Below are 235,084 nucleotides of genomic sequence, written 5' to 3'. Positions count from 1 at the left end.
CAACAATTATTTTTCGATTTAAAATTCTTTATTTTTTTTTTTTTAATTTGTATGCAATATCATTGGCCAAAAATATCACGTGACCTAATTAAACCCAAAATTAAAATTACCTCAAACTTTTTTTTTACTGAGAATTTTTGCGAAATGTTTTATCTTGAATGTTAGTTAGGCCAATGCGCGTCTAATAAAATACAAAATTTTAGGTTTTGAGATTTCATAAATTTTTAATAAAAGTATCATAACTTTTATGAATATTAATATTTTAGAAAAATATTATGTAAACACGGTAATCGGACCTGTGCGGTTCTAACACAACAATTATTTTTCGATTTAAATTTTTTATTTTTTTTCAAAAAATTTGTATGCAATATCATTGGCCAAAAATATCACGTGACCTAATGAAAACCAAAATAAAAATTACCTCTATGTTTTTTTTTCTTGAAAATTTTCGCGAAATGTTTTATCTTGAATGTTAGATAGGCCAATGCGCATCAAATAAAATACAAAATTTTAGGTTTTGAGATTTCATAAATTTTTAATAAAAGTATCATAACTTTTATGAATATTAATATTTTAGAAAAATATTATGTAAACACGGTAATCGGACCTGTGCGGTTCTAACACAACAATTATTTTTCGATTTAAATTTTTTATTTTTTTTCAAAAAATTTGTATGCAATATCATTGGCCAAAAATATCACGTGACCTAATGAAAACCAAAATAAAAATTACCTCTATGTTTTTTTTTCTTGAAAATTTTCGCGAAATGTTTTATCTTGAATGTTAGATAGGCCAATGCGCATCAAATAAAATACAAAATTTTAGGTTTTAAGATTTCATAAATTTTTAATAAAAGTTTCATAACTTTTATGAATATTAATATTTTTGAAAAATATTTTGTAAACACGGTAATTGGACCTGTGCGGTTCTAACACAACAATTATTTTTCAATTTAAAATTTTTAATTTTTTTTTAAAAAATTTGTATGCAATCTTATTGGCCAAAATTATCACGTGACCTAATTAAACCCAAAATAAAAATTATCTCAAACTTTTGTTCTACTCAAAATTTTTGCAAAATGTTTTATCTTGAATGGTAGTTAGGCTAATGCGCGCCTAATTAAATATAAAATTTCAGATTTTGAGATTTCATAAATTTTTAATAAAAGTTTCATAACTTTTATGAATATTAATATTTTCGAAAAATATTTTGTAAACACGGTAATTGGACCTGTGCAGTTCTAACACAACAATTATTTTTCGATTTAAAATTCTTTATTTTTTTTTTAAATTTGTATGCAATATCATTGGCCAAAAATATCACGTGACCTAAGTAAACCCAAAATTAAAATTACCTCAAACTTTTATTTTACTGAGAATTTTTGCGAAATGTTTTATCTTGAATGTTAGTTAGGCCAATGCGCGTCTAATAAAATACAAAATTTTAGGTTTTGAGATTTCATAAAATTTTAATAAAAGTATCATAACTTTTATGAATATTAATATTTTCGAAAAATATTATGTAAACACGGTAATCGGACCTGTGCGATTCTAACACAGCAATTATTTTTCGATTTAAATTTTTTTATTTTTTTTCAAAAAATTTGTATGCAATATCATTGGCCAAAAATATCACGTGACCTAATGAAAACCAAAATAAAAATTACCTCTATGTTTTTTTTTCTTGAAAATTTTTGCGAAATGTTTTATCTTGAATGTTAGATAGGCCAATGCGCATCAAATAAAATACAAAGTTTTAGGTTTTAAGATTTCATAAATTTTTAATAAAAGATTCATAACTTTTATGAATATTAATATTTTTGAAAAATATTTTGTAAACACGGTAATTGGACCTGTGCGGTTCTAACACAACAATTATTTTTCGATTTAAAATTTTTAATTTTTTTTTAAAAAATTTGTATGCAATCTTATTGGCCAAAGATATCACGTGACCTAATTAAACCCAAAATAAAAATTATCTCAAACTTTTGTTCTACTCAAAATTTTTGCAAAATGTTTTATCTTGAATGGTAGTTAGGCTAATGCGCGCCTAATTAAATATAAAATTTCAGATTTTGAGATTTCATAAATTTTTAATAAAAGTTTCATAACTTTTATGAATATTAATATTTTCGAAAAATATTTTGTAAACACGGTAATTGGACCTGTGCAGTTCTAACACAACAATTATTTTTCGATTTAAAATTCTTTATTTTTTTTTTTAAAATTTGTATGCAATATCATTGGCCAAAAATATCACGTGACCTAATTAAACCCAAAATTAAAATTACCTCAAACTTTTATTTTACTGAGAATTTTTGCGAAATGTTTTATCTTGAATGTTAGTTAGGCCAATGCGCGTCTAATAAAATACAAAATTTTAGGTTTTGAGATTTCATAAATTTTTAATAAAAGTGTCATAACTTTTATGAATATTAATATTTTCGAAAAATATTATGTAAACACGGTAATCGGACCTGTGCGGTTCTAACACAACAATTATTTTTCGATTTAAATTTTTTATTTTTTTTCAAAAAATTTGTATGCAATATCATTGGCCAAAAATATCACGTGACCTAATGAAAACCAAAATAAAAATTACCTCTATGTTTTTTTTTCTTGAAAATTTTCGCGAAATGTTTTATCTTGAATGTTAGATAGGCCAATGCGCATCAAATAAAATACAAAATTTTAGGTTTTAAGATTTCATAAATTTTTAATAAAGGTTTCATAACTTTTATGAATATTAATATTTTTGAAAAATATTTTGTAAACACGGTAATTGGACCTGTGCGGTTCTAACACAACAATTATTTTTCAATTTAAAATTTTTAATTTTTTTTTAAAAAATTTGTATGCAATCTTATTGGCCAAAATTATCACGTGACCTAATTAAACCCAAAATAAAAATTATCTCAAACTTTTGTTCTACTCAAAATTTTTGCAAAATGTTTTATCTTGAATGGTAGTTAGGCTAATGCGCGCCTAATTAAATATAAAATTTCAGATTTTGAGATTTCATAAATTTTTAATAAAAGTTTCATAACTTTTATGAATATTAATATTTTCGAAAAATATTTTGTAAACACGGTAATTGGACCTGTGCAGTTCTAACACAACAATTATTTTTCGATTTAAAATTCTTTATTTTTTTTTTTAAATTTGTATGCAATATCATTGGCCAAAAATATCACGTGACCTAATTAAACCCAAAATTAAAATTACCTCAAACTTTTATTTTACTGAGAATTTTTGCGAAATGTTTTATCTTGAATGTTAGTTAGGCCAATGCGCGTCTAATAAAATACAAAATTTTAGGTTTTGAGATTTCATAAATTTTTAATAAAAGTATCATAACTTTTATGAATATTAATATTTTCGAAAAATATTATGTAAACACGGTAATCGGACCTGTGCGATTCTAACACAGCAATTATTTTTCGATTTAAATTTTTTCATTTTTTTTCAAAAAATTTGTATGCAATATCATTGGCCAAAAATATCACGTGACCTAATGAAAACCAAAATAAAAATTACCTCTATGTTTTTTTTTCTTGAAAATTTTTGCGAAATGTTTTATCTTGAATGTTAGATAGGCCAATGCGCATCAAATAAAATACAAAGTTTTAGGTTTTATGATTTCATAAATTTTTAATAAAAGATTCATAACTTTTATGAATATTAATATTTTTGAAAAATATTTTGTAAACACGGTAATTGGACCTGTGCAGTTCTAACACAACAATTATTTTTCGATTTAAAATTCTTTATTTTTTTTTTTTAAATTTTTATGCAATATCATTGGCCAAAAATATCACGTGACCTAATTAAACCCAAAATTAAAATTACCTCAAACTTTTATTTTATTGAGAATTTTTGCGAAATGTTTTATCTTGAATGTTAGTTAGGCCAATGCGCGTCTAATAAAATACAAAATTTTAGGTTTTGAGATTTCATAAATTTTTAATAAAAGTATCATAACTTTTATGAATATTAATATTTTAGAAAAATATTATGTAAACACGGTAATCGGACCTGTGCAATTCTAACACAGCAATTATTTTTCGATTTAAATATTTTTATTTTTTTTCAAAAAATTTGTATGCAATATCATTGGCCAAAAATATCACGTTCCCTAATGAAACCCAAAATAAAAATTACCTCTATGTTTTTTTTTCTTGAAAATTTTTGCAAAATGTTTTATCTTGAATGTTAGTTAGGCAAATGCGCGCCTAATTAAATATAAAATTTTAGGTTTTGAGATTTCATAAACTTTTAATAAAAGTTTCATAACTTTTATGAATATTAATATTTTCGAAAAATATTTTGTAAACACGGTAATTGGACCTGTGCAGTTCTAACACAACAATTATTTTTCGATTTAAAATTCTTTATTTTTTTTTTTTTAATTTGTATGCAATATCATTGGCCAAAAATATCACGTGACCTAATGAAAACCAAAATAAAAATTACCTCTATGTTTTTTTTTCTTGAAAATTTTCGCGAAATGTTTTATCTTGAATGTTAGATAGGCCAATGCGCATCAAATAAAATACAAAATTTTAGGTTTTGAGATTTCATAAATTTTTAATAAAAGTATCATAACTTTTATGAATATTAATATTTTAGAAAAATATTATGTAAACACGGTAATCGGACCTGTGCGGTTCTAACACAACAATTATTTTTCGATTTAAATTTTTTATTTTTTTTCAAAAAATTTGTATGCAATATCATTGGCCAAAAATATCACGTGACCTAATGAAAACCAAAATAAAAATTACCTCTATGTTTTTTTTTCTTGAAAATTTTCGCGAAATGTTTTATCTTGAATGTTAGATAGGCCAATGCGCATCAAATAAAATACAAAATTTTAGGTTTTAAGATTTCATAAATTTTTAATAAAAGTTTCATAACTTTTATGAATATTAATATTTTTGAAAAATATTTTGTAAACACGGTAATTGGACCTGTGCGGTTCTAACACAACAATTATTTTTCAATTTAAAATTTTTAATTTTTTTTTAAAAAATTTGTATGCAATCTTATTGGCCAAAATTATCACGTGACCTAATTAAACCCAAAATAAAAATTATCTCAAACTTTTGTTCTACTCAAAATTTTTGCAAAATGTTTTATCTTGAATGGTAGTTAGGCTAATGCGCGCCTAATTAAATATAAAATTTCAGATTTTGAGATTTCATAAATTTTTAATAAAAGTTTCATAACTTTTATGAATATTAATATTTTCGAAAAATATTTTGTAAACACGGTAATTGGACCTGTGCAGTTCTAACACAACAATTATTTTTCGATTTAAAATTCTTTATTTTTTTTTTAAATTTGTATGCAATATCATTGGCCAAAAATATCACGTGACCTAAGTAAACCCAAAATTAAAATTACCTCAAACTTTTATTTTACTGAGAATTTTTGCGAAATGTTTTATCTTGAATGTTAGTTAGGCCAATGCGCGTCTAATAAAATACAAAATTTTAGGTTTTGAGATTTCATAAAATTTTAATAAAAGTATCATAACTTTTATGAATATTAATATTTTCGAAAAATATTATGTAAACACGGTAATCGGACCTGTGCGATTCTAACACAGCAATTATTTTTCGATTTAAATTTTTTTATTTTTTTTCAAAAAATTTGTATGCAATATCATTGGCCAAAAATATCACGTGACCTAATGAAAACCAAAATAAAAATTACCTCTATGTTTTTTTTTCTTGAAAATTTTTGCGAAATGTTTTATCTTGAATGTTAGATAGGCCAATGCGCATCAAATAAAATACAAAGTTTTAGGTTTTAAGATTTCATAAATTTTTAATAAAAGATTCATAACTTTTATGAATATTAATATTTTTGAAAAATATTTTGTAAACACGGTAATTGGACCTGTGCGGTTCTAACACAACAATTATTTTTCGATTTAAAATTTTTAATATTTTTTTAAAAAATTTGTATGCAATCTTATTGGCCAAAGATATCACGTGACCTAATTAAACCCAAAATAAAAATTATCTCAAACTTTTGTTCTACTCAAAATTTTTGCAAAATGTTTTATCTTGAATGGTAGTTAGGCTAATGCGCGCCTAATTAAATATAAAATTTCAGATTTTGAGATTTCATAAATTTTTAATAAAAGTTTCATAACTTTTATGAATATTAATATTTTCGAAAAATATTTTGTAAACACGGTAATTGGACCTGTGCAGTTCTAACACAACAATTATTTTTCGATTTAAAATTCTTTATTTTTTTTTTTTAAATTTGTATGCAATATCATTGGCCAAAAATATCACGTGACCTAATTAAACCCAAAATTAAAATTACCTCAAACTTTTATTTTACTGAGAATTTTTGCGAAATGTTTTATCTTGAATGTTAGTTAGGCCAATGCGCGTCTAATAAAATACAAAATTTTAGGTTTTGAGATTTCATAAATTTTTAATAAAAGTATCATAACTTTTATGAATATTAATATTTTAGAAAAATCTTATGTAAACACGGTAATCGGACCTGTGCGATTCTAACACAGCAATTATTTTTCGATTTAAATATTTTTATTTTTTTTCAAAAAATTTGTATGCAATATCATTGGCCAAAAATATCACGTTACCTAATGAAACCCAAAATAAAAATTACCTCTATGTTTTTTTTTCTTGAAAATTTTTGCAAAATGTTTTATCTTGAATGTTAGTTAGGCAAATGCGCGCCTAATTAAATATAAAATTTTAGGTTTTGAGATTTCATAAACTTTTAATAAAAGTTTCATAACTTTTATGAATATTAATATTTTCGAAAAATATTTTGTAAACACGGTAATTGGACCTGTGCAGTTCTAACACAACAATTATTTTTCGATTTAAAATTCTTTATTTTTTTTTTTTTAATTTGTATGCAATATCATTGGCCAAAAATATCACGTGACCTAATTAAACCCAAAATTAAAATTACCTCAAACTTTTATTTTACTGAGAATTTTTGCGAAATGTTTTATCTTGAATGTTAGTTAGGCCAATGCGCGTCTAATAAAATACAAAATTTTAGGTTTTGAGATTTCATAAATTTTTAATAAAAGTATCATAACTTTTATGAATATTAATATTTTAGAAAAATATTATGTAAACACGGTAATCGGACCTGTGCGGTTCTAACACAACAATTATTTTTCGATTTAAATTTTTTATTTTTTTTCAAAAAATTTGTATGCAATATCATTGGCCAAAAATATCACGTGACCTAATGAAAACCAAAATAAAAATTACCTCTATGTTTTTTTTTCTTGAAAATTTTCGCGAAATGTTTTATCTTGAATGTTAGATAGGCCAATGCGCATCAAATAAAATACAAAATTTTAGGTTTTGAGATTTCATAAATTTTTAATAAAAGTATCATAACTTTTATGAATATTAATATTTTAGAAAAATATTATGTAAACACGGTAATCGGACCTGTGCGGTTCTAACACAACAATTATTTTTCGATTTAAATTTTTTATTTTTTTTCAAAAAATTTGTATGCAATATCATTGGCCAAAAATATCACGTGACCTAATGAAAACCAAAATAAAAATTACCTCTATGTTTTTTTTTCTTGAAAATTTTCGCGAAATGTTTTATCTTGAATGTTAGATAGGCCAATGCGCATCAAATAAAATACAAAATTTTAGGTTTTAAGATTTCATAAATTTTTAATAAAAGTTTCATAACTTTTATGAATATTAATATTTTTGAAAAATATTTTGTAAACACGTTAATTGGACCTGTGCGGTTCTAACACAACAATTATTTTTCAATTTAAAATTTTTAATTTTTTTTTAAAAAATTTGTATGCAATCTTATTGGCCAAAATTATCACGTGACCTAATTAAACCCAAAATAAAAATTATCTCAAACTTTTGTTCTACTCAAAATTTTTGCAAAATGTTTTATCTTGAATGGTAGTTAGGCTAATGCGCGCCTAATTAAATATAAAATTTCAGATTTTGAGATTTCATAAATTTTTAATAAAAGTTTCATAACTTTTATGAATATTAATATTTTCGAAAAATATTTTGTAAACACGGTAATTGGACCTGTGCAGTTCTAACACAACAATTATTTTTCGATTTAAAATTCTTTATTTTTTTTTTAAATTTGTATGCAATATCATTGGCCAAAAATATCACGTGACCTAAGTAAACCCAAAATTAAAATTACCTCAAACTTTTATTTTACTGAGAATTTTTGCGAAATGTTTTATCTTGAATGTTAGTTAGGCCAATGCGCGTCTAATAAAATACAAAATTTTAGGTTTTGAGATTTCATAAATTTTTAATAAAAGTATCATAACTTTTATGAATATTAATATTTTCGAAAAATATTATGTAAACACGGTAATCGGACCTGTGCGATTCTAACACAGCAATTATTTTTCGATTTAAATTTTTTTATTTTTTTTCAAAAAATTTGTATGCAATATCATTGGCCAAAAATATCACGTGACCTAATGAAAACCAAAATAAAAATTACCTCTATGTTTTTTTTTCTTGAAAATTTTTGCGAAATGTTTTATCTTGAATGTTAGATAGGCCAATGCGCATCAAATAAAATACAAAGTTTTAGGTTTTAAGATTTCATAAATTTTTAATAAAAGATTCATAACTTTTATGAATATTAATATTTTTGAAAAATATTTTGTAAACACGGTAATTGGACCTGTGCGGTTCTAACACAACAATTATTTTTCGATTTAAAATTTTTAATTTTTTTTTAAAAAATTTGTATGCAATCTTATTGGCCAAAGATATCACGTGACCTAATTAAACCCAAAATAAAAATTATCTCAAACTTTTGTTCTACTCAAAATTTTTGCAAAATGTTTTATCTTGAATGGTAGTTAGGCTAATGCGCGCCTAATTAAATATAAAATTTCAGATTTTGAGATTTCATAAATTTTTAATAAAAGTTTCATAACTTTTATGAATATTAATATTTTCGAAAAATATTTTGTAAACACGGTAATTGGACCTGTGCAGTTCTAACACAACAATTATTTTTCGATTTAAAATTCTTTATTTTTTTTTTTTAAATTTGTATGCAATATCAGTGGCCAAAAATATCACGTGACCTAATTAAACCCAAAATTAAAATTACCTCAAACTTTTATTTTACTGAGAATTTTTGCGAAATGTTTTATCTTGAATGTTAGTTAGGCCAATGCGCGTCTAATAAAATACAAAATTTTAGGTTTTGAGATTTCATAAATTTTTAATAAAAGTATCATAACTTTTATGAATATTAATATTTTAGAAAAATATTATGTAAACACGGTAATCGGACCTGTGCGATTCTAACACAGCAATTATTTTTCGATTTAAATTTTTTTATTTTTTTTCAAAAAATTTGTATGCAATATCATTGGCCAAAAATATCACGTGACCTAATGAAAACCAAAATAAAAATTACCTCTATGTTTTTTTTTCTTGAAAATTTTTGCGAAATGTTTTATCTTGAATGTTAGATAGGCCAATGCGCATCAAATAAAATACAAAGTTTTAGGTTTTAAGATTTCATAAATTTTTAATAAAAGATTCATAACTTTTATGAATATTAATATTTTTGAAAAATATTTTGTAAACACGGTAATTGGACCTGTGCGGTTCTAACACAACAATTATTTTTCGATTTAAAATTTTTAATTTTTTTTTAAAAAATTTGTATGCAATCTTATTGGCCAAAGATATCACGTGACCTAATTAAACCCAAAATAAAAATTATCTCAAACTTTTGTTCTACTCAAAATTTTTGCAAAATGTTTTATCTTGAATGGTAGTTAGGCTAATGCGCGCCTAATTAAATATAAAATTTCAGATTTTGAGATTTCATAAATTTTTAATAAAAGTTTCATAACTTTTATGAATATTAATATTTTCGAAAAATATTTTGTAAACACGGTAATTGGACCTGTGCAGTTCTAACACAACAATTATTTTTCGATTTAAAATTCTTTATTTTTTTTTTTAAATTTGTATGCAATATCATTGGCCAAAAATATCACGTGACCTAATTAAACCCAAAATTAAAATTACCTCAAACTTTTATTTTACTGAGAATTTTTGCGAAATGTTTTATCTTGAATGTTAGTTAGGCCAATGCGCGTCTAATAAAATACAAAATTTTAGGTTTTGAGATTTCATAAATTTTTAATAAAAGTATCATAACTTTTATGAATATTAATATTTTAGAAAAATATTATGTAAACACGGTAATCGGACCTGTGCGATTCTAACACAGCAATTATTTTTCGATTTAAATTATTTTATTTTTTTTCAAAAAATTTGTATGCAATATCATTGGCCAAAAATATCACGTGACCTAATGAAAACCAAAATAAAAATTACCTCTATGTTTTTTTTTCTTGAAAATTTTTGCGAAATGTTTTATCTTGAATGTTAGATAGGCCAATGCGCATCAAATAAAATACAAAATTTTAGGTTTTAAGATTTCATAAACTTTTAATAAAAGATTCATAACTTTTATGAATATTAATATTTTTGAAAAATATTTTGTAAACACGGTAATTGGACCTGTGCGGTTCTAACACAACAATTATTTTTCGATTTAAAATTTTTAATTTTTTTTTAAAAAATTTGTATGCAATCTTATTGGCCAAAGATATCACGTGACCTAATTAAACCCAAAATAAAAATTATCTCAAACTTTTGTTCTACTCAAAATTTTTGCAAAATGTTTTATCTTGAATGGTAGTTAGGCTAATGCGCGCCTAATTAAATATAAAATTTCAGATTTTGAGATTTCATAAATTTTTAATAAAAGTTTCATAACTTTTATGAATATTAATATTTTCGAAAAATATTTTGTAAACACGGTAATTGGACCTGTGCAGTTCTAACACAACAATTATTTTTCGATTTAAAATTCTTTATTTTTTTTTTTTAAATTTGTATGCAATATCATTGGCCAAAAATATCACGTGACCTAATTAAACCCAAAATTAAAATTACCTCAAACTTTTATTTTACTGAGAATTTTTGCGAAATGTTTTATCTTGAATGTTAGTTAGGCCAATGCGCGTCTAATAAAATACAAAATTTTAGGTTTTGAGATTTCATAAATTTTTAATAAAAGTATCATAACTTTTATGAATATTAATATTTTAGAAAAATATTATGTAAACACGGTAATCGGACCTGTGCGGTTCTAACACAACAATTATTTTTCGATTTAAATTTTTTATTTTTTTTCAAAAAATTTGTATGCAATATCATTGGCCAAAAATATCACGTGACCTAATGAAAACCAAAATAAAAATTACCTCTATGTTTTTTTTTCTTGAAAATTTTTGCGAAATGTTTTATCTTGAATGTTAGATAGGCCAATGCGCATCAAATAAAATACAAAATTTTAGGTTTTAAGATTTCATAAATTTTTAATAAAAGTTTCATAACTTTTATGAATATTAATATTTTTGAAAAATATTTTGTAAACACGGTAATTGGACCTGTGCGGTTCTAACACAACAATTATTTTTCAATTTAAAATTTTTAATTTTTTTTTAAAAAATTTGTATGCAATCTTATTGGCCAAAATTATCACGTGACCTAATTAAACCCAAAATAAAAATTATCTCAAACTTTTGTTCTACTCAAAATTTTTGCAAAATGTTTTATCTTGAATGGTAGTTAGGCTAATGCGCGCCTAATTAAATATAAAATTTCAGATTTTGAGATTTCATAAATTTTTAATAAAAGTTTCATAACTTTTATGAATATTAATATTTTCGAAAAATATTTTGTAAACACGGTAATTGGACCTGTGCAGTTCTAACACAACAATTATTTTTCGATTTAAAATTCTTTATTTTTTTTTTTAAATTTGTATGCAATATCATTGGCCAAAAATATCACGTGACCTAATTAAACCCAAAATTAAAATTACCTCAAACTTTTATTTTACTGAGAATTTTTGCGAAATGTTTTATCTTGAATGTTAGTTAGGCCAATGCGCGTCTAATAAAATACAAAATTTTAGGTTTTGAGATTTCATAAATTTTTAATAAAAGTATCATAACTTTTATGAATATTAATATTTTAGAAAAATATTATGTAAACACGGTAATCGGACCTGTGCGATTCTAACACAGCAATTATTTTTCGATTTAAATTTTTTTATTTTTTTTCAAAAAATTTGTATGCAATATCATTGGCCAAAAATATCACGTGACCTAATGAAAACCAAAATAAAAATTACCTCTATGTTTTTTTTTCTTGAAAATTTTTGCGAAATGTTTTATCTTGAATGTTAGATAGGCCAATGCGCATCAAATAAAATACAAAATTTTAGGTTTTAAGATTTCATAAACTTTTAATAAAAGATTCATAACTTTTATGAATATTAATATTTTTGAAAAATATTTTGTAAACACGGTAATTGGACCTGTGCGGTTCTAACACAACAATTATTTTTCGATTTAAAATTTTTAATTTTTTTTTAAAAAATTTGTATGCAATCTTATTGGCCAAAGATATCACGTGACCTAATTAAACCCAAAATAAAAATTATCTCAAACTTTTGTTCTACTCAAAATTTTTGCAAAATGTTTTATCTTGAATGGTAGTTAGGCTAATGCGCGCCTAATTAAATATAAAATTTCAGATTTTGAGATTTCATAAATTTTTAATAAAAGTTTCATAACTTTTATGAATATTAATATTTTCGAAAAATATTTTGTAAACACGGTAATTGGACCTGTGCAGTTCTAACACAACAATTATTTTTCGATTTAAAATTCTTTATTTTTTTTTTTTAAATTTGTATGCAATATCATTGGCCAAAAATATCACGTGACCTAATTAAACCCAAAATTAAAATTACCTCAAACTTTTATTTTACTGAGAATTTTTGCGAAATGTTTTATCTTGAATGTTAGTTAGGCCAATGCGCGTCTAATAAAATACAAAATTTTAGGTTTTGAGATTTCATAAATTTTTAATAAAAGTATCATAACTTTTATGAATATTAATATTTTAGAAAAATATTATGTAAACACGGTAATCGGACCTGTGCGGTTCTAACACAACAATTATTTTTCGATTTAAATTTTTTATTTTTTTTCAAAAAATTTGTATGCAATATCATTGGCCAAAAATATCACGTGACCTAATGAAAACCAAAATAAAAATTACCTCTATGTTTTTTTTTCTTGAAAATTTTTGCGAAATGTTTTATCTTGAATGTTAGATAGGCCAATGCGCATCAAATAAAATACAAAATTTTAGGTTTTAAGATTTCATAAATTTTTAATAAAAGTTTCATAACTTTTATGAATATTAATATTTTTGAAAAATATTTTGTAAACACGGTAATTGGACCTGTGCGGTTCTAACACAACAATTATTTTTCAATTTAAAATTTTTAATTTTTTTTTAAAAAATTTGTATGCAATCTTATTGGCCAAAATTATCACGTGACCTAATTAAACCCAAAATAAAAATTATCTCAAACTTTTGTTCTACTCAAAATTTTTGCAAAATGTTTTATCTTGAATGGTAGTTAGGCTAATGCGCGCCTAATTAAATATAAAATTTCAGATTTTGAGATTTCATAAATTTTTAATAAAAGTTTCATAACTTTTATGAATATTAATATTTTCGAAAAATATTTTGTAAACACGGTAATTGGACCTGTGCAGTTCTAACACAACAATTATTTTTCGATTTAAAATTCTTTATTTTTTTTTTAAATTTGTATGCAATATCATTGGCCAAAAATATCACGTGACCTAATTAAACCCAAAATTAAGATTACCTCAAACTTTTATTTTACTGAGAATTTTTGCGAAATGTTTTATCTTGAATGTTAGTTAGGCCAATGCGCGTCTAATAAAATACAAAATTTTAGGTTTTGAGATTTCATAAATTTTTAATAAAAGTATCATAACTTTTATGAATATTAATATTTTCGAAAAATATTATGTAAACACGGTAATCGGACCTGTGCGATTCTAACACAGCAATTATTTTTCGATTTAAATTTTTTTATTTTTTTTCAAAAAATTTGTATGCAATATCATTGGCCAAAAATATCACGTGACCTAATGAAAACCAAAATAAAAATTACCTCTATGTTTTTTTTTCTTGAAAATTTTTGCGAAATGTTTTATCTTGAATGTTAGATAGGCCAATGCGCATCAAATAAAATACAAAGTTTTAGGTTTTAAGATTTCATAAATTTTTAATAAAAGATTCATAACTTTTATGAATATTAATATTTTTGAAAAATATTTTGTAAACACGGTAATTGGACCTGTGCGGTTCTAACACAACAATTATTTTTCGATTTAAAATTTTTAATTTTTTTTTAAAAAATTTGTATGCAATCTTATTGGCCAAAAATATCACGTGACCTAATTAAACCCAAAATAAAAATTATCTCAAACTTTTGTTCTACTCAAAATTTTTGCAAAATGTTTTATCTTGAATGGTAGTTAGGCTAATGCGCGCCTAATTAAATATAAAATTTCAGATTTTGAGATTTCATAAATTTTTAATAAAAGTTTCATAACTTTTATGAATATTAATATTTTCGAAAAATATTTTGTAAACACGGTAATTGGACCTGTGCAGTTCTAACACAACAATTATTTTTCGATTTAAAATTCTTTATTTTTTTTTTTTAAATTTGTATGCAATATCATTGGCCAAAAATATCACGTGACCTAATTAAACCCAAAATTAAAATTACCTCAAACTTTTATTTTACTGAGAATTTTTGCGAAATGTTTTATCTTGAATGTTAGTTAGGCCAATGCGCGTCTAATAAAATACAAAATTTTAGGTTTTGAGATTTCATAAATTTTTAATAAAAATATCATAACTTTTATGAATATTAATATTTTAGAAAAATATTATGTAAACACGGTAATCGGACCTGTGCGATTCTAACACAGCAATTATTTTTCGATTTAAATTTTTTTATTTTTTTTCAAAAAATTTGTATGCAATATCATTGGCCAAAAATATCACGTGACCTAATGAAAACCAAAATAAAAATTACCTCTATGTTTTTTTTTCTTGAAAATTTTTGCGAAATGTTTTATCTTGAATGTTAGATAGGCCAATGCGCATCAAATAAAATACAAAGTTTTAGGTTTTAAGATTTCATAAATTTTTAATAAAAGATTCATAACTTTTATGAATATTAATATTTTTGAAAAATATTTTGTAAACACGGTAATTGGACCTGTGTGGTTCTAACACAACAATTATTTTTCGATTTAAAATTTTTAATTTTTTTTTAAAAAATTTGTATGCAATCTTATTGGCCAAAGATATCACGTGACCTAATTAAACTCAAAATAAAAATTATCTCAAACTTTTGTTCTACTCAAAATTTTTGCAAAATGTTTTATCTTGAATGGTAGTTAGGCTAATGCGCGCCTAATTAAATATAAAATTTCAGATTTTGAGATTTCATAAATTTTTAATAAAAGTTTCATAACTTTTATGAATATTAATATTTTCGAAAAATATTTTGTAAACACGGTAATTGGACCTGTGCAGTTCTAACACAACAATTATTTTTCGATTTAAAATTCTTTATTTTTTTTTTTAAATTTGTATGCAATATCATTGGCCAAAAATATCACGTGACCTAATTAAACCCAAAATTAAAATTACCTCAAACTTTTATTTTACTGAGAATTTTTGCGAAATGTTTTATCTTGAATGTTAGTTAGGCCAATGCGCGTCTAATAAAATACAAAATTTTAGGTTTTGAGATTTCATAAATTTTTAATAAAAGTATCATAACTTTTATGAATATTAATATTTTAGAAAAATATTATGTAAACACGGTAATCGGACCTGTGCGATTCTAACACAGCAATTATTTTTCGATTTAAATTTTTTTATTTTTTTTCAAAAAATTTGTATGCAATATCATTGGCCAAAAATATCACGTGACCTAATGAAAACCAAAATAAAAATTACCTCTATGTTTTTTTTTCTTGAAAATTTTTGCGAAATGTTTTATCTTGAATGTTAGATAGGCCAATGCGCATCAAATAAAATACAAAATTTTAGGTTTTAAGATTTCATAAACTTTTAATAAAAGATTCATAACTTTTATGAATATTAATATTTTTGAAAAATATTTTGTAAACACGGTAATTGGACCTGTGCGGTTCTAACACAACAATTATTTTTCGATTTAAAATTTTTAATTTTTTTTTAAAAAATTTGTATGCAATCTTATTGGCCAAAGATATCACGTGACCTAATTAAACCCAAAATAAAAATTATCTCAAACTTTTGTTCTACTCAAAATTTTTGCAAAATGTTTTATCTTGAATGGTAGTTAGGCTAATGCGCGCCTAATTAAATATAAAATTTCAGATTTTGAGATTTCATAAATTTTTAATAAAAGTTTCATAACTTTTATGAATATTAATATTTTCGAAAAATATTTTGTAAACACGGTAATTGGACCTGTGCAGTTCTAACACAACAATTATTTTTCGATTTAAAATTCTTTATTTTTTTTTTTTTAAATTTGTATGCAATATCATTGGCCAAAAATATCACGTGACCTAATTAAACCCAAAATTAAAATTACCGTAAACTTTTGTTTTACTGAGAATTTTTGCGAAATGTTTTATCTTGAATGTTAGTTAGGCCAATGCGCGTCTAATAAAATACAAAATTTTAGGTTTTGAGATTTCATAAATTTTTAATAAAAGTATCATAACTTTTATGAATATTAATATTTTCGAAAAATATTATTGTTGAGTGGGGGAACCCCACAGATAATTGCTCACTTGTTCTTACATCTTATAAATAAATATCTTACTATTTGTGGTGCGTACAACTTTTAAAAGAATAATTTAAAAAATTTAACTTTGAAGTAAATTTTAAAAATTATTACCGTATCAAATTATCAAATGTAATATGACATGTCCCCTTCAAGCTAAAGTCCTAAGATATAACCTTATTTTGTTAGTGGGGAACCCACAAATAATTGTACATTTGCTCTTAAATCTTATGAATAAATATCTTACTATTTGTGGTGCGTAATAATTTAAAAAAAATAAGTTTTAAAATTTTACTTTTATGAAAACTTTAAATATCATTACCGTAACATATTATCAAATTTAATATGACACGGCCCATTCAAGATAAATTAATGAGAAATATGCTTACATTGTTCAGTGGGATGAACCCCACAGGTAATTGCACATTTGCTCTTATATCTTATAAATAAATATCTTACTATTTGTGGTGCGTAATAATTTTATAAAAATAATTTCAAAAATTCATCTTTTAAGGAAATTTAAAAAATTATTACGGTATCATATTATCAAATGTAATATGACACGTCCCCTTTAAGCTAAAGTCATAAGACATTAGATTAAATTGTTGAGTCGGGGGGACCCCACAGATAATTGCACATTTGCTCTTACATCTTATAAATAAATATCTTACTATTTGTGGTGCGTAATAATTTTATAAAAACAATTTTTAAAATTTAACTTTTAAGGAAATTTAAAAAATTATTATCGTATCATATTATCAAATGTAATATGACACGTCCCCTTTAAGCTAAAGTTACGAGACATTAGCTTAAATTGTTGAGTAGGGCGACCCCACAGTTAAATGCACACTTGTTCTTACATCTTATAAATAAATATCTTACTATTTGTGGTGCGTAATAATTTTAAAGAAAGTAATTTTTAAAATTTAACTTTCAAGAAAACTTTAAAAATTATTGTCGAACCTGTTAACTTTTGTCAAATTGTGCCTCAGTTGATACAAGTTCGTTATCTAAAATTTTTTAAATCTAAGTTTATAAATGTTAGGAATTACCGTCTTTTTACCGTATCATATTAACAAATTTAATATGACACGTCCCCTTCAAGCTACCCCACAGATAATTGAAAATTTGCTCTAACATCTTATAAATAAATATCTTACTATTTGTGGAGCGTAATAATTTTATAAGAACAATTTTAAAAATTTAACTTTTAAGAAAATTTTAAAAATTATTACCGTATCATATTATCAAATGTAATATGACACGTCCCCTTCAAGCTAAAGTCATAAGACATTAACTTGAATTGTTGGGTGCGGGATGCCACAGGGAATTCACAGATAATTGCACATTTGTTCTTACATGTTATAAATAAATATCTTTCTATTTGTGGTGCGCAATAATTTTAAAGAAAATAATTTAAAAAATTTTACTTTTATGAAACTTTAAAAATTATTATCGAACATGTTAACTTCTGTTAAATTGTTCTTCCGTTGATACCAGTTCGTTATATAAATTTTTTTAAATCTAAGTCTAAAAATGTTTTGGAATTACCTCATTTTTCCATATCACAATATTAAATGGAGTATAACACGTCCATATTAAGCTAAAGTCATAAGACATTACTTTAACTTGTTAGGGGTGGCACCCCACAGATAATTGCACATTTGCTCTTACATCTTACAAATAAAAATTTTACTATTTGTGGTGCGTAATAATTAAAAAAAAAATTTATAGATTTAAATTTTAAGGAAACTTTAAAATTTATAACCGTATCATATTATCAAATGTAATACGGCACGTCTCTTTCAAGCTAAATTTATACGACATTAGCTTAAGTTGTTAAGCGGGAGGGACCCACAGATCAATGCACATATGCTCTTACATCTTATAAATAAATATCTTACTATTTGTGGTGCGTAATAATTTTAAAGAAAATAAGTTTTAAAATTTTACTTTTATAAAAACTTTCAATATTATTACCGTGTCATATTATCAAATGTAATATGACACGTCCCCTTCAAACTAATTTCATAAGACATTAGCTTAGATTGTTGAGTGGGGGGACCCCACAGATAATTGCACATTTGCTCTTACATCTTATAAATAAATATCTTACTATTTGTGGTCCGTAATAATTTTGAAGAAAGTAATTTTAAAAATTTAACTTTCAAGGAAACTTTAAAAATTATTGTCGAATCTGTTAACTTTTGTCAAATTGTGCCACCGTTGATATAAGTTCGTTATCTAAAATTTTTTAAACATAAGTTTATAAATGTTAGGAATTACCGTCTTTTTACCGTATCATATTAACAAATGTAATATGACATGTCCCCTAAAGACATTAAAGTCAAAAGACATTAGCTTAAATTGTTGTAGGGGGACCCCACAGACAATTGCACATGTTTGTTATATCAAATTTAATTTATTTTACTAATTTAAATAAAAAACTATAAAAAATAAACTTTGGAAAAAGTCGCGCATCAAATAAAAAAGCAAAACAAAAAATATTTAAAATCAACAAAAGTATTTTGTGTAGTTATTTATAAAACAAAGCATATTTCAAAATTAATAAAATACTACGACTAATAATTATTAAAAAAAAGGTTTAAATAAATATCAGAAAAAATGTCTTTTTTAATAAAAAAAAATTGTTTTTACTTAAAAAAAAAAATTTAAAAAAATTTAAAAATTACTAAAAAAGTTTCCTTAAAAATGTTAAAAATTTCAAAATCGGTAATTAAATATCAGCCCGTTTGTTAATAATAGCAGCAACATAAACCCAGACTACAAGCACAGATGCCGGGTAAGGATGGATGTATACAGCCAACGAAAACCTGGCGTTCGGGTCTTGGATTTTGTACACTTCAGTACTTCGGACGGTTGAAACAATGGACTCTATATCAGTAAACGGTAAGTCCATTGGAAAACCTGTAAACTTCACGTCGCCAAGTCTGTCTAGAAGTTGTTCTACGTGTTGTGAGGGCGCTATACAACATGATAATGTAATAATATTAATTAAAATATACGGAAAAGTCCGGTACTCTGGCAAGCCGGTCACGGCGTTGGACTACGAGCTAAAAGGTTTCGGATTCGAGCCGAAAGGTTTTGGGTTTTCGACCCGCGCCAATGCCACACTATTTGCTCTTAATTCCGGCGTTTACAGATAGCTCAAACACGTTCAAATTACACACCCCTACCCGAAAAAAAATATCAAAAAACCTACCCCCCCTAAGGAAACATGGAAAAAAAATAAATAAAAAAATAAAATAAAATATACGAAAAAATTTTTGCATTTTAAGTTTAGTATACATTTTGAATGATATAAAAATAAAAAGGAGTGAAGTTCGTAAGCTTTACCTGGACTGTTTCTTGTTGGTTCCATACCCTTTAAAATATCATGAAGAATAATATTACAAAAACGATCCCATCTTGTTATATGACGAGGTCGCCACGAAAATATTTTGTCCTAAAGATCGAAAATTTTTAAAAATTTGAAAAAAATTTTTTTTTTTTAATTTAAATTTTTAAAATATTTTTATACAAATTAGCCAAAATTTTTTAGTGAACTTAAAAATGCCTATATTTACTTTTAAAGTTTGTTCAATTGTGTCTGTTAGTTTGCTAATGTAATAAGGATCTGTCACAGCGTAATGTAAAGTTTCAGGTTGAACAGTTTGTAATTCTGGTTTGGGGAACTTGCTCGTGAAAAGTGGTTTCCAATAAATTGGTCGATCAACCTAAAAACAAAAAACTTCTTAAACAATTTATTTTTTAAGTTCCGCAAGTTGTTAACATAAAAAGAATACAGGAATTTAAATAAAACAACAATTTTTTTTTGCATTTATTTATCCTCGATGTGGGTAGGTCGACTTTGCAACCTAAACATAAGGGGCAACATCAGTTATCTGGACCCAGTCTTAAGTTGCATATTGCAGTTTGGAGTATTACAGCTTATAATTGTCCCCTTTTCAGGGTGCTGTTTAAATGTTGGCTCAGCAGGAGTTCATAACACTTATGCATCTTACTCAAGCGAGCTACAGCATAAGATCAGTGGAGTTTAAACCCAAGACCTCATGTAAGGAAACCAAGTGATGTGACCACTACACCACTCTGCCGGTGGTAAAAATATGTAAAACAATTAAAATGTAAAAAATGATATCGTTATTTCAATTGTATAAATGTTCTATGCAATAGTATAAAAAAAACTATTAAAAATTTTAATAAATTTTAGTTTTTAAAATTTTACCTCCATTTTAACTCTGGATGGCAACTCTTGTGGTTGAATGTTGAACCAAATATTATTTTCACTCACTAAAGTTCCAATACTTTGTAGTGGTGATAAGTTATCAAGGTGGCTGTAATGTTCACCAGTGCTAGCATTCCAAATCAAATATTCCTAAATAAGTAAAAAAAAAATTTTAAGTTTTTTTTTTTTTATTTTCTTTATGATAAATAATTTTAATATTTTTGAATAAGTATTCACTATTAAGTGGTGTTTAAAATATTTGTAAATGTGGGGTTGAAGGAAATAACAGTGTGACATTGGCAAAGTTCAAACATAAAACAATTTGGTGCTTAACTTAATTGCCATGACTGTTAAAACACACTACCAGGCTAGTAGTGTGTTGTTGTCATTTCAGTAGATTTTGAAAAAAAAAAATTAACAATTTAAAAAAAATCAGTTATTTACTTACAGTAAAAAAACGTAAATAAATAAGAGATTATTAAATAGCAAATTACTTTTTTTAAAACCAAGTTAAAAAAAAAACAAAATAAAAATAAAATTTTATTTAGATTAATTTAGTACAGAATATAAACCACACTTATCAAAGAAATTTACTCTTGTAGCAGTTTCAACTGTCATCACATAAGCTGTACTTCCTTCAGGCACTGCATCACCCAACACCAGATAAGCTTTCTTGCCAAGATAAAGAAAATAGTTAAGAAGTAAAATTGCATGCTCTTCTTCATCACCACATAACATTTGCACAAACTAAAAAAAAATAAAAGATTAAATTTTAATTAAAAATCTAAAAGTTTTAAAATATTTTGACAGTTAGTTGAATGCAATTTTATAAACAAAAACAAAAAAATTAGTATAAAAAAATAACATTAAATACATTTATAGCACAAATTATGAAACAACAAATTGCTGTTAAAAAAACATTTCAAATGAATATAGACAAAGTTTGAACTTTTAAATAGAAATAAAAAAAATTTTTCAATAATGAAATTGCTAATAATAAAATATATACAAAGTTTTTTTTGCAATTTCTTTAAAAAAGAAAAAAAAAATTTTAAAATCATATTTTTTTACCTGGTCACATGTACTCCATAAATCACATATTCCAGCATAAGCAACATTATCAGATACAAACGGAATAAAAGAAACAAACCGAGCCAATCTCTCTGCTGTGGCTAAGGACATTGGATCAGAACCTTCTGTTAATTCTAAAGGAGGTTGAATAGGGTGAACATACCTGAACAATGAAATATTTTTTAGATTTTTTCTTTTTTTTAATATTAAATAAAAGAGTTTGATTATGAATTAATTGCTGTACAAGTTTGCAATATCACTTTCAAAAAAAATTTTTCAAAAAACGTGCTAAATATTATTGATATTGGCATTTGCAAGACATTAACATAATATAAAAAACAATTAATTTTGAAATTTATCAAAAAAAAATTCTGATTACAATTTATGTTTTATAAATATATGTTTAAAAAGTGCACAAAATCTTAAAAAAATAAGTTTTAAGCATCTTAACTTTAATTACCTGGTAAGTAAAACAGATTCTCCCTTAATATCAATCACAGTTGTTTTCACATTTCTATTTGGATATTTCTTGTTACACTCCATTAAAAAAGAATCACACAAACTTAAAACTCGTTCCTCTTCTTCGCTCTCGAATTTGTGCTTTGGCGCATCTAGTGGTTTTAAAATGGGTTCAAGGGTGACGAATAGGGTAAGGTAAGTACCACTGCTTGATTTTAACAATTGGTCTTCGATCTGGTCCGCTAACTGGTGGTGGGTGGTAATCTAAACCAATTTTAAAAACCATTTTTAATTTCATTTTTTTAATTATTCGTATAGGCCCTGTTTTTTTTTTTGTTTTTTTTAGCCTTTTTTACAACAAGTAATTATTTGTTGATCCAAACAAAACATGTAAATTAGAAAAATACGTAAGTGAATTTTAATAAACTTTAAATAATAAAGTTTCAAAAACACCACAAATACAAAACCATTTACAAATGTCAGAGATTAATTAAAAAAAATATAATCACCTCTCTTTCAAAACTGTACCCCAACAAATTAGGTGGGACTTTAATTCGGAAAGTTCCCTCAATTTTTCCACGTTGATAAATGGTTGAAAATGGTAATTTGAAGGAACCCAGCCAGTAGTTTTGGATCCTGTGAGTGACCACCGAACCATCTTCATCGCCATATTTCGGATCATCTTGTTCAACTATCCTAAAAATGGTTTTATCAAAATGGTTGAAAACAGTTAAAAAAAAACTTTAAAAAAAAATGGCCAAAAATTAAATGAAAAATACAAAATATAAGTTTTCCACAAACAAAAATTAAGCATAATTTAATATCTATTAAAAAACACATTAAATAATTGTACATAACCAGTAGCACAATTTACAAATTTTATATTTAACAACTAAAGCACCCAAAAAAAAATTTTTTTTTACAAACCTATCAAAAAGATTGATATACACAACATCATCAACAGTCTGCAAGTTAGTAGCACTGTAATCGTTATTAGGTGCTAGAAAGGGTACGTGTAATTCCTCATTCCAACTAGGGCTAGGTCCTTGAGCTACACTCGATGATATAACATTACCTTGAAAGGATATTGAAACGAATGGGGAAACAAGGTATTGGTGAACATCGCTGTTTGGTCTAGGAAGTCCAACTCCTATGTTAGATGAGCCAGCAACTAAAATATAATAATTTTTTGAGGGTAATATTTAAAAAAAAATTGTACATACTTAAGAAGATATATATAATCTATTGAAAGCCATTTTTGTAACTGTCATCAAATATTTTATGTACTTTGTCTTAAACATTACCTATTTATAACAAAGCCTAATAAACAAAATATATGTCCAATTTAGAGGCCTTAAAAATAATAAAAAAACTGTCGCATATGGTGCGTGAAAAAATTATCATTAAGTGCGTAGGGATATTTTAAACGCATATTGCAACCGAATTCTGTCATTTAAAATTTAACAAAGGAGAAGCTATTGACTAGTATATAAGATCAGCAAAAATTATTTTGCTTAAATGGTAACAAATTATTGAATATTTATGATAAAAGCCTAGACAAAAAAAAAGTTTACAAAGTGATCAATCCATAATTTACATATAATTTAAATAATCCATAATTTACATTTAAAACATAATTTACATATAATCACATAATTTAAACACAAAACATTATAATCACAATTTCATCAAAAAAATTTTTACCTGCCAATCTTCTGCCACCACTACTGGCAGCAGAGTGGCTTGATTGTCTTATTGGAACATTGTAACCTCTGACTACATTTACTAATATTTTAACCGATCCTTCCGACAAGTTTTGTGCTGTTGCCTTTTTTCTTTCCCTGCGACTTGCTTTTAACGGACGCCGTGGCTCAGCAAGCTTGGCAATACTGGCACCTAGTGTTCCAATATCAGGAACTTGTTCTTCATGAACCATATCCTTAAAAGCAAATTAAATTTTTTATACATTTAAAAAAAAAAAATTTAATTAAATATAGTGTTAGTATAAATACGTTTTATAACAATTTAGAAAAGATTATTTTTGTAATAAAATATATAATTAAAAAAAGGGTTTGTTAACTCCATTAGGGTAGTTCACTAAACTATATTTGGTAAATAGCATAACCTCCATATAAAATTATTAATAAAACTATTTAAAACCTTTACATTTATTGATTGATTAGGCCCACCCATTGTAAATTAATTACATAAATATTTTAGTAAATACCTAATCAATATAAATAATTTAATAAAGTAAAAGCTTACTTGTAAAGTGAAATGATGTCTTGAAGTATAAAATCGATGTAAAACTGCTTCTTTAACCCTCTGCCGAAATCTTAAAACTTCAAGTCTGTGTACACTTAAACTTCCTATAAGTAAAACAATTTTTACCTAAATTGGGGCATTTATTTAAACTTAATAATTTCAACCATTTTTGGCAAATTATTTTTTCCAAAAAATTAAAAAATTTTAAAGTAAGGTGACCTCCAGCAATTTTTCCCTTTCCGACTTGAAGTGAGTCCTTTTCCCTAAGTCTTCTCTCATAAGTCGTGAACGCCGAATCCATAATCTCAACTTCTTGTGCAGGGATCATCGTCATGTTCCTGAACTCTTGTACCTCCTTGTTACGAAGTTCGAGCAATCGGAATCGATTGAAATGTGAATATTCTTCGTCAGTGACAAAATTAAATTCCTCCTAAATTTTTTTTTATTTATATTTTTACGACTAGGTCACATATATAAATTTTTATAGGCCTATTAATATTTAACGCAACTTTGTTTTAATATTATTAAAAAAATTAACATTAATCGACAACTTTACTTTAATTTGAAAATAACTCTAACCTAATTTAAAAAATATGTTTCGTAACTGATTTGCAACAACAAAATTTCAAATTGCCTTACTTTGCAACAAAAAATATAAAAATATAATTTTTTGTACAAAAAAGTTTACCTGCAATTGTTCAAGTTGAAAATAATCAGGAGCATAAACAAATCCTTGACCATCTTCATTATTCATAAACGGGATTAACGAAGCATTCTCAGGGTCGTTGGGGTCCAATCGCGAATCCTTCACCCACTTTGACAAAGATTCGGGGTCCTGTATCCCATCAGCCCCAATCGCAACCACAGGATCAACACTCTTCAGTGGGTTTAACACAGAATAGGGGTCAGAACCACGATCAAAAAGGCCCTTGGGGGCTAGAACATGGCCGTTGTCATCTAAACCCCAGGAAACACTGCTTATAAGTTGACCCTTCGTGATAAAAGAAGAAGGGTTGGTGTCATTCTTTCTTAACATGAATGGGGTGTTGCTCCCTACACCCTCATGATCATAAGCATGAATTTGCTCACTGTTGAATTCTTTGACCCCCAGTTGAACGTTGCCAGAGTGGACGGTGACTTCTGGAATTCTGAGATAAACCTCACTGATCATAGTGTTTATAACTAACCCGACATCAAAAAATTGAACCTAAAATTTAAGTTTAGACCTATTAAAATACTATATTTTTAAAAATATTTAAATTTTTCTGTCTATTTTTGTATAAAAAAGTTGTCTTTTATTGTAGGAATCGAAATGTTAACACATTATTAATTAAAAATCAATAATATGAGAGTTTGGGAAAGTACCTTTAAGCTTTCAGGCCATTGAGCAATTCGTACTCGAAAAATAGAACCAAAATGTAACTTGAAATCTGATGTAAGAGTTTTTGGTTCGGTTCGGAAAACTTCTTTTCCATTAAAAAGTATTTTAAGCAAAACTGAAGATTTTTGCATCGCCTTTCTTCTGTTGGACTCAGGAGCAGGCACACTTAAGGTTGAAGTAATATTGGTAGTGTGAGTGAGTTCTAATGAAATTTTGGCCTCACCTGCACAAGTTTTTTGTTTTAAGTAAGAAAAAAATAACAGCTACATTTTTTAAGTCTTATTTTAAAATTAATTTTGTTATAAAGTTCATCATTTAAAAAAAGCTTTTACATTTCTTTTAAATATGTACATAATTATTAAATTAAAATATGCATCTTAAAAAGTATCATGCAAGCTCTTTTTTTAACAATTTTTACCAGGATTTCTTCTTTTCTCAAGTAAATTAGTCATGACTTGAGTTTTAACTAATCCTCTGTCAAAAGTTTCTGGTTTGATTGGTTTTTGAGGTTTGTCGATATTTCCAGCTATTATCATGTCATCTTCTTCCGCCTAAAATTAAAATTTAATTAAATTTAAAATTTAATAATTGTTACTATTTACAAAAAAATACATTACCGAAGTTTTACAGAGAGCAAAATACATTACCAAAATTTTAGATAAACAGAATAAATTATCAAAATTTTAGATAAACAGAATAAATTATCAAAATTTTAGATAGAAGGCACTTAAAAAATTGTAAATAAATAAAAAAATTTACATCTGTAGTTGTGTCCAATAAATTTTCTTTTGAACCTTGATTTATTTTTTTGCGACGCTGTTTCATTTTTAACCGATTTTTCTTCCACTCCTGAAATTAAATAAAAAAATTCTAAAAAATTAAGTAACTGAAAACTATAAAAAATTCTCAACATAAAGGAAAAAAAGGAATCAATTTTTGCAAACTTATTTCAAATACAAATTATAACAATTCAATGTATAAATGCATTGTATGATTTTTATATCTTACTCTTAGTTGATTATCATATTTCTTGACAGCATCTCTGTAGTTCTTCATAACGGTCATGTCATGTTCAAAAAACCTTTCTTCTACCTCATTAGCAACCTCCACTTCCCATCTCTCTTTGTCAGCTTGCTGGATTACCTGAAATTTAAAAAAAATTTAAAAAATGTTTTTTTTTGTAAAAATATTAAAAAATAATAATTTTTTTTTTGATTTTTTTTACCTCCTCTCTCTTGATGGTCAACTTGATACTCGTGTTATTGAATCCCTGAGTTTCTCGTAATCCCTTCACTTCCTTCCACTCTTCTATGATCCTCCTCATTAAGTCACGCTCAGTCGATTCGGCATCATCCAATTGGTTAGATGTGCGTCGAATCTCAGCCATGTAATCATTTATCCTCATTTCCTGTGCAGTGTTGCCATCTAATTTTGTGAAAATTAAAAAAATAACAATTTTAGGAAAGAAAAATTTTTTTTAATAAATATATCGCCCAAAAATTAAAAAAAAACATAAACTTTTTTAAAACTAAACATACTTTCAGAATTCATAGATTGGTGAAACACTTCTTTTAAAGTTTGCACTGCATTCCTTAAAGCAGAAAGCTTGTCGGTGTAAAAATTGATGTAGTTTTTGTGGCGTCTTTGTAGATATTCATCATAAAGTTGTGAAATATTAGAAGCAAGTACATGTTCTCTACTCATCAGATGGTGGTGTAGAAAAGTTACAGCACTGATATCTATTTGTAATTCATTTTCATCTGAGCTCTAAAAAATACAAAACAATTTTATTATTTGATTAAACAAAAGGTAAATTTTAAATTATTTTTTTATTGTAGCAGTAGGTTTCTAAAAAGTTTAGTGTCTAGGTGTTTTTATTGCTGGATTTTAAAAATATTTGCACAAAATTGTAGCATATATATAAAAAATAGAGTTCAATTTTTGAGTTTTTATTAAGCACAAATTTGTTAATAAAATAACTAAATTAAAAAAAAATAAGGTAGACCCAATAATATCCAGAACTAAATTCATGTAGAATATTTTAAAACCAATCTTTCCTTAAATTTAACCAGTTTCTACAAACTAAACAAAAAAAGTTACTTGTAAATATTTATCCTCAGTAGCTTGCATCGTAGCTTTAATATAAACTGTCTCCAAAATTTGATCAATATCTTCCAATGAATGAACCCAGGGCTTGGTTGGGTGTTGTTTTACTGGGTTCGGGGTGGCTATAATTTCCCCGTTTGCCCCAAACCACCCTGCCCCCTTATCAGGTTGACGTAAAAGTCGATTTTCTAGAATGTTTTTGTTTTGCTCCAAAACTTCAGGTTTTTCACCGACATAAAATCCTTCATCTTCTAGATAACTAAAAAATAAAACATTAAATATTTAAGGTTGTAGGATTATACCTAATGACGCTTAATGGCAAACAGAAAGTTGTCTAATTTATGATTATTTATAGCAATGATCTAAATGCACCTAATAAAAACTAATTTTATTAAAAAGCTAGTTAAAATAATAGATGTATTTTAGGATTCTTTTTTCGAAAAAATATAAATACTATTTAAAAAAAAAATTATTATTAACTAAACCAAAAAGATATGAAATATATATAATTCTTTTTTTACAAAGTTTAATTATAAACAATATAAAACTCAAAGTTATTTTTTAAAAAAATTAGATAAATTAAAAAAAAACATTCTGGAAACTTTACCGTGGCAGCACATTTTCCTGCACTTTCTGATGTATATCAGCAGGTAGCATGCTTGGAATAAAATAATTTAACAATTCTCTTTCCACTGCAATGTCATGATCTTCCAATTCAGCAGCAATAAGGTAGTATAACCTCCAATCCAATTCCTTTGGTACAATTTCCTGAATTGTTTTTTTAGCATCTTCAGGGATTGGTTCTGTTTGTTGTTCTGGCTGGTCACCTGCTTTATTAATAACATTTTAAGATTATTTAAATAGAAAAATCTACTAGTCTAACAGTGAATTTTTGTTGTTATCTAGCAACCTTCCGAAATTAAGCAAAATGTCATTAGCTGATATCTTAAACTGACGCAAATTTTACAAAGCAGAATTAAAACCAAAAAGTTGAAAAAAACTTACCATCTGGTGAGGTTGTAGGTTGCTCTTGAATAACATCGGGTGAAGAAGAGGTCCCTGCAACCTCCCCTTGTTCCGGTGGACTTTCCTGCTCTTCAGTTCCACCTGCTGGTGATGCTTCTTCGTTTGCTGGTTGAGTTGTTATTTCCAGAGGGGGTTGTTCCGGTGGTGGGGCACTGACTTTGAGGAGAGTGGGAGGGGGGTTGTCAGGGGGTTTTTCGTCCTCAAATTGCTTGGTGAAAAAGTCAAAAGCCTCGTCTTCAGTCGGTTCCCCACGAGTTTCTCTGATTTTTAATTTTATAAGTTTGTTTCAAATATTTAATTAAGATTTTTTACCAATTTAACTTAAAAAAACAAAATTTTTTAACAAATTTAAAATTAAGTTAAAAAACTATTCAAGCTCTATTAAAAGTTTTTTTTTAATTTTGAAAAATTATTATTTTTACTTAGTTTTAGCAATTGAATCCTTCCATTTTAACTTAGCGTTAATCTTCCTTAATAATTGGGTTTCCTCTAATTCATTGTATTCTTTAGTAGTTCGATCAAATCTTAAAAAAATAACATTAAAAACATTAAATCACACTTTTTTATATTAGGAAAATCCATGATAATACAAGTCCCTTATTAAAAATAAAATAATTTAATCATAAAACATAAATCTGATAGGTCTTTAAAAAAAAAATACTTAACTAGAAATAAAATTAACCTGGTTGATAAATTAATTCTGTCTTGTATGCGGCGGCCACTAGGTGTTCCACTTTTCTTGGTAAGCCGAGATTGAAATCTGTTTTTTAACAATGAATGTTGACCTGTTCGGCCTCCAAAGGGTGTACTACTACGACTATCACTTCTTGGACTGTAATAAAATAATATGTAAGTAAAGATTTTATCATTTTAAATCTCTGATGTAATTGATAACAAATAAAGTCTTTTAGCAAACCATTAAACATTTTAAAAATTTTTTTTTAAACAAGATTGTCCATAAATTAGACAAATAAACTTTTGGAACAAATATACAATTAGATGTATCTTTAGACAAGAAAATTATAGTATTTATTTTCATACATAATTGACAAGATTTTATTATACCTGCCAGGTCCCAAAGAAGGAGTTGGAACAGAAGTTCGAGGTGACATTAATATTTCATCAGTCAGCGACTAAACAAATTTTTACAGACAATTAAAAAAATATATATATTTGTCAAATAAATTCCGTTGTGATACAATATTTTTTTTGTATCTTTATCCCTGATGTGGGAAGGTCAAATGCGCGACCTAAACACAAGTAACATTAGTTACTCCGACCCAGTCTTGAGTTGCTTTTAGCAGTTTAGGATAATATATAGCTTATAATGGCCCGGTAATTAAACTAATAAGTGCTGGCTTAGCAGGAGCTCATACCATTTATAGCGCCTTACACAAGCCAGTCTGGAAAGTAGGGCAGCATGCACGGACAAGATTTTTTTCGGTGAAAAAAGTGCACGCCTGAAATTAATGTTTTGCACGCCTGACGCCTTGTGGTAGCATATTAAATTAAAATTTAAGTAAAACACGCAAAGATAAATCACGCAGGCACGCGCGGTCATGCCATTTTTTACGCTTGCACGCACAAGATCTCATTGAAAACTGCCCTACTTTCCAGACTGGTACTCAAGGGTGCTAAAGCATGGGAGCAGTGGGAATTTAACCCACGACCCCATCCTTATGGTGGTGTAGCAAGTTTTGCAATATAACTCTAAAAAGTTAATCTGTACCTGTTCGCCAAACGATTGAGCTGGTGAAAACACCTCACTGTCTTCCTCAATTTCGGCATTTTTGAGTTTTCGTTTTGACGCTTCACGTCTTGATTCCAGCATTGAAACAAGGTTCTTTCCATCGTGTTCACTTTCTTCCTCTTCCACATCCTCCATAAACGTTGTGGAATCCTCGATCACACTTGCCGACGTCACGTTAGCATTTGATTGTGCTGCCAAGTTCATAGCTCGACGACGAGCACGTAATTTATCTCGAATCGTATTTCCGTCCATATTTGAGAGTTTTCAAAATTTAATTTAAGTTAAAATGCCCAAATAAAGTTCAGATAAAAATTTATTTTCTGTTGCAGTCACTTGGGTTTCTTAGCTAAGTCTATTTTAGTTTTTTAATTGTGTAAAACCACATTTATTTAAAGCATCATTATTTAGGTCTATTTACAACTAATTTTTTGATTTGAAGTGTCTGCTAAAAATAAATCGATCGTTTATTTTAAATCAAGCTGTTTTTGTGAATTTAAACTGTAGAATAAGTAAAAAAATTAAAATTTCTCAATTTTTAAAGATGTTATTTCAGTAAAAAAAAAATGACAAATAAATAAAAAAAAACAATATAGTCAAGAGTTAAATTAAAAATTTAAAAGTAATTTGTTCGAAATATGTTAATTATACACAAAATCAGTGACGCGTATTAAACTTTGCTTTGTTTACAATTGTTGCTACCCACACGACGCCAAATCAAAGATTTTCGAAGAAAAAATGCGTTTATGATCTGAGTTTGGGCTGCATTTAGCCTTAATATCAACGTCTGTAAAATGGTTTAGTATATTTTTTTATATGTAGTGTTATACAGTAGACAATAATGGGGCCATCGTCAAAGTTTAGAGTTTGTTATATTTGCGGAAGAGAATTTGGTTCAAAATCGATAGGCATTCACGAACCTCAGTGCCTTAGTAAATGGAATTTAGAAAACTCGAAACTTCCACCCAATCGAAGACGGAAACCCCCACAGGCATGAATTTATTAAAAATTGAATAATATTTTATTTAATATTAAGATTTTTTGTTTTGCACTTAAAAAAACAAAAAACTTAACCCATGAGGTCGTGGGTTCAATCCCCACTGCTCTTATGCTGTAGCGTTCATTGAGTAAGGCGCTATAAACGGTATGCATAATTACCGGGCAATTATAATCTATAATATCCCAAACTGTTAAAGGCAACTCGAGTCTGAGTTGGAGTAACAGTTGTTACTCTATGTTTAGGTCGCGCATTCGACTTTCCCACATCGAGGATAAAGATATATACAAAAAAAAATCTGACCATGCTTGCATCTTTTCCACTTACCCTTTTTATACTGTTAACATTATTACATAATTATACTGTAAAAATAACCTAGTTCATGTAACACATAGTTTTTTTATTTTTAATTTAGAAACCACAAACACTACCAACATTACTGCCATCAAATAAAAAAGATGACTTTCAAGTTATTGAGCAATATAATACCTCTGCATGGCAAGCCGCACAATCAAACCTTTTGCCCTGTGACAGGTAATAATATGTGTATTTTTTTATACACATATGGATAACTGTATGAGTTTTAAAAATAAAAAAAAAATAAAGAGAGTTATAACTTATATCTTGACTTTCAAGTATTTTTTCTTCTTTTAAAAACTACTATGATTTTAGATGCGGTCGAACATTTCTTCCAGATAGATTGGATGTTCATCTCCGTAGCTGTAAGGGAACTGGCAGACCTAAAACCGTTACCTTATCTAAAAGACAACAACAAAATGGGAAAACTGTACGTAAAGTAATTTCTATATCTTAACTTTACCCATGCTGTTATAACAAATAAAGAATATATACAATAATTTTTTTGAGTTAAGTTTAAGTAACATTAAATATAAAAAAATTTTGTTTTGTTGTTTTTAGGTAAACCATCCTGTCGTAACTTCTGAAAACACATTTGCCTCTCTCGATGCTTTTAGGAATGGTGCGATTGGTGTCAAAAGAACTAAATCACGCTCAAACAACCAACCAATACTTAAACACCAACCAAAAAGAATGACACCAGTGAAACCAGTATTTTATTCCAACAAGGAAAATGAAGAAGGTGCAGACCAATGTGGATACTATAAAAACACTCTTAGCTATAAATGTGATTGAAGAGTTTAGTGGATTTTTTCCACAAGGCTATACTGGGTTTTTTAACCTTTCATATTGTAAATTTTAGATACACAGATTGTGGAGTTAAAGAAAAGTCGAACTCAACAACACCAACCACAGCACACAAAAATGCACTTAAATCCCCCAACCCAGCTCAGAAATCAACCACAAGTTAAACTTTCAAGAACAGAGCCTAAAAAATCCATATCAAGAATTGCAAGGCCAGAGTCCAGATCTCACCCTGGCAAGGGTATTAGGCCCCATCCACCTGGTATGGTGGGTGGGGTTAGACAATCTCTACCCAGCGCTGGGTCAAGAAGGGGGAAATTTAATTATAAGACAGGTTGTTAAATATCTTTTTTAGAAAAATAAATATAGACCCAGTTTTTTGTGCGACTTTCTAAAAACACTTGAACTTATATTAAAATGTCGTTTGGTTAGATTTCGGTGCCAAATTAGCAATGTCATAAATAATTTAATATTTTAGTTCAGAGCTACACAGAGATCACTAGCAAGGGAAAAGATAATGAAATGGATGATTTTAATCAAACACCCAGATCTGACATGTCCTTTAATGTTGACAGTTCTGCTTCAAACACCACAAATCCATCAATCGAAGGTTTAAGGGTTCCACTTAGAAGAAGAGGCACTTACAGGTTTTATTTTAATTTAAATGTAATCCTTGATAGAAAATTTATAACCTGTACAATAGAAAATCTTTTGCTTATAAACACACCAACAATTTAAAATATTATTGACCTTAGAGACATTTTTTCTACTTGATGTCCTATTTTTAATGTCTACACTATTTGCCAAATTATTTATAATTCTAATTTACTTAACTCCTTTTATGTAAAATTGGTTTATGTTTAAAGTAAAGAAGACATGGAGAAATCAATACACCGAAGGAATTCTGGGGTAAATTTGATAACCCTTGATCCAAGGGGGGCCCGTTCGTGCACGCCCAACTTTGTAAATATATTAACTTAAAAAAATTCTTAAATTTAGTAGTAATAAACATACATTTATTTTACTATAAGGCTAGAGTGTTAAAAATTTAAAAAAATAAATGCTATATATAGCTTAAAATACAGAAGTGTATTGTAGGCTAGAACTGTTATGTAAACACTCATACACATATATTTATCAATGAAATCAATATATTAAATTTCTTGTGCTTGTAACTTAAGTCATCATCACAATTCCGAATCTATTATTAAATCTTTCTTTGTAAGTGATTACACAAAGTTTGTCACTTGTCTGAACTATTACATATGTTAAACACTATAGGCATTAAATGTGATAAATAAAAAATCTTCTTGTAATGGATGCCATCTGTTTAAGGGTTCTTCAAGAACAAGTTTAAGAAGCCAGCATTCTCTTACACGAACTTCCATAAGAGAAAAGTTAAGCCTTAGTGCTGTGACACCAACTTTAAAATTAAATAAACCTGTAAAAAATAAGGTAAGACATATTTGTTTTCAAAACAACACTTCTGCTATGTGTTTTTGCAAAATTGGATTTATTTTTGTAATTTTTTAACGACATATTTTTTCCAATAGTATTAACATAGTCTTGTGTAATGGGTTATACTAAAATGTAAAAAAAATTTGTATTTATTTTAGAAACCGTTAGATCTTCCACCTGTTAGTAAATCAATACCTCGGCCTCCACCCTTTGTTTTATGTTACATTTGTGGAAGAAAATATGGTAGCACTTCAATACTGATTCATGAACCTCAATGTTTAGAAAAATGGAGAATGGAAAATAAACAACTGCCTTCCAAATTAAGAAGACCTGAACCTAAAAAACCTGAAATTCAATTAATAAAATGTAAGTTTTATTTAACTTATAAAAAAAATTTACATTTATTAGGCTAAATACAATTAAAATATGTGTGTTTTATGTTCTATTGATTAGCATAAATTACAAGTAAGTACTGGGATTTATACGGGTTTTCTTAAAATAACAAATGCCTTTAAGTGTACCAATTAACCTTATTTAAAACCAATTAACCTTAATAATAATTTATACTAATTAACCTTAATAAAAATGTTAAGCTTTAAAAAATAATTTAACAAACATTATGTACAAATATACACATTATACTGAGTGTATACATTATATCAACTTATGTAAACAAATTATAAATCTTTTTACTGCATTTTTAGCTGGAGGTCATTATGATTATAATGCAATGAATGATGCAGCTTGGAAAGCCTCCCAAGAACAACTACTGCCGTGTGATTTATGTGGACGAACATTTTTACCAGATCGCCTAGTAGTACACCAACGCTCTTGCAAAGGTCCCAGAAAATTTTAACTGTCAAAATTTTTAAATGAAAGATATAACATTATACTGGTACTGGTTTACACAAGAAAACAATATATTACATCGGATTTTGAATAAAAATATTTTGTGCACTTTAAGTTTAGCTATATATAATCTGCCTGAAATTTTGTGTTTTAAAATAGCTCAATAGGTTTTTGTAATATGGTTAAAGTTTTAAATCTTTTATTTATGTAATACAATATGCAGTAAACTGTGATAAAATATTAATGTTTTGAATTGTTCTATTTTCGGATCACTAGTAGAGAAAATCCTTCTTTCTTTTTTATCTTTTTATAAAATCATCTCCCCTAACTTAAACTTAATTTACAATAGTTTTATATCAAATGCCATTTTTATCAAGAAGTTTTTATTTATGTTACTGGATTTATAAATAAGTGGACTGTTGTCAATATTAAGTTTTAAATTTGTTCGTGTTTTGATACCCTTTTTGAGTTTATTAGATTATTTTTGTTTTTATTTAACAACCAAATTGGTATGAGAATTTTTTTATTAATGTTTCTTATAACAGTACAATAATTACATTTTTCATGGTATACTCCAAATAAAAAAACCTGCTCAATATAAGATAAACTTTATAATTTTAAATTCACAAAAAACAAAGTATATAAATTATTGTGAAGTGTAAATAGTACAGAATAAAAAAACTTTTAGTTTAAATGGTGTAGTATAAAAAAATAAATTGAACAGTGCAGTATAAGAAAATATTTAATAATTGACTAAAAAATAGAATAAAATAATGCAACACTACCCTATGCTGATAAATGATTGCAGCATTAAAAAATAAAAAACATACATAAAACTTTTTTTTAAGTAACACGAAACTCAAAAAATTTACAACACTAAACTATAGAAATAAATTATCACAAATAAAATACTTTGTAGAAATTACAACATATTTTGCATAATTTTAAAAATTGTTTATTGTATATATAAATAAAAATTAAAACAAATTTAATGAAAAAGGAACTTTCTAGATTTTTTTTAAATAGATTAGTAACACTCACAATGGAACCATCTGTGATCTGTCGTTAACCGGAACTTTTTCGCCCTTACTACAAGGTAGTTTAATATTATGGAAGTTTCTCTGGGTTTCAATAAATGAGTGACCTTTAGTTTCAGGCAGCGCAATCAATAGAAAGGTAGACACAAGTATAGCAATCCCAGCAAAGGGTAAGAAAGCATAACCACCCATTGCAACCTAATTAGCATAAAAATTTTTACTGTGAAACTGGACTGTAAAATTTAAAAACATTTTTTTGTATTTATTTACTCCCGACTATACAACCCAACAAAACAGTTACATTTGTTTTTCTGACTAGGCCTTAAATATGACTTTGTCAGTTTGGAATAATATTGATCCTAATTGCCCAAAAACTGACTTACCAAATGTTTAACTTTACAGTGGTTTATACAGTTTACAGTGCCTTACTTAATAGCATTTTCATAAAATCAGTAGAAGTAAAACCCAGAACCCTATGTTTAAAATCTTTGCAGCACAATTTTGGTAAATTCATTAAAAACAACTTACTTGCATGTAAGGCCATATTACCACAATAATAGTGAAGCTTAACCACATAGTTGTTGTTGAAAGAGAAAGGGCAGCAGCACGAGAATTTTGAGTGAAAAATTCAACTATACAAACTAATGTTACTGGACCAGGCCCAATAGCAAATCCAATAAGAAAACCTAAAAAGTAGTACAACATTTAAAGTTTTTAATGAGTAAAAACAGATCTTTTCTTGGTTGATTAATGCTTCTGAATATTTAGAGAACCGTACAAAAATTTTAAACAGATTTTAAACAACAGTTTTAAACAGTAATTTGTTACCAAATTTGTAAATGAACGTATTTACAAAAAATCATAAAAATTTAAAAATTAGTAAAAAAACATAAATAATTCAACTCAACGAATAAAAAAATAAATTACCTGCAGAACCAACAAGGGAAAAATAGGGAACCCAAGATGCTGTATCTTGGGCCTCAATAGTGATTGTCAAAACCAGTAAAAATATTGCCTGTATTACAAATCCTGTAATCAACAAGGGTCTTCTTCCCAATTTGTCCATAAGCAACGACTGGAAAAAATTTATTTAAAAAAAATTTTTTTTTTTGTAATAAAGAAAATTTTTTGAGGGGTTGGGTTATATTTTAAAAAAGAAAAATTATATTTAAATGATTTTTTAATTGTATGTTTAATAAAATATTTATAGAACAATTCAATATTAATATTAACAAAAAAATATTGCGAAATAAATATTTTATTTCATAAAAATGTTTCTACAATTTTATTACACAAAAATGTTTTACCAAACATCTTTGATTTACTTACAAAGAAAAAACACAGCAAGGCCACACAAGACACCACAATTATCGATGCGTAGGAGACAAAATCATCTGGAATACCAGCCAATGAAAACAGAGGATTCATGTAAGTTACCACTCCGTTTAAACCAGTGGATTGTTGAGCCGCTGCTACCACAACAGCTGTTATAATTTGTCTTCGAAGGCTTTTGTCACCTAATACCTGTGTTGTAAAGTATTTTAAATAAGATAAATCTAATTAAATTTTAAACAAATCAAATTCAAGCAAAAAAATCTTAACAAAAAGTGAAACTTTTATATTTTTTGTTGATGCACTTTTCTATATTTTTAGGTAGATACTTTCCCTTATAAAAAATTCAAAAAGGGCATATATATATGCCTAATTTAAAGGGTTAATGTTTTATGACATTTGGCTAACCTGTCTCAAAGTCATTCGGTGCACAGATTGAGATGACACTTTTTCTTTTCTTAATCCTTCCAACTCATTAGATACATCGTGAGTATTTCTTAATTTTCTTAGTAAGGTTCTTGTTCCTTCGACGTCATTATGAACTAGATAGAGATTTCTAAAAATATTTATTTATTATTTCAAAAGAATATATTTTTAATGATTAGTACAACTTTTTAAATACCAGAAATTTGGATAACATTTTTGTTTAGCTAATAAAAAAAAAACACCTATATATACTTATTTATAAAAAAAATATTTTTAAAAAATGAGTAACTTTAAAAAAATTTTACACAAATAATTTTTAGGTGTATTTATTTATGCTTCTATAGAATATACTAGTTTTTCAGGTTTTTGGTTAAAAAAATGATATCAGGTTTCATTTTAAATGTTAAACCTGATTACTTAGAGGTAAAATTTTAATATTTAAGTGCTAAGTACATTTTTTTTTACTAAATTAACAGAGGTTAATATACAAAATTATGAGGCTCGAACACTAAAATTTAAAAGGTTTTAATATTAATGTTTTAAGTTACGAGAACTTACTACTAAAATTAAAGGTTATTAATAGACAAAACTACCCTTTATAGCCGAAGTTACAAAGTTTTATTAAAATGTCGCATAATTTTATCAGTTTTATTACTATAGAACAAAAATTTTATAGGCTTTATATAAATAATCAAAAAAAAACTAATAAAAAAACTAATATTCAAACTAATAAAAAATTTAACTTTTTTTATAACAAATTTTTTTTTTATTATACCTTGGACTTTGCGGCATAAAATATCTAAGTAATAAAAACAAGAAAGACGGAATTCCAACAATGGCTTGGGAAATGGGCCACAAACTTGAGTTACCTAAAACCTGAATTTTTGACATGTTGTTAAACTATTTGACAAATTGTTATATGCCAATGTTAATTGCAATAAATGGAAATATTTTTTGTCTTTTTTATTTACTTAATATGGTCTTAAATAAAAGACACCTAAAAAAAGTCATTTAAAATAAATCAAATAAATAATTTTGTCTTAATAAACTATAATATATTAAAAAAATTAAAAAAAAGTGAATTGCATGATACAAACCTGTGGAAGTCCAAAAATATTGGCAGATAAAACGCCAACATTAATAAAAGCAGACAACAACCCACCAAATGTTCCTCTAAACTGAGCTGGGGTGACCTCAATATTGTATAACGGAGCCATACCTTTAAACATTAAAATGACAAAAAAAAATAAATAGATAAAACAATTTGGTAAAATGATAAATATTAACTTTAAAAAAACTTTATTAAATTTGGAAAAGTTATCTTTAAAAAAAAAGTTTTGTTTTTAGTTTAGTAAATCAAATATTAATGCATAAAATTTTTCAATTTTATCGCTAACGGTCTATAGCCAATGTAGTTTTAATATTTATGCTCAAAAATTATGAAATTTTATTACTAAAAATAAAATATTATTGTTGGAACTTTTAATATTATTGTTGGAACTTAAGTTTTATAGTTTTAATATTTTTAATTAAAAAGGCGTTGTTGAACTATAAAATTTTTATTGCAATGTAAAAATTTTAAAAGGTTTATTAGTAAGTTGAAAAATAAACTTATTTAAAAAAAAAATTCATGATAATATAGCACAAAAGTTTGGCAATTATAATTTTATAAATTTTTTAGAATTTTCGAAACAATTTTTTGAAAATAATATATATATATATAGTCTATACATTTTTTAAAATTTTTTTGTTAAATTTTGGAAATGTACAAAATGAATTAAACAAATTACCTGTTCCTGCTGTTGAGCTGACAATACCAATTATAATTCGGGCAATTATAATTACTTCGTATGACTGGAACACATCACTTAAACCAAGAAGTATGCTAGCAACAACTGTAGCACCATGCAAATAAAACATTGCTTGCTAAATAAACACAAAGGGTTGTTAACAATGTTATTTTTAACTTATTAAAATTAAGGTTCTCTTGTTAGAAAATTTAGAAATTTCGTAAAATTTAAATTTTTTGTTATTTGTATTACAATAAAGATTAAGTGTCTGCTTTGAAATTGATTAAATAAACTTCACACAAGGTATTTAACTAGTGGTTTTATATGTTTACTCAAGTCACCATCAAGTTTGGTTTGCATAAAGCGTCAACAGGCCATTGTTTGAGCAAAGAAAAAGTGTAAATTTACAAAAAAATTAAGTTAATAAAAAGCTGTGACAATACCGAACCCAAAAAATTAACAAAAATTTAAAAAATCTAAATCTTCACCAATATCCCAAATTTATGAGCTAGCGGATTGACCAAAAAACATCCAATTAAACCACCAAATGGAAAAGCAGCCGATATTATGACTTGTGTTAATCTTAGAGCATCCTCGGACATGGTGGAATTATGCCTGGCCTAACACAAAAAAACAATATATTTCAATTAAATATTTAAAAAATAAAGGTTTAGAATTCATATAAAGCATGCTGGTAATAAAGTCAAATATTATTTTAATATGTTTTATAAAAAAAATAATTTATATGAACAAAAAACATTATTTTGTTACATACCAAAGAGTATCCCTGTATGGCTTCACCAATAGGGGTTCTAGCAGCATTTACAGACCCAACAGCATACCCATACTGAAAAACCCCAGCAAATAAAACCAGTGTAACTGACCAACTGACCCAAAGAGACAGTTTCTTGTAAAAAAAATTAAAAAAATTATTTTATGAGATTTTTAATGGTGTTATAAATATTAATAAAATAAATGTTCGAAATGGTAAAAATAATTACATACAGACATATAAATAATATAATAAACTTTTCACCTGTTTTTGTTGTTTAATTTTCACATCACAATCTGCAAGGTCATTTTCTTGTTTGTCACTAGTACCATTGTTGTTTATTTTCGACAACTGAAACTTTTGCAACTCACTCCTATTATCCATTATATAGTGTATTTACAATGCTTTCTTGCTGTTTTTTAAATTAACTAAAAAAAAACAGCCGAAATAAAATTTTTGATGGCTATGACTGCAAGTCATAGTATTAGTAAAAATGTTCAAAACACGTCACTATTTTTATGCTTTACTTCTAAGTAAAATATAAAAACAAATATTAGCTATCTATTTATACGACGTTTAGGCTATACAACATATGTTTTCTTTTTAAATTTTTATTGATTTTCTGACATTTAATACCTTTTAAAGTCTGATTATTAAATTGTCCGTAAAAGACATCACGTAACTTTTAATTACAAACAAAAACATTTAATTAAATAAAAACGTTTATCTTTTAAACTGTCAATTAAGTAGTACCGGAAAATTAGCTATTGACGTAGCGCATTAGTCATTTTTATGTAAAATTTACTACGCATAACATGAAATCAGACCTGCGAGTAAGTGAACTCTAATACCTGTTTTACGCATTAAGGGGAAGTCGAATATCTGCCTTATGCATTAAGTAGAATTTAGCCTTTAAAATAAATCAGTTACAGTTTGTTTATCAGCAACCTTTATTGCATCATATTTTTGTTTATAAATAACACCCACGTTCTGACATTTTATTTTATTACGTACAAGTTAACATGTTTTAAAAAATACTGCAGACTTTAAAATAATTACAATTTACATGTAAAAAAATTATGATGATGCCTAACTTAAAACATGTTTAAATAGAAATAAAACAAAACGTTTACAACTTATGGCCTTTTGCCTTAAGGACTACAACTGCTTCACCGGATTTCATTATTAGTAAATATTTCGTTTTTGTTCGGCATTAAATATTGTATAAAGCAAATAATAAAATCCGAAAAAGGTTATTTGACAGTTTACATAACCTATAGGTTGTAAGGTCGTAGTGGTTGTGTTTACCACCTTATCTAAAAAAAGTAGTAAATAAATAGACAGGGTGTAGTAGTCATATGGCAAATTATGTACATTGGTCTAATTTCATGGAGTAATTATAATCGTTTAATTTCTTGCAAATGGTTTTACTTAATTGATTTGATATTTTGTCGCAGCCCTTTTTATGGGTTGGCCACCATTCCACTCTGCTGTGTGCATCCAGCAAGAACTTGAATATACTAATAAAAAATTAAATTTTAATTACCGTATGCAAATTATATTTTGTTTGTTTTTAATAAAGGGTATGACAAGAACAAGGCAACAATGACCAATTAAAAAAGTAAATTATCAGGACAATATTAGCTTAAATCAAAAAAGGCAACGTAACGGTGATGGGACACTTTGGTCGAATAGAATTCAACTAAAAGATTTCAATGATTTAACAAATCTATATTTAAATATTTACCCATCTCTTCTTTGAACGCAGGTTTGTCCAAGAATAAGATAATCTTTTTTGACTGCAATTTTGCGATCCAGACTACATGTGACCTTCAACCAGAATGTATGTTTTTCGTTGACATGCACCTCCCCAATGACTCCTGTAGCCTTATACTTCTCAATAACTATAGCTTCGTAAATGACCCAATCTGTATTTACCGTCTTGCTAACAATTTTTACTTTAAAAGCTAAAAAAATAAACGGCCGAATCAGTTTTACAATTGCTGTTATTAAGTTTTAAGTTATTATAAGATAAATATGTAAAATTATTAGTGACCTATAAACAACTCTAAAAGCTAGTCAATATTTAACATGAATTGTACCATTTCTTACCATATTTTACATTGTCTGCACAAGTATCACTTATACGTTTTGCAGTTGTAGCAGAGTTTGATTTTTTCTTGCTGAAAACTTTGGGACAAGTTTTCTGGTGGGCACACAAGCAAACATCGCTTTCTGTCAGGCTCTGATCTTCTCCGGTCGAACATAATGTAACAAGGCTTGATAAACCGTACTGTGGTTCGTAATAAGAGGTACATTTGCGCTCTTAAAATAGTTTTAAACCAAATTTAATGGGTTTTAAAATCACGCAATAAAATCCAATATGGGCCTATAAACATTCTAAACACCATAAACAAACACATAACAATAGAGTTAGTTTACCAGGAAAAGCAGCTGGGTAGACAACCACTGGTATTGGATGGGGAGTACTGCTGTGCAAACTTATACCAAACGAAATCCTCTTTTCTCCAGTAATGTAAAGTATAATTGCTCGCTTGGTTATGCGATATTGATCGATAGAATGCTCGATGGAATTCGACAACTAAATATATAGTTAGTGACATGTTGTAACTTTTATAATAATTACACAGGTAATTTTTATTAGATCAATTTTTAAATTTGTAATTTTGTTACCAATTCCAGGTCTTCATCATTGGGTATATAAGACGAACCAATACCGAAGTCGACAATATAAGTCTGGTCTTCGCTTTCGCTTGAATCATAAGTTTGTTTAAATGCAACATCTAACTGAATTCGGTATTTTTGTGCACTGGTAGAAGCACTTCGAAACATGGAAACTAAGAGATATTAAAATAAAAAAGAGACTTTGTTTGGACGGTCATTATGCCGAGTAACAATTAACATTAAATAAAACAGTAAAATATTTATAAAGAAATAGCAAACATAACATAGCCAAGTCGTTGATCAATATGTAAAGCTTTAGTGTTTGTAAAACTTACCAGTTGATGCCACCTCAATATTTATAGTGACGTCATACGGGCAAAGTGACGTTGCTTCTTCTGGTTGGTCGATAATGATCGGTGATCTAGTATCAGGTAACAACGAAAATGTTGATATTGAACTAACGGGAGAAATCGTCATGTCTGAATTTGGGACATTGTATTCAAGATCAACCTAAAGAAAGAATATCAATTGAAAAGTGAATCATTTTTTAAAATAAATAGAATTTATTACAATCTACCTCTAACCAAGCTCTGCCATTTCCCACAGTCGTAAATGTCATGTTTTTAGTTGTCACTGGAAATGTAACTTCATCTTGGGGCGTAGTTTGTCCTAGCTGATTGGCAGCAATAACGTATGGGATGTCACCATCAGAGTTTGGTTCAATCTATTAAAAATAAAAACAAATAACTATTAACACCTTTTTAAAGGGTAAGATTGATAAATACATTATTTAGGTTTACAGTTGCCGAGTTATCATTGAGTTATTTTTGATAAATTAACCACAGCTTTAGGTTAAAATATTTTAAGCATTTACTTGTATGCTTAATGTTTCTCTGGCAATCGTAGGATTTGCAATGACATATTTAACAAGAGCGTCTGTAGCAGCTAAACTATCCCTTAACGACACCCATCTTCTGCTTTCTTCTCTGTTTTGTAACAACCAATTTGCATATTTTTCCCCTGCCCCACCTGTATTATATATAAATTAAATGTTCATAGAGTTAAAAACTATGCGACCCTTAAGATTATTCAGCTTTAGGTGCTGATCTGAGTGATAAGAATATACCTTTAGAAACCAGTAAATATAAATAGTATGAGGTAGCTTCTATGTCTGAAGATTTAATTTGGAGAAGTTGCTCCTGACTAAGAGTTCTTTTTTCCCGACCTTTACTTGACTGCAACAAATCAATAGTTTATATAAGTTTAAAAAACCCATTCATTTATTTGATATACAAGGTAGAGAACGTTAAAAATATTTACATCAATCCAGGCGACACTTGCACCGTTAACAAATCCAGTTCGCTTGTAATTTAAGATTAATCTGTTAAATTTGGGCTTAAGTTGACCTAGTAACATAAAAACCATCTGTGCAGACGCAGTTAAGGTAATGGGACTTGCAATTGAATTTCGATCCTTAAAAAAAGAAAACGTAGTAAAATTTTGGACCCAAAAAAATTTGTTTGAATTTTTTCTTATGTCATCGTTTTAGGTACGAAAAACTTACTTTTAAAACTTGATGTGACACCGTTCTCGCTGCAGGACGTAAAGAATCTCGTAGCAGTTTGGTATTTAAACTTTGTAGACGGTTAGTGCTGAAAAATGACAAACAAATAATATATTGTTTAAATATTTAAAAAAGATTTTAAATGCATTCTAAAATTATTTGGCTTCAAAACATTTTCGCTGCAAATCTTTTAACTTTTAGCGCTTCAAAACAAAAATAAAACATTGGGGCATTAGAAGCTTGGATGCTTACCGATCGACTGTACTGCCTGATGTCACTACTGGTTGTTTAATATTGTCTCTCCATGCATCACAATTCACACGAACGTTGTGTAAAGCAATACCAACTACTGCCGTTCGGTAAATCTAAAACCAAAATTTTAAAAAGTCTTATTTACAACTTAAACCTTTAGTAAATTGTAATTATTCTTAACCAAAACAGCCAAAAAAATAAACAGTATTTAGGTATTAGGCAACACCTACTTTTCTATCTAAATTGTTGGAAAATTGTGGAAGTTTGTTAAGATTTTGTTTCGAATTGCGCCTGTCTCGTTTATTGCAACGGCGATTATGTTTCGTGCATCTAAATGAAAATAAAATTATTTCAAATATTTTTTCAATTTTACTTTAATGTTACTATATCTGTCTATATGACAAAAACCATTTGACTTAAAAATTTGCCTAAAATCCAACATTTGAAAACAACATCTTACTAAAATTTTGGTCAAATCTTTACACAAATTGAAGTATTTTAGAGAGAAGGGTTAGGGTAAGCTAGGGTTATAAATTTCTCATGTTAAGTAAAATGGCGGCTTCTAGCATATGGTTTTTGTTTAAAATAAACCATAATCAATACACCCATTTTTAAATATTTCGTAACTTTGCTATATTCAGTTAAATCAATATTAAATTCGTAAAACCAATTTTGACATTAAATTTTATAATAAAAACTAACTTAAAAAATTATGTTTACTTTAATTTTGGATTTGTTCCTCGTTTTTTTCGCGCTGAGCCTGTTTCTGTAGGTTTGCTTAAAAAGAAATTCCTTCCTTGGGTACCGGTAACATGGTGAGATAGAATCCACGTCAAAGACCCATTAAGAATTCCCTAAAAAAATAAGAAAAATTAGGTACAAGAAGATGGTAATTTATTAGAAAGTGATATATATCCATTGTCTCTCTTTTAAAATATTATCGAAAACTGTAACACGGTAGTAAGAAAAGGCAGCATGACCAACTAACATTTGAACCTTTTCTATTTATACTCCTATTGTAAAACTTAGTATAACATACAACAAATGGACCTTATATAATAACACTTGGTAATTAGAATACGTTTAAACCATACTGAAGTCGTACCTCGTCAGGCGTTATCAGTTGAGCTGCATCGGTTAATAATCGCAAGGTTGTGCACGTGAGCAACAAGTCGGGTTTAGAACTGCTGGAGGGCGAGTATGCAAATCCATATAATGATTTGGGGTCTAAATAAAATGAATTACATTCGTATATATAAAATCCTATTTAATAAATGCAATCTCAATTAAAATTGCGTACTTGATTAAAATTGATTAAAATGAGCTATGGTCTATATCAGTAACATACAAATTAATTTTATTTTAAAAGAAGACTTACTTGTATCGGTATTTGGTGACAAATCCCTGGCAAAAGTTAGAAGTCCGTTGTATGCACTATTTGCATCAGTAATCAATTGTTCAATAAAGATATCGTTTATTCTGCTAGTTGCTTGCAACAGCCTTAGTCTGATTTAAATAAAATAAAATATTTTAATTTAAAAAAATTAACAATTCTTTGGTGAGAAAATTTGTTGGTAAAATTCAATACTTTAAAACTGCCGATTGAAGTTTATAAAGATAGATGGCAATATTTGTAACATCGTCTTCTTCGTCTAGTTTTGGATCTTGCAAAGCAGCCGAACCAAAAGCATGCAGATTGAATGTAACCTAATTTAAATTAAAAATAATCAAAAAGAAGCAAATAATATAAAAATGGTATAAACATTTTAGTACAATTAAATTTAGATAGTTTTGAAATATGTTGAAAAGTTAGATTGTGGAAAAGAAACTTGACACTAATAGAAGTTAGTTACATACCTTTTCTGTTCCAGGAATAGCGTTCAAGTTTACTCCAAAATCAATAGTTCTTGTTCTCCCATTACCGATAAGTGCACTACGTTTTTTTCCCGCTCTATAATCGACCAACAACCACTTTACTTCTTTTTTAGGCTGACCTTCAGGTATCACATGTAAAGTTTTAGTAACTGCATCGATCCGAGACGAAGATATACCAGAATATCTTGCACGCATTTCAATCTGAAAGTTAGTAGTCAAACGGTTAAATTTGTTAATTTTTGTCTTATACAGAATGCCCTTTAATATAGCAATCATAAAAACACTTTTTTCCAAAGTAATAAATTGCCTATAAAATATAATGTGTTAAAATATAGATCAATTTTAGTGATTTCCTTATTCCATACCCTTATATCGTGATCTCCTGGAGTCAGTGGTATGACGATAAATCTAGTAACACGAGTGCTTGCTATTCCATCAGATGAAGCTGGTTCTAAGTTCATGACTGAATTACTCGAAGTATGGCTGCATAAATTTTTGTTTCTGCCGAAGGAAAGGTTAGCCTGCAAAATATATAATAATAATAATATAACTAAAATTTGTTTTATTTTGTGAAAAGTCTTGTGCATTGGATCGGCAGTAAGTGTATAAAATACAGCAAAACAGTGTTAATTATCTCTATATCCTGTATAAGATTCTTTTAATTAAAAGATCTTACGTATTTAAAAAAACACCAATTTACCTCAACGTTAGTAGTGAGGTAATTGTAAAGAGTAACTTCGACAGAAACCTGGGTTCCACGCACGATTTTACCTCGGGGAAAATCAACCTCTATGTAAAGAGAATGGTCGACAGGAAATTCAAAATTATGAGCGACACACATTCCTCTTTCCTGCATTGTAAATTAAGAATATTATACCATTAACAATAAATTAAATGTGCAAGAATTTATAAATGCTAACAGTAATAACAGGTAGCTAATGGGCCATATGAATAAATAGATAAAATCCAAGCCTAGGTAAAATATTTTAATATTTCTTGGCTTCGTTTATTTAAAAAAAAATTAAAATATATTTTTGTAATCGCCTGGTTGAAAATAGGATAGTAGGCAACCAATCGGCAGCGTGGTGTAGTGGTAAGATCACTTGCTACACCAGACATGAGGTCTTAGGTTCAATCCCCACTGATCTCATGCTGTAGCGCCCCTGAGTAAGGCGCTATAAACGGTATGAACTCCTGTTGAGCCAGCACTTAATCAGCAGTATAATTACCAGGCAATTATAATCTATAATACCCCAAACTGCCACAGGCAACTCAAGGCTGGGTCGAAGTAACTGATGTTACTCTATGTTTAAGTCGCGCATTTGATTTTCCCACATTTTTTTGATATATACAAAAAAAAAATTAATAGTAAGGGTTTTTTAACCCAAAACTATTCGCAACACTACAGGCCTTCTTTTTTCAAAATTATCCATAATAAAATTTTCAAGTTACCGGTGACAAACTGAATGTTGAGATCGACCAGGCGGTTATGCTATCCGGAAGACTCTTAACTCGTGGTGTAGATTCATTATTTAACGTTATACGTCCGCTTCGACTGAATACAACAATAAGTCAGTAAAAAAGGACTTTTGATGTAATTATTGTTTCGAAAAAAATAAGTTGTCTTAAATTAAATGTTATGTTCTTATAGCATGTCTTATTAACTATAATTTTGAAAAAAAAAAAAAAATTAAGTTTAAGGAAAAAATTTATTAACATTTTACAACTTACCCGATGTTAAAGTCGACATTAAACCAAGTTTCATCAAAGTTTTTGCGATGTAATTCAAAAGATCGCTCGACAACCGATGGCATAACAGGAAGACCAAAGGTATTGGAACTAACCGTACGACTTTGGGTTTTGCGCCTACAAAAACACAACGCAAAATATAAATCTTTTTATATATTTATTTTTCCTGGATGTGGAAAAGACTTCACGACCTAAACATAGGGCAACATCAGTTACCCCGACCCAGTCTCGAGTTGCCTTTGGCAGTTTGGAATATAATAAATTATATTTGCGCAGTAGTTAAACTGCTAATTAAGTATTAGCTTAGCAGGACCTTATACCGTTTATAGTGTCTTACATAAGAGCACTACAGATTAAGAATAGTGGATCTAGGACCTCAAACCTAGGACCTCAATGCATTCTTTTACGATATTACGCATAGCAATGTTTAATATAACAGGTGTCACCAATTCTTTTTAAAAACAAGCACAATATTTAGACAGCCAGAAGTTAGATTTTTACAGTTTGAACATTTCCATACACATTTAGACATCTTTCTTACACGCATCTATGTTTTCTCATTGGGTTATTTCGAATACATTCAGCTTCCTTGCAGCATTCCAAAAAAGCTTCCTTGCACTCCACGCCGTCTACGTTTTCAACTCTTTCCTCGCACGAATGAGCAACTTGTAACACGAGGCTAACATCAATCGCCCCAGTTGCGCAACAACGGTAGTTTAGCCCCAAAAATTTTGGCGCTTAAATACAAAAAAAATTAACAAAAATATAATAAATCTCAGCAACATTATATTCATGGAAATAGTAAATGTTGCATTAATTCGAGGGTATATATTTATGTAGGCTGATAAAACATGAGTTATAATCATAAACTATTTAAAACAACCACCTTTGTTAACTAGCATTGTTGCATCTCCGAAAAGAGCTCGTTTCTTTCTACGAAGAGGGTCTGTAGTTGTTTGCCTTAGCTCAAAGTTTTCACATCGAAGTTGTGAGTAATTAGTTATAGTGTGACTTACACTTGTGTAAAGTGTTCGACCTATTTCGTGTAAAAAAAATTAATACTGCGTAATGTGGAATATACTGGTCATAGCATCGGATCACGGGCCGAAAGGCTTTGGGTTCGAGCCTCACCTCAAGCCCTTAGCCCGTGCGTTTACAAATAGAATAAGCACGTCAAAAAACACATCATTAAATCAAATAAAAATAATAACATAAAAAAAATTGTAAATTCAATAGAAATAAAATAGTTTAAAAACAATATTTGTTTAAATTGGCACTATAAAAATACTGTAAAAACATATTATTTTGTGTTTTTTGATCAACAATTTTAGATAAAAGATAAACATAAATATTTATTATTAGGCCTTTTTTTTAAATAAAATATACTTAAAAAAATCCTTACCGACTTCGGGAAAAGCTTTCTCTGGTGACGAAGCGGAAGGCACCTTGCAGCCTGGCGTGAATGAACGAAGTACACTAAACGTCACGTCTCTGGTGTGTGATGTCATTTCATTGACGTCACTCGGATGTTCGTTACGTAATGATAAAGATGCTTGGTCTACCCCGGTAAGGCCAACAAAAGAGCTTGGTTCGGCGGTGATGTATAAATTTAACTGAACATGCATAATTTAATAAATTAATTTTGTGACATATTTAAAAACAATATTTTTTCAATTTTGATTTATGGTTTTATAATATTTAATAAACTTTAAATAGTAAACTAAATTTATCTGTCTAATTTTGTAGTTTAGGTAAAATTGATTTTATCTTAGTTTTTTTATTTGCAAAAAATCGAAAATAGTGTTATTACAAATATTGCATTTTTTAAATTTTACTTAAGTAATTCCTGAAAAAAATAAAGTTAAATGATTGATTTTGACTAGCTTGCCTGTTGTCCGGGAACTGGAATAGTATCTCCCGGTATTTCCACGTTGGTCTCAGGTTCGATTCCCCGACAAACCTTTTCAACTTGCAATGTAGTAGAATCGGCAACAATAAAATTAACCCCTAAAATAATAAAATATTTTTTTTTAAACTGGGTTGTTAAAGTTAAAATTAAAACCCAAAACAACATCTTTTTTATTTATTTAATATTTTCAGCTAAAACTAGAAAGCTTTTTAAAACATGCCTGAACTTGACTCTGTGACGTAGTGAGCTGTTATTTGTGACGTAGGCGACATTTCGGCGGTGACTTCGAATTGAATTAACATGTTACCAGTGTTAGGGGAAAATTGTATTTTTCTTTGTAGCAAAATTGTTTGACCACTAGATATAATATATATCACCTGAAAGAAATATACAAAAAATATGGAACTTTTAGAATAGATTGCAATACAAAATATAAACCACATTTATTTTTTGTTAATTTTTTTTGTAAACTACTGGTCAAAACAAAATTTATATTTGTCTTTTACCGATTTTTCGACAGAAGACGGAGTAACATATATTTCCATTGGAGCAGTTGCACCAACAACAAAATCCCTGTTCGGTGAAATGATTTGAATATATTCTCCATAAGAAGATATCTGAATATTCACAACAAAAAAGTTTTCTTCAGATATTATTTTATATATTAGTGCATAGGGTTGTAAATTTACAATACCCAGGTCTAAGATATGTATACCAGCATAATTTTTGTATCTTTTTATTACAATTTTTAAAGCTAACCTGTGGTGATATAACTTTTTCAGTAGTTCCTGTATAAGAACGTCCGTTAGCGGCTTGGTATACCGTCGTGGCTGTAACTGTTATTCTATTGGTGTTGGAGGGCGCTGTAAATCTCTCCAGTGCATTACCATTTTGACAGGTCTGAAAATACAAATAATCTTTGTAGCTGCAAATCTTAGTGATAAGTCTTCAAAGTAAAAGGTCAAAACAGCATTTATTAAGTTTCTGCTGAATGAAGTACTACAATATAATATTATTAAGTTACCGTTACTGTGCCGGAGTTAAAACTTGTCAGCGAAATCGTTCTTCCGTCACTACGAGTTGCTGTACCGGAAAAAGTGACGTCAATGTCAGATGCCTTTTTGTCATTAGCATAGGTTGCTGTAACCTGAAATGGCATCAAAATTATAAATGGCTAGATAACAACATTTTGGTATTTCTACATTTAACTTTGAGTTTAAAAACAGACCTGTGCGCTAAATGGCAGTCCTGGTTTGTAAAAATTTGCCGTTTTATCCAAGTTTAAAATCACTGGTGATGACGTAAATATGACGTCAGCGTTACGCAAAGCACGCATTTTCGCGTTCGTCAAGTCGGTAACCGAGGCCTCGATAAAAAGCCGAACATTACTAGATACTAGATCACTTAATCGGTCCGTTATCTGAACATATAAAATCACATTTAAGTAAACATCAAAATCAAAGCCAGAATCACTTATATTTAAACTTTAACGAACAACCTAATCGACTTACCAGACTCTCGATTGGGACCACAACATTCATCCGACCTCTTACGAAAAAGCGATTTGACAATATGTAAGTGGTTTGAACCGGACCCAATTGATCGTGCTGCAGCAAACCAAACCGAATATGAGCAACTCCGCTTATAGGGGAACCGTATATGTAGCTTTAAATATAGATAGTAGAAGATAAATACCAAAATAGTAATATAAGTTTAACGTGTAATTATAAATGGCATTTTAAAACATACAAACCATCACTTGAGGAAAACTAAGGCAAACTTTGCAAAAAAACAAAAATTTGAAAGAGTTGTTTTATGAGAATTAGTTCATTTGAAATGTAGACAGTTTAATACTTTAATTCTATATTTAACAAGGTTTACTTACGCAGCAGTCAAAGTCATGGAAAAGTTTATATCATGTGGCAAAATAAAATTGCTTTCGGGTTCAATCGTTATTTTGAATGTTGGTAAAACATATTCTTGAACATAGAAAGATGTCGAAAATTTCGTAGAAGTAACTGTATCACTAAAACATAATAAAATTGATAAAATGTATTAAATTATTTTTAAAAAAGTTGTATGCATATTATATATAATATGATTTATAGTATAAGTTATATTAAATATAGTGGCAAAGCTTAATTTAATAAAAAAAACTACCTACCTATTAAATAAAAAAACGCTTAAATGACTTAACTGGTGGATGCTTAAAAATCACAACAACGTTAACTCTAATTTTTAAATTTAAATATTTTTATTCTCAAAAAATTAAACAAAGTCAACCTTATAAAAGAAGCATGTACATCCCACTTTCCCATAGGGGGTGTTTTTGGGAGAGAAAAAGACCTGGAAAAAATTCCATTGGATGCAGCTTTTGTTTTGTTCCAGGATGATAAGGGATGACCGCCAGGTGTCGGGTTGGGAGCCTTAAAATAAAACAGAAAAAATCATTTAAATAGTAATATCTTGCAATATCTTAGCTTTATCTTGACATAAGGATACGATGCAAGGGGCCATGAGTTCAATTCGCGCCAAAACCACACGTTTTACTTACACCTGCATTTTACGATAAACTTATTATTTATTTTAAACGCATACAAACATTAACATTAAATTTATACACATTTGAAATCTAGTAGATAATCTAATTAGATTCGGCTATTAATTAAGCGATTTTTTATATCGCACAAATATTTCTGTTTGCTGTATTAACAACACAACATATGTAAACACAACTTATTTACATCATCATTATAAATATCGCTTTTCTTTATATTTAGAGGTTCAAAAGTTTACATTGACGCATTTCCTGAAAAGATCTATCGAAGTAAAGCGATTTTTACCTTTAAAAGTTTAAACTTGCAATAACATTAGAAAAAAAGAAATGCTTTGATTCAAATGGTCAGTTGGCCTTTAAATAGTAGTCGCCGAATAAGGGAATGTTTTCAAAACATTGCGTAAGAAAATAAGGGACTTACCGTTATCGACATTGCCATAGAATAGAGTAAAGGTCGTAGCTGATTGTCGACTGGTATAAACCTTACAAAAACTTAAAAAAAACATAAATAGAATGTTAACAATATTAACTAAAATAACATTTAAGCTTAAATTGTATAGGCATATTCTAGTTCTATTCAATTTATTTTGAACTAATAAAATAAAGTAGAAATAATATGAGGATGACTTTTACAAAAATGTAAATAAAACATTTATTTACAGAAACAGCGGTACATATAGCCTAATTAAGATTTTTTAAAAAAAACAGTACATATTAGTAAAAAATACCTTCATCGCCAGGTCGGTATACCGGTCTGTCAGTTTGAATAAAAATATGGGCTTTTCTTTTTACAATCTGTACGTTCTTTCTATCCGACCAACTCGATCCGCTAGACGTCGCCACGGAGACCGACAGTTCGGAGTCGCAGAGTAAATTTGGAGGTGAATTGGGAGGTGGAGAACATTCGGACCGAGATGGATTTATTTTAAACGAGAAACTGTTAATGTTATCTTGTGCACTGGTAACGAATGGAACCTATCACCGTAAAAATGTTGAGATAGGGAATTATAAAAACCGACAGCGTGGTGTAGTGGTTAGAACTTCATTACATAAAGTCCTGGGTTTGATCCCTATAGCTCTTATGTTGTAACGCGTTTAAGTAAGGCGATATAAACGATATAAACTTCTGCTGAGCCAACACTTAGCAGGTAATTAGCAGCTTAGTTATCAGGAAATAATAATCTATGATATCCCAAACCGCCAAAGGCAACTCGAGGCTGGGTCAAGGTAACTAATGTTATTCTAAATAAAAAAAAATTATTTTGAATAATTTAATTTTAGATAAAAAACGTATAAAAGATAAAATATTGACATTTTTTTTTAACAAATTAGATTTTTTAAAGTGTACCTCTTTTGTAAATAACCTTCTTCCAGTAGCTAGTGCATAAACGTTCATAGTTACCACCAATCTTTCGTTCACGTCTGCATTAAACGTAGTTAAAACGACCGATTGCTGGGTATTGTGCACCAGCACTGCTGGCATGTTGAAGACGATATCCAAACTAAAATTCGTAAATTGACAGTTTTTCAATTAAATTAGCGAAAAATGTGGTATATCGATTTATAGATGTAATTCACGTTCAAAATGTACACTTAATTGTGTTAAATTTACTATAAAGAAAATAGTCCAAATCGACCGTGAAATTGTGGCTTATAAATAATATATTTTGTTTTATTGGATTAACATTTTAACAAGTATGTGTTAAGATGCTTATAAACATCAATTATTCTACAATTATCGACATTTGTATTGCGTTTTAGGCGGCATAAAAGTCGTTTGTAATTTATGGGTTGTCTGGAAACAGGCTATCACTTTAAATTAGAATTATTAGCGAGACTTCATGGAATTTTTCGTCAAATTATTGGTTTTCGGTATTTTCTCATAGGCAACAATAAAAGAGCGATGTGGCTTATTTACCCCCTCGAGACAAAACAGCGCAATGTAATAATGTTCTTAGTTGATACATTTCGAAAAATCTAAATATAGGTCAAAAATATTGAGTTTAGAACTGGCACAGTCCTTACTATTTTTAGGGTATTTACCACTTTTAAAATTAATGTAAATTTACCTGTGCACATTATTTGCAATGACAGTCCACATCAAAACAGCAAAAAGCTTTGTACTAATCATAATGAAAAATCTTCTATTTAAACTGAAAGTAATATTAAACTTAAAACATGCTTTTTTAGCTTTCAAAAAGGGCGTTCTGTTCAAGTTGCAATTCAACTACCTATACACAAATTGATCAAAAATAAAATTGTCTGAAGATTTTTTGCTAATAGTCTGGTATAAAATGCAAACATAACTTCTGAGATATTATTACATTTTAAGTGTCTGTTTATGCAGAGCCGCCGAGTTCAACAAAAAAGTCTAGATTTGAAACGTAATCTTAACCACAAACAACAGATTTGTTTTTAAAAAGTCTGACGTTTTATTTTGTAAATAAAACTTAAAAACAACCAGGAGGTCAAAAACCTCGCTCGTAATCTGTTTTGCCCTTCGTCATGCAAAATTGCTTACAGACCTGTGCTTGCACTTACATGTTTAACACAGACCAAACACAACATTAAAAGCTAATGCTAAAAATAAATGCTAAGTTCATATTTATACTAAATGTACGATTGAAGCAAAAATAAAATTTGACCGCATGTTCTTAACGTTCAATCTAATTCTGTAGCTTGTTTAAATTATTCAGTAACCCGATGCAGTGTATAGGAAGCCCACATTTCTAACAGTATAATAAATTATTTACCCATTCACTTTATTTATTAACAACCTAGCGTTACCGCTATAAAGGGCTATCAGTATTTTACTCGCGTATGCAAAATTTTCATGCTTTATAGTTATAAACTGACGGCCATATATGATGATCTTATATGTCATTTACCTTTCTACTGCTTCCTGTTTAAGCACCTTAACAACTAGGTAAATAATATACTTAAAAATGTTTATATAAATAACGAAAGATTTTTAGCTTAGCTTAACAATTTTGCTATTTTGCACACCACAGGAAAAATGCTCTATTTCAACTCGCGCGTGCAGACCAAATTGTAATTCACAAGAAAAGCCTTAAACCGACATCTAAACTGCAGAAAGAGAAAATAACAATATCTAGACAGTTGTAAAGCCGGCATGGCAATAACTGTTAAAGAAATGGGCTCGCTGTACACTGCATTGAAATCGGTATTAACGTTTTTTGTTTTGTAAATCCTTTTTTGCAAGGTATTATCAAATTGCAGCATAAGCAAGGCAACTATGAAGTCATTGTTACGTCACTCGATTGTTGATCGATATTTCCGAATATTTTCCCAATTTCAAAGAACTTGACAGGAAAATTTCCTACTTGAGAAATATATAAAATAACCTAATTTTCTTTTGTTTTAAAATGCATTTAATTTTCATCGTACTTCTTAAACGATTTAATGTTCTTATATAAAAAATTTAGGTAAATTTCATGATTTTGCTGTGCAAGAACGCCTTAAGTATATATTGCAGCAAAACTTCATACCCTATTTTTAAAAAAACATGATTTTTAACTGCTATACCCTAATAGTCGATGCAAAATACCCACAGAGATGAAATACAAAACATAGATGGTCATTTAACAAGCCATTCGAGTATTGAATATTTCGGAAAAATTAAACGTTATATATTATCAAAAAATTAATTTTCCACAAGGTTTTAACAACGCGTGGTGTAGCATACACTTGTAACGGGGACGCGGAATTTGAGGGAATGGAAAATGAAGGAACGGAAATTGAAGGAACGGAAAATGAAGGAACCGGAAAATGAAGGAACGGAAAATGAAGGAACCGGAAAATGAAGGAACGGAAAATGAAGGAACCGGAAAATGAAGGAACGGAAAATGAAGGAACCGGAAAATGAAGGAACGGAAATTGAAGGAAAGTGAAAAAAGGAGAGGCGGAGTCTTAAAAAAATAAAACGCGGAAATTACGTTGACTGTTTATTTGTATTAAATTCAATATTATTTTAGAAATAAACGAGAATTTTATAGAAGAGGGTTAGGGTATGCTGGGGTAATAAAAATTAACTCATTATCGCTCATTAGTTCTTGAATAAATAACAGTAATCCTAAATAAACAGTCAATGGTATTTCCGCGTTTTAGTATTTAAGATTCCGCCCTCTCCTTTTTTGCTTTCCTTCATTTTCCGGTTCCTTCATTTTCCGTTTCCTTCATTTTCCGTTCCTTCATTTTCCGGTTCCTTCATTTTCCGTTCCTTCATTTTCCGGTTCCTTCATTTTCCGTTCTTTCATTTTCCGGTTCCTTCATTTTCCGTTCCTTCATTTTCCGTTCCTTCAATTTCCATTCCCTCATTTTCAGTCGACCCCTTGTAACGTGAAGTAGTGGTCAGAACACATGGCTATACTACAAAAGGTTGTGTGTTCGATCCCCAATGGTCTTATGCTGTGGTGCCCTTGAGTAAGTCGCTATAAACGGTATGCACTTCTGCTGAGCCAACCCCTTATTCAGCAGCTTAATCATAGTTCAATTAAAATGTACAAAATCCCAAGCTGCTAAAAGCAAATCTGGACCTGGTCGGGATAACTGATATTACTCTATGTTTAGGTCATAAAATAAACATTTCTACATCGAAGACAAATAAAAATAAAAACACATAAGACGCTTAAGATATGTGTGCTAAAAACTAAAATTCAAAAAATAAATAAATTTGCCCAATAACTGTGGTGGAAGATCATGTTTTCAACCCTTTGCTCAAGAAGTAAACGATTTTTTATCTATCTTTATCCTCAATGTGGAAAGGTCGAATGTGCAACCTAAACATAGAGTAACAGCAGTTACCCGGACCCAGTTTCGAGTTGCCTTTGGCAGTTTGGAATATTAGAGATTATAATTCCCCGATAATTAAACTGCTGGTTAAGTGCTGGCTCAGCAGGAGTTTATACAGTTCATTACGCCTTACTCAAGGGCGCTACAGCATAAGGTCACTGGAAATCGAACCCAAAAACTCATGTGATGTAGAAAGCGTTCTGACCACTACATCACGCTGACGATTGTTAATCGAAACATGAAAAAATTTATAAAACTTTTTATTCCATTTAAAAAAAAAACAACACACATTTCACTCAGCAGTAGAAAAAAAAGTATGTTTAGTTACGCCAAAAATCGCAATTGAGGAACGAAACTTTGCAACAGTTCTCTTTTTACGCCCACCCCACCATAAAATACAATTACTAATAACCACGCCATCTCGTAAAATGTTAAAGTTACGGAAAGGCCCATAAAATTACCACAAAAGCAGTCACAAGACTCCATGTTTAAAAAAATTGTCCTAGTGCATTATTAAACTTAAACCAGGACGGCCAAAAAATATATCTTCAACCCTTGTCACGAGATTCAGTTGTTTGTTTTAACAATATAGTTCTGCAAAAAAACTTAAAATTACAGAAACAGTTAGATTTTCCCAGCTCTGGTAATTTGGATTAAAATTCCCAATGATGTCATCGTCGTTACATTTGAATAAAAGAAAGGTTTTCGGCTAGACATTTAACATAAAACCAACCGCTTTTGTAGTCGATTTCCATATAACTATTTGTACGAACAATGATTTGTGTTTGAATAGAATTTGTTTTTTATTATTACGTAAGCTTTTATATTGTATATAAATTTCAAAAAATTTACAATTTAAGAAATAACTGGCAAAGAAGTATATTCGAAAATTAAATAACTTTATTGAATGGCTAAAAATATATTCTAACGCTTTGACTTCTGTTAAAAAGGGCGCATTGAAAATTGAGTGTATAAATAGCGTAGGCGGCAAGGGAACGTTCAGTAATACACTTTATTAAACACTTGAATAAGGCTACATATTTAAAAAAAAATCGTTATAAAACATTGGCACACTATACAAAGGTTTGTATAAAAATCTAAGGCTAAGGCTTAAAAGCGGTAGGTTTACTTTTCCTTTGTTAGCACAGTGTAATATTGATTGTTGACTTTATTAATCGACCTATATTCAAGTGTGCTATATTTCCAACTATAAAGTTAATTATTAAATAAGATTTCGACATTACTTTATTTTCAAACTCAGGTAGCTTAAAGTTAAGTTATGTAGTAGTAATGAGTATATTCTTAGTAACAGGAAATTGTGATATTAAAGTTGTATTTAACTCAAAACTTGAATAGTACAGTACGAGTTTTGACGAAGTACCGAAATAAGTGATACTTGGCAATAAGAGAAAATCACAACATATAAAAAATCAACGAGCCGTAAGGTAGTATAGCAAATTTCAAATTAAAGTATTTTAAATGTAAAACTGTTAATGTTATTCATTGGGGCAATAATTCGATTTTTTTAAATGTGCCCACTTTACAATTGAATATAGGATGTTTTAAATATTTAAGCTACTGTAAGTACCTGTTTAAAATATCACTTAATAGGTAATAAAAAATGTGTGTAGGTCTATTAGTTGATATTTTAAAGTTGGCTTAAGCAGTCCAGTGTTACGAATAGCAAGGTCTTACATTTTTATATAAACTGTTAAAGTAAAGCTTGGTATATTGTGACTGGCTTATTTTGCAGTAATTTAATATTAGATGGAGACTGACGCCTGGGGTACTAATGGAAAAGATTGGGACTTAAACCAAGAAAATCGAAACAACGATTTTTCAAACAAGCAGTTAGCGGGAGATCACGTCTTTTACGTATTTGCGCAAGAGGTGGGGATTATTTTAATAAAACACATCACTTTGTAACCAAAATATTAAATTATTGTTTGTTAGTAATATTTAATAATATTTTTTTTTAATGTTAAATACTAACTTTTTTTTCTAATATTTACAATTAAATTAACCGGTGAGTATTAAAAATAGAGTGATATGCCAGAAGTAACGAAGGCAATGGAATACGACATTTCGTCACTAACTCCCACAATGCAGAACCTTGGTTTTACATGTCTGCGTATAAACGTCAAAAATAATTTTTCTGATGTCAAACTAAACATAAACAACGGTGAGTCCGTTTGAATTTACCTTGCAGTAGTTAAATAACAGCAGAGAAATAGTTATTTAAGCAAACAATAATGTGAAAATATATTTTAACGTAGTTGCAAAACTGGACCACAAAAATGCAACTTCGTTCGTTTGTGCTATGTTTCTTAACAGCGAAAACGCATGGTATGCCCAACAAGAAATTTCCATTTTAAATTCCATAACAACGCCGTTCAACGTCAGAAACTGTTCTTCCCTGGCTGGCAAGGCTAAAATCTTTATTTTTCAGGTACACCTTATAATTTAAAAAAAAAGTGTTTTACAATTAAAAATATTTTAAACATAACCAAACCAATTCTGTTAAATATGTAAAATAATTGATTTTCATAGCGCATTTTAATTTAAAATATGTGTGCAGCTTTATCCACCCAAAGAGGTTTACCTTTCCTTGGCAAGAGAAGACACTGTCGATAGTATCAGAAAGAAGAAAAAGGATTCGATTCCTCTAGAAGCTGATTTTTTAATCGTCCACTCCAACGCAACGTGTAAATAAACGTTCAACATTAAAGGCCATTTAAAATTCTTTATAATATTGAAGAGTATTTTTCAAATTTAACTTTTTTAGATGCTAAGGAAGGCTCCCATTTCGCCAAAGCATTATCAAAAACGCTGTCGCTGTGGGGAGCAAATATCGAAGTAGTAAAGGTAAATATTAATAGTAATTAAACATGAGCAACTGATATTTACAATTACTTTTTGTTGTTGTGTAAACGTTACGCCATCTGCAATTAATCATTACCGTTGTATTTTAAACAATGTAAAAACTTTAGGGAATTTTACATAACACAATTAGGAGAGTTCTTCTTTTTACAGTTAATGACCAAGGTAAATAGCTTGACAGTTGTATATCAAAGCAACGACCAGGTTCATGAAAATAATGTTCCTTCAATGTTTTGTCGATTGAGAGAGTCCCATATATTAAAGAATGGTACAAAAAAGGGTTCTGGCAAATTACAAGACAAACTGCCTTTCCGAAAATACGACATGACAAATGGTAGCCGTGGCATTTTTCTTATCTTTAATCACGAAGTAAGTGTTGCATTTGGACATTCATTTTTTAAAGAGTTTTTTGATTATCTTCATTTATTTCCTTTAAGAAATTTCCTGTTGATGTCAAAGATAGACCTGGAACAGACCGGGATGAAGAGAAATTAGTGGAAACAATGACATGGTTAGGGTTCCATTGTAAAGTGTATAACAATCTCGAAAAGAAAGAAATTATATCAAAAATTAAAAATGGTAGGTAGCTAATAAGCAACTATATGTTGATTACAATCTTTCTCTACCATAATTTTAAAACTAAAAAATGTATACATTTGCAGTATCAAAATTGGATCACTCCCAGTACAAGTGTTTTGGTTGTGCAATATTAACTCATGGAGGTGATAACGACATGCTGCTGACATCAGACAACCAAACGCTAACCGTAAAAGATTTTACAGACCCCTTTACAATCGAAAATTGCCCCACACTTAAAGGAAAACCGAAATTATTCTTTTTACAGGTATTGTGCTTTACAACTACGTTAATAAAGAAAGTAGTATTCTTTAACAAAAAGCGATGTAAGTTCGGCTATTTATATATATTTTTTTATATATCTTTATCCTAGATGTGGAAAGGTCGAATGTGCGAGCTAAACATAGGGTAACAACTATTACCTCGACCTAGTTTTGAGTTGCCTGTGACAGTTTGCGATATTTTAGATTATAATTGTCCGATAATTATGCTGCTGATTAAGTGCTGGCTTAGCACGAGGTAATACCGTTAATAACACCTTACTTAAGGGCGCTTTAGCATGAGAGCAGTGGGGATTAAACACACGGCCTCATGTGGTGTAGCAAGTGTTCTTACCACTACACCACGCTGCTGGTTAATATTAACATATGCTGTTTAAAGGTGTGCAGGGGTTATAACTATGACGTGGGCAATAATAAAGGAGAAAATGACCATCGAGTAGCAGCACCTGAGAGTGATTACGATTCTGAAAATAATTTTATTGAAACTGAAAAAGACTTCCTTATATCTCAGTCAACAACTTCAGGTAAAATAGGATAAAAATAATTTGGATTTAGTGCATATTTGTTTAACATTATTAAATTGTTACTAGATTACTTTTCATGGAGAGACAACAGAAAAGGATCGTTGTATATTCGAGCTCTATGTGAAGAAATAAAAGCCCATGCTAAAAAACAAGACCTTGTTTCGGTAAGGTATACCAGTAATTGTTTGAAGAAAACAATTATATATTAAATAGAAATTTACATATAGAATATAAATTAACTACGTACATATTAGCGTCTTGTTTAAAGAGAATTTTTCACATGCAGCCTACCTAATTGAAAATATTTTAAAAGTAAAAAAGTCTTATATAATATGGCTCAATTTTGCTTTTAATACTAAGTTTGTTTTCTGCAAAAAAAATGTAAAAAAAGTACAACAAACGGCTTAGAAAGGGTAAAATAAAAATATTTCCTTATGTCTGCCTGTGTATGACTAACGACGATGACGTCGTGCGTCACGTGACTCGCGTGCGTGGGGACTTGACTTACAACGGTGACGTCGTACGTCACGTGACTCGCGTGCGGACTGATATTCCCGTGCAAATTGGAAATATTTCAACATAATTAAACAAGAAACCCTGCGACCACACCATCTCTTTAACAAATTTAAATTATTGCAAAGATTTTTAAAATTGTATTTTACTGTTTTGCAGATGCTAACACAAGTTAATCAAAAGGTTTCCCAGATTAATATTCCCTGTAAGGACAGGAATTCGGGAATTAAACATATTTACAAACAAATGCCATCGTTTTGTTCCAGACTTACCCGAGAAATTTACTTTTTTAACACCAACAAAAAACAACTCAAAGAAACAGCCGTTTGAAATATGCCTACTTTTACAAAGACCTGCTAAGTTTTTACTGCTTTTTTGTATAATAATAATAATAACAACAGTGCCAAAGCATTTGTTGTTTTAATTCACTACCTGTATTGTAAAAAAAAGGGGTATATACTCCTTTAGCACTGTAATTTTTATATTTTCTTACTTGCCTGGCAAGAAAAACTTGTACTTATTATTGATAAGTTAACTTTGTTTATATTATGTTATAAGATATCTTCAAAGAGTTTTTTTTCGTTTTCTGTAAAAAATGTTGTTAAACACAAACTTAAGCATTTAAATTAACGATTTTTTTTCGGGTTGCAATTAATTAAGTTTTATTTAAAAATGTTAATTAGTGTATAACAAATTAATTGAACTAATAATTAAAATAATTTGAAAACAAAAAAATCAGTAAGCTACCTAGTGGTAAAGTTTTTCCTATTATTTAAATATCGCAGGCAGTTTAGTTAGGCTATGCATGTTAAGCAGTAACAAATGTTCAAATAAAATTACAAAAAAGGGCAGATATTTAAACCTAATTTAAAAAAGCATGATCATTACAGAAAACAAGGCCTAATAAACACAACATATAATTGTTTTGGAATTGGTTTAGGTTTATGAATTACTTTCAGATGCACATGAATCCATCACAACATCACTTTTACTTTCTGGGTCCTGCTTAGCTCTTTTAGTTGGACTGTTTGTCTCCATTGCAATTTCCTCGACATCAGAATGTTTTCGCTTTGGCGACTGTGGAACTGTACTACTAGTTTCTGTTTCCATTGAAACAGAGGTAGATAGCTCCGGTGTGACAATATCAATGCATTGTTTTGGGGGTTCATTTGGTGTTACCTCCAAAGATTTAATCGAGTGTTTTTCAACAAGCGTTCCAACACCTGGAAGTGGTTCTCTTTTTTCTTCCTTGTCTTCTGACTTTTGAGGATTTGACAAAGATATATTTCCATGTGTAAAAGTTTCTTTATTTATATCACTTAGCACAGGGGCATCTCCCCTACCCAACTGCTCTGTTGATGAGTTACCTACAGTTTTAGTTTTTTCATTTGAAAGTTCAGTGGCAGTTTTTGTAGTATTGCTATCAGCTGACATAACATTAGAATGTAAATTGATCTCACCTTCTTTAAGAGCACTTTCACATTCTTTTGGGGTAGAAGCATCAGTTGGAGTTTTTTCTTTAGTCGTTACATCTGTTTGTGTTGTTGTGTTGATGTCGGAACTTGTTTTATCTTCAGTTGGAGATGCTTTTAAATCTGGAAGTGTTGGGGCAGAAGTTGTCATTGGCGATGGAGGAAGATTAGACCACGGTCTCTCAATGTTATTAAATGAACTTCTAATTTCTATTCCGTTGACTTGTTCTACGTTTTCTCCTGATCGCCGGGAAGGATATGTCCATGAACTCACAACAAGCAAATTTTTTTCTATTGCTCTCATAAATTTTTCGCATTTTGTGTAACCCTTTTTCGGGCTTGATACAAGTTCGCAAAGTCTTTGAAATGTAAATGGTGGTGTTTCAAATTCTCCAGCAATTTGTATCAGTCGTTCTCTCATTTCCTCAAATTTATCGTTTTCACAGTTTGGGTTCACATTTCCAGCAGTGTAAGGATTTGTGGCAAAAAAGTCATCGATGACAGTTTTCATTTTCTTAATAAATATTTTTTGAACCTTTTCCCATGGTGCCATAATATCCCCAGTCTTTGCAACATAAACTATAAATTTTTCCAGAATTTCTGAAATACCTTCGGAATTTTCTTGAAAATTTTCTATTGCTTCCAAGTAATTTGGTGAGCTGTCCATGACTTGCTGTTCAACAACTACCGGTGATAAATCAGATTTCATTCTTTTCAAGTATTTGGAAATTTGACAGTCTACACATTTAAAATATGTATATTTATTTACTATAGTCTGATAGTAAGCGCTATTATAAACTAAAAATCGTAGTGCAACCTGCGGTATAAAAGCAGTGTTACCATTAAATTTTTAACTTTGTCGATTCAAAAATTTTTAACAGTATTCGAGTTGGTTCATATGTATGTACAAGTTAACATTTACAATATTGTATTTAACCTTAATTCAAAAACATTAAAAAAGCTTTTATTTATGATATATGTTACAGACAAAAAATTTTCAAAATTTGGTTTGGAAACTCTTTAATTACACAACATAAACAAAAAAAGATAACAAACGATCTAAAAGAAAACTCTTAAACTTTTGATTATGGCTGAAGCTTCGAGTTCAAGTACCGGCGACGATGCGTTTGCTAAATACATGAATGAAGTAAGTTTTTACTGAATTTGTTTTTTTACAAGGTGGTTAGTAATTCACCTTTGAATGGTCTAAAAGTAAAACTATTTAACAGTTTTAATGATAACGTATACAGAGTAATTCTTTTAAGTGCAATTACAGGTTAAACAAATTGAAAAAGCTGATACTGTGTTAACGCCAAAACAGCAGGTTGAACGACTAAACCGACCTGGTTCTAAATATTTTAACTTAAACCCATATGATGTTTTGCAGGTTAGTTTAATATTGCGAATTTTTAAACATACAAATGTAGAATGTAGAATCAAAATAAATGTTAGCATAATAATGAAATAATATAACAACAGAAAAAAGTTGTAGAATTTGCTAAGAAGACAATTATTTTTCAGGTTTGGCCTGAAACTCCTCTAGAAGAAGTAAGAAAAAAATTTCGTAAACTTTCCATATTGGTTCATCCAGATAAAAATCGAGATGATGAAGAGAGAGCAAAAAGGGCATTTGACGGTATTTCAATTTCACCCCAAATTTGTTTTCTGCCAACTTATATAAAACACCTCCAATTTAAATTAGTTTGTTTCAAATTAAAAAGAAAACTATAAATTTTATTGGCCTCAACAACCTCTATCAAAAATGATTTTTTACAAAGATTTATAATTTAATATTAAATTAATAATTAAATTTAATGTTCACTTTTTAGCTGTGAAAAAATCATGGGAGACGTTAAACAATGATAAAGAAAGAGAAGAATGTTTGGGGGTTGTCGAAGATGCTAAAAATAGACTTGAAACCAAATTAAAAAATAAAAGAAAAAAATTTAAAAAAGAGGGCAATTCCACTGAAATACCAGAGGATGATTCTTACGTTGTAAATTTTTTTGTTATTGAATTATTTTATTTAAATAACTTCTGATGGTTATGCTTTTTAGTTGATAGGTGTATGTACATACAGGTTTCGATACTTCATAAGTTTACTCTCAAATTAGTTTGATTAATTTATACATATACTTATTTTTATTTTGCTATGTTTAGTATGACACTGAACTACATAAGGAGACTTGCAAATTGTTTGCCGATTTGGCTCTGGTTCGCAAAGAAATGGAAATGAGAGAGATGAACGAAAGAAAAAGGCAAAGACAACAAGAGATTGAAGTGGAAGAAAAGGGAAAGCTTCAAAAAGAATGGAACAAAAATTATGAGGTAACATTTTTGCTAAACTTACAAAATCAAATATTTTAAGTGGTCAAATAAAAATTGGATATATTTTTTACAGGAGAGCAGAGATAATCGAGTAAACAGTTGGAATGATTTTAAAACTGGCAAGAAGAGAAAAAAGAGCAAGCAACCAAAAGGATTTAAACCTCCTAAAGTTAGAATGGAACAGCGATGACAACAACCACTAATTAAACCCTTTTATTGCTTATGGTTGATGTAATCGGATAGAAGATACATTTATACGAAACTATGACCTTTTAATGCTGTAAAGGTTATAAGACAATATAAAAGATTCTTTAAATTTTGATACATCAGCTTTACATGAACTTTTATAGAATGTGATATGTACTGACTTACTAAAATCTTTTTGTTGTTTTATTTGTTCAAAAAATATTTTTTTTATTATCTGCCAATCAATAATAACTTGTGGTATAATGTTAACAAAAACATTTGTAGGAATTTATTTTATTTAAATTAACCGATTGTTTTATGAAGTTAGGATTTGAAATTGTTAACATCTGTATTTCTTATTTTTAGAATTTAAAACAACTTTTTAAATAGTGCATATTGTTTAAAATAGAATTAAAAATGGTTGATACTGTGGTACCAGCATTAAGAGTTGCACAATTGGATGTAACTGAATTAGACAACACACTTATTACCCTTTTATCAAATCAACTTTTAAACTGTATAAAGTACCCTATTTTAACATTGGACTTTACCAAATTGGAGTCGCATATTAAAACAGCAGTATACAGCATAGTGCTTTACAATACATTGTGGAAATCAAATCAAAGCATTGGTCAAAAACTGTTGGGTTTAAGGTAAAATAACAAATTTATGCTCTTAATATTTAACATTTTTTCGAAATTTAATTTACTTAAATGCATATTCAAAGTAAAATGATAAAGTTATACGATATAGTATTTTGTTGTTGATAAAAGTTAATTTTGAATTATTGCAGATATGGAAATTCTAAAACGTTGACCGAACCATCCAGAAAAATATTGTCATGTTTTTTATTTGTTTTGGTGATTCGTTACTGGATTAAATCAACCAAAACACTAGGAAATATTCACTCGTCAAAATATTTGCGAAAGTTTGGAAAACAAATAAGAAAAGCATGGAGTTTATTAAAATTATTCAACTTTTTAGTGTTTCTTCACCAAGGCCACTTTCACTCAATTTTACTAAGAATATTTGGTGAGTAAACAAACACAACCTTCTGCTGGCAAATTTAGTTTAGCACTAAGCCTTTATACAACTTTTTAAATTTTTAGGTTTACGAACAGTTTTTAAGGATCCCAATCCACCAATAAGAAACGTGACTTTTCAAACAATGAGTCGCGAATTGTTATGGCATGGTTATGCAGAGACTGCTGTTTTCTTTTTATCCATTATAAATATTCATAAAATAAAGAGATGGATTTCTCAGGTATATACATCAGATGCTGTGCTTAGCGGTAAGTTATGTTTTGCACTTACAAAATGCTTAATCTTTAATCCTTTGAAGTAATTGCAGACATGATAAATAAAAATATAAAACAGTCATCAAGTAAATTGTTAAAATATGTTATCAAGTCAAAATCAACCTATATTAAAAAAGGTATTTTATATATTTTTGTATAAACAAACCCATTCTTCAGGTCAAAACACCCCAATATACGAAAAATGTTGCTTTTGTGATGAAGTGCCTATTCATCCACATGTTGGTAAATGTGGAATTCATGCATTTTGTCATTACTGTGGCACAACTGCTTTATTACAAGATGCTAGTGCAAAATGTCATACTTGTCATGTGCTTTTGGAATACTGTAAACCACTTGAAATTCAAACTCATTTAGTGAGCAATGATAATTAAATTTTGAATATCTTAAATTGTGATTTTTTTGCAACAATGCTATTGATTATATTGTAAGTTATTACACCTAATTTCTTCTGTGCTTATTCTTCTAATATAATAGTTTTATATATATAATTCTTAATAAAAATAAATAACATACAGCAAATTTTAAGTTCTGATGTTGTGTCTATTAAAGATTTGTCAGCATTTAATTACATGTTTACCTAATAAAATCGAGTAATTATATAACTTTGATAACGTTTGAAAAGTTTTTTTTTAAAAAGGTGTATAAGATTTAAAAGTTATATTCACCATGTAAATGTTGTTAAGTGAAATTGACATTGAATTAAAATAAAAACCTTGACAATAAAGACGTCCATGAAATCAAATAAACTAATAATTCCAAAATTAACTAACACAAACAATCTAAAATATTATTTTTGTTAATATAAACAAACAACATAAACACGTGTTGTCAGGGTTGTCAACTAATTAATCAAAATTTCAGCATTTTGAGAATACCAGTCAATTACCAAGCTTTTTTCGTACAGTTAAATTTAAATATAAATGGATATTGCTCATTTTGTTTATTACTTTTATTCTATTTAACAACATGTTGTTTTTAAAAAAAATCATGTTGAAATGGTATGGGAGAATTTGTAAAAAAAATAAATTGACAACATTGTATAGAAAACTGAAATTACATCAACGTGAATTGTAAATCCTGATACAATACAAATCATAAGAAATTTATATGAAATGTTGTTAAAAATAAAACTATTAATTAATTTTCTAGCTTATCCAAGTAAAAAAAATTTAGTTTTACGTTAAACCTTGTGAGACGGTTGTTTTCGAGCCAGCTAAAGTTGAATTCGATTGTTTAATGACATTTATACGTTTAATCTGTTATTAGGTTAATCAATTTGCAAAAAGTTTAAATTACAATAAATAATGCTGCGAAGACCACGAAAACGTAGTTTTACTAAATTTACCCCAGACAAAGACAGTGATGAAAAAGGAGGATTAACAAACAATAATAATAGTCAGAAAGAAAAAGAAGTTAATCTGGAATGTCTGGTTTTTGGTGGATCAGTTTTTGCTGAAAATGAAACGAATACAGAAACACAAGAAAATGACAAAATCGAGGATAAAGTGGAAGCTGCATGGGTTGATGAAGACGATGAAGAAGAAAACGAAACATCAAAAGTGCTTCAACAAAATAAACGGCGAAAGGAGTTTGAGAAAACAGTTGGTCCAACCCCAAAATGGGCCATCCAAAATAATAAAGAAGATTCTGGAAACGAAGATGATTTCACACAAACAATGGTAGCAAAAACGCAAACAAAATCCTTACCCAGAAATACAATTGACATCACGAAATGTTTGGATATTAACAAACAACAAGGATCAATAATGAAATTAGAAGCATGCGAGTTCCACAAAGGAGCTCAGATTGCCATGACCGCAGCCCAAGACTGTAACCTAAACCTATTTCAAGTAGATGGTAAAACAAATGCTAAAATCCACAGCCTTTTTATGGAAAAATATCCAATCCGATGTGCCCATTTTCTTGCCAATGGCAAAGATATTTTAATGTCATCGAATCTCCACTGGTTGTTTAATTATGATATGATGACTGGTAAAGTTGCAAAAATACAGTACATTAAAGGAGTCAAAGATCAAAAACTGGTTAATTTCAAAGTTTCTCCAGATGGAAAACATTTAGTGTTTTTATCAAGGTAAATATGCACACTCTTAAGACTAAATGATCTTTATTAAACCAGTTAAATATGTAAACATTTAAGTTTAATATAAGAGTATACCAACATAAAACATTACATTACTGATAGATTATAACTGATCCACTTAATAACTACATAGTTATTAAACAATGTTAAAGATACTTCAATACAGCATATTTTTATATTTAGCTTTGGAAAAATGCATTTGGTGGATAGCAACACTAAAGAACTGATCACCACACTAAAGATGAATGGATCAGTGGAGGATGTTGCATTTATGGAAGAAGGAAAGAAAGTCCTTTCACTAGGTGATGATGGAGTTGTTCACATCTGGGATATTCGATCAAGTCGATGTTTGAGTACTTTCGAAGATGAGGTAGATTTTTTTTTCTAAATTTTAACTCCTATAATTTTTCGTATTGGCTTTGTCCCCAGCACATATAACATAAGATCTTTAATATTATGTTTTATGTATATATACTTTAGATATTTTTCATTATAATCTTGGATTTTTAAATGTTGTTGTTTATTTTCAGGGCTGTGTTAAAGGGACTGCCATTGCTGTTTCACCCGACAACAATAGAATAGCTTGTGGATCACAAAGCGGGATCGTTAATTTGTATGACAGCGATTGCATGTTAAAACAAAATCCAAAACCACTCAAGTTTTTTAAGAATTTACAAACCACTGTCACTGCATTAGCATTTAACTCGACATCGGAAATTTTAGCCATGTCTTCAAATGCACTTCAAAATGCAGTGAAGTTGGTTCATGTCAATTCTCTGGCAGTGTTTTCAAATTTTCCCGATTTTAAAAACAAGAATCTTAGTCACCCAAGACAGATTGGGTTTTCACCAAACAGTGGTTATTTTCATGTTGGAAACAGTCAGGGAAGGGCTTACTTATATCGCTTAAATCATTTTAAAAATTATTAATCAAAATCTTGGATTTCAATTTTGTATTTTAAACTAGAATCTGCTGATTCGCAAATATGTTATGTGAATGTTTCAGATTGGCATATGAATGCAGGTAACCAGTAGTAAAATATTGTGTAGTAATTTGGTTTGATATTTACGTGTTGAACAAAATAAATAAATTGACGGAACATTAATTAATGAATTTATCATTATGTAAAAATTATTTAATAACATGACAGTAGAATACATCATTGAATTTAAAAAAAGAAAAAAGCAAACAGTATGTAATGACTAGAAAACACTTTAAATGTCGTCAGACATTCCTATCACATCTGGCCCATAACTTGGAGTCCAGTAGTAAAATCGTCGAATTCCGTGCGATAACTCGGATAAATATGTCCTTCCATCTACAACGTAAGGTTGGACATCAGTGTTTTGTTGTTGAAGTCGTTTTGATTGAATCAAGTCGCCGAATGCATTACAGGCATTTTCATCAAGCTCATTCCCCCAAATATAAACATTGGTCAGTGAAGTATTTGCCTTTAACGCATTAGAAATTGCTACAATTCCTTCCCCACTTATGCAGTTGCTAACCAAAACCAAAGCCTTAAGGTTACTATTTGAAAATGATAAGGCATTGCTTAAATGCATTGCACCGTCATTTTCAATGCGGTTGTATCCCAAATCCAAAATTTCCAGCGGCGTGTTTTTTCGAAGCAATTTAGAAAGTGATAGGGCTCCATCTCTTGTGATTCTGTTACACGTCAAATTAAGATATCTTAATGAATAGTTGTCTCGTAGCCCATCACAAAGTCGTTCAGTACCGAAATCTCGCAAGTCAAATTTGCCCAAATGCAACTCACGTAAAGTGTTATTCACTTTTAACATTTTGCCGACATGAACTATTGTTTCTTCTTGTAAAGATGAAAGTATTGGCCTGTTCAAGTTTAAAGCACGAAGATGTTTGTTTTGATGTAGAACTGTAGTCAAGCCTATTATACATTCTGTTCCAAGGTCGCAATCTCCCAAATCTAACTCCCGCAAACGATCGTTAATTTGCAATGCTTGGGCAAAAAACATACCCCCTTTGTTTCCAATCTTGTTCCCATTAAATTTTAAAGATCTAAGGGTTTTAGATGTGTGCAAAGACTCTGCAATCAAAGCCGCTCCTTCCGCAGTGAAATCATTACACATCACATTAAGTTCTTTAATAGAGGGAGAATCTTTAATTAACTTAGCGATCGATGCAGCTCCCTCATCTGTTAGATTGTTATAGCGTAAATCCAATGAACTTAGCACAATACTTCTACTTAGAATGGTGCAGAGTATTTCAACGTCTTGGTCGCCAAGACGAGTCTTCGTTAACAGCTTATTATTTCCCCCAAGTTGTAGTTTTAGGTCTTCACTTGAGCTCAATAAAAACTCTTTAGCAGATTTTGAGAGTGCTTTGATAATGTAATCATGTGACGGAACATTTCTCTGTTGACATAGAACAGTATATCTTTCCTTTGTTTCGTTAGCTACTGAATTAGACATACTTTACACTGTTTTTATTAAACACGAGTCAGTCTGGTTTAAACACAAAAATTATGTCAGAATAAATTACTAAACTTAGACAATTTTTTACAATCACTTAATGTATAATTACTTAATAAAACTTATTAACTACATTTTTGGGTTTAAACTTTAATATTTAGACGTAATACAGCAGGTATCTACAAAGACAAACAAAATTTCACTTTAACTAATTTGCTTTAGCTGTTGCTAGGCAACGTTGTTAGGGCACGCGCGCCAACTTGTGAATGAATTTTGAGAGGATAAAATATTTACTAAGAAATGACCTGTTTTAATATTCGATAGTCGCTGCTATTAAAAAAAATGTTAAAAGTTTATTGGTATGGTGTATAACCTACCAAAAAATATCTAATATCAGCCCTTTCTAACATTTTATCTTTATATTTTTATTGACAAACAATAATTCACAATGATGATGCATTTAACCACTGTTGATCACAAAAAGGGCGAAAAAAACACAAACTGATAAATTATCTGTAAACATTTATCCTTGTATCCATTAATATTTCTCATATAAAAAAATGTACCAATTAAAATTTCTCATATAAAGAAACTTTAGAAGACAAAATAAACAAGAGTAGAAGTTAAAAGCTAACTCTGACATGGTGTTTAATATAAACTTGATATAGTTATCAATACATTCAATAATTTAAAACAAAACTGCCAATGCTAAAAGTAGCTTTAAAAATAATAATTAATATAAGCTAATTATTGTTGTCCAAGAAATTTATAAAAAAACGTTTTTTATCAGAAGCACCTCAAATATATAAAAAATAAACTCAAGAAAATAAATTTTAAAATGGCGTAAATTGGCAGGAGGTAGTGTTTATTTAAGTTAGAGAATTGACTTTTCTAAAACTAAATTACTAATCAAAAAAATTTAAATTTTTGCAATTAAAGTTCTATACATTTTAAATTCAAATTGCTTGCCAAATTCTAAATTATTGAATAAAGAGCAATGAAGAATAGATAAATTTGTTATTCAGTTTGCAATATAATGTGTTTAAACTGTAGGCTTGACCAACCACAAAAAAATGTATTTTTTAATACTATGCCTAATGGTATATTATTTAAATATAGTTATGTTGGTATCAATTATCCATTATTATAAATTTCGTGTAATAGGGAAATAAATGAGTCTGTTTCTAAATTTCCTTATTGTTTTATATTCTTGAGTACGTTTCGGCAAGATGAAAAAATCAATCCGCTTGGGAAAACAAATGAAAATGTTTTAGTGCTTACCCTATCACGTTTAAATCAAGTCAATGATTTGAATAAGATTTAGTTCGGGCAATCCCTCTTTCAAACCACTGGATTTAAAAATACACTTGGCATGTTACTTTTCTGGTGGAAATTCCGCGTGTTGTTTTGCAGTTTGCTTGGTAGGATATAAAACATTTATTACATCATTACTTCTGTTATAAACTTTCCATTTGAATTAACGTGACATAGTGTGTCCGGAATCTGCGGCAGGGTGTGAAGGGGCGAGGGAACCTTTTTTACCAATTCCGAATAATCTGGTAGTTTAGGCCTGGTGGCGTATCCGCCATTAGACCGACCGACCGAGGAAGATCGAACGAGGTATTTCGAGTCGCCGCACGTGGGCGTGGCGGAGTCTCTTGCACTGGCAAACTGGGACGGGGTGGGCGTGCTTTCGTCGATGACGCTCAACGAGTTGACGGACGATCCGCGGCTCATAAGCGACGTTTTACTAGAAGTAAGCGAGGAATGTCGGCTCTCGCTACTGCTTAAACTAAAGTTACTGGTAGAATGCGCCATTGTTGTGGTAGTGGTCACTCTACCGCTAGCGTGGCGTCGCACGGGGGCGCCGGGGCGTTGGTTGTTGCGGTAAGCAAGAACCTCCTCGTAGGAAGGAGATTGGCGTGTATGAGAAGGATTAGGTCCTACGGAAGGATTAAAGGCAGAGTCCGAGGCTCCAGATGAAGAAGAAGAGCCAAGTTTTCCAGAAGGAGAAACATCTGATTGGAAAAATCATGTTCACCAAATTACAAAAAAAAGATCACAAAAATTAAAAAAATAAATGTTTTGTCAACTTACTATATCCTAAAAATCCAAAAAGGGTTTTCATTTACCTGCATTTTGTCGCCGCATACTAGTTCGTACAACCTTTGCTCGCAGTCGGGTCATCGAGTTATTTCGTCTCGTAAACGAATGGGGTCGACTGTTCGGACCTCGACCGTTTGTGGTTTCTATCGCGGGGGATCGGGCGTTGTTGGCCTGCGAAACGACAGTGGTCATTGCCGAGGTGGAGCCGTGGCTGGACGACGAGGATAAAGACATACTGCTTGCTGATAAACTATAAAAATGCTTAATTTAAATTGAATTTAGGTGAAATTTTATGCAAAGTTCGACGATAAATGCGAGTGGTTATGTCGGCCTACAGGTCTTAATGCCTTATCTTATATTTAAAAGCATTTAAGCATTTGTGCATTTAAATTTTTAGGTGTTTTTAGTTTCTTTACCTTCTCAGTCGATTTTCGATTTTAATGGCAAGTTCTTTGTTGTCTCTGAGTTGTCTGTTTACACTCTCATGTCGTTCAACTCTCTTCAACCTTTCACCCAACGCCTTGTTGTTGAAACTTTTTGCATTTCTATTTATAAAAAGAAAAAGCAGTTGTGTTATTAACAGAAAAAACTAAGATTCCGTTATGTGAAATGAATAACTGATTCTTGAATAAAATCTAGTAGGGCTAAAAGTCATTTAGTTAAAAGAATCGTGTGTATATATATATAGAACTAAATATTTTAAATGTTTATTGGTATGTCATTTGTAAACATATGTAGCAACATACGTCAGACCCCGGCACAGTAAGACCCCACTAATTAACGCAATGTCAAAAATTCAAAAAATGGAATTATTATAATTTCAAAAATTTACATTAACAAATAAAAAATGTGTTGCAACTCAAAAATCGAAATACATTGGCCCCTGTGGAGGTGTGTGTTACAATATTTTAAACAAAAAATTAATTAAAATCACTTGAACTCGGTTGGGGTACGTTATACGCTGAAATTCGTCTCTCAATTTAATGTAAACTAGAAGTTAGGAGTATGTAAAACAAGTGAACACACGCGTTCAGAATACAATTTACAAACATGTACATAGTTTAATCGCAAGGCAAACCTCGACTATGTTGTACTTGCGTTTGTTTTGGTGGTTTGGTGAAAATTAATAGCATCTTATTGGGTAATTTGGGCTGATAAAATCTGTTAAAACCTGTTAATGTGTCAAAATTCATGAAAATCACAAAAATATTTTAAATTTGCCAAATGTCATCAAATTTTTTTATTTTCTTTTTTCAGTAAATTAATTTTACATTTAGAATAAATGTTGTCTAGGTGAAAACCTATTACCTTAAAATTTATGCTTTATGTACCAAAAACTTTGCAAATCATATAATTGTATAAGTTATAATACACATAAAAACGACGTCAGCCTTAATAAGCTTTGGGTTAATACCCAAATCAATACTAGTACATTAAAGTTAAGTGTGGGCGTGGGAAATGTAATATAATCACAAATCGATAATCAAATGTTAAATAAATCAATTAATCGTTTATTAAAAGTCAAATTCTACATTCCCAGTAGTACTCTTTATCGGCCTGATAGCAATCGGTACAATCTAATCACATCCGAATTATAAATTTCACAAGATTATGATTTCCGCTGTTGACGAATTATTGCCGGCCCAACTAAAGCCATTTCGAATATAACATGACTAATGCCGTTAAGTGAGCTTATTTATTTCAAGTGTATGGGATTTATACAAAAAGTATTCTGTTCTACGTAACAGATTTTTAATGTTTTTATTTAACTTTTTAGGTTGTTTATTTTGTCAAGGCCACAAGCCTAATAATGCGATTTTATAATAAAAATAAACAATTGTGTTTTTCATCTATAGGTTAAAGCCATATTTGAATAAAGCATATTTAACTAACCTGCCATTAAGGTTTAAGTATAGTCATTAAACACATTGCTAAGCATTAAGCTCTTTTTTGGAAATGCACACGCAAAAGGAAAATGACATGGTTTGATAGCCGGTAATAATAAGTGGAAGTTTGCATACTTTTGTTTAACAACGACATCGGCAAACCCAACTTGGCAGTAAAATTCTTAATCAAACCCGCTTTCAATATTAATAGCTGGAATTTTTATGATATGTCTAAGACAGGACTCCTTTGTGATTATTTTCCTTTGTGTTTTTGGTATTGATATGTGGAAAGGCAAACAATAGATAGTGATGTAGGTGGTATTAAATTCCTTAAATACGACCCAACCCAGGGTTGAGTCAATAACACAGCCATAGGCACTTGAACAATAAATTTTAAAGGTAGGCCATATATGTTTATTAGTATTGTAAAGTATGTGTTTATGTTTTTAATTTTTTTTAGCCTATGAATATCTTGAAATTTTTGTAAGTTGTTTATTTGCCTGATGTGGTGTAATAAATAAGTTTCCACGGGTTTAATCTTACAATATGAAAACTTAAAATTTGCACCATTATTTGCATAATTTTGTTGTAAAATCACCAGGTTTAAATTTAGAAACAGAAAGTGTAATAGGGGATATTCTGATAGTGTTTTAATACAGAAAGTATTTGCAGAAGTCTATCTAAATATTAGGTTTTATAAAAAAAATTAATTTTACCGTAATTCCTTTTCCAGTTTTTTGCATTTATCTTGAGCATTTTTCTTTTCAATTTCTGTCGAACCGTTTCCGGCACTTCTTGTGTACATCTCATTAAGTTGCTCATCCTTTTCTGAGATGATAAGAAGATGGCTCGGATTTCCATCTGATGACCCTTTCTCCTCCAATGATTCAAGCTCTTTGGTGAGGCCAGCAATCCTTTAAAAAAATTTTAAAATTCAGAAGATGAAAAATATTTGTAATTTTTGTAAATAAATTTTATTATAAGCATTATGTTTTAAGGATTAAAAACAAGCTGGTAAAAGAATTGTTGTAAAAATGGATTTCATACTTTGCGTTTGTCGTTTGAAGTTGCAACATCAACCTTTCTCTTTCTTCTTCCTCCAACATCTTGTTTCCTCCATTAACTTGCTCATTTGATCCGTAACTATCAACTCCACCATCACTCCTTACTCCCTCCCTGTTAAAATAAATCATTTTTTTTAAAACAAAATTTTAAGTCTATAAGGAATTCTTTTTTTGAATTTTAAAGTTAACATTTTTGGATTTCAATCTTTTAAACTAAGCCTGTTTTCATTTTTACATTTTTGAAAGTTTAACAGCACTTTATAAAATATTTATTTAAATTATAATGATTTTTTAATGTTGGCCTAAGTTTTACAGCAAATGGCACTTAATCCATATTATATTTAGATTTTTATTTTAAAAATTAATTGTTAACTAAATTAAAAAGAATTGCATTTTTAATGGTGGGTTAAATAAATAGATTTTAGTATTTAAGTAATAGTTTTTATGGTAATAAGCTTAATTAGTATTTAATATTGCTAAGCATTGCACAATAGTAGTGTTTGTTTAATATATATTTTTAAAATCAAAAATATTTGAACAATGCTTGCTTAATGCTTAACTAAAATAAATACATTGTACAAATAAATGAATGGGCTACTAGTTTAGATTGGAATATGTTGTTAAATAACCTTGAGTACAAATTTATATACATGTCATTTTTAAATTATATTCATCACATAAGTTTAAAATGTTATACACTTGATAAACATTCAAATTTTAATAGGCTACTTGCAGACCTATAACAATTGGAAGATCAAATATTTTAAAATACATGGCAAAAAAATACCAATTTAGAATAGCCTGTTGAATACCTTAAAATACAAACTTATAAATATATATATAATGAAAAATGATGTTATTGTGCCACTTTATATATTTTAAGCCACTTTAAATTAAATTAAGTAGACTGTAGACTTAAAATAAAAATAAATTTAAAAAAAATTAACGTACCAGTGATTTTTCCACTGTTGGTGTTTAGTTCTTGCATGGGTTAGGTCAGCTTCAGCATCGGTTAAATCTTTCCTTAATTTGTAAACTCTTTGTTTCATTTCTGAGAGTTCGGCTCGTACTTGGTCGGGATCGAACTTGGTACATATTGACCAGTTTGAGCATGACGTCTCCGCACTGTTTACTGTAAAAATTCAAAAAATAAAAAATAATTTTTTTTTGAATTGTATTGATAATAAAATTAACTTTAATTCAAATTTTGAAAAATTAAAAGTTAAAATGTAATTAAAGCAAAACAAATTTACTTACAACTTCTCATTGATTTTGAGCTTTCTGTTCTAATAACTTGATGCTTTAATTCCTTAATCTGTGCAACAATTTAAAAAAATTAAATGTTTTCATAAATTTAAACCAAAACATTATTATCCAAATTGCATTATTAAGATTAGGCCTATCTTCTTTAAAGTTTTCTTCCCTATTTACTAATTTCACGCAAAATTTACCTGCTTTTTAGCAATCTCGATTTCCTCCGCTTTTAAATTAACCACATCTTCTTTGGCCTGAAAAAAAATTCAATAAAATCGTTATTCAAACGATTCTAGATGACAGGTATGATAAAAGATTCGTGATGCCAGCTGGTCTGAATGGTATTAAAAACCGCCACGTTTAACAAACATTTAAATTAACGTGGTCATGTTTTTTTATTAAATCGTTTCTCATTTCCAGGGAACGCGGAATTCGCAATCTAAAATAACCAAAACGACCGGTGCTTGTTGCTTTAGCGGGACCGACAAAAAACACAAAAATCGGCGGGAAACAATTGGCCGAGGTCACTGACTTAACTGCTGAAAAAATAGGCAAATTTCGAGTGTTTAATGAAATTTAATCTCCGTTTATCGCGAGGCAAAAACCGAAAAATTAAAAAAAATTTTTATGATTTTATATAGCGGTTGTTAAAATTGGATCCAAAAACAACAACAGATTTTGACACAACAACAACGGCGAACTGTGTTTATTTAACGTAGGGGACTCACTAACAAGTCTGACGTCAGCTTTCCCGCAAAATAGTTTTGCGAATTCTCGCTTATTCAGAAGTACAAAATGTTAACAATGCGCTATAAACTGCGTGTTAAAAATGAGTATTAGCGATAAAGTATATAGCGTTTTTTTTAAATTATTCCCTATAAAGATAAGGCAAAAAGTCAAGTCGAAAAATGCGCGTTTTGTGTATCTCAAAAACGCCAAATCGCTCTTACTAAATAGATAGAAGGCTTATAAACCCGACCTTGTGGTATTAAGAGGAATTGCGGAATGCTACGAGAACGCGAAGGAGTGTTCTTTGAATGGCGAACTGAAAACCACTTTAAACCACTCGGTTTTCGAATCTCGATTGCTCTTTGCGAGTTTCTGGTCAAAAATGCCAACGTTCGTTTAAGAAGTCACTTCAGTATGGGCGTAAACGCGGCGACGTTTTTAAACGTTATACCTCGATTTAATAATCAATTTTTAATAGCATATGATCTGAGAAAATAACTTTTTAAAATACGTTTTTTTGTGGATTATATTTAATTATCAAACAAAAAAAATAATTCTCTTTACTTTATATATTTAAAAATATATCGTATTCACACATTAAATTTTAAAATAAGTTTAAAACTCCAAAGTAGGTATTACAACATAATAAAAAACCTGTCAGCTTTTAAAATAACCTAGACCAGTTTTAAAACAACTTCAATTCCAGCAATCAAGTTTTTACAACAAATTTCTTTAAAAAAAAGCTAAAATACATTTTCTCGAGTATAAGTTTGTGAGAGAATTAATGGAGATATTAATATGACGTAAGGTCTCCGGATTTGAACAGTTAAGTTCAATGTACTCCTTGCCTTATAAAAGTTCAGCCGTTTATAATGAACCAAAAGTAGCTGTGCTTAGCCAAGTGAAAGTAATTGGAAATATTAACGAGCTTCCAAAAAAGTTCGACAAAAAATATTTTATCATCCAATTACTGAATCCTAAACTCAATATGGGGTTTAGAATAAGAAGACATGTTACTTAAATGTTAGTGATAAAAAATCGGTAAATGTCAATGCAAGTTTTTTTTAAATCTAAACTGTCAAAAATGCATGCTACTATTGATTTAATGAAATACTATAAAACTGTATTTAAAAATTCTGAAAAAAAAATAATTTAAACTGTTTATCACAAATAGTAAAAATCTACTGAAATTTATAAAAAAAAAATGTTGTTGTCAATAGACTACGGTGTGTGAAAACCAGTTAGCCCAAATAAAAAAACGATACAACTAGTTTACAAATAAACAAGTTAATCAATAACATTTAAACAATAAAGTACTGGTCACTTCAATTCTTTAAACCTTTGTTGATTCAAATATTTACTCTAATTATAAAATAAAGGGTAGAGTAATTGAAAGATAAAGGCTTTTGTCTATAGCGAAATAACGAAACTCGCGCGCTCGATAATATGTAAGCAACAGAAATTTATTCCTTTACCAAAATGAAACCGTTCTCGATTCAATTGTAGTGTTTGTGACTCACAATGTAATCGAATACGCAAGGTAGAATTACGCCAGAAATTCCAGCCATAACACAAAGCAAGCCAGTGTGCTATGCTGGGTATTAGACATAGGGTTAAACACGTCATTGTTCTGCGGATAGGATTCGGTTTTTGTGGCAAAAAGTATGAGGTAATTGTGTGCTCAAACATTACATCACTTGAACGAACGCTTCATATCTTGTGGCTATAAACTTTAATAAGTGGCCATTATTACAAGGTTTGTCTACGACGTGACGTCAGTTACACCTTAAATAGACAAAACAAAATCAAACAGAAATAAAAATTATTTAAAACTCTCGAAAAAGTACCCAAACATGCAACACACAAAAAGCGGTTACAATGGAGTAAAAATCCCGTCTATTTAAAGGTAATATATTAAGACCTTTTAATAGACATTGATGGTGTGTTGTCTACGGATAGGTTTCCTAAGTATTCGTTGCGCAAATATTTACATGTAGTGTCACCTATAGATGGGTATGTGATGCGCTCGGGCCTAAGAAATGTACCTCGAGTTACTACATACCGCATTTACAAGCAAGATATTAGCTTCTAAATTTTGTACTACGACATTTTACTTTATTTGGAAATTTGGGATATATACCTTTTTTGGAAATCAATTTTTTTAATTGAAAAGTTTTTAATTAAAATAAGAATGTTACGAAATTTTTGAACATAACAAATAAACTCCGTTCACAATTTTTTTTTAATTTAAGAAATATATATTTGATTTATAATTAGCTTGAAAAATGTCAAAAACGTCAACAATTTTATATTTATATTAACAACAATATAATAATGGGGTTAAAATGCAATGACAGTCAACGAAAGACAATCGGGCGCCAATTATTATAATCCAAAAACTAAAGCTCAGTTTCAAAATTCAACTTTCCCATATTATTACAACTGAACCATACAGCACAATAGGAATGTTTATTTTATTTTCACTAAAGAATGCGAGAGGTTAAAAATCCAGCGACCTTGGAATGTAGTTTAACAATAGTGGGTCGCGAATCGGTTTTGTAGGTAATTGTATTATCAATCTAAACTGCGAGACGCGGTCGCTTTTATCTTGAGTAGCGTAAGGCCTCTTTTGTTTTAAAAAATGTATATTTATATACACAGGGGGGTCTTCGTGACAACGGGAATAATGGATATGAGTTGTTTCGGTCAAAGGGTTAAGAAAATTAAAATTCCTAATTTTAGGGTTAATAAAAAAAATGAAACAATTTTTTGAGTTTATAAAAAAAAGCTGTCCATACCATTTTTTTTTAATTTAGATTTTCACACCGCGCGAACCGTACATAAACATTTGTGCCATTATTTTCTATTTAAGCATTAGCGACGCTTTAAACATAAATAATTGAACGCCAAAGGCATAACGCTATACCAAAAACATTTTCAACCACCTCTGTATTAAATGCTAAAATTTTCCACAGTCCTTTTCAATTCAATTTAAAATGTAGAGTGGCCAATTAAGGACCGTTTTATGTGCAAAAATTTTACAAAAAAGATAACATTTTACTAACAAAATTATAGTAAGTGTTTTTATTAATCCAGGCACAAAACAATTACAGAATGTTTAGCAATAGAACTTGATAACTTTAAGTGTTGTCAAACAACCACCTGTCTTGCTAAAATGTCCTAATCTGGATTATAACTACTACAAAGCACATGGCTATGAAATTGTTCAAAAAATATTAAAAGTTACAACATATTTTAAATGTAGGTTAAAAGTTAAGTGCACATGGGTATTTATTGATTTTTGGTTTTGTTAAAGAACTATTTTTATAATTAATGATAGGATGATTGAACAATAAGTCACTTAACTGAAATATTCAGTTTCGACAGAAGATGTCAATCATACTTATACATAACATAAAAATTTGTTAGTTAAGTTAATAAATTAAAAATAATTACTACAAAAATCTTGTTGTATGTAATAACAGAACTTCGCAACTCTAAAAAATACCTCATTTTTACAGTAAATCATAATTACAAATATATTTATTTCTGAGTGAATATCTTAGTAGTAAAATTTGAGCCAACTGTTTAACCACCAAAGTTAAGAACAAGAGAGAAAGAGAAGTCTGTTATGCAAAAGCAATCCTGCAGGGTTGTCAAGTGGCTCTCGCTATCAGAGTGTGTCCACTTACGGCAAAATTTAAAACAACAAAAACAACACATCCTGGATAAAAGGCATGGTTGAGGGTAGGGTTTGAGAGTGTTCTATTATTAGGTCAAAAACTTATCCTAATCTTAACAATCAGTTCTACCACCACATTGGGCATTACTGTTATATATATACAATTTAATCCAATATATTCACAAAATAATAAATAGATATTGATATAATAGCAATACACCTTTACTACATTAACCAATACAACAAAATAGCAACTTTTTAAAACAAAATTAATTTTATATACAACCTAAGAGATAGAATAACTAGCATAAATTATTACAAAATAGATGTGCTTTAAAATTTAGAGAACAACACAAAAGTTATGGGCTTGGTTTCCTTTAAAAATTAAAAAGGGAAATAAATTGTATAATAAGTTATATAAAAATAGAAGTAAACATGTTGTATAAAATGCATGGTCAATTTTAAAAGCAACTTACATGCACCTTCACATTCTAATTAGTGTGCGAACTGTAGTGCACTTAAATGGTGTACATCTAATTTAAAATTACACAGTGCACAGCAGTAATCAATCCAATTTTAAATTAGTGGTATGTTAATAATAAGATAAAAACGGCTGTGTACCTAAGGCTAATAATATTTTGCACACATTGTGAAAAATGCACAATGAATGTCTTTGTAAGATAACTTTTAAATGTCAACAAACAAAAAATCTGTGTTTCAATAAAATTGATGACACAGCATATCACAGCTATGTCAATAACACAAAAATTTATTCTGAGTAAATATTTTTCAGATTTTTTATATAAATTTTAAATTTCAAACTAATTTATAGTGCAGTTGGATTTGACATTGCCTATGACCTTAACACTTTCCTTAACAAAACTACTAAAAAAATAAATCATTTTCAAATGCTCGTTAAATATTACAACACAAGCATTTTATTGAGAGCTAGGAATGTTTGCGCAAGCTAGAAAAGTACACAGTACTGTCATGATTTTAAAACTCATGGTATTTGAAGTGCGATGACCTAATAAATTAGTAAAACAAACACGCAGAGAAACAGGTGTCGCTACACAAAATACAGAACCTAAAAATGGCCTCATTCTTAAGTTAAGCGAGTTTGTTATCACGAATAATACCCTAAAAAAAATTTACAAAAAAATGTTTTACCTGAACTTCGTGTAAAGCAGCAGACAGATAATTTTCCAACATATTTTGTTGAGAATTTCTCCATTCAGCTCTAGGATCTTCTCTTTGGTTTACCTCTGTAATTTGTAAAACACGAAAATTAAGATGTATTGCACTAAAATAAATAGGATTGGTTATACACGCCACAAATTCTTAACGGTTTTACCACATAATTGTATGACAAAACAAGTAACTATTTAAAAATATACTAGGCTATAAACTAGAAGTTCTCATTTACTTTTTGCTAAAATGCTTTTTGTTATTAAAATATTAAAAATTAAAGAATCGGTGAATTATAATGTAAACTTACGGTTAAGATGATCAATATAATAAATCCCATATTCATCATCTTGACATTCTTCCCAGCCTATCGGTAATTCTAGAAACAAAAATAGTTATATTGACAAAACTTTACACTAAAAACTATAACATATTAAAAGCTCATAGGATTGCAAATGTTAATTTGAATAGTCAATACAAATGTTGTGATATAATTACATGGGAGAATATAATTCAAATTTTAAATTAGAACGCCATGGATAAGGATTAAACAAAACAGCTGAGAGCTAATGATTTATTCATAAAGTATGTTAATTGTTTAACCACCAGTTTTTTTAATTAAACCGCCAGTGTTAACAAATGAAGCAGCTTTATTGTCTTTATTAACTTTTATGCACAACATAACTTTGAAAGTACAACCCAAAAAATTATTTATTTTGTTTTATAGGAAACATAACAATATGTTTAATTTTGTATTTCAGTATTTTTATTTTTGTAGTAGTTTAAATTTAAGCTATTGACACAGTTTAAACTATATAAAGAGGAAGTACTTGGCAATTAAAATGTTATTCTGAATCAAGTTACACAAATTTTCGAGAAATCTTTACTAACCATTGCTTATACAATCAGCAAAAGTGTGAGGTTTCGTTTGTCGGTCTCTCGGGTCAATCCAAGATGTTCGCTGGGTGTTGTGATCAATAAAAAAGACTCTTCTGTCATAATCCAAAGCTTCCTCCCAACCTGGTGGAAGGGGAAATTCCCTGCGACTATCTCCCATAATCATTTATTTCCATAAATTGTTGCAAACAAAATAGTAATATTCCAAATAAGTCACTTTATTTTCAGTTTTTTAATAATTGTTGCCTAAATTTAAATCTTTTTTTTTAAGTAAATTTGTTTGCATTAATTAAATTATTTTTCTGTAACTCTGAAACAAAAAAAATTGTATTTATTATATAAATGAAAAAAGGCAAATCTTGAAAGACCTACTTTTTTGCTAGTCTTTTCAAAAAAAAAAAAAAAAAAAAATTTTAATAAACTACTTTTTTGTTAGACTGTTCTTTAACATTATTTAACTTTAAAATCATAACCAATATATAATTGTAAAGCAAAACAAACTAATTCTTCTTTTAGAATTTCCTAACAACTAAACACCCTAACTCCGCAAATCGTTCGAACAGACAAACGCAAATAAAAACGCGAACCAGTTAAAAATGTGAAAACAATAAAATACAGTGTTGTCAAATAAAAAAAGAAATAGAAACCTTTTTCTAAAAATACTTTTGTAAAATATATTTAAATTCTTTTAATATGAATAAAAACTCACTAATTTGTAAATAATAACCAATATCCTTAAACAAAAATAATCATTTTTTATGTTTTTATTTATAAACAATAAATTGTGGTACGAACAAGATGATTTGAAGTTTGTTTTTATATTGAAACATAAAATATTTAGTAAATTTATAATGAATTTTATTTGTCAAGTTCTATACGCCTTTATATTAATAAATTTAGGCCATTTTATGCAAATACTAAACAGCATACAATTGAAGGATAAATTCTGTTTGTTAAACTTTCCACAAAACCAAAGTTCAATATCAAAATAACTTTAATAGGCTTAAATTTTCGTAAACAAAAAAGAAACATGGTATTAGTAATGGGGTTGATTCATGTACGCGTTTACCGCTAATGGCGCTAGACCTCGGTCCTACGGTTTATAGTTACGAGCGACGCCAAAGGTAAAACATATATTTATTTAATATCATAACTTTTAAAAAATGAATTATGAAGAGAAAACGGTTGCCGAGTTAAAAATACAATTGGCCAAGCGGGGAGCTAAAGTCACGGGAAGAAAAATTTTCAAGTTTCGAAAAATTTTCAAGTTTCTAATCATTTCTTTAATGTTACATTTAACCACTAAACGCTAATATTTATACGAAATATTCAACATTTTAGACTTAAAGACTATGACCGTAACAACAACTTTTCTGTGGAAGTTACCATTCCAAAAAACTTGATTGTTAGCTGGCCCACAGAACCTTTCAGAAGTCTGTGTGTGTTGGATCGCCATATAATTCCACAAATAAAACATTCATTTATCAAAGCATATTTTGTATACCGAGGTGCTTTAGACAGCACAAGTAACAGTGATCTGAAATCACTACAAAAGGGAAAGCTGCTACTAGAAAGTAAAAGCATAAAAGTATGCAGTATATTTTATACACAGCAATCAGTTTATTCTAGTGGGTTAATTCAGGCTGCAATGAAAAAAAATGTTACTTATTGCTATAAAATTAAAATAAGTGAGTCAGGAGAAATAGAAAACACTGATTGTGATTGCCCAGCAGGTCAGGGTCCCCATGGTACATGTAAACATGTTGCAGCTGTATTGTTGATGCTAGTTGACTTTGTGGATACTGGTATCATTAATATAGCAAAATCATGTACAGCAGCATTGCAAAAATTTCACCATCCAACCAGCAAACACGAAGGTAAAAAAACTACAAGTTAAGAATAGAAACATATATTAGTAGTTAAAACAACTTGGTTTAACAAAAAGATCAGAATATTAAAAAAAACACGATATATATTCTATATCTTAATAGTAATAAATCATGTCTATTAAGGTGCACCAATAGCTGATGAAAATTTACCTGGGTCTGGATCACCATCCTTAGATGATCCAAGGCCAATGCAGTATCGCAACTCTGGCGGATATTGTGACATGGTCAGAAGTAGCATAATAGCCTATTGTGCTTCAACCTCCAAGAGTTTAACCATGAGATATCTTTATGAAAAAGCAGATTTAGCAACAGCACAGCTAGACCATGACTACTTTTCTCGGCCATTTGTTGAATTTTGGGTATAAGATATGCTTAAGGTAAAATAGTGAAGTAAGAAATTTTCAATTATTAGAAAATATTACATTTAGTAATATATATTTAAATGTAGGTTAGTGAAGAACAAGCACAATTAATAGAAAATAGTACTAAGGCCCAAAGTGACTCTAAACTTTGGAATAAGGAAAGGCAGTGGCGTTTAACTTCTTCACGCTTCGGTGAAATAATTTCAGCCACTGCCAATAGGGATATGGAAAAATTTTGTGACAGTATGTTTAGTGGAAAAAAAATCTTTAGTTTATCACTTATGCATGGACACCAATTTGAACCAATTGCCCTACAAAAATTTTGTGAAAAATTCAATGTTGAGGTTAAAAAGTGTGGCTTTAATATTTTTGTTGAGAAACCTTACCTTGGAGTTAGTCCCGATGGTAAAATTGATGATGCCACTTTAATAGAGGTAAAGTGTCCTTACACTGGAAGAGAGTCCAAGATTGTTCCAGGAAATTTGTTTCCTTTTCTAGAATATAAAAATGAAAAAATTACTTTAAAAAAAACACACAAGTATTTTGTTCAAACTCAGGCTCAAATGGCCATTTGTAAGGCTAGGGTTTGTTACTTTGTTGTGTATACTTTTAAAGATATGTTTGTAGAGCTGCTTACTTTTAATGAGAGTTATGTCCTGAACGACATGTTTCCGAAGTTGGAAGAGTTTTACCTCAAGTATTGGCTCTCTTTTATTGCTAAAAAAATAAGCTGCTAAAATTTAAATATTTCAAAAGAAAAAATCTGAAAAAAAATTTTTTTTCGTTAATTTGTATTATAATACAAAATAATTTTGTTTTAAAACAAGGAATAAAAACAAAACATTAATTCGACTTAAAATATTATAAATATAACTAAATATAAATGATAAATTTATTAAAACAAGAAAGTTTAAAAATAACTATTATATTTATATCCAATTAAGTAACAATAGATGTACGAAAATTTGCTAACATAAAACACAAAAATATTATTCTCGATCCAAGTGGGACCAATTGATGAGACAGAGTGCAATTAAGGATTTTGTAAGTTTTGCTTAATCCAATAACCCGTTCGACATGTATGCGGTGTGAAGCAACTCTACGATCTTTAACTACATCTTTTGCATCCAACTGATGTTTTCCTTTTAATAATGTAGGAGTATTTACCAGTACATTAAATGTTGCAAATAAGTCTTGGACTAAAATTCCTCTATCGGCCATTATGCTGTCTTTTGTATTAAAATATTGATAAGCTTCTTTATATAATGAGGAATCTTCAATGATTTGCCGATCACTAGCAGAGCCACCAAAAGATGGGCTAACATAACTTACAAGGCCATTGGGAGAAATTCCAATCATTGTTTTGAGCGTATTTTTATTTTTGTAACTCGAAAATGTTGCTCTTTGAGCAAGAACATGAGATGGTTTATCAATTGGTATTTCTGTAGCATCTAATATAACTCGGGTTGTAGGAAAACTATTGCTAAAGCTTTCTGGCATATGTTGTTTAATAATTTTTTGAGATGGCCAAATATCTAATTCCTTTAGTTGAAAGTACATAAAATTAACCCACACATTAAATATTCTTGAAACAGTACTCTCACTAACCTTAAATAAAATAGATAGTTCTCGATTTTCTTTTGCCTGTCTTATTTTTACTAAAGTCAAAAATAGCTGATTTTCAACAGTTAATATTTCACATTGATAATTAAGGTGGTATGCTGCAGGGCCCAGACAACGAAAAAATAAAATGAAATGATTGTAGTCATCAAATCCAGTATAGTATTGTAGAGCTCTCTTATCATCCTTTATTTTATTTATGTTCAGAAGAAGGTCACCAGAAACTAACGTACACTGAGAACTACAATCTACCTTCAAACGTTTATTTGTCCCAACTTCGCTGTTTAAATTATCTGCCTCAACCACAACCTCATTTGAAACAGTGGGAACAATATCATTACTATTTTTACTTAAGCAATTAGATCTACGCTTTACTGCCCTTTGTTCTCTTTCATTTATTTCTGTGTCAGCGATAAATATGGATGGTATTGCTGTTTTTTTCAATCTTTTTTTTGTTTGATCTTTACCTAGCATGAAAGTGAAATGTTAGAACTGTTAATATTAGGGATAGTCCTTGGTAATTTGACTATAACCTACCTGAATATATGTAATCAGAAGCTTTAAAATGGTCCGAACAAACAACGTCGTGTTCTCCCGGTATCCACAGTTTTCCTGTGGGAGTTTGGGCACGTTTGATTTTGATTACCCAATCACGTCGTAATGAAGGGTTGTTGGGAAACAAATGGCCACCCTTCCTATTTTTACAAAAAGGTACAGCACAATATTGCGGCATTTTGTAATATTGTTATATATCCTGTATAAGTTAAGTAGAAAAACACTTAATTCAATGCGGTGGTAACTAATTTGTATACATATTTCAATATTTCACGTTGTTCATTTGCTTACACTATTATTGTTTAGGACTGATCGCGCGCGTCCCCTATCGGTTGGTGGTAACCTGGTGAATCAACCCCATTGACATAAATAGGAAGGAAGTTTTAGCTGGGCTTAGACTAGTACGTTAATCAACCCAATTTAAACGATACAAATGTTGTGTATAGTTGCAGTATATTTATTATAATCGTATCAACACAATTACTTGTGTACCATTTTTATATTTATTTGAAATCAAAATAAAATGTTATTGCTTTTCAGCGTCACATGAAATGTAATAGAAAGCAGTTTCCGTATCAATTCCACTCGGCTTGGGTAGGTCGTTGATCTGCTTAGATATTGAATGAGCCACGGAATCTTCTATTTCTCGAACTAAAGTTCTCACCACATATTGAAAAGTCGGAACAAATGGAGATCCCGGTATAATGACAGCCTTGATTTATAATAGGCATTGTAAACAATTAAAACTTTAGTTGCCCTGATAACGGTACCAACAAAGCCAAAATATAAATAAAAAACTAACCTTGTATAAATGACTGTCAATCACCAGATTGTTTCCCAGTTTCTCATGTAAAAGATCCGCGCCAGTCCAACTTTTCCAATTGGCCTTTACATCGGTTTCCTTTACAGATTCATCAACTTAAAAAATCAAAAACATATTTAACATTTAGGCGCGTAACAAAAACACTAGTAAACAAAATAAAAAAATGTATAAAATTCACGTTTAACTGCGGTGAGAAAAATGCCTAAAATCTCAGGATGATCTTTTTTTTGATGAACTAATTCTTCGCCAGAGTAACTTTCCACGGGCGTGTAGGGTCCTTTAAAACATTAACATATATGGATGTAACATTATGCAAATAGGCTGTTACATCCTTTATAAAACATGTTAAGTTATAACAGATCTCACCAGCATGCGTTTTGAGTTTGTTATCTCTAATCTCAATTAGTTGGGCCATCCACTCTTTTGTAGGTTTTCCATAGATCACAATATCAAATCCCTCAGACAATCCAAAACTTACATGGGGATATCTAAATAAAATACATAAGAATATGCATATAAAATGTTAAAACGACTAGATATACCGTACTTACCATCAATAAATATTATGATTCAGTAAAGCATATAATGCAAAAATATATATGTTTGAAATCAGAGATAAACCAAAAAAGCTACTCACTTTGATTGAGTATCAGTCGATTTGTGCAAGCGCAAAGAAACAAAGTTTTTCTCTTTATTAATAACATCGCCGCCTCTTATCCATATTGCTTCAAAAAGCTCGTAGTCAATTGGGGATTGCTCAAAGAAATTCCAAAAATACACAGGATTATTAACAGTCGACATAATTAAAAACAAATGCAAGTAAATCTAGATAAGAGATAGACACATGCATTGACCCCAAATAAAATATTAGGTATACTGATTGATTGCTAAATTATCAATGGAGAATTGGAAGTAGTTTAATTAACTAAAATACCCTACCTGGCCTTCTATATATAGCTATACTAACATATAACGTTTTGCAAATCGGCTATACATTTTAATAACATAAAATTTAAGGCAGGCTATCGTAGCTTCAACATTTCTTGAGCGACCTAAACCCTAAACAATAGGCTACACTGCATTTAAGTTGACTACTTTCAAAACTACCCAAGCTGTTTTTCTCTCTAACAATATGAGTTGTTTGTTACGCTTGAAATCGTGCAACATTAAAAATTGTAAAATCACCTTTTTCGTAAACGGAAATTTCCATCGAAGAGTTCCTAGTAGAAAAACGACTACATTTAAAAAACCTTACCAATAACTAAGTTTTTCTAATGCCAAGGAAACTGCTTTTTTTATTTAAATAATTTATAAGCGATGTCGATTAGGTTTTTTTTAAGATGTAAACGTGTTATTACTATTACATAACGGATGCTTATATCTGTTTTTTTACGTAGCCTACTTGCATGTTGATGCTATTAACTATATTTAAAATCTTTTTTTAAAGTCTGGTGCAATTGCTGCAACTAGTAACCTATAGAATTCTTAGTGTTTGCAGACATTATGGTTTAAAAACATTAATACTGACTAGCTATAGTAACTTATTTAAGATTGATCGTTAACTTCCTGGTAGCCCATGGCCATTTGCTTTCTCTCTGTAGCCTACATAGGCTATTGGCATTGCCTAGTTAACTCGTCCGATACATATACAGTTTTCTACAACACATTCTTTATAAAAATTTACAGGGACATTTAACTTATGTATTGCTTCAAGCCTTGCATGCTTCTCTTACTCTAATTAACTAAAATTTTAAGTCAACTATAGCCATTTGATATTCTGCGGTAAAATATTATTTTGTAACTAGATTAAACAGGAATTTTTACGCCCCTTTGAAACGTAAAAACTGTTCACCCTTTAACTTGTCTTCATAGTCTGTACAATGCGATAGAACGCGGTGTCAGATTCGTGCCGAACGAGGTCGTTCGCTTATTGATTTCCTTTGAAATGTCATGAACAACAGAATCCTTTATATCTTTAACCACTGTTCTGACGGTAAATTAGAATTAAGGAAGAAATGCATATTTTTAAACGGTGCAATGCAGTTACAAAAAAACATCTTTTATAAAACTTATTTTGTAATCGTAATGCAGATTTCTTGAAATCCATCTACTTTAGACCACACTTATTTAGTTATTTTAGTTTTGTATCAATCTTTTTAGACGTTAACAAAATAAGGGAAGTTCGCTGACATTTTTTTGTAAACATTGGCCGTTTGTATATACCATTAGGCATAAAATAATTAAAATAGATCTATTTTGCTTTGTGTTTTAGAAAGTTTTGGTTTAGGCTTAATATTGTTACAGTCCATTTGTTATTGCACTTGAAACACAACTACAACATTGCTAATGTAAAAACCCTTTATAACACTTTTCGATTAAAAAAATTGAAAATCGTATTGTGGTGTTATTGCTTTTCAACATCACATGCAATGTAATAGAAAGCAGTTTCCGTATTAATTTCGTTCGGTTTGGATAGGTCGTTAATCTGCTTAGATATCGAATGAGCAACAGAATCTTGTATTTCTCGAACTGAAGTTCTCACCACATATTGAAAAGTAGGAACAAATGGAGATCCCGATATAACGACAACCTAGTTGAAAAGCGGCTTTGTTAACAATTCGAAAGCTAAAAAAACGCCTGATTTTTAATTGACTGATTGGTTTAATATTGGATAAAAGTAAACACTGCTGAAGAGTTTCTTAAAAACCGATACGACTATATGGTACTATAGTGAAAATCGAACTCAGGACTTAACTTGTCCATTTTTATTGTCGTAGTCATTGTGGCAACAAGGAGAAAATATAAATAAAAATTTACCTTGTATAAATGGCTGTCAATTACTAAGTTGTTTCCCAATTTCTCATGTAAAAGATCCGCGCCAGTCCAACATTTCCAATTAGTTTTTACATCGGCTTCGTTTACAGATTCATCAACTTTAAAAATCAAAAAAATAATTACCCGTTAGATGCGTGACAAAGATACTTTTAACTAGAGTAAGATATTTATGAAATTCACGTTTAACTGCGGTAAGAAATATTCCAGAAATCTCAGGATGATCATTTTTTTGATGAACTAATTCTTCGCCAGAGTAACTTTCCACGTGCGTGTAGGGTCCTTTAAAATATAAACATAATTCAATATGTGTTAGTAGGTTGTCAGTAATTTTGTGAAACATATTAAGTTATAATATATCTTACCAGCATACGTTTTGAGTTTTTTATCTCTAATATCAATTAAATGGGCCATCCACTCTTTTGTAGGTTTTCCATAGAGAACAATATCAGTTCCTTCAGACAACCCCAAACTTACATGGGGATATCTAAATAAAATTTAATAATAAAAACACAATGGGCATATTTAAACGTCGCTTAACCGCATATTATATGAAATAAGCAGTTAATGTTAATACCACTAGTCTGATGCTATGTAGCCTAACTAAAAACACATAAAAACATAAAAAAGTCTAACACTGTTTAAATGCCCTCAGTACTTGCTACTAAAAAATTATTAAGATATTGTAAAAAAGCATCTAAAACATTTTTTCTAATTATATATAGGTGAAACAAAAAAAAAACTCACTTTGCTCGAGAATCAGTTGATTTGTGCAGCCTTAAAGAAACAAAGTTTTTCTCTTTCTTAACAATATTGCCGCCTCTTATCCATATTGTTTCAAAAAGCTCGTAGTCAATTGGCGATTGCTCAAAGAAATTCCAAAAATACACAGGATTACTAACAGTCGACATGACCAAGTATAAATGCAAGTGATTCTAAATAAAAGTTTTGACCGATTTGCGCGAATCCTAAATAAAATAATAAGTATGGAGATTGCTTAATTATTAAATAAAATTAGGCTAAGTTTTTACTGCTAATTTAAACTAAGTTTCTTATGCTAGAAAAACTTCTTATTTTGATTTAAATTATTTGTAGGCGATGTTGATAATGTTTTGCCTTTTTTTAAAAGGAATAAACGTGTGATTAAACATTATCTTGCGGATGTTTATGCTTATTATACAAGACAGACAGACAGACTTGCGTGGTAATGCTATGGATATTTTTAAAATCTTATTTAAAAGTGGTAGGGTAATTGCTGCAATTAGTAATCTATAGAATTCTTATTTGCTGATTTTTTAATTTAAATAAAACTTGCTTAAACAACTAGTCATAGTTAAAATCTGTAACTTTTTAGTAGCCCATGGGCATTAACTTCCTCTTTATTTATTTAGTATTACCGGTTTCTTTAATTAACTTATTTCTACCAGATATCTTGATTTAACTACACAATAAATAATAATTAAAGTTTGTGCCAAACTTTAACAGGAACCCCAAATTTAAGCATTGCCAAAATGTCTTGTGGTTTACAAGGCTGTACATTTTCCAAAATATTAGTCAACTTATAAGTTCAATTCTTTTATTTTACGAGATATTCTGTAGTGAAATATTATCTTGTTACTAAATATCATCACATATTTTTGTACCCTGTTTCAATGTCAAAACTGTTTACACTTTATATTTTCTTCATGGTCTGTACAATGCGATAAAACGCGGTGTCAGACTCGATGCCGGACGGGGTCGTTCGCTTATTGATCTCCTTGGAAATGTCATTAGCAACAGAATCCTCTATATCCTTAACCACTGTTCTGACGGTGTATTGAAATTTGGGTGGAAATTTCATATTCTCAAACGGTGCGATCTAGTTAAAACAAACGCATTTAATAAATCTTTTTTTTTGTAATGATAGTGCAGGTTATTTAGAGTCCAATTATTTAAAACAACACAAAATTTTCCTATGCCGGTTTAGCGTCAATCTTACCAATTTTTTAGGAGTTTAAAAAAGCAGATTTGTTTGAAAGTGGGCTGTTTACTTTTACGATTATGCAAGAAAAAAATTAAAATAGACCTTTTACAGTTTTTTTGACGCACTTGTCAAATATAACTTTACTTAACATTTTACCTTATAGAGATGGCTGTCTATAACCGAATTTCCCAACTTCTCATGCAAAATTTCTGCGCCAGTTAAAGTTTTCCATTGCTGCAGGACCTCATCATCTTTAACTGCTTCGTCCACTGCATATAAACACAATTTGTAATGCAATGTATAAAAATACTCTTAAAGCTATATAATATTTTAAAAGTTGCGTGGTCATACCTTTAACTGAAGTTAAAAAAATGCCGCGAACTTCGGGAAAGTCTTTATCTACTGTTGTTAAATCTTCCCCCTTGAAACTAGCAATTTCTTTATATGGGGCTAAAAACAGTTAACACAAGCTTTGGTATTAAAGTTAAATTTGATTGTATGAACTTGTTGTGATATATACCAGGTGCTGCTTTTAACTTGTGAGCCATTACTTCTTTCATGTAGTTCATCCAAATTTCATCGGGTTTTGCAAAAAAGACAACATCATATCCATCTGTAAGCGCAAAATTCACATAGGGATGTCTGCAATATAAATAATAAAAAATCGACTCTATTTTTGTTTGTTTGAGAAATTAGTTTTATAAAATGCGTTTAAAATTATTTATGTGATATTAAAGTGGCACAAACGGCTGTTTTGCTGAAGACTGAAAGAGAGAGAGAGAAGCCGAAAAAAATAAGAAAAAGAGAGAGGAAGAGAATAAAAGAAAGTACTATATGCCAAACCTTTTTGACTTGAGCCCAAAATCCTACATTGCCTAGTATTGTAAAAAATATCAAATACTTCTTGTTATATATTTCAATACATACTTTGCACTAGGATCGGCCGACTTGTGTAAGTAAGTCGAGAGGAAATTTTCCGATTTTTGAACATGCTTGCCCCCTGTTACCCAAATTGATTCAAACAGCTCGTCCGTAACTGGTGCTTTTTCGAAGTAGTTAAAAAGATAGATTCGATTTACAACTGACGACATTGTCCTGGCTGCAAGTATCTACAAAAAGGTAAAAAATAACTTATTCATTTACTTTTGACAGTAGCTGCAAACTATTTCTAACTAAATCATGCACTTTTAAAGTCTAAAGTAGCTGTACATAATAAATGAGCTGGGCTTCCGTATTTACAACTTGCCTTAACATTTGGTTTGATATAAATTCCAACGCTCTTGGCTAAAACGCGAAACATTTTTCTTGTCACGACTTTGTAGAGTGGAGATGATTTTGATAAATAACCAACAGCAAAAAAGAGAAATAAGCTCTTAAGGTATTTCTTTAAGCTAAGCTTACAAGCTATGTCTTTCTCTTCTGACAAAAAATTTGTATCTACAAAAAAATAGGCTGAATAGCAAAGGTCGAAAACTAAGGCAACCAATATTTACTAAACCTTTTGATAAACTAGATAAGGCTATCTTGCAATTTGCCACAGTATTTTGAGTTACGTTAAAATGGGATGCTAAAACTAGCCTGTTTGCTATAATGCTTCAAGCGATTTAGTGCAAAAAATATTATTTAATATAACAATTACGAATTGGTGAAAAAGCTAACCAACGCTTTGCTTTTAAAAAATTCAGTCGTGTTTAACTTTCAAGAGTCGTTGCTACGTGCATTTTTTATTTATTTAACAAAGCGCTTTTTTAACTAGCCACGAGGTTTGCTTTCGCTAACCACATTCTATTTGTGTTTTTCACCTTCCATTCTAAATTTATATTAAAACCAAATCAGGTTATGATATCTTTTAATTTTCAAACGAACTATTTTTAATTTCGGCGTTTCGATTACGAAACATAAAGTGTCAACAATTGTTAAAATTTTGTATTATTCAATAAAAGCTGGCATAAGTTTTTACTAACTAAAGAATACCAAAATATATATTTAAGCTTAAAATGCTAACCGTGGTAGGGCGACAGCGAGTCGTGTAGTGCGCTTGGTTTCGTAATTACAGCAACAAACTCGCTAATTTGTAGCTCGTTTTCGTGTGGCCCTGTGGTGTAACGGTTAGCACTGTGGACTTTGAATCCATCGATCCGAGTTCAAATCTCGGCAGGACCTCTTCGTTTTTGTATTTTTTTACTATTTTAATTAATCACACTGAAATTTACTAATACCATACAATTTTAGCTTTTACAAGTTATTATTTACAAACTGTCTAAACTTCGGCTTTAATAATGCTTTAATTAAACATTAGTCTGTTAGTTTAGTCTTAAACGTAAAATTTCCTTTTAAAAATCAATTTGATAATAAATTGTATTAATTTTTATTATTCAAAAATTGTTTTTAATATTTACATTGTATTAAAATAAGCAGTAAACATGTGTTATAAGCAGTAAACATGTTTTGGTTATTTTTGTCTGTCAACTTGTATATAACTGTATAAGTAGTTATTAATTGCATATAAAGCTGCTACTTTTTTAGTTTCTTTAAAAAAACATAATTTTTTTCCAAATTAAAAAAGTTATCAAAATTTTAAACCAAAAAAAGAAGGTCCTGCCGAGATTTGAACTCGGATCGATGGATTCAAAGTCCACAGTGCTAACCGTTACACCACAGGGCCATGTTCTCAGCTCTCTGTAAATAGAGGTGTAGTCTAAAGCGACGAATATATTTGTACATTTGTTTCATGCACAAATAAAAAACCGTTATTAAACCCAAGTAAAACTGGATTTATATTTGATGTATAGCGTACTGGATGAAATTTAAAAATTTAGCTGGTTAGGAGAACTTGTAAAAATATTTAGAGAAGACAAGTTTGTTGGCAAGAGTAAAAATGCAGCTGTTTTAAAAGTTTTATTTTAAAACTTGGCATTTTAAAACCTGAAGTTCAATTCGTTCTATAAAAATTTAAACTTGTAAAAAAGCGTATTTCGCATGTGAAGTTCAAGTAACAGCAGTTCTCATGAACGTGTATTTGTTAACTATTACTTCCTTTTGTTTTCCGATTACCACGATTTAATAGCTCATATTGGCCTTAACCCCAAATCAAAAGTCTTTGAAATGTGGACAAGTTTTTACTACGGTTATGTCTGGTAGATCAACTAATCGGACACACCATTAGGTTAAGACTTATTTTTTTTATGTTTCGGGTAACTATTCATTTAAGCTTTTACTAGTTTGTGAATATACATCTTTATTTATGCAATATCTGATAACTTGGCAATTACATAAAGTAACTATGTTTCCCTTGTATTTTAATTACATTGCACTTTTAAAAAGGTTATTAAAGAGACACAGTCCCTGTTATTTTAACATTACATCATTTAAAGACCGGTAATCCGAATTTTTTACATATTCGCGAACAACATTCTTTGGGTAATACCGCGTGTCCAGTAAAAAGTATGACGACACTAATAATGTATGAATTATGAAAATATTTACTTACCGTAAAAAACTAGACAGCACGCTTTGTCTTAAATAATAAGCGGATTATAAGCGCGAAAAGCTGACGCTTGTCGTTTTTTAGTTGTTTTGCTTACGGATTTTTTGAGAAAATCTCATTTTGCAACTTATGCCAATAATACGCCTAGCTTGTATAACACTTTTGATCCGCTTCATTGCGTTCACACGTAACTGGTTTATACCTATGACGTCACGAATAAACAATACATCTGACATGTGCGAGTTTGATTACATTAAATGTCTTTATTTGGTAAACAAGCTGTCAATATTTTAAGATTGATATTTTTTATGTCCAAACTGCTAATGACCGGAAAATATGTATTCCAAAAAATTAATCAATAATCACGTGGTATAATTAATTGTGTATTAAAAATAGTACATTTACTGCCCTTGTCATTTTCCAAATTTTAAATTATTTTAATCGGTTTGTTTTGACACAATTTTTCAGTTTTGAATGACGTTTTTTAAGATATGATTAATAAATTCACCGTTTAACTAAAGAAATTGACACAATTTAGGTTCAATCATCTTGAAAATCGTCTACAATAAAACGCTATAATTATATTGTTTTTCACATTCCGAAAAACAAATTTTAACGGAAAAGTTTATTTTTCTAAAGGCCTTGATTAAATCTGATCGCTATAATAGCAAGCAAGTTTGCTCAATCTGTTCATACAAAAGTAAACGCAAAGTTACTTGTTATTTATTGAGGGAGGTGGTTGGATTATTTGTGTTAGATTTAATCAACTATGACAGACCTTTTATTCATGGTACAATGTTATAACAACTCAGGTGGCATATCCCTTACACATTTCAATGAATTACGCAAGCTCTTTGAGTTACGTAACAGGCAAACATAGTAACCCAAAAATTACCCAAAATATCAAGTTACTGTTTAAAACCAAATATTTATTATAATACTTAAAAAAAGTTATTTTTAAGAAAGTAACAATTTTTGGAAAAATGCGGAACCTATAGCCCAACGTAATTACCGTGTTTAAAAACCGCCAGCAGGTTTGATAAAATCCATCAGCGGAAATAAAAACTCCGAAAAAACATACTTTAATGTGACAGTACAATGATAGCCTGTTAGAAGTTGCCTGTAATTAGCATTTTTTCACACCGTACCATCGTGATTGAATATATTTGTTTTTAGCTGCGGAACTGGAGTGATGTCGCCATTTGACTTATGCAAAATAATGTGTTTAAAACCTTAATCCTGATGTTCGAACTCTGTAATTTAGGAGTTGTCAATCGTTAAGCGCGTAATCCTTTAGTTTGAGGTAAATTTTAACGCGCGCATGATTCGCGTTGGCATTACAACACATAACAACATTCCTTGCATGCTTACAGGTTGTATACGGAACTTATAACAGAACTATGTTGCATGACATTGTGTTAAAATTGTTAAATACTTGCGAACCCGTATTTAAATACGCGTGGGGCAAATTTTTTTTCGGTCGAGTAGAAACTGTACTCCGTAAAAATCACGTGACCACGGCATGTATGCCTTAAATCGCTCCGCTGTTTTAAGTATTGTACAATATTAAAAAATCTGGATTTGGTGGCCATGCTATAACATACTTTAAATTTTATGTAAACGTTAATACTTATGGCATGTTTTAAATCATGAAATTGATTTTGTCATTTTTTCCGTCGCATTAATGTAATATTATTTTGTATATTTTTTTATTTAACTTCATCAATGCGCAAAAAACCTAAATAAAAAAGAACCAGATATAATAAGTCACTTGTAAGTTTTTTGGCACATATAAAATAAATATCAAAGTTTATCCCGGTTTACCTAGTACGGATTAACCGCGCGTGTGTTATCCTATGTTTACTGTTTTAAACATCTGTGTCAGAAAAATTAATTATGATTTACTAAACCGCTTTAAAGTTGGCTCTGCCCAAAATATACCTCGATCTTAACCGGATTGGTTCGGGTTATAGGAGTGTTTGTGTAATGTACAATTTACTGTGATAAGGTGAAAGCCAGTATTTAAAAAGTCAATAGTTTAAATAGTGTTAAACCTAACAGATAAAAAAGAAAAAAAAATTGTGAATAACAGTTTAAATAACCTATGAGGATGATAATGCTAATCTGTGATTCACGTAACAACCCTAAATCGTAATCCTTTGTTATAGTTCCAACATTTTGTTGCCTGTCCCATAGAAACCCCCTATATCTAACAATTTACACATCGTGTTGGGAGTAATTTACTACAAGTTGCGATAATAACAGCAGTCGTGGCGTCACAAAAGGTGTTTGTTATGGCGCTGTTTTATTTGCAGTAGGCCTAAATCACCAGTTTATTAGAAAATCGACGATATCCGAGATTTGTGACGTCATAGGTTTTGTGAATAAAGCTTAGGTGAGCTTTGTAAACAAGCGGGCGGTCGTCATTTAACTAACGGCGTCGATTAACGCTTAATAATCTCTAATTGGCGATTTTAAAGGTCCGGAAATTACCTTGCGAGGTTTGTTTACCCAACTCGGAGCTAATCCCAATTTCCAACTGGTCGATCAAGCTCGCAATAATAAACCCATTGTTACCTTTGGGTTTATTTAAATACAAGAATAAACAACGAGGATTTGTTCGTCGAATCCATGTTCAACTTCGTAATATGTTTACGGAGATTACGATTTTTTTGTAAACGTTCTGGTTATAAACCCTTTCAGCGCTTAAACCTGTGTTCACTGTAGTATGTAGACGTAAATTTTGTTGTAAGCTGGCGAAAGGGTTGTTAATTCAATTTACCACAATACATTCAAAATCCGGATTCGAACGTGTAAAAGTTGTCGAGAATGAAATGGTACAATGATTCGATTGAACTTTATGTATTTAAATGTTAAAATAAATGTATTACAGCTTCTTACTTTGAATTTATCTAAATATATGTCAGTTTCTATAAAAGTTAACACGATTTTGTTGTTTGGCTAAAAATAATAACCAATCGTAAGTTTACATGTAAAAATTGGTCAGACACCATTTTTCAGGCTGCAAATTTTGAATTGTTACAATTTAAACAGTCTATTGAACATCCGAATGCGTCACATTTTGACACCTTTCCTACTCTAAATTGTCCGGAAAACACAGTCGTATAAATTAAATAATCAAATATGGCCTTTCCGAATTTTTTGATATTGACCCTTTAAAATATTGAATTTTTTATAATATCGAACTGCTGACGTCATTTTTGTATCCGTTAACGTAATAATTGTATCGCTACTTACGTTCCGAGCTAATTTGAATGGAGAATGGTCGGAACGCCTTTACTACGTACACGTTAGCACCGCGAAAATGGAAAAATCGATCGTTGGCCTAAAATAGATATTAACTACGCCTTGGCTCGAACGTGAAATATCTAAAAATGTTTTGACTTTCTCTTTAAAAAATAACACAAAATCAGATAAAAATTTGAAAAATATTATTCTTGGTTTTAAAGCCGATATAAAAAAAATTCTAAAATTTTTGTCTTAGTTTAAAGGGTGTGATTTTTTGTTTGGTTTTTACACATGTTTTATGATATACCATAGTTGGATAGCTAACTTTTTTAAAAATACAAATTTATTATAACAACATTAATTTTTTGTTCTAAGAGTTATTTTGTAAAAAAAACGTTACTTAAAGAAACAATTAAATTACATGATAATTTATTATACCAAAAAATGTCAAAAAAGTTTCGACTAAATTAGGTTTTAACCAAAACAAACAAAACGGCTTTGATATACGATAACGGTTTATATAATCAACATACAATTAGTAAACTATTTTGTCAATTAGAGTGACGAATAATGTTAACTTCGTGTTGTGGAACCGTCACATAGCTAAACACCTTAAACAAATTAACGAATTAATCACGCTGGGGCTATCTATCTAAATGTAACAGTAATACGATATAAGGTGTAGGTGGTGTTTTTACTTGTGTCTTTTCTCAGGCATTTTGCTTGGAAAATAACTAGAGCATGGGGTTTTAACATAGCATTAACTCAACCTAATAACAAAAGACTTTCGTTAATTAGCCCATTTAGGCAAATCAAAGTTAGCCAACTCGTTTTTATATTTACCCAAACCAGGATTATCAAAAGGGTTTTTTGTAAGGGGGTAATTACTAAACAAATGTTTACGTTAAACTGTATTATAATTATTCTCAATCTCCATTTAGTAAATTTAAGAGGGTGTATTCAGTATTCCTGCCAATTATGACGTAATCTATAAACACCATTCGTTTAAATGGGGATACTTAACCACAATACACGTCACAGCCCTTTGATCGCTAATCAATTTTTCTCCAATCTAATTGCGTTGATATGATTGTGACGTCATATTCAAGGGCATGAACAGGTGTTTTAATGAGTTGTCAATAAAATTAACCTCGAGTTGTCATTAATCGATAAATATAAAGAAAAAACGAGATGGTACATAGCAAATAAATGAGAATTAATTATTAATTAACGATACACGGTCGTGCCCATCTATAATTAAATTAACTAAAAATATCACCTAATTGAAAAGAAATGAACAAGGTTAAATAAGTATTATGCCTTTTAATAGGTTATACACAGTTCTTTATTTCTGTCCCACGACTTAAGTTCAAGTTATTTTAAGTCACACGACAATGCATGTTTATATATGGGCATTGGTTCAAGTGCAAGTGTCGTCATATATTAATTATTCAATATTCAAGTGCGAAAAAAAATTAAGTTAAGTCCTTTCGGATTTTGACCATATGTGGTTGCAATTTGACATACTACTTTTATTTCGGTATTAGCAAAGCGTCACCGTATATAATATTAACATCGTGTAGTAGTGGTCAGAAAATTTTCTACACTACATGAGGTCGTGGGTTCAATTCCCGCTGCTCTCATGCTGTAGCGACCTAAAGTAAGGCGCTATAAACGGTATAAACTCCACCTAATCAGCAGCTTTATTATCGGGCAATTGTAATCTATAGTATCCCAAACTGCAACAGGCAAATCGAGACGGTATCGGGGTAACTGATGTAACTCTGTGTTTAGATCGCGCATTCGACTCTCTACATCAAGGATAAAGATATAATAATACAACTTGTAATTTATTAAGATATTAAAAACATGTGGAAAGACATAACAAAACATTTAAAATTCCAACATCAGTTCCCATTCTAGTATATTCCCCTTTTTCGAAAAGGGGATCAATCTGTCAGTAACCGACATGTGACTGACAGATTGATCTGTCAAAAACATCACGTTCTTATGTTTTCTGCCAAGTTTTACGGTTGACTGACATTAGGGGTCAATTGGGGCTCGCGCGTTCACTTTAGATTGAATAGCTTCACCTGCTTATCAGAGCCTAACGGTGTATATTATTTGTGTATTCTTATAAGGTTGAAACATGTACTTTACTTCTTTATTAGGCCATTTTGCATAGTAGAAATAAATTACAGTATTTGCAGTTTGATTGGTCACATTTTTAGTAAGATTTCCCTTTTTTAAATATTGCATATAAATTAACACAACATCTCTAAATTTAAATTACTTATTTTTATTAACTTATTGGCGAGCATCTTTGGTACTTAAAAAAACAATTAATTGAGAAATTTGACAGTTTTCCATATGTGACTTGTTTGACCCTTTTTCGAAAACAAAACTCCTCAATTTGTGACTTTTGTAACGCAACCCGCAAATTTCACTTTACGTTTGACGTCATCTCGTATCGTGATTTCTAATGACGTAGGTCGATTAAGTTGTTTTCGTTATCGGAGACCGGTCGCTTGTTGTTCCTATTATTTGTGCTTTTGTTAAATTAAAAAGTTGATTTTAAATTGAGTTAAGTGTTTAAGTGTGCTGTATAATATATCAATTTTTGCACTTTTTTTTCAACAAGAAAGCAGCTATTTTTGTTATTTTAATTTCACTCTTTTGTAAAGTTTTGCCAATTGAACAAATGTTAAGTTGTCATTTTTTTGTTTGTTTATATATCTTTATCCTCGATGTGGGAAAGTCGAATGCGCGACTTAAACATAGAGTAACATAAGTTACTCCGACCCAGTCTCGAGTTGCCCGTGGCAGTTTGGGATATTATAGAGAATATAATTGCCCAGTAATTATGCTGCTGATTAAGTGCTAGCTCAGCAGGAGTTCATACCGTTTATAGCGCCTTACTCAAGGGCGCTACAGCATGAGATCAGTGGGGATTGAACCCACGACTTTATGTGTTGTGTAGCAAGTGTTCTTACCGCTACACCACGCTGCCGGTAGACTTAAAATTGAAATTGTTTCAGTGGCATTTTAAGAGTCCCCACTGCATATACCCATGTAATAATATACTGAAAGAAAATAGAAAGTAAAAATATAAATTTACCTTCTAACTTTCTGCAATTAACACCTAGCAATTATAAACCATAACTTAGTGTTTAATTTCTCGAAAAAACGTATTTCATTTCATGTTTCACACGAGGTTTAATTACATGCAAATTCGAACTCGTGTCATTTTTTTCAACACCAAAGCAATAGAACGCGACCCTTGTGTTTGACAACAATATCAGTGTGTTGTTATTCTATAAAAATGGGCTTGGCATGTTCTCGTTATTTAAGGCTATACTTAGTTTTTAAGTAAAATTAGAATTTGGTACTATAGATAAAGGGATACCAATCTATAAATGTCTATATATAAATTATTTTAGGGCTGCGTAAACCTTATAACATAATAAGTTTTTATCTGTAAAATTAAATTTTTGACCAGCCTCGTAACGTTAATAAAAAACGAATAAAGTTATAATCCAACGGGCCTAAAATAAACAAAGTTGAATCGCCCTGCTTAAGCACTTGACCTAACTTGGTAAAACAATGCGTTATTGTCATGCTTATTACTCCAATTGTCACCAACGATTGGCAATAAATGCCCAAAAGGAAGTCCTTTGATAACAGGTTTCGAAAACAATTGGAACCTTCCTAATTGGTCAATCGCTTCTTTTGATTATTGGCAAAAGCGGACGCCGCATTGTAGAAGCATTGTTAATTGGACAATAGACTTGTTAGTTCACGCAAACATTTGCAGGTACCGGTTTACAGTTTCTATTATTCTTATAAATTTCTCACGAGTTATTTAGAACTTTTGGTACAGGTGGTTATATTTGAACGGAATAGGTTACCATATTTCGATTTATTTGTTTGTCATTTTGGCTTTGTCTTAATTCAGCTCTATTTTGTTTAAATTAAGAATAACTTTGCAGGTGTTTGTGTGTGAAATGCAAACATAACAAATGGTTTAATCTCAACCTGATTTATCAAAAAAAAATTTATAAAATAAACTTTACCGAAAAAATGGTCTGAAAAACATAAGAATTGGAGACCTAGGTAAAACGTAAAATTTTTGGCAATAAAAATGGTACACCCATTTTCTCACCATATAACCTACACCCCGTGTTATTAAAGTGGATTCAATCCGATTAGTAAAACGATACCCCAACAAAACCTCACAGTTTAAAGGACTTTGCGAGCGCACGTAAATAGTTGAGAGTTAAATAAGTGGTTGACAGCTTTAACCCAAAACTCGATCCGCGTTATGCGAAGTTGTTTTTATATGAATGCTTATAACGTATTTGGGGCAGAACGCGCAACGCTACTTGGCTAAGAAAAGAAATTGAAATCATAAAACTTTTGCCTTTAGAAAAATTTGAAATTAAATAAATATTTTCAATACATATACGTGGATTTAAAATTAAACGAAAAAATAGGAAAATATTACGATAAAATTTTTATAATAATCTAATGGCTCAAAATTTACGATAGAGGGTAATGTTTTTAAACTTTTCACTAAAACACTTTTTACACTTGAGTAGGTTATTTAAGTCCGTAAAAAACGTAATTTTCCATTCCAAATTACGATTGCTTTTGAAGGTGGTTTAAAGGTTGATAAACACGAGCAATCGCCGTATCGGTGTTTACCAAATATACGAGAAGCGAAAAATAGATCACGAAAAATTTTGCAATGCGCGAATTTTTTACGAAAATAGAAATATTCGAGAAAAAGTAACTAATTTACCTTAATAACATCACGGCAGGTTTTGAACAAATAGCACATAAACAGCTCTAACACTTTGTAAAATATTTCAATTTGCTTAAAATACAATAAAGTCTTCTTTTATACCGAGTAGGATATGGGATACAATGCAATTTTAAAAACTTTAAAAATGGCAAAAACAAATTCCTTGCACACCAACTAAAGAGAATTTTTAGGGAACTATGTTTTGTTATTTTCTTAAAATAGTTGCCCAAAATCCCAATCACCCATTTTGAACCCAAAACGCGCCCGAAAACCCCGGGGGTCCCCGTCCATGAGCTGACCCACGACTTATTTTCGAATCTTGTTATTTTCATTGTGAAATGGGATACCGAGTTTGGATTAAGCCTCATCTGACTTGCGCTCGTTTGGACGATTTAACAATCTTGCGGTTTAGGCAGTTGTGCTAATTGCAGCGGCGTATGAAATTTGCTGATTCATTTTGTTAAGGTTGTTAGCAGTCCTATAGAAGAATAATGTATACAACACCTTTTACTTTGTTTATGTGTTTAAATGAGTAAGAATAGTAGTCAAATTCAGGAAACTTATACCTTATTTGATGGACAAGCAGGGCTGCTCACCGCCGAGCGAAAATTATTTTGCGTTTGCTAAAAAAAACAAAACGGTTTCACTACCGTTTCAAAGGTTACATCTACTTTGTTTTTCTTCGATTTTTAAACATATAAAACGTGATATTTTTACCTGTCCTGATCTCTTTATAGTTTCACGGATGTTATTGCATCGTGCTGAAATTACGTATCGCAATAGCAAGAGAAAAACTAAGGTTTGTTTAAAAAAACGGTAATTCGTGATAGCAACTTTTGCAAAGCAATCTCCGCAAAGGTATGATTGTTTTCATAGAATACAATTATTAAGGTTATGAGGTGGTAGCTATTTTACCAACCAAAAATACCCATTTTCTATATAATTTCTTTAAGATTTTAAAAGTTTTTTTATTAAGATTCTCTAAATATATAACTAATTTTTTTACGTTTTGTTGATTTGCTTATGCAAATATTTCATATTGTTCTCTTAAATTGGAATTGTTTTAATACGGGTCATTTATCGATTCCGGTATTTTTACAAACACAAAACCCAAGACCTGAAATTATTTTTAGTGTAACATGCTATTAGCGCGGAAATGCAACTGGTTGGCGAGTCCCCACACATTCCTATGTAATAACCTCTTACGCGCGAAGAGTGTTAATTTGTGCGTACAAACAGTTGGTTTATGTCCGTGCATTCGGCAAAGGGTTAATACTACGCTTATATGCGACTTCTATAATGTAATAACCTAGTGCGTGGCATTAGATAACTTGACTGTATATAAAACCGATAATTAGACTGTTTTTCCACGGCCCGTCTGTTTAATTATATCTAATTCTCGTGTACCTTAAAATATAAATGGAATATTTAATTAAGGAATTAAAAAAGGGTCTATTTAAATAAGGTAATGGCACATACAGAATTATTTTGTTCTTAAGTACGAATATTTATGTATGTTGAATTCGTTAGAATTTAATGTTGTTTTTATTGCGTAATATTGTGATATATAAATTATAGTTTATTTTCCACCAATAACATTACGTAACTAGAACACGAACCATAACATTAAAGCACAATACAACTCTTTCCCGCCCAAGATGTTTAAAATTGCATAAGTTAAAATAACGACGACGATTTTAAGTAAGTCGAAGGGTTTAATGTGACAATTCTCAATGGGCCAGCAGAGTGGAAATTGCCTTTGTCCGGTAAGTTGAAAATTACTTAAAATTTCATTGAACTGGAGTTTCGGAAATAAATTGCTGGTTAAAATGTCCGTGACTCATAACACTATATAGCCGATAAACAGCAGATAATAACGCTATCTCGATGATACATGATTTTGTGTTTTACAGAAATCGGACATTTTGGTAACGCGAAAATCGATTAGCAGTTTATGTTACCCATACCACGCGCCATTACGGTTTTAAATGTAACAATATCGCAACTGTTTGATACTGATAAATTTCTAAAAATAAACGCGCAGTTATGTCGATGATGTAGCAATTCCTAAGCGCTGGAAATTTCTCTTCACCGCTCGTCACGTGACTTGAAAGGGTCGTGACGTCAGATCATGTAGTTAATATCGATTATAGTGCGCAGCATTTAAGATAAGCTAATTATTGTTGATTGTGCTGGGCTTTTACTATTTAATCGCGTGTGCTGGTCCTTAGCGTAACAATTAATACGTGTTAGTGGACATTTCTAGTTTAGAGTTCCTCGAAATTTCGAGCATCATTCGAACATCCATCAAAATATTTTGACAGCTCTTACCACGTGACAGGAATCGGGTAAACTTTTGCACTGTGAGGGCACGCGATTTGGCAACCTATTATGCAGCGTAATACATTTGATCACTAATTACCAACAACTAATTTAGTGATAACCCACTGATCAAATTTCCAGGATTAACTATCGAAAATTAAGATAAATTAAAATTTGACGTCACATTTTTTCAGCTGTGATAAAAATTTGCTTGTAAAAACGTTGTTTTTTTTCGTTATTGTATTTATGTTTCGGTCGTAAATAGTATGCGAGGCCTCGCGTGAATTCCGAAGATTCTTGCGTTGATTTTCCGCTTTGAGTGAAATTTTACACGATTACGTCACAGCTTTAAGCTCCATTTAAATACGTCGCTAATCGACAGAATTTTTACGCAACAAAAATATTTTTTTGAAAAAAATTTTTAAAAAATTTTAGGACGACTTTTTAAAATTTGTGTATTTGCTTAAAAAAAATAATTCACTTAACTTATTACTAAGTTTTACTTAATGCTATCTCATTCGGATCATTTCCAAATTGGAAACGAGGCAACAATTATGACGTCAGTAGTGCCATTTGTGCATTATAACTTGTCTTCAATTGTCAAGAGATATAAGTGCATGACTGCTTTGATTTTTGATAGACAGAATTAAAGAGCTTAACGTTTGATGAACGCTGTTTCACTGTTTGTTCTAACACAATATAACATTTATGACGTCATATAAAGAAACAAATATGAGAGTTTCTATGTATGATATTGTAATGGTTATACCTCTGTGTTATGCGAGTTTATGGCACTCGATAAAATAAGCGATTAGAAATCGTAATTGCCAATTACCCTTTAAGATGTTGGTATTTTTGATATTTACAGCTTCGTAAACTGTCCGTGAGCAACATGTTTTTTTATTATATTAACGATGCCTAGATTTTCCACACGTATTTAAATAAACATACAAAAACACCTAACTTTAATATGCAAAAATATCTCAAATAGTTTATATTTGTACTACTAATAAATCAATATAACACAATGGTTGGTTGTCAAGAATAAAAACTTAGGTTTTGTTTGTTTTTGTTTTATGACGTAACAAACACGTGTTTCATTATTAAAAACTCCGGAAAATTCGGTCGGAAACGCTGTCGAAGTTTATATACATTTCGGTGTGTCATAATATAAACATAAACAGCAACCAAGTTAGGATCTTACTTAATCTTCGCCAGCTAAACAACAAACACCAAATATGTCAACACTATCAATGTAAACATAAATAAATGATTAATATTTTGGCAGACATCGATTTTGTATTAAATTTAGGCAATGTGTTAATTTTGATTAAATTAAGTCTTAATAACATACCACACATGGCGTTAAATGTGTAGATGTTTTACACAATGTATTTTAAACTATTTTTGATCTAATTTTTCTAAAGTCGTGGTGTATGTAATTTTATTTTACAAAAATATTTTGTAAGATATAAATAGCCGTGGGTTGAGTTATATTGAAAATTGTAGGCTATTTTAAGGATAGGGAGGTAATGTTTTTTTTCTGTTTTGGGTTGTTTTCGTGAAAAATTGTAAAAAATTACTGGGAAAATTTGAGTTTCGTTTTATTTTTGATTTTAAGTTTACAAAACCAGTATAGAGTTTTTTTATTTAAGTTTTAAACAACGTACAAAAATTGTCATCTTTTATTATGATAAATTACGAATAAAAAATATCATTAACATCGTTTTTCCAAGTAATTGGGTTCGAAAATACTTTTACCTAAAATTTAGCAAAATAAAATACGTCATATTCCATTCTTGTCACGTGATAATGACAAAACAAAAATACACATTGTGTGTTAATCTGATTATAGTTTTGAATTGGGATTTCGTAACAAAAAACGTAGACTAATCTTGTATTAAATTTCAAAATAGATAATACCATTGATATTACACAATCAGATGCGTTGGTCTTTTTTACTGCTTATTCGTCGTAAAAATAAATTTTGGTACAGGTAAATCTGAAGGAGAATGTTAAATAGAATACACATAGGCCGGATTAACATTAATTTGATTGTAATCATTTAAATGAGAAAAGTTTTTTTGGCGTAAGAATATTCGAAAAACAAGTGTTAAAATTCTCGCTCATTAAATTGAAAAAAACAGTTTTGTTGATTTTTTGTGAACTTTTATATTACCTTCGCCGTTTCGTTGAACTTTAATAAGTAGTCCTCCAACAAAACAACGTTTAATTTTTAAGCATAGTAAACAATTAAGCAACCGAGAGCAAACTAAAAGACCATAAAAATTCGCAGAACGACCCTTTTTACGACGCATCATAAAAAGGTACCACGAAATTGTATTTGAAATTTAAACAGTTTCTAACTAAGCGCAAGTACGTAAGGCCAGATTTATTACAAGGGAAAAGGGTCGGTAAACACTGTTGACATTTTGTTTTTGCTTGACAAAGAAACACGGTGTGTAAGCATAAAAGGGTTGATTATTAACGGACAAGGCCGACTATTGTTGGCTTGTTTTTTAATATTGTGTAACTTGGTGCTTGAAAACATGAAAAGTTGTCATAGCTACAATGTTTGATATTCTTATTATGTAGTTTACCAACGTATTTTATATTGTTCAACTAAACTTTTCCTACAATATTATTCTAATAAAATTTCAAACAACATATAACAAAAACCACTTGTCAAGTTTGACTAAGTATATATTCGAATTATTGAATTTTTATTGGCAAAAACTGTAGCGCAATTGTTTAGTTATTAATATTGCAAAAGGCAAACTGAATTTTATTTGACGTTTAGTGACAAAAAGGGTCATATGATGTCGTTTCTACGACGCGCGGTCAATTCATTAGGCCTCCGATTCAATACGTTAAAATCAAAACTATAAATGTACAACAATATACAATGCCTATTTCGTACACGCAATGCGGTTACATTGAATAAGGTACAATACCTGATTTTCTTGAAATAAGGTTTCACGAGTCTTGGTTACTGATTTATTATGCATGAATCACTTATTGCTATTTATTCAATGCATTGATTTTAGGTATATGACGTCAGCTATATACGTAAATATTTTTATCCTTTAAAAAATAAAATCATTGAAATTTAAATTGGGTAAATTTAGAAATTTCATTTTGAAATAATAATGATTATTGCGCAATGTAGTTAGCGCTTATTGATATTTCAAAACCATTTGTAAAGCGCATTAAATGACATTTTTAAACTTTGATATATAACGTTGTAAAAGTGTAAAATTTTCCCTGCATGCGCTATGTAAATTAAGTACCAAATTAAACTTGAATACAAAATTACAAAAAAAATTGCAGGCTTGCATATTTTTTTCTGGTTAATATACTACTAATAACATTGAATTTTGAAATTCTTAAAAAAAATTCTTGATAAATAAAAACCGAATCGGCAAAAACAAAATTTCTTATCGCATTTTGCAAATAACAAATTTAAAATCTGGATAAAGGCCTTCCACACGTCAGGCTCCGCCCTGATTTGGTTCACCAATGGATCACGTGACCGTTTGATTGACAGCTATGCATTCAAAGTCGTTTAGGCGAATTCGTTATTTTAAAAACATGTTGACGATACCCGACCAGACAAAACAAGGTTAATGTTCCTAGTTTTAGCCCAAATTAATGAGAGAGACAACTTTACGTCACATCTTTATTTTACTATAGTAGTTAATGCGTCATTAACCAAACTGAACCGAATAATAGAATAATGAGAAAATTTTAGGTTTGTTTTTTAAACTATTACGTAAAACATAACTTGATTTTGTAATGTTTCCATATATAGAAACCTTTGATTTTTAAAGTTAAAGTGCCATTTTTTTATTACGTAATTTTTTTTAAAGTTGTATAACTTAAAAAGTATGTAAAATTATTTGAAGTTAAAACCATTTTTGTGTTCAGTGACACCAACTTTATCAAGTTTTTTGTTAAAAGTAATCGCTAATATCGGACTTTAACTAGTTTAAAATAGTGAACACACATACAAAACTCGCAAAAGGGTATAATATAAAGAACTAGGAGAGCTTTTAAATACAAAACATTGTGAGGTAACTTATTTGAAGGCTTAGAACCGGAACGGGGCCTTATTTTAACCCGGTAATTCCAGGGTGTAGGCAATTTTCGACAGAAAACGGTTTCCTTGGAAGAAATGTTGGAATAAATTTTCCAAAACCTAATAAACCCCTCCCTTAAAATGAAATCATAGAATTTTTCGTAGAACAAAATAACTTCAATGACGTATTTAAGCAATGTCTAGTTTTTTTACTTTTAACAAAGCGTGTATTTTAAATATACAAAGAAAAGGGCGTTTTATAATGTTAATAAGTTATAAAGCACTTGGTCGTAGCCTTTCTATAGAAAGTACTGTTCTTGTTTTAATTGGGTGTATTTTAAGAAAACTTCTATATTAAAAAAAGGTTTACATTTAGTGGTTTTACATTATGTAAATAAGATCTAATTAATTCAAAATTTTCCGAAACAAATTAAAAAATTAATTAAGTTTTTGATAATTAGAGGATTTATATATTTAGACCAATCATAAAATATTTAATTGGGGTTGTAGCATTGGCGGGAAACAATAAATAAAAATAGGAAAAGTTTTAAGGCGAAGTATAAGTTTAACCTTAAGTCTAATGGCTAGTTTTAAAATAATACCAAAATTTTGACATGATTCAAAAATATTATTTTTAGCCGAGTTAATTGTAATTTTATGCACTGTTATAAAAAACAATACGCAGACGCTTTAATTAAAAATTCGTGTTTTATTTTTATTAATTTATTCAAATAGTAATATCGAAATTTGCGTATTAATTCGTGCTTTTTAAAATTAAAAATTTTTGTTTATATAAAATTTTAACTGTGGCTATTTTAGTTACGTTATTTAAAACATTTTTAATTAAACTAAAATGGAAAAGGTTGTATTGTATTTATATTGGTTAATTTAAGTGTATAGTTGTCTTATATACAGGTTAATCAGTCTATTTTAAGATTGGACTCCCATAAAAATCCCTGTCCTTATACTTCCTTATATCTACTGCCAATCAAATGACGTCACAATACTCAAAATCAGATAGAATTGAAAGCACTCGCGTAGGAAATCTCACAATAAAATATGACAAATTTTGAATATTTTTTTCGGTCATAAATTCGGAAGCTTTCATGCCAATGTCAGTTTTATACCAAAAATAAATTACGTAAAGTCTATTATGACGTCAGTTTCACACCTTACATGAATAGCGCGTGGGTTTCTTTTCATTATGATAAACTTTCTATTAAGAAATAGGTTCTGAAACAAAATAGTAAATATTTTTAGATTTATTGTTGAAGTTCATCGCTTTACTTAAAGTTTAACTGTTAACAAGTAAAATCCAAAAACTGATTGTTAAATCGAAATTAAAACAACATTTCGATGGGATGTAGAAAATAAAAGGTCAAAAGATGCTTAAAAAAATCAGTTCAAATTATTTTTATAAGCATGATTATGATATTTTGCTTAAATTAATAAGAAAATTCTAATTTACATTATATTAATTAATTTATTAGGCATGCCTTTCTTTATAATAGTTAATTTAAAAAGCCTAAACATGATAGGATTAACTACAAAATGATAAAACGTTATAGAGATGTTAAATAGCAGAAACGTGTCCACAAATAAAGAACTATCTGTTAACTATTAAAATGTTAAATTCTGTTAGTTAGAACTTAATTGGGTTAGTGTGTAGCTTTACAAATGTTTATTTGAAAGTTTTCTTTTGAAGAGGATCGAATTTATTTTACTTAAATAACTCTCTCAAGACTAGGTTGATTTTTTGATATTAAGTGGGTTGTTTTATAGGGCTTTTCGCTGAGAAAGAGTTTTTTGTGGATATATCAGGTGACTGAGGAAATCTTTACGCACTTTGGAGTTGTTTTTAAGGCGAGCTGACTTTGGTGTACAAACAGAGTGACGCCCAAACGCGATAAACCGTCTTAAAGTAAATAAATTCAACAATAACCTCTAAGCGCTTCGAAGTGGATTTTGCGCAGCATAAAAGAACGAGAGAGGAGAGCGTTTAGAGAGCGTGACGTCAGCGAAAAGAAAAAGGCGCGCCTTTTCAGATCAACAGCGTGTATTTTTGTTTTCAGCGCAGTTTCTCTCGCTCAAAATAGCTCGAATCAGTTTTCGTTTTCAGTGCGGAGAGGCAGCGAGTTGCCCGTTTTAGAAACTAGCTTACGTGTTTTCGAAATGTTAGAAAAACCACCTTTAACCAGAAACTCTTGTTATGTTTCGAGCTGTGAAAAGTGCAGAACAGGCAAATTTAAAACAAGTTAGGGTTTTTTGTATTTGCAAGTATAAACCACGCGACATTTTAATAAACTTTTTTATTAGAAGAAGTTGGTCAATACTGCCAGTTGTAGCCGCATGTGTGGATTGTTGGCGGTCGAGTTGGACTTTACCTTAAAATTACAATTGGATTTATTATCTGATTGACTTTTTAGCCTGACAAACAAAATAGAATCAAAGTTCAATATTATTTTGAGTTAGTTAATAGTTTATTACAGTAAGCAAATTTTATTTTCCGCATTTCTATAAATAGGAAAAAGAAGCATTTTTTAAATTTAAAAAATTGTATTAAACCTAATTTAATAAATTTGTAACAGTCAGTAAGTAAAGTCGAAATTCGGACTAAACGTTTATTGGTTTGAATACCCGCTAGGTAATTTCTAAAAGGTAATCTTCGAGCAATTTAAATTACTACCTTTAGTCGAGCGTCTACTGCAGCGCGCATCTATTATCTGATTATTGGCAGCGTAATAGCTACTTTAGTTTTTGAACAGTGGGTATCCGAAATGTCTCAAAAATGACAGAATATCGGGCCTTTTTTTCTAATTTTCCACTCGTGATGGATAGTTTATATAAGTACTTTCATCATTCTGTATTGTGGATCCCCCATGACTTATAAATTGTTCTTTAATTGACGTCGACAATCGGGCTCTAATGATACGTTAGCGGGGCGTTTAGGCTAAAATCGCTTGCGTAGATACAATTTTGTAGTAAAATTTCGGCGTGGGACGATCTTGATACGATTGTCTATGCTGTATTGTACGCAGACCACAGGCGACACTTTAAATTATATACAAGACCCAGCACTTTATTATGAGCGTTTTGAAAAGTGTAAGAATTTTAAGACTACTTCATGTTAAGATATTTCAGTGGCTTTGTCGAAATAATAAAATTTTAGGTTTTTCGAATATTAACACAACTTTAGAATACAAAGTTTGCCGATGTTTTTAAAGCGATGTAAGTTAGCCGAGGCCAATCTCTAAATATAGTTCTTTCTTTGTAATGACACGAGTGTTGTTACATGTTTGATTGTTAGGAATAATGGCTTTGTTAAAAGCTGGGCCTTTCGTTGAGTAACAACTACCTTGCCTTATGTATTAAATATTTCAACAGTCGCGACGGTTAGGATGTATTTTCGACGATTTTGAATACAAAAATATGCTATCATTTCCGTCTACTTTATTACTATAATTTTGAAACTTGATATTGAAATGGCGCAGATAAAAAAATCAGCTGTAGCCAGTATAAATTTTTTTGATTTATTACTATGATGTTTATAAACAATGGCGGCAAAATGCGGCACAGTTAAATACTTGAGCTTTGCGCACGAGATTTCGACCTCATTATCGTTACTGGGTCGCTAGAAACAAAGAGATCAAGTACTTTTAAATGACACTTGGCAACGCCGTTTTTAACCTAAGTACCAGTACACTAGCTCAAAGAATGACTATTGTGTTGCGTCAGTTCATTGTGGCAAATTACAGTTAGTTCTCTCGGGGTAGAGGCTTAGAACATAGCGGTAATTAGAGCGTTTTGATGTCGCTAATCCTTGCAAGACTGTTACAATAGCATGAAGAGTAGATAGCAACATTTATAGCCCGTACGAACTTGACTTGCAGGCTGGTGGAACGCAGAGTGTAATTAGAATTCACGATAGAGTTTAATTGGATCATTACAAGTACCCAGTTTCCATTTAAGTACTATTCTAAATGTCGATCTCCGAGTGCTAGGCAGGCATTGGCGACCTTGTAGTTAAGACAATTGGCGCGTGGCTACAGAATGCCATCACTAATTATGGTAGATATCTAAATTTAACTTAAGCCATCTGGCACAGTTATCATTACAGGAAAGTGCGTTTAAGGACATTGTATCAGGTACAGAACTTTGTTTTTGTTGTCTCGCCAATACTGTGCGGGTTAATATGACAGTGTAGGGCCCTATATGGGTGGACATGATATGAGCAGAAATATTGGACATTAATAAAGTGTCTCGTTGGATAGCATGGGAACACCGAGGTATGCATTGGTATAGGGCGCCCATCGGTCGCGGGAAAACAGACTTAAGCAAACGTTCTGCCCTTATATCTATATTAGGCTAGCAGTAGCAAGTATATTACCATGTACACAATGGCATAGTTTGCACTTTGGGCCAAGCAATGTCAGGGGCAGAACATAGTTTAAGTTTTAATTATTAAATACATAGTGCAATGTAAACTTTATAAGAACCGTAGGCAGGTGAACAAATAATAATTTACTAATTATTAACAGAGTGTAAACAGTACGCGCCAGTATAATATGTGGGATGTATTAGTAAAAAATATTGATTGGCTTTTGTTATTATAAATGTAGGCTTATATGACGTATTGTATTGATTCGACCCGAGTTGTGTTATGCATAATACTCTGATACATATTAAAATAAAAACGGTGTGCGTTACATCGGAACCGGACATGTTGTTGTTTATTCGTTATAAAGCATACGGGCTATTTATGTTTACTGTTGTGCAACTTCTAATTGTTGTTCAGTTCAGGGAGTCGGGTCGTTTATCACAATTTAAGTACAACCTTTTAATAAGCGTTTGTGCAAATGGAAGTTAGTCGTAGTTTTTTGTTGAAAGAAAAAAGCTGTGGATTGGCCTCGAGCTAGCAGATTTAAATCCCGTGATTTGCGATTCTCGATCGTTCGCAAGTATTTTCGCTTAGACAATGAACTTAGAGTTAAGTGAGCGTTGCAAATTTAACGACTTTTACGAGCTTATGATTACACCAGGCCGACCTACATCTACTCTCGTTACGCTGTCGATTAAAGTTGTCTTAGTCGGCTGCCAGCGTTATAAGATTTAATTTCAATGTGTTAATCGCTGTACCCTGCTGCGGTATAGAAATAGTCCTAAGCCTTTAACTAAAGAGTTAGTAGAATTAAAACTATTTATTTTTCTATTTTTTAGAGTTAAAAAGATTAAAATTAAGTGAATTAAACTATTATTGCATTGGACTATTTTTTGGCGAAATTTTTACAAATTGGATTACTAGTAATATCTTTCAACAACAAACTGCTGGTAAGTAGAAATTTAAATATAAATTTATTTTTTGCCTATGTTCAGTTACTAGGAAACCGTTTTAAAAATTTGTAGCGCTAAATTTGTGCCAAAATTTTTAAAATTATAGGAATTCGGACAGATAAAAGTCATTCCTGTCAATTTAATTGTAGGTTAAGTTGAGAATATAAGTGTTTAAGCCACATCAAACGATATAATTTGTTATCAAAATAATTTTTTTTTAAATAAATTTTTTCTTTGTCTTATAAAACAAGTTTATAAGATTAACAATTTACGTAAAAAAGAGATTTGGAAATAACAAAAATATATTAATTAGCGTCATCAAGTTATTTTGAAAGTTCGGTGTGTTTACGAGCGGCCTAGGGCACCGTTTTCCAGATCTTTTCAGGCCTAAAACGCGAAGGAAATTTGCTATTGTGTTTAGATTAAACGCGAGCGATGTAGACACGTATTTGTTTATTAATCTTTCGTCTTGTACTTACACTCTGACAGCGCCTACACCAACACGCTCGCGTAGGTCGGGATTAGAAGCTTGGTAAATGCTACTATCCCCCACGGCTATCACACATAAAAACAGTTTAGTGAATTCCACACGTCACGAGAAGTTGAGCCGACGAACTAAGCCGTAAATTTTCGTACACATGAATCACGTAGGCATGTGTAATGCCGAAACAGATTAACTCTATGTAAAGAGATTACTGATTCCTCGAAGACTTTTTTATGCGATGCTCATGTAACATGATTGTTTATGAAAATTAAATATTTTTCTATTTGTGCAGGGATTTTAACCACCAGCCAACATGACTTCTGAAACATTCCATCAAGAAGCTCTCTTGCGACATCTTATGGAAGAAAAATCGAGCGATATTGACGTAAGTTTTTTTTACCCAAAATTTCGAATTTATTATCATTTTTACATTCAAAAAGACATTTGAAATAACAATTGTATTTTTTTTAACAGACCAACTTTATTTATTCGTTTTTACTCGGCGGGCGACTCTTTCTTTCACCTCATCAAATTCTAACCGAGCTCTACAAAATTTCCAACGAGGCGCCTGTTACCCCGGAGAACGACTCGAGTTTGACGGGAAATATTTGCACACAATGCCGCCAAATTCACCACACCAAAGCCCAAGCTCCATCGACCAGTTCGAAAGGAACTGATTTCAGGTCGAGCGGGAACACCTCTAGCGCCACCACCAACATCGTAGTGTCAGCTGTAGATGAAATTGACGGAGAAGACACGATAAGAAGACGGAGAAAGGGAAGAAGAAGGAGCAACCAGCCCGAATCTTCGGAGCAGTTGGCTTTTCCAGCAAATTCACCCGACGCCGCTCTTCCGGATCGCACCTCGACGGTGTCACGTGATTCCGGCATTCTGTCGGAGGTTTTGGATTTTGACGTCATGGATAACAAAAACAACAACCGAAAAACCCCCAAAAGCAACGCCTCCCAGAGCGCAAACGCGCAAATCGACGATAGTGGTTACGTCATGGACGAAACCACCGAAGCGTGCAGTCAATGCCAAAACGTGACGTCACCGCAAAAATCAACGCTAGTGGAAAACAAAAAGCAACTGGTACACGTTTTACATGAGTGGGTGAGGCATTTTCCAGCCGATTTTCGAAACAAGAAAATCATGTGGACGCTAAATGACGTCATCAAAAATTGCCAAAGTGAAAATGAGGTAAGCAAAGAATGCTTTTCATCTAATACAGTTAACAGATACACGGCTGGGTATCAACTATTTGATTTTTACCCTTTTCTTATTTTTCAGGAACTCCAAAACTTGGGAACCAAAGTCGTTGAATGCATTTCACGTCGCAAGGCGGCGCAAGAGACCTACGAGCAACAACTTTCCGACAGCGACGAGGTGAACACGCTGAAGCGAAACCAAAACTACAGAAAAACTCGTGACTGGATGACGTCAACAATTAACAAGTTAACTGACGCAGCTGACGTTAACGAGATGGCACAACAACTTTGCCTTATCGAAATGGTAAGAAAATTAAAAAGTTTTTATTTTTTTTAACCAATACAGCTAAAAAAAACTTATATGGAATTTTAAAACCGTATTGTAACTTTGATTTTCCGTTTCAGGATTACCTAAAGCACGTGGGAGCGGAGGAATTTCTTCAGCTTTTCACAGCAGATGGTAACGAAGATTCGAGAACAAATTTGGGTGCTTGTGTCCGTTGGTTCAACAGACTTAGTCATTTGGTCGGAACAGTGATTTGCATGGTAAGTTTAAAGCGCTACCTTTTTTTAGGTTGTATTCACTTTAGGCTAGAAGAGACCCACCCCTACATTTGATTACATGATTTGTAACATATTTTATTACTTTAGTGTCGTAAACGAAAGCACAGCCGACATGCTATCACCTTTTTTGCACGAGTTGCCAATCGTTGTTTCGAAATTTCAAATTTTAACTCTGCTATGGCGATTCTTACTGGTTTGAGTTTGGGACCTGTCACCAGGTTGAGGAGAACATGGAATAAATTGAAGTTGTCGGAATTGCATAAACTTCAGGTAAATATAGTTAACTTTTAAGTCATTTTTTAAATTAACTTTTATGTTTAATACTAAATGCATTTTATATTAAATTTTGTTGTTCTTTGCAGAATGTATTCGACCCAGCCAACAATTTTTCTAAATACCGAACCATTTACAATTCTCGCTTCGGGCAGGCTAGCCCTCGATCCCCGTCAACTGAAGGTCAAAAACCCGACGTTGAAGCAACAACAAACCGTTACTCGATCATTTCACAACGTTCCACTGCTTCAGCTACATCCACGTGTTCCCACCACGGTGACTCTGGCATCGAATGCGACCACGACGTGTCGCCTTCATCATCGGGGCTTACGTCATCAGTTATTACGTCATCGGTTGGAAAAACCCCATCTTCTGCCTCTCCGAGAAAGCCTAGGTTCACGTTCGATTCAAAACCGACCCAACAGGATGGTGTTATGGTTCCGTTTTTGGTGCTTATGGTTAAAGATGTTTATTTTTTGAACCATGCGATACCGACTGTGTACAGTGATGGCAGTATTAATTTTGAGGTAAACTAAATGTCCTTTTTTAAACGTTTTAATTCTTTGTAAATAGTTTAAATGTATTTTAACTATATGACCTTAGTTTAAATATAAATTTATTTTTACAGAAATTGCGACAACTTTCCAACCTTTTACATCCATTGGAAGAATGGAAAAAAGTCAAATCGACACATCGGAGACATGATGGTATGCAAGAGTTTCTCATCCATGCCCCAGTTCTTGAGGATGCAGGTAAATATCATATTTAAAAAAAAAAAAAAAATTAAAAATATACTTTTGTTTGATTTTTTTTACAAATTAAATATCTAAATCTCTTTTTTTTTCTAGATTTGTATTTGTTATCTTACAAACGAGAAGCTCCAACCAATCGTTTTGAAAAACAACAGTTGAAGTCACTTCGTGCCGAAAAAGACTCGAAAAAACGAAGCGAAAACACAATAAAGGACATTAAAAGAGAAGGAAAAAGAAAATACGAATCCATAACCAGAGGTTTGAGAAGAAAAACGATGTAAATTGTACGAAGGAAACATCTTTTAAGTAAAGATTAGTTTTTTGATGAAGTGGCACTTTGTGCCGAAAAGATCAAAGGAGAAAGGAAGAAAGTCGGGATAAAATCCAATGAAAAAAACTTTTGTGTCTAAGTAGGATCTGTGCAAAGGGAAAGTCTTTAAAAAGAGCTTGGATTCTTTTAAAACAATCATTGTATTTTGCAGTAATTCGAATTTCAACAAACAGTTTTTAATTAAATCAATACTATCTTGATTTAAATCCATGTTGTAGTACTTAAGGTCCAAGAAAAATTGGAAATATAGATTTGTGATCTGTTTTAGCTTAAAGTTTTAACAAATTTCATAGCATTGAAATGTCGAAAATAGATATAGATTACTGTGGCTAAAAATGGCCTTTTTTATATATACTTGTTATGCATTATTATTATTTTTTTTATTAATTACCGATTAGTTACTGAATATCAATTATTACTTATATGAAAGTTTTCTTAAAATTGTTATTAACGTTCCTTATTTTATTTGTTTCATTCGCCGATTAGCTTTTTTTGATTATTTTTATATTATGAGATCATTTTGCTCGTTTTTTTGTGCGTTGTGCAGTGTGTGCATTAATTGACGTTTACGTTTTACTGCCAATGAAATCTACGCGTCTTATAAGGCGGTCTTACATAGATTAAAGTGTCCATTGACATTGTGAATTTTTTCTGATAATATTTTGCTTAAAGTTCATTATGTTTCTGTATGTGATTTTTGTGTTAAATATATTTACCAAACATGCTTTACAATCAGCTTTTATCGTTGTTTGAACATTTGATTTTCCAATGCTTAATATTTATTGTAATTTCTCACAGAGTTTAGTCGCTTTTGCTTAAAAATAAAGGTGACGCTTATTGAAAAATAACCACATTTGTATAGTAGAAATAAGGCTTGAATTAGGAAGCAAAAAATACAAAAAAGAAGTTAAAAAAAAATAAACAAAAGCATTTTATTTTTCTTCACACAATTCGAGCTAGCGTGGTTTTGTTACATGTTAAGTTGTAATGATAATTGCTGGACAAAGTTATTAATTGGAAAGCGTATCTTGCATTTCCTTTAAATGTCTTCTTAGGATTTTACCAATGCCGGCTCTGGGAATTTCAGTAACAAATTCGACACCCCCGTTTAATTGCTGGTAGGCTTCAACTTTATCATTAAAAAATTTAATCACTTCTTCTTTAGATAGGGATTCATTTGATCGTACAACATAGGCTTTCGGAGTTTCAATGTTAATTACTTGAAATACACCAACGACAGCTGCATCTTTTATTAAAGGATGCTTAAGTAATTCGGACTCTAGCTTCGAGGGAAAAATTGCTACACCATCACGACCCTTAATCAAATCCACTATTCTATCAACAATATAGACGTTGCCACCCTCATCAAAATATCCATAATCTCCAGTATGATACCAACCAAATTCATCTGCTAACGGTTTCTTGTTATTGAGGTAACCTGGTGATATTGCAGGACCAAATATACATATTTCTCCCGATTCATTGGGCCTTAATATATTTTTACCATCGCTGATGTTCAGTATCTTTAACTTTTGCATAGGCAGCAATTTACCGACGCTGTCACTTGGTAAAGTCGTTGTTCGAACTGTAACCGTTCCGCATTCAGTTGCACCGTATATGCAAAAAGCAACTGCGCCAGTATTCGCTTCCAGTTTTTCTTGAAGATTCGATGGAAATGGCGACCCACCAAACATTACTTTTTTAAGAGAAGTCTGATTGCCCAAGTTATTTATACATTCCATGTATAATGGTGCATTTGGTGTGAAAAACATGCTAACCTTATGTGTTTCTATCAGGGATTTTACAATTTTATATGTTGGCTCTGGAGTGAGAATTTGCGTAACCCCAAGAATGAAACTAACTGAACTATATGTAACAGCACCTGCGTGTATTCGTGCAATAGATATTATTGCAACTTCTCCCTTTTTTGCTCCAAAGCACGGTAAATTGCTTAATACGATTGACATAAATCCTTTTTGGGTACGAACGATTCCTTTTGCTTCGCCAGTTGTTCCACTGGAACTGAAAATAAACATAGGGGTATCATAGGAAGTTATATCTTCACTGGGTTTTGCTTTAGCAGCCTCCGTTTGCGTAATCTTCACATTTTTCATTTGTTCAGCAATGTGACTTAATACTGTTGAATATTGAATACTGGGTACCGTTTTTCTAATTTTTTCCAGTGAAATTGTTTTATCAAATGCGATAAAAAATTTGGCGTTTAAAGAGTTTAAACGTTTAATGATTAAATCTTCAGTTTCTCGAACGTGAAAAAATGTTGACACTCCTCCATATGCGGCAATAGCAAGAATCAGACTGCAACATTCCCACTGAAATGGCAGCAAAACTCCGACCACACTATTAGGTACAAACCCAGCATCTTTTAGAACCTTTTTGTATGCCAATACATCTCTTTTAACTCTTGCAAAAGTTATTTTTTCGCCGTTCAGTGGGTCAATAAATGCAATATTTTCTCCATGAATATCCAGGCTTTGTAAAATCCATGTCACTGCGTTTTGTCTTGGTAAAGTATAATCTGGATATTGACTTTGAAGAATCATATCGACTACAAAAATAAAATTGCAAGCCCATAAACTGAATAAAATCAACAATACAACCTATAACAATAAACAGGCCAAGTGACTGCACTTTAAATCTTCCGTTTAGCTGTAATTTTACCAAAATTGTTTCTTCCCAAATGGTTTTTGATAAACCTAGCCTAAATACACTAGTAATGGTTGGTTTCCGACTTGCGTAACACAGGAAGTCGAGAGTTTACTAAATAAAATATTTGTTCTTATGCTTGAGTTTTCACATGACTGCCTTTTCATTTTTTTCAATTTGATTGTTTGTTTTGCGTTTGAGAAAACTAAAAAAATGAGTAATAATTTAGCATAATGTTTTGCATGCGACAACAAAACTGTTTTGTAAAAAGTTTTTTACTAAATTGAATAAATAAAAACTAAAATACGAAGATTATTAATAAAAAACAAATTAATTTATGCTGAATTCCAAGATGCATTTTATTAAAATAAAATAACGAGGATACCGAACAGCAGTTTTGACTATATGCGTATTTTTTCCACGTTTTTTTACAACGCTTATTTAGTATTGTTTTGATATTTTAATATAGAATTTTATGACGTATTTCGTTTCCCGAATTCTAAATATTTGCATTGTTAAAAATCATATTTCTAACCGTTCTAGAATGTTGAAATGGCTCCCAGAAAAGGTCAATCTAAACTTAGCCACATAAACCGATTAAGGTATTTTTTTGTTAAAATAGTCTTATAAATTTTAGTTTTGTTCCATATCACAGATTAAAATGTACTTATCACTTTTGTGGTTTTATTGCATGTTTATAAAACTTTTTAAATTGTTGTTAAATAGTTTTGTAAGTTTTATTACTTATTTATATTTTTGCAAGGGATTAATATATTATTTTTTTAAAAATTATATCTTTATCCTCGACGTGGGAAGGTTGATTTAACGACTTTAACAAACATAGAGTAACAACTGTTATCCCGACCCATTCTTGAGTTGCTTTTGGCAGTTTGTTATGTAATTAAATATATTTTCCCACTAATTAAGCAGCTTATGAAAGGCTGGCTTAGCAGGAGTTTATACTGTTTATAGGGCCTTACTCAAGGGTGCAACAGCGTAAAAACAGTGGGGATTAAACCCACAACCTCATGTAGTGTGGCAAATGTTCTGACTACTACACCTCTATAAAAGATTATGCCTGTTAAAGAAGTCTAATAAAATGAACTGTTACAGAAATTTGGATCATGGACAAATGCCAGCTACCCCTACTATCAATAAAAGCACGACCAGTAGCAAATCATCGGTGACTTTGGTACCAGTCAGTCATCCTAAAATTCCTGAACTGCCTTCTATGAATGGCCTACTATTCGAAACTTTATTTTTTGCTTACTTAATCACTGCATTATTTGGACAATTTTTATTTATTTATAAGGTAGGTTAAAATATGTAAGTTAGTGATATTGTTGTAATGACAGTGTGATGTTGTATTCAGAACACTCAGCTTAACTAAATGAGACCCTGGGTTCAATTTCCACTGCTCATGCACTAGCGCTCTTAAATAAGGCAATATAAACTCCTAATACTTTACCAGCAGTTTATTTGTCGGCAATTATATTCTATAGTATCCCAAACTGCCAGAGGCAACTTGAGACTGGGTTGGGGTAACTAATATTACTCTATGTTTATGTCATGGAGTCAACCTTATCTTAGAATAAATAAATATAAATATATCAATTATGTATATATGTATAAATACATTAAGCAATGACATACTCTTAAGTCATAATCTTAATGTAATATTACAAACTGTTATAACCATTTTTTAGACAGTGTGGTGGTATCCTAGTAGTTTACCCCCAAGTACCACAACAATCAATTTTCATTTAATTGACGTAAATCTTGTTATTTTTGTGGTGGTCATTTTTTCAAGAAGACTGCTTTGGAAAGTATTATGGCAGGTACTTTGGGTTTCTTATTTATATTTATATTTTTTTTGTAATTCTACTTTTGATTTATAGTCCCCTATATTTTTGATTTGTATCTTGTAACAAAAAATCTTGTTTAAACCATAAATGTAAATTAACAGTATATATAAAATTCAAAATGTCTTTGACTTTTATTATTAATTTAAATTTTTATTTCTTTTAATTAATTAGGCATTAATTTCGTTTTTTATATGATTTCCAGCATTTGTATCCTAACGTAGGAGACACATGGATTTATCTAGCATGGGGTTTAATAGTAACTTGCTGCATATTTTGGCTTGCAAAATTGGTGAAACCTATTTCAGATCTAAGCGAATATGAATCATTCTATAAAATATTTTTTCTTTGCTATCCGTAAGTAAAACCTTACTAATTAAATTTTTAAATCAAGTTGGGATCAAAAAATATTTTATTTGCAGAATTATTTTATGGATCCCCCTTCAAATTCTGACCAAAGATGGCTGTATAAATTATTTTATCAACTACATTAAAGCATCCCTGAATTCATCAAGCAAAAATGTGGTTTTGCCACAAAGGTTAAAAGATGTTCCCACAGATATTGGCGACCAAACTACAAGTTATGCTAACCTTGGGAATGCTTATGATGCTGAACAGGTAAGCTTAATTTTTCTTACAGAATTTTCAATGGCCGGCAGCGTGGTGTAGTGGTAAAAACTCTTGCTACACCACACATGAGGTCGTGGGTTCAATCCCCACTGATCTCATGCTGTAGTGCCCTTGAGTAAGGCGCTATAAATGGTATGAACTCCTGCTGAGCCAGCGCTTAATCAGCAGCATAATTATCGGGCAATTATAGTCTCTATAATATCCCAAACTGCCACAGGCAACTCGAGACTGGGTCGGAGTAACTTATGTTACTCTATGTTTAAGTCGCGCATTCGACTTTCCGACATCGTGGATAAACATATATACAAAAAAAAAACCTGCTACACCGCACATAAGGTCGTAGGTTCAATCCTTTCTGCTCTTATGCTGTAGTGCCTTTAAGTAAGACGTTATAAACGGTACAAACTCCTGCTGAGCCAGCACTTAATCAGCAGCTTAATTACCAGGCAATTATAATCTATATAAAATCCCAAACTGCTAAAGACAACTTTAAACTGGGTTGGAGTAACTGATGATACTCTATGTTTAGGTCGCATTCGACCTTTCCACATCGAGGATGATATATAAAAAAAAAAGAAATAAATAGAGTAGAACAACCCATTTGTTTTGTAAATAATAGGTGAGGGAACAAGTGAGATTATTATGTCAAGATTTCAATTCAAGATTAACCGAAATTGTTTTTAGCTCAATGGTTTGCGCCTACTATGCTGGACTTATGCCAATGTTATTCACAAAAGTAAGTTTTTTGAAGTCAAAATTTTAATTTTGGTTAATCATTAAAAAAATTAATTACTTTTCATTTTGTGATCTAAAGGAGCAATGGATCTAGTAATTTTTCTATTGTCACTCTTACATGTTTAAAAATATTTTAGACGCACCAATCATATGATGTGACTTGGTGTTTACAGCACACTGTTTTGGTGTGGATTAACTCTTTTGCTATGCTCGGCTCTTTTTTGTTTCCACCCAAGTATCAGCAAGTGCTACATAAATGTGCTTCGTTGTTAGGAGGTTACACTCTAGTCAAAAGTGAAATCAGCAATCCAGATATTACCTCTTATCAAGAGTAAGTACTTTTTTGTTTAGGAATTAACAAATTTAAGAAATTTTTTTTTTATATAATTTTTTTTTTTTTTTTTTTTTTTATAATTAACAAATTTAAGAAATTTTTTTTTTTTTTTGAATTCAGTTAAAATTGTATATTAATATGAAATTTTCTTTTTAGTTGGACACCCTATACCGTATACTCATCAGGAACTATTGTAAGATATAAAAATGAATTTTATCTTGCTGTAGGAAAACATAATACTGCGATTCCAAGTGATTCGTCACACCAGCGTTTTTTTGCAAGTTTTGTAATTTTTACATTAACAGCTAACATTAATAAATTTTTAATTTAATTTATTTGTTTTTTAGTTTATGTTTTATAAACCACTGCGAATGTTAAGCTGGTTGCTGGGCCTGCATTTTTCTGTCATTGTTTTTCAAATTCACGTTTTGATTTGGTCAAGTCGGTGGGACCAACTAATTGTTCCAGCACTTTTACAATTTTTCAGGTACTTTTCAATTTAAATTAGTTAAAATTAAAATTGAATTATTTTTTTTTTTAAATTTTATGTTTCATTTTTGTAGTTACTACGTTCTGTTTATAACGCTAAGGGATCGTATAGTATTGGGGAAGGCGTACGCGTTTTTTGAGGAATCTACGCGTCAAAAAATGCAGTAAACTACTAGTGCAATATACAGACTTAACTTGATTTTTAGTCTTTTAAAAATATCACTTGGTTGCCGGCCGTATGGGCTATACTTTAACTGCCAAATGTTCGTTGTAACTTATATTTGCCGACGGTAATTGAGTTGCGTGTGACAAATTGCTACAAACTGTTCGCAGAAGTCGGTTATTGATGTATTCTCTCTACTAAGTTCAAATTGTAGTTGATTGTAGGCTACAATTATCAGTTTCTTGTTTCAACACCGAATAATTCATAATTTTGATACAAAAAATGTTTATTTGCAATAATAAATAGGTTCAACCGCTCAATTTAGGTCGATTTTATTGATTAAGAAAAAAAATCTGTTCTCAAAAAAGTTACAAAAAATGTTGAAGTGTTATTTCTTTCAGTAAATGTGTTTCAAGGGACGCCTTCTTAAAATTATTTATCCTTGTACACCGTCCATCCACAAACTCCATTCTGTTAAAACAAAAAACGTTAAGCTTTATTCCTTATTTACAATATATGAGTTGCTTAACTAAAGCTCTTACAGATGTTAGTTAAATCACACCGTTAATCAAATATATTACAAGTACCTTCAATGTCGATCATTCCGTCCCCGTTTTTGTCTGCCTCCTTGAATAGTTCGTCCACCTCCCAAGATTCTACCGGTGGACTCGCTTTTGTTCCATAAAGAGCATCTTTGAGCTCTTCCCAGTCGATATAACTGTCACCGTCTCTGTTAAGTTTTGTAATGCATTTTAATATATGCCTAGTTCAAAACTGTTTGCTTTAAGGCTACTTATACTTGTTGATACTAATCTCAGTTTATTTTTTTATGTGTTATATTTATTTTAATTTACAAATTTAATATAAAAACAGTTAAATAAACGAACTTGTCCAAGACTCTGAAGATGTCTTTCAATTCTTCCTCTCCCGCTGTTTTACCTTCTTCAGCAATTTGCATGACCATCATGATCAGAAACTCGTCAAAATCAATGGTGCCACTTCCTATAGAATTTAAAAAGGAAAAACTAAACAAAACTCCCAAAATCATTCTACCTAATCGTTCATGCCTAATGCGATTTAGGATAAAATTAAGTTAGGGGATAGTGTTTTTGGTACAAAAATTCATTACCGTCTACGTCCACTTCCTCGACAATTTTGGCAAGTTCCTCTCTGTTTGGGGTTTGTCCCAACATTTTCATGACTCGACCCAACTCGCTTGTGCTGATATCACCACCACCGTCTTCATCAAAGATGTCAAAAGCTTGCTTAAATTCTACACAAAGAACATAAATGGTTGGTTACATAACGTAAAATAATAATATTAATTTGTTTAAACGATATCAACAGATCAAATTGTTGTTGATTTATAATGAGAGCTTATGTCACATAAAGTAATGAGGTTTACGGTATTTTGTGATTTTGAGTATTAGGTTTATTTTAAATTACCTGAAATTTGATCTTTAGAAAGTGAACTTCGTGCATCTTCTACGGTCATCGACTATTAAAACACAAAAAAATTTTACCTTAAATTAGGCATAATTAAACTACATTTTAAAATGTTATATTTTTTTGATATATTTTGGGACTAGGCTTAGTGGTTATGTTATATAGCCAGCTTAGTTATAATTCGATTCTTCCTTTGGGATTACAAATTCAATATTCTTGGCTCAGCTGCCTAATAAATATCGGATATTTTCTTTTTATAGTTAATCTAAACTTGATTTGAACTACGTAAGATGCAATTTAAGTGCAATAAGGGTTATGAAACAACTTTTTTAGTACTACTTTCACCACCGAAAATTTTATAAGGCCTTTAAAGATTTTGATTGTTATAAATGACAGAACAAGAAAAAGGAAAATTAAATCTTACCATCTTGAGTATTTCTTATAAATTTACAACGTTGAAATCCTTCTACAAACGTTTTTGCGATATAAGATTAATAAAATTCAATCTGTTGTTTACTGAGTCTGAACTGAAATGATTTTATTTTAAATACGTCCAGCCACAACGATTCCAAAGTGGCAATGTCATAAGTTTAATAAGAATGCATTTGTTCACACTAAAGTGACGACAAACGCGTCAACAATCAACAGCTGGTGACTTTTTTCACCTTTGCAATAGAACACTGAATTTATATTTAGAAAACCTATTCTCAATATTATTAATTTTCATTAGGTATTAAAATACATAAACAACATTATATTTTCAAAATATAAAAACTTTATTTAAAATCTTATTAACTTGTTATCGTATCATTTTAAACAACACCTGGCTTAAAAAATCACCGAAAACAACTACTTGTTTTTTCTACAACAAATATACAAAAGTGTAAAAAGCGACCATTAAAAATGAGATAGATTGTTAACAGAATGCCGTAACCAGAATGCTAACCTCTGTTGTTTCGACTAACACCTCGAAACTTATAAAATAACGTGAAGAACTAACCACTATACGATTACAGCGCAAGTAGCAGAGAATGGTTTCGATCCATCGACCTCTGGGTTATGGGCCCAGCACGCTTCCGCTGCGCCACTCTGCTGTTAAATATGAAAGAGTAAGAGCCCTCTGCAGCACGCGGCAAGTGGCGCGAACATTCAAAATGAGATAAAATGTAGATAAAATTTGGTAACCGGTATTCAAACCTGGATTGTGAAGGCCACAAATTAATGCAAGATAGGCCTATTTAAAAAAGTCATGTACGGAAAAAATGCTGTAACTAGGATTCGAACCTGGGTTGTCACGGCCACAACGTGAAGTACTAACCAGTATACGATTACAGCGCAAGTAGCAGAGGATGGTTTCGATCCATCGACCTCTGGTTTATGGGGCCAGCACGCTTCCGCTGCGCCACTCTGTTATGAGCTATTCAAGAGTAAAGTCTCTTGCAGCAAACGGCAATTAGCGCAAATATTTAAAAATGAAAAGATTGTTAAAAAATATGCTGTAACCAGGATTCTAACCTAAGTTGTTTCGGCCAAAAGCTCAAACCTTCTAAAATATTATAGAAAAAAGTGTGCTGTAACCAGGATTCGAACCTGGGTTGTCACGGCCACAACGTGAAGTACTAACCACTATACGATTACAGCGATGGTAGCAGAGAATGGTTTCGATCCATCGACCTCTGGGTTATGGGCCCAGCACGCTTCCGCTGCGCCACTCTGCTTTGATCCATTTAAGAGTAAAAGCCCACGTCAGCACGCGGCAAGTAGCGCGAACATTCAAAATGAGATAGATTGTAGATGAAATTGGATGTAAACAGGATTCTAACTTGGGTTTTCATGGCCCAAAAGTTAATTATTTACTATACGATTACAGCTTTAGTAGCGCAAACGGTTGAGATAGATAATCTCCTGAATTTAAGCCCAGCTTGATAATAAAAACTTATCCTACTACAATCAAAAGTAAAAAATAACCAACTTCAGCGAGCGGGTAAAATCGCCAACTTGCTAAAATGTTAGATGTAGAAGAAAATGTGCTGCAACCAGGATTCGAACCTTGGTTGTCACGGCCACAACGTGAAGTACTAACCACTATACGATTACAGCGAAAGTAGCAGAGAATGGTTTCGATCCATCGTCCTCTGGGTTATGGGCACAGCACGCTTCCGCTGCGCCACTCTGCTGTGAAAAATAAAAGAGTAAGTGCCCTCTGCAGCACGCGGCAAGTGGCGCGAACATTCAAAATGAGATAAAATGTAGATAAAATTTGGTAACCGGTATTCAAACCTGGATTGTGAAGGCCACAAATTAATGCAAGATAGGCCTATTTAAAAAACTCATGTACGGAAAAAAATGCTGTAACCAGGATTCGAACCTGGGTTGTCACGGCCACAACGTGAAGTACTAACCACTATACGATTACAACGCGAGTAGCATAGGATGGTTTCGATCCATCGACCTCTGGGTTATGGGCCCAGCATGCTTCCGCTGCGCCACTCTGCTATGAGATATTCAAGGGTAAAGTCCCTTGCAGCACGCGGCAATTAGCGCAAATATTTAAAAATGAATAGATCTTTAAAAAAAATGCTGTAACCAGAATTCTAACCTGAGTTATTTCGGCCAAAAGCTCAAACCTACTAAAATATTATAGAAAAAAAATGGGCTGTAACCAGGATTCAAACCTGGGTTGTCACGGCCACAACGTGAAGTACTAACCACTATACGATTACAGCGCAAGTAGCAGAGGATGGTTTCGATCCATCGACCTCTGGGTTATGGGCCCAGCACGCTTCAGCTGCGCCACTCTGCTATGAGATATTCAAGGGTAAAATCCCTTGCACCAAACGGCAAGTAGCGCAAATATTTAAAAATGTAAAGATTGTTAAAAATATGCTGTAACCAGGATTCTAACCTAAGTTGTTTCGGCCAAAAGCTCAAACCTACTAAAATATTATAGAAAAAAAACGTGCTGTAACCAGGATTCGAACCTGGGTTGTCACGGCCACAACGTGAAGTACTAACCACTATACGATTACAGCGCAAGTAGCAGAGAATGGTTTCGATCCATCGACCTCTGGGTTATGGGCCCAGCACGCTTCCGCTGCGCCACTCTGCTGTGAAATATGAAAAAATAAGAGCCCTCTGCAGCAAGCGGCAAGTGGCGCGAACATTCAAAATGAGATAAAATGTAGATAAAATTTGGTAACCGGTTTTCAAACCTGGATTGTGAAGGCCACAAATTAATGCAAGTTAGGCCTATTTAAAAAAGTCATGTACGGAAAAAATGCTGTAACTAGGATTCGAACCTGGGTTGTCACGGCCACAACGTGAAGTACTAACCACTATACGATTACAGCGCATGTAGCAGAGGATGGTTTCGAACCATCGACCTCTGGGTTATGGGCCCAGCACGCTTCCGCTGCGCCACTCTACTATGAGATATTCAAGGGTAAAGTCCCTTGCAGCAAACGGCAAGTAGCGCAAATATTTAAAAATGAAAAGATAGTTAAAAAATATGCTGTAACCAGGATTCTAACCTGAGTTGTTTCGGCCAAAAGCTCAAACCTACTAAAATATTATAGGAAAAAATGTGCTGTAACCAGGATTCGAACCTGGGTTGTCACGGCCACAACGTGAAGTACTAACCACTATACGGTTACAGCGAAAGTAGCAGAGGATGGTTTCGATCTATCGACCTCTGGGTTATGGGCCCAGCACGCTTCCGCTGCGCCACTCTGCTATGATGCATTCAAGAGTAAGAGCCCATTTCAGCACGCGGTAAGTAGCGCGAACATTTAAAATGAGATAGATTGTAGATGAAATTGGATGTAAAAAGGATTTCTAATTTAGGTTTTCATGGCCCAAAAGTTAATTATTTACTATACGATTACAGCTTTAGTAGCACAAATGGTTGAGATTGATAAACTCCTGAATTTAAGCCCAGCTTGATAATAAAAACTTATCCTACTACAATCAAAAGTAAAAAATAACCAACTTCAGCGAGCGTGTAAAATCGCCAACTTTCTAAAATGTTAGATGTAGAAAAAAATGTGCTGTAACCAGGATTCGAACCTTGGTTGTCACGGCCACAACGTGTAGTACTAACCACTATACGATTACAGCAAAAGTAGCAGAGGATGGTTTCGATCCATCGACCTCTGGGTTATGGGCCCAGCACGCTTCCGCTGCGCCACTCTGCTATGACATATTAAATGATAAAGTCCCTTGCACCAAACGACAAGTAGCGCAAATATTTAAAAATGAAAAGATTGTTAAAAAATATGCTGTAACCAGAATTCTAACCTGAGTTATTTCGGCCAAAAGCTCAAACCTACTAAAATATTATAGAAAAAAAATGTGCTGTAACCAGGATTCGAACCTGGGTTGTCACGGCCACAACGTGAAGTACTAACCACTATACGATTACAGCGCAAGTAGCAGAGAATGGTTTCGATCCATCGACCTCTGGGTTATGGGCCCAGCACGCTTCCGCTGCGCCACTCTGCTGTGAAATATGAAAGAATAAGAGCCCTCTGCAGCAAGCGGCAAGTGGCGCGAACATTCAAAATGAGATAAAATGTAGATAAAATTTGGTAACCGGTTTTCAAACCTGGCTTGTGAAGGCCACAAATTAATGCAAGTTAGGCCTATTTAAAAAAGTCATGTACGGAAAAAATGCTGTAACTAGGATTCGAACCTGGGTTGTCACGGCCACAACGTGAAGTACTAACCACTACACGATTACAGCGCATGTAGCAGAGGATGGTTTCGAACCATCGACCTCTGGTTTATGGGCCCAGCACGCTTCCGCTGCGCCACTCTACTGTGAGATATTCAAGGGTAAAGTCCCTTGCAGCAAACGGCCATTACCGCAAATATTTAAAAATGAAAAGATAGTTAAAAAATATGCTGTAACCAGGATTCTAACCTGAGTTGTTTCGGCCAAAAGCTCAAACCTACTAAAATATTATAGGAAAAAATGTGCTGTAACCAGGATTCGAACCTGGGTTGTCACGGCCACAACGTGAAGTACTAACCACTATACGGTTACAGCGAAAGTAGCAGAGGATGGTTTCGATCCATCGACCTCTGGGTTATGGGCCTAGCACGCTTCCGCTGCGCCACTCTGCTATGATGCATTCAAGAGTAAGAGCCCATTTCAGCACACGGCAAGTAGCGCGAACATTCAAAATGAGATAGATTGTAGATGAAATTGGATGTAAAAAGGATTTCTAATTTAGGTTTTCATGGCCCAAAAGTTAATTATTTACTATACGATTACAGCTTTAGTAGCACAAATGGTTGAGATTGATAAACTCCTGAATTTAAGCCCAGCTTGATAATAAAAACTTATCCTACTACAATCAAAAGTAAAAAATAACCAACTTCAGCGAGCGTGTAAAATCGCCAACTTTCTAAAATGTTAGATGTAGAAAAAAATGTGCTGTAACCAGGATTCGAACCTTGGTTGTCACGGCCACAACGTGTAGTACTAACCACTATACGATTACAGCGAAAGTAGCAGAGGATGGTTTCGATCCATCGACCTCTGGGTTATGGGCCCAGCACGCTTCCGCTGCGCCACTCTGCTATGAATTATGAAAGAATAAGAGTCCTTTGCAGCACGCGGCAAGTGGCGCGAACATTCAAAATGAGATAAAATGTAGATAAAATTTGGTAACCGGTTTTCAAACTTGGATTGTGAAGGCCACAAATTAATGCAAGATAGGCCTATTTAAAAAAGTCATGTACGGAAAAATTGCTGTAACTAGGATTCAAACCTGGGTTGTCACGGCCACAACGTGAAGTACTAACCACTATACGATTCAGCGTGAGTAGCAGAGGATGGTTTCGATCCATCGACCTCTGGGTTATTGGCCCAGCACGCTTCCGCTGCGCCACTCTGCTATGACATATTCAAGGGTAAAGTCCCTTGCAGCAAACGGCAAGTAGCGCAAATATTTAAAAATGAAAATATTGTTAAAAAATATGCTGTAACCAGAATTCTAACCTGAGTTATTTCGGCCAAAAGCTCAAACCTACTAAAACATTATAGAAAAAAAATTTGCTGTAACCAGGATTCAAACCTGGGTTGTCACGGCCACAACTTGAAGTACTAAGCACTATACGATTACAGCGAAAGTAGCAGAGGATGGTTTCGATCCATCGACCTCTGGGTTATGGGCCCAGCACGCTTCCGCTGCGCCACTCTGCTATGACATATTCAATGATAAAGTCCCTTGCAGCAAACGGCAAGTAGCGCAAATATTTAAAAATGAAAAGATTGTTAAAAAATATGCTGTAACCAGAATTCTAACCTGAGTTATTTCGGCCAAAAGCTCAAACCTACTAAAATATTATAGAAAAAAAATGTGCTGTAACCAGGATTCGAACCTGGGTTGTCACGGCCACAACGTGAAGTACTAACCACTATTCGATTACAGCGCAAGTAGCAGAGAATGGTTTCGATCCATCGACCTCTGGGTTATGGGCCCAGCACGCTTCCGCTGCGCCACTCTGCTGTGAAATATGAAAGAATAAGAGCCGTCTGCAGCAAGCGGCAAGTGGCGCGAACATTCAAAATGAGATAAAATGTAGATAAAATTTGGTAACCGGTTTTCAAACCTAGATTGTGAAGGCCACAAATTAATGCAAGTTAGGCCTATTTAAAAAAGTCATGTACGGAAAAAATGCTGTAACTAGGATTCGAACCTGGGTTGTCACGGCCACAACGTGAAGTACTAACCACTATACGATTACAGCGCATGTAGCAGAGGATGGTTTCGAACCATCGACCTCTGGGTTATGGGCCCAGCACGCTTCCGCTGCGCCACTCTACTATGAGATATTCAAGGGTAAAGTCCCTTGCAGCAAACGGCAAGTAGCGCAAATATTTAAAAATGAAAATATTGTTAAAAAATTGCTGTAACCAGGATTCTAACCTCAGTTATTTCGGCCAAAAGCTCAAACCTACTAAAATATTATAGAAAAAAAAATGTGCTGTAACCAGGATTCGAACCTGGGTTGTAACGGCCACAACGTGAAGTACTATCCACTATACGATTACAGCGATGGTAGCAGAGAATGGTTTCGATCCATCGACCTCTGAGTTATGAGCCCAGCACGCTTCCGCTGCGCCACTCTGCTATGAGCCATTCAAGAGTAAGAGCCCACGTCAGCACGCGGCAAGTAGCGCGAACATTCAAAATGAGATAGATTGTAGATGAAATTGGATGTAAACAGGATTCTAACTTGGGTTTTCATGGCCCATAAGTTAATTATTTACTATTCGATTACAGCTTTAGTAGCGCAAACGGTTGAGATAGATAAACTCCTGAATTTAAGCCCAGCTTGATAATAAAAACTTATCCTACTACAATCAAAAGTAAAAAATAACCAACTTCAGCGAGCGGGTAAAATCGCCAACTTGCTAAAATGTTAGATGTAGAAAAAAATGTGCTGTAACCAGGATTCCAACCTTGGTTGACCTGGCCACAACGTGACGAACTAACCATTATACGATTACAGCGAAAGTAGCAGAGAATGGTTTCGATCCATCGACCTCTGGGTTATGTGCACAGCACGCTTCCGCTGCGCCACTCTGCTGTGAAATATGAAAGAGTAAGAGCCCCCTGCAGCACGCGGCAAGTGGCGCGAAATTCAAAATGAGATAAAATGTATATAAAATTTGGTAACCGGTATTCAAACCTGGATTGTGAAGGCCACAAATTAATGCAAGATAGGCCTATTTAAAAAACTCATGTACGGAAAAAAAATGCTGTAACCAGGATTCGAACCTGGGTTGTCACGGCCACAACGTGAAGTACTAAACACTATACGATTACAGCGTGAGTAGCATAGGATGGTTTCGATCCATCGACCTCTGGGTTATGGGCCCAGCACGCTTCCGCTGCGCAACTCTGCTATGAGATATTCAAGGGTAAAGTCCCTTGCAGCAAACGGAAATTAGCGCAAATATTTAAAAATGAAAAGATTGTTAAAAAATATGCTGTAACCAGGATTCTAACCTGAGTTGTTTCGGCCAAAAGCTCAAACCTTCTAAAATATTATAGAAAAAATTGCTGTAACCAGGATTCGAACCTGGGTTGTCACAGCCACAACGTAAAGTACTAACCACTACACGATTACAGCGCAAGTAGCAGAGAATGGTTTCGATCCATCGACCTCTGGGTTATGAGCCCAGCACGCTTCCGCTGCGCCACTCTGCTATGACCCATTGAAGAGTAAGAGCCCACGTCATCACGCGGCAAGAAGCGCGAACATTCAAAATGAGGTAGATTGTAGATGAAATTGGATGTAAACAGGATTCTAACTTGGGTTTTCATGGCCCAAAAGTTAATTATTTACTCTACGATTACAGCTTTAGTAGCGCAATTGGTTGAGATAGATAAACTCCTGAATTTAAGCCCAGCTTGATAATAAAAACTCACCCTACTACAATCAAAAGTAAAAAATGACCAACTTCAGCGAGCGGGTGAAATCGCCAACTTGCTAAAATGTTAGATGTAGAAAAAAATGTGCTGTAACCAGGATTCGAACCTGGGTTGTCACGGCCACAACGTGAAGTACTAACCACTATACGATTACAGCGCAAGTAGCAGAGGATGGTTTCGATCCATCGACCTCTGGGTTATGGGCCCAGCACGCTTCCGCTGCGCCACTCTGCTATGAGATTTTCAAGGGTAAAGTCCCTTGCAGCCAACGGCAAGTAGCGCAAATATTTAAAAATGCATAGATTGTTAAAAATATGCTGTAACCAGGATTCTAACCTAAGTTGTTTCGGCCAATAGCTCAAACCTACTAAAATATTATAGAAAAAAAATGTGCTGTAACCAGGATTCGAACCTGGGTTGTCACGGCCACAACGTAAAGTACTAACCACTATACGATTACAGCGCAAGTAGCAGAGAATGGTTTCGATCCATCGACCTCTGAGTTATGGGCCCAGCACGCTTCCGCTGCGCCACTCTGCTTTAAAATATGAAAGAGTAAGAGCCCTCTGCAGCACGCGGCATTTGGCGCGAACATTCAAAATGAGATAAAATGTAGATAAAATTTGGTAACCGGTATTCAAACCTGGATTGTTAAGGCCACAAATTAATGCAAGATAGGCCTATTTAAAAAAGTCATGTACGGAAAAATTGCTGTAACTAGGATTCGAACCTGGGTTGTCACGGCCACAACGTGAAGTACTAACCACTATACGATTACAGCGCAAGTAGCAGAGAATGGTTTCGATCCATCGACCTCTGAGTTATGGGCACAGCACGCTTCCGCTGCGCCACTCTGCTTTAAAATATGAAAGAGTAAGAGCCCTCTGTAGCACGCGGCATTTGGCGCGAACATTCAAAATGAGATAAAATGTAGATAAAATTTGGTAACCGGTATTCAAACCTGGATTGTGAAGTCCACAAATTAATGCAAGATAGGTCTATTTAAAAAAGTCATGTACGGAAAAAAAATGCTGTAACCAGGATTCGAACCTGGGTTGTTAAGGTCACAAACTAATCAGGATAACTATAAAGACATTTAAAAAAGTCATGTACGGAAAAAAATGCTGTAACCAGGATTCGAACCTGGGTTGTCACGGCCACAACGTGAAGTACTAACCACTATACGATTACAGCAGAACTAGCAGAGGATGGTTTCGATCCATCGACCTCTGGGTTATTGGTCCAGCACGCTTCCGCTGCGCCACTCTGCTATGAGCCATACAAGAATAAGAGCCCATTTCAGCACGCGGCAAGTAGCGCGAATATTTAAAAATGAAAAGATTGTTAAAAAATGTGCTGTAACTAGGATTCTAACCTGAGTTGTTTCGGCCAAAAGCTCAAACCTACTAAAATATTATAGGAAAAAATGTGCTGTAACCAGGATTCGATCTTGGGTTGTCACGGCCACAACGTGAAGTACTAACCACTATACGGTTACAGCAAAAGTAGCAGAGGATGGTTTCGATCCATCGACCTCTGGGTTATGGGCCCAGCACGCTTCCGCTGCGCCACTCTGCTATGATGCATTCAAGAGTAAGAGCCCATTTCAGCACGCGGCAAGTAGCGCGAACATTCAAAATGAGATAGATTGTAGATGAAATTGGATGTAAAAAGGATTTCTAATTTAGGTTTTCATGGCCCAAAAGTTAATTATTTACTATACGATTACAGCTTTAGTAGCACAAATGGTTGAGATTGATAAACTCCTGAATTTAAGCCCAGCTTGATAATAAAAACTTATCCTACTACAATCAAAAGTAAAAAATAACCAACTTCAGCGAGCGTGTAAAATCGCCAACTTTCTAAAATGTTAGATGTAGAAAAAAATGTGCTGTAACCAGGATTCGAACCTTGGTTGTCACGGCCACAACGTGTAGTACTAACCACTATACGATTACAGCGAAAGTAGCAGAGGATGGTTTCGATCCATCGACCTCTGGGTTATGGGCCCAGCACGCTTCCGCTGCGCCACTCTGCTATGAAATATGAAAGAATAAGAGCCCTTTGCAGCACGCGGCAAGTGGCGCGAACATTCAAATTGAGATAAAATGTAGATAAAATTTGGTAACCGGTTTTCAAACCTGGATTGTGAAGGCTACAAATTAATGCAAGATAGGCCTATTTAAAAAAGTCATGTACGGAAAAATTGCTGTAACTAGGATTCGAACCTGGGTTGTCACGGCCACAACGTGAAGTACTAACAACTATACGATTCAGCGTGAGTAGCAGAGGATGGTTTCGATCCATCGACCTCTGAGTTATGGGCCCAGCACGCTTCCGCTGCGCCACTCTGCTATGACTTATTCAAGGGTAAAGTCCCTTGCAGCAAACGGCAAGTAGCGCAAATATTTAAAAATGAAAATATTGTTAAAAAATATGCTGTAACCAGAAATCTAACCTGAGTTATTTCGGCCAAAAGCTCAAACCTACTAAAATATTATAGAAAAAAAATGTGCTGTAACCAGGATTCGAACCTGGGTTGTCACGGCCACAACGTGAAGTACTAAGCACTATACGATTACAGCAAAAGTAGCAGAGGATGGTTTCGATCCATCCACCTGTGGGTTATGGGCCCAGCACGCTTCCGCTGCGCCACTCTGCTTTTTCATATTCAATGGTAAAGTCCCTTGCAGCAAACGGCAAGTAGCGCAAATATTTAAAAATGAAAAGATTGTTAAAAAATATGCTGTAACCAGAATTCTAACCTGAGTTATTTCGGCCAAAAGCTCAAACCTACTAAAATATTATAGATAAAAAATGTGCTGTAACCAGGACTCGAACCTGGGTTGTCACGGCCACAACGTGAAGTACTAACCACTATACGATTACAGCGTGAGTAGCAGAGGATGGTTTCGAACCATCGACCTCTGGGTTATGGGCCCAGCACGCTTCCGCTGCGCAACTCTGCTATGAGATTTTCAAGGGTAAAGTCCCTTGCAGCAAACGACAATTAGCGCAAATATTTAAAAATGAAAAGATTGTTAAAAAATATGCTGTAACCAGGATTCGAACCTGAGTTGTTTCGGCCAAAAGCTCAAACCTTCTAAAATATTATAGAAAAAAATGCTGTAACCAGGATTCGAACCTGGGTTGTCACGGCCACAACGTAAAGTACTAACCACTATACGATTACAGCGCAAGTAGCAGAGAATGGTTTCGATCCGTCGACCTCTGGGTTATGAGCCCAGCACGCTTCCGCTGCGCCACTCTGCTATGACCCATTTCAGAGTAAGAGCCCACGTCATCACGCGGCAAGAAGCGCGAACATTCAAAATGAGGTAGATTGTAGATGAAATTGGATGTAAACAGGATTCTAACTTGGGTTTTCATGGCCCAAAAGTTAATTATTTACTCTACGATTACAGCTTTAGTAGCGCAATTGGTTGAGATAGATAAACTCCTGAATTTAAGCCCAGCTTGATAATAAAAACTCACCCTACTACAATCAAAAGTAAAAAATGACCAACTTCAGCGAGCGGGTGAAATCGCCAACTTGCTAAAATGTTAGATGTAGAAAAAAATGTGCTGTAACCAGGATTCGAACCTGGGTTGTCACGGCCACAACGTGAAGTACTAACCACTATACGATTACAGCGCAAGTAGCAGAGGATGGTTTCGATCCATCGACCTCTGGGTTATGGGCCCAGCACGCTTCCGCTGCGCCACTCTGCTATGAGATTTTCAAGGGTAAAGTCCCTTGCAGCCAACGGCAAGTAGCGCAAATATTTAAAAATGCATAGATTGTTAAAAATATGCTGTAACCAGGATTCTAACCTAAGTTGTTTCGGCCAATAGCTCAAACCTACTAAAATATTATAGAAAAAAAATGTGCTGTAACCAGGATTCGAACCTGGGTTGTCACGGCCACAACGTAAAGTACTAACCACTATACGATTACAGCGCAAGTAGCAGAGAATGGTTTCGATCCATCGACCTCTGAGTTATGGGCCCAGCACGCTTCCGCTGCGCCACTCTGCTTTAAAATATGAAAGAGTAAGAGCCCTCTGCAGCACGCGGCATTTGGCGCGAACATTCAAAATGAGATAAAATGTAGATAAAATTTGGTAACCGGTATTCAAACCTGGATTGTTAAGGCCACAAATTAATGCAAGATAGGCCTATTTAAAAAAGTCATGTACGGAAAAATTGCTGTAACTAGGATTCGAACCTGGGTTGTCACGGCCACAACGTGAAGTACTAACCACTATACGATTACAGCGCAAGTAGCAGAGAATGGTTTCGATCCATCGACCTCTGAGTTATGGGCACAGCACGCTTCCGCTGCGCCACTCTGCTTTAAAATATGAAAGAGTAAGAGCCCTCTGTAGCACGCGGCATTTGGCGCGAACATTCAAAATGAGATAAAATGTAGATAAAATTTGGTAACCGGTATTCAAACCTGGATTGTGAAGTCCACAAATTAATGCAAGATAGGTCTATTTAAAAAAGTCATGTACGGAAAAAAAATGCTGTAACCAGGATTCGAACCTGGGTTGTTAAGGTCACAAACTAATCAGGATAACTATAAAGACATTTAAAAAAGTCATGTACGGAAAAAAATGCTGTAACCAGGATTCGAACCTGGGTTGTCACGGCCACAACGTGAAGTACTAACCACTATACGATTACAGCAGAACTAGCAGAGGATGGTTTCGATCCATCGACCTCTGGGTTATTGGTCCAGCACGCTTCCGCTGCGCCACTCTGCTATGAGCCATACAAGAATAAGAGCCCATTTCAGCACGCGGCAAGTAGCGCGAATATTTAAAAATGAAAAGATTGTTAAAAAATGTGCTGTAACTAGGATTCTAACCTGAGTTGTTTCGGCCAAAAGCTCAAACCTACTAAAATATTATAGGAAAAAATGTGCTGTAACCAGGATTCGATCTTGGGTTGTCACGGCCACAACGTGAAGTACTAACCACTATACGGTTACAGCAAAAGTAGCAGAGGATGGTTTCGATCCATCGACCTCTGGGTTATGGGCCCAGCACGCTTCCGCTGCGCCACTCTGCTATGATGCATTCAAGAGTAAGAGCCCATTTCAGCACGCGGCAAGTAGCGCGAACATTCAAAATGAGATAGATTGTAGATGAAATTGGATGTAAAAAGGATTTCTAATTTAGGTTTTCATGGCCCAAAAGTTAATTATTTACTATACGATTACAGCTTTAGTAGCACAAATGGTTGAGATTGATAAACTCCTGAATTTAAGCCCAGCTTGATAATAAAAACTTATCCTACTACAATCAAAAGTAAAAAATAACCAACTTCAGCGAGCGTGTAAAATCGCCAACTTTCTAAAATGTTAGATGTAGAAAAAAATGTGCTGTAACCAGGATTCGAACCTTGGTTGTCACGGCCACAACGTGTAGTACTAACCACTATACGATTACAGCGAAAGTAGCAGAGGATGGTTTCGATCCATCGACCTCTGGGTTATGGGCCCAGCACGCTTCCGCTGCGCCACTCTGCTATGAAATATGAAAGAATAAGAGCCCTTTGCAGCACGCGGCAAGTGGCGCGAACATTCAAATTGAGATAAAATGTAGATAAAATTTGGTAACCGGTTTTCAAACCTGGATTGTGAAGGCTACAAATTAATGCAAGATAGGCCTATTTAAAAAAGTCATGTACGGAAAAATTGCTGTAACTAGGATTCGAACCTGGGTTGTCACGGCCACAACGTGAAGTACTAACAACTATACGATTCAGCGTGAGTAGCAGAGGATGGTTTCGATCCATCGACCTCTGAGTTATGGGCCCAGCACGCTTCCGCTGCGCCACTCTGCTATGACTTATTCAAGGGTAAAGTCCCTTGCAGCAAACGGCAAGTAGCGCAAATATTTAAAAATGAAAATATTGTTAAAAAATATGCTGTAACCAGAAATCTAACCTGAGTTATTTCGGCCAAAAGCTCAAACCTACTAAAATATTATAGAAAAAAAATGTGCTGTAACCAGGATTCGAACCTGGGTTGTCACGGCCACAACGTGAAGTACTAAGCACTATACGATTACAGCAAAAGTAGCAGAGGATGGTTTCGATCCATCCACCTGTGGGTTATGGGCCCAGCACGCTTCCGCTGCGCCACTCTGCTTTTTCATATTCAATGGTAAAGTCCCTTGCAGCAAACGGCAAGTAGCGCAAATATTTAAAAATGAAAAGATTGTTAAAAAATATGCTGTAACCAGAATTCTAACCTGAGTTATTTCGGCCAAAAGCTCAAACCTACTAAAATATTATAGATAAAAAATGTGCTGTAACCAGGACTCGAACCTGGGTTGTCACGGCCACAACGTGAAGTACTAACCACTATACGATTACAGCGTGAGTAGCAGAGGATGGTTTCGAACCATCGACCTCTGGGTTATGGGCCCAGCACGCTTCCGCTGCGCAACTCTGCTATGAGATTTTCAAGGGTAAAGTCCCTTGCAGCAAACGACAATTAGCGCAAATATTTAAAAATGAAAAGATTGTTAAAAAATATGCTGTAACCAGGATTCGAACCTGAGTTGTTTCGGCCAAAAGCTCAAACCTTCTAAAATATTATAGAAAAAAATGCTGTAACCAGGATTCGAACCTGGGTTGTCACGGCCACAACGTAAAGTACTAACCACTATACGATTACAGCGCAAGTAGCAGAGAATGGTTTCGATCCGTCGACCTCTGGGTTATGAGCCCAGCACGCTTCCGCTGCGCCACTCTGCTATGACCCATTTCAGAGTAAGAGCCCACGTCATCACGCGGCAAGTAGCGCGAACATTCAAAATGAGGTAGATTGTAGATGAAATTGGATGTAAACAGGATTCTAACTTAGGTTTTCATGGTCCAAAAGTTAATTATTTACTATACGATTACAGCTTTAGTAGCGCAAATTGTTAAGATAGATAAACTCCTGAATTTAAGCCCAGCTTGATAATAAAAACTCACCCTACTACAATCAATAGTAAAAAATGACCAACTCCAACGAGCGGGTAAAATTGCCAACTTTCTAAAATGTTAGATGTAGAAAAAAATGTGCTGTAACCAGGATTCGAACCTGGGTTGTCACGGCCACAACGTGAAGTATTAACCACTATTCGATTACAGCGAAGTAGCAGAGGATGGTTTCGATCCATCGACCTCTGGGTTATGGGCCCAGCACGCTTCCGCTGCGCCACTCTGCTGTGACATATGAAAGAGTAAGAGCCCTCTGCAGCACGCGGCAAGTGGCGCGAACATTTAAAATGAGATAAAATGTGGATAAAATTTGCTAACCGGTATTCAAACCTGGATTGTGAAGGCCACAAATTAATGCAAGATAGGCCTATTTAAAAAACTCATGTACGGAAAAAAAATGCTGTAACCAGGATTCGAACCTGGGTTGTCACGGCCACAACGTGAAGTACTAACCAATATACGATTACAGCGCGAGCAGCAGAGGATGGTTTCGATCCTTCGAGCTCTGGTTTATGGGCCCAGCACGCTTCCGCTGCGCCACTCTGCTAATTTCAACTCAAGAGTAAGAGCCCACGTCAGCACGCGGCAAGTAGCGCGAACATTCAAAATGAGATAGATTGTAGATGAAATTGGATGTAAACAGGATTCTAACTTGGGTTTTCATGGCCCAAAAGTTAATTATTTACTCTACGATTACAGCTTTAGTAGCGCAATTGGTTGAGATAGATAAACTCCTGAATTTAAGCCCAGCTTGATAATAAAAACTCACCCTACTACAATCAAAAGTAAAAAATGACCAACTTCAGCGAGCGGGTGAAATCGCCAACTTTCTAAAATGTTAGATGTAGAAAAAAATGTGCTGTAACCAGGATTCGAACCTGGGTTGTAACGGCCACAACTTGAAGTACTAACCACTATACGATTACAGCGAAAGTAGCAGAGGATGGTTTCGATTTATCGACCTCTGGGTTATAGGCCCAGCACGCTTCCGCTGCGCCACTCTGCTATGAGATTTTCAAGGGTAAAGTCCCTTGCAGCCAACGGCAAGTAGCGCAAATATTTAAAAATGTATAGATTGTTAAAAATATGCTGTAACCAGGATTCTAACCTAAGTTGTTTCGGCCAAAAGCTCAAACCTACTAAAATATTATAGAAAAAAAATGTGCTGTAACCAGGATTCGAACCTGGGTTGTCACGGCCACAACGTGAAGTACTAACCACTATACGATTACATCGCAAGTAGCAGAGGATGGATTCGAACCATCGACCTCTGGGTTATGGGCCCAGCACGCTTCCGCTGCGCCACTCTGCTTTAAAATATGGAAGAGTAAGAGCCCTCTGCAGCACGCGGCAAGTGGCGCGAACATTCAAAATGAGATAAAATGTAGATAAAATTTGGTAACCGGTATTCAAACCTGGATTGTGAAGGCCACAAATTAATGCAAGATAGGTCTATTTAAAAAAGTCATGTACGGAAAAAAAATGCTGTAACCAGGATTCGAACCTGGGTTGTTAAGGTCACAAACTAATCAGGATAACTATAAAGACATTTAAAAAAGTCATGTACGGAAAAAAATGCTGTAACCAGGATTCGAACCTGGGTTGTCACGGCCACAACGTGAAGTACTAACCACTATAGGATTACAGCAGAACTAGCAGAGGATGGTTTCGATCCATCGACCTCTGGGTTATTGGTCCAGCACGCTTCCGCTGCGCCACTCTGCTATGAGCCATACAAGAATAAGAGCCCATTTCAGCACGCGGCAAGTAGCGCGAATATTTAAAAATGAAAAGATTGTTAAAAAATGTGCTGTAACCAGGATTCTAACCTGAGTTATTTCGGCCAAAAGCTCAAACCTACTAAAATATTATAGGAAAAAATGTGCTGTAACCAGGATTCGAACCTGGGTTGTCACGGCCACATCGTGAAGTACTAACCACTATACGTTTACAGCGAAAGTAGCAGAGGATGGTTTCGATCCATCGACCTCTGGGTTATGGGCCCAGCACGCTTTCGCTGCGCCACTCTGCTATGATGCATTCAAGAGTAAGAGCCCATTTCAGCACACGGCAAGTAGCGCGAACATTCAAAATGAGATAGATTGTAGATGAAATTGGATGTAAAAAGGATTTCTAATTTAGGTTTTCATGGCCCAAAAGTTAATTATTTACTATACGATTACAGCTTTAGTAGCACAAATGGTTGAAATTGATAAACTCATGAATTTAAGCCCAGCTTGATAATAAAAACTTATCCTACTACAATCAAAAGTAAAAAATAACCAACTTCAGCGAGCGTGTAAAATCGCCAACTTTCTAAAATGTTAGATGTAGAAAAAAATGTGCTGTAACCAGGATTCGAACCTGGGTTGTCACGGCCACAACGTGTAGTACTAACCTATATACGATTACAGCGAAAGTAGCAGAGGATGGTTTCGATCCATCGACCTCTGAGTTATGGGCCCAGCACGCTTCCGCTGCGCCACTCTGCTATGACATATTCAAGGGTAAAGTCCCTTGCAGCAAACGGCAAGTAGCGCAAATATTTAAAAATGAAAATATTGTTAAAAAATATGCTGTAACCAGAATTCTAACCTGAGTTATTTCGGCCAAAAGCGAGTTATTTCGGCCAAAAGCTCAAACCTACTAAAATATTATAGAAAAAAAATGTGCTGTAACCAGGATTCGAACCTGGGTTGTCACGGCCACAACGTGAAGTACTAAGCACTATACGATTACAGCAAAAGTAGCAGAGGATGGTTTCGATCCATCCACCTCCGGGTTATGGGCCCAGCACGCTTCCGCTGCGCAACTCTGCTATGAGATATTCAAGGGTAAAGTCCCTTGCAGCAAACGGCAATTAGCGCAAATATTTAAAAATGAAAAGATTGTTAAAAAATATGCTGTAACCAGGATTCGAACCTGAGTTGTTTCGGCCAAAAGCTCAAACCTTCTAAAATATTATAGAAAAAAATGCTGTAACCAGGATTCGAACCTGGGTTGTCACGGCCACAACGTAAAGTACTAACCACTATACGATTACAGCGCAAGTAGCAGAGAATGGTTTCGATCCGTCGACCTCTGGGTTATGAGCCCAGCACGATTCCGCTGCGCCACTCTGCTATGACCCATTGAAGAGTAAGAGCCCACGTCATCACGCGGCAAGTAGCGCGAACATTCAAAATGAGGTAGATTGTAGATGAAATTGGATGTAAACAGGATTCTAACTTGGGTTTTCATGGCCCAAAAGTTAATTATTTACTATACGATTACAGCTTTAGTAGCGCAAATTGTTAAGATAGATAAACTCCTGAATTTAAGCCCAGCTTGATAATAAAAACTCACCCTACTACAATCAATAGTAAAAAATGACCAACTCCAGCGAGCGGGTAAAATTGCCAACTTTCTAAAATGTTAGATGTAGAAAAATATTTGCTGTAAACAGGATTCGAACCTGGGTTGTCACGGCCACAACGTGAAGTACTAACCACTATACGATTACAGCGAAAGTAGCAGAGGATGGTTTCGATCCATCGACCTCTGGGTTATGGGCCCAGCACGCTTCCGCTGCGCCACTCTGCTGTGAAATATGAAAGAGTAAGAGCCCTCTGCAGCACGCGGCAAGTGGCGCGAACATTCAAAATGAGATAAAATGTAGATAAAATTTGCTAACCGGTATTCAAACCTGGATTTTGAAGGCCACAAATTAATGCAAGATAGGCCTATTTAAAAAACTCATGTACGGAAAAAAATGCTGTAACCAGGATTCGAACCTGGGTTGTCACGGCCACAACGTGAAGTACTAACCACTATACGATTACAGCGAAAGTAGCAAAGGATGGTTTCGATCCATCGACCTCTGGGTTATGGGACCAGCACGCTTCCGCTGCGTCACTCTGATATGATCCATTCAAGAGTAAGAGCCCACGTCAGCACGCGGCAAGTAGCGCGAACATTCAAAATGAGATAGATTGTAGATGAAATGGGATGTAAACAGGATTCTAACTTGGGGTTTCATGGCCCAAAAGTTAATTATTTACTATACGATTACAGCTTTAGTAGCGCAAATGGTTGAGATATTTAAGCCCCTGAATTTAACCCCAGCTTGATAATAAAAACTCACCCTACTACAATCAAAAGTAAAAAATAACCAACTTCAGCGAGCGGGTAAAATCGCCAACTTTCTAAAATGTTAGATGTAGAAAAATATTTGCTGTAACCAGGATTCGAACCTGGATTGTCACGGCCACAACGTGAAGTACTAACCACTATACGATTACAGCGAAAGTAGCAGAGGATGGTTTCGATCCATCGACCTCTGGGTTATGGGCCCAGCACGCTTCCGCTGCGCCACTCTGCTGTGAAATATGAAAGAGTAAGAGCCCAAGTCAACTCGCAACAAGTAGCGCGAACAATTAAAATGAGATAGATTGTGGATGAAATTGGATGTAAACAGGATTCTAACTTGGGTTTTCATGGCCCAAAAGTTAATTATTTACTATAAAATTACAGCTTCAGTAGCGCAAATGGTTGAAATAGATAAACTCCTGAATTTAAGCCCAACTTGATAATAAAAACTCACCCTACTACAATCAAAAGTAAAAAATGACCAACTTCAGCGAGCGGGTGAAATCGCCAACTTTCTAAAATGTTAGATGTAGAAAAAAATGTGCTGTAACCAGGATTCGAACCTGGGTTGTCACGGCCACAACTTGAAGTACTAACCACTATACGATTACAGCGAAAGTAGCAGAGGATGGTTTCGATTTATCGACCTCTGGGTTATGGGCCCAGCATGCTTCCGCTGCGCCACTCTGCTATGAGATTTTCAAGGGTAAAGTCCCTTGCAGCCAACGGCAAGTAGCGCAAATATTTAAAAATGTATTGATTGTTAAAAATATGCTGTAACCAGGATTCTAACCTAAGTTGTTTCGGCCAAAAGCTCATACCTACTAAAATATTATAGAAAAAAAATGTGCTGTAACCAGGATTCGAACCTGGGTTGTCACGGCCACAACGTGAAGTAATAACCACTATACGATTACATCGCAAGTAGCAGAGGATAGATTCGAACCATCGACCTCTGGGTTATGGGCCCAGCACGCTTCCGCTGCGCCACTCTTCTTTAAAATATGAAAGAGTAAGAGCCCTCTGCAGCACGCGGCAAGTGGCGCGAACATTCAAAATGAGATAAAATGTAGATAAAATTTGGTAACCGGTATTCAAACCTGGATTGTGAAGGCCACAAATTAATGCAAGATAGGTCTATTTAAAAAAGTCATGTACGGAAAAAAAATGCTGTAACCAGGATTCGAACCTGGGTTGTTAAGTTCACAAACTAATCAGGATAACTATAAAGACATTTAAAAAAGTCATGTACGGAAAAAAATGCTGTAACCAGGATTCGAACCTGGGTTGTCACGGCCACAACGTGAAGGACTAACCACTATAGGATTACAGCAGAACTAGCAGAGGATGGTTTCGATCCATCGACCTCTGGGTTATTGGTCCAGCACGCTTCCGTTGCGCCACTCTGCTATGAGCCATACAAGAATAAGAGCCCATTTCAGCACGCGGCAAGTAGCGCGAATATTTAAAAATGAAAAGATTGTTAAAAAATGTGCTGTAACCAGGATTCTAACCTGAGTTATTTTGGCCAAAAGCTCAAACCTACTAAAATATTATAGGAAAAAATGTGCTGTAACCAGGATTCGAACCTGGGTTGTCACGACCACAACGTGAAGTACTAACCACTATACGATTACAGCGCAAGTAGCAGAGAATGGTTTCGATCCATCGACCTCTGAGTTATGGGCCCAGCACGCTTCCGCTGCGCCACTCTGCTTTAAAATATGGAAGAGTAAGAGCCCTCTGTAGCACGCGGCATTTGGCGCGAACATTCAAAATGAGATAAAATGTAGATAAAATTTGGTAACCGGTATTCAAACCTGGATTGTGAAGGCCACAAATTAATGCAAGATAGGTCTATTTAAAAAAGTCATGTACGGAAAAAAAATGCTGTAACCAGGATTCGAACCTGGGTTGTTAAGGTCACAAACTAATCAGGATAACTATAAAGACATTTAAAAAAGTCATGTACGGAAAAAAATGCTGTAACCAGGATTCGAACCTGGGTTGTCACGGCCACAACGTGAGGTACTAACCACTATACGATTACAGCAGAACTAGCAGAGGATGGTTTCGATCCATCGACCTCTGGGTTATTGGTCCAGCACGCTTCCGCTGCGCCACTCTGCTATGAGCCATACAAGAATAAGAGCCCATTTCAGCACGCGGCAAGTAGCGCGAATATTTAAAAATGAAAAGATTGTTAAAAAATGAGCTGTAACTAGGATTCTAACCTGAGTTGTTTCGGCCAAAAGCTCAAACCTACTAAAATATTATAGGAAAAAATGTGCTGTAACCAGGATTCGATCCTGGGTTGTCACGGCCACAACGTGAAGTACTAACCACTATACGGTTACAGCAAAAGTAGCAGAGAATGGTTTCGATCCATCGACCTCTGGGTTATGGGCCCAGCACGCTTCCGCTGCGCCACTCTGCTATGATGCATTCAAGAGTAAGAGCCCATTTCAGCACGCGGCAAGTAGCGCGAACATTCAAAATGAGATAGATTGTAGATGAAATTGGATGTAAAAAGGATTTCTAATTTAGGTTTTCATGGCCCAAAAGTTAATTATTTACTATACGATTACAGCTTTAGTAGCACAAATGGTTGAGATTGATAAACTCCTGAATTTAAGCCCAGCTTGATAATAAAAACTTATCCTACTACAATCAAAAGTAAAAAATAACCAACTTCAGCGAGCGTTTAAAATCGCCAACTTTCTAAAATGTTAGATGTAGAAAAAAATGTGCTGTAACCAGGATTCGAACCTTGGTTGTCACGGCCACAACGTGTAGTACTAACCACTATACGATTACAGCGAAAGTAGCAGAGGATGGTTTCGATCCATCGACCTCTGGGTTATGGGCCCAGCACGCTTCCGCTGCGCCACTCTGCTATGAAATATGAAAGAATAAGAGCCTTTTGCAGCACGCGGCAAGTGGCGCGAACATTCAAAATGAGATAAAATGTAGATAAAATTTGGTAACCGGTTTTTAAACCTGGATTGTGAAGGCCACAAATTAATGCAAGATAGGCCTATTTAAAAAAGTCATGTACGGAAAAATTGCTGTTACTAGGATTCGAACCTGGGTTGTCACGGCCACAACGTGAAGTACTAACAACTATACGATTCAGCGTGAGTAGCAGAGGATGGTTTCGATCCATCGACCTCTGAGTTATGGGCCCAGCACGCTTCCGCTGCGCCACTCTGCTATGACTTATTCAAGGGTAAAGTCCCTTGCAGCAAACGGCAAGTAGCGCAAATATTTAAAAATGAAAATATTGTTAAAAAATATGCTGTAACCAGAATTCTAACCTGAGTTATTTCGGCCAAAAGCTCAAACCTACTAAAATATTATAGAAAAAAAATGTGCTGTAACCAGGATTCGAACCTGGGTTGTCACGGCCACAACGTGAAGTACTAAGCACTATACGATTACAGCAAAAGTAGCAGAGGATTGTTTCGAACCATCCACCTGTGGGTTATGGGCCCAGCACGCTTCCGCTGCGCCACTCTGCTTTTTCATATTCAATGGTAAAGTCCCTTGCAGCAAACGGCAAGTAGCGCAAATATTTAAAAATGAAAAGATTGTTAAAAAATATGCTGTAACCAGAATTCTAACCTGAGTTATTTCGGCCAAAAGCTCAAACCTACTAAAATATTATAGATAAAAAATGTGCTGTAACCAGGACTCGAACCTGGGTTGTCACGGCCACAACGTGAAGTACTAACCACTATACGATTACAGCGTGAGTAGCAGAGGATGGTTTCGAACCATCGACCTCTGGGTTATGGGCCCAGCACGCTTCCGCTGCGCAACTCTGCTATGAGATATTCAAGGGTAAAGTCCCTTGCAGCAAACGGCAATTAGCGCAAATATTTAAAAATGAAAAGATTGTTAAAAAATATGCTGTAACCAGGATTCGAACCGGAGTTGTTTCGGCCAAAAGCTCAAACCTTCTAAAATATTATAGAAAAAAATGCTGTAACCAGGATTCGAATCTGGGTTGTCACGGCCACAACGTAAAGTACTAACCACTATACGATTACAGCGCAAGTAGCAGAGAATGGTTTCGATCCGTCGACCTCTGGGTTATGAGCCCAGCACGCTTCCGCTGCGCCACTCTGCTATGACCCATTGCAGAGTAAGAGCCCACGTCATCACGCGGCAAGTAGCGCGAACATTCAAAATGAGGTAGATTGTAGATGAAATTGGATGTAAACAGGATTCTAACTTAGGTTTTCATGGTCCAAAAGTTAATTATTTACTATACGATTACAGCTTTAGTAGCGCAAATTGTTAAGATAGATAAACTCCTGAATTTAAGCCCAGCTTGATAATAAAAACTCACCCTACTACAATCAATAGTAAAAAATGACCAACTCCAGCGAGCGGGTAAAATTGCCAACTTTCTAAAATGTTAGATGTAGAAAAAAATGTGCTGTAACCAGGATTCGAACCTGGGTTGTCACGGCCACAACGTGAAGTACTAACCACTATTCGATTACAGCGAAAGTAGCAGAGGATGGTTTCGATCCATCGACCTCTGGGTTATGGGCCCAGCACGCTTCCGCTGCGCCATTCTGCTGTGACATATGAAAGAGTAAGAGCCCTCTGCAGCACGCGGCAAGTGGCGCGAACATTTAAAATGAGATAAATTGTAGATAAAATTTGCTAACCGGTATTCAAACCTGGATTGTGAAGGCCACAAATTAATGCAAGATAGGCCTATTTAAAAAACTCATGTACGGAAAAAAAATGCTATAACCAGGATTCGAACCTGGGTTGTCACGGCCACAACGTGAAGTACTAACCAATATACGATTACAGCGCGAGCAGCAGAGGATGGTTTCGATCCTTCGAGCTCTGGTTTATGGGCCCAGCACGCTTCCGCTGCGCCACTCTGCTAATTTCAACTCAAGAGTAAGAGCCCACGTCAGCACGCGGCAAGTAGCGCGAACATTCAAAATGAGATAGATTGTAGATGAAATTGGATGTAAACAGGATTCTAACTTGGGTTTTCATGGCCCAAAAGTTAATTATTTACTCTACGATTACAGCTTTAGTAGCGCAATTGGTTGAGATAGATAAACTCCTGAATTTAAGCCCAGCTTGATAATAAAAACTCATCCTACTACAATCAAAAGTAAAAAATGACCAACTTCAGCGAGCGGGTGAAATCGCCAACTTTCTAAAATATTAGATGTAGAAAAAAATGTGCTGTAACCAGGATTCGAACCTGGGTTGTCACGGCCACAACTTGAAGTACTAACCACTATACGATTACAGCGAAAGTAGCAGAGGATAGTTTCGATTTATCGACCTCTGGGTTATGGGCCCAGCACGCTTCCGCTGCGCCATTCTGCTATGAGATTTTCAAGGGTAAAGTCCCTTGCAGCCAACGGCAAGTAGCGCAAATATTTAAAAATGTATAGATTGTTAAAAATATGCTGTAACCAGGATTCTAACCTAAGTTGTTTCGGCCAAAAGCTCAAACCTACTAAAATATTATAGAAAAAAAATGTGCTGTAACCAGGATTCGAACCTGGGTTGTCACGGCCACAACGTGAAGTACTAACCACTATACGATTACATCGCAAGTAGCAGAGGATGGATTCGAACCATCGACCTCTGGGTTATGGGCCCAGCACGCTTCCGCTGCGCCACTCTGCTTTAAAATATGGAAGAGTAAGAGCCCTCTGCAGCACGCGGCAAGTGGCGCGAACATTCAAAATGAGATAAAATGTAGATAAAATTTGGTAACCGGTATTCAAACCTGGATTGTGAAGGCCACAAATTAATGCAAGATAGGTCTATTTAAAAAAGTCATGTACGGAAAAAAAATGCTGTAACCAGGATTCGAACCTGGGTTGTTAAGGTCACAAACTAATCAGGATAACTATAAAGACATTTAAAAAAGTCATGTACGGAAAAAAATGCTGTAACCAGGATTCGAACCTGGGTTGTCACGGCCACAACGTGAAGTACTAACCACTATAGGATTACAGCAGAACTAGCAGAGGATGGTTTCGATCCATCGACCTCTGGGTTATTGGTCCAGCACGCTTCCGCTGCGCCACTCTGCTTTGAGCCATACAAGAATAAGAGCCCATTTCAGCACGCGGCAAGTAGCGCGAATATTTAAAAATGAAAAGATTGTTAAAAAATGTGCTGTAACCAGGATTCTAACCTGAGTTATTTCGGCCAAAAGCTCAAACCTACTAAAATATTATAGGAAAAAATGTGCTGTAACCAGGATTCGAACCTGGGTTGTCACGGCCACAACGTGAAGTACTAACCACTATACGTTTACAGCGAAAGTAGCAGAGGATGGTTTCGATCCATCCACCTCTGGGTTATGGGCCCAGCACGCTTTCGCTGCGCCACTCTGCTATGATGCATTCAAGAGTAAGAGCCCATTTCAGCACACGGCAAGTAGCGCGAACATTCAAAATGAGATAGATTGTAGATGAAATTGGATGTAAAAAGGATTTCTAATTTAGGTTTTCATGGCCCAAAAGTTAATTATTTACTATACGATTACAGCTTTAGTAGCACAAATGGTTGAGATTGATAAACTCATGAATTTAAGCCCAGCTTGATAATAAAAACTTATCCTACTACAATCAAAAGTAAAAAATAACCAACTTCAGCGAGCGTGTAAAATCGCCAACTTTCTAAAATGTTAGATGTAGAAAAAAATGTGCTGTAACCAGGATTCGAACCTGGGTTGTCACGGCCACAACGTGTAGTACTAACCTATATACGATTACAGCGAAAGTAGCAGAGGATGGTTTCGATCCATCGACCTCTGGGTTATGGGCCCAGCACGCTTCCGCTGCGCCACTCTGCTATGAAATATGATAGAATAAGAGCCCTTTGCAGCACGCGGCAAGTGGCGCGAACATTCAAAATGAGATAAAATGTAGATAAAATTTGGTAACCGGTTTTCAAACCTGGATTGTGAAGGCCACAAATTAATGCAAGATAATGTACGGAAAAATTGCTGTAACTAGGATTCGAACCTGGGTTGTCACGGCCACAACGTGAAGTACTAACCACTATACGATTCAGCGTGAGTAGCAGAGGATGGTTTCGATCCATCGACCTCTAAGTTATGGGCCCAGCACGCTTCCGCTGCGCTACTCTGCTATGACATATTCAAGGGTAAAGTCCCTTGCAGCAAACGGCAAGTAGCGCAAATATTTAAAAATGAAAATATTGTTAAAAAATATGCTGTAACCAAAATTCTAACCTGAGTTATTTCGGCCAAAAGCTCAAACCTACTAAAATATTATAGAAAAAAAATGTGCTGTAACCAGGATTCGAACCTGGGTTGTCACGGCCACAACGTGAAGTACTAAGCACTATACGATTACAGCAAAAGTAGCAGAGGATGGTTTCGATCCATCCACCTCTGGGTTATGGGCCCAGCACGCTTCCGCTGCGCAACTCTGCTATGAGATATTCAAGGGTAAAGTCCCTTGCAGCAAAAGGCAATTAGCGCAAATATTTAAAAATGAAAAGATTGTTAAAAAACATGCTGTAACCAGGATTCGAACCTGAGTTGTTTCGGCCAAAAGCTCAAACCTTCTAAAATATTATAGAAAAAAATGCTGTAACCAGGATTCGAACCTGGGTTGTCACGGCCACAACGTAAAGTACTAACCACTATACGATTACAGCGCAAGTAGCAGAGAATGGTTTCGATCCGTCGACCTCTGGGTTATGAGCCCAGCACGATTCCGCTGCGCCACTCTGCTATGACCCATTGAAGAATAAGAGCCCACGTCATCACGCGGCAAGTAGCGCGAACATTCAAAATGAGGTAGATTGTAGATGAAATTGGATGTAAACAGGATTCTAACTTGGGTTTTCATGGCCCAAAAGTTAATTATTTACTATACGATTACAGCTTTAGTAGCGCAAATTGTTAAGATAGATAAACTCCTGAATTTAAGCCCAGCTTGATAATAAAAACTCACCCTACTACAATCAATAGTAAAAAATGACCAACTCCAGCGAGCGGGTAAAATTGCCAACTTTCTAAAATGTTAGATGTAGAAAAATATTTGCTGTAAACAGGATTCGAACCTGGGTTGTCACGGCCACAACGTGAAGTACTAACCACTATACGATTACAGCGAAAGTAGCAGAGGATGGTTTCGATCCATCGACCTCTGGGTTATGGGCCCAGCACGCTTCCGCTGCGCCACTCTGCTGTGAAATATGAAAGAGTAAGAGCCCTCTGCAGCACGCGGCAAGTGGCGCGAACATTCAAAATGAGATAAAATGTAGATAAAATTTGCTAACCGGTATTCAAACCTGGATTGTGAAGGCCACAAATTAATGCAAGATAGGCCTATTTAAAAAACTCATGTACGGAAAAAAATGCTGTAACCAGGATTCGAACCTGGGTTGTCACGGCCACAACGTGAAGTACTAACCACTATACGATTACAGCGAAAGTAGCAGAGGATGGTTTCGATCCATCGACCTCTGGGTTATGGGACCAGCACGCTTCCGCTGCGTCACTCTGATATGATCCAATCAAGAGTAAGAGCCCACGTCAGCACGCGGCAAGTAGCGCGAAAATTCAAAATGAGATAGATTGTAGATGAAATGGGATGTAAACAGGATTCTAACTTGGGGTTTCATGGCCCAAAAGTTAATTATTTACTATACGATTACAGCTTTAGTAGCGCAAATGGTTGAGATATTTAAGCCCCTGAATTTAACCCCAGCTTGATAATAAAAACTCACCCTACTACAATCAAAAGTAAAAAATAACCAACTTCAGCGAGCGGGTAAAATCGCCAACTTTCTAAAATGTTAGATGTAGAAAAAAATGTGCTGTAACCAGGATTCGAACCTTGGTTGTCACGGCCACAACGTGTAGTACTAACCACTATACGATTACAGCGAAAGTAGCAGAGGATGGTTTCGATCCATCCACCTCTGGGTTATGGGCCCAGCACGCTTCCGCTGCGCCACTCTGCTATGAAATATGAAAGAATAAGAGCCCTTTGCAGCACGCGGCAAGTGGCGCGAACATTCAAAATGAGATAAAATGTAGATAAAATTTGGTAACCGGTTTTCAAACCTGGATTGTGAAGGCCACAAATTAATGCAAGATAATGTACGGAAAAATTGCTGTAACTAGGATTCGAACCTGGGTTGTCACGGCCACAACGTGAAGTACTAACCACTATACGATTCAGCGTGAGTAGCAGAGGATGGTTTCGATCCATCGACCTCTGAGTTATGGGCCCAGCACGCTTCCGCTGCGCCACTCTGCTATGACATATTCAAGGGTAAAGTCCCTTGCAGCAAACGGCAAGTAGCGCAAATATTTAAAAATGAAAATATTGTTAAAAAATATGCTGTAACCAGAATTCTAACCTGAGTTATTTCGGCCAAAAGCTCAAACCTACTAAAATATTATAGAAAAAAAATGTGCTGTAACCAGGATTCGAACCTGGGTTGTCACGGCCACAACGTGAAGTACTAAGCACTATACGATTACAGCAAAAGTAGCAGAGGATGGTTTCGATCCATCCACCTCTGGGTTATGGGCCCAGCACGCTTCCGCTGCGCAACTCTGCTATGAGATATTCAAGGGTAAAGTCCCTTGCAGCAAACGGCAATTAGCGCAAATATTTAAAAATGAAAAAATTGTTAAAAAATATGCTGTAACCAGGATTCGAACCTGAGTTGTTTCGGCCAAAAGCTCAAACCTTCTAAAATATTATAGAAAAAAATGCTGTAACCAGGATTCGAACCTGGGTTGTCACGGCCACAACGTAAAGTACTAACCACTAAACGATTACAGCGCAAGTAGCAGAGAATGGTTTCGATCCGTCGACCTCTGGGTTATGAGCCCAGCACGATTCCGCTGCGCCACTCTGCTATGACCCATTGAAGAGTAAGAGCCCACGTCATCACGCGGCAAGTAGCGCGAACATTCAAAATGAGGTAGATTGTAGATGAAATTGGATGTAAACAGGATTCTAACTTGGGTTTTCATGGCCCAAAAGTTAATTATTTACTATACGATTACAGCTTTAGTAGCGCAAATTGTTAAGATAGATAAACTCCTGAATTTAAGCCCAGCTTGATAATAAAAACTCACCCTACTACAATCAATAGTAAAAAATGACCAACTCCAGCGAGCGGGTAAAATTGCCAACTTTCTAAAATGTTAGATGTAGAAAAATATTTGCTGTAAACAGGATTCGAACCTGGGTTGTCACGGCCACAACGTGAAGTACTAACCACTATACGATTACAGCGAAAGTAGCAGAGGATGGTTTCGATCCATCGACCTCTGGGTTATGGGCCCAGCACGCTTCCGCTGCGCCACTCTGCTGTGAAATATGAAAGAGTAAGAGCCCTCTGCAGCACGCGGCAAGTGGCGCGAACATTCATAATGAGATAAAATGTAGATAAAATTTGCTAACCGGTATTCAAACCTGGATTGTGAAGGCCACAAATTAATGCAAGATAGGCCTATTTAAAAAACTCATGTACGGAAAAAAATGCTGTAACCAGGATTCGAACCTGGGTTGTCACGGCCACAACGTGAAGTACTAACCACTATACGATTACAGCGAAAGTAGCAGAGGATGGTTTCGATCCATCGACCTCTGGGTTATGGGACCAGCACGCTTCCGCTGCGCCACTCTGCTATGATCCATTCAAGAGTAAGAACCCACGTCAGCACGCGGCAAGTAGCGCGAACATTTAAAATGAGATAGATTGTGGATGAAATTGGATGTAAACAGGATTCTAACTTGGGTTTTCATGGCCCAAAAGTTAATTATTTACTATACGATTACAGCTTCAGTAGCGCAAATGGTTGAAATAGATAAACTCCTGAATTTAAGCCCAGCTTGATAATAAAAACTTATCCTACTACAATCAAATGTAAAAAATAACCAACTTCAGCGAGCGGGTAAAATCGCCAATTTGCTAAAATGTTAGATGTAGAAAAAAATGTGCTGTAACCAGGATTCGAACCTTGGTTGTCACGGCCACAACGTGAAGTACTAACCACTATACGATTACAGCGAAAGTAGCAGAGAATGGTTTCGATCCATCGACCTATGGGTTATGGACCCAGCACGCTTCCGCTGCGCCACTCTGCTGTGAAATATGAAAGAATAAGAGCCCTTTGCAGCACGCGGCAAGTGGTGCGAACATTCAAAATGAGATAAAATGTAGATAAAATTTGGTAACCGGTATTCAAACCTGGATTGTTAAGGCCACAAATTAATGCAAGATAGCCCTATTTAAAAAACTCATGTACGGAAAAAAAATGCTATAACCAGGATTCGAACCTGGGTTGTCACGGCCACAACGTGAAGTACTAACCACTATATGATTCAGCGTGAGTAGCAGAGGATGGTTTCGATCCATCAACCTCTGCGTTATGGGCCCAGCACGCTACCGCTGCGCCACTCTGCTATGACATATTCAAGGGAAAAGTCCCTTGCAGCAAACGGCAAGTAGCGCAAATATTTAAAAATGAAAATATTCTTAAAAAATTGCTGTAACCAGGATTCTAACCTCAGTTATTTCGGCCAAAAGCTCAAACCTACTAAAATATTATAGAAAAAAAATGTGCTGTAACCAGGATTCGAACCTGGGTTGTCACGGCCACAACGTGAAGTACTAACCACTATACGATTACAGCGTGAGTAGCATAGGATGGTTTCGATCCATCGACCTCTGGGTTATAGGCCCAGCACGCTTCCGCTGCGCCACTCTGCTGTGAAATATGAAAGAGTAAGAGCCCTCTGCAGCACGCGGCAAGTGGCGCGAACATTCAAAATGAGATAAAATGTAGATAAAATTTGCTAACCGGTATTCAAACCTGGATTGTGAAGGCCACAAATTAATGCAAGATAGGCCTATTTAAAAAACTCATGTACGGAAAAAAAATGCTGTAACCAGGATTCGAACCTGGGTTGTCACGGCCACAACGTGAAGTACTAACCAATATACGATTACAGCGCGAGCAGCAGAGGATGGTTTCGATCCTTCGACCTCTGGGTTATGGGCCCAGCACGCTTCCGCTGCGCCACTCTGCTAATATCAACTCAAGAGTAAGAGCCCACGTCAGCACGCGGCAAGTAGCGCGAACATTCAAAATGAGATAGATTGTGGATGAAATTGGATGTAAACAGGATTCTAACTTGGGTTTTCATGGCCCAAAAGTTAATTATTTACTATACGATTACAGCTTCAGTAGCGCAAATGGTTGAGATAGATAAACTCCTGAATTTAAGCCCAGCTTGATAATAAAAACTCACCCTACTACAATCAAAAGTAAAAAATGACCAACTTCAGCGAGCGGGTGAAATCGCCAACTTTCTAAAATGTTAGATGTAGAAAAAAATGTGCTGTAACCAGGATTCGAACCTGGGTTGTTACGGCCACAACGTGAAGTACTAACCACTATACGATTACAGCGAAAGTAGCAGAGGATGGTTTCGATTTATCGACCTCTGGGTTATGGGCCCAGCACGCTTCCGCTGCGCCACTCTGCTATGAGATATTCAAGGGTAAAGTCCCTTGCAGCCAATGGCAAGTAGCGCAAATATTTAAAAATGTAAAGATTGTTAAAAATATGCTGTAACCAGGATTCTAACCTAAGTTGTTTCGGCCAAAAGCTCAAACCTACTAAAATATTATAGAAAAAAAATGTGCTGTAACCAGGATTCGAACCTGGGTTGTCACGGCCACAACGTGAAGTACTAAGCACTATACGATTACAGCAAAAGTAGCAGAGGATGGTTTCGATCCATCCACCTCTGGGTTATGGGCCCAGCACGCTTCCGCTGCGCAACTCTGCTATGAGATATTCAAGGGTAAAGTCCCTTGCAGCAAACGGCAATTAGCGCAAATATTTAAAAATGAAAAAATTGTTAAAAAATATGCTGTAACCAGGATTCGAACCTGAGTTGTTTCGGCCAAAAGCTCAAACCTTCTAAAATATTATAGAAAAAAATGCTGTAACCAGGATTCGAACCTGGGTTGTCACGGCCACAACGTAAAGTACTAACCACTATAAGATTACAGCGCAAGTAGCAGAGAATGGTTTCGATCCGTCGACCTCTGGGTTATGAGCCCAGCACGATTCCGCTGCGCCACTCTGCTATGACCCATTGAAGAGTAAGAGCCCACGTCATCACGCGGCAAGTAGCGCGAACATTCAAAATGAGGTAGATTGTAGATGAAATTGGATGTAAACAGAATTCTAACTTGGGTTTTCATGGCCCAAAAGTTAATTATTTACTATACGATTACAGCTTTAGTAGCGCAAATTGTTAAGATAGATAAACTCCTGAATTTAAGCCCAGCTTGATAATAAAAACTCACCCTACTACAATCAATAGTAAAAAATGACCAACTCCAGCGAGCGGGTAAAATTGCCAACTTTCTAAAATGTTAGATGTAGAAAAATATTTGCTGTAAACAGGATTCGAACCTGGGTTGTCACGGCCACAACGTGAAGTACTAACCACTATACGATTACAGCGAAAGTAGCAGAGGATGGTTTCGATCCATCGACCTCTGGGTTATGGGCCCAGCACGCTTCCGCTGCGCCACTCTGCTGTGAAATATGAAAGAGTAAGAGCCCTCTGCAGCACGCGGCAAGTGGCGCGAACATTCAAAATGAGATAAAATGTAGATAAAATTTGCTAACCGGTATTCAAACCTGGATTGTGAAGGCCACAAATTAATGCAAGATAGGCCTATTTAAAAAACTCATGTACGGAAAAAAATGCTGTAACCAGGATTCGAACCTGGGTTGTCACGGCCACAACGTGAAGTACTAACCACTATACGATTACAGCGAAAGTAGCAGAGGATGGTTTCGATCCATCGACCTCTGGGTTATGGGACCAGCACGCTTCCGCTGCGTCACTCTGATATGATCCATTCAAGAGTAAGAGCCCACGTTAGCACGCGGCAAGTAGCGCGAACATTCAAAATGAGATAGATTGTAGATGAAATGGGATGTAAACAGGATTCTAACTTGGGGTTTCATGGCCCAAAAGTTAATTATTTACTATACGATTACAGCTTTAGTAGCGCAAATGGTTGAGATATTTAAGCCCCTGAATTTAACCCCAGCTTGATAATAAAAACTCACCCTACTACAATCAAAAGTAAAAAATAACCAACTTCAGCGAGCGGGTAAAATCGCCAACTTTCTAAAATGTTAGATGTAGAAAAATATTTGCTGTAACCAGGATTCGAACCTGGATTGTCACGGCCACAACGTGAAGTACCAACCACTATACGATTACAGCGAAAGTAGCAGAGGATGGTTTCGATCCATCGACCTCTGGGTTATGGGCCCAGCACGCTTCCGCTGCGCCACTCTGCTGTGAAATATGAAAGAGTAAGAGCCCAAGTCAACTCGCAACAAGTATTTGATTTTTATTGATTGTTAAAAATATGCTGTAACCAGGATTCTAACCTAAGTTGTTTCGGCCAAAAGCTCATACCTACTAAAATATTATAGAAAAAAAATGTGCTGTAACCAGGATTCGAACCTGGGTTGTCACGGCCACAACGTGAAGTAATAACCACTATACGATTACATCGCAAGTAGCAGAGGATAGATTCGAACCATCGACCTCTGGGTTATGGGCCCAGCACGCTTCCGCTGCGCCACTCTTCTTTAAAATATGAAAGAGTAAGAGCCCTCTGCAGCACGCGGCAAGTGGCGCGAACATTCAAAATGAGATAAAATGTAGATAAAATTTGGTAACCGGTATTCAAACCTGGATTGTGAAGGCCACAAATTAATGCAAGATAGGTCTATTTAAAAAAGTCATGTACGGAAAAAAAATGCTGTAACCAGGATTCGAACCTGGGTTGTTAAGGTCACAAACTAATCAGGATAACTATAAAGACATTTAAAAAAGTCATGTACGGAAAAAATGCTGTAACCAGGATTCGAACCTGGGTTGTCACGGCCACAACGTGAAGTACTAACCACTATACGATTACAGCGCAAGCAGCAGAGGATGGTTTCGATCCAACGACCTCTGGGTTATGGGGCTAGCACGCTTGCGCTGCGCCACTCTGCTATGAGATATTCAATGGTAAAGTCCCTTGCAGCAAACGGCAATTAGCGCAAATATTTAAAAATGAAAAGATTGTTAAAAAATATGCTGTAACCAGGATTCTAACCTAAGTTGTTTCAGCCAAAAGCTCAAACCTTCTAAAATATTATAGAAAAAAGTATGCTGTAACCAGGATTCGAACCTGGGTTGTCACGGCCACAACGTGAAGTACTAACCACTATACGATTACAGCGATGGTAGCAGAGAATGGTTTCGATCCATCGACCTCTGGGTTATGGGCGCAGCACGCTTCCGCTGCGCCACTCTGCTATGATCCATTCAAGAGTAAGAACCCACGTCAGCACGCGGCAAGTAGCGCGAACATTTAAAATGAGATAGATTGTGGATGAAATTGGATGTAAACAGGATTCTAACTTTGGTTTTCATGGCCCAAAAGTTAATTATTTACTATACGATTACAGCTTCAGTAGCGCAAATGGTTGAAATAGATAAACTCCTGAATTTAAGCCCAGCTTGATAATAAAAACTTATCCTACTACAATCAAATGTAAAAAATAACCAACTTCAGCGAGCGGGTAAAATCGCCAATTTGCTAAAATGTTAGATGTAGAAAAAAATGTGCTGTAACCAGGATTCGAACCTTGGTTGTCACGGCCACAACGTGAAGTACTAACCACTATACGATTACAGCGAAAGTAGCAGAGAATGGTTTCGATCCATCGACCTATGGGTTATGGACCCAGCACGCTTCCGCTGCGCCACTCTGCTGTGAAATATGAAAGAATAAGAGCCCTTTGCAGCACGCGGCAAGTGGTGCGAACATTCAAAATGAGATAAAATGTAGATAAAATTTGGTAACCGGTATTCAAACCTGGATTGTTAAGGCCACAAATTAATGCAAGATAGCCCTATTTAAAAAACTCATGTACGGAAAAAAAATGCTATAACCAGGATTCGAACCTGGGTTGTCACGGCCACAACGTGAAGTACTAACCACTATATGATTCAGCGTGAGTAGCAGAGGATGGTTTCGATCAATCAACCTCTGCGTTATGGGCCCAGCACGCTTCCGCTGCGCCACTCTGCTATGACATATTCAAGGGAAAAGTCCCTTGCAGCAAACGGCAAGTAGCGCAAATATTTAAAAATGAAAATATTCTTAAAAAATTGCTGTAACCAGGATTCTAACCTCAGTTATTTCGGCCAAAAGCTCAAACCTACTAAAATATTATAGAAAAAAAATGTGCTGTAACCAGGATTCGAACCTGGGTTGTCACGGCCACAACGTGAAGTACTAACCACTATACGATTACAGCGTGAGTAGCATAGGATGGTTTCGATCCATCGACCTCTGGGTTATGGGCCCAGCACGCTTCCGCTGCGCCACTCTGCTGTGAAATATGAAAGAGTAAGAGCCCTCTGCAGCACGCGGCAAGTGGCGCGAACATTCAAAATGAGATAAAATGTAGATAAAATTTGCTAACCGGTATTCAAACCTGGATTGTGAAGGCCACAAATTAATGCAAGATAGGCCTATTTAAAAAACTCATGTACGGAAAAAAAATGCTGTAACCAGGATTCGAACCTGGGTTGTCACGGCCACAACGTGAAGTACTAACCAATATACGATTACAGCGCGAGCAGCAGAGGATGGTTTCGATCCTTCGACCTCTGGGTTATGGGCCCAGCACGCTTCCGCTGCGCCACTCTGCTAATATCAACTCAAGAGTAAGAGCCCACGTCAGCACGCGGCAAGTAGCGCGAACATTCAAAATGAGATAGATTGTAGATGAAATTGGATGTAAACAGGATTCTAACTTGGGTTTTCATGGCCCAAAAGTTAATTATTTACTCTACGATTACAGCTTTAGTAGCGCAATTGGTTGAGATAGATAAACTCCTGAATTTAAGCCCAGCTTGATAATAAAAACTCACCCTACTACAATCAAAAGTAAAAAATGACCAACTTCAGCGAGCGGGTGAAATCGCCAACTTGCTAAAATGTTAGATGTAGAAAAAAATGTGCTGTAACCAGGATTCGAACCTGGGTTGTCACGGCCACAACGTGAAGTACTAACCAATATACGATTACAGCGCAAGTAGCAGAGGATGGTTTCGATCCATCGACCTCTGGGTTATGGGCGCAGCACGCTTCCGCTGCGCCACTCTGCTGAGAAATATGAAAGAGTAAGAGCCCTCTGCAGCACGCGGCAAGTGGTGCGAACATTCAAAATGAGATAAAATGTAGATAAAATTTGCTAACCGGTATTCAAACCTGGATTGTGAAGGCCACAAATTAATGCAAGATAGGCCTATTTAAAAAACTCGTGTACGGAAAAAAAATGCTGTAACCAGGATTCGAACCTGGGTTGTCACGGCCACAACGTGAAGTACTAACCACTATACGATTACAGCGCGAGCAGCAGAGTATGGTTTCGATCCATCGACCTCTGGGTTAATGGCCCAGCACGCTTCCGCTGCGTCACTCTGATATGATCCATTCAAGAGTAAGAGCCCACGTCAGCACGCGGCAAGTAGCGCGAACATTCAAAATGAGATAGATTGTAGATGAAATGGGATGTAAACAGGATTCTAACTTGTGGTTTCATGGCCCAAAAGTTAATTATTTACTATACGATTACAGCTTTAGTAGCGCAAATGGTTGAGATATGTAAGCTCCTGAATTTAACCCCAGCTTGATAATAAAAACTCACCCTACTACAATCAAAAGTAAAAAATAACCAACTTCAGCGAGCGGGTAAAATCGCCAACTTTCTAAAATGTTAGATGTAGAAAAAAATTTGCTGTAACCAGGATTCGAACCTGGGTTGTCACGGCCACAACGTGAAGTACTAACCACTATACGATTACAGCGAAAGTAGCAGAGGATGGTTTCGATCCATCGACCTCTGGGTTATGGGCCCAGCACGCTTCCGCTGCGCCACTCTGCTGTGAAATATGAAAGAGTAAAAGCCCAAGTCAACTCGCGACAAGTAGCGCGAACATTTAAAATGAGATAGATTGTGGATGGAATTGGATGTAAACAGGATTCTAACTTGGGTTTTCATGGCCCAAAAGTTAATTATTTACTATACGATTACAGCTTCAGTAGCGCAAATGGTTGAGATAGATAAACTCCTGAATTTAAGCCCAGCTTGATAATAAAAACTCACCCTACTACAATCAAAAGTAAAAAATGACCAACTTCAGCGAGCGGGTGAAATCGCCAACTTTCTAAAATGTTAGATGTAGAAAAAAATGTGCTGTAACCAGGATTCGAACCTGGGTTGTCACGGCCACAACGTGAAGTACTAACCACTATACGATTACAGCGAAAGTAGCAGAGGATGGTTTCGATTTATCGACCTCTGGGTTATGGGCCCAGCACGCTTCCGCTGCGCCACTCTGCTATGAGATATTCAAGGGTAAAGTCCCTTGCAGCCAATGGCAAGTAGCGCAAATATTTAAAAATGTAAAGATTGTTAAAAATATGCTGTAACCAGGATTCTAACCTAAGTTGTTTCGGCCAAAAGCTCAAACCTACTAAAATATTATAGAAAAAAAATGTGCTGTAACCAGGATTCGAACCTGGGTTGTCACGGCCACAACGTGAAGTACTAACCACTATACGATTACAGCGCAAGTAGCAGAGGATGGTTTCGATCCATCGACCTCTGGGTTATGGGCCCAGCACGCTTCCGCTGCGCCACTCTGCTGTGCGGCATAGCGGTGTTAAGCTGCGTACTACAGTGGCAAGTAGCACAACTGTTTTATAAGTTCGAAATATTTTTATTAATATTATTTTCATGCACACGCTTTGCCATTGAAAATTATTGTTTAGTGTAACTTTCGACTAAATATGCAACAAATTTTCTACCTACGTAGATTAATTTTTTTATTTGTTTAAAATTGAATTGTGGCAGATATATTTTGTTTAAGGTCTACATTTTGTATTGAATTCTTTTTAAATATGGCTTTAAATGTTTGTGTTTTTAATAAGCTAATGGTAAATATATATATACTGACTTGAAGTTAAAATTTTACTAGACATAATAGTTAGTTTTATTTGTCACAAATAAATAAATTAACATTAAAAACAGATTGTACAGAAGTTGAGAAAAAACACATAAGAACAATAAATATAAATATTACCTAACTGAAACAATTAAAATAAAAGTAAACATTTAAAGTTGCTGAATTTTGGAACGTATATTTAAAACAAAAACTCTTTCTGCCTCTTCGTCATATGGTTCCGATACAACTGCATCTTTTGTTAAATCTTTTTCAGAAATGTTTCTTAAATTTTTTGTCGGCACGGCTACACTTGCTTTTCTTTTTCCTAATAAAACTTGTAACCATAAAAACCATTCATACAAGGTGATTTTCATTAAACCGAAGTAGAGTTGATACTTGAACTTAATCGAACTCCCAATACCTGACTCCTTTCTTAATTGTAGGTCATGTAATGCCCGTAAACAACATCTTGACATATTCAAAAAACCCGAAGCATGGCCTCTTACACCATAGGAGAACTCCAAGCCTCTAAGGTGGTCATTTGCTTTTAAAACAAGCAACATTTCACTAGAAACATTGGCAAGGACTTGGGAAATATCAGGTAGTAATCTACCAGCTCCATCCCTAATGGCGGTATCCTCATTTTTGGTAAAATCTGTGTTTACTATTCCAGTTTCACCAACAACCTTCCATGCTCTTCCAGAAACAATAGTGGCAAGTAATGGAAACATATCACCCCCACCTATTGCTCTTCCATGTATTTCCATACCTTTAACATCTGTGTTGATTATAGACTGCCATAAACTTGCATAGTGAAACCTGAAATCTTCTGATAAACGACGGTACAGTCCATGGTCTAATAAAACTAGCTCTAGTGATTTAGTATTGTAAAACAAGGATTTAATTTTTTGAGAAAAAGTTGAGTTGTTGGTGTCTTGTTGTTTCCATCGCACTAAAACATTCCCAGGATGTGGATCAGAATGCACAAACCCATGAACAAAAATCATTTCACTAAACAATTTTCCTAATAATTTTGAAACATGACTAAAATCAATTGAGTGTTCTTTAAGATAACCTGCATCGTCAACCTGGCCCCCTGAAAAAAACTCCATAACTAAAACACGCTCCGTGCAGTAATTCCAATATATTTTAGGCAGTTTAACCCAGTCAAAAGATTTTAAGTTTTCAGTTGCTTCTGCACAGTTTTTAGCTTCGTGTCTGAAATCCAATTCCAGTGGTAAATTTCTCCTGGTCTCATCACTCAGCCACATCAAATTAAAATCTGGAAACAAATATTTGACCCACTTGAGTGACCTTTCCATTACATCCATGTCATGATCTGCTAAAGCTCGAACGCTGTAATGTTGCACTTTAACAGCAACAGTAGAATCATCATTTTTTAACTTGGCCTTGTATACTTGCGCTAGAGATGCTGTGCCAATAGGTTTTTCATCAAATTCGGAAAACACTTCGGCAATGTCTTTTATATTTAGATCTTCTTTTAAAACACACTTGATTTCCTCAAAACTGCTTTGAGGGGCATTACTGTGCAATACCTTCAGTTGTTGTGTGTATTCATATGGCAATAAATAATCCATTGAGCCCAGTAGTTGTCCAACTTTAAGGTATGCTGCACGATTTCGCCAACATAACTCAAATATTTTTGTCGCAGATCTGGAATGAGCCTTGGACTTTTCAATTTCATATTCTTTAGAACTAGGATTTAAATTGTACAATGAATACTTGTAATCAAGAATAATAGAAGCCGTTTTACAGCCAGTTCGTATTTCTCGCGTAAATGGAAAATGATATTTTGATAAATCGATTACATTATTATAATCTAAAGCATATCCTGATACACTTCCCCCAACAGTACATCCTAAAATGTACTTTGAAATACGTAACATCACAAAAACACGAAGAACACAAGTTTTTACATAAGTTTAGTTTGTCATTGCTTTACAAAATCTCGGCAATGACGTCATCATTGTAATGTTTACATTCTGTTCTTGACCGCACATTTCATCATGCGAAACTTTTTTAACGTAATTTAAAAAAAAATCTAAAATAATAATTGATTATTGCTGGGTTAGAAAACTTAATTAACTCTTTATGAAGTTTTGGTAATAAAATAAATAAAATGAAAATTCTAATAAAATTTATTTGTCACGGTTGATTTTACTACGTCGTAAAATTTTTACAATGTGAACTCATGACCAGTGAACAACAAACAACAAAATCGCTCGGCAAGCATTTATCTTGCTGTAAAACAGTAAAATTTGAGGAACAGGTACTTTTAAAAAGAATGTATTTTTAGTGTGATTTAAAATATAATTGTTAGGTAGTATTTTAATACTAACTATAGATCCTTTAACTGAATTTAGATATTTGCAGATCATCTATTAACTATATCCAGGATATCTATATTTTGATATTGTATCGAGCCCATGGTCTGTCGATTTATGTTAATTTTTTAGCTTGTTAGTGGAAAATTTTAAACCAAGAATTACTTTAAGATTCAAAGACCCTTTTTAAACAAAATTCTATATCCACAGACTTAATTATCTAATCTGGATTAATAAAACCAACTGTGAAAAATGGATGATGGAAAGGAAGAATCGGAACCTCTTATCAAGCATCATGATAAAGAGGATGAAGAAGGACCACAGAAAAGAGTAAGTTGTTCTGAATTTTGTGGAAATATAACTGACCCAACAAGTTTATCTCATCGAATCGTTGTTTTAACCTTGATGTGTTTTCTAAGTTTTGGGAGTTATTTCTGTTATGACAATCCAGCAGCCTTGCATGTACAAATAAAAAATGATTTGGACATAAACGAGTCAACATTCATGCAACTGTATGCTTGGTATTCTTGGCCAAATGTTATCTTGTGCTTTTTTGGTGGATTTTTACTAGATAGGGTCTTAGGGGTTAGACTCGGAAGTATAATTTTCAGTTTGTTTGTCCTTGTTGGTCAACTTATATTTGCGCTCGGTGCTTTGTTGGAGGAAGTTTGGTTAATGGATGCGGGACGCTTTGTTTTTGGCATCGGAGGAGAATCGCTAGCTGTCGCTCAAAATACTTACGCCGTTTTATGGTTCAAGGAAAAGGAATTAAACTTGGTGTTTGGTCTTCAACTTAGTATGGCTCGTATTGGTAGCACTGTTAACATGAACTTAATGGAGCCTGTGTATGATTTGGTTAAAACAGTTAGCCCCACACACACTTTAGGAATATCGTTGTTTATTGCTGCAGGGACTTGCGTTTTTTCACTAGCTTGTGCTCTTTTTTTGGCTTCCTTGGATAAGCGAGCAGAACGCTTGACAGAAAGGAAAAAGAAAGACACTGGAGAAGTTGTCAAGATAACAGATGTAAGACATTTTTCTTTACAATTATGGCTTGTTTTTATTATTTGTGTTGGCTATTACGTCGCTGTGTTCCCTTTTATTGGACTTGGCAAAATATTTTTTCAGGAAAAGTTTAACTTTTCACCTGCCAGTGCAAGTGCTGTAAACAGCATTGTTTACATTTTGTCAGCCCCCTGTTCCCCGGTTCTTGGATTTATGGTTGATAGACTTGGTAAAAATGTGTTATGGGTCATAGTAGCTGTTGTGACAACTTTGTTATCTCACGGGTTATTAGCATTTACATTCTTAAATCCATGGGTGGCAATGTCAATTATGGGAGTCTCATATTCGTTATTGGCATGTGCATTGTGGCCTTTAGTTGCTTTCCTCGTTCCTGAGCATCAACTTGCTACAGCATATGGTGTCATGCAGTCAGTGCAAAATCTTGGTCTTGCAGTGGTTTCTATTCTAGCTGGTACTATATTAGATTCTGATGGTTACTTTATGTTAGAAGTATTCTTTTGTGCTTGCGTCAGTATTGCTCTGATTGCAAGCTTGTTACTTTATTTTGTCGATTATATTCGTGCCAGTGATTTAAATCTCTCCGCAAAGGAAAGAGAATTAAAAGCAAAGAAGGAGGACAGTGATTCAGTGGTTGAAAGTTGTGCCATAAATGATGCACACACTTCGGCCTATGAACCTCGTAAACCTGTGCCAGCCTATGTGATTCGAAATCGATATTATTCTAGAATTGGGGCCCAAATACCAGAACATCTTCTTGCCCACACCAGCTTTCACAAATCAAGATCTAATACATTTCCTTGAACTCTTTAATTTTTCAATATTTGTTCAACAAATTTTATGCATTTGTTTGTTATATTTTTTTTCTCTACTTTTTTTTTTTCTCTACTGTAGTTCATTAAATTGCATTCAAGCGGCACTTTATTCTTCTTGCATGTTTATTTTTTTTCTTTCTAAATATTGATTCTAGCTCACCAATACTATAAATTTTTGTAAACTTACTTAAAATGGGTTTTATAAATTACAATATGTACAGTTTGATTAGGTTGATTGATATCATCTTAGCAATTGTTAAATCTTAATAAATTTCTTTCAATATCTTAATATTATTCAGTTTTTTTCTAGTTGTCGTTGCGCTTAAATAATTTTTCTTCAGTTTGTTGCTGATATTGTACTGGTATTTTATTGTATGTGCAATTATTATTCATAATGTTCAAAACTGTGTTAAGATGATGGGAGCAAAAACATACAAATATGTAAATTTGTTGTTTTCATGTAAAAATTATAAAGATTAATAGCAAAAGTTTTATTGTGGCATATTTTAATAGTTAAAACGAGTATAGTACTAACAACATTTTTTTGCTACTTTTTGTATGTAGTATTGTTTATATAGTGCCAAGATACAAAATTATTTTAACAATTTAAGTGTTATTTCCTGACAATACACAATGCTTTAATATACATTTTGTTAATTATAACTGTTAAAAGTTTTTTTAAATTTACCATTTTCATGCAACCATTTTAAATTTTCAGGTTTAAGTAAATAATGTTGCTTTAGAATGTATTTAAAAAATCATGAATCAACGAGTTAAAAAATTGGTGGATCCCGAAATAAATCCTTGTCTTGAAGAATACAAAAAATCACTAGATTGTTTATCCCGACACAACGGGGATCGACAATATTGCATCGGGCCTTTTTCCGAATATCGGGGCTGTAAAAAGTTTTGGGGTGACGTCAAAAGGAAGCGTTTGGATCAGGGTATTAGGCCTTCCATGCCAGGATTGGCTGAAAGAAACCAATTTAAGGAACTTATTGGGGACAAGTTACCCTACGCACAAAAACCCGATCCAAAACTTCTTAACTAAAGATGGATATAGAAGATGCACCACTTATTTACGGAGTTGAGCTCTCCGCACGGTGTTTGTGCCCTCAAGTGGCAGAAACAAATGTTACGAGGTTTCTCGTTGCGACACAGTCACTACGACAGGAAAACCAAATTCACTTGATCGAATTCGATGACGAGAACAACCAACTTGAAAAAACTGTTTATTCACATTCGCCTGGTGAGGTTAGTTAAACAAAGCAGAAACCTTATTTTTTTTTACTTTTATTTAAAATTTGTATTGCACCATACACTAATCTTTTTTATATGTGTACATCAGTTACAAGTTTATTTAAAAACATTAAAAGCAATGCATATAAGTTTAATACAAATATCAATTCAGATATTGTACTTTTTGGGGGTTTTGTAAAATTGTTTTTTTTTAAATCAATGTTGCATGTATTTTCTAAACAAATTGTTAAACTGACTAATAATAAATTAACTCTATTCATCAATTATTACAGGTTTGGCACATTTCCTCAAGTTTTCATGACCCTGCAATTTTTTCCACCTGCTACAGCAAATATTCTGATGGAGCTATTCACACTGGCTGTAAGTTGTGGAAATTGCCAACTGGCGATAATTCCGATAAAGATTTTTCTGCAAATGATGAACAACAAAGTAATGTATTTATACAAGAGGTGGGTGAAATTATTAATAAGGAAAATACACAAATTACCCATGCACTGTGGAAGCCTATAGAGGATGACCCGAAGGTCATGACTCTTAGTGAAGGAGTCATCGAACTTTGGGATATTTCTGATAATTCTGTGGCTGCGGTCAACAGTTTTAAAATGCCAGGTAAGAAAGGTATCCCCTGTTCAATTACAAACGGAAAGTGGAACCCTCATCACGGTGCAAAGCAGTTTGCGATAGCCACAGGCCAACATGTGATAGGTTGGGACGTCAGGACCAATGCAGAAACTTTTAAAATGGAAAACATTCACGGCCAACTGGTTCGAGATCTTGACTTTAACCCGAACAAGCAATACCACCTTGTTACATGTGGTGATGATTGTATGGTCAAGTTCTGGGATGTAAGAGAACCAACTGCCCCGATTTCAGTGATCAAGGATGAACATTCTCACTGGGTTTGGGCAGCTCGCTTCAACCCATTTCATGACCAGTTGGTGCTAAGTTGTGGAAGTGATAGCAGAGTTGTCTTGTACAACAAAACTTCAATTTCGTCGGAGCCGTTTGGTCATTTAATTGACGATGACGAAGACATAGAAAGTGGAGAAGAGGATATTAAAGAGGTGGGTATACCATTGATTCTACTTAACTTAAGATACCTTTTAGAACATAACCATTGTTTTAACTATACCAGTTCGAAAATACTGGTTATATATGGCATGTTTGCTAAATTCAACTTAAATTCAAACACATCCGCTGGACTAAATTAACTGTGGTAAGTAAACAAAATTACCTACAGGCACTCACTAAACTAAAAAATTTCTTTCTACGACCCCTTTTTTTGTTAAAATTTTTCCCAGATCCCGAAAGATGGTCTTATTGGTGTTTATGAGGAACACGAGGATAGTGTTTATGCCGTGGAATGGAGCTCTGCTGATCCATGGTCTTTTGCATCTTTAAGTTATGACGGAAGAGTTGTTGTCAACAAGGTCCCGAAAAAAGTCAAATTCGACATTCTTCTTTAAACGATAATTGCTTGTTTATTTGTGTTTGTAAATGGGTCAAGATATTTATTTAAAACTATACAAAAATACTGAAAAAGATGCTTGGAGTATATTTAATACATTAGTTTTTCAGTAAATAAACAAAACAATTAGTTTATAGTCAGTTAAAATTTTTAATTCAACATTTTACAAGGGGTATTCGTTCTTTTTTATCATGTAAAGTGTTAAAAACACCGAAATAATCTATGTACATGTTATCACGACTACTTAGCCAACAAATTTGTACAGTTGCCAGTAATGCCCTTATGTTGGCCGAATCATCATCTTGGTTTCCTTCAGAGAGTACAAATGACCTCTCCAACCTCCCCAGCTTGTTGCTTGAATTGTATCTCCTCTTCCGGTTAGGTACCATCCATTTAGGTTTGAATCGTAACAGGCAACGTACCACCATGCCCCGTTACGTGCACAATTGCCATCTGTTTCGTCGTTATCGTTATCTATAGTCGTAAATGCTTTTTTGTTGTGATGGGCCATCGCATCACCTGTGTTTATACAAGATAGTTTTTCAACAGAGGTTATGATAAAAAATTGGCAAGTTGCGCGCACAAATTTTTTTCATTGTCGGGCCAAAGTTATTTTATGGTCGGGCCAGAATTTATTTTGCGTCTGGCCAAAGTTATTTTGTGGTCGGGCCAAACTACCTTTATGGTCGGGCCAGAATTTATTTTCCGTCTGGCCAAAGTTATTTTGTGGTCGGGCCAAACTACCTTTATGGTCGGGCCAGAATTTATTTTCCGTCTGGCCAAAGTTATTTTATGGTCGGGCCAAACTACCTTTATGGTCGGGCCAGAATTTATTTGCCGTCTGGAAAAAGTTATTTTGTGGTCGGGCCAAACTACCTTTATGGTCGGGCCAGAATTTATTTTCCGTCTGGCAAAAGTTATTTTGTGGTCGGGCCAAACTACCTTTATGGTCGGGCCAGAATTTATATGCCGTCTGGCAAAAGTTATTTTGTGGTCGGGCCAAACTACCTTTATGGTCGGGCCAGAATTTATTTGCCGTCTGGCCAAAGTTATTTTGTGGTCGGGAAAAACTACCTTTATGGTCGGGCCAGAATTTATTTGCGGTCTGGCAAAAGTTATGTCGTGGTCGGGCCAGAATACATTTGCGATCTGGCCAAAGTTATTTCGTGGTCGGGCCAGAATATATTTGTAGTCAATATAAAAAAGTTATTAAAAGTTATTACGGTCAGGGCAACCTTTATTTTCGGTAGAGTTAAATTGTTTTATAGTCGTTCCAAAAGTTTGAGACGGTTAGCAAAAGCAATACTTGTTTTTAGCCGATTGCAGCTTCGCCTACGTACGTGTTTTTCTATATATTATGTTATGGCACCAAACGGGTTTAATAACATTTAATGCAATAAACATTAGATAAAAAGATGTATAAAATGTAATCAAGTCATGTATTTTTTTATTTATTACTTTCTTTTATTCGTAAATTTTTAAACGGGCAATACTGACTTTAAAGCGCTTTGAAGCGAGTTGGAAAATGGGCTCACTCTACCAGGGTTAAGGATTAGTGCTAAATTTTGTAACAAAAAGAAAAAATATTTATTTTAACGAAACCAAACGGCCAATCTACTTTTATGGTCGGGCCAGAATTTATTTGCTTTCTGGCCAAAGCTATTTTGTGGTCTGGTCAAACTACTTTGGCGGTCTTTCCAAAGTTATTTTATGTTTGTGACGACTGGCGAACTATATTCACTGCACGGCCAAACAGCCTAAGTTTTTTTATTACCGTAACTAAATATTATTACTGACTGGTTGAAATGTTTTTTGTCATGCTAAATTTGCTTTGCCAAATGTAAATTACGGTCTTACATCTTAGCCAAACCGTTTAGACAGTCTTGCTCAAGTTACAAGTTTTAATTTTAAAACATATTGACTACTGACAATAGTAATTTTTTTTGTGCGCTGCAGCTGAGTATATTTAAGTTTAAGTGCATTTTATTTGTATCTATAAAGTTTTTTTGCAATTAAGATAATATTTTAAAGTGTATTTTAAAAAAGACTCTAATATAAAATATTTTAAAGAAGACTCTAATACAAGTTTTAAAAAAAGAATAAAACTTGAATTTAAAAAAACAAATAGTGAAAAATAAAACAAACAACATACACACAAAATTAAAATACCCACACTTAAAAGTTTACACCAAGACATTTACAATTTCTTTCAATTTTCACAATAAAATTGCATAGATGAAACAAACTAAATCAAATTTACACAATATTAAGTTTTAAAGGTTAACTGTTAAAATATTATTCTCGTTTTTTATTCGTTAAACGATGTAAATTGTTTTTTTTAAATTAGGACCTTTTAAAATTATGCTTAAACAAAATAACGTAATATTGTCTAAGTTTTTATGGCTCATAAACAGAAACCCAAACGCAATTTAACTTTTTTCAAGCACTAAATTTCTACAAAATTAAAAATAGGTCAAAGTAATTATTTAACATGAGCTATTTCGCACTTTGCAATAGCGTTTTTATAACAGACTTTTAGAAGCCAGAATCAAATAGGTGTGAATTAAACAAACTATTTTTTTTTAAAAACCTGTTGGTAGGCATTTTTATTTTCGTAATCTTTTGTTTTCTTAGCACTTTTTCAACCTTTATTTTTTCTAAGCCTTTTTTGTCAGTATTGTAACTTTACATGTAAAATAATAAAATGTGTACGAAATACAATAAACACTAGCTACAAATTTAAAAACACCCAATTATTAGCCGATAAAAAACGTAAAAAGGTTGAAAGCTTCGCTTCGTATCCTGGGATTGTAAATATTGTTAAGGTGGCTAAATTTTTTTTTCACATGGACTTTATACATCTACACACTATTTGGTTTCGTTAAAATAAATAATTTTTTCTTTTTGTTACAAAATTTAGCACTAATCCTTAACCCTGGTAGAGTGAGCCCATTTCAACTCGCTTCAAAGCGCTTTAAAGTCAGTATTGCCCGTTTAAAAATAAAATTTACGAATAAAAGAAAGTAATAAATAAAAAAATACATGACTTGATTACATTTTATACATCTTTTTATTTAATGTTTATAGCATTAAATGTTATTAAGCCCGTTTGGTGCCATAACATAATATATAGAAAAACACGTACGTAGGCGAAGCTGCAATCGGCTAAAAACAAGTATTGCTTTTGCCAACCGTCTTAAACTTTTGGAACGACTATAAAACAATTCAACTCTACCAAAAATAAAGGTTGCCCTGATCGTAATAACTTTTAATAACTTTTTTATATTGACTACAAATATATTCTGGCCTGACCACGAAATAACTTTGGCCAGATCGCAAATGTATTCTGGCCCGACCACGAAATAACTTTGGCCAGACCGCAAATAAATTCTTCCCCGACCACAAAATAACTTTGGCCAGACCTCAAATAAATTCTTGCCCGACCACAAAATAACTTTAGCCAGACCGCAAATAAATTGTGGCCCGACCACAAAATAACTTTAGCCAGACCGCAAATAAATTGTGGCCCGACCACAAAATAACTTTAGCCAGACCGCAAATAAATTGTGGCCCGACCACAAAATAACTTTAGCCAGACCGCAAATAAATTGTGGCCCGACCACAAAATAACTTTAGCCAGACCGCAAATAAATTGTGGCCCGACCACAACATAACTTTGGCCAGACCCCAAATAAATTCTTTCCCGACCACAAAATAACTTTAGCCAGACCGCAAATAAATTGTGGCCCGACCACAACATAACTTTTGCCAGACCCCAAATAAATTGTGGCCCGACCACAAAATAACTTTGGCCAGACCGCAAATATAGTTAGGCAAAACCCACAACCTAGTTTGGTTAGACCTTCTTAATATTTCGGTACGGTTATAAAATAACTTTGGCAAGGTCGCAAATAAATTGTGGCCCGACCCCAAAATAACTTTTACCAGACCGAAAATAAATTCTGGCCCGACCATAAAATAACTTTGGCCAGACCGCAAATATAGTTTTGCTTGTCATTGATGCCAGACTTTAGTCATTACTCCGACTCTAGTTTTTTTTGTTAAAAACGGCTTATTTAACACTGTTAATGGTAAAATTAGAATTTTTAAAAATAATTTAAAACCTGCATTTCCACTATATCCTCCAATTTTAAGTCGGTAAAGATCATCAGCTGAACCAATTTCAAAAGTGCTGAAAACAAGGTACTTTAAAAATTGCTTAGTCGTAGTCGTGTGTTATATTTTACGTTTTTACAAACCTGTATTTTGCATATCGTACATTATTGTCCCAGTCTTTTAAATCTATTCTAAGCTCGTATTTGTGCGAGTTGGTCATGAAATGTAGTAGATCTAACCCTAACAAATAAAGTTTGTTGATTAATTTTTTGCCAAAGCAAGAGCAAAATTTACACAACACCAATATATCAAACCCATGCTTACAAAATAAGTAGCAGCCATTAAAAAACTGCTTAAGCAGCTATTTTACTTTTGTTTTTATTCTCGTATAAGTTTTACCTAACCAGTATTCTCCGGTAGGACTTCCAAATCCATGTGTGTAGTTGTACCAGTTCCTAACAAAATCTACCGATCCGTCAAAACGGTTTTGGAAAACCTGTAATAATAAAAGCATGGCACAACAACTGCAAAAAACTGTAAGGTTAAAAATGCAGGTTATGTTAGTAATATGAATTGAAGTAATTACTAGCCAACCACCACCATCTGTTTCCTGATCACAGTAAACTTGCTTTATTTCGTTGTCTGCAAATATCCCATAAACCCCATTTGATTCGGAGCCAGCGTTGTAATGAGAAAGGCAATCTCGCGCTCGCAGAAATGCTGTAAAGCATTTATTTTAAGTCAGAAATTAAAGACTAAATACAACAATTATGGCAATATATTAATCATGTGACATTTTTTGTTAAACATATTGTTTTAAAAAAATAATTTTGATACTAGGCTGCCCGATTTTAAATGTTTTTGGCTTAGACTTGAGGTTAGTATAGAGTTTATATGTAGAAAAATCTAAATTAACAAAACTTTAAGATAGTACTGTTAAAATGTTACTTGTGCTTAATTTTTCCAATTCTTTTAAACGATTTTCTACCAACAAAAAACTGTCTTCTGTGTCTTCGGAAGCTCCCTTTTCACCCTTAACTCCTTGACTTCCGACGACTCCAGGGGGCCCCCGCTTTCCAGGAACCCCAGGTAGACCTCTTTCACCCGGTTCGCTGTCACCCCCACAAGTAAGAGTAACACTGCGCTGGCTACAAACTGAACCCAACAAAAACGTTGTAATTAAAATTTGAATTACCCGCATAGCTGATAGGCTACTATTTCTAGACTTTGCAACTATTGTAAACTGTATAAATAAAACTATTCTTTTATTTATAAAAATGTTGTTATGCTGTGTTATGTAGCGTTTTAAATAAGTTATATATTAATTTTAATATTTTAGTCTAAACGCTGAATAAGTTATTAATAATTTATTGTGTTGTCTGTACACGATTTATTACATGCCAACAAGTTTGCAATAATTATCCTATTTTGGCTCAGGATTTATTTTTTATGTAACACGGGGTTTTTCGAAAGAGCTACAGCATAAAAGATTAATGCGCGCGATATTTAATTTATTTAAATCGTTTATCATTGTATGACAATGAGTAATATCGAAAGTATTTTCGAAACTATTAATTTGCAAATGCAAGCAATTACGTAAATTAAATTAAATCATAGTGTTATATAATACAAAAACTTCAATCAATCACCTTATATTGTAATTGTTTATTTTTGATTGCGTTTAATTTTGGATTTCCTTATCCATCTGCTCTAAACCTTTCAGATAATTAAATTGTTTAAACAAGGAAGTTGAGTTTCACTAAAAAAATGTCAACATATTTATATTAAAACACAATGGCAAAAACCGATATTTAAATATCAATATGGTAATACAAATTTATTTGTTCTGATAAATGACACTTCCCCCCTTTACCTTTAAAATAATCTCCTCTTCAATATTTTGAATTATTGATTATTGTTTTTGATGACATTAACAAGCAATATTAAAAATAAACCAACTGAGTTGTTTACGAAATATAACGACACATACTACAAACGTGTAAATGTTGCTTTTAATAAATCAATAACTATCAATTCACTGCGGATGTTCACTTGTTATATAACATTCATTTATTATAAATGTCCCCAGTATTGCATAGATTTGGTCAGTGAAGGTCAGTTTAGTGCTCTATTTATTTTTTAAAATGGCTCTTAGTCCAGGAGACCCGGGGTTTTGTTCAAATGTTGTAAAAGGCACTGTTGCTCCCACGACAACTGCACCTGATTATGGTTCGGGTTATGACAATCCATATGAGGGCGAAGTTTGTTATTTGGTCTGGCCTATTAAAAACAACACAAGGTTTGTAAGAAGCTTTTGCGTTGGCCGGGTTTATACTCCCATTGAAAGCTCGGGTTCGGGTGACGATGGCACTCAAAAATACAACTCATCGCTATGCGGTTTTCCTGATTTCTGTACTAAATTTGCATTTACCGATTGCCAAGATACTACTCTACTGGAAAGCAACCAATGTTATATGTGGAAGGCCATCTTACTTGCTATTTTCTTTTTGGTATTGGGTCTTTTGATTGTCGTCGCCAATGCTTTGGTAGTGTGGCAATTTCTTAGGTTAAAACGTAAATCTAACTCGGACACCGTTAAAATTTCTCTTGCCATAGCGGACTTCTTTTCAGGTAAGTTAAAAGTTTATTGCGATATCAGAAAGTTAGGCATAGGTATATAGAAGCTGGTAGTATTTTTAAAAAGATGTTTTTGCTTTTTTAAGGGGTGATTATTATGATAATTCCACCATATAATCTTTATTGGATGATTTTCTCGACACCCAACGAGATAAATACCCACCAACTTGCCCTCCAAGACTCCCTCCAAGCGAAAGTGGGAGGTATATGCTATTTGTTTATGTTCACTTCGTCCATCTATCATCTGATCTACCTCGGTGTTTTGCGATTGTATTCAATCAAATATCCGATGAAGTACCGGTACTTTACACCAGCAAAAGTAGCTAAGGGAAGTGCTTTAATTTGGATCTTGGCCATCATATGTGCCTCGTCTCCAGGTTAATATTAAATGGTTTAAGTTAACTTATTTTTGACTATTTTTCTATTGATCCAATAATTTACATATTTTGACACAAAAAAAGTAAATAATGGAAAAGATCCATGTTGGCAATAGCTAAATATTTTTTTACGTTTAAGCATGGTTCCCTAAAGAAATTGTGTACTCCTATTTTGTGACAACGTTTCTGTTTTTCCCGTCTATGCGCCATTACGTGGTCGGTGTAAGTTCTGGACGCCCAGCATTGGCCATGCTAGTAATCTTTATATTGCTACCGTACATAATACTGGTAAACACCTTAATTCTATATGTTTTTGTAGTTATAATTTTTAATTTTTTCTTTGATGATTCTGAATTTTAGACGCTAATTTCTATAATATCTTCGTGGTCGATTTGGGATTTTTACAAGTCCGCTCAAACACTTACAACCTCTAACATCGCGAAAAAAAAAATCAAGGCGCTTAAAACCGTTGCTATCATGCAAATTGGTTTTACTATTGTTATAAGTAAGTTTAAATGAAATTATCTTACGGCTTATATAGTTTAAAACACATTAATTTCAATGGTTAAAATAATTTTGTTTATGTGGTGAAGTGCCCCAGGTGGTTACCACGGTATTATTTTACGCTGGTATTTTGACATGCGATAATCAACTTCCTCTGATCATCTCTACTTACCTTTCAATGACAAACGGGTAATTTACAAATGTTATTAATACAAATTAAACTTATTGCGCAACAATGGTAAACCCCGCGTATAACAAATTACCCTAAACCTAGAATCTAATAAATCATTACTGACAGGTTTATTAACTTTGTGGTCTATTCATTTCTGGACAAGAAGTTTAGATCCGGTTTGTTGGCTTCATTTTGTCCCGGTCGCGTTATACAAAGCACCACGTCAACGTCTGCAGCAACAACGGTGTCAAATGTATAAATACATTTATTTCTACATATTGTGTTAATAAACTTGTACAGTCACGTGATATTCACATTTTATTTTAAATTTAGTTATCGATAAAGAATTAATAAAAACTAAGTACTCTCGTTTCTTATAAGCTTTAAAAATTAGGTTAAAAATGTTTTTATTTACACAAACAAAAATTAATTATCTACTAACAAGAAACTTTAAGTTGGTCAATTTAATTTAAACAAATAAAACATGGTTAAGAAATACATTTTGTATAGTTTAATTGTAGCTTATATTTACAAAAATAATAAAATTCTTTTATTCACAAATCGCTCCAATTTTATTGTTGCTCGGCTGAGTCGTACATTTGCAAGAACTCTTTCCTCTGCACTTAGTAATAAATAGTTCTGGTGTAGATTTTTCTGAATTGCGTTATTTAACAACACAGTGTCTAGACAAATGCAGTTGGCCATATATTGCAGTTGGCCATATATTTCTGAGTCCTTTTTTTCTCTTGTTAATAACATTTGTGTTTTTTATTTATTCGATGCAGGTTAAATACTCTCTATCTTTTCTATAGTTAAGTGGGGAAACGAATGTAAAAAATTAATCACTAAAATTAGGATAAATTTAAACTGTTTTATTGCCTTTTCTGACGTCATCTAAACAAAAAAATATGTAGAACAAGGTATTTTCTGTATTGATGTAATTAAATAAAGTAAATACTATTCAAAAAAACAATATTTTCGATAACCATAAATTCAAAACTGGTATAAGAATTTATATGTTACAGGACAGACAATTTTAAACAGAAAAACACATTATCAAAAAAATGTTTAACAAAATAAAGAACGATTACATTTATTAGTGCAAAGCTTAATGCATTTTCATACTCAAGATAATGCTGTATAGTGTTTTAAAGAGGTTTGATGTATATTACTAAAAGTGTTTAATCACATATTGCTCCGATTTCGTTGTTAACTGGTTGAGTTGTACATTGACATGAACTTTCCCCCCTACACTCTGATATAAATCGTCCTGAATTTTGGTTAGACTGAGTACAACGAGCTATACACCCACCTGATCCACGACAAAGAGCTCCACTAAAAAAAGTAAAAGATTTTATGTTTAATGGTATATTTTAAATTTTAAGTAAAGTAAGGTATAGATTATTTTTGTTAACTTTACATGTTCGTTAATTAACAAAATCTTACCCCTGTCCTCCAAATGAAGCACCACATGTACATTGAAATGAAGAGTCATATCCCATACAGTTATTTTCGTTACCTCTTGAGCAAGTACTAGAACAAGAACCTACACGAAGGAAAAATATTCATTATGTAAAGAATGAAAAAATTAAAAAACTTTCTAAACTTAGGCTTCTAGTTTTACCAACCTTGTCTTGCTTCCCGCACATTCTCATTGTACTCCCTTACAGTTCCCGCTTGTGTAGGTAATCTGAAGTTACCCGCTGGACCATAATGTGCAACAGTATATGTTGACTGAAGAGGAAATCGGTTGAAATTGCCTGGCCCCACTGCGGACGAACAACCAAGTCTATTCGAGTCTGCCCACAACATTTGAGTGTAGTGACCTATAAAGTATAACACATAGCTGATAACATTTTCAAAATACAACCATTGAACTTAAACTTGATTGTATAGACCAATTAAAATACGTTTGTTTATTCTATAGTTTTTACAAGCGTTTGAAAGAGCCTACCAGTTGGTCTTCCTGACGAAGATTGGGTAGGGTTATTTCTATTGTAGTCGAATACTTCAGCATACCACCTTAAAGCCGAAGTTTCGCCTGTTTCACCACTACTTGACAAAGACCACGCTATATTTTCTCCAACGTTTTGACCTCGATATACACTCCCACTCTATATCATATAAACTATGTTATTTCTTGAATATAGTTATATTTTAAGTGCTGCATTGTAAATTCAAGTTTAAATAAATTAATTTTATTATAACTTAAGATGGTTGTTGAGGTTTTTTGATCAATATGTAAAATCACAACTTACTTGGGAATGGGGCCAAGCTGGGGTTCGTACTTGCGGACTTGCGTCATTGGGACTATTGGGAGCCACCCTTAAAAGAAAATTAGCCCATGCTTGTGCTGTGCCGGCTAATTGGGGATCCCATTGTAGCGGAGCCGTGTTGTGTACAGCCCTACACATTTGAACAACAAAAAGTATTTTCAAAATCTAGTTGGACTTTAAAAATGTAAATACGGAAAAAATGGTTTACAGAAACAACGAAGGCTACATTTAGATAACTCATACATACACTTTTATGTTTAAATTATGCTTACCTAAAGAAATTATGGGTCTCTAAACAAGCTCGTCCAAAGGCGGACTGTGGTTGTGGACCAGTTGGAAATGAGGTACTAAAAGGCGGTCGCGTAGGAAGTGGTGTCGTAGGTCTAACCGTGAAAAATGGTCGCGAGGTTGTAGGTCTAACCGTGAAAAATGGTCTTGTGGTTGTAGGTCTAACGGTGAAAAATGGTCTTGTGGTTGTAGGTCTAACCGTGAAAAATGGTCGCGAGGTTGTTGGTCTAACCGTGAAAAATGGTCGCGAGGTTGTTGGTCTAACTGTGAAAAATGGTCTTGTTCTTGTAGTGAAAGGTGGTCGAGATGTAAATATAGGTGGTATTGTTGGTCTCGTTGTTGTAATGGGCGGAGATGTTGCTAAACATAGAGTAGTTTGATATAAAACCTTGCATACACGATAAAAGGATTCTATGCAATTTCGTTTTAATATGTGTTTTATGATGGCTTTAATGATTTAAAGTGAAGATTCTAGTAAAATTAGCAAACTTACTTGGCACATAGAATGCCCATGCATTGCTAGTGTATCCGCAACAAAAAGACCCTCGGTGTAATCTAGTCGCTTGTGGGCGTTCTGATGTTCCAGAATTTATTATAAATTCAGCATCGTTTAGTTGTCGAAAAGATGCGTACAATTGAAATTCGCTATCCCAACCTTTAATAAAACAACGGTTTAAAATAAAATATTAAAAAAATTTGCTTTAAAAGGTGTTACAAGTTTTTTTAGGATATAACGCGTCTTATAAAATCAAATACCTTCTGTAAGGCAAGGACGATTTGCGACTCTCATTCCCAAAGTCGATCTATGACTACAGAAGTAGATAGGTTGATTGTATTCACCATAGGGACTGAAATAAAATAAAGGGTTAATAGACAAAAGCTTTGCATAAAGTCAAGTAGTAGAAAGTTTTTGATCACCTTCTAAACATCAAAATTGAAAATAACTCTTTCGGGTCATCACTGAGAAAACCTGGTATCCAAGGAGAGGGCACACTTCTATCGTTCGTTTCATACCTGTAGACCCTTCTGTTGGGGGAAACGTCAATGTAATATACATTAAGCCGAACAAGTCCAGTGGCTGACAATTAAAAAAAAAGTATTTAAACTCGGGCCTTTATATAATAACTGAGCATAAATAAGCCTGATCATTTAAAAAAAACGTTCACATTTATGCAAAATACAATTTTTTTTTAAATTTCACTGAATTTTTTAATTCTATTTACCTGATGTAATAAACGGTGAAGTTGTAGTAATAGGGATAGTTGTAGTAGCTGTGGTTGGAGGAGGGGTGGTAGTTGTTGGGGGGGGAGGAGGTCTGAATATAACATTTGTACAAAGTCCACATGTCACGGGACAGTAAGTGCTCATAAAACTGCAAAGAAGACATAGAAACATGAAAACCTTGATTAAATAAATGGTAAAAAAATGATACCCTTTTTTTGTCTGTTAATATTTGAGTATTTCAAGTACAGTAATCAAAGCTGTATAATAAAAGTGAAATAGGACACTCTAATAATAATAAAGTTATATGTAAAGAGTTTCATTGGTTTATATTTAGACTAAGATAATGTAAATTGTGTATAAACCTCGCATACGGCGAACTTGCTCTGCAAAATCCGTATCTTAAACTAAAGTCTCTGCAGTCGAAAGGAAAGGCGTCTTCGCAATCTAAATACACAAGTTGTTAAAAAATCGTTTTACGAATTTTATTAGACACTTTCATCGTGTTAATTGGCAAACCTCTGCAATAGTTAGAGTTGCACCGTCTTGATTGTAAAGCCGCGTAAGAAAACCTGGGATTGCGAGTAAACACTCGTACACGAATCTGAGCTCCACGATTTCGCCTGGTAACATAAATAATCAAATGGTATACAAATTATAAAACCGTTTAAATTATTTTTTCGAAAACAAATGGAAAGACTTGGATCACTTGTACTTTACGTTTTAGGACCGTAATGTACGAGAGAGAATTACCAAGGACCGTAAAGTACAAAAGTTTTTCTAAGAACCGTTAAGTACAAATGAACCAAAGACTTTTTTTAATAAATGTGTTTGTTAATTAAGGATAGTTTATGTCCCTTTTTAAACTAATAAAATCTACTGAAATAATAAATATACAAATAAAGTAAAAAATTTTAATACCTGCAACAACTAAAGTCCGTCCAGTCCGAATATCCTCTTATAGCTTGTTTTTTTAAACTAACAGGAGTCGAGGGAGTCGGCAAAGTCTTAAGAAATTTGTCTTTGCTTATAGTGAGTTTGTTTAGTTTTAAATTTTTCTCGCCCTGTATGGATTTAAAATAGGAAAATTGTAAATATGTTAAGTTAGTTTATTTATTAAAAATGCTAAATTGTAATTCCAACTTTAATTAAAGGGCGCAATTTAATTGTTGTTTCATCTGTATTATTGTCAAGTAATTTACATTTTACTTATTTGTAATTTATGCCTACCTTGGTTGTTAGAATAATAATCTGGGTTTTTAATTTTTCCTCGTTTACAACAACAACGTTTTGGCTATTGTTGGGAACATAACGTTTCACTAAATTGTGTTTAATTAGATTGATGTTAACACTTTGTGATTCCTGTAAAAATAATTTTGTTATCAAATATAAAAAAAAGATTAATGTTTTAAAACTTGTTGAAAAACTTTTTTTAACACAAAAGTTATAATTATATGAAGACAGTTATTTTAAATTTAAATTTGCCAAAAATAGATTCGAAATAAAAAAAAAATTTGTTGAATAAAATTCCCCCCAAACTTGATACTTTATTATCCGACAATTGCTCACGTTTTTAAAAATTAAAAACCCTTTACCAACAACAAATAATAATTAAACTACAAATTTATGTAGAAAAAACAATTTTGCTGCTTAAGAGTTAATTTGGTATTCACGTATTGAATCTAAACGATATATCTCGGAAAGTTAAGCAGTTTTAAAAACGAAAATTTTTACAGATATCAGTGACACAATTTAAAATATAAAATTACCTGAATTTTTTTGTTGTAATTTTGGGTTTATTGTCATAAAATCAAACGATGTAATGTGAGCGTAACGTTTTCTTGATTTAAAAATTGAGTAGGCGTTATCTTTAATTTTGTGTGGTTGTTATAATTTTATCATACATAAAATGCTCAAATAAAAACATAAAATTATTTAAATTACGTAGGCTTAAAAATTTACCAGAAGTATGTTTACAATAAATTAGCTGGAATCAAATTGTCGGTTACGGTTATTTAAGTCGAAGATTTTTGCAACCGCAAAACCTGGCGGAAATTGTCACCACCTTTTATATGACGTCATGATCGCCGCGGGTTCGGCTGCTTTAGGGCTAATTTATCGTCATCTTGCAAAATTTTGATTTTTTGCGGTTTTGATGATTGTGGAAAATTTTTTGTTTAATTTTTTGTGAATATGGAAAATATATTTTTAGTAAATTTGCAAATTCAAAATTTAAATTTAAAACGAAGTCTTAATTTTACGCCGTTATGCCGATGCAAAATTTATCAGAAACAAAAAAAAATTCAAAAAAAGCTTTCAAATTAGCGTATCTGATTAATTTTGTTTTGCTTATATTTCGAAATTTTCTCCTTAAAATAGCGTTATTAGCACATTACTCATTTCTATATTGGTGTATAGCCCAATAACCTTGGCAAGATTTTTTTAACTGAATTAATATTAAGTAAGTGTTTAAATTTTTGCAATGTATTTAGCAAAAAATAAAATAAAAATATTAAAAAATACTTTTGGTATTTATGTTAAACAAATAAAATAATACCAGCATCATATTATAATAATATTTTATTCAAATCCATTAAAAAAATACTTACTGCTTGTGCAATAGAAAATACACAAATCAGAAGAAGGAATATTGCTGCTCCGGCCATTGCTGTTGATTTCTCTGCAATATTGCTTTAATCTAAGATAACTCCTGACCGTTATTCTCCTGTTTATATAACCTTGATCGCCTTTTTTCACCGGTGATATCAAAATCGAAACGTTCTTCGTCAGAGAGTGACTCATACTTAACCAGTGCTTCCATGTTAAAAAAATAAAACTCAACCTCGTTAACTTGGTGTTTATTTCTTGCTTACTGATAGCTTAATTTGGAAACACGAGACTGAGATGATATAGTTAACCTCAGACAGATTCTACGTTTTTTTATCTTCTCATAACTGTATGCTTTTATTTGAACATTTTCAAAAATAGATAATATCTTATATCATGCTTCGAAAGTAATTGACATACGCCTTTTACAAAAATAATATTTATTTTTGTTACTACACCTACACCTTACCATAACTGTCACATTAAATTCCTTTAATTTACAACTTTTTATTTAATCATTATGTTTTTAACCATAATTACCTGTCATTTAACAGGCTCCGTAAATTATGCGTTATAATAAAGCCTTTTCTGCAATAAACCATGGCCACAATTAAAATGTCAATTGGGCGTGATATCAATAGATAATTGTTGCCTAAGGTTTAAACCCGCGTGGCCCACCTGGAAAATAAATAAGCCGTTTGTTATAAAAACGCAAAACCGCATAATTTGGTTTGGCAAAATGACATTCATAGTTCCGATTGTGGTTTCAAAAAGCTGCCAGACCACGTCAAATAATTGATTAAGGTGCCGGTATAAGTTGGTGGATGGCATTGGTTTTGGTTGATGGTTAAAGGTGGCATTTTTCGTATTTTTAAACAAGCTACTCCTTGAAATTGTAAAGTGGTATATTGTTTGTAGATAATTCGAATATTTATCTATGTTTATTGAAAAACATATTTTTAATCTCAATATTATGGATTGGAGAGGATGTGCCATCTCTACCTGGTCTTAACACTTAAGCCAAATGATTAGTTTATATCTATATCCATGCTATTAAAATCTTAATCCGAAATACCATCAAATCCTATGTTTACGGAAAAAGGATTTTAATGCCGGTACGCCTACATCAAATGTGTTTTCTAAACAGTAAAAATCAACACCAGAATTCGGGGAAGTGCTCAATTAAGGAGTGGCAATTTATCGCATATATCGCCAAGCAGTATCCGCCCTGCCAAAAAAGGAAAAGTTTATCAGTTTGATTTTGGGAAATTTCGATCTGTCAATTTGTACCGTGTCCCGGCTATCACGACGCAAAATCCCTTAAAAACGCTGATGCAAAATGTTGTAAATAATGACGTCATTCTTAATGAACCAGCACAGCAGTTTTTTTGTTATTTTCGTAACTTCGTGTAGCAGGGACAAAATATGGTTGATTTTTAAATACACAAAAACAGCATTAAATCGCTTGTTTAGCTAATTTTCTCGTTTTAATTGTTTTTAGAAAGGCTTAGTCTGTGTTTTTATGAAGAAAATTTTACATATTATTATTGTGTTTATGATACGGTATGTAGATATCATATACAATCAACTCTTTATTAGTTTTCAATGGCGAAATCATAAACGAACACAACAAGGAGAATGTATATAATGAATATGAATAACAAATAAAAAAATAAAACATAAGTGAAATTTCAAGAAAAACATGAATAAAATTACACGTAATAAAAATTATTTCATCATAAAGTTTTAGTTTGATATTTAAAAAAGACACAACCAGTCTATACAAATCACATGTAGTTTTTCTACTGTATGGTTTCATCATTGTGTTCATAGTCTTAACAAGCGTGATTTCATCAATGATTTGATTCAGCATTTTCTTTTCTCGCAAGTCTAAGGACTTATTAGAAAGCTCGAAGTAACGCTTGAGCGTAATCTTTACTTGTAAGGTATCCGAGATGTTTTTAATATTACCCCAGTATGATTTTATATTCATACTGATCAAGGGTATAATTGATGACGTCGAGCATTACGTGTCTGTCTTTTACACCAAGTATTTAGACGTCGTAACAACTTTGAACTTTTATTAAAAAAACTCTAAATTATTAAAAAAAAATTACAATATAAGTTTAGGAAGCAAAACCCAACAATTTTTAATAAAATTAGTGGAATTTTATTGATAAAGTTATTTTATTTTTTTGATAACATTTTATTTCATTCCCTTTTTTTGATGATATAGGAAAAAGGAAAATAAATTCTTTTAGTCAATTAAACAAATAATTTTTATAAACAAAATTTTTTACAAATTTTTAAACTAATTTTTATATGAAACACCTTTTCTCATATAACCCAAATTTTTTTTAGTTATTTTAAAACTTTTTTTTTATAAAAAACAACTTATTTTTTTCACGAGATCTAAAATATTATTAAAAATCTGCTGACAAGAAATATATAAACCTAAACCAAACTGGTTTTACACTCATAGTTCGTGCTGTCGAACTGTCGTGATGTTTAATTATAAACCCAAGTGCCCAACCCTGTAGAAATACGCTTGGGTACGTTATCCTTTTTTTAATTTTTCTATTTATTCTCTTTTTTCTTGTTTTTTTCGTCCTGTCTAGCTTTTTTTATATTGTTTTTGTACCACTTTGGTATCAAATGTTACCCCTTCAAATAAATTTAAAAAACTAATTTGGTTAAAATTAAATTATAAATTAATTTGTTTTGGGTATGATATCCTTTTTATAGATATATTTTATTTAAAACTAATGAAAGAAAATTAGGATTTAAAAAATAAAATGTTTAAACATCTTGCTTGTGGTTTTGTGGTATACCATTAAGTTAATGAATAGTTAATTCCTATTTTCATTATTTAAATATTAATATAAAAATGTAACTTTTATTATTCAACGAATTGTTTAAGTTGATTAATATTGTTTAAAGTTTTTATAAAATTTTAGTAAAATGATACAAGAATAAAAAACAATTAAGAATAATTTGGACAAAAAAACGTATATTTTTGTTCTTTCGCATGGTGCCGCTAAAGATTTGAAAAAAGTTTCCAATATGGGCGTAGGCTATACATATTTTTTAAATAAATGAATAAATGATGCTTTTACCATAATACATTATTACATTTTTTGATATAAGTAATAAGTAAATATATTAAACAAAGATCTTGCTTTGTTTAAAAATGAATTTTTTTGAATAAACTGAAATAAAATGTTATTTAATATGAAACCCTAATATCCATTTTTTAATATAAAGATAGCAGAAACTTGAAAAAATGGATCCTTAATATGAATATAAAAAACTTCATATTTTTGTTGCAAAAAAAAAACTTTGATATATTGTTTAAATGCATGCAATTGTGGATATTTGTAATGCACTTTTTTGTTACAACAATTCAATTAATTCCCAACTCATAAAACAACCTATGTTTAATAACTGTTGGCGAATAATAAGTAACGTATTAGTAATCCAGTGCCTGGCTTGGATGTCGTTCAGTTATCTTGGTTAAACATTACGTTGTAACAATTTGTTACGAGAGTAAACAAAGGCGACCAACACAAATGCACTTTACTGGCTGGGCCATAATAAGCTAAAGTCACATCGGAAGGAAAGAGCGAGTAATTCAACGTGAATCTTCTAGTAATTTTACAATTGCACTTTAGTAATCACGAAAAGGTAAGTTCTTTTTAAATTTTTTTATAAATTAATCTGCATATTTATAATAATTAAATTTAAAGGGTCGGAATGTGACAATCTTTTTAAGTGTAGGGAATTACTTAAGTCTAATGATGTTTAAAAAGGCCGTGTCAAAACGTGGAAAACTATGTCAGACTTTATGTTTTTTTGCGATAATATAACTAATGTTAAATGGTTAGCAAATACAGGCTAAACAAATACATAAAAAGGGAATAGGGATAAATAGAAAATTACTTGTCACAAAAATTATTTTAGCTCAATAAGTAGATGACCTTTTAAATACCTAATAGATATATAAAATTATTAAAAATGAAGATTATTTAGTAATTTTTTGTATTGACCTATAGTCTACTTAAAATGGCATAAGATGATGATGCATTATTGACATATTTCGTAAGGCCTCGCACCTGTAAAGAAATAATATAATTCTTATACCAAACGACTCCCTCGAAACTCGAAATACAAAAGAAATGCAAATATCAAACTTTACTGGCCGAGCCGTATACTGCGCCTAACATATAAGAAACGTGTTAGAGATTTTTATTTACATACCCAATTTCTATTTACATTTAAAACGTCGACCCAGAATCAATTGGGCTTTATAATATAGTCACCTGTATAAGAGAAAGCGAATTATAAGTCTTATAATATTATCAAACATGTATTCAGTTATTAGCTAATAGATTTGGCGAAATAAACGGATTTTTTGGCGAAAAATGGGTATAAAATTGAAAGACTGCGTTTAATGTTAAGTTTTAATAAAAGATTCAGATTTTATATTTTTTATATTTCTGTACAGATATTAGAATATGTGATTTGTGGGCTGTAGTAGTTATTTTTTATTATTTGTAATTCTCTTTTAATTTACTTGTAATTAAACGCTTTTAATTATCGTCAATGGCAAACTTAAACAATCAAGGTAAGATTAATAAAAGGGCAAAATATCAAATATTAGTTAGTATACTATGTATATCTATGCTATATTTAAATTGTTATAATGACAAGAAAGTGTGTCAAAATTTTTTCCTTTTTTATTTCCAAACATGAAATACTGTTTAAATTTAACTTTTATTGTTTTTAGATTGCTTTATAATTCAACAAAGCGTCCCTCCAACCTTATTACATCATAATCTAACGACAATTGCACCTAGTGACGTCACTTGCATAAATATGATCGCAGCCAATCAAAAATCATTAAACGATCCGAACGCTTCGAGCGAAGAGCCGTTGTGCAACAATCCGGCAAAAGCGGCCATTTTGAAAACCTTGTGTGAGACCACAGGTTACACATTAAAACAGGTATATATATAACTTATGATTTATTGTGAAAAAAATAAGATTTCAAACAACTAATAGCACATAATTGTTAAAACTATAGAAAATGTTAATTATAAATGCTTTTTTGGGTTTTCGAACTTTATTAAACAAGAAAGAAATAAACATCACATATCCAATAAATCTAAAATAATTAAATTAAATTTGTTAGCAGAAATAAATTAAATTAAAACCAAATAAAAGTAATTGGGCAAAGTTTAATGTCTATTCCTATTCCAAATAATTCATGTTAAATTATAATAAAATTTAGTAAAACATAAATGCGAATTACATGATTAAAATAGGGTAGAGGGTAGCGGTAAAAATGTAAAGTAAAAGGTGTTGCACATTGTGGGAAAGCACTTGGAATTAATTTCCACTAAATATTTGTTTGACTTAGCTGGCCCTAATATTTTTATTTTTTCGACAATTTCTTTAATTGTTTTATAAATGCAAAAATTTTACATGTTTTGACATTACTACCTTACTGTTTGTAAGACAAAGATGTTGTTATGTACAATAAAAATAAGTTTATTATCGCGTTTTCTAATCGATTTGTGTTTAAATTAGGAAAATGGTCAAAGGAAATATGGTGGGCCACCACCTGGCTGGGCTAACGGCCCAATACCTGGCAAAGGATGTGAAGTGTTTGTGGGTAAATTACCCCGGGATTTGTACGAAGACGAACTGGTCCCTGTACTTGAAAAATGTGGCAGGTAAAGATTTAATTATATTGGGTTAGCTTATAAAAGCTTCTACATAAAAACACATTTAATTTCAATTTTTATCAAATAGTCCAAACCGCATTTAACAACAGTGACACTGCAAATTTATTGACACAGTTTAAAATTGTAAACTTTGATTTATCACATCAAATTTTATAACTTTAAAAATATTTGCGGAGCGACATATCAGGGCAGGCCCGCTACAGTTGCATCAACACAATCTACAACCAATATTTGTAGTTGATGCAAGCAACACTTAAAAGTTATAATCCTATATTTAACACTCGTAAATCTATGCTCTTATAAAAAAGTTTGATAAATTACGTCCACGGTGTAACTTGCAATAAGCGACGATGTTAATATGTTTGCATAGCCTGTTGTTTAGCAAACTCCTAACCGATGTAAGGTTATAAATCTGCAAATGTGTACACATATACTGTGACATAAAGGAACGGTATGAACTTTGATCGAAAACGACTTTGTTTTTCGCCTAGTACAATTTTTCCAAGTTTAAAATTTATTTTAAACAAGTTGTAGCTTTGGTTTAATATTTTAATAAATTTTAGGGTCTGGTTGTTCAGAATTAAACTTTATCTTGAATTTTAGATTATTTAAAGAATGGTTTTTGATATGGTTTAAATTTTTTAATAAAATAAACTAATCAAAATTAGGTTTTACCTACTGCGTTGTTTGACATGTTTCGTTTAAATTTGGTAAAAATTTACCTTTTAAGCTGATATTTCTTATCCTTAATTATCTTATAATTGTCATGTGATTTGTAGACGTCACGTGACTGTTTTGTTTGCTTTTCCCGCGCGTTACGATATTTCGAACAAGTCGGAAAATTTACGAGGATAAGAAATCATTTACAGAGTTTTGTAAAGTTGTACTAAATGTCAACACTTTATTTTTTCGCTAAATATTAATCGTTGGCTATTGGTTACATTAGGTTAAATCGTTACATTACTAAAGCATTTAAAGATATTTTTTCTATGTGCATAGCTTTTGTTGAAAACACAATTTGTACATATTCACTAAATAACCTTATGTTATTCTTACTTTAATTTTAAATTTGAAGAATCTTGTTTGATACACGATCTTTGATTTAGGTTATTTGAGCTTCGGCTAATGATGGATTTTAACGGAAACAACCGAGGTTTTGCATTCGTAAAATACTGTACGGGTGAGGGCGCTAGACGGGCGCTGAAAGAACTCAACAATTACGAAATAAGAAAAGGGAGACTACTTGGCGTCTGTAAAAGCGTAGATAACTGCAGGTAAAAATAAATTTGTATAGAATGTAAATATTAAAAAATATTTCTTTATTATAATCAGAAACAGATTTAAATTTTATTTTGATATTATTTATATATTTTTAGGCTATTTGTCGGTGGAATACCCAAAGCAAAACAAAAAGATGAAATTATGATGGAGATGCAAAAAATAACGGAAGGTGTTATTAACGTTATTGTGTATCCCTCCGCTGCGGATAAAACTAAAAATCGCGGATTCGCTTTCGTCGAATATCAAGACCATCATACTGCAGCAATGGCGAGACGGTAAGTTTAAATTTGTTCTAAAAATACTTTAACGGTCGTTTACCTTTTGTAGTCATTACAAAGTCGTTGCTTCTTGTTAAACTAACCACATTAGGGTTGCTCTGCTTATTTTATTAGGCAATAAAATATAAAATTTTGTCGTTAAACGTTTTGTGCATTGTAAATATAAAAGCTTTTAATGCTGTACAAGTTACAAGTAGTAATTTTGACTTTTGGACACATGAGTAGGTTCAAAATATTCAACTTTTAAAAAATAAAAAACAGAAACAGTATTGGACACACAGTATAACATCAATTCTTTTATTGCTTTTTTTAAATGTTTTGGATAAATTAATAAATGGAAAAAGAAACATGGCACTATATGTTCTAACATATTAAATAGCCATTCTAATTTGACATACATAGGCCTTTTTTTAAATAAACCTGTGCTTTATTACGTAACAGAAAGTTAATGCATACTCGACCGCAAGTGTGGGGTCATCCGATTGCAGTAGATTGGGCGGAACCGGAAGTCGAGGTGGACGACGATGTCATGGCAACGGTAAAGATCCTCTACATTCGAAACCTTATGCTTAACACGACAGAGGAACAATTAGAAAAGGTAGAAAAGTGAAATTTGTAAAATATTTTTTTACTTAAAAAAGTAAACGTAAAATAATGTAGTCAACAATTAAATTATAACTAGGCTCAGTTATTAGAAAATATAAAATTCCTAATTTTACTTAATTTATTATGCTATATTTTTTCAAAAAGTGACATTTTATTACAGAAATATTTGTATATTATTTTTAGGAGTTTCTAGCTATTGTTCCACCAGAGGCGATAGAGCGCGTAAAAAAGATCCGAGATTATGGATTTGTTCATTTCAACAACAGAGAAAATGCTTTGAAGTGTATGCAGATGCTTAACGGAAAATTGCTGGATGGGGCTCCCATGGAGGTTTCCTTAGCAAAACCTGTGGATAGAGAAACATATGTTAGGTAAATTTTAATTTTTTTTATTCACTGGATTTGTTATTAGGTTACGATCCTTAAGGTTTAGAGTTTGAGCCGCACCACAGCTATGCTATTTTTGTGATTTACGAGTTTAGAAACGGCTTACGTGTTTATTCATTGCAGTTGTTTGTGTAAATATTTAAAATAAATTCACTAAAAGTAGATAACGAAAAATACATTAGATTCTTACTGATTTGGCTTAATATGAATTACAATCAACTAAGAATGTGAATGGTACTTAATTCATAGGCTGACATGGGCCATAACTAAATTAAAGGTTGCTTAAAGAAAGAAAATATTTAAAATTCTTCTTATCTTTTTAGGTACACCAGAGCAGCCAATCGAATGCCGGTCGAAGCCCAACCTGAGACTTTAGCAACTTACCCAGGTTTGGTTGCCTTTGATCCACGAATTGAGGCAGCAACAGCAGCTGCATCCAACTATCCATTTGCTGGTAAGATCAATTATAAAAAAATTTTTGTTAAATAAAAATACGACTCCTTTTTAAGTAATAAAAAATGTAATAGATGTTGAAAGTTATTTTTTTGTCATCCATATATAATTTGAACATCATTGTTATATTTTTAGCTCCCATCTATTACGGAGGAGTCCCTTACGCTGCAACATCCATTCCAGCAATTCCTCAACCAAGATATTCTTTACAACCGGGTATAGGAGATCTTTCCCAAATCCAAGGTCTTGGGATGCCAACAATCGGAGCAGCTGGGGTGCCTCTTGGAATACCGGGGGCCGGAATAGCAGGAGGTCAGGGTCGCGGGGTGTCTTACCGTGGAGGAAGGAACAGAGCCGCAGGATCGCGCGGCATCGCAGCCGGCAGGAACTACATCAATGTAGCAGGGCGAGGGTATGCAACCGAGCAAGTCTCTGGCCTCAGTGCGGGGGACTTACAGGTGTGATTTCGAATTAACAAAATCAATCTTTAATTTCAAAATAATTTTGTACTAGAAACCAGATGCACAGCCATGTTATGATATTCCTATTACATAAACGCAATTCCGTATGCAAATTATTTTTTTAGACTGACATCACTTAACAAAAAATTTTTTGGGTACTTAAACTGACCAGGTGTACTTTTGCTTAAACTTTGTTATTTTATATATTTTAACTCAAAAAACAGGTTACATAGTTTTATATAAATAACAAGAGAACTCTGTAGGCACCAATCCTTGTACTCTTAAAAAAGTAAGAACTTTACCTAACTTAGGAACTGCGTCAAGTCACTAATTTTTCCCCCAATAATTTTGTGACTGCACACTAATTTAACTTATAAGAATTAATATTCTAATTTGAAACTTAATGCTTTAAATGCTGCGTTGCTATGCCAACCTTACAAAGCATTTTAATTGTCTAATTCTGGTTTACAGTTGGCTCTGTAACTTAACAATATATATCCCAGTTAAAAAGCTTGTTCATAATTCTTTTATAATTTGAGGGGTCTGCGATTTAAAATATTGCTTAATGTTTTAACATTGTCCTAAGTAGCTCCAAATTTCTCCGTAGTTAATAACATCGGGTAATTTTATTTCCACTTTATTTAATCCTTAACGGCCTCAGTCAGCCCATGTTTGTAGTTGAATTAATTCAAAATGATATTGTAATTATACTACTTGTAACACTGACAATACCTTAAATTTGTAGGTGTAATTTTTACTAATTTGTGAGTTCTCCCGCTTTAGATGTTGTTTCGTTTTTATGTTATGTTACATTAACTAGATGTAAATTTGTTATTGGTAAGGTAAGTTTATAAAAACATGTTAAAAAATATTTGAGGGCATTGCTAAAATGCATTACCAAAAAGGCCTGTAAATATTTAATAATAAATTAATTACTTGCTTAAATTATCATGTATATAACAGGTACCAACAGACGACTTATTACAATCACTACAACCGGCGACCTCCGTTTCCTCATCAGCAGGTAAAACGAATTAATCTAAGATACACCAAACAGTATACACTCTAAAGTCTAAACTGTCTTGTAATAGCAACATTGTTTCTTAGTTAAACAATGGTGACGCTGCTTAGTTGGAATATTGTTGCCATTAGAGTTTTATCTTATTTTCATTAATTTTTGTTTGGCTTTTATGATAAACAATTAGACAATTTTTAAGAATAAACAAGGCAATTTTCTATTCACATTAGTATAAAATATGCTTTGATTGTCGTTTAAAGGTTTTTACGTTTTTATTTGTTTAGTAACTCTTATAGCGCACAAATGCCTTGACAATTTCAAATGTTTTTTGTTAAAGGTGGTATCGGTCCCACAGTCGGGGCAGGGCGAGAAATTCGACTTACGGCCAGATATGGAGCTCATCCCTATCAATCAGTCATCCCTCAAATCCAGCAACCTGCCGAAGTCGTCAATCCAGGTAAATGACAATATTTAAGGGACCAACACATTTAAGTGTTGTTAATTTATATTAAATTTTTAAATACTTTATCATCATTACAACTATACAGCTCTTGGAGGAATACTGCACGAAGGTGGGGCAATCGGTGAAGCCGGAATACAAGCTGCATACCGCGGTTGGACCGAATGGCCGTCGACTGTTCTTGTACCGGGTAAGATACCATGTAAAGTTTATCATACGTTGTTTTTTAGCAAAGGATGTCTTTATTGTGATATTCGTTATGCCATTATTTGACTTTATCGAAACGTTCTATTATCAAATCTGGTATTTGATATTAAAGGTGCGTATGTTTTCAGGTGGAGCTGCCGGGTACCAACAACAGCCAGCAGCAATTGCCGCAAACCCAGGGACAACAATCGCCACAGGAGTCGGGGTTTCACCCACAGTTGTCCAGCAAGCAGCACAGCAACAAGCTGTACACCCCTACCAAATTGTCTACCTCACCTGAACAGGCAAAGGAAATGGCTGCGGCGCACGTGCTTGCTGAGGTCGCCACGTCTGCTATGGCAGACCTCAAAGTCTCTGACGCGTCCAGCGTTTACGTCAATCAAAATGACGTCACAAATCCGTCGTCTGGCATTAACGGCTACTATAATAGCACAGTTGGCGACATTTCCCCGGCTAGCTATTCCTACCCTGTCTACAATGGAGTTAATTATTCCGGATTGGTCACCACATCCAGCGACGTATATAATCACTATTAGCCTATACTTTTTCGCGTTTTACTAAAGGCTGCTTTTTCTGTAAGTTCGTTTTTGGTTTTGCTTATAATCATATATAATCAGCTTGTATATATAGGTGATTTATTGTTAATTTAGCGTGTAGTTTTGTGGTTACTGTCTTTTACTGTACGGTTTGTTTAGTAAAGTGCAAATTTGGTTTGGTTTAAATTTAAAATGTTAGTTTGGTAATGGTGCTCTAGATTTAAGTAGATATCTGCTTTTTATTAAAAAATTTTGGTTTTTCTACCCCAGTCTAAAACTTAATATATCTTGTATTTTTTTCGTGTTCAACGTTCTTTATTTTTTTTACTTTTAAACAGTGTTGTTGCTGATGTATCTTGGCGTAGCATACTAATATGGTTACGTCATATAATGGTACAAACTTAGTTTAAATTAATCCAGGTGAAATTTAACAGCAATTTATTTATTTTTATCTAATGGAAAACAATAATGATCAAATTAGTGGTAGAGGTTTATTCGTATTGCCATATATTTTGTTTATATATTTTATAGAAAAAGGTTATTTATGTACACGTTATTTCTCTTACTAAAAACAAGAAAATATATTTTTACTCGAATTTTAAATGTTATAAATTTTAAATCAAAGACCAATAAAGAACGTGTGAATTTTTAAATCAAAGTAAAAAAAAATTATTGTGATTTTAACACTGCAATTATGTGTAATGTGATTCCGTTTTAATCAATCTGTAAATTATTTAATTAATAAAACTATAAAGCGAATTATGCATTTTTGTTGGTTAAAATAGTTAGTATAGCATTTATTTTTATTTATGCAAGTTAAAACCAAAAAAAAACTGAAGCGAGGATAACTATTTTTGCCTTTGGCGCGAAAAGCACTCATGCTTATCGTTTTCGCGCGAAGCATACTTAACTTTTTGTTCACGTTTTTCTTTGGTTTTAACGTGTATTTTTACGTCAAAGTTATTTATAAAAATAAAAGGGATACATAATAGAGCAGTTGTGATTAACCTAAAGTTATAGGGTATATAAACAACAAACGATTTGCCAAGAATTTGTCAACTTTATAAAACTACAGAAAAAGAGAAACCATAAAAATGGACGTAAGTTGTATTTACTTCAAGCAGTCAATCGCGCAAGTTATAGAAATAAAATATTTTTAAGCATGTTTAATGTGTATTTAATTTCGTGGTATTCAAGTTGGCTGTCAGTTTAATTTTCTTTTTTTTAGGGAAAATACCAAAATTTATTAGTCAGTATAATGGGGCATTATTTTTTTCATGTTTTTAATTTTAGGACAGTGACATTGGTCGCGAACCCACTAGTCCAAGCAATCGAGCTCCATTTGCATCCAGTCCTGGAAGAGACGATGATGATCTTCCCCCGTTCCAAGATGAAAGTGAGGCTGATGCTCTTTTAGGAAACATGGGAGGAGTAGAAGAGGAAGATGAAAATGGGGAAGAGCTGTTCGGAGATCGACTGGAAAGGTAAAGCATTTATCTGAAAATAAAAAAAATAATTTAACGATATTGTTTATACCAAATTTTTATCAAACAGGGATTACCGGCCGATCCCACAGCTGGATGTTTATGATGCAAATGCACTCGATGATGAGGAGTACGAAGCTTTATCCCCATCAGCACGTGCAGAGGTGGATCGGATGTTGAGAAAGCGAGATCAGGAAGAAGCTCTTGGGCAAGGAAGAATGAGACCTGGGCTGTTATATGGTTAGTGCTGTGCTGTTTAATTTTAACTTTTTTTGTTGTATTTAGTTATAAAAAATGGTTTTTCGAAATTTTATTTTAAAAGCTATTATATATATATAAATAAATATTTTTTTTTAGAAAGTGATGATGAAGATGGTGAGAGACCTTCTAGAAGAAGAAGGATGCAAGAAAGAGCAGCAGAGGGAGGAGAGGATGAAGATGTGAGTTAATTAGTTGTGTTTTGTTTGCAATTATTATTACCATAACTTTATTAAATTTAGGTTTATTTTTATTGTTACTATCTTTTATTAACCTGAAATGCATAGGCAATTTTTACCTCAAATTCTTTTTTATTTTTGTCAAAAAATTGCAACATTTTATTTTTCGTTTGAAATTAAGAATAAAATACAAAAATATGTTTTTTAAACAGATGATAGAAAGTATAGAAAACTTAGAAGACACAAAAGGTCACACAGTGAAAGAGTGGGTGGCAATGCAGGCACCTCGATTGGAGATATTTAATCGTTTCAAAAACTTTCTGAGAACCACTGTTGACGCAAAAGGAAATAATATTTTTAAAGAAAAAATCAAACAAATGGTTGAAGGTAATTTTATTGTCAAAGTTAAACAATATTTTTGAGAATTACTTAGCCTACCAAATACTTATATATGTGTTTAAACTGTATGTTGGGTGCATTAACATAATGAATCATAGAGCCTGTATTAAAATTAAATGTTATTATGTATTAAAAATTAAAAAATTAATTACAGACAACAAAGAAAGTTTAATAGTGGATTACAACCTTTTGGCAAGTTCCCAAGAAGTATTAGCTTTTTTCTTACCAGAAGCACCTCTAGAAATGTTAGAAATATTTGACGAGGCAGCCAAAGGAGTTGTTTTATCCATGTACCCAAAATACGAAAATATTGCTAAAGAAATTCATGTTAGAATATCTGAGTTACCATTGATTGAAGATATAAGATCATTAAGGTAATTTTCATGCTCAAAAATCATGTAGAAAATATAACAACTTATGGTTGAAGTTACTTGTAAAAGTTGTTAAAGTTGTTTTTACGGGTACTATATTTTTTTAAAACTGTTTTGTGAAATAATTTTAAATATTTTCCTTAGGCAACTTCATTTAAATCAATTGATTCGAACCTCCGGTGTAATAACATGTTGCACAACAATTTTACCTCAGTTGAGATACGTGAAATATGATTGTCCGAAGTGTAACTACGTACTTGGTCCTTACTTTCAAAACCAAAACCAAGAAGTTCGACCAGGAGCTTGCCCAGGTTGGTTTATGTAACTAGTAGGTTTAACACTTCTTAAAATTTCTTTCTATGGCTTTGATTTTAATAACATAACCCGGCAGCGTGGTGTAGTGGTAAGGACACTTGCTACACCACACATGAGGTCGTGGGTTCAATCCCCACTGCTTTCATGCTGTAGCGATCTTGAGTAATATATAAATGGTATGAACTCCTGCTGAGCTAGCACTTAATCAGCAGCATAATTACCGGACAATTATATAATCTATAAAATCCCAAACTGCCACAGGCAACTCAAGACTGGGTCAAAGTAACTGATGTTACTCTATGTTTAAGTCGCGCATTCGACCTTCCCAGATCGAGGATAAAAATATATATATACAAAAAAAACATATATAAATTTTCTTTTAGAATGTCAAAGTTACGGTCCTTTTGAGATCAACATGGAACAAACTGTTTATCAAAACTATCAGCGAATATCTATCCAAGAAAGTCCGGGAAAGATCTCAGCTGGAAGACTTCCAAGATCAAAGGATGCAATCCTGTTGGCAGATCTTGTTGATACTTGTCATCCTGGAGATGAAATCGTAAGAATTATGATAAAAAATAATATTTTAATTAAACATGTAAAAAAAGTTAAAAAAATACAATATTATTGCGCAGATTACTTAGAATATGCCGTAAAGTTTTATGTCAATAATGAAAACACTATTGAACTTGAACATTTGACCTTAAAAATTAATTTTGCATAGTTTAGCTTAAGAGTAAAATTTTTAAGCGAAGTTTTACGTTAAATATTAACCAGTTGTCATTTGGTTGTAGTTATAAACACAAAAATAACCTACATAAACATTTTTTACAGAATTATATTCAAATTTTGATTTTTAGTTTAAACTTTAAATTGTTGTAATCTCTTTTTGCAGGAAATTACTGGAATATACAGCAACAATTATGACGGTTCCCTTAACACTAAAAATGGATTTCCAGTGTTTTCTACTGTAATAATGGCCAACTATATCGAAAAACATGATGATAAGTTAGCTGTATCTGCGTTATCTGATGAAGATGTTAGAACTGTTGTTGCGTTGTCTAAAGATGAAAGAATTGGGGAAAGAGTAAGATGATTTTATTCCGTATTTAGATAAAGATTGTTTTGTGATACTACACAACATTATATTTTTAATAGTAAACTTATTTGAAATTTTTTTAATTATAACTTACTCTAAATTTATTTTATACAAACCAATTTATTTAAAAATTTGTTTTTGTATTTTGGTAATATATATATACTTTAACCCAACACTCTTGAACATGCGATTTATTTTCAGATTATCCAAAGTGTTGCACCTTCTATTTATGGACATGAATATATCAAATACGCTATCGCACTTGCCATGTTTGGTGGAGTATCAAAAAATCCTGGTGGAAAACACAAGGTAAATTAGTCTAAATCTTAAGCTTACAGCCATTAAACTTTTCACATTTAAAGGTTGACTAAACATTTTTTTATGGTACTTTTTTATAACTATGCATATCAAATTTTCTGTAGTACCCTTAGCCTACAACTTCATTTAATTATAAATTAATTTTAATTTATACTAATGTTATTAGTTGCGTGGTGACATCAACATCTTAGCATGCGGAGATCCTGGAACAGCCAAGTCACAGTTCTTAAAATATGTTGAGAAAACTGCACACAGGGCAGTGTTCACAACTGGTCAAGGTGCTTCTGCTGTTGGTCTGACCGCTTATGTGCAGCGCCATCCAGTGACGAGGGAGTGGACATTAGAAGCGGGAGCTTTGGTGCTGGCGGACAAAGGAGTTTGTCTGATTGATGAATTTGACAAGGTGGATTAAATTAAACATACAAATATTGCCTTTTCACCATATAAATATTTAAAAAAAAGTTAGAAAAAACCTGATTAAGTAATTGCATTGTTAGATGAATGATGCAGACCGAACCAGTATTCACGAGGCTATGGAACAACAGAGTATATCTATTTCAAAAGCTGGAATAATTACTTCATTACAGGTTTGTATTACCCTTATGATTGTAAAGAAATAAATGTATAGTATTAAAAATAAAGATTTTGTACATTTTTTAAAATTCTGTGTAGTTGTTTTATTAGTGATTAAATGTTATTAAGGCACGATGTTCTGTGATTGCTGCAGCCAATCCAATTGGAGGAAGATACGATCCTTCTCTTACATTTGCTGATAATGTCGACCTATCCGAACCAATTCTTTCACGTTTTGATGTACTGTGTGTTGTTAAAGATACAGTAAGTGACAAAAAATCTTAAAATTTACTCAAATTTTTTATAAAAAACAACAATGTTAAAATACCAATAGCTGATTTATTTAGCTTTCAAAAGCATTTAATTTTTTAAGTTGGAATGTTTTTCTTTATTTTATTACTTTTATTTATTGTTTTTACGTGAAATAAATATATCTTTCTTATTAGGTGGATCCATTGAAAGATGAAATGCTTGCGAGGTTTGTTGTTCGAAGTCATCGCAAACATCATCCATCAGCCGCCGATGAGGAAAACGAACCAATCCCAGAGCTTAACCCAACTGATGTTGTTAAACTACCACAGGTAACTTTTTGTAGAAAATAATTTAATAATATTATTCAAGATTTTTTGTTTATTAGGCTGTTTTTTTTTGTGTATTAAAATGTGTACAAACGTACTTGTTATTTTGTACTAATGTTTTATTATTTTTCTTTTTGCAGGATTTACTAAAAAAATATATCATTTATGCCAAAGAAAAAGTACAACCTAAATTACACCAAATGGATCAAGACAAGGTAAATTTTGTACAAAAAAGTGCTTTTATAATACCAACTTTAAGTCATTTTCAATGAATTATGTTCTTTCTCATTTTGTTGTAATGTTAGGTTGCCAAAATGTACTCAGATCTGCGTAGAGAATCAATGGCTACAGGTAGCATACCAATCACAGTGCGTCACATTGAATCAATGATCAGACTAGCTGAGGCAAATGCTCGAATGCATTTACGTTCACATGTAAACAGTGAGGATGTGAATCAAGCTATTCGAATAATTTTGGAGAGTTTTGTCGAAACACAAAAGTTCAGCGTCATGAGAAGCATGAAGAAGGTAAAATTATTAAATTGCTTTTTATTTTTTTAAATTTTATTTGATTTTTTTAACTTATTTCATTCATTGTAGACCTTTTCTCGCTTTTTGAACTACAAAAAAGACAACAATGAGTTACTGTTGTTTATATTAAAACAACTAGTTGCAGACCAAACCAGATTTCAGCGCAACAGATTCGGTGATGTACAAGAAGAATATGCTCAAATTCAAGAAAAGGAACTTACTGAGAAGGTAAACAACAGTTTAGACCTAAATTTACTAAACTGAATTGTTTTTATTAGAAAGTCTATTTTTAGAACAATTTATAGGTAACATTTTTAATGTCATAAAATAGTTAATACTCTTATGTTAATTTGTTTTGCAGGCACGGGCAATCAGTATTCATAACCTTGCTGGGTTTTACCAAAGCGAACTATTTAAAGCGAATCGATTTTCCTACGATCAAAAGAAAAAAATTATTACTCAATTAGTTTAAAATTTGAAGTGGATTATCTATCTACCCTTGTTAAGTTGATTTACAAATGTGGTGCCACTTTTAAATTGGTTAACTTTAAATTGTGTTTGTTTATTTTCTTTAAATGTACTGCCATTTTGCTGTATATAAGTTTCTTAATCTTTTGTAAAATTATGTTAATATTTTGAATAAAAATTTCAAAAAAATCACCTCTTGTGGTATAGTAAAAAAATGATTTAAGCATTTGTGGATGCCATTAACATTTAATTTAATTTTCAAATTTTAACGGTTTTAGAAAAAACATTTAATATACAAACATGAATTTAACTATAATAAACAGATTTTTGTTTATATCTGTTGAAATTGCATAACTTCATTTACAAAAAAAAATTATTTATATAATATACAGTTTATTTAAGCATAATATTTTTTGTACATTTAAAATTATTAATAAGATGAATTTAATTAAGGCAAGAAAAAGATTATGTATTTCATTTTTACAAACAAAGGTATTTTTTGTACAAATATACTTTTAAATTAGTTAATCTTCTTTTGAGGTTTTCATAAAAAAATATACTTTTATTGCTAAGAAATACTAGTGCTATAAAAAAAGCTAAGTGAGGTAATTAAGCATCATAGGATATAATATGTTTGTGTATAAATTTCTGGCAAAATAGTAAAGATAAAATAGTACTGCAATATTAAATAAAAACCTGATTATATAATAGTGTGTGTATGATAAGACTATACAATTTTTTTTTGTTGTATATATGTCTTTATCCTCGATGTGGAAAAGTCGAATGTGCGACTTTAACATAGAGTAACATCAGTTACTCCGACCCCCCAATCTTGAGTTGCCTTTGGCAGTTTAGGATATTATAAATTATAATTACCCAATAGTTATACAGCCGATTAAGTGGGGGCTCAGCAGAAGTTCATAACATTTATAGCGCCTTACTCGAGGGCGCTACACTATGAGATCAGTGGGGATTGAACCTAAGACCTCATGTGTCGTATAGCAAGTGTTCTTACCACTACACCACGCTGTCGGTTCAACTTTAATGTTATTACACATTTTCAATAACAACTTCATAGTTTTCTGGGGGACAAGTAACACCGATCAACTTTTTCTCACTCAGCTTTGAAACTCCTTCAGGTAAGGAAAACTTGAATTTCTGGAGAATCCCGACAAAAAACACAAACAACTCTATTTTTGCAATTTCCATTCCTAAACATATTCGTCTGCCTCCTCCATATGGAAAAAATGCCTCCCTGTTCCCAACTTTTCCATCTTCATCCAAAAAATTGTTGGGATCAAACTCTTCTGGGTTTTGCCAATGTTCGGGTGAGTTATGTACAGATGGAAACCATGGAAATATTATTGTGTTTTTGGATATATTGTAACCTGCAATAGTTTCATCTTGTAGAGGTTTATGAGCAAGTCCTATAGGGGCTATTGTCGATTTTCTTTGAACTTCTAAAATAGTTGCATCGCAAAACGGAAGTTTTATACGATCACTGTAAGTCACCTTTCCATTTCCTATAACTGTATTTATCTCCTGACGACATTTATTTTGGATATCTGGGTAGTTTACCATGTAAAGTATAGCCCATCTTAAAGTAGTTGCTGTCGTCTCAGTGCCCGCTTGAAAAAAATCAATCAAAGACAATTTTAAGTCAACATATGTGAATGTATTACTGGAGTCTGTATTCATTTGGATTAGGTAGTGGTCTATGAAATCTTTTGGTGCATTTTTGTCCAAGTTTTGCTTGTGGTTTTCAATGTCTTTTTCAAAAAAATCATAAAAATGTTGATACGCAGTTTGCAGAATCTTGGCTTTCCATGAAACCCAGATTTTACCTAAACCAGGCCAAAGAATATACAATGCAGATAATCTATCATGGAAACCAAATGCTTTGAATACAGAGTGATTTAATTGAATTAGTTCGTTGAATTTATCATTATTGTAATCATAGCGATTTCCCATGCTTATTACTGAGATAATATTTAGAGAAGCAAAGTCGAGAACTTGGGCAGGGTTTATCAATAATTTTTGATCACAAAAGCCTTGCATAACTTCTTCAATATATGGAAGTTCATTTTCAATGTTGTTTTCTAAACCACTTTTATTTAAACCTAGTTTTTTAAGGGCCGTGTGAAATAATTTTCTATGTGCCGCCCACTTTGGCCCATAGGGTGCGAAAACTATGCCACCGTTTAAGCCTTTTTTAGCAACTTCTTGTAAACCACCTAAATATCTATCGGAAAATCTAGCCCCTCTGTCTCGATATACATCTTTAATCAAGTCATATCCAGAAAGAAAAACAAAATTCAAATTAAAAATATTAACTTGGTATATGTTGCCATATTTTTTTGCAAGTACTGGTATTTTATCATACAATACTGGAGTCATGTGCTTCACAAAACTTCCCAAAATTGGATATCCAGTTGGGCCAGGTGGGGCATTTTTTTGCTTAGAAGTCTTGTAAGTCAAATACACTAAATATCCAACAAAACCAGTTAAAAAGTATGCCAGTATTGTGTACATCTTATTAATTAAAAACAGAAAACTAAAAAACATTAAAATAACAGATATTATGAATGTTAAAGATGTATTTCATAGTCAACACTTGCTTGCATCTATCTTTTTCAGACTGTTTGTTGGTAAACAACTAAGATAGCATAAACGGTAACAATTTTGGGGTTTTACCTTAAAAAAATATTTACCTATATTTTTGCTAAAATTACGGGGTGTGGGTAAAACCCGGATATCCACGGATATTGATGGACATTTTTTTATCACGGATATTTTTGTGTCTATTGTTACGTAACAGTACTATATCACAGATATTTTTATATTGCCTACTATATAGTAAAACTATATCACGGATATTTTTATATCAGTTAATATATAGTAAAACTATATCACGGATATTTTTATATGGCCTACTATATAGTAAAACTATATCACGGATATTTTTATATCGGTAAATATATAGTTAAACTATATCACGGATATTTTTATATCAGTTATTATACAGTAAAACTGTATCACGGATATTTTTATATCGGTTATTATACAGTAAAACTGTATCACGGATATTTTTATATTGCCTACTATATAGTTAACAATCTAATTTACTTGAAATTCTCAAATTCGATCTTACGTTGTATTTTATTTTGCTTAAACTTTATAATTTTAAAGAAAGGGTAAAAATAGTTCAGTTGTTTTAAACTTTTTTGAATGGCACTACTTGTTAAACTACTTTTTTAATCTTATGTTTTACAGTTTTAAGTTACTTAACCAAACGGTGTAGTCACATTTTCCTACTGCTATGCAATTTTGCAATAATGTATTATTAGTAGCTTGAAGCCCTAAAGGTTAAACAGCTTTCATCTATCGACGATTAACTTTTTTTCGCTTAGCGTATGTTATGTTATACTTTCTTTTTCTCATAGTATCAACTGGCTTCTATTAGTAAATTTGCTTCGAAGTCTTTTTAAAAAAACGATTCATTTTTAAAAACACGACAAAAACGTGAAAACTTTAGTATATAGAATGATGTAATAAAAGTTATGTCAACGCAACTGTCGCAATTTCCGGATTTATTATTAAAAAAGGCTACGCGTGTTGTGTACTTATTGGATTATTGCCATTAAATTAAAAAATATGAAGCGAAGAGAGTAGATTCCGGAATAATTGCTGATCGCCTTTTTTCAAGTATTACCCAATATTACTGCATATTAGGATTGTCATTTATGCAAAAACCCTCCAACTTCAAATTGAACAAACCACTATTAAACAATATATTTTGTTTTGCAAATCCTTTGAAAGGGTAAAATTTGCGACTAAAGGCCCGTTCACACGGCGTACGCAACGCAACTTAACGTAATGCAAGATTGCGCAACCTTTTAAAATGAAGTGTCCTTCACTCGCACGAAATTTTGCGAAAGTTACGTGCGATTTCGAAAATTTTTGCTGGAGCAAAGTTTATGCAAGATTTCATAAGCGGTATACTTTTCCCTAGAACTCGTAAAGTTACATAACGCAACGCAACGTTACCCTGTCGTGTGAACAGGCCTTTAGTCGTAATCCGAAATTATTTAAGGATAAAGTAATGGTTTAATGACTCCATTGTTGATATGCTAATTATAGGTTATTCCCCGTATGATAGTTGTTTTGCTGATCTTTAGTTGGTCACGTGATTGATATTGCTTTGTTGCGAAACTGTAATACCGTTTCTGTTTACAAAAGAGGCAATGCAATCTAAACTGCTCTTATTCACATTTTGTATTAAAAATTGTAAGTTTTTGTTTTGCTGTGGGTTAGTTTATTGTTATTAAATAATTAGATAATAAAATTTTTAGATTTGGGTATAAAATTTAATAAAAAACATTCAAAAATGAATGCTTTTTTGTATTTGGTGTTTTTGTGTTGTTTGGCAAGTTTAACATCTTCACTGGTGCTGGACAAACCAAGTCTACATAGGTAAACTATTTTAAAATGTTATTTTGCTGTTACATAACAGTTTATTTCAAATTTGAATTAAAAAAATAGATTTATGTCCAATTTGTTTAAGTTACAATTTTTGCTGTTAATTTTAATTGTAATTTTTAAAGTTGAAATGACCATATAAAACTTAGAGTTTCTTTTTAATTATTACTAATGATTTAAATCGATAAGTAAGTTATAATAAGATATATATCTGTTAATAAGTTAAAGCATATTTTATAACAAAGCCTGCAAGTCAGCAAGTTAGAACCGGCAGCGTGGTGTAGTGGTAAGAACACTTGCTACACCACACATGGGGTCGTGGGTTCAATCCCCACTGATCTCATGCTGTAGCGCACTTGAGTAAGGCGCTATAAACGGTATGAACTCCTGCTGAGCCAGCACTTAATCAGCAGCATAATTACCAGGCAATTATAGTCTCTATAATATTCCAAACTGCTACAGGCAACTCGAGACTGGGTCGGAGTAACTGATGTTACTCTATGTTTAAGTCGCGCATTCGACTTTCCCACATCGAGGATAAAGATATATACAAAAAAAAAAAAAAAAAAAAAAAGTTCATGTGCCTGATTTGGTAAATTATTATTTTATTAATAAATTGACTATTTTATGTGTTTTAGAGAAAACATAAAAGATGAGAAAAAACCTTCAAGAGAAAATGTTGTTTATAATGCAACTTGGGCATCCTTGGATTCCAGGCCATTGCCAGGGTGGTATGATTTTAGCAAACTAGGAATTTTTATTCATTGGGGAGTTTTTTCAGGTTTGGAACAAAAACATTTGAATTTTTAATGTAACTTTCTTTGTAGGCTCCCGCAATAAAAATGCATATATATATATATAATATAAAGTTGTATATAAAGTTTTATTTTTATCGATAAAAAAAATTTAAATATAATAAAAAACTAAAATGTTCAAACTGCTCCAATTAAATAAAATTTTGTTAAATTTAGTACCAAGTTTTGGTCAGAGTCCAGCTTGGGGTTGGTATTACTGGAAGACAAGTGGTTCGCCAGCATGGGCGGAATTTATGGCAAAAAATTACAAACCACATTTTAGTTATGCCGACTTTGCAAAGGACTTTACCGCTGAGTTTTATGAACCCAAAGAATGGGCCGATTTGTTTAAATGTATGAATGGCTATAACCTATTTTTAGTGAAGGCCTATTTTATTTTTAATTTTAGACTTTATTAAATATTTTTTATTCTCTGTCTAACTTTAAAAGTTTATAAGTATATATATATTCCTTGCTGTCGTTATTTAATAATAATCTAAATTTGATAATATTTCTTTTAAGTTATCATATTTTATTTAAAAGCTTCTGGGGCAAGGTATGCAGTGTTAACGTCAAAACACCACGAAGGATTTTGTAACTGGCCTACAAACCATTCATGGAACTGGAATTCAATGGCTGTTGGTCCACACAGAGATTTAGTTGGTGATTTTGCCAAAGCTATTAAAAACGAGTAAGTTTAAGACAGCATATGCTTGATTTTTTTAACTTTACAGAATTGTATCACACATTTAAAATCCAATGAATGAATATTAACAATTGAATTTTTTGTTTGTATATATATATATATAACAGCAACAGCAAAAAAAGATATATATATCTTTATCGTCGATAAAGATATATATATCTTTATCGTCGATATGGAAAAGTCGAATGCGCGACTTAGACATAGAGTAACATCCGTTACCCCGACCCAGTCTCGAGTGACCTGTGGCATTTTTTAAGATAGACTATAACTGCCCAGTAAATATGCTGCTGATTAAGTGCTGGCTCAGCAGGAGTTGATGCTGTTTATAGCGCCTTACTTAAGGATTCTACAGCATGAGATCAGTGGGGATTGAACCCACGACCTCGTGGTGGTGTAGCAAGTGTTTTTACCACTACACCACATGTTTTTAAATCACAGGTTTTTTTGTAACTAGTTTGGGCTCTAAAATACTATAACAACACTATTTTTTTTAATTTTATGTTGTTACATACATTAATTTACGTTATTACTTTAGATCTGATTTACATTTTGGCCTATATCATTCCCTGTACGAATGGTACAACTCGTTATATCTTCAAGATAAAGCCAACAACTTTCAGACCAACAAGTTTGTCATGCAAAAAACATTACCTGAATTATATGAAATTGTAAATACTTATGAGCCAGAATTATTATGGTCAGATGGCCAGTGGGAAGCAGAGAGTTGGTATTGGAATAGTACAATCTTTCTGGCTTGGTTATACAATGAAAGCCCAGTCAAGGTAAATTGGGTTGTTAATTGAAATTGCTTTACGTAAAACATTAACATATTTTTAAGTACATTAAAATAAGTAACTGATTAGCAACTTAATTTGCCCTGATAAGTTTGTCAATATTTATACTGCTATTTAATCATTTTTAAACTCAATTGTATATTTATTTCATACCATACCTTTTTTAATTGTATTTTTTGTTATATTTGTTACATTCATTATTTTACTTTCATTATTTTATTTAAAGGATATAGTGGTAACAAACGATCGCTGGGGCAAAAATACCCCATGCAAACATGGCGGGTACTTCACATGCAACGATCGCTATAATCCTGGATTTGCCCCAAGTTATAAATGGGAGAATGCAATGACCTTAAACAAGTTGTCATGGAGTTGGAGAAGAGACACTGATATATCGCAGTTTTTAACAACCAAAGAGATGCTAGTGGTAAGATAATTAATTTGTATAATTTCGTCCACTTCAAAGTTTTATTTTTTGTGAACTTTCCTATGTGTTTAACTATAGTTACATAAATATATATATATATAACATAACTAATATTTTTGTTTCATAAAATCTCCCATTCTAACTTTTTGTTTTCAAATTAATTTTACTTTATTTTCAAATTGTTATCTTAGCATGTTTTAAAATGCATTATAATAAAAAATTTCAATTAAACAATATTACGTAAAAGTTAAATTATTGTATTTTTAGACGTTTGTTGAAACCGTAAGTTGTGGTGGAAATATGCTGATGAATGTTGGCCCAACCAAAGCAGGTGTCATCAACCCAATACTACAGGTATATATTTAAACTTTTTAAAATATAAAATTATTACTATTAAAAAATTTATTAATGACTAAAAATTTAATATCTTTTTACTATTAGGAAAGATTGCAAGAAATGGGAAAATGGATGGCTGTTAATGGGTATGCAATTTATGGCACCACACCTTGGCGTGTACAGAAAGATCCATCCACTACTGGTTGTTGGTATTCACAACAAACCAGCAAAACTGCGTTTGATGAAGCCCAACGCCTGACCAAAAATCTAAGAGCTAATTGGAATATAAGGCAAAAACGATTGCATGTTAATGATAGCAAAGTGTAAGTGTAACAACATTTTTTTGTAAATAAAATTTTATGGTTTACGTAATCCCATTTATTATAATGTGTTTTAATGCAGGACACTTCTAAATGAAAATCGTGAATTCCCTGCATTCGAATCTACCACTGTATTTGTGTATGTTACTGATTGGCCAGAATCCAATATATTGCTACTTAATGAACCGACAAATTCAACATCCACATCAAGTGTGAAGATGGTAGGTTTGGAAGAGTTTGGTGAGTTGAGTTGGGCTAGTATTTTACCTAAAGGCATTGCTGTGGAAATGCCAATTGTGCCTATTTCAAAGTTGCCACACACTCTTGTGTGGACCCTTGCCCTTACAGGTTTTGAATAAGTTTAAAGTGAAACTAACTTTGTTGGTCGACTTAATCATGATTGTTAGTTTATCATACCTAATAAGAAATTATTACTGATTTGTAAATAAATATATCTGGCTTTTGATTGCTGAATAATAATAGATCAATCATGTTATTATTTCAAGTTTGTTTTGTTATGCAATTATGCTAAAGTTCAAGTAAATGTTTGATATATTTTTAAAAATCGCAGAATTTCATATAAATAGATGTAATCAAATGTATTGCAGTTTCTTACAGATCATTAAAGCATTTTATTATTTGTGCAATATATACATATGAAATTATTGATAAGATAAATGTAATTAAAGCAGTAAATACAATATATATTCGAGTTCCTATAATAAACAATGCAGAAAAAATTAACAATTTCAATTTAAAAAAAAAAAGTTTTTTTAAACAAATTTCATTTTTTAATTTATAATTTTTCTAACAAGGTATACAAAAAAAAATTTACAAAAAATTGTTATGTTGCTAAGTAATGCTAGCACTATAAAAAGGGTAAATGCAATAAGTTATTGCTATAAAAATAATTATTTTGCAAGATAAAATTAAAAAAAGGGTTAGAAGTAGATATTTAGACAGATTTAATTATAACGTCGATTGAAATGTACATAAATGCGTAATCTGATAAATATGTAGTTATTCTAACCAATTCACAGAAAGAAAAAATACATCGGTATGTTAAATGAGAATTTGATAATATAACTTGTTGATATACTAAGCCTATACATAATTATTAGTTAAATGTTTTTAAACATTTTCAATAACAACTTCGTAGTTTTCTGGTGGACAAGTAACACCGAATAATGGTTTCTCACTCAGCTTTGAAACTCCTTCAGGTAAGGAAAACTTGAATTTCTGGAGAATCCCGACAAAAAACACAAACAACTCTATTTTTGCAATTTCCATTCCTAAACATATTCGTCTGCCTCCTCCATATGGAAAAAATGCCTCCCTGTTACTAACTTTTCCATCTTCATCCAAAAAATTGTTGGGATCTAACTCTTCTGGGTTTTGCCAATGTTCGGGTGAGTTATGAACCGATGGATACCATGGAAAAATCATCGTGTTTTTAGATATATTGTAACCTGCGATAGTTTCGTCTTGTAGAGGTTTATGAGCAATTCCGATAGGAGCTATTGTTGCTTTTCTTTGAACCTCTAAAATAGTTGCATCGCAAAATGGGAGTTTTATTCGATCACCGTAAGTCACATTTTTGTTTCCAATAACTGTATTTATCTCCTGACGACATTTATTTTGGATATCTGGGTAGTTTACCATGTAAAGTATAGCCCATCGTAAAGTAGTTGCTGACGTCTCAGTGCCCGCTTGAAAAAAATCGACCAACGACACTTTTAAGTCATCAGGTGTAAAAGTATTACTAGAGTCTGCTTGCATTTCGATTAAGTAATGATCTATAAAATCTTTTGGTGCATTTTTGTCCAAGTTTAACTTGTGGTTTTCAATTTCTTTTTCAAAAAAGTCATAAAATTGTTGAAATGCAGTTTGTAGAACATTGACTTTTCTTGAACGCCAGATTTTACCTAGGCCTGGCCAAAGAACATAAAATGCAAGTGCTTTGTCTGGGGTACCAATTGAACTAAATACTGAGTGATTCAACTTTATTAGTTTTTTAAATTTTTTATTATTGTAATCATAGCGATTTCCCATGCTTATTACTGAGATAATATTTAGAGAAGCAAAGTCGAGAACTTGGGCAGGGTTTATCAATAATTTTTTATCACAAAAGCCTTGCATGACTTCTTCAATATATGGAAGTTCATTTTCAATGTTGTTTTCTAAACCTTTTTTATTTAAACCCAACTTTTTGAGGGTTGTGTGAAATAATTTTCTATGTGCCGCCCACTTTGGCCCATAAGGCGTGGAAACTATGCCGGCGGCGTTTAAGCCTTTTTTAGCAACTTCTTGTAAACCACCAAAATATCTATCGGAAAATCGAGTTCCCCGGTCTCGAAAAACATCTTTAATCAAGTCATATCCAGAAAGAAAAACAAAATTCAAATTAAAAATATTAACTTGGTATATGTTGCCATATTTTTTTGCAAGTACTGGTATTCTATCAAACATTACTGGAGTCATGTGCCTTAAAAAACTTCCCAAGATTGGATAACCGGTCGGGCCTGGTGGGGCATTTTTTTGCTTAGAAGTCTTGAAGGTCACATATAGTAAAAAGCCGAGTAAAGCAGACAAAAAGTAGGCCAGCATTGTGTACATTTTACTTATTACAATCTAAAAACAAACAATCAAAGACCACTTTAGATTTTAAGTCTTTCCAAATAACCTTTTAATTAATAAAACAATAAAACTGTTTCTGATACTTCACGAAGTCCTGTTATACTATTGCTATACAACTAGCCTTACGCTCAAAGCTTAGCCTAATAGTTTTTGTTAAAATTTACTTTTTTCATAAAGTTAGATAATACATACATGTCTCATGTTCCATACAGTATTTTGGCATAAGGTCGTTTGCTTTTATAGATAATTTTTCTACTGCGTCATTCCAAATAAAAATATTTCATGAACTTTCGCCTAATGTAGCAACGTCAACAAATTATGTTATAGTCATACTTCCGATCGTTTTTAAGTCTTTTCTCACCAATGACATCGAAAATCAAAAATTTCAAACAAATTTAAAAATTTTAAATTGAAAAATTAGTGTTTTGTTAAAATGACAAATGCCTGAATAACGTTATACAACTTAAAATTTAAGGATATTATTAATATTTGTAAAAGTCACGACAATTTTAATAAAAAAGTACGAGATTGCAAAAATTCGATTAACTTTTTTTTATTAAACGCACATTGGTCATATTTATATTCAAGATAAAAATTTGCTCAAAATATCTAGTAAAAAAAATTTGTTTAAAAAAGTTGGGTATTGACGGGTCAAGTGACTTTTTTTGGTCAGTTACATTTGTATACAAAAATTTTTCAAAAAAATTTTAAATTAAAAAATTATTGTTTTGTTAAAATGACAGTGGCCTTAATAGCCCCTTTTTTAAATATTTTTTTGAAGTAGCAAAAGCTAATTTACTTACTGTGAACTTTCGCCTAGTGTAGCGACGTCAACATAGTTACGTTATGGTTCGTACGACTTACGAGTATTTTCTAGTCATATAACATGATCATGTGTGTAAATATCAGACTATTTATAGACATGATGTAAATAAGTTACGATCCTATGAACTTTAACACATATAAGTTTTCAGTTTTCATTGATGTAAGTAACATATAAATGTAATGGCGTGACATATAAAAATAGTCTTTAAAAACAAGATTTTTCATGACACAGGATTTTAGTTAAAACACGGTGTCATTACGGTCATTAAACCTATAACCTTGGTCTTCTTACACATACGCGTAATCATTATAAAAAGCTCTTCGAAATTAACAACGTGGTATGTCTAAAGTAAATAAAAGATTGCACAAGTTTTGGTATTGAACATTAACAGGTTACGTGACTTCACTAAAAGTTAGGCAAAAATCTTAACAAAAGGTATCTTAATCAAGAATAATCAAGTTTTTGAAAATAATGCAAATTTTAATAACACATTTTAATTTATATTTAAAAAAAATTAAGTATTTAAGAAGTTATGACACTTTTATTATAATACAATAGTTAATTGAATAAAATAGCGCCATAAATAGGTTATGAAATGTTTCGTCTTTTAAATATTTTGTTGTACTTTTGCTTTGTATTTGAACAATATGATAGTGTTATCACAAGCATAACTAACACACAATAACAAAATAATACGATAAGCTAACATCAGCAAATACTAAACAATGTTCATTATACTTTAGTTGCTAGAACATGAACAATATCGACATTTAAAATGTTGTCGAACATATTTACTCCTAACTTACAAACTTTAAGTAAAAACAAATCGAAACCCGCCAGCACTGGGAGCTCTTTCATTCCTTTCGGTCTCCCCTTGTAGAGTTTATATAATGTAGTTTTTGGGTTGCTATTCTTGTAGGGTCACCATTTGTATAGTTAATTGTTATTTTAGTTTGATTGACAGAGTTTATTTTTGCTGTTGATTTATTTAAGCTACTTCGTTGAACCTTACTAATTGATTAGCTAATTTAGACTACTTGATTGTATGTTAACAGTCACACTTTTATTAGTGAAACGGCGTAAACTTGGCGATACATGATTACCAATGCGAATAATCGCAACGATAACTATAGGTTTAACACATAATCTTTATCTCACTGAATATTAAGCAAAATAAATTAAATATATATAGGCGATTCAATGACTCAAATTAGGGAAACAAGTGACGTGTCACGCGATATAAAATGATAATTGATTGACAGCACATTTCGAAGTTTCTCCATAAACACATTATTCGTGTTCTCGTGAAGATTAATGCTTCCTGGTGCTCCTTTGCTAACCCCTGATACAGCTGTATATCTTTGGGTTAATTAGGTTCTAACAGATATCGTGATTTCCGCACCAGGCATTGCAAAACAGAGTATAGTTTGTTTTCAGTTATTAGCCACGCTGATATTTTGTTTGCAGTGGCTAGCTTCACATTGTCCACACCCATAACATAAAACGTCTTTAAATGTGTCATCTCTCATATCACCCCGTATCACGTAAAGGAAATGGTTGCACAAGCAATCAATTCCACACCCTCGCCCCCAGTCCAAAAACTCAAACCTGCATCTGGAAAGCTTTCGGAAGAGGACCCAGAATTCCCATCTGAAAATGCAGCGCGGTCCAGGAAAGGTTTTCAATCATTTAAAAAAACAATATTGCATTAAAATATTTACCAACTGTAAAGTATATCCACTACATTTACTAACTAACTATAGTGTGATCAAAATATTTAGTTGCACAAGTTGTATAACTTAATCGAAAGTAACAAAAACAAACCTATGGTAATTACAAACGTATACATTAATTCTATTTACTCGAAGATCAATTATTAATATTCATGTAACATTAAAGCAATACTACTAAGTACTTAAACCCGGTCGGTAGGGTGATAAATCTAGGTCGGTAGGGTGATAAATCTAATTGCTATTTTTTATATGGTCACAACATACCAAATATTGCGCAGCTCAACTTGTGATTTTTATGTTATTTTTTATTAAACTGATATTTCAACCAATTGTGCCAATAATAACCAAGTATTTAGTTATCAACACTTGTCTCATGCCTTTTTAAAATTAGATAGAAACGAGGTATTAGGCAAGAGGTTAAAATATGATTAATAAAAGTACGTTTTATTAGATTTTTAACTTTTCTTAAAATAGCTAAGGGATTAATATTTAGATAAAACTTTTAAATTTCAAATAAATTTTTTTATTCTTGTTTTTCGATTCTGTATTTTTTCCTATTTTTTATTTTATTAGTTTCGTTGATCTTTAATAAGTTCTATTCTGTAAAAACTCTTTAATTTAATTAACTTTATTCTGACTACCATTCATTAAATTTTGGACAGTTGATTTTAATATCTACATAGAAAAAAAATATTAGTATGCATTTGGTTTGTCCAAAACCAATAATGCTAAATTAAAATTAATAAAATTTAAGCTTTATTTTTTACAGAAATTGCTAATTATTAATTATAATTAATGTAAAACTTAAAAAGTTTAAGTAAAGATAATGCAGTTAAAAGAAAGAAGAGTTAAAACTTTGAATGTTTTGATGATTCCTGACTGGATGTAGTTCCATTAGATGTATGTTCCTGCATGAAAAATAATTTAAAAATGGTAATAATACATGTGTAAGCTAAAAGTTTTTTTGTTTAATATCGGTTTATAACGTAACATTAAAATTGTAAAAATTAATATAATTGAGATTTAAGTTGTTAGTGGTAGTATGTGGTTATTTTGTATATATATATGTAGTATTTGCAAAAAAATGCAGATCCAAAAGTAACAAATTGATTTAAAGTATATCATTACTAATACATTAAACATAAAAAATTATAAAATTTAACGTATTTGTAAAAAAATAACGTAAATATTTACAGTTTCAAACATTCCGTGGTTGTCTTTTCCCTTTAGACGTTTGTTTTCAACGGGTTGTTCAAATATCAACGCTGAAAGAAAATAACCCACACTACCGCCTGCTAGAACAGCCACGAACAACCAAACGTTATATGCCATCACAACCAACATTAATACGTAGGCTAAAAACATCTACGTACAAAAATATAAAAAAAAACAAATACGTATTAATATATTATGTTTATATAAGGATACTTGAATTAGAAATTGTTGCAAAATTATGGACCACTGTATATCGTGGTAATAGTTTGTTATAACGCGAACGGCTAAATGCTTAAATTTAAATGTATTTGAACTTTTTAATTTAAACTTTTTTCATAACAAAAGCCCTATAAAAAAAAACGGTGAGCATATTGGCGGGGAGTCTTGTGTATTTTTTATATGAACCTGTGCAATATGGAGAAAGGATTGTGTTAAAAGGTGAATCCAGTACTGGCGATTTTTTTTGCGGTAGGTAAAATCGTCTCCCTCCTCGCTACAACAATCTCCCATGCTTGCCTGTAAAGAAAATATAAACAAAGCTATTTGTCGGTTTCTGCGGCTCAGTATAATATAAAAAAGCAACTTGCTTTAGGCATTGTAAAGACGTGTAATTGCTTTAGAAAATTTTGCATCACGCATAGATTAAATTTCATTTAATCTTTTTTATTATTTAAATTAACTAAAATAATACTCAAAACTACTTACCTAGTGGAGTTATTTTTATTGATAGACATTGTCAATTCTGTTTTAAGTACAATATTTCTTTATTAAATCAAAATTGTTTAATTTAGAAATTACCTGAATAGCTCGCCTTTCAAACTTTACTTTCCAAACTTGTCGCAAGTTTTTCAGCAGTTCGTACATGATTGCCATTCCGAAAACACCAAAACAAGATCCAATTAACGCTAAAAACAAATATTCGCTGTGGTACATGTTACTATCATCTTATTAACTCTTATATATGGTTACACGAAGTTATTACAGACGAAATTTGAGAACGTTTTATCTTTAAAAAGTGTGAAAGACAATTACTTGCGCTATCCGTTACTTCCCATCCTTTAAACACCACAGTAAATGGCATCATTAAATTAAAAAACATGGTCATTGACATTTCATGGCCACTCATTTCGTGGTCTCCATGATCCATTGCTGTTGTCATGCCACCCATTTCATGGTCTCCGTGATCTCCGTGATTCATATTGTTTTCTAATATAAGTTAACTTACACAACTAGATTTTTTAAGTAAGGTAAACAATCTAATATCAAAAATTTAATATTTACCAAAGATATAGAAATTTACCAACTAATAAACTATTTTTTGGCTATATCTGCTTGTCATTGTCTTACTTTGTTGTATAACAGTTTAGTAGGCTTCGCTTCGCTATTATTGTAAGTTTAATGATTAACTAACCAAAGCGTTATATAAAATCAAGTCGAGACAAAGTGTTTACTGCTGAAGTTTAATGATTAACTAACCAAAGCGTTATATAAAATCAAGTCGAGACAAAGTGTTTACTGCTGATGATAAACTTGTTAAAATGGCGCAATTTTTGCTGATTATAATAAAGGTCGTAACTGTATTGCAACGTTAAAACCTTAAGTCAATATTATAAAGCAAAGTAAAAGGTATTAGTCCAAAGTCTTAATTTTATTTTAATATTAAAACCACAAATATTTGAAATTGTTTGCTTTATTTGTATATATAGAAAATGTATAAGTCGGTTGATTAGGTCTGTCTTTCAAATAAATTTGCTAAAATCTATTTTTTAAAGTTAAATACTTTTTTAAACGCTTCGGAGGTGTTGATCATTAAAAATGTTTTTTGGGTGTATAACGCTTGGTCTAGGTTTTAATTAAGTTTTGCCGTTATTACTTATTTGTTGTATAAAGAGCTGATGGTCCTATGTTCGATAATGCAGTATCTCTGCAATATCTCTCAGGTAATAATATACGCTAAATTAAAAAAAAATCGGCTCAACTGACAATTTCCTGCGATTTTATTATATGAAAATAAAAGAAGAGTAATTTTGTTTAACCAATATTAAACCACATTCACTATTAATACTTCCCTCGTTTAAGTGTTATTGATGAAGAAGAATTTTAATAATTCTATGTAGTGTTGTGCCAAAAGCTTATTAACAGGCTTGCCATTTTTAAAAAAGTCAATTATATACAAACCGACCATATTATAATGTTGATTGTGTTCGTTGAGTCAATATTGCTTAATTTAATAAAATCAAGCGTATTAAAAACTGAAAAAGTATGCAGTAGAATAATATAACTAAAAAACTGTAAATATATATATTTAGCAGAAAAATACCTAAAATTTAAATCTCTTCTACTTAATTATTTTTGGTAATTTTTAATTTTTGTTTGTTTAGATAAAGATAAATTAAAGCGTATTACTAGTATTTTACATTATTATTACCAATTAAAAATTGTCAATATGTAATTACTTTATCCATAAGAGAATAAGTACTATGCTGTTAAAGGTGCTAAAATTATAAATGTCATTAGGTGGCACTAAGAAACCACTTTTATAAGCGTTGAGCTACATGTGAATATGATTATCCGGCAGTACGGTATACTGTCCAGAAGACTACCAGTTTAAAGGCGTCGGGTTTGAGCTGCCCCAGAGTCACATTATTTATCATTAAGCATGATGCATACATATATCTCAAAAATGTCACAGTAGCAATCTTTTTCAATGAAATACAATGCCAAAAAAACAAATAATTTTAACTAAAGGTGATGCAGAAAAACGAAAATTGTTATTGACTTAAAACCTTATTCCGTGAGTAATAGTTTTGATTTCTTTTTATTGAAAAGTGGGACAACTTTTACAGTTTACGCATTTATTTGTTTATATCTCTAAAATGGTTCTAACATAATATTTATGGGTTAGCAACAAGTAAACTTAAAAGACATGAATTATTAGAAAAAAACAAGTGTATTTTTATATTCTAAGTTAAATAACAGCATTTGTTTTTTTTAACGAAACCGCAAAGCAAACCCTATTTGAGTTAACACTCTTAATTTTAAGACACTTAAACCATTCACCTATACGCTCACTAAACGCCTCCAATGCGTCATACCGTAAAATATTTATTCACTGATCCAAATATGTTACAAACCACGTGCTTGTTGTTCTTCTTGTCATGAGTGCATGTGGTCACTGATTAACAACACTCTGAAATATAAATATGACGTTTTCTGCTATAAATAATATCTAACAGCGATTTAGCGTCACATATTTCGATTTAGCGTCACATATAAAGTTTTAAAAATTACTATTTTAATGAACTACGTACATGTTATGTAATTTACAACTTGTTTAAGAATCATAACCACCTTCTTTTTAGGATTGCAGTTTTAACATTATTGCCAGGTTACCATTAAAAAGCGGTCGTGCCTTCTCTGCAAACGTTTAGGACTTTATGGAACAGGCATGACCTTTAGTTAATTTATTTTTGCTATTTTTTGTTGTTGAATATTTATTAAAAATAAAAAAAAACTTATTTTGAGTTTAATATTTATAAAATAATTATAATAATGTGTTTGAACACTAACAAACATTGGATTTCGATTTAATAAAATTAAGAAAAGGGAATAATATAATTTACTATTGCTTTAACATAGGTCTGTTATAAAGCATAGAAACTTAAAATTTTCCACTAAGCAAGGCGCAAGGAACGTGACGTCATTATTAGTGCGCCTCCTCGAAAAATTCCTCTACCACGAGGTCTCGGGTGCAAGTTTTAATTAGTTAACACGTGCAGACTAAACAGATGTTTTATTACCAAATAAGGTTATAATATTCAGATAAATCCAGCTGTAATTTATCAATTAAGCGAGGGGAATGCGACGTCTTAATTGGTGCGTCTCCCCGAGAAATTCCTTTAAAACACGAAGTTGCATCATAATCTGAAAATTCTGGTGTTACGTAATGTGCTATGTTAACGCACGTATAAGTTGCTTAGTCGTAATTTAAGACGTTAATTGTTACAAATAATTCTTAAAAAATAAATTAACATTTACATATTATAACAGGTTATTAGTTTGTGTTGTTATATTAACGTTTTAATGAGTTGTTTAGAATATTTAAGCAAATACATTTCGAGTGACAGCTTGAAAAGCGCTTTCCACTGCAAGAGACGTCGTGCACTTACACACATGTCACAGAACACGTGCAGAGTCACGTGACTTGGTGTTTTGTGACAAATTTGATTTGAAATCGGAATTTTAGTTCTTTCTAGATGGACTTTTAAGGTGGGTAGACGTGTTTTTATTAGTTATTTATAGTTAAGTTTTTTTTAAAGTTTATCATTAACAGTATAAAATGAGACATATTATAAGCAGTTAATAATTAATTACAAATATATTTTATTTAAAAAAAACTAATTTTCAGAAGATTTTAATTTTTTTTAGAAGACTTAGTGAAGTTGGACTTGCTCCTGTGAGACTTGTGTCCAAGTTTTCTGAACACTGTTCCAGGTATGTAACTTTTATTTAATTGATTTAAAATTATTTTTTAACTTTCAATTAATTTTGGAATAATTATAAAAAAATTGGTATTAATTTATCATACTTAACCAATAAAATATTAATTTTTTATTTTTTTTAATTAAAAACTTATAAACATTATTAAACATGTGTTGATGCGCAGGTACTCCCAAAAAGTAGTTAAACGAGGTATTTAAATATACAAATAACTGTACATTTCGCATAAATTAAAAAATCTGGCACTAGTTATTAAAAATTAACATATTTTAAAATTGTTGACAGGACAAAAATAACAATTATACATTAATAGTGTTTGGCATGTAAATTGGCGGAATTTAATGTTGTTGGCATTAAAAGAATTAAAAAAGTGACATAATTTAAAAAATTTTGGCACGATTCGACATATCATAAAATTGACAAAAAAAACTTAATTTTAAGTAGGGTTTAGTGTCTATCACTCTCTTCTAAACAATATTTTCAATGCAGAGAAAATGGATTTTATTTGGATTTAATAAATGGAGGAAAAAGGTAATGGCAGAAATTGGAGGAATGGAAAGTGGATGGAATCATAATAAGTCTCTCTTGCAACTAGCAAGGGGGAAGTTAAGTCGAAGAACTCAGGACTCGAAGACAACTTTGGAATGGATTGGATCATACTTCAAACCTAAAAAAAACTCAAGACCTTATTTAGTTGAGGTCTGTAAGGCTGTAGGTTTTCGCGTGCCTGATTTTTTTTATGTACTGCATAATTGAGCGCTTTAAATTTCACGGGTTAAAAGTTTCACGTGTCTGCATTTTTTTATTTGTGACTAGTTAAAAACTCATAATTTTGCGCATTAAAAGTAGTATAGTTGACACAGTCTCAATGTGTTTAGGTTTCTGTGTGTTCATAATTATATTAAACAAGACTGTTTAATGGGTTTTTAGATGTTTTGCGCAAGTACTAAATAGAGTATATAGAACAGATTTATAAAACTAGGCTTATGTGTGTAATGTGTTTTTTATGCAAAAGAAGAACTGAAAAAGTCTCAGGACCTCACTTCAACTTGGCAAAATTCAAAAAAAAGTCTCAGGACCTCACTCAACAGAAGGTGGGCTGTAGGGCTTTAGGTCTGTAGGGCTGTAGGTTTTCACGTGCCTATTTTTTATATGTACTGCATAATAAAGGGCTTTAAAAGTTTTCACGGGTTAAAAGTTTGTAGTATCACGTGTCTGTTTGTTTATTTTGACTGGTAACAACTCATAATTTTGCGCATTAAAAGTGGTATAGTTGACACAGTCCCAAGTGTGTTCAGGTTTTTATGTGTTTATAATTATATTTAACGGGACTGTTTAATGGTTTTTTTTAGATGTTTTGCGCAAGTAAAGTATATATAAAAAATTTAAAAGACTAGATTTTAGAAAACTAGTCCTATGTGTGGTTTATATTATTTATGTGTGTAAATTCACTGTATTTTATTTGCCCTGTTATATTTATGTACTAAACCTAAGTGTGTGAGTGGGTTGGAACCCAACATAAATTATTTAATTTTGTGGGCGGAGCTTGATATAAAGCAATATTTAATTTCGTGGACGGAGTCCAAAATAGCACACAAAGTAAAACACTACATTAAACATGCAGAAAAAAACACAAAAATTTCCAATTTCTCTCCCTTTTGTTTTTTGCAGGCTATTCTTATTTCCTACCTTTAAACCTATTATTTACCTTCACAGGAGCCTCTTGAACCGTTCGTTTAATTTTTTTTACAGGGGCATTACTAACCAAATTATATTTTTTTTTTCAGGGGCCTTTCAAAAACTAAAACCAAACTAATCCTTTTTTACAGGCTTTTTTTCAGGTTAGATTACCAAAAACAAATTTAAACATTCTGTTTTTTATTTTTAGATGCTGGTTGACTATTACGAAGAGCTCGTGGATTTGTTTTTGGCCAATTTTAATTTGTTCTTTATTTTTAGAGTTCTTGTTGAAAAGAAAACTTCAATCTAACCTTTTTTATTTTTTTCCTCAGGGTAGATTACAACAAACAAATACTAACCCTGTTCTTTTATTTTTTAGATTCTGGTTGATGAGCATTGAGTTTGTATAATAATGTAAAAAGTCACAAAACAAATAAATAACCATATCTTAATTAAATGGTACATTTAACATTAACACAATCAAATAATTACAACCACACTTCAAATATTTGTATGCAATAATTTAATCTTTATTATTTTTTAGGAAAAAAGATCAGAGCATATATACAACGTTTGCTAAAAGACCCACTACTCCGCTTTTTCTGAGGGCCAGCCAATCACCCATTCTAAAGGGGCTGGTTCTTGTTTTCTGAGGGGCCAGTCTTTTTTTAAGGGTCCAATAACCATTTTACCGAGGTTTTGTGACAATATAATGTACAGATCCAAATGAACTGTACAAACAGACAAAGACATTACCTTTATAGAAGTTAAATTTACGTAAACACTGCTGTAAATAAAACTGGACATATATTTATATAAACAGTAATTTTTGCATACTTTATGTTATTTATTTTTCTATAATTTTTGCAAGTCAAATTAACTTTTTTTTTCATCCATAAAACTATTTTTTATATCAAAGTAGTTGTACTAATGACCATGTATACTAAATTGCAATATTTTTTGTACTTTTTATGTAATTATTTCGTTACTTCGATTATTATCTTGTATTAAATGTTTAATTATTTTTTATTTTCAAGTGAAATGTATTTTTGCATTTTGTTTTTTCTTTGCATTTATCCGTGCTTTCTTACATGTTTATTGTATTGTCATTTTTATTCTTTAGTAACATTTATTATTTTTTCAATGTAAATTATAAATGTTTTTACTCTTTGCCATATGTGTATCGTGACTATATTTTACATGTAGTTTTTTTTAACTTAATAATGTCGAAATAAAAAAAGAAAGATTTATTATTCTTATACCTCGGGCTCCTATTCTGCCATGTATACAATTAAAAAATTTGTTCAATGACATAAAATAAAACCTTAACTTTGTCCATGAAAATTTCTTAAAATTGGTCCAATTAACATGGGCAAATAACTTAAAACTTTGTCCAATTAACATGGCAATTAACTTAAAACCAATTAATATAAAAATAACTTAGAATTTGTCCAATTAAAATGGAGAATAACTTTAAACTTTGTCCAATTAAAATGGAAAATAACTTAAAACTTTGTCAAATTAACATAAAAAAGAACTTAAAATTTGCCAATTTAACATGAAATATAACTTAATTTAAAAAAAAATGGAAAATAACTCAAAATTGGTCTAATTAAATTGGAAATAACTTAACTTTGTCTTAAAATATAAAAAATAACTTAAAGTTGGTACTATTAACATGAAAATTAACTAAACTTTGTCCCAAAACATGAAAAGTCACTTTAATTTTGTCGATAACATGAAAAACTAGATTTATTTGATAAATAAAATATGGTTCGAAATTATTTGATTATTTTTAACATAAATTTTTATAAATAAAAAAAGATATGCATAAACATTAACTAAGAATATTACATATCTTCGAATAAACAAACAAGCATTTATATATACTATACACACAAAAACTAATATTTAACGCAGTTTTAAGTTGTTTATATCAGGATATAGATTATACCAAATTTTAAATTCCTAAAATTGATTTTTGATTTAAATTAAATAAACAAGCATTTAAATATGATAAACAATTGAAACTTCTTTTTTAAATATGATTTTGAACTACTTATATTTTAAAATACATCATACCAAATTTTTAATGCTTAATATCAGACTTTATCTTTTAATCAACAAACAAGCATTTAAATATAATAAACAAACAAGAATTAATTTTTATTTCATTTTCAAGTTATAAATATTATAACATATAACTGACCAAAATTTAAAAATCTAATAACAATCATTAAATTTAAATAAACAAACACCTATTTATTAGTAATTAATGTCAAAAATTAAAATTTTAATTTATTTTTGAGTTACTAATATCATAATATACAATTGACAAAAATTTTAAAAATTAACAACAACCTTTAAATTTAAATAAACAAACACTTATTAATTAGTATTTAGTGATTAAAAATTAAAATTTTAATTCAGTTTTGAGTTACTAATATCATAATATACAATTGACCAAGATTTGAAAAATTAATAACAACCTTTAAATTTTAATAAAGAAACACCCTTTAATTAGTAAATAGTGATAAAAATTAAAATTTTAATTCATTTTTGAGTTACTGATATCATGATATACAATTGACCAAGATTTAAAAAATAAATAACAAACTTTAAATTTTAATAAATAAACACTTTTTTAGTAATTAGTGATAATTAAATGTTGTAAATAGGAGAATGAAAACATAATCTGATAATAAACAACATACTAAAATTTCAGATTTTTAAATTCTAAGGAACTAAAGATATCTTCTTTCAAAATTGGGACTAGAAAGAATAAAAATAATAATAATAAGTATAATGACAATAACAATATATTTCGAAATCTAAGATTTCGAACCATAATAATAATAAATACACTGACAATAACAATATGTTTTGAAATCTAAGATTTCGAACCATAATAAGGGTTCAATAGTAAATTAAAATAAAAAATAATTAAATTAAAAAATTGTTTTACAGTTAAATTAAAAAAAATGATTCAAAACATATTTAAGTTTTAAAAACTATTTTTTGTTATCTTAAAGTTAACTGAATTTTTAACATTCAGTTAAATACATAATTTAGCATTTTTTTAAAAACTAAGCGTGATAAATAAAAACAGAAATTTGGGAGTTCCCCGAAGCGTCTTGAAGAAAATTGTAATTTCTTTTTTCTTTTTGATTAGGTTTTTCTCGCTTTCACGTAAATAGTTGGAAGGTTAACAAAAGAAGTTCATCAAGTGCAACCTAAAAATATATCTCTAATATTTTTATATCTCTACTGACGATCACTAAACTTCATTTCTGCGTTTATCAAGTTTAAATAAATTTAATTTGTTGATTACTTTTAGGTTTTTTTTAGGCTCGTTTGCTTTAACTTTTAAAATGTGTTTGGCTTAAACAATCGTAGTAAAATTTTATTTTTAAAGTACTTCAAAATAGTTGGATGTCGTTACTTTAACTTGAGATTATATTTATGTTAAAACACTCAAAAGAACACCTAAGATAAAAAAAAATTCAAAAAATATTGAACAGAACAAAAATTACATCATTTTTATATTACGTATACAGTTTATATTTATATATCGCGATGATCATTGGTCGAGCTAAGTATACAGTTTTGATAGTTCAAAAGGTCACGCTAACGATTCTATGTACGTGAAATAAAAAAATGCTCTTTTTTTTGTTTTTTTAATTGTTTTCGAAAATTTCTTGGGTTTAATTAGGTCACGTGATATTTTTGGCCAATAATATTACATACAAATTAAAAAAAAAAAACATTTAAATCGAAAAATAATTGTTCTGTTAGAACCGTAGGTCTTATTATAATGTTTACAAAATATTTTTCGAAAATATTAATATTCATAAAAGTTAAGACACTTTTATTAAAAATTAAAAAAATCTCAAAACTTAAAATTTTGTATTTTAATAGACGCGCATTGGCCTAACTAACATTCAAGAAAAAACATTTCGCGTAAATTTTCAGTAAAACAAAAGTTTGAGGTAATTTTTATTTTGGTTTTCATTAGGTCACGTGATATTTTTGGCCAATGATATTGCATACAAATTTTTTGAAAAAAAATTAAAAATTTTAAATCGAAAAATAATTGTTGTGTTAGAACCGCACAGGTCCGATTACCGTGTTTACCTAATATTTTTCAAAAATATTAATATTCATAAAAGTTATGAAACTTTTATTAAAAATTTATGAAATCCCAAAATCTGAAATTTTATATTTAATTAGACGCGCATTGGCCTAACTAACATTCAAGATAAAACATTTCGCGAAAATTTTCAGTAAAACAAAAGTTTGAGATAAATTTTATTTTGGGTTTAATTAGGTCACGTGATATTTTTGGCCAATGATATTGCATACAAATTTAAAAAAATAAAATAAAAAATTTTAAATCGAAAAATAATTGTTGTGTTAGGAACCGCACAGGTCCAATTACCGTGTTTACAAAATATTTTTCGAAAATATTTATATTTATAAAAGTTATGAAACTTTTATTAAAAATTTATGAAATCTCAAAACCTAAAATTTTATATTTTATTACACGCGCATTGGCCTAACTAACATTCAAGATAAAACATTTCGCGAAAACTTTCAGTAAAACAAAAGTTTGAGATAATTTTTATTTTGGGTTTAATTAGGTCACGTGATATTTTTGGCCAATGATATTACATACAAATTTTTTGAAAAAAAATAAAAAATTTTAAATCGAAAAATAATTGTTGTGTTAGAACCGCACAGGTCCAATTACCGTGTTTACATAATATTTTTCAAAAATATTAATATTCATAAAAGTTATGAAACTTTTATTAAAAATTTATAAAATCCCAAAATCTGAAATTTTATATTTAATTAGGCGCGCATTGGCCTAACTAACATTCAAGATAAAACATTTTGCAAAAATTTTGAGTAGAACAAAAGATTGAGATAATTTTTATTTTGGGTTTAATTAGGTCACGTGATATTTTTGGCCAATGATATTGCATACAAATTTTTAAAAAAAATAAAAAATTTTAAATCAAAAAATCATTGTTGTGTTAGAACCGCACAGGTTCAATTACCGTGTTTAAAAAATATTTTTCAAAAATATTAATATTCATAAAAGTTATGAAACTTTTATTAAAAATTTATGAAATCTCAAAACCTAAAATTTTGTATTTTATTAGACGCGCATTGGCCTAACTAACATTCAAGATAAAACATTTCGCGAAAATTTTCAGTAAAACAAAAGTTTGAGGTAATTTTTTATTTGGGTTTAATTAGGTCACGTGATATTTTTGGCCAATGATATTGCATACAAATTTTTTAAAAAAAAAATAAAAAATTTTAAATCGAAAAATCATTGTTGTGTTAAAACTGCACAGGTCCAATTACCGTGTTTACAAAATATTTTTTGAAAATATTAATATTCATAAAAGTTATGAAACTTTTATTAAAAAGTTATGAAATCTCAAAACCTAAAATTTTGTATTTTATTAGACGCGCATTGGCCTAACTAACATTCAAGATCAAACATTTCGCAAAAATTTTCAGTAAAACAAAAGTTTGAGATAATTTTTATTTTGGGTTTAATTAGGTCACGTGATATTTTTGGCCAATGATATTGCATACAAATTTTTTGAAAAAAAATTTAAAATTTTAAATCGAAAAATAATTGTTGTGTTAGAACCGCACAGGAAAACAAAAGTTTGAGGTAATTTTTATTTTGGGTTTAATTAGGTCACGTGATATTTTTGGCCAATGACATTGCATACAAATTTTTTGAAAAAAAATAAAAAATTTTAAATCGAAAAAT

General features: G+C 32.1%; 30 protein-coding genes, 1 long non-coding RNA gene and 48 other non-coding genes across 84 annotated transcripts; 15 read left to right on the top strand and 64 right to left on the bottom strand.

Annotated features, from left to right (window-relative positions):
• Nucleotides 1-19,302: 19,302 nt before the first annotated feature.
• On the bottom strand, nucleotides 19,303-31,535 carry LOC145763873 (coiled-coil and C2 domain-containing protein 2A-like). Its single transcript, XM_082575414.1, has 26 exons — nucleotides 31,106-31,535; nucleotides 30,442-30,509; nucleotides 30,059-30,208; nucleotides 29,799-29,900; nucleotides 29,356-29,636; nucleotides 28,958-29,180; nucleotides 28,345-28,609; nucleotides 27,783-28,011; nucleotides 27,470-27,669; nucleotides 27,253-27,387; nucleotides 27,004-27,093; nucleotides 26,663-26,795; nucleotides 26,229-26,467; nucleotides 25,552-26,070; nucleotides 25,083-25,293; nucleotides 24,864-24,967; nucleotides 24,303-24,537; nucleotides 23,526-23,769; nucleotides 23,108-23,294; nucleotides 22,600-22,862; nucleotides 22,140-22,302; nucleotides 21,663-21,815; nucleotides 21,069-21,218; nucleotides 20,410-20,559; nucleotides 20,180-20,288; nucleotides 19,303-19,807 (listed from the first exon to the last, which is right to left on the bottom strand). The coding sequence occupies exons 1-26, from the start codon at nucleotides 31,376-31,378 to the stop codon at nucleotides 19,560-19,562; spliced, it is 5,124 nt and encodes a 1,707-aa protein (XP_082431540.1). The 5' UTR covers nucleotides 31,379-31,535; the 3' UTR covers nucleotides 19,303-19,559.
• A 327-nt stretch (nucleotides 31,536-31,862) lies between these two features.
• Nucleotides 31,863-36,037, top strand: LOC145755413 (zinc finger protein 474-like). The gene is made up of 10 exons (XM_082571649.1): nucleotides 31,863-32,114; nucleotides 32,536-32,654; nucleotides 32,793-32,907; nucleotides 33,039-33,219; nucleotides 33,340-33,615; nucleotides 33,760-33,928; nucleotides 34,148-34,244; nucleotides 34,617-34,736; nucleotides 34,898-35,105; nucleotides 35,444-36,037. The coding sequence occupies exons 1-10, from the start codon at nucleotides 31,965-31,967 to the stop codon at nucleotides 35,593-35,595; spliced, it is 1,587 nt and encodes a 528-aa protein (XP_082427775.1). The 5' UTR covers nucleotides 31,863-31,964; the 3' UTR covers nucleotides 35,596-36,037.
• Nucleotides 36,038-36,268: 231 nt separating this feature from the next.
• On the bottom strand, nucleotides 36,269-41,364 carry LOC145761560 (solute carrier family 2, facilitated glucose transporter member 5-like). The gene is made up of 11 exons (XM_082574590.1): nucleotides 41,210-41,364; nucleotides 40,949-41,080; nucleotides 40,662-40,793; nucleotides 40,174-40,309; nucleotides 39,481-39,602; nucleotides 39,159-39,259; nucleotides 38,366-38,513; nucleotides 37,955-38,149; nucleotides 37,553-37,700; nucleotides 37,154-37,311; nucleotides 36,269-36,823 (listed from the first exon to the last, which is right to left on the bottom strand). Exons 1-11 carry the CDS (start codon nucleotides 41,327-41,329, stop codon nucleotides 36,626-36,628), a joined length of 1,590 nt encoding a protein of 529 aa, XP_082430716.1. The 5' UTR covers nucleotides 41,330-41,364; the 3' UTR covers nucleotides 36,269-36,625.
• A 569-nt stretch (nucleotides 41,365-41,933) lies between these two features.
• LOC145741202 (complement C3-like) lies at nucleotides 41,934-56,013 on the bottom strand. Of its 2 annotated transcripts, XM_082558758.1 has the most exons (39): nucleotides 55,606-56,013; nucleotides 55,455-55,513; nucleotides 54,885-55,038; nucleotides 54,265-54,511; nucleotides 53,958-54,028; nucleotides 53,263-53,405; nucleotides 52,865-53,005; nucleotides 52,491-52,644; nucleotides 52,208-52,399; nucleotides 52,004-52,126; nucleotides 51,739-51,879; nucleotides 51,486-51,596; nucleotides 51,200-51,356; nucleotides 50,959-51,077; nucleotides 50,473-50,683; nucleotides 49,957-50,106; nucleotides 49,612-49,807; nucleotides 49,053-49,187; nucleotides 48,774-48,876; nucleotides 48,022-48,171; nucleotides 47,687-47,842; nucleotides 47,304-47,522; nucleotides 47,035-47,153; nucleotides 46,825-46,952; nucleotides 46,552-46,673; nucleotides 46,167-46,300; nucleotides 45,677-45,776; nucleotides 45,447-45,559; nucleotides 45,195-45,282; nucleotides 44,951-45,103; nucleotides 44,757-44,865; nucleotides 44,505-44,659; nucleotides 44,208-44,354; nucleotides 43,966-44,140; nucleotides 43,640-43,803; nucleotides 43,388-43,547; nucleotides 43,058-43,270; nucleotides 42,693-42,912; nucleotides 41,934-42,465 (listed from the first exon to the last, which is right to left on the bottom strand). In XM_082558758.1, the coding sequence occupies exons 3-39, from the start codon at nucleotides 55,017-55,019 to the stop codon at nucleotides 42,312-42,314; spliced, it is 5,508 nt and encodes a 1,835-aa protein (XP_082414884.1). In that variant the 5' UTR covers nucleotides 55,020-55,038; nucleotides 55,455-55,513; nucleotides 55,606-56,013; the 3' UTR covers nucleotides 41,934-42,311. The 2 variants fall into 2 exon arrangements, with proteins under 2 accessions (XP_082414884.1, XP_082414877.1); XM_082558751.1 differs by lacking the exon at nucleotides 55,455-55,513.
• A 3,282-nt stretch (nucleotides 56,014-59,295) lies between these two features.
• Nucleotides 59,296-63,849, top strand: LOC145764109 (caspase-3-like). Of its 2 annotated transcripts, none has more exons than XM_082575697.1 (12): nucleotides 59,296-59,793; nucleotides 60,116-60,238; nucleotides 60,392-60,530; nucleotides 60,625-60,797; nucleotides 60,927-61,053; nucleotides 61,134-61,213; nucleotides 61,382-61,597; nucleotides 61,666-61,807; nucleotides 61,891-62,072; nucleotides 62,465-62,609; nucleotides 62,676-62,773; nucleotides 63,282-63,849. In XM_082575697.1, exons 2-12 carry the CDS (start codon nucleotides 60,116-60,118, stop codon nucleotides 63,450-63,452), a joined length of 1,596 nt encoding a protein of 531 aa, XP_082431823.1. In that variant the 5' UTR covers nucleotides 59,296-59,793; the 3' UTR covers nucleotides 63,453-63,849. The 2 variants fall into 2 exon arrangements, with proteins under 2 accessions (XP_082431823.1, XP_082431824.1); XM_082575698.1 differs by having other exon boundaries at nucleotides 59,296-59,928.
• LOC145764112 (uncharacterized) lies at nucleotides 63,772-65,399 on the bottom strand. The gene is made up of 2 exons (XM_082575701.1): nucleotides 64,583-65,399; nucleotides 63,772-64,489 (listed from the first exon to the last, which is right to left on the bottom strand). Exons 1-2 carry the CDS (start codon nucleotides 65,301-65,303, stop codon nucleotides 64,065-64,067), a joined length of 1,146 nt encoding a protein of 381 aa, XP_082431827.1. The 5' UTR covers nucleotides 65,304-65,399; the 3' UTR covers nucleotides 63,772-64,064.
• A 237-nt stretch (nucleotides 65,400-65,636) lies between these two features.
• LOC145748405 (dnaJ homolog subfamily C member 8-like) lies at nucleotides 65,637-67,372 on the top strand. The gene is made up of 6 exons (XM_082564959.1): nucleotides 65,637-65,741; nucleotides 65,871-65,981; nucleotides 66,116-66,230; nucleotides 66,424-66,590; nucleotides 66,755-66,922; nucleotides 66,996-67,372. Exons 1-6 carry the CDS (start codon nucleotides 65,682-65,684, stop codon nucleotides 67,110-67,112), a joined length of 738 nt encoding a protein of 245 aa, XP_082421085.1. The 5' UTR covers nucleotides 65,637-65,681; the 3' UTR covers nucleotides 67,113-67,372.
• Nucleotides 67,373-67,482: 110 nt separating this feature from the next.
• On the top strand, nucleotides 67,483-68,875 carry LOC145748389 (peroxisome biogenesis factor 2-like). Its single transcript, XM_082564958.1, has 4 exons — nucleotides 67,483-67,761; nucleotides 67,902-68,140; nucleotides 68,218-68,400; nucleotides 68,584-68,875. The coding sequence occupies exons 1-4, from the start codon at nucleotides 67,526-67,528 to the stop codon at nucleotides 68,796-68,798; spliced, it is 873 nt and encodes a 290-aa protein (XP_082421084.1). The 5' UTR covers nucleotides 67,483-67,525; the 3' UTR covers nucleotides 68,799-68,875.
• An 823-nt stretch (nucleotides 68,876-69,698) lies between these two features.
• LOC145748357 (U3 small nucleolar RNA-associated protein 18 homolog) lies at nucleotides 69,699-71,627 on the top strand. The gene is made up of 3 exons (XM_082564956.1): nucleotides 69,699-70,519; nucleotides 70,712-70,898; nucleotides 71,059-71,627. The coding sequence occupies exons 1-3, from the start codon at nucleotides 69,732-69,734 to the stop codon at nucleotides 71,455-71,457; spliced, it is 1,374 nt and encodes a 457-aa protein (XP_082421082.1). The 5' UTR covers nucleotides 69,699-69,731; the 3' UTR covers nucleotides 71,458-71,627.
• Nucleotides 71,210-73,002, bottom strand: LOC145748373 (leucine-rich repeat-containing protein 34-like). The gene has a single exon (XM_082564957.1). It carries the CDS (start codon nucleotides 72,973-72,975, stop codon nucleotides 71,743-71,745), a length of 1,233 nt encoding a protein of 410 aa, XP_082421083.1. The 5' UTR covers nucleotides 72,976-73,002; the 3' UTR covers nucleotides 71,210-71,742.
• Nucleotides 73,003-73,446: 444 nt separating this feature from the next.
• Nucleotides 73,447-86,029, bottom strand: LOC145764108 (protein WWC3-like). The gene is made up of 11 exons (XM_082575696.1): nucleotides 85,776-86,029; nucleotides 85,195-85,263; nucleotides 84,867-84,961; nucleotides 79,483-79,539; nucleotides 79,289-79,346; nucleotides 78,983-79,163; nucleotides 78,015-78,143; nucleotides 77,684-77,881; nucleotides 75,498-75,626; nucleotides 75,108-75,331; nucleotides 73,447-74,993 (listed from the first exon to the last, which is right to left on the bottom strand). Exons 1-11 carry the CDS (start codon nucleotides 85,945-85,947, stop codon nucleotides 74,416-74,418), a joined length of 1,890 nt encoding a protein of 629 aa, XP_082431822.1. The 5' UTR covers nucleotides 85,948-86,029; the 3' UTR covers nucleotides 73,447-74,415.
• A 915-nt stretch (nucleotides 86,030-86,944) lies between these two features.
• Nucleotides 86,945-88,035, top strand: LOC145745294 (uncharacterized). Its single transcript, XM_082563368.1, has 3 exons — nucleotides 86,945-87,030; nucleotides 87,123-87,658; nucleotides 87,794-88,035. The coding sequence occupies exons 1-3, from the start codon at nucleotides 86,945-86,947 to the stop codon at nucleotides 88,033-88,035; spliced, it is 864 nt and encodes a 287-aa protein (XP_082419494.1).
• A 93-nt stretch (nucleotides 88,036-88,128) lies between these two features.
• Nucleotides 88,129-88,844, bottom strand: LOC145763375 (uncharacterized). The gene is made up of 3 exons (XR_014288414.1): nucleotides 88,670-88,844; nucleotides 88,419-88,526; nucleotides 88,129-88,343 (listed from the first exon to the last, which is right to left on the bottom strand). It is a non-coding gene; the product is annotated as an uncharacterized LOC145763375 (long non-coding RNA).
• A 127-nt stretch (nucleotides 88,845-88,971) lies between these two features.
• Nucleotides 88,972-90,456, bottom strand: LOC145759286 (uncharacterized). The gene is made up of 2 exons (XM_082573084.1): nucleotides 90,190-90,456; nucleotides 88,972-90,119 (listed from the first exon to the last, which is right to left on the bottom strand). The coding sequence occupies exons 1-2, from the start codon at nucleotides 90,383-90,385 to the stop codon at nucleotides 88,972-88,974; spliced, it is 1,344 nt and encodes a 447-aa protein (XP_082429210.1). The 5' UTR covers nucleotides 90,386-90,456.
• Nucleotides 90,457-90,652: 196 nt separating this feature from the next.
• Nucleotides 90,653-97,228, bottom strand: LOC145745206 (uncharacterized). Its single transcript, XM_082563249.1, has 17 exons — nucleotides 97,072-97,228; nucleotides 96,753-96,934; nucleotides 96,346-96,467; nucleotides 96,177-96,275; nucleotides 95,982-96,094; nucleotides 95,559-95,720; nucleotides 94,610-94,797; nucleotides 94,228-94,349; nucleotides 94,046-94,144; nucleotides 93,848-93,963; nucleotides 93,455-93,620; nucleotides 92,138-92,265; nucleotides 91,668-91,855; nucleotides 91,397-91,518; nucleotides 91,209-91,307; nucleotides 91,010-91,125; nucleotides 90,653-90,919 (listed from the first exon to the last, which is right to left on the bottom strand). The coding sequence occupies exons 1-17, from the start codon at nucleotides 97,123-97,125 to the stop codon at nucleotides 90,734-90,736; spliced, it is 2,262 nt and encodes a 753-aa protein (XP_082419375.1). The 5' UTR covers nucleotides 97,126-97,228; the 3' UTR covers nucleotides 90,653-90,733.
• Nucleotides 97,229-97,916: 688 nt separating this feature from the next.
• Trnaq-uug (transfer RNA glutamine (anticodon UUG)) lies at nucleotides 97,917-97,988 on the top strand. The gene has a single exon. It is a non-coding gene; the product is annotated as a tRNA-Gln (tRNA).
• A 430-nt stretch (nucleotides 97,989-98,418) lies between these two features.
• Trnaq-uug (transfer RNA glutamine (anticodon UUG)) lies at nucleotides 98,419-98,490 on the bottom strand. Its single transcript has one exon. It is a non-coding gene; the product is annotated as a tRNA-Gln (tRNA).
• Nucleotides 98,491-118,980: 20,490 nt separating this feature from the next.
• Nucleotides 118,981-123,563, top strand: LOC145755237 (ras-GEF domain-containing family member 1B-like). Its single transcript, XM_082571467.1, has 9 exons — nucleotides 118,981-119,093; nucleotides 119,873-119,965; nucleotides 120,055-120,780; nucleotides 120,871-121,092; nucleotides 121,194-121,334; nucleotides 121,440-121,622; nucleotides 121,715-122,152; nucleotides 122,254-122,377; nucleotides 122,474-123,563. The coding sequence occupies exons 2-9, from the start codon at nucleotides 119,894-119,896 to the stop codon at nucleotides 122,656-122,658; spliced, it is 2,091 nt and encodes a 696-aa protein (XP_082427593.1). The 5' UTR covers nucleotides 118,981-119,093; nucleotides 119,873-119,893; the 3' UTR covers nucleotides 122,659-123,563.
• Nucleotides 123,476-125,452, bottom strand: LOC145755247 (uncharacterized). Its single transcript, XM_082571474.1, has one exon. The coding sequence runs from the start codon at nucleotides 125,267-125,269 to the stop codon at nucleotides 123,719-123,721; it is 1,551 nt and encodes a 516-aa protein (XP_082427600.1). The 5' UTR covers nucleotides 125,270-125,452; the 3' UTR covers nucleotides 123,476-123,718.
• A 384-nt stretch (nucleotides 125,453-125,836) lies between these two features.
• LOC145764110 (transmembrane protein 39A-like) lies at nucleotides 125,837-130,369 on the top strand. 2 transcript variants are annotated; one of them, XM_082575700.1, is made up of 10 exons: nucleotides 125,837-125,974; nucleotides 126,486-126,684; nucleotides 127,079-127,210; nucleotides 127,440-127,591; nucleotides 127,657-127,852; nucleotides 128,484-128,600; nucleotides 128,737-128,930; nucleotides 129,090-129,126; nucleotides 129,281-129,420; nucleotides 129,497-130,369. In XM_082575700.1, exons 1-10 carry the CDS (start codon nucleotides 125,925-125,927, stop codon nucleotides 129,588-129,590), a joined length of 1,311 nt encoding a protein of 436 aa, XP_082431826.1. In that variant the 5' UTR covers nucleotides 125,837-125,924; the 3' UTR covers nucleotides 129,591-130,369. The 2 variants fall into 2 exon arrangements, with proteins under 2 accessions (XP_082431826.1, XP_082431825.1); XM_082575699.1 differs by having other exon boundaries at nucleotides 129,090-129,210.
• On the bottom strand, nucleotides 130,007-131,080 carry LOC145764113 (troponin C, body wall muscle-like). Its single transcript, XM_082575702.1, has 5 exons — nucleotides 131,032-131,080; nucleotides 130,715-130,858; nucleotides 130,473-130,587; nucleotides 130,173-130,315; nucleotides 130,007-130,056 (listed from the first exon to the last, which is right to left on the bottom strand). Exons 1-5 carry the CDS (start codon nucleotides 131,078-131,080, stop codon nucleotides 130,022-130,024), a joined length of 486 nt encoding a protein of 161 aa, XP_082431828.1. The 3' UTR covers nucleotides 130,007-130,021.
• Nucleotides 131,081-132,600: 1,520 nt separating this feature from the next.
• Nucleotides 132,601-132,672, bottom strand: Trnah-gug (transfer RNA histidin (anticodon GUG)). The gene has a single exon. It is a non-coding gene; the product is annotated as a tRNA-His (tRNA).
• A 1,319-nt stretch (nucleotides 132,673-133,991) lies between these two features.
• Trnah-gug (transfer RNA histidin (anticodon GUG)) lies at nucleotides 133,992-134,063 on the bottom strand. Its single transcript has one exon. It is a non-coding gene; the product is annotated as a tRNA-His (tRNA).
• Nucleotides 134,064-134,386: 323 nt separating this feature from the next.
• On the bottom strand, nucleotides 134,387-134,458 carry Trnam-cau (transfer RNA methionine (anticodon CAU)). Its single transcript has one exon. It is a non-coding gene; the product is annotated as a tRNA-Met (tRNA).
• A 694-nt stretch (nucleotides 134,459-135,152) lies between these two features.
• Trnam-cau (transfer RNA methionine (anticodon CAU)) lies at nucleotides 135,153-135,224 on the bottom strand. Its single transcript has one exon. It is a non-coding gene; the product is annotated as a tRNA-Met (tRNA).
• A 158-nt stretch (nucleotides 135,225-135,382) lies between these two features.
• Trnah-gug (transfer RNA histidin (anticodon GUG)) lies at nucleotides 135,383-135,454 on the bottom strand. The gene has a single exon. It is a non-coding gene; the product is annotated as a tRNA-His (tRNA).
• Nucleotides 135,455-136,543: 1,089 nt separating this feature from the next.
• Nucleotides 136,544-136,615, bottom strand: Trnam-cau (transfer RNA methionine (anticodon CAU)). The gene has a single exon. It is a non-coding gene; the product is annotated as a tRNA-Met (tRNA).
• Nucleotides 136,616-137,167: 552 nt separating this feature from the next.
• Nucleotides 137,168-137,239, bottom strand: Trnam-cau (transfer RNA methionine (anticodon CAU)). Its single transcript has one exon. It is a non-coding gene; the product is annotated as a tRNA-Met (tRNA).
• A 553-nt stretch (nucleotides 137,240-137,792) lies between these two features.
• Nucleotides 137,793-137,864, bottom strand: Trnam-cau (transfer RNA methionine (anticodon CAU)). The gene has a single exon. It is a non-coding gene; the product is annotated as a tRNA-Met (tRNA).
• A 1,317-nt stretch (nucleotides 137,865-139,181) lies between these two features.
• On the bottom strand, nucleotides 139,182-139,253 carry Trnam-cau (transfer RNA methionine (anticodon CAU)). The gene has a single exon. It is a non-coding gene; the product is annotated as a tRNA-Met (tRNA).
• A 310-nt stretch (nucleotides 139,254-139,563) lies between these two features.
• On the bottom strand, nucleotides 139,564-139,635 carry Trnah-gug (transfer RNA histidin (anticodon GUG)). Its single transcript has one exon. It is a non-coding gene; the product is annotated as a tRNA-His (tRNA).
• Nucleotides 139,636-139,640: 5 nt separating this feature from the next.
• Nucleotides 139,641-139,712, bottom strand: Trnam-cau (transfer RNA methionine (anticodon CAU)). Its single transcript has one exon. It is a non-coding gene; the product is annotated as a tRNA-Met (tRNA).
• Nucleotides 139,713-140,600: 888 nt separating this feature from the next.
• On the bottom strand, nucleotides 140,601-140,672 carry Trnah-gug (transfer RNA histidin (anticodon GUG)). The gene has a single exon. It is a non-coding gene; the product is annotated as a tRNA-His (tRNA).
• A 312-nt stretch (nucleotides 140,673-140,984) lies between these two features.
• On the bottom strand, nucleotides 140,985-141,056 carry Trnam-cau (transfer RNA methionine (anticodon CAU)). Its single transcript has one exon. It is a non-coding gene; the product is annotated as a tRNA-Met (tRNA).
• Nucleotides 141,057-141,444: 388 nt separating this feature from the next.
• Trnam-cau (transfer RNA methionine (anticodon CAU)) lies at nucleotides 141,445-141,516 on the bottom strand. The gene has a single exon. It is a non-coding gene; the product is annotated as a tRNA-Met (tRNA).
• A 782-nt stretch (nucleotides 141,517-142,298) lies between these two features.
• Trnah-gug (transfer RNA histidin (anticodon GUG)) lies at nucleotides 142,299-142,370 on the bottom strand. Its single transcript has one exon. It is a non-coding gene; the product is annotated as a tRNA-His (tRNA).
• A 691-nt stretch (nucleotides 142,371-143,061) lies between these two features.
• On the bottom strand, nucleotides 143,062-143,133 carry Trnah-gug (transfer RNA histidin (anticodon GUG)). Its single transcript has one exon. It is a non-coding gene; the product is annotated as a tRNA-His (tRNA).
• A 5-nt stretch (nucleotides 143,134-143,138) lies between these two features.
• On the bottom strand, nucleotides 143,139-143,210 carry Trnam-cau (transfer RNA methionine (anticodon CAU)). Its single transcript has one exon. It is a non-coding gene; the product is annotated as a tRNA-Met (tRNA).
• An 888-nt stretch (nucleotides 143,211-144,098) lies between these two features.
• On the bottom strand, nucleotides 144,099-144,170 carry Trnah-gug (transfer RNA histidin (anticodon GUG)). Its single transcript has one exon. It is a non-coding gene; the product is annotated as a tRNA-His (tRNA).
• Nucleotides 144,171-144,482: 312 nt separating this feature from the next.
• Trnam-cau (transfer RNA methionine (anticodon CAU)) lies at nucleotides 144,483-144,554 on the bottom strand. Its single transcript has one exon. It is a non-coding gene; the product is annotated as a tRNA-Met (tRNA).
• A 388-nt stretch (nucleotides 144,555-144,942) lies between these two features.
• On the bottom strand, nucleotides 144,943-145,014 carry Trnam-cau (transfer RNA methionine (anticodon CAU)). Its single transcript has one exon. It is a non-coding gene; the product is annotated as a tRNA-Met (tRNA).
• Nucleotides 145,015-145,796: 782 nt separating this feature from the next.
• Nucleotides 145,797-145,868, bottom strand: Trnah-gug (transfer RNA histidin (anticodon GUG)). Its single transcript has one exon. It is a non-coding gene; the product is annotated as a tRNA-His (tRNA).
• A 767-nt stretch (nucleotides 145,869-146,635) lies between these two features.
• Nucleotides 146,636-146,707, bottom strand: Trnam-cau (transfer RNA methionine (anticodon CAU)). Its single transcript has one exon. It is a non-coding gene; the product is annotated as a tRNA-Met (tRNA).
• A 1,013-nt stretch (nucleotides 146,708-147,720) lies between these two features.
• On the bottom strand, nucleotides 147,721-147,792 carry Trnam-cau (transfer RNA methionine (anticodon CAU)). The gene has a single exon. It is a non-coding gene; the product is annotated as a tRNA-Met (tRNA).
• A 2,198-nt stretch (nucleotides 147,793-149,990) lies between these two features.
• Nucleotides 149,991-150,062, bottom strand: Trnam-cau (transfer RNA methionine (anticodon CAU)). Its single transcript has one exon. It is a non-coding gene; the product is annotated as a tRNA-Met (tRNA).
• Nucleotides 150,063-150,232: 170 nt separating this feature from the next.
• Trnah-gug (transfer RNA histidin (anticodon GUG)) lies at nucleotides 150,233-150,304 on the bottom strand. Its single transcript has one exon. It is a non-coding gene; the product is annotated as a tRNA-His (tRNA).
• A 387-nt stretch (nucleotides 150,305-150,691) lies between these two features.
• On the bottom strand, nucleotides 150,692-150,763 carry Trnah-gug (transfer RNA histidin (anticodon GUG)). The gene has a single exon. It is a non-coding gene; the product is annotated as a tRNA-His (tRNA).
• A 5-nt stretch (nucleotides 150,764-150,768) lies between these two features.
• Trnam-cau (transfer RNA methionine (anticodon CAU)) lies at nucleotides 150,769-150,840 on the bottom strand. Its single transcript has one exon. It is a non-coding gene; the product is annotated as a tRNA-Met (tRNA).
• A 1,336-nt stretch (nucleotides 150,841-152,176) lies between these two features.
• Trnah-gug (transfer RNA histidin (anticodon GUG)) lies at nucleotides 152,177-152,248 on the bottom strand. The gene has a single exon. It is a non-coding gene; the product is annotated as a tRNA-His (tRNA).
• A 1,185-nt stretch (nucleotides 152,249-153,433) lies between these two features.
• On the bottom strand, nucleotides 153,434-153,505 carry Trnam-cau (transfer RNA methionine (anticodon CAU)). The gene has a single exon. It is a non-coding gene; the product is annotated as a tRNA-Met (tRNA).
• A 782-nt stretch (nucleotides 153,506-154,287) lies between these two features.
• Trnah-gug (transfer RNA histidin (anticodon GUG)) lies at nucleotides 154,288-154,359 on the bottom strand. The gene has a single exon. It is a non-coding gene; the product is annotated as a tRNA-His (tRNA).
• A 1,853-nt stretch (nucleotides 154,360-156,212) lies between these two features.
• Nucleotides 156,213-156,284, bottom strand: Trnam-cau (transfer RNA methionine (anticodon CAU)). Its single transcript has one exon. It is a non-coding gene; the product is annotated as a tRNA-Met (tRNA).
• A 1,108-nt stretch (nucleotides 156,285-157,392) lies between these two features.
• Nucleotides 157,393-157,464, bottom strand: Trnam-cau (transfer RNA methionine (anticodon CAU)). Its single transcript has one exon. It is a non-coding gene; the product is annotated as a tRNA-Met (tRNA).
• A 1,297-nt stretch (nucleotides 157,465-158,761) lies between these two features.
• On the bottom strand, nucleotides 158,762-158,833 carry Trnam-cau (transfer RNA methionine (anticodon CAU)). Its single transcript has one exon. It is a non-coding gene; the product is annotated as a tRNA-Met (tRNA).
• A 170-nt stretch (nucleotides 158,834-159,003) lies between these two features.
• Trnah-gug (transfer RNA histidin (anticodon GUG)) lies at nucleotides 159,004-159,075 on the bottom strand. Its single transcript has one exon. It is a non-coding gene; the product is annotated as a tRNA-His (tRNA).
• A 1,833-nt stretch (nucleotides 159,076-160,908) lies between these two features.
• On the bottom strand, nucleotides 160,909-160,980 carry Trnam-cau (transfer RNA methionine (anticodon CAU)). The gene has a single exon. It is a non-coding gene; the product is annotated as a tRNA-Met (tRNA).
• Nucleotides 160,981-161,150: 170 nt separating this feature from the next.
• Nucleotides 161,151-161,222, bottom strand: Trnah-gug (transfer RNA histidin (anticodon GUG)). Its single transcript has one exon. It is a non-coding gene; the product is annotated as a tRNA-His (tRNA).
• Nucleotides 161,223-162,234: 1,012 nt separating this feature from the next.
• On the bottom strand, nucleotides 162,235-162,306 carry Trnah-gug (transfer RNA histidin (anticodon GUG)). The gene has a single exon. It is a non-coding gene; the product is annotated as a tRNA-His (tRNA).
• Nucleotides 162,307-164,159: 1,853 nt separating this feature from the next.
• Nucleotides 164,160-164,231, bottom strand: Trnam-cau (transfer RNA methionine (anticodon CAU)). The gene has a single exon. It is a non-coding gene; the product is annotated as a tRNA-Met (tRNA).
• Nucleotides 164,232-164,401: 170 nt separating this feature from the next.
• On the bottom strand, nucleotides 164,402-164,473 carry Trnah-gug (transfer RNA histidin (anticodon GUG)). Its single transcript has one exon. It is a non-coding gene; the product is annotated as a tRNA-His (tRNA).
• Nucleotides 164,474-165,569: 1,096 nt separating this feature from the next.
• Nucleotides 165,570-165,641, bottom strand: Trnah-gug (transfer RNA histidin (anticodon GUG)). The gene has a single exon. It is a non-coding gene; the product is annotated as a tRNA-His (tRNA).
• Nucleotides 165,642-165,875: 234 nt separating this feature from the next.
• Trnah-gug (transfer RNA histidin (anticodon GUG)) lies at nucleotides 165,876-165,947 on the bottom strand. The gene has a single exon. It is a non-coding gene; the product is annotated as a tRNA-His (tRNA).
• Nucleotides 165,948-166,959: 1,012 nt separating this feature from the next.
• Trnah-gug (transfer RNA histidin (anticodon GUG)) lies at nucleotides 166,960-167,031 on the bottom strand. Its single transcript has one exon. It is a non-coding gene; the product is annotated as a tRNA-His (tRNA).
• Nucleotides 167,032-168,058: 1,027 nt separating this feature from the next.
• On the bottom strand, nucleotides 168,059-168,130 carry Trnah-gug (transfer RNA histidin (anticodon GUG)). Its single transcript has one exon. It is a non-coding gene; the product is annotated as a tRNA-His (tRNA).
• A 387-nt stretch (nucleotides 168,131-168,517) lies between these two features.
• Nucleotides 168,518-168,589, bottom strand: Trnah-gug (transfer RNA histidin (anticodon GUG)). Its single transcript has one exon. It is a non-coding gene; the product is annotated as a tRNA-His (tRNA).
• A 387-nt stretch (nucleotides 168,590-168,976) lies between these two features.
• Nucleotides 168,977-169,048, bottom strand: Trnah-gug (transfer RNA histidin (anticodon GUG)). Its single transcript has one exon. It is a non-coding gene; the product is annotated as a tRNA-His (tRNA).
• Nucleotides 169,049-169,282: 234 nt separating this feature from the next.
• Trnah-gug (transfer RNA histidin (anticodon GUG)) lies at nucleotides 169,283-169,354 on the bottom strand. The gene has a single exon. It is a non-coding gene; the product is annotated as a tRNA-His (tRNA).
• Nucleotides 169,355-169,826: 472 nt separating this feature from the next.
• On the bottom strand, nucleotides 169,827-171,709 carry LOC145749557 (aarF domain-containing protein kinase 1-like). Its single transcript, XM_082565356.1, has one exon. It carries the CDS (start codon nucleotides 171,634-171,636, stop codon nucleotides 169,900-169,902), a length of 1,737 nt encoding a protein of 578 aa, XP_082421482.1. The 5' UTR covers nucleotides 171,637-171,709; the 3' UTR covers nucleotides 169,827-169,899.
• A 223-nt stretch (nucleotides 171,710-171,932) lies between these two features.
• LOC145764034 (lysosomal dipeptide transporter MFSD1-like) lies at nucleotides 171,933-174,624 on the top strand. Of its 3 annotated transcripts, XM_082575603.1 has the most exons (4): nucleotides 171,947-172,019; nucleotides 172,114-172,179; nucleotides 172,285-172,404; nucleotides 172,494-174,624. In XM_082575603.1, exons 3-4 carry the CDS (start codon nucleotides 172,331-172,333, stop codon nucleotides 173,899-173,901), a joined length of 1,482 nt encoding a protein of 493 aa, XP_082431729.1. In that variant the 5' UTR covers nucleotides 171,947-172,019; nucleotides 172,114-172,179; nucleotides 172,285-172,330; the 3' UTR covers nucleotides 173,902-174,624. The 3 variants fall into 3 exon arrangements, with proteins under 3 accessions (XP_082431727.1, XP_082431728.1, XP_082431729.1); XM_082575602.1 differs by having other exon boundaries at nucleotides 171,946-172,019; nucleotides 172,285-174,624; XM_082575601.1 differs by lacking the exon at nucleotides 172,114-172,179 and having other exon boundaries at nucleotides 171,933-172,019; nucleotides 172,285-174,624.
• Nucleotides 174,625-174,825: 201 nt separating this feature from the next.
• Nucleotides 174,826-176,792, top strand: LOC145764035 (EARP-interacting protein homolog). Its single transcript, XM_082575604.1, has 3 exons — nucleotides 174,826-175,166; nucleotides 175,445-176,236; nucleotides 176,474-176,792. The coding sequence occupies exons 1-3, from the start codon at nucleotides 174,966-174,968 to the stop codon at nucleotides 176,636-176,638; spliced, it is 1,158 nt and encodes a 385-aa protein (XP_082431730.1). The 5' UTR covers nucleotides 174,826-174,965; the 3' UTR covers nucleotides 176,639-176,792.
• On the bottom strand, nucleotides 176,646-181,957 carry LOC145745106 (microfibril-associated glycoprotein 4-like). Its single transcript, XM_082563138.1, has 6 exons — nucleotides 181,705-181,957; nucleotides 181,343-181,476; nucleotides 181,156-181,252; nucleotides 180,900-180,996; nucleotides 180,765-180,832; nucleotides 176,646-177,159 (listed from the first exon to the last, which is right to left on the bottom strand). Exons 1-6 carry the CDS (start codon nucleotides 181,955-181,957, stop codon nucleotides 176,921-176,923), a joined length of 888 nt encoding a protein of 295 aa, XP_082419264.1. The 3' UTR covers nucleotides 176,646-176,920.
• A 918-nt stretch (nucleotides 181,958-182,875) lies between these two features.
• Nucleotides 182,876-184,810, top strand: LOC145763514 (uncharacterized). The gene is made up of 6 exons (XM_082574976.1): nucleotides 182,876-183,387; nucleotides 183,480-183,770; nucleotides 183,910-184,058; nucleotides 184,131-184,275; nucleotides 184,364-184,463; nucleotides 184,573-184,810. Exons 1-6 carry the CDS (start codon nucleotides 182,901-182,903, stop codon nucleotides 184,703-184,705), a joined length of 1,305 nt encoding a protein of 434 aa, XP_082431102.1. The 5' UTR covers nucleotides 182,876-182,900; the 3' UTR covers nucleotides 184,706-184,810.
• Nucleotides 184,811-185,357: 547 nt separating this feature from the next.
• On the bottom strand, nucleotides 185,358-190,965 carry LOC145756341 (uncharacterized). Its single transcript, XM_082572360.1, has 15 exons — nucleotides 190,841-190,965; nucleotides 189,462-189,593; nucleotides 189,153-189,295; nucleotides 188,751-188,854; nucleotides 188,597-188,678; nucleotides 188,234-188,382; nucleotides 187,929-188,088; nucleotides 187,767-187,858; nucleotides 187,504-187,665; nucleotides 186,995-187,370; nucleotides 186,705-186,852; nucleotides 186,401-186,560; nucleotides 186,075-186,272; nucleotides 185,893-185,992; nucleotides 185,358-185,781 (listed from the first exon to the last, which is right to left on the bottom strand). The coding sequence occupies exons 1-15, from the start codon at nucleotides 190,895-190,897 to the stop codon at nucleotides 185,628-185,630; spliced, it is 2,217 nt and encodes a 738-aa protein (XP_082428486.1). The 5' UTR covers nucleotides 190,898-190,965; the 3' UTR covers nucleotides 185,358-185,627.
• A 4,663-nt stretch (nucleotides 190,966-195,628) lies between these two features.
• Nucleotides 195,629-202,271, top strand: LOC145745004 (APOBEC1 complementation factor-like). Its single transcript, XM_082563025.1, has 12 exons — nucleotides 195,629-195,842; nucleotides 196,428-196,573; nucleotides 197,692-197,859; nucleotides 197,962-198,141; nucleotides 198,586-198,742; nucleotides 198,934-199,121; nucleotides 199,460-199,593; nucleotides 199,725-200,001; nucleotides 201,014-201,074; nucleotides 201,406-201,525; nucleotides 201,617-201,718; nucleotides 201,864-202,271. Exons 1-12 carry the CDS (start codon nucleotides 195,714-195,716, stop codon nucleotides 202,269-202,271), a joined length of 2,070 nt encoding a protein of 689 aa, XP_082419151.1. The 5' UTR covers nucleotides 195,629-195,713.
• A 967-nt stretch (nucleotides 202,272-203,238) lies between these two features.
• On the top strand, nucleotides 203,239-208,978 carry LOC145764031 (DNA replication licensing factor mcm2-like). The gene is made up of 18 exons (XM_082575598.1): nucleotides 203,239-203,371; nucleotides 203,565-203,755; nucleotides 203,826-203,995; nucleotides 204,113-204,195; nucleotides 204,405-204,579; nucleotides 204,746-204,965; nucleotides 205,107-205,273; nucleotides 205,661-205,836; nucleotides 206,173-206,364; nucleotides 206,578-206,685; nucleotides 206,861-207,097; nucleotides 207,192-207,281; nucleotides 207,397-207,531; nucleotides 207,714-207,848; nucleotides 207,986-208,060; nucleotides 208,151-208,372; nucleotides 208,445-208,603; nucleotides 208,737-208,978. The coding sequence occupies exons 1-18, from the start codon at nucleotides 203,366-203,368 to the stop codon at nucleotides 208,845-208,847; spliced, it is 2,652 nt and encodes an 883-aa protein (XP_082431724.1). The 5' UTR covers nucleotides 203,239-203,365; the 3' UTR covers nucleotides 208,848-208,978.
• Nucleotides 208,979-209,306: 328 nt separating this feature from the next.
• Nucleotides 209,307-211,385, bottom strand: LOC145752255 (cytochrome P450 2U1-like). Its single transcript, XM_082568513.1, has one exon. The coding sequence runs from the start codon at nucleotides 211,373-211,375 to the stop codon at nucleotides 209,894-209,896; it is 1,482 nt and encodes a 493-aa protein (XP_082424639.1). The 5' UTR covers nucleotides 211,376-211,385; the 3' UTR covers nucleotides 209,307-209,893.
• A 1,789-nt stretch (nucleotides 211,386-213,174) lies between these two features.
• On the top strand, nucleotides 213,175-217,477 carry LOC145740756 (alpha-L-fucosidase-like). The gene is made up of 9 exons (XM_082558595.1): nucleotides 213,175-213,316; nucleotides 213,961-214,103; nucleotides 214,294-214,470; nucleotides 214,660-214,807; nucleotides 215,358-215,604; nucleotides 215,843-216,043; nucleotides 216,311-216,397; nucleotides 216,485-216,702; nucleotides 216,782-217,477. Exons 1-9 carry the CDS (start codon nucleotides 213,231-213,233, stop codon nucleotides 217,056-217,058), a joined length of 1,584 nt encoding a protein of 527 aa, XP_082414721.1. The 5' UTR covers nucleotides 213,175-213,230; the 3' UTR covers nucleotides 217,059-217,477.
• Nucleotides 217,478-217,765: 288 nt separating this feature from the next.
• LOC145744905 (cytochrome P450 2B15-like) lies at nucleotides 217,766-219,315 on the bottom strand. The gene has a single exon (XM_082562912.1). The coding sequence runs from the start codon at nucleotides 219,313-219,315 to the stop codon at nucleotides 217,831-217,833; it is 1,485 nt and encodes a 494-aa protein (XP_082419038.1). The 3' UTR covers nucleotides 217,766-217,830.
• A 3,278-nt stretch (nucleotides 219,316-222,593) lies between these two features.
• Nucleotides 222,594-224,361, bottom strand: LOC145763607 (protein SLC31A2-like). The gene is made up of 5 exons (XM_082575092.1): nucleotides 224,143-224,361; nucleotides 223,909-224,015; nucleotides 223,516-223,626; nucleotides 223,090-223,260; nucleotides 222,594-222,803 (listed from the first exon to the last, which is right to left on the bottom strand). The coding sequence occupies exons 1-5, from the start codon at nucleotides 224,306-224,308 to the stop codon at nucleotides 222,744-222,746; spliced, it is 615 nt and encodes a 204-aa protein (XP_082431218.1). The 5' UTR covers nucleotides 224,309-224,361; the 3' UTR covers nucleotides 222,594-222,743.
• Nucleotides 224,362-235,084: the final 10,723 nt, after the last annotated feature.

Source organism: Corella eumyota, chromosome 1, assembly GCF_963082875.1.
Source record: "Corella eumyota chromosome 1, kaCorEumy4.1, whole genome shotgun sequence".
NCBI classification, from domain to species: domain Eukaryota; kingdom Metazoa; phylum Chordata; class Ascidiacea; order Phlebobranchia; family Corellidae; genus Corella; species Corella eumyota.
This window is presented reverse-complemented; position numbering and strand designations above follow the sequence as displayed.

Bases quoted from the DNA above. Each gene is read 5' to 3' on its own strand.
- LOC145748405 (XM_082564959.1), top strand. From the start codon at position 65,682: ATGGCTGAAGCTTCGAGTTCAAGTACCGGCGACGATGCGTTTGCTAAA. The intron at 65,742-65,870 runs GTAAGTTTTTAC...GTGCAATTACAG, and splicing joins TTGCTAAATACATGAATGAA to GTTAAACAAATTGAAAAAGC. The intron at 65,982-66,115 runs GTTAGTTTAATA...ATTATTTTTCAG, and splicing joins ACCCATATGATGTTTTGCAG to GTTTGGCCTGAAACTCCTCT.
- LOC145745106 (XM_082563138.1), bottom strand. From the start codon at position 181,957: ATGCGGGTAATTCAAATTTTAATTACAACGTTTTTGTTGGGTTCAGTT. The intron at 181,477-181,704 runs GTAACATTTTAA...AATGCTTTACAG, and splicing joins ATTGGAAAAATTAAGCACAA to CATTTCTGCGAGCGCGAGAT. The intron at 181,253-181,342 runs GTAATTACTTCA...TTATTATTACAG, and splicing joins CAGATGGTGGTGGTTGGCTA to GTTTTCCAAAACCGTTTTGA.
- LOC145764034 (XM_082575601.1), top strand. From the start codon at position 172,327: ATGGATGATGGAAAGGAAGAATCGGAACCTCTTATCAAGCATCATGAT.
- LOC145741202 (XM_082558751.1), bottom strand. From the start codon at position 55,667: ATGATTAGTACAAAGCTTTTTGCTGTTTTGATGTGGACTGTCATTGCA. The intron at 51,357-51,485 runs GTAAAAGACAAA...TATTTCTTTCAG, and splicing joins CGTCTTCTGTCGAAAAATCG to GTGATATATATTATATCTAG. The intron at 43,548-43,639 runs GTAACAAAATTA...CTATATATTTAG, and splicing joins ATGATGAAGACCTGGAATTG to TTGTCGAATTCCATCGAGCA.
- LOC145763514 (XM_082574976.1), top strand. From the start codon at position 182,901: ATGGCTCTTAGTCCAGGAGACCCGGGGTTTTGTTCAAATGTTGTAAAA. The intron at 183,388-183,479 runs GTAAGTTAAAAG...TGCTTTTTTAAG, and splicing joins CATAGCGGACTTCTTTTCAG to GGGTGATTATTATGATAATT. The intron at 184,059-184,130 runs GTAAACACCTTA...TCTGAATTTTAG, and splicing joins TGCTACCGTACATAATACTG to ACGCTAATTTCTATAATATC.
- LOC145755247 (XM_082571474.1), bottom strand. From the start codon at position 125,269: ATGATTCTTCAAAGTCAATATCCAGATTATACTTTACCAAGACAAAAC.
- LOC145761560 (XM_082574590.1), bottom strand. From the start codon at position 41,329: ATGGATAATAGGAGTGAGTTGCAAAAGTTTCAGTTGTCGAAAATAAAC. The intron at 40,794-40,948 runs GTATGTAACAAA...TTTTTGTGTTAG, and splicing joins CCATACAGGGATACTCTTTG to GCCAGGCATAATTCCACCAT. The intron at 38,514-39,158 runs GTATAATAAAAA...AAATATTTTTAG, and splicing joins TTTATGCCGCAAAGTCCAAG to AAATCTCTATCTAGTTCATA.
- LOC145755237 (XM_082571467.1), top strand. From the start codon at position 119,894: ATGACTTCTGAAACATTCCATCAAGAAGCTCTCTTGCGACATCTTATG. The intron at 121,093-121,193 runs GTAAGAAAATTA...TTTCCGTTTCAG, and splicing joins AACTTTGCCTTATCGAAATG to GATTACCTAAAGCACGTGGG. The intron at 121,623-121,714 runs GTAAATATAGTT...TGTTCTTTGCAG, and splicing joins CGGAATTGCATAAACTTCAG to AATGTATTCGACCCAGCCAA.
- LOC145764031 (XM_082575598.1), top strand. The intron at 204,196-204,404 runs GTGAGTTAATTA...TTTTTTAAACAG, and splicing joins AGGGAGGAGAGGATGAAGAT to ATGATAGAAAGTATAGAAAA. The intron at 204,966-205,106 runs GTAATTTTCATG...TATTTTCCTTAG, and splicing joins GAAGATATAAGATCATTAAG to GCAACTTCATTTAAATCAAT.
- LOC145749557 (XM_082565356.1), bottom strand. From the start codon at position 171,636: ATGTTACGTATTTCAAAGTACATTTTAGGATGTACTGTTGGGGGAAGT.
- LOC145740756 (XM_082558595.1), top strand. From the start codon at position 213,231: ATGAATGCTTTTTTGTATTTGGTGTTTTTGTGTTGTTTGGCAAGTTTA. The intron at 213,317-213,960 runs GTAAACTATTTT...TATGTGTTTTAG, and splicing joins GACAAACCAAGTCTACATAG to AGAAAACATAAAAGATGAGA. The intron at 214,471-214,659 runs GTATGAATGGCT...TTTATTTAAAAG, and splicing joins ATGGGCCGATTTGTTTAAAT to CTTCTGGGGCAAGGTATGCA.
- LOC145764113 (XM_082575702.1), bottom strand. From the start codon at position 131,080: ATGACCGTAGAAGATGCACGAAGTTCACTTTCTAAAGATCAAATTTCA. The intron at 130,588-130,714 runs GTAATGAATTTT...TAAATTCTATAG, and splicing joins CGAGGAAGTGGACGTAGACG to GAAGTGGCACCATTGATTTT. The intron at 130,316-130,472 runs GTTCGTTTATTT...AAAACTTAACAG, and splicing joins ATCTTCAGAGTCTTGGACAA to AGACGGTGACAGTTATATCG.
- LOC145744905 (XM_082562912.1), bottom strand. From the start codon at position 219,315: ATGTACACAATGCTGGCCTACTTTTTGTCTGCTTTACTCGGCTTTTTA.
- LOC145745004 (XM_082563025.1), top strand. From the start codon at position 195,714: ATGATCGCAGCCAATCAAAAATCATTAAACGATCCGAACGCTTCGAGC. The intron at 195,843-196,427 runs GTATATATATAA...TGTTTAAATTAG, and splicing joins CAGGTTACACATTAAAACAG to GAAAATGGTCAAAGGAAATA. The intron at 196,574-197,691 runs GTAAAGATTTAA...TCTTTGATTTAG, and splicing joins GTACTTGAAAAATGTGGCAG to GTTATTTGAGCTTCGGCTAA.
- LOC145752255 (XM_082568513.1), bottom strand. From the start codon at position 211,375: ATGTACACAATACTGGCATACTTTTTAACTGGTTTTGTTGGATATTTA.
- LOC145748357 (XM_082564956.1), top strand. From the start codon at position 69,732: ATGCTGCGAAGACCACGAAAACGTAGTTTTACTAAATTTACCCCAGAC. The intron at 70,520-70,711 runs GTAAATATGCAC...TTTTATATTTAG, and splicing joins CATTTAGTGTTTTTATCAAG to CTTTGGAAAAATGCATTTGG. The intron at 70,899-71,058 runs GTAGATTTTTTT...GTTTATTTTCAG, and splicing joins TGAGTACTTTCGAAGATGAG to GGCTGTGTTAAAGGGACTGC.
- LOC145764108 (XM_082575696.1), bottom strand. From the start codon at position 85,947: ATGATTATGGGAGATAGTCGCAGGGAATTTCCCCTTCCACCAGGTTGG. The intron at 79,164-79,288 runs GTAAGTAAATTT...GAATTTTTACAG, and splicing joins CTCAAAATCAATGAGAAGTT to TAAACAGTGCGGAGACGTCA. The intron at 77,882-78,014 runs GTATGAAATCCA...ATTTTTTTAAAG, and splicing joins CTTCAAACGACAAACGCAAA to GATTGCTGGCCTCACCAAAG.
- LOC145748373 (XM_082564957.1), bottom strand. From the start codon at position 72,975: ATGTCTAATTCAGTAGCTAACGAAACAAAGGAAAGATATACTGTTCTA.
- LOC145759286 (XM_082573084.1), bottom strand. From the start codon at position 90,385: ATGCCGCAATATTGTGCTGTACCTTTTTGTAAAAATAGGAAGGGTGGC. The intron at 90,120-90,189 runs GTAGGTTATAGT...CTTTCATGCTAG, and splicing joins TTCTGATTACATATATTCAG to GTAAAGATCAAACAAAAAAA.
- LOC145745206 (XM_082563249.1), bottom strand. From the start codon at position 97,125: ATGTTTCGCGTTTTAGCCAAGAGCGTTGGAATTTATATCAAACCAAAT. The intron at 96,276-96,345 runs GTATATATCACA...AACTGTTTTTAG, and splicing joins CAAGTTAAAAGCAGCACCTG to CCCCATATAAAGAAATTGCT. The intron at 94,798-95,558 runs GTACAGACCATG...ACTTTTATTTAG, and splicing joins ACACCGCGTTTTATCGCATT to AATCACTTGCATTTATACTT.
- LOC145764110 (XM_082575699.1), top strand. From the start codon at position 125,925: ATGGCTCCCAGAAAAGGTCAATCTAAACTTAGCCACATAAACCGATTA. The intron at 127,211-127,439 runs GTACTTTGGGTT...TATGATTTCCAG, and splicing joins TTTGGAAAGTATTATGGCAG to CATTTGTATCCTAACGTAGG. The intron at 128,931-129,089 runs GTAAGTACTTTT...TTTTCTTTTTAG, and splicing joins GATATTACCTCTTATCAAGA to TTGGACACCCTATACCGTAT.
- LOC145755413 (XM_082571649.1), top strand. From the start codon at position 31,965: ATGGGGCCATCGTCAAAGTTTAGAGTTTGTTATATTTGCGGAAGAGAA. The intron at 32,115-32,535 runs GCATGAATTTAT...TTTTTAATTTAG, and splicing joins GAAGACGGAAACCCCCACAG to AAACCACAAACACTACCAAC. The intron at 32,655-32,792 runs GTAATAATATGT...CTATGATTTTAG, and splicing joins AACCTTTTGCCCTGTGACAG to ATGCGGTCGAACATTTCTTC.
- LOC145764035 (XM_082575604.1), top strand. From the start codon at position 174,966: ATGGATATAGAAGATGCACCACTTATTTACGGAGTTGAGCTCTCCGCA. The intron at 175,167-175,444 runs GTTAGTTAAACA...CAATTATTACAG, and splicing joins ATTCACATTCGCCTGGTGAG to GTTTGGCACATTTCCTCAAG. The intron at 176,237-176,473 runs GTGGGTATACCA...AATTTTTCCCAG, and splicing joins GAGAAGAGGATATTAAAGAG to ATCCCGAAAGATGGTCTTAT.
- LOC145764109 (XM_082575697.1), top strand. From the start codon at position 60,116: ATGGAGACTGACGCCTGGGGTACTAATGGAAAAGATTGGGACTTAAAC. The intron at 60,531-60,624 runs GTGAGTCCGTTT...ATTTTAACGTAG, and splicing joins CAAACTAAACATAAACAACG to TTGCAAAACTGGACCACAAA. The intron at 61,598-61,665 runs GTAAGTGTTGCA...ATTTCCTTTAAG, and splicing joins TTCTTATCTTTAATCACGAA to AAATTTCCTGTTGATGTCAA.
- LOC145764112 (XM_082575701.1), bottom strand. From the start codon at position 65,303: ATGAAATCTGATTTATCACCGGTAGTTGTTGAACAGCAAGTCATGGAC. The intron at 64,490-64,582 runs GTGAGATCAATT...CTAAAACTGTAG, and splicing joins TGAAAGTGCTCTTAAAGAAG to GTAACTCATCAACAGAGCAG.
- LOC145745294 (XM_082563368.1), top strand. From the start codon at position 86,945: ATGAATTATGAAGAGAAAACGGTTGCCGAGTTAAAAATACAATTGGCC. The intron at 87,031-87,122 runs GTTTCGAAAAAT...TCAACATTTTAG, and splicing joins ACGGGAAGAAAAATTTTCAA to ACTTAAAGACTATGACCGTA. The intron at 87,659-87,793 runs GTAAAAAAACTA...ATGTCTATTAAG, and splicing joins TCCAACCAGCAAACACGAAG to GTGCACCAATAGCTGATGAA.
- LOC145748389 (XM_082564958.1), top strand. From the start codon at position 67,526: ATGGTTGATACTGTGGTACCAGCATTAAGAGTTGCACAATTGGATGTA. The intron at 67,762-67,901 runs GTAAAATAACAA...GAATTATTGCAG, and splicing joins CAAAAACTGTTGGGTTTAAG to ATATGGAAATTCTAAAACGT. The intron at 68,401-68,583 runs GTAAGTTATGTT...CCCATTCTTCAG, and splicing joins ATCAGATGCTGTGCTTAGCG to GTCAAAACACCCCAATATAC.
- LOC145756341 (XM_082572360.1), bottom strand. From the start codon at position 190,897: ATGGCCGGAGCAGCAATATTCCTTCTTCTGATTTGTGTATTTTCTATT. The intron at 187,371-187,503 runs GTAAGTTTGCTA...CTCTATGTTTAG, and splicing joins ATGGGCATTCTATGTGCCAA to CAACATCTCCGCCCATTACA. The intron at 185,993-186,074 runs GTTGGTAAAACT...TCCTTCGTGTAG, and splicing joins TGTGCGGGAAGCAAGACAAG to GTTCTTGTTCTAGTACTTGC.
- LOC145763873 (XM_082575414.1), bottom strand. From the start codon at position 31,378: ATGGACGGAAATACGATTCGAGATAAATTACGTGCTCGTCGTCGAGCT. The intron at 29,637-29,798 runs GTAAAAATAATA...ATTAAAAATCAG, and splicing joins GATTCAATTGCTAAAACTAA to AGAAACTCGTGGGGAACCGA. The intron at 21,816-22,139 runs GTAAAAAAATAT...ATTTTTTTTTAG, and splicing joins TATGGAGTACATGTGACCAG to TTTGTGCAAATGTTATGTGG.
- LOC145763607 (XM_082575092.1), bottom strand. From the start codon at position 224,308: ATGAATCACGGAGATCACGGAGACCATGAAATGGGTGGCATGACAACA. The intron at 224,016-224,142 runs GTAATTGTCTTT...ATTTGTTTTTAG, and splicing joins GGAAGTAACGGATAGCGCAA to CGTTAATTGGATCTTGTTTT. The intron at 223,261-223,515 runs GTTCATATAAAA...TTTTGTACGTAG, and splicing joins CCTTTCTCCATATTGCACAG to ATGTTTTTAGCCTACGTATT.